At 42.7% G+C, this 243,793-nt stretch overlaps 1 protein-coding gene across 3 annotated transcripts; it reads left to right on the plus strand.

Moving 5' to 3' along the window:
* The first annotated feature begins 110,629 nt into the window (after positions 1-110,629).
* WNK1 (WNK lysine deficient protein kinase 1) lies at positions 110,630-243,582 on the plus strand. 3 transcript variants are annotated; one of them, XM_065888287.1, is made up of 28 exons: positions 110,630-111,391; positions 172,152-172,324; positions 178,846-179,066; positions 181,455-181,612; positions 198,133-198,221; positions 200,143-200,362; positions 201,730-202,063; positions 202,834-203,027; positions 207,504-208,745; positions 211,116-211,199; positions 217,705-217,854; positions 220,366-220,644; positions 221,328-221,425; positions 221,535-221,697; positions 222,102-222,218; positions 222,546-222,719; positions 222,920-222,974; positions 223,112-223,231; positions 223,752-225,178; positions 226,314-226,397; positions 228,006-228,089; positions 228,642-228,702; positions 232,113-232,186; positions 233,389-234,020; positions 234,606-234,805; positions 236,200-236,394; positions 242,656-242,843; positions 243,265-243,582. In XM_065888287.1, exons 1-28 carry the CDS (start codon positions 110,630-110,632, stop codon positions 243,580-243,582), a joined length of 7,896 nt encoding a protein of 2,631 aa, XP_065744359.1. The 3 variants fall into 3 exon arrangements, with proteins under 3 accessions (XP_065744359.1, XP_065744360.1, XP_065744361.1); XM_065888288.1 differs by lacking the exon at positions 207,504-208,745 and adding an exon at positions 219,189-219,629; XM_065888289.1 differs by lacking the exons at positions 207,504-208,745; positions 220,366-220,644 and having other exon boundaries at positions 217,708-217,854.
* Positions 243,583-243,793: the final 211 nt, after the last annotated feature.

Raw genomic sequence — 243,793 nt, forward strand, 5'->3', positions numbered from 1 at the left:
AAGATCCTGCAAGTTGTGCAGCATGGGCAAAAAAATAGTATAAGAAATCGTTCTCTGTAAGTGTAATCAAGACAAAACAAAAAGAAAATACAAGTAGACAAAAGGACAATTGGTAAAGATGTTACAAATATGGTAGGAGATGATTTTTTTAATGGAAAAAATTAGAAATCTGAATATCTTAAATATGGCAACTCTTCTCAAAATAATTTGTCAGGTTTATTGCCAGCTTGATGTAATAATTCTGTTGTTCATTTGGCAAAATATTAAGGCATTTTGGCAAAATGTTAAAACACTTAGAAAAAAAGACTAAAGAGGGAAGACTTGCCCTACAAAATAACATCTATTAAATAAACAGATCAGTCCACAGATCTTAAGGAAATATCAAAACTTACCCCAGGGAAAGGGATACATTATTCATCGAATAAATTTCAAATAGCTCAAATTGCTAAAGGTAAAAAAGAAACAATAAAACCAGAAGACAAGATAATGACCCTTTAATGGGGAAGGATTTTTTCAAACCTAAAAAAAAAATACCTGTGATTTCATGTGGCAGAAATCACAAAGAAAAAAATTAATAGGTATCAAAAGGTTAAACTTTTCTGCCACATGAAGAACTTCTTAAAAGTAAAAGGCAAATATTACAAACTTATATCCTGAACAAAGAAACACACAACACCTATTAAGTATATCTATGATCCCAATTTTCTGAAATAAAACAAAATGGTTTACATACACAGGTAAAAAGTGGACTGCTATACACGAAAATGTTAGCAGTTACAGGTGGTGAGCTCTTGAGTACTGTCTGGTGCTATCACCTGTGTGACCTTGGGCGAGACAGTTAACCTCTCTGTGCCTCAGTTTTCTTACAGGTGAAATGAAAATAACGATAATGCCTTCCTGATAGGGTTGCTGTGAGGTCTAAATGGGTTAATGCACTTAAAGGGCTCCCAGCAGCGCCTGGCGCATAGTAACTGCTCAATGACCCTTAGAGTTGCTACTGTCACCATATGCTCTTTTTTGTCGACAGGGATGCTAAGGGTTGTACCGAGAACATGGTAACACATTGACACTGATAGACTTACCAGTTATAAGGAATGGACAAGTGAAAGTAGGTCAGACACATCAAGGAATAAAGGCAGCGTGCATTATTCATATTACATAAAGTCAAGGAGATGTTTTATACATATGATGAAGTGAAAAAGTCTCCAAAAAATTGTACCTTGAGACAGAATAGGGCCAAGTGCAATTCCCCCTACTTGTCGTTGGCCAAGATGTCATAGAGGAGGAAGGGGCATTTCCTAATTGGAATTACCAGCGGCCGTTAGCACTAGGAGATGGCATAGGAACTGTAGCAGGAAAAGTGGAGGGAACTCTGAATGGAAGGCGAGGATGGACTGGGGTGAGGCTGGTCTGCAGGGATGTTGGACTGTTACAGGCCCGAAGGCTTTTGCCTGGCTGCGCCTCTAGTATAATATTGAACCTTCCAGCATAAGGGACCTTTTATGATCACCAATAGGGTTTTTCTTTGTGACTCTGGGCTCTTTTGTTTAGGTGGGAGGTTCCTTCCAGAGACAAGTTAGTCTCTCATATATAAACACATCTCACAAGTATCTGAAGATAAGTTTTCTGTTGAGAAACGAGCATGTTGGTAGATGGGGGGTGGGGGTAGGGAGCTTGGTGGACAGAATCCAGGTGCTGATGCTGTGTGTGAGCCCACGGCTGTGAACCCCATGTGTGTGTGGATACGTACAGATAGTACTTTCCAGTGACCTGATTCTCATGTGCCCTAGGAGGATTCCAGACTTGGCCATATCACAGGGGCTTTCACTCACTGCCCCTGGGCAGCAAGGGGCTGAATGCCAGAACTTGCGTCCACCAGGTGAATGTCTCCTCTGCTCCGTTCTGGTGGCCCTTCCCTCCTCCTGTTCCCGGGGAGGGGACCGGCGGTGGATCCAGAGAGGGGCCGAGGTGGCCTCCCCAGCTTGTCTGTGTTGCCAGCTTGGCTTGAGCCAAGTATGCGGATGGCTCAGTCCTGGCCACAGGCAACCTTCAAAGAAGGAGCTCTCTCATGACAGCCTGGGCTTGTGAGGAGCGACGGAAAGCGGGGAGACGTTTAGAAAGTGGCCATCAGTTGAGGCAACCACTTGGTGTCATGTGAGGTGCTCCTGATATCCACCAAACTGTTAGCATTATCTCTGGACGGTAGAATTCAGAGAAATTTAAATCCTTTTTAATATATGTTTCTACAATTAAAAAAATTTTTTTGGACAAGAATGTATTTCTTTTATAAGTAGAAAAAGAGAGAAATGTTAAACAGATAAAACACAAACTTAAGAAGTATTTTCTTCCCAGTTAATTTGTGAGTGGGTCTCAAAAGCCTGACCTAGTAGTTCCATTTTAGAAATTTATCCTGGGAAAATAATTAGAAATGTGTGCAAGGATTTAGCTTTAAGAACGTTCATGACGGTACTATTTGTAATAGTGAATACCAGACGTAACTAACAATACCAGATTGGTTAAGTCATTATGCTATAATCATACTATGGGATATTAGTATCTTTAAATGCTAGTTATTTTAAATGCTTTTATATAAGTATTATGATGACATGGGTAATGTTCGAATAATGTCATTAGGATACAAAATAGGACGTAAAGATGTGTAATTTTTCATACTATGCACATAGAGCAAATACTGGGAGACTACACGTGAAAGTGTCAACTGGTTGTTTCTGAGTGGTCAGATTATAGATTATTTTGATTTTGTGTTGTTTTTTGAAAAATTTCAAAGATCTATAAGAGGATGTATTACTTTGTAGTCATATTGCAAAATAAGCCTTTTAACGTTAAAAAAATTCTACTCCCCGAGTGATGAGAATAACAAAGCAGACTCCTAGAAATTTAGGAGGATCGCAGCCCCTGAGAATAGGGTAGGTGTCCTAGACACAGCCCAAGCCACCATTCCTGAGAACCGAGGCCGTGCCAGACTTTACAGCACATCTCTGACCCTCAAACCTTCTGCAAGGCAGGGACTTGCGTCTGCAGAGCTGGACACGGCAGCCCTCTGCCCGCCTCCTTTGGCCTCTGCTGCGTGGTTTCTGAGTCGTGCGGAATGCGCCCAGGAGTGAGCTGGAGCCGGGATTCACATTTACTCCTTTGCCCCCCACCCCAGGCTCCTGAGCAACTGGGGAGTCCTGGCTGACACCAGGCTTCAACGCTTCAGGTCTGAAATTCTCAGTGAGTCTCAGGAGGTCCTTTGAACTGGGTCCTCGGAGAGACATGCAGCGAAGGTGGACAGAGCTCTCGGGGAGATGGAGCTGGAAGCTTTAAAAAGTGGGTGGAGAGGAGAAAAGTTTTGAAATTAGATTGATGGGGGAGGGCCAGGTGGCAGAATTGCTGTAAACTTCCTTTTTTCCATTTCTGTTAGTCTTATTCTAATATTTATGTAATTATAAAAACTCAACCTTGAGTTCTCAAAGGGAAAAAAATAGATGGATAGACCTTTCTCTGAACATCTCAATAATTAAAACAGCACCAAGTCCTCTGGCAGGGATATCTCTGTCCTTTGACACTGACCTAAAGGCTTATTTATTTAGCTCTCTCTTCTCTATAATTTGTTCACCATTGCCTTCACGGAATCTGGTAGAGTAGCCAGTGCATAGTGAATGCTTGATAAATATTTTTGATTAAACGAATGAACTGGGTTTGTATCCTCATTTAAGAATGCAGCGCATTCCCAGGCTGGCAAGTAGGCAGGTGGTCTTTGTATTATTTGCTATTAATAAAAAGAGATCTCTTCTTTTTCTTTTTTTTTTGCGGTACGCGGGCCTCTCACTGCTGTGGCCTCTCCCGTTGCGGAGCACAGGCTCCGGATGCGCAGGCCCAGCGGCCATGGCTCACAGGCCTAGCCGCTCCGCGGCACGTGGGATCCTCCCGGACCGGGGCACGAACCCGCGTCCCCTGCATCGGCAGGCGGACTCTCAACCACCGCGCCACCAGGGAAGCCCAGATCTCTTCTTTAAAAATAAAAGAAGCCGCTTCCTTTGTAATAAGAGAGTGAAGTCAGGCACAGTTGATTAATTTGTCTGACTCAGTAAACACCATTTTTAGGTACATCCCCTGATGAAGCCAATAGCAATCTGGTAAAGTACCATTAGGTTAAGAACAAACGTGTGACTTCGGATTTGATCCCCTAACGTGGTGATAACTGAGAAGCCCTGTTCGTGAGACATGCTGGAGACGCCCACGGTCAAAGCTGATGACACTGGAGACCTGCAGTCAGACCTGGTGGGCCAGATCTGTTACAACCGCTTTATGGACATACCGTACGTTTCACCTATTTAGAGTGCGATTCAGTAGCTTTTAGTATGGTCAGAGTTGTGCAACCATCGCCACAGTCCATCTTAGAACATTTTCATCACCCCTAAAAGGAACCCTATACCCATTTCCTCCCCTCCCGACAAGGCCCCAGACTAGGCAACCACTAAGCTACTTTCTGTCTGTATAGATTTCCCTATTCTGGACATTTTATGTAAATGGAATCATCCAAAAGTGATCCATTGCGACTTTCACTTAGCATAATGTTTTCAAAATTCATTCACGATGTATCAATGCTTTATTTCTTTTTCATTGTTGAAAAATAGTCCATTGTATGGCTGTACCACGTTTCATTTATCCATTCTTCAACTGATGGACGTTTGAGTTGTTTCCACTTTTTAGCTATTATGAATAACGTTACTTTCGACAGTTGTTCATTGCGTGAATATATACACCTAAGAGTGGAATTGCTGGGTTGTATGGTCTATGTTTAACTTTTTGAGGAACCGCCAGACTGTTTTCCAAAGTGGCTGCGCCATTTTACATTCCCACCAGTGGTATGTGTGGTTCCAGTTTCTCCACATCCTTAACAACACTTGTTATTATCTGTCTTTTTGATAATACCCTCCCAGTGAGTATACAGTAGTATTTCATTATGGTTTAAATTTGTATTTCCCTGACGGCTAATGACGTTGAGTATCTTTTCATGTGCTGTTGTATATCTTCTTTGGGAAAATGTCTGTTTAGATCCTTTGTTCATTTAAATTTTGAGTCATTTGTCTTTTTATCATAGATTGTAAAAATTTTTTTTTAATATATTCTGTATACAAGTCTCTCATCAGATATATGATCTGCAAATATTTTCTCCCAATGTATAGGTTCTCTTTTCACTTTCTTGATGGTGTCATTTGAGACACAAAAGTTTTTAATTTTCCTGAGTCCAATTTATTTTTCCCTATGTTACTTGTGCTTTCAGTATCATATCTGAGAAGGCTTTGCCTCATGGAGATTTACTCTTATATTTTCTTCTAAGGGTTTTTAAATTTTAGGTCTTACATTTAGGTCTGTGATTCATTTTGAGTTAGTTTTTGTGTACGGTGTGAGGTAGCTGTTCAAGTTTTTGTGTACGGTGTGAGGTAGGTGTTCAACTCCATTCTTTTGCATGTGGATATCTAGTATCTCAGCAACACATGCTGAAAAGACTATTCCCCCACCCACCGCTGCATCAAATTGTCTTGGCACTGTTGTTGAAGATGGGTTGATCATAGAGCTGAGGGTTTATTTCTGAACTCTCAGTTCTATTCCACTGACCCATATGTCTATCCTTAGGCCGCTATCACACTTGATCACTTGATTAATGTAGCTTTGTTGTAAGTTTTGAAGTTGGGAGATGTGAGTTCTCCAAACTTGTTGTTTTTTTTCAAGATGGTTTTGGCTATTCTGGGTGCCTTGAAATTCTATATGAATTTTAGGATCAACTCTGCAAAGAAATCAGCTGGGATTTTGATAGGGATTTCATCAAATCTGTACATCAACGTGGGGAGTATTGCCATCTTAACAACAATATATGTATTTTTAAAAGTATAAGCTGCAAGAGCAAAGAGGATGGGAACAGAAACAGGTAGAACGAGGAGGTGGACATGACTGCTGAGCAGTAGATGCTGTGTCCTGATGCCTGCAGAGAGGACATGAGCAGTTCAGGAAGGCACTAGATTTGGAAACAGGGTACCAAGGCGTGTGAGAGAAGTGCAGAGCTGAGGTGGGGGATGGCCCGAAAGCCTATTGACAGAGCAGTTCCACCCTCCAGATTCGCCCCCCGCCCCGCCCCGCAAGCCTGGTGGCAGCTCCTCCTCAAGGCAAGAGCCTAGAGATTTGTTCTTTTCTAGAGCAGTGCTCTCAGAGGGTGGTTGTGAACTGGTTTAGGTCCACGGGCTTCGTTACTAGCCCCAGGAAGATACAGAAGTGTAAAAAGTAAGAGTGTTTAGAATTTTTATAGAAATCTGAAATGGCCTCGACATTCAGGCGTATGCTCAGTGGCTTCTTTCTGAACAGGATACAGGCCAGTTTGGATGTTTGAGCCCCTACTGTGGGTCACGTATGGTGGGTCACGTGTGCTATCATGTGCAGTAGGACTGTGTGATTGGGAGATTAATAACTGGTCCTTCAGCACAGATGGTTTGAGAAGCAGGTGCTAGAGGCCGACAGGTCGGTTGTATGTGTAGTTGGGAGAGGCTTGAGGTCCCTGGCTGAAAATCTGCATTCTGAACGGTGGGCTTTTCAGCCTTCCTTCCACCCTCATTCAAGAAAACTGTCAGCCAGGTGGATACCCTCCCCCAACACCTATCCCCAGACGCAGGTCTAGAAGATTCTCATCAGAAAAGACTTGATGACCCAGAAAGAAGACTTTTAAACACTGACATTTAGAAGTCCCCTCTGTTTGTCTACAGTGAAGTTCTTCAATGGATGAGCTACACCCATGCACATAAAGCTTAAAATAAGCTTTAAAAACTTTTGTTTTTTGAATACACTTTCTGCTGATGTGGCTCAGAGTTCAAAAGAATGCAAAGGGTACAATGAAGAGGTCTTCTGTCGTCACTACTTAGTCCCCTTCCAGTAAACTGTTCAGTGCCTCGCCCTTTAATATAAATAGAAAGTTACATGAAAGAGACCATAAGTAAGAAACCAGAAACTCAGAGAAAAGAAAGTAGAGAGAAAAAACTTCAGAAAAGGAAAATAATAATATCCCTGGAGACAGTAGAGAAGCTATTACGTCAATGAAATAAGAACAGTATTCCGTTAAAAGAAGGAATAGGGACTTCCCCAGTGGTCCGGTGGTAAAGAATCCACCTTCCAATTCAGGGGAATTCAGGTTCGATCCCTGGTCGGGGAACTAAGATCCCACATGCCATGAAGCAACTAAGGCCGCATGCCACAACTGCTGAGCTCGTGTGCCTCAGTTAGAGCCCGCATACTGCAAACTACAGAGCCCACATGCCCTGGAGCCCACGCGCCACAACTAGAGAGAGAAAAACCTGCACGCCACAACTAGAGAGAAGCCCAAGCGCCATAATGAAAGATCCTGCGTGCCGCAGCAAAGATCCTGCATGCTTCAGATAAGACACGACGCAGCCAAAGGAATAAGGAAAATAAATAAATATTTTTTAAAAAGGAAAAGAAGAAGGAATATTCCGAGAATAACAACAAAAAAATAACTCTTGGAAATTAAAAATATGAAATAAAAATATAAATTTTTTAAACTCAACTCGAAAAGTTAGAAAAAGAGGTTTGTGAAACCTCACAGAAATTAAAACAAAGAGATAGAGATGGACAATTAGATACAGAAGATAAGAAGATTAAAGGATCCTGTCAGGAGATCCGACATCCTAATAACGGGCTCCTGACAGATTGAACAAAGAAAAGCGAGGGAAAGAAATAAGCAAATAAATAATAAAAAAATTTTTTTTCTAGAGCAGGAGGACAAAAGTTTCCGGGTCATAAGGACTCGTCAAGTGCCCAGTATAATGAACGAGGAGAGACCCATCCCAGGGCACACCACTGTGAAGCTTGAGAACACTGGAGAGCAGAGAGAAGAATCTAAACATTTTCAGACACGAGGTACAAAGGATAGAGAATGGAAATGGCATCGGTTATCACAACAGCCACTCTGGAAGCTAAAGTTCTATACTCGGGCAGATTGTCAATCACGTGTAAAGATATTTTCAGTTATGTGAGTGGCAAAAATTTTGCTTCCCTTGCTCACTTTCTTAGGAAGTTACTGGAAGATATGCACGATGAAATCAAAGAGTAGATCGAGGAAGAAGACACAGAATCCACAGGCCTGTGGGGAGTGTTGCTCGGCACTAACCAGAACAGAGTGGACGGAAGGAAGGGACAGAGGAAGAACAAAGCCATGAAGTGGGCGCAAGGAGAAAGCAGAGTCCGGAGGCCGGGAGAGTCCTCCCGGGCCCCAGCTCTTCCCGAGGCCCGGCTTTCGTGCTGTAGCTGGCCTTGTGAGACACTCGACATCCTCGTAATAAATTCATCTTCCTGCTTAAGCAGTTCATGTTGGATTTCAGTCACTTGCAACCAGAATGTTCCGCCTGATACATTTGCTCCTCAAAGAGTTAGAACCAGCAGCATCCATGTCACCTGGGCACTTGCTAGAAATGCAGGCTTTCAGGCCTCCCCCAGACCTATTCAGCTGAATCTGCGTTTTAACAAGATTCCCAGGTGACTTATATGCACATTCACGTCTGAGAAGCACCGTCCTAATAGATCAACCTTGCGAGGTTGGGTGCCGGGTGGATTAAAGATACTGTCTAAAATACCTGGCCGCATAGCCAGTCCTCTGCAAGGTATTCTGTAGTTGATGACGGGGAGGGTGCTGGTGGAGCTGGGAGTGCTTTGGGGTGACCATCTCGGGAAGCATTCCTGGGACCACGGTACATGGTACTCGGGACCAAATTACAAAGACAGGCGCACAGCAGAGGAGGCAGAGAGCATGTTTATAGCAGGAAACAGGTGACGGCTCTGCTCCAGGAACCTGTCAGGTTAGTCCGGCCAGGTGTTGACGTGGGAAACCACGAGGAACACCACCTCTCAGGCGTGGCTGTGAGTGAGGGAGCCTGGGATGATGCCTGGCGGGGTGGACTGGGGAGGGGGGTGAGGCTGAACTAGGGCCACCTTCTCAGCAGAGCGGGTGTCCTGCCCCAGCACTCGGGCGCGGGTAGGGTTGGAATCGCATCCCACTCGGCAGGAGCAGGGCTGCCTGCACCACAGTTTTCCTGGCTCTGGTCCTCTTGGCTTTCAGCCACCTTCTTTGTGCTGAGGGTTCCGTTGACTTTCCAACGCTGAACAAATTTGAATAAAAGCTGGGATTTTAAAGATTTTTAAAGGAAAAGGAGATGTGTCTGTAGGAAGCTGGTGTCCCATCTCAGCCCTCAGGGTGTGTGGATAGAGGACGTCCTCCCAGGTCTGTACCTCCCCAGGAGTTATTGGTCACTGTTTTCTAACCGTCCACCAACCGGACGGCCCTGTACTCAGTCCTTGACCGTCTCTACGGGAGAAGCGCCCAGTCCTCCAAGAGTTTGCAGAGCCCCCAGTCCTTTAAAACACCTGTGGGAATCTCGTCCTATCTGGAAACAACAAACTCCACCATCAGCAAAAGGCTGTCCTTTGAAGGCCAACTGTAGCCACCGCCTCTGTAAAGCTCTGACACTTAAGAGCCTCAAACAGCCGCAGACACTTAACTACATAAACTCTGTGCGCCAGGACTTTCCTAAGCACAGCAGCCTTGTGACCTGAAATACCATCTCAATCCCCATTTTCCAGACGAGGAAGCTGAGGCATACAGGGATGAAATGAGGTCATGTAGCTCGCGAGTGGCTGAACTGGGACTCCAACCCAGGCAGTCTGGCTCCAGAGCCCCTGCTACTCAGCCTCTGTACTTGAGCCCCAGGCACCGGTGCCCTGGTGGGCAGGGATCCGCGACAGCTCTCCTGCAGACCGGTCCCTTTCCGGCCTATATGCTGTTAGCCAACCAAGCCGGGGACAGTGCAGTGAGGGGTGGGAGCAGAGGCACTGGAGGTGAAAGATCTGAATCCAACTTGGGCGCTGCCACTCGGAGAGGAAGGGCCCTGGTGCCGATGAGCAGAGGCCCGTCCTGACCGGGGCTCTCCAGGCCTGTTGTCCCCGCTGGCCCGTGTCACCTAGGCCAGTCTCCGTCCCTTGCTGGCTTTCAGTTTCCTTGCATGTAAATGGACCAGTCGATCCCAGGGGTTCAGTCCACACGGTGCGCGTGGAGGGGTCACTACACGCACAGAGGTGTGTCCAGGTGCAGTGCTGAAGGGCACGGAGACCAGCGAGCACAGACCGCACCTTTGCCGGTGCTCTTCGTTGTGTAAATCCTTAGATTCAACAAGACAGTTATTATCTGGGGTTTTTGTTTGTTTGTTTTGTTATTTTATTTTATTTTTGGCTGTGTTGGGTCTTCGTTGCTGCGCACGGGCTTTCTCTGGTTGCGGCGAGCGAGGGCTACTCTTTGTTGCGGTGTGCGGGCTTCCCATTGCGGTGGCTTTTCTTGTTGTGGAGCACGGGCTCTAGAGCGTGCGGGCTTCAGTAGTTGTGGCACGTGGGCTCAGTAGTTGTGGCGCACGGGCTTCGTTGCTCCATGGCATGTGGGATCTTCCCGGACCAGGGCTTGAACCCACGTCCCCTGCATTGGCAGGCAGATTCTTAACCACCGCGCCAGCAGGGAAGTCCCTCTCTGGTTCTTTACAATGAGGGAAACGATATTTGGACGTGGAAGGTCGCTCAGATAGTCGGAGCCACGTAGTGTTAGGCCTCAGGTGGACCCTGGCTCGGCTCTGTGCCGCTGGCTCTCCTCCCACCCCGGACATCACTGTGACCGAGAGCTGCGAAGTCCACCCCTAGTTCCCGCTCCCTTATCCACCCCCCCCCCCCGCCTCCCCCATCCCAACACCCAACAGGCACAGAACCAGTGCTGCCCAGGGACGGGCATCGGCCCCTCTGGCCCGAAGCGCAGTGCAGGGCGGTGACTGCTCAGCCACAAAACTGCCCCGTGTACCATGACTCATGACCCATCCATTCGCTGACACCAAGCCTCTCGCCCGTCAAGTAAGTACTGGTGAGCCGGAAGCTTGTGGCTGAAGAGAAGGTCAGGCTGGCGGCCAAGAGGAGGGACAGTGGGCTTAGCCTCCCCCACCACGGGTCCCGCCCAGCAGCCAGCACCTGCCCTGCATGCAGTAGGAGGTCCGCACGGCCTCACTGCTGGATCAGCTGCTCCCAACACAGCCGAGGGACGCGGTTGCCCAGCAGGGACACAGCGTGTGGGTCCAGTGCTTGCGGGAAGAGACTTCTGCTCCCCTAGGCAAGCAGCCCACGCTGGGGCTACAAGAACCGCAGCCCTGGAAACCACCTCTTTACAGGACCCCGTGTTATCACCCTGACTTCCGCAACCTGGCCCAAGAACGTCCTGTTCTGCACCCTGAATTAGGGGAGAGGAAGAGGCACTTCCTCGCCGAGGTGTAAGAGAGCAGAACGTTTAGACATCGCTGGTGTGAACTCGGCCAGCCCATCTTCCTTGGCAGGGCCCACGTTGACGGTCTTCCCGTGCTGGCCACGCTCTTCCGTGGCGTAACCTCCTCCCAAAGCCACAGTCAGGAGAGACAGACACCTCCTTCAGTTCCCAGGAACCAAGGCCATATTGCCCCATGTAGGACGTCGTCCCCAGCATCTACTTGACCTCACAGGTTGTTGACCGGGTGCAGGACCACCTAGCTGGTCATCCTTTCCCCATCTCTCTCTTGCACCATGTCCACATTACCAAGTTCTGGCCATTGAGAAGTTAGCAGCAGTGACTGTGCCCCTAAAGGAAGGCCCATGCCTTCCCTCCCCGTCTTTCCATGACTGCACATGTGGACGTTGTGGGGAGCCATCCTCACCCGTGTGCACAAGGCAGACGTCCTGAGGGAAGAGATACAAGCAAGGGGAGCCTGGGTCCCCAGCATCGCGGAACCACTGTATTATCCCTGGGCTGCTTGCACTGACACCGCTACACACGGAGAGAAATAAACTATTGTCTTGCCTAAGCCTCTATTCTCTGGGGTCTGGTTACAGCAGCCAGACATGTGTCCTGACTGACACAACCCCTGTTGGGCTGTCAGGCCAGTCACAACTTCCCCTGCTCTGAGATCGCCCCCCCCCCCCGCCCCCCATCCACTCACCAGGAGGTAGCCTAGTGAGATCGTATCTACAGGATCATCACAGTGGCCTATGCATGCCTGGATCCTCTGGCTGAGGCTGAGTGGACTCAGCATCCCACCAGGGCAGGGCCAATCAGATTCTCTCTCCCCTGCATTTGGAAATGAGATCACCGTTGCTAGGAAGCCTGTGCTGATGACGTGAACCACGATACACAGGGAGGAGCAGAAGTGAGGCACAGGGAAGGAAGCCGCTGGGGTCGGCAGGGTGTCCTGGTTTCTGCTTCCAGTGATGGGCCCCCTGATCACCCTGCCTGTGGTTTCTGAGAATGACCCTGCCACCTGTAATAAATCCCCCTCCTGGTCTTCGATGCTTCAGGTTCATTTCTGTCCCATAACCAGAAGCGCCAGAGTCTCCTCTGATCCTTATAAAGATCTGGGTATCCTTGTAAAATGGGGGCCCCCGCCTCTGCAGCCCCCCTACTCCCCTCACTTGGGATGCTTTCATCATTGCGACGATAGAAGTGTCAGAGGTGAACTAAATGGATGGATAGATTGATCGCCTGATTGGCTAGCAGACCAGTCCATGGACTGTCCAAGGGATGATGCTGGGAGGCCTCATGGAATCACAGAATTGGGGTGAAAGGGACAAAAGGCACCAGGCAAAGTGTGGCCACGGAGGTTGTGATGCACCCAAAGCCACGCAGTCCAGTGGCTGAGCCTGGATGGGACCCTGGCCCTGGCCCCAGGGTTCCTCCTCACACCCCCTCCCCCTGCCCCCCAGGCTGGCCTGATTTGGGTGCTCTGAGCCACCCACCTGCTGATGAGCAAACCCCACGATGACTGTGTCTAACCTGCCGTTTCTGAGGCTCCTAGAAAAGTGCGAACAGATCCTTTTCTCTTGTTTCTGGGTCATTCTCTCTACTTCTAAATCTCACCATGTAAGAGTAAATGGCTTTTCTTCCAACGAAGGAATAATGAGTGTCTCCACTGCGTGCCACGCATGGCGTGTGGCACTTTCCAAGGTGCTGTCTCATTTAAACCCTGCAAGTTGGGGGGAGGGATAAATTGGGAGTTTGGGATTAACACATACACACCACTATATATAAAACAGATAAAAAACAAGGACCTGTACAGCACAGGGAGCTCTGCTCAGTATCTTGTAATAACCTATAAGAGCAAAGAATCTGAGAAAGAATAGATATATAAATTGGAATCTCTTTGCAGTACACCTGAAACTAACACAATGTTATAAATCGGCTATACTTCAATTAAAAAAAAAACCCTACAAGAACCCATCTTCCAGAAGAGGAAGATGAGGTTGAGGGAGGAGAAGCAACTCGCCCGAGACGTGCGGCTGGGGAGATGGTACCAGGGAGGGAGTCGGTGGTCTAGCGGGAATGGCGGGTCTTTGATGCCGGGTCGTACTCCTCCTGAAGACCCATCCCTTCCGTCTTTCTGCCTTTGCTTTCCAGCCTTCTCCAGGGGCACCTGCTCAGCAGAGCTGGGCTGTGGGCCCCAGGGCGGGTGGGGGAGGGAGGTGTGCCTGTGTCCGCAGGAGCCTTGGCAGGTGGCCCCGTTCGCTGGCCACGTGCTGCCCTCTCACCTCCTCCCCAGTCCTTGCCTCTGCCCGCGTTTCCCACTCACCCACGGCCGCCCTCCCCCTCCATCCCCAGACGTTCTGTAACACCGGGGTCCTGACCGATTCCCGCCCCGCTCTTATCCTCTACTCCCTACTCCGCAGGCGCCCGACAGCTGCCTTCTTCTGAGAGGTCCTGAGTCAGCTCACTTTTTCCTCAGACAAGGAGACGGAGGCCTCGGACCTCAGGGCAGAGCCTGCCTGCTCTTTTCGGGCTGAGTTCGCACCCAGCGCTGAGTCTATCTCTAGCTCAGGTTCCCCGGGGCCTGAGGGCAGGACTGTGTCTTCACACGCCGGGTGGCATGCAGTGTCAGCGCCCTGAGAACAGCACAGCTCTCAGGCAAAGATGAGGAAGCTGCCTAGCTCGGGAGGCTGTGGTCCAGCCCAAGGTCTTGACCTCTCCCGCTCACATGCTCGCGGCCCTGACGTTACCACAGAGGCCAAGCAGGGACCCCAGGGAGGTTCTCTGAAGGATGGCGTGAGCAGTGGTGTGAACGTGCAAAAGGTGTGCGTGTGCGTGTGTGTGCACGGAGGAACCCTTTCTGGTTTCACTGTGATGGTAGAAATGACAATCTATAGATCTCTCTCACTTTAGTGAGTGATTCTCAAAGGAGAGATGCAGGCCCCACTAGGAAGGCACATCGGAATCTCAGGTGACAGAGTGAACGTGGGAACTTATTATGTTTATCAAAAGGACTGATCCTGCCCTTTCAGAAGCTATACCTGTCTCCTGTTCTTTTTTCTACTTGAAGAAGCCCACTTCCCTTCAGAGCCCAGCTCAACTGGGAAGCCTTCCTCAGCCCCGTAGGTTAAATTTATCCCTCTTTCTCAATCCTCCCAAAGCACTGGGTTCATCCCCCAGGACAGCGTGTACCATGGGGTAGTGCCGAGGGCTACGTGTGAGACTCAGCCCATGGGCTGCGTGCTCCTGGAACACAGGAAATGTGCCCCACACAATTTCCTATACCTGCTTCAATACCCACGGATAGGCAAGAGCAGGCCCGGTTGATTGGTGTGGGTGTGAGAAGCACAGGGAAGGACAGGGCTGAAAGGTGAGGACTGCTCTCCGAGACATGGGGTATCCATCCTAGCGGGCCCCATCTGGGGTGAAGGGCTACAGAGAGCTCTTCTAATGAGATGGGCTAGAGGTAAACTGGTTAAAAAAGCTGATGAGGGGGCTTCCCTGGGGGCACAGTAGTTGAGAGTCCGCCTGCCGATGCAGGGGACACGGGTTCGTGCCCCGGTCCCGGAAGATCCCACATGCCGTGGAGTGGCTGGGCCCGTGAGCCATGGCCGCTGAGCCTGCGCGTCCGGAGCCTGTGCTCCGCAACGGGAGAGGCCACAACAGTGAGAGGCCCGCGTAATGCAAAAAAAAAAAAAAAAAGCTGATGAGAATTCCTGGGGCAGAGTAAGTCCTCAGGAAGGTGAAGGACTGGTTCAAGGGGATTTCTGGATGTGGAAACCCAGGGCCACACCACCATCCTGAGTGGCTGCCTGGCCGAGATTGAAGCAAAGTCCTACAGACAGAATAGTTCCAGGAGCAGACCTGGACTTCTCCAGGAGTCGGGGCCGGAGGAGAGAGGCAGGAAACAGAGGCAGTGATGATGACCTGGTCATTGGAGTTAACTGTGTCATGCTGCATTGAGCAACTGGGTAGTGTACCTAGAAATTACTAACCTCTCTCTGGTTTGTGCCTCAAGATGCCTTGCATTCTGCTGATTAATTATGGGTTGCACTGCAGAGAAAAGGAATATGTGTAGGTTCAAGGGCCTGATCTAGGGAGGACCCGTGTCTGGATCCTTGGGTGGTAGCAGCACAGAGTTTTCAGGGATGGAATGTCGGAAAATCATCCGTATGCGTGCTCTCTTCAGGACCGTGGAAATGTGTGCTCTGGTCCAGGGCAAATGACAGCGACAGTGTTACAGTTTCACCAGGAAACCCACCCCCGGCCTGTCCCCAAATAGGAAGGAGGTCAAGGTGCCAAGATCAGGGGCCTCTTAACTATGACGTGGGCCTATCTCCCAACTTCTAAATTCGAAGCAAGTCTTATGAACGGTGCAAGGAAACTGCATGGTACTCTCTTTCCTCATACCTTTAAGATTTGTCCCAAATGGAACACCCTTCCATACAGCAGCCTCTTCTTGACCTAATCCTAGAGATAAGAATCCCTAGTTATGCCAATAAAGGATTAAAAATCCCCAGACGCTTGCCTTCCAAATGAATGTGGCAAGTCTCTGGCACTTGCAGTGCTCAAGTTGCCTGCGTTTCATGAGGAGTTTGCTCACCCCTGCTCTTGTCCTGCATCCCCTAACCTAGGAAAGTTGTTGTTGTGAAGCCTGGCACATGCCTAGATGGCGTCAGAAGAAAGATGCTAGGGACCAGCGTGTACCCCGCACAGGCTCCTCCCTTGAAGTCAAAGCCCCGGCTGAGCCGAGAAACCATGTCTAACACCTGCTCCCCAAAACCCACTGCCCAGCATCCCTCTACCTCCAGACCTGTCTTCACGACAGCTGCTGAGGCTCGTGTCCCGGCCAAAGCACAGTTCACCTCCCCTTCCCTCCTGGGCGTGTAATGAAGGGGTGTCTGTGAAGCCCTCAAGCTCTTCGGGATGAAAGGACCAGTCTGGCCCCTGTGCTTTTTCTCCCGGGTCCCTGAGTCTCCAAGGAGGTGACTGCAGGCGGAGGCTTGCAGGGTGTCCCTGCCCGCCCATGGTGTCGGCGTGTTCGCTGTCCCCTGCTTGCACCCTGGGATGTTCTGATTTCCTCACCCCAGCTCTCTGTTGAGCCACAGAAGTTGGGCAACTGCCCTGGGTCCTCGGAACTGGCTTCTGCTTCACAAGTTGATCTGAAGCCACTGCTGTCCAGAGGCCTCAGTCCCTACCAAGCCTGGCTGTCCCTGACGGTGGCTTCTCCTCTGGGTGCCGCGGGTCAAAGACCCCCACGTGGAGGCAGCGCTGTGCTCTGGGCAAGAGGGCAGGCTCCGGGTCACCCTTCCTGAGTGTAAACCTGGCTCTGCCGTGGGCTAGCGACCTTGACCTTTACCCCCTGTAAAACGAGGTCCCAAAGAGTTCCTCTCTTACAGAGATGTTGGGAGGTTTAAATGAGATAATTTTAAAGTGTTTAGCCTTGAGTAAGTATGAGCGCAGTGGTTTTCTTTTCTAAGAAATGTTGTCAATTGTAGCTCTGCAGTCACCCTATGAATTCTGGTCAGCAAGCCTTCCTGGGATGACCCAGATGAGTGGCTTTTCCTGCCTGACCCAGGGCCTTTCCTGCCACAGAGCAGTTGACTTCCTTCCTGTCCTGGGGGACAGTATATAAAGTTGTAGAAGAGCTGCCCCGAGGTCACCTGACTTGCCTCTCCAGACGGTACATGATGTGGGTATAGAGGTCTTCTTAAGGGTCACCTCGTTTTCCTTTGCCCAATTTAGGTGATTGTATAGTTTAACTTGGTCACCATTTTCAAAGTCTTTCTGGAGAGAAGAGTTAGACCCTGCCACATTTTAGCAGGAGGCTTGGTCCCAGCGGGGCCCGGCCCATGCGAGTCTGAGAACTGGGGCACGTGGAGGGGTCGCAGCTGGAGCTCCCTCCCTCCCTCCCTGCCTTCCTGGGGTGAGGGCAGCTTCGTGAAGGACCCAGAGCCCGAGTCCGGTTCTCTTTTCCCGTCCAGCGCTGGGCAGAGCTGCAGGGTGCGGAGAGAAGCCACATGTAGCAGCTCTTTTCTCTTTTCTGTGCCCTTCACCGGCCCAGATCCCCACTGCCCTTCCCACTCCCTCTCTCCCCCGACAAGAACTGTCAGGAGAGAGAACAAAGCAGGCTGGAAATGGCCCCATATCCGCTTCCTCACAGCCTCCTCGGCTTTCTCTGGCTCCCGCTTGTGGGAAGGGATTGAATAAGAGCTGCCCTGTCCCTTTGCAAGAGGCCTCCAAGCTCTTGGCTCAAAACCTCCAGAGCCACACTTACGTGTTGTTTGCATATAATTTATATATTAGTGAGATTGTTCCTTCAGATGCTCCACTGACCTCTCCTGTGGTAAAGTAAGAATCCTTAAAAGGGTGTGTATTTGCTCCTGGCTTCCAGGAACCTATGGTTTCTACTGGGACATTCATTCTCAGCGCTGTCATTCTGGTTGGGTAACTTAGGTAAACCCGACCATTCATCCGGTCTATAAAATGGGAATAATAATCCCTGTCTTCTACATGGGGTTGTCATGAAGATTTTTAAATTGAGTTAGTAGCTGTAAAATCATTTCATAAACTGTAAAGAAGAGGCCAAATTTTCAGATGTCATTGTTATTAAAATTATTCAGTGAATAATAGTACTGCAGTAAAGGGTAACTTTTAGACTACCAAAAGGTAACTTTTCCAAAGGTAACTAGGGGAGAATCTGACTTACTGATTCAGCATCAAACAGTAAAGGCCCCTGTGTCCCCGCCGCCACCGCGCCCCCCAGCTTTCTAGGGCGCTGGATGGCGGCAACCCTATTCTGTCGACAGGCCTATCCCAGCACATGGGAGCTCCTAGCTGGACGATGCCGAGGCTCTGCCCTGACTGTAGTGAGGTTAAAAGTCCTGGGGCAGTCGGTGTCGGAATGGGGGTAGCAGTGGGGGAGGTGTTGAGAAGGCCGTGTTATTTTAGGGCCCTAGAACATTACTGCAGGGAGGAATCTAGTGCTCAATGGTGCCCAGCCCCTCCACTTTACAGATCAAGAAACTGAGGTTCAGAGAGGTGTGTGGCTGGCTCAAGACTCCCGCAGGCCTTGGTTAGCAGTCTGGGCTGACCCAGCGAAGGTCCAGGGGACAGCACCACGGCCAGGGGCCCACTCAGTCACGGTGCCAGAGAGCTGGGCTTGGGGGAGACAGGGGTGTCGGAGCAGAAGCTGAACTGCCTCTTACCCCGAGACGTCTTGTCTCAGTCTGCAGAGAAAAAGAGGCTCTCAGCCTCCCAGGGTAGCAAAAGGCAAACACACTTGGTTCACAAGAGCCCTGGAGAAGTGACAGGAGTGGAGCTGACCACGCCTTCCTCGTATCTGCCTCTGACCCGCCGCCCTGGACTCCCGAGCCGCGGAGACACAGGTCTCACGTCTTTCAGGCAGAGCCATGGGGGCCCCACAGACGAAAGGTACTCGGAAAGGTCAGGCTTCTTTCTGAAAAGGGGCCCAAAACAAACCCCAGCAGGCTCATGAGCCTCATGGGGAGGGGGTAGGGAGTGGGGGGCCTGTAGCGTCTGGAGGGAGCAGTAGCCCAAATGATATGTCCTTCTGGAGGGAGGACATTTGTTCTCAGGACCATTGGATTTAATTCAGCAAGTTCTTATTTGCGGGCCACGGTGTGTCCAGCCCCGAGCCAGGAGCTTGGGCCTGGGGAGACAGAATAAGTCTGAGACTTGGTCCCTGCTTTCAAGGAGCTTGCTGGGGTGTAAGACTCTCACGCATGAGTCAGAAGAGACAAAAGGCAGACGGTGTGTTTAAGGCCAAAGAGAAGATGCTTCGGAAGGAATGAAAACTCAGTGTGGAAGCACGTGCTTCTGAAGGGCTTCCTGGGGAAGGGAAACCTTTACCTGGGCCCATTCCCTTTACTTAGTAAGCGAGTTGGGGAGGGGGCATCTTAGGACGGAGAGCGGCCTGAGCAGAGGTGGGAGTGAGCAGAGGAGCTGACCCTCTCCAGCCTCCTTTGTATGTGACTTTGAAAGGCTCAGCGCCTCTGCCCTCAAGGGTGGAGTATCGTCCCTGGAAGGTGTGGCGGAGATAGCAGCCCCTGGCTCCTGGAAGAGAGGGGCTTCCGCATTACTGCTAAGCTGCGACTGGGTTTAGAACGATTCCCTGAGCGCCGGGGTAGCAAAATAAGTTAGTCCTAAAGTGGGACGGAGAATCCCAAGCCCAGCCAGCCTCACGTGCCGTAACTTTGCAAAGCGGTCACCAGCTCGGGGTCTGGATTTAGGCTTGGCTTTGAATCCTCTCTCTGAAGCCTTCAGTGACTGTGTGACCTTGTCATTACCTCTTTAAACTTCCGTCTCCTCCTCTGTAAAATGAAGATGATAAAGATAATACTTAACTCTGTTGTGAGGACTGAAGGAGGTGGGCTTTCCCAGCCCATTCACCCTCAGCCCATGGCGGCCGTCGTCAGGGCTTTGTGGTCTGGTTTGCTGCCAAGGCCCGGCATTACATGGTTGACTCTCTTCTCTGATCGTTTCCCAGACCCCGCAAGCCCTGAGGAGTCCTTCCTTCCCTCGGGTGCCCTTCAGAGGCGTCTTAGTGCGGGAAGCAGATGTGGGAGGGGGAGCAGTCCCAGGGCTAATGGGAGACTGGGTGCCCTAAGAGCATCCCACAAAGAGCCCAGGAGATAGTTAGGGGACCTGGGTTCTGTAATGAAGCGCTTCGTTTTCTAGACCACAGTTTCCTCAAGTGTGAAGTGAAGAGCTGAAATTAGACCAGTGGTTCCCACTTTGTGAGATAGGGGAGGCTCCTCAGTTACAGTAGGGGGTCCTTGATACTACATGTACAGTAAGCATTGCCTCTAGACCAAGGAAATCACCTTGCAAGTAGGTGCTGTGCTGTTTTCCAAGCACGCAGAGATGCTGCTGTAATTTTAAAAGCACATATTAAAAGGATTATTGAATGCCCTGTAGCTTTCTATCAGCATGTAGCTTTTCATTCACGGACACTAAAAGTACGGTGACAGTTACTTGGAGGAATCCAGAGGAGTTTTTGAAGCGTTTAAGGGGTACAAGCTTGAGCAGTTTGGCTCCTACGGGATCAGATGAAGGGAGTGCTCAGCCTTTCCTGGACTGGCTCCTAGTCCGGCCTGACAAACGAGCCCCCTCCCCTCCTGGCCTCAGTCCCCTTGCGCAAGGAACAGAGAGTGGAGTAGGCGGTCCTGTGGCGGTGAAGGCAAGATGGAGGGATGGGGACAGGTGAGAAGGGTGGTGTTACTGGAGGGGAGGAGGACAGCTTTTATAAGAAAACCCCGGAAAGCCTCAGAATGCTGCCTGTTTGAAGGTCTTTTTTAAAAGGTGACCTGTCACTTCCCTGCATTTGTCATTGTTTCCCACGGCACACATGTTTGCAGCACATGGGAAATGGGAGGAGTTGGAATGTCCTACAAATTCCCCTGACACCCAGTTCCCACCTTTATCCTCTAGAAAAGTGCTTTGTGTTGTTTTGTTTAACTTTTCAGGAGGTCACAGACCTATTAAGAATCTGATAAAGGTTACAGACCCTTGTTCCAGAAAAAATGCAGCCACACCTACCCGTACATGGATAATTTTCACACATAGCTTCAGCGGGTTCACCACCCCATGAATTCCCCGTGGACCCCAGGTGAGGAGATCCTGCTCTCACGTGGGTTGCTTTCAATAAGTTTACATTTACCTTCTCCTCGTGTTCCACAGATCTAAGCCCCGAAGTCCCACAAGACTTTTAATGGGACCTCGAAGCGTCCCATTTCCCAGCCTGCTGTTACAGGCTCCTTAAGTCTGGAAAGACATGTGAGGCTCAGGCTGCGTGCTCTAAGGTGGAGCATCGCATGTGCAGACCTCACCTGCACACAGAGGCTGGGCTCTCTGGGCAGCAGGTGCAAGGTGAATGGAGCCAAGAAAGGGGCCTGGGAACAGAAACCACCCAAAAGGCAGGACCCCTCCCCCGACAGTGCTGTTTTTATACATTTCTACCCTCGGGACTGTGGGCCTGCAGCCCTGTCGTCCCAGAAATGGAAAGCTGGTCTCATCTCTGGGAAGGATCCCCAGCTCCCAGGCCCCTCCCCCACCCCAGGTGCAGCTCCCCTTTCACCTTCAGATCCTGCGTAAAGACGCCTGTTCTGGGGCTCATTCTCCTGCCGAGACAGCCCTCTCAGCATGCTCAGTGCTGGGAGACCCAGAATGAATGCGCTCAAGTCAGGGAGCGGCTTTTCCTATCCACACAAGACATCGCTCTGAATCTAAAGGCCCAGTGGTCATTTATCAACCCAGGCCCAAGCTCGACTGGCCCAAGGACATCCATCCTTAGACTTAGCTCACATCCGTCATGTGCCCCGGGATGAGTGAGGGGGCAGGAGGTCTGGAAGGGCTCAGAGGAAAACCAACCGGTCCACCAGGGAGAGTCTAGGCTGCCGGGCTTGGCGAGGGTGCCACAGTTCACACCGGACAAGGGAGGTACATTCCCCAAATACCAGGATGTTAGGCAATATTGCAAAGAATGAAATTCATTTCTATTACAGCCTTTCCTCTCCCCCACCCTAAGCTCTAGTCCCATCCTTTTCCTGAACAATGTGCTGTGCAAATGATGCATTGTTCTCCACAGTCTCACCCTGCTGGGTTCAATTCTGTCCCAGCTTTCTAGGACCCTAAACATATACTTGTCTAGATATCTTTGCAAGTCGTGTCATGGTAGGAGCCCCTCGAAGGCAGATTGGCAGGGGTGGGCCCTACACATTCAGATCCGCCCACTGAATTATTTTAGTCTTTGATTTTAAAAATTAACTTATCCAATAAATATTTATGGAGCGCTAATCAGGTCAGGATGCTAGGATATGGAAGAACATAAAGATATACTAGGATGTGGGAAAAAAGAAGACCAAATGAGATATGGACTCTGCTTTCAAAGAACTAGCTGTCCACTGGAGAAAATAAGATGCGTAAATAAATACATGTTTTTAAAATATATAAATAAATATACTCTAGCTTAGTAATTGTCCGTCACATAGCAAGTGACATTTCAGCGGGACCTTGAAGGGTGGGTAAGAGTTGGAGAGACCAAGATGAGGAGGAGATTCTAGGTGGAAGGAGTGGCCTGAAGGTGGTCAGAAGCAGTGGTGGTGATGGCACATGGAAGAGCAAACAGTTCTATTTGGCAAGGACACGGGGGACGGAGCAGAAAGGAGGCTGGAGAGCCTGGACGGACCTGGCCCTGGGGACCTTGAATGTTAGGCTTAAGAGTAATTTGGGATTTTTAGGGGGTCACTGAAGGTTTCTGAGCAAAGGAGTTCATGATGGTCATAGCTGGGTCTTAGAAAGGTTAATTTGGTAGTTCTGTGGAGGCTAGCTTGGAGAAAAAGTTAAAAAAAAAAAAAAGAGAGAAGAAGAATTAAGAGTCATCTAGAAGAGACTTCTACAGCATCCTCTTCCACCAAGATGTTCTGGTCAACTAAGCCAAAAGTGACCTTGACCTCTGTTTTCATTGGTGCTCAGTCTGAACCTCTCAAGAGAACAGCAGACTCCAGGGTCCAACAAACCTGGGCTTGAATCGTTAACTCTGGGGGAGCTTTAACCACCGTGTGTGGAGTGGGGATAATTACATCCAGATTTGTTACAAAGATTAAATGAGATAAACTCTATTAAAACGCTTATTACACAGATGCAAAGGGTAAGTAGTTAATTAATGGTTGCTAGGATAATCATTATCACACATCCCACGTAGTAGATACGTTTGTCTAGAGCTAGAATCGTCTCCCGTATGAGACTGTAAGCTGCTGGAGTGCAGGAAGCCGGGTTTTGTGTGTGTGTCTTTGGTGCTTACATAGCTTCTTATACTAAGTAGGCGATCAATGAATATGAGAGAAATAGATAACATGATAGGTGAGTAACTAGCACGTGAGCAAGGTTTTCATTAAGCTTCAGGGAATCCGTCCCATGAATGAGGACAGATATTTTCTTGCCTGAAGTGCTCTTTGTTCTCAGACGTACAACCCCTGTAACTTGGCAGATACGGTAAGAAATCCCGAAGATGCTGGTACATCTGCGGGGGGATGAGTCTGTCCTCAACACGGAACATTCCCGGTTCCAGGTGCTGTTTGCGTCTCCCTGGTCCTGGTAAGCATTAACCTGAAGTCACTATGACTTCTGGGCCTGTTCCCCGTGGGCCTACGTCACATAAGGCCTCCTAAGGCCTAGCTGGATGCCTGCCTGGTCTGGGCTGGGGGCAGGCACGGCGTTAGCAAGGAGGCAGTGTGAGCTAGAAGTCAGTACAGAGCAGTGTCTGGGCCCTGGCGTCCTGGACTCTTTTCTCTGTTGCCCCAGACCTAAGGACTCGTGGGCGACCCCTTCTCCTCTGTGCGGCTCAGCCTGTTGGCCTCCCTGGACACTAAGCGCTCACGACCTGCACACAGCCCCACCTGCAGAGGTGGCGACGCACCAAGGGCTGCAGGGCTGTGAGGAGGGATGAGACGAGGTGCCTGCCTCTGGGGGTTTCACTCTCGTTGGACAGAGAAGGTGAAACCCAGGGCAAATACGGCACAGAGGCTAAGCGCATAGCAGCCAAGTCAAGCAGCCTGGTTCACACACCGGCTGTCTCGCGAGCTGACGCTGGGCAATCTCTAACCTACCTTTCCTGCATCTTAGTTTCCTTATCTGTAAAGTAGTAATGATAGCGCTTACCTTACAGGAGGACTATCGCAGGTCAAATAGTCCACGTAAAGTTCTTAGAACAGGACCAACACACAGCGAGTACCCCTCAATTGTTTATTATTACTATTACTGAGTTAAATAATACCATCAGACCTGAAAAGCAACATATGGCAGGAAGGAGTTTTCCAGGCCATCCCTTTAGAATCTAAGCTTCTTTTTTTTTTTTTTGGCAGTACGCGGGCCTCTCACTGTTGTGGCCTCTCCCGTTGCGGAGCACAGGCTCCAGACACACAGGCTCAGCGGCCATGGCTCACGGGCCCAGCCGCTCTGTGGCATGTGGGATCTTCCCGGACCGGGGCACGAACCCGTGTCCCCTGCATCGGCAGGCGGACTCTCAACCACTGCGCCACCAGGGAAGCCCGAATCTAAGCTTCTTGATAGAAGATGACCTTTCCTTCTAGAGATGTCCCTCAACATCTCCCCCCCAGTGCCTTGCAGTCAAACGAGTGCTCGAATATTGGGGGACGTATAATTAAGTAATTTCCAAATGAATGGAACAGGTAACTAGGAAACTTAGGAGAGTGAGACTGGTGGTGTGAGCTGGGCAGGCAGGGAGGGCTTCATGGAGGAGGTGAGACTGACATGGATGTGACAGATTTAGGTAGGATTTGGATGGACAAAGTAAAGCAAGGACTCTGATTGTAAAAGCCCAGAGTGGACTGGGGCTTCAAGAGAGGCAGGGGCAGACTTAGGGGACATGGCTGTGGCCCTCCACATGCACCAAGGACGGCACCAGTGAGCCCGGAGTCTGGGCTCTGAGTGCGGGGCCAGGCCCGGAGGCGGAGCCAGAGTCTCGGGGGTGGATTTCGGGCCCAGTAACAGGAGCCCATCAGCTAGCTGCTCGAGAGACCCTGTCCAGAATCTCTGTCACTCGGCAAGGCCAAGTTCTTTTTTTTTTTTTTACTCATTTAATATTGGTCTTCATTTTTTTATTTTTGAATTTTATTTATTTTTTTATATAGCAGGTTCTTATTAGTCATCTATTTTATACAAAGTAGGGTATATATGTCCATCCCAATCTCCCAGTACATCTCACCACCACCCCTGGGTGTCCATACATTTGTTCTCTACGTCTGTGTCCCTCTTTCTGACCATAAGGCCAAGTTCTGTCAGTCCTCCAGCTCCTCTTTCACACCCTGCACCAGACAGGGGGCCACCCAGTGCAAGGAGGGCCGGCCGTGTCAGAGGCCCGCAGATCCCTCCACAGCTCCCTCTGACCCCGGGCTGAGCTGGCGTCCCACTCAGGGTGGGGAAGTGACCCCCGGGCCGGAGCCTGTGACAGGCCTCTGTGTCATGGCCCTTTCCACGAGGGAGAGTGGGGAGCGGGTTTCTCCCGTGTTGTGTATTTTCTGGGAGTCTCTCTGGGAGTCTCGGGCCCTCCCAGAGGGTAGGAGCCAGGCCCTTCCTTCCCTGCGCGTCTCCTCCTGGTGTCACCCGCAGACAGTGGACACGCTCGCTGTCCACCAGGCAGAAGGACCGGCACAGCAGTTAATAGCATTTCCTCAGTTTACAGACAAAGAAAGAGGACGTGTCATTATGGTGTCGCTTATGTGCTATCGGTCAGTGCCTGTCCTACACAGCCGTCCGGTAAGGTGGGTGCCACTGGTGAGGAACTTGCCCAAGTTCACACAGCTAGTAAGCAGGTCTCACAACGAGCAACGTGGGGTTTGAACCCAGGCCGTCCAGCTCCACTGGCCGCTGTGCCAGCTGGATGGAGGAAGCACAGGTCTGCAAAGCGGGCGGTAGCTCGCCTTCCTGGTCCGTCCATGCAGCGAACCGAGGCTCGCTGACCATCTAAGTGATGGACAGGCCCTCTCGGGCCCCTCAGAGAAATTGGACCAAACTCCTCCCAGGCTCCTTCCTCGGGAGACTGAGTGCTCTGGGGCCGCCTGCCTGTGAGGCTTTAAAGAAAATGGTAAACGCCTGAAAACAGAGCTTTGAGGGAAAGTGGCTCTCCAGTCACAATTATAGCCCTCTGGCCTGTACTAGCAGGAAAGCCGGTTCTAAATAGAGCAGGACGCCGACCCTTCCCTTCGTGGGCGTCCTCACTCAGGGGCTGTGCGTCTGGGCCAAGGGCCCCCTTCCGAGAGACCCCAGCTCAGCCTCTTCCCCTCCCGGGCGGGAAGCAGCCAAGCCACCCACCCACGTGAGGGTGGGTGATGGACGGGGCTCGGCTTTACGCCCGATGTTCTGGACCTGCATCTGAAAACATTTAGACATGCCTCAGCAGTCGAGCGAGGAAGGGGTTAAGCCTGGGATCTCGACGAGGAGAGGCAAGCGCAAAGGGCGTGTGGGGAGGACTGGGCCATAGCTCCCGTCTCAGGCCCCCCACCGGGCCTTGAAGCTCAGTTTCTCTTTCCAACCCAGTGCCAGGCCCTTGAGCACGGCTGTACTCAACCTAGCAATTTGGCGACGGCCGTGGGTATGTATATAACAGAACAGGATGTTCTCGGGACAAAAGTTCTAAAAGAAACCCCAGACGGAAGGCTGGACCCCCGCCCCCGCTGGGCAGTCTCTGATGACTGGGAATGCTCTGGACATGCGTGGGCATCTGCAAATTTACTTACCTGAGAGCTGCCTCTGCCTGCTGACCCCTGGGAGCAGAAGCAGGGAGGGTGAAGACGCCCCGTATTGTGTGTGCTGTCTTCTAGTCATTCTGGTTCACAGCCCCTTTTCATGCTCCTTACCCCATCTTCAGTTAGAGGGAAGAAGAGGTGAAAAATAGAACGCCAAAGCACGAAGCTTCCTAAGACATCTTGTCTGAAACTCCTGGAAGGCTGGAATTAGGTATGAATAGGGTAGAGCTCCAGATTTCTGCAACACCCCTTAGGGGGCTGAGCTTACTGTATGCCCTTTAAAATTAGAGATTTTTCACCACTTCAGAATTATACCAGAAAGGCACACAGATTTGAAGGTAACTACATTGTGAGGAACCCCAGAGTATCTGGTAAGGATGCTCAGGTTTGGGGAAGTTCAGCTGAAATAGTAATTTGTGGGTGAAATCTTAGCCAGGAATTGGCTGCAGAATCACCCACAGATTGAAGGGACGTTGGGGGTGAAGGGGAAGGATGAAGTTTGTACCAGCCTCAGGATATGGAAAAGGATTCAGTAAAGCTAGGAGTCCAGTGTGCTCAGGGTTTAAAGTCCTAACTAGCCCCAGGGTGTCTGAGGCATGATTGGTAAATAGAATCAGAGATTCCATTCAGCAAACGCAGACAGCAAAACAAACCCCTTCACTTTGTTTGTCCTGGTTGAAAACCAAACACGGTAGCCATCTGAGGAGATGCCAGAGCCGGCAGTATTCAGTCAGGGAGGGGAGGGTAAAAATGCAGCTATAGCCTCTGACCACAGGGGATGCCAGCCTGATGGTTCCCACGGCGTCGTCCAGCGCTGCACTCCAGAACGTTCACCCGTGTCCTTGCATCTCTCTGATTCTAGCCCACAGGACACTTCCTGCTTAGCTTCTGTTTTCCTGTGACCCCCAGAATGTCACCTGGCAAGGCTCAACATTCCTGTCTGGGACTGAGCGGCTTGAATCCCTTGTGTGTGTCACAGGCAGTTTTCAGCTGTGGTGGGAAAGCACTGAGTGAAGAGGAAGTACCAGGTCCTGATGAGGCTCAGCATCTTGGGCAGGGAGCTGGGAGGAGGGGGGAGAAACGGCGAGAAGGCTCTAAAGGTCAGCTGCAGTGTCCCCCAGTTTTCCTGCACCTTCTCAACACAGCTGACCCACTAATAGCTTTAGAAAACTTGACCTTTCGTAAAAATGAAGAAACTAAAATTGCAGCCCTGCCTGTAGCTTGGAAGCTTTGGAAGCATGGCACCATGATGAGGCAGTCTGGGGAGGGTGCCAAAGCAATACAGAACCGGCAGTGGAAATTTTATGCCACAAAAGGTTAGTGGGCTGGGTTGAATGTGGGTAAAATCTCGTAGGATCTTAGATCCAGTGCATTTTCTAACAGCAGATTTCAATAAGAAGGGTTGTCAGTATACCTCAGTCTGGAGTTGGACTTGGGGCAGAGAGCTACTACATTTCTTTCCAGGGAAGCCCTAATGAGAAATGAACCAATTCCTCTTCTCCAATAATCTATCCCACATCCCCTCCTGGACCAACCTACCTAAAACAGGACCCCACTCCTCCATTCAGAAAACTAATCACATCATTTAAGAACTTTTAAGGGTGACCTACTGTGTAGTCAATCAGGTACGCATTCCTTTGCCCGGTTATTTAAAATCCTACATAATCTAGCCGCACCCCACCCATCCACTGGTGCTCTCCCACACACATCTGCTAATCTAGTCGGGCTGCCCTTCTGACTGTCCCCAGAGAGCTTACTCATTCCTGCCTTTGTGTTTCCATACCCAGTATTCTTCACTTTCAACCCTGAATCTTAATATACTCTTCCTCTTTAACAGTCCCCTGAAGACCCCCCCTTTGGAGGTTTTGCCAGCTGTTTCAGTTTTCACCTCTCCCATCTCCAAGTACTCATCAAGTCACACATATGTATATACATACTTTGCCTCTCCAACTACACTGTAAGCCACCACGAATATGAATTTGACATTACAGTACCCCACATAAAGTGTACTCAGTAAATAACTGTCGTTGAATTGCAGACCTCCTTCTTCTGTGAGTTAAAAGCTGAGCACACATAGGACATCAATCTCATTCGCATTGTGTAGGATTTCAAAACAACATGGCTTGAAGCATATTTGAGTCCTCTGAGTTTGGTAACAGGGGAAAAAATGTAGAGAATGTTTGTGCCTTAGTAAGTGGGTGGATTCAGAGAGAATAAATAGCTTGCTCAACACCAACAATTTGAATGCTCATCTGAAAACGGGGCACCTCAAGAAGGTTGCACTTATCCTGGCTTTCAAATCCAGATCCAGGGCCTCATAACGTTAAATTCCTTTGTGGTTAAGACTTTTTCCTCCTCACTCTCCTTCTCTTTGAGGGAGTGGATACAAGTATTAGGAGGAGGTTGGAAGAAGCCATATATGTCTTAAAATGGAACAGGGCAGGCATACAGACCAATGGAGTAGAGAACCCGGAAATAATTGATTTCTGACAAAGGTGCCAAGACCATTCAATGGGGGAAAGGTCAGTCTTTTCAGCAAACTGGGAAAACTGGATATTCCCACATGCAAAAGAATGAAATTGGACCCTTACCTTACACCATATACAAAAATTAGCTCAGAATGGATCAAAGACCTAAACTTAAGAGCTAAAACTATAGAACTCTTAGAAGAAAACATAGAGGAGAATCTTTGTGACACTGGATGAGGCAATGATTTCTAAGATAAGACACCAAAAGCACAAACAAAAGAAAAGTAGATAATTTCGACTTCATCAAAATTAAAACCTTTTGTGCATTAAAGGACACTATGAAGAGAGTGAAAAGATGACCCACAGAAAGGGAGTAAAATATTCGCAAATTATATATCTGATAAGGGATTAACACCCAGAATATGAAAAGAACTTCTATAACTTAAAGAAAAACAACCCGATTAAAAAATGGATAAATGACTTGAATAGACATTTCTCCAAAGAAGATATACAAATGGCCAATAAGCACATAAAAAGACGATCAACATTATTAGTCACTAAGGAGATGCGAATCAAAACCTTAATGAGATACTACCTCTTACCTTTAGGATGACTATGATGAAAAACAAATAAATACAAAAAAAAAAAAAGGGTTGGCAAGGATGTGGAGAAATTGGACGCCTCATGAGAATCAGAAGCTGGTGAGAGTGTAAAATGATGCAGCCACTGTGGAAAACAGGCAGTTCCTCAAAAAGATAAACAGAGGCTTCTCTGGTGGCACAGTGGTTGAGAATCTGCCTGCCAATGCAGGGGACACGGGTTCGAGCCCTGGTCTAGGAAGATCCCACATGCTGAGGAGCAACTAGGCCTGTGTGCCACAACTACTGAGCCTGCGCATCTGGAGCTTGTGCTCCACAACAAGAGAGGCCGCGATAGTGAGAGGCCCGCGCACCGCAATGAAGAGCGGCCCCCGCTCGCCTCAACCAGAGAAAGCCCATGCACAGAAACGAAGACCCAACACAGCCAAAAAAAAAAGATAAACAGAGTCACCATATGATCCAGCAATACCACTCCCAGGTATTTACCCCAAAGGAGTGAAAGCAGGGACTCAAACAGATAGTTGTGCCCCACTGTTCATATCAACAGTATACACAGTAGCCAAAAGTTGGAGACAACCCAAGTTGTCTGTCCACAGATGAGTGGATAAACAAAATGTGGTACATACAATGGAATATTATTCAGCCTTAAAAAAGAAGGAAATTCTGACCCATGCTACAACAGGGATGAACCTTGAAAACATTATGCTGTAAAATGTCAATCACAAAAGGACAAATATCATATGATTCTACTTATATGAGGTACCTAGAATAGGCAAATTCATAGACATGGAAGGTATTAGAATAATGGTTGCCAGGAGCTGGGGGTTCAGGATATGGGGAGTTAGTGTTTAATGGGTGTGGAATCTCTGAGATGATGAAAACATTCTGGAAATGGATAGTTGCACCATATTATGAATGTACTTATTGCCACTTAACATGGTAAAAATGGTAAATTTCGTGGTACAGATGTTTCACCACCATAATTTTAAGAAAAAGAAATAGAACCTACTTTCAGTCATGAGAAAACAGACAAATCCAAATTGTGGGTCATTCTCCAAAATGACTGACCTGCACTCCTCAAAAATGTCAAGATGATGCAAGGGAAAAAAACAGGAGTAGGGTCCTGTTACAGATTAAAAGAGACTTGAGAAACAAGGCGCCCAAATGCAATGACTAATCCTTGATTCTATTTCAATTTTTTTTTAAAAAGGCGAAAAGCTATAGAGGGCGGACAATTGGGAAAAGTGACTGTGAACTGTGTATCAGTGTTCAGTTTCTTCAGAGTAACGTGATATTGGGGCTCTGCAGGAGAATACTTTTTTTTTAGAAGATCTGTGCTGAAGTATTTAGGGATGGTATCTGCAACTCACTTCCAAATGAGGGGGAAATGTGTAACTATAGAAAGAGAGAAAGTAAATGTGAGAGCATTGATGAAGGTAGGTGAAGGGTTTAAGAATATTCATTGCACAAGCCTTTCCACTTCTTCAAAATTAGAGGAAAAAGTGGGGTAGTCATTCAAATGACCGGGGAAACACTGACTTTCTGTGACCCTGTGACCAGACTTGGATCTGTTTGCTATACTGGGTCATCCTGTCCTACTGAACTCACTCCCCAGAGATGCTGACGTGGATGCTTTGGGAGGTGAGAATAGATGCTTCTGTGAAAAGCATCTTGGTAGGGGCCCTCCACTCCCTTCCAGGTTGCTTCTCTGCTCTCCCACGCCACCAGCTGTGACCACTTGGGGACCTACTGTGTTGCGTTCCTCTGTGTATCAAGGTATTAAGCCCCTAAGGGAGGACCCTGTCCCTCTTTTCCTATAACCGCCCCCCCCCGCCAAATCCCTAACCCCATGCTTTGTATGAAGCTAAATCCATAGGAAGTACCTAGTAAATATTTTTCTGTTCATTGACTGTTGACTTTGTCCATACAGAGGCATGTGTGGAAGCATAAGTGGTCAAGGATGAGGCCGAAAGGTTTACCCCCACTAAGGTATGAAAATGTCGCTGGGTAGGGCCTCGGGGAAGGAATGTCAAGTGTGGGCTTTGACACCACCTAATTCTCTGAGGCAGCCAAGTGTTACTGATTTAGGTAGTGACTCGTGCTCAGGGCTGGGGTAAAAGAAAGACAGCCTCAGCAAATGCTTCTGAGTACCTACGCACAGAATGTCCCCAGCCGGGCCTTTGTGGCAACTGCTCTCACGACCCAGTGAATTCTTCCCAGGGAAGCAGAGCCAAAGAAGGGAGCTCTCATTCTGGCTCCTGGAACAGAGCTGCTGTGCCTGGAGGGGTCTGCACCACCTGGGATTCAGGGAGAGCAGCACGAGCCCTCGTCAGAAGGTGGAGGGGAGGCCGAGCCCCTGCAGCGTGTTAGCAGGAAGGGGCTGCCCGCCTGTAGCCAGCTGCAGGAGACACCAGGCCTGCAGCATTTCACCTCCAGCTGGGACACAAGTGCTGCTGCGTCGCACTGTTGTTAAGTGAGTGCAGGCTGGTGCTTCCTGTCTTGAGTAATTTTTCAATGAGGCTGGAAGAATTAATGGGTAAATTTCCTCTCTATCCCAGCCAGGGCTTCCAGGAGGCAGGCCCTCAGCTCCACTGTTACAATCTGTTGTTATTCCTATTAAATCACTAGCATGGACACAACTTCAATTTGATACTTTATTACATACTCTCTTGTACTTGTCTCTGATTATTTAATCTAAGTCCTGAGTCCCCCCACAAAATTACAAGCCTCTTGGGGAACATGCTGTATGCTGCTTTGCCACCTATGCTCCCTTCCACATCCTGCATGGACACAGAAAACATTAGGTACACAAGAAATATATGGGAATGGGTAAAGCGTCTATTTATATCCATATTATGTAATACTGCACAGCAGTTAAAAAGAACGAGGTGGAGCTACAAGTTCTGACATGGAAAGATTTCCAATTCATATTACTGTGTCAAAAAAGCATAATCAGGCATAGTATGAAAGCCTTTACACAGAAAGGACTAGTAGAAGAAACAAGGCCTTGGTCCAAATATGTTTATTTCCTTTCTTATATATCCCCCCAGTCACAGACATTGTTATAACTAGTGTAGAACTCAGTAACTTCCTGTATTTTCCTTTTCGGAAGGAGTTGTTGATAATGTTAACTAAGTAATACGTGGAAGGCAGTTAGCACAGACTTGCCATGATAATAGTCACGCTCATAGAGCACTTATATGGGGCAGGCATGGCTCTTGGTGCTTTACATCAATTAATTCATTTCACCCTCATAATCGTCCTGTAAGCAACTGAGGCACAGAGAGGTTAAGTAATTTGCCTTTGGTTAGACAGCACAGCAAGAAAATTGAAGACCCAGGATTCAAGCCCAAGCAGTCTAGCTCCAGAGCCTGTTTTCTTAACCACTGTGCTGAAGGTGTTGAAAACTGTGCCCTTTCCCACCCCTTCTCTTCCTTCCCTCAGTGATGGCACTCAGAACGTGGTGCGACAATTAACTGAAAAGAAAAAAGAATCCTGGGTCCCACCCTAGCCTATGGCCTTATCTGTGGATTTGAAGGTTTGAGGCATACCTATAAGGAGCTACTGATGCCTTCTGGAAACTATGTGTGGGTTGCTGCTGAGAGATCATGACCATTTGCCACGATTGTGTGTAGTCATGGGATATACATAGATTCTCCGGCAAGCGCCTCCTGAGGACGATTTTAGTCCCAGCTGTGGATCCTATCAAGTAGCACCTCGACCTAGCAGACGGGGCTGATGGTTAGGGGTGTAATGGCCCCCACCTGACGGAAGGAAGGGTAGGCCCTGATAACTGTTTGAGGATCGTTGGTAGGCGAAGGCTCTTCGCGCCTCCAAGCCCCGAGGCATGACAACCAATGCTACCTCAAAGTGAATCGGAAGGCTCTGCCCCAGGCCCAGGCCCCCAGTAGCCTGTTGGGGACGGCACTGTGTTTCGTGCTGTTTCAGGTTAAACCAGCACGCCTCAAGTTTGCCAGACCTAGCACCCCAACAACACGTACCCCCAGCTCACACATGGAATGTTTGCTGTGTGGCAGCCAGGTGCACTTGGAACCGGCACGGATGATCTCATAAAGCAGGGAAGCTGAACAGTTAGTCAGATGATTAACACGTTGTTGAGATGGAGGAGGTGAGCGTCATTTAATGAAAATATCTGGACGCTGCAGAATCAGGAGTTTCCACATTGGGGGCAGCTTAGGAACCATCTTATCCGAAGTCCGTATTTTACAAATGTGGCAACTGAAGCTTTAAAAAAGGTTAACTATAAGGGCTTTCCACCTGATAACGTGTAGTTTTTTAAAATACAGTATACCTGGAGCCATGGCACTGTGGGCTGCTCAGACCTTCCCCTCCCTGGCTCCAGGGCCTTCAACTACAGTCATCTCAGGTGCCTGGTAACTTGCTCCTCCTCCCCTTTTAACCGTATTTAAAATTTTTCATTGTTCTGTTCATATTGTGTTCACTCACATGTAGAAGGAGAATCATTCCCACCCCACCCCTCTGTGGCTCTATTACCGCAGACATCTCCCACCTTCAGTACCAGGTGAATGGAGGGCTGTAGGTTGGAGATGGGGTAAGAAGTGACCTTCATAAATTGTCTGCATCCCCTTTGTCGAGGGATCTTCAGGCATGGGTCCTCCAGGTGGTTTTCAGGCTTTTCTCTTATGTAGTTATGTTTACAAGGTGGAATTACTTGGCGATTGGCCTGTACTATTTTTATAATAAATAATAAAAGCCAGCCATGGCCTTACTGATGATGTCTCATCAAAACAAAAACCCTGTCTTCCACGTGTACAACGTGTCTGATTTTCAAAGCTGTCACTTACACTTTCTCACACAGTCCTCCCCTCTCACTGAGAAGAGGTTTTCCTGGGGGTGTGAGATGTGTCTACTCCGTGGGGACAAGCGGGAGAAGACCTGGGAGACTTGTCCTTCTCAAGCACTCTGCCCACTGGAGGGGGACTGCCCAGAAGCGCCCCATGCCTTACTTTCCCCTTCTCTGGGTTCATGATGTTTATGCTTGATCCGCAGAAGAGTTCCCATTGGAGAGGCTTTGGACAAATGCGGTGCCTTGTTCGTTCTCTGCAGGGTCAAGAGGCGGGAAGGGGCATGAGGATGGGAGGCGGAATGTGCCCCAAGCCTGGGTGCTTCTCACAGGAAGCCGGGAAAGAATTCCAGATCACAAGCTTTGATTAGATCCCTGTGCTAAAGAAACAGGCTCTAGGGGAAATCTTTTCTAACAATTCCCTAGAGCTGGGTTATTTCCTAGCCTGGCCCCCCAAATGTGACTCCGGGGCAGAATGGGGCTGACCACAACCATTCTTCAGCATGGTCCTGGCATGGCCTCACCCGGATGGAGGGCAGGCAGGGGTAACATGCACAGACAGCGAGGTGAAACCCAGCGGAACCACTCCTTAACTGTGACATTCAGCAAATTAAGTTCTCTGAACTGCATGTTTTCTCTTTTGTAAATGGGGGTTAGTGATTGCCGCACTGTTGCCGTGAAAAATCACGCAAAGAAATACGCAGAGGGCCCGCTTGACGTAAAGTTAAGTGCTCGGAAAGTGGTGTCTGGGGTCACTAACGGCGTAAGGGAAGCGCAGGGAAACTCAGCAGGAAACCAAAGACTCGGGGCTGAGAAGGAACCGAAATAGCCCCGTAGGCCCCGCCCACGGTCAGCGCGTCCGCTCCGCGAGGCCCGGCGGGAAGAGGCCCCTCTGCCCTCGGGCCGGAGCCACGGGGTGGGGAGGGGGTGTTTTGCTTCAGAAAAGGGCGAGGGCTGGCCTCGGCCTTCTGCTGGGGAAGGAAGCAATACAGCCACGTAACAAAAGCTCAAGGCCAAACCCACCACCCGCCCAGCGCCAGACCTCGGCTTCTGTTCCGCGGGCTCAACCCAGTCAGCTGACCTCGCTTTCGCTGGGCCGGGCCCGCGGAGTGGGCCAACGGGTCTCCTCGCAGCCAATCGGCGGTGGCCGGGCTTCCTCTCAGCCAATCGGCGACGGCCAGGGCTCCTCGCAGCCAATTGGCGGCTGCCCGGCCTCCTTGCGGCCAATCAAAGGCGGCCCGGCTCCTCGCAGCCAATCGGCGGCGGCCGGCGCGCGGCCTCCGGGCCCTGCGCCGGCCGGTCTCTCGTGGCGCGTGGGGCGGGAAAGGTTGGATGCGGTAGGTGTCCTGTAGATTACGTGGTAACCTCCGTGTAAGGAGTGTTCTCGTTTGTAAAGAGTGTTCTCGTTTGTAAAGAGTGTTCTCGTTTCCACGGGGCCCTTGCCAGCGGCTGCACTGGGCCGAGTCTGTTCTGGGGCCCTCAGAGCATCCGTTAGGGGCTGCCCCGGCCCGGGAAACAGCGCCTTCTCTTTGCTCCAGAAGCAGCCACTCGCGACCCCGGCTGACCCCAGCTGACCGCCCCGTATCTTGCTCGCTGACTGGCTGTTTCGGCCGCTCAGCCCCGCAGCCCGGGCTGGGGGGTGGTCTTTGCAAGTACATTTCGGAAGAAATGCTTGCAGCGTCAGAGGTCCAGCCCACGCGGGCCCAGATGCTGCTGCACAGCCCAGAACCCGTGAACCCTTGCCTCTGCCCTGCTGTGTTCCTGGGACTGGACCTCCTGCCTTTCACTTAATTCTTACAGGAACCCTGTATGGGCATATCATTTTCGTCCTGCAAATGAGGAAACCAAGGTGCCCAGCGTAACAGTTCTGCAACTACTGAGGGTCAGTTGGCAACGTAGCCAAAATTTCTTTTAAGTGACTGGGCTTCGTACCAGGACACCACGTAGAGTCCAGACTCAAATCCCCATGGCTCCCTTGTCTGCCTGGGGGAGCAAACAGCAAGGCCAATCGATCTAGACCTACTTAGTAGATCTTTGCTCCCTAGAGCAAGGTTTAAGCCCTTTCCAGCCCCTCTCACACTGTGGGAACAGTCAGTCCGCCGTTTAAATAGGAACCACACTTTGGGGGTGAATCCTGAGTTATCGGCTCTTAGATTTAAATAGCACTTTCCTTGACCCAGCAAGCCGGGGTCAGCTGCCTCTGAAGCACCTCTGCATCCTTTTCTTGATAAACGGTGTCACACCACCTACTGCAATTACCTCTTTCCTTCTGTCTCCTGCAGATGGAGGGAGGCTACCTGAGTGCAGGAAATGAACACGTCTTGACTAACCTCAGCATTTAGCTGGGATGTGCCCAGGATGCCAGTGTTCCCCAGGAACTCCGTGTGAAAACCACTGAACTAGAGTTTGGAAGTTAAAAGTAAGTCAAGAGGGGAAACTAGAGACAGCTATGAAAGCTTGACCTTTAATAGTCATGACAATAGTAATCAATGCGGCTGTCATTTATTGAGTGTTTATTAAGTAACAGGCATTTTCATAAGTGCTTTAGGGCAGTGCTTCTCACACTTAAACGTGCCTTTGAATCACAGGGGGATCTTGTTCCGATTCCGTCCATCTGGGGGGCGGGGCTGAGATTCTGCATTTCTAACAAGCTTCCAGGTGATGGTTCATGAATCATACTTCTTGTATTAACTTATCCTCTTAAAACGTATCCTATGACGTAGGTATCGCTATTATTCCTGTTTTATTAAAACGTATTTTACACACAAGGAAACTGACAGGTTAAGTATCTATGACCTTAGGTCAAAATAAATAAACTGCAGGGCAATGAGGGAGGGGAGAATGGTGTGAGTACTTACAGCTGTAGAAGGAGAAACAAAATTCTAGGCAGAGTAAACACTATTTACAAAAGGGATGCAGGGGAGGTGGCCCGGGGCTACCCAGAGGTCTGTTTCACCCATTAGGGCACCATGTGCATAGTGCTTATACGCTTTACAAAGGCCCCAAATATTTGAGGCCTGAAAAAACATGCATTGGCACCTACATATGAAAACTGAATATTTAAATTAATCATTTCAACGTTCAAATTATTAAAAGTCCTTTCAAATTTTTATACATGAAAAAATTCATGTTTAGTGAATGATATGGGTGTATTTTAGTACATTTTATAAAAAATGGGGTAGGGCCTGCCTACTAGGCCTAAGGTCTACTAAGGATAGGAGAGGCCCTGGCCATATTGGGTCTGGATGTAATCCTGAGGGCAACTGGGAACCACTCCTGGGAGCAGGAAAATGTTCTCTGTGGCTACAGGGAGGAGAATGGCTTGGAGGGGGGCCAGGCTGGAGGCCCAGCAGCTCGAGACCAGATAGCCGTTTACAGCCTCCAGACTGCAGGACAGCTTCTGCTGAGTGCCAAGAGGACAAAACGATAGCATTATACAGCCCAGTTATTTTTGATTCCTCCAGCCCCAGTCTGACTCAGCATTCTAAATTTACTTAAGATTTGGGGACACAGGTTTTGCCAGATCCTTTCTCATTAAGGCCAGTGATGGTACAGTCCAGGGGAGGTGTTTAAGAGCACATGCCTTGAGTGGACAGCCATGAATGTGAAGCTCAGCTCCTCCTAGCTGTGTGACTTTGCATAAATGATTTAACTCCTCTGAGCCTTGGATTCCTTTTTGGGCATGTTACATTCCTCGCAGAATTAAGTGAGATAAACTACGTTTACAGCGTCTCCTGCAGAGTAGGTAGTGCTTAGAAGTAGTGGCTTTTATCCTACGGGTGCCATTGTTCTGAGACCTAGTCGAGTTTTCTTTAGGAGGGAACAGAGGGTGTGGTAAATAATCTTTTCATCAGTCTTCTGTGGTAGAAATTCTTATCCCCATTTTGCAGATGAGGAAACTGGGGCTCAGAGATGAGATACCTCAGCTCAGTGGACTAGGGGCAGACAGTGGGGAAGCTGGCATCTTGTTTGGTTTTCCCTGTGTTTGTATGCTCTCTCCAGCAGTCGGTATCTGCTGCTCCGCCACTCCTGCGCCCCATACCTCTTCCCCTTAGTCATGGCATGACTCGGGCCTGATGGCCAGCGGCCGCTGCTGAGCGCTCTCCTCCAGTGGCACCCACCTCTATCCCCCTTCTTCCCAGCCTTGCCTGACCTCCCTACCACCTTGCCCCCCCCCCCCCCCAATTTTACAGCTTCTGGATTTCCCTTATTAAAGAGCTCGTCTCTGAAACTCAGAACTGCCCTGGCCTGGGATGCCTTCCAGGGTCCCTCCCTTTAAAGGGTGTAGATAAGTAGGTCACACCCTATAAAGGGTCCCTCCCTTTAAAGGGTGGTGGGGGAGGACGCTGACTTCTTATGGGAGGAGGAAAAAATACTGCAGGTCCCATGGAGAATGGAAAACAAAATAACAGCGCTCCCCTCTGTCCCTGTCTCTCTGTCCCTCAGCCTCTCTGCGCCCCCCCATCTTTTTTTAACATCTTTATTGGAGTATAATTGCTTTACAATGGTGTGTTAGTTTCTGCTGTATAACAAAGTGAATCAGTTATACATATACATATGTTCCCATATCTTTTCCCTCTTGCGTCTCCCTCCTTCCCACCCTCCCTATCCCACCCCTCTAGGTGGTCACAGAGCACCCAGCTGATCTCCCTGTGCTATGCGGCTGCTTCCCACTAGCTATCTACCTTACGTTTGGTAGTGTATATATGTCCACGCCACTCTCTCACTTTGTTACAGCTTACCCTTTCCCCTCCCCATATCCTCAAGATCATTCTCTAGTAGGTCTGTGTCTTTACACCCCCCCACCCCCCCACGCCCCCACCCCCCCACGCCCCCACCCCCCACCCCCCGTCTTGCACAGTGACAGTCCCCTGCGGGCTGCTGTTACTGGGAAATGCATGTTGGGACAGTACAGGCGATCCTGAACTCTTGGGGTCTGGGGACACCAGTGGACGCTGCACTGAACAGAAGCTTGTCTACCCCTTGCTCTCCTCCTTCCCCCCGCCTCCTCTTCCAGCTCCCCGCACACCCGCTAGGCTGCTGGAGACAAGAAATCTCAGCTTTCACCCAGAGCCTGCAGCTTCTGCTCCTTGAGCGCGGCAGCCTGGAAGCCGCCTGGGGCCGGGAAGGCCCTGACTGTCCGGCTCACAGAGGCTGCTATGGCAACCAGAGCAATGACGGGTTTGGCAAGATCTCCTGTTTCCCCACCCCCACCCCTCCCCTTCCCGAAGGCCGCTCACAGCAGGGGGTGTGGATGAGCATTAAATCACGTAGGTTGCTGGGAAAACCAGGAAGGCAGAGGCAGAGACAGGGCGTGGCACTAAAGGTCCAGCACTGCCAGCCCCGCCCTGCCCTGCTATCCATAGGGACTGAGCGCAGTTTGAATCATAACACTGGGCGGCCACATTTCTAGGAAACTGCAGCTGAAGGGGAAAGGTCCCGGCTGCGTGAAGGAGAGCAGCCTGGCTGCGTACAGATTAGGACTGAAAACGTGTTCCCCTGGCACGAGGCAAGCACACAAAACAAAGAGCGAAGCCTGAGCCTCGCACCCGGGGGTGAACTGCCCCGGTTCCTGGACGGGGGCGGTGGAAGCAGGGAGGTCACCTCGGAGAGGCCCAGGGGTTTCCCATTTTCCTGGCTGGGGCCTGGCGAGCTCCCAGCTCCGAGGCTGGCCGTCCAGGACACGGCAGCCCTTTTGTAGTGACGCGCCGGATTGCATGACCCCACCTGGCTGGTGTTTGAGAACTGCCCCCGCCCTCCCTCCTCCTGTCCCCAAGGCCCTGTGCCTTTTTTTCTCCACCCCAAGAGAAAGTGAGCACCCCCGACCCGGGCGGCCGTGCGGGGTGCCCTGTGGGAAAGTCCCGGAGTTGCCCTCCTCGCGTAGATGCAGGGCTGGGTGACGGGAGAGAGACATCCATCTTCACCGGTGCCCTTCATCATGCTTAATCTCCCTAGTGGGGTGGGCCTGTCTAAAACACCTGTTTCCCAGGCTGCAGTAACCCCAAACCATCTCTCATCAGAGTGGGTGTAAATCCCCACAGGTATGTGGCAGGCAGGTAGCAGCAGTGACAGTGTGGGGTGCCTGCATCAAAACGAGAAGTTTGGACTTAGGAGGCTCAGAGCCTTTGTGCTCTCAGAAAGTGACTGGCAACCCCACCTCCCTGGCATCTGCTCCAGCCTGGGCCCTTGCTTTGCCAGCCTCCCTGCCTGACCCTGGGTGGGCTGCCTTCCTCTAGGTCTGGTGCCAGTGCTATGCCTTGGCTTATCGATCTAGCATTACCTGGGAGAGACGGGGCCAGCCTCCATGCTGCCCGCTGTCCCAGCATCAATCAGCCGTGTCTCAGCAGTGGTTCTGAAACTTCATGTGCATCAGAATCACCAAGGGGCATGTTAAGATACGGACTGCTGGCCCGGTGCCCAGGGTTCCTGATCCTGCAGATCTGGAGTGGGGAGTGAGAATTTGCATTTCTAACAAGCTCCCAAGGGACGGGAAGCAGCTGCACCAGGACCACATCTGAAAACCACTGAGCCAGAGCGGAGCAAAAAGAAAACCTAGATTTGAGTCCTGCCCTGTCACTCACCTGCCCTGATGCGGCGCGTGGCTTCCCTGAGTTTCAGTTTCTCCTCCATTAAAGGCAGAGTCGTGGCCACGGGGTGGGTGGGAGGATTATTTGCTTCTAGTATTCGAAAGACCCTTTCACTGTGCCTGGCAAATTGCCTGGCAAACTCCTCAGTAAATACTGTATCTGTTGACTCACCCACATACGTGGGTGAGTCAACAGATACAGTATTTACTGAGGAGTTTGCTGTCTAGATACGTGGCCCAGTGTGGTGGCTGATTTGGACAGGTCACTTGTGAGGATTCTAAAGGCCCAATTAAACATCACACGTCTCTGGACCTCAGTTTTCTTCTGAAGGCCTTAGGTCTGCTAGGTCTGCTCCTCCAGGTCCCATTTCTAAGCCCAGCTCTGGGAGGGGGTTAGGTGTTGGGAGACACAGCCACTGTTTTCATTCCTTTCCCACCTCTTTCCAGGACCTCCATCTGAGAGCCCAGGTGATTCTGCAAAGCACAGAACATCCATCACCAGAGTCATTGGTCACTTCATCCCAGAGGAGGGTGACACGGCCTTCAGGGTCCATCATGATCTGGTTCCAACCTACCTTTATAATCACATTTCTCGCTGTCTCTCCTCCATTTACCATGTAGTCTAGACGAACTGGGTTGCTCATCCTTCCCCAAATATGCCCCATGATTTTCTGCCTTTGTTCACACTGTCCTCACGATTAGAATGTCCTCTGCTGCTCAGGGTCCTGTTCGTGCTTCCGAGTTCACCCAGTGACCACCTCCTCCAAGGAGGCACCCCAGATCTTTCTGTCATCAGTCTCTCGGTCTAGCTATCACCTCTGTATCTCTCTATTTAATACAAGTGATTTTTACATTTTTCTGTGGGTGGTAGCTGGACATGTTATTAGAATCGTCAGGTATAGAATGTAACTCAGGGATGCAGCCCCCCACTCTCCAACTCATGTCTGATAGTATCCCTCTGAAGGGGCTCAGTGGTCTGCAGGCTTGTCCCTGGATTTTACGTTTCTGAAGTCTCTTTTTGGAGCACTCTCAGATGTGAAAAACAAGAGTTGCGATACTACGTAAAACTTTTAAAAAGTGGGACAACCGCTTAAAAGGAGAAGCCTACTTACATAAAAGATTAGTCAGCTGTTTATTTCTGTGGTAATCAGAGATGGGGAATTAATACATATGTGTATATATATCCGCTATGGCTCATGGTCACAAATCTTCTCATTTGCGTATAGGCACATCTGCTTCTTTGATTTTCTTTTTTAAACTGCAGGTTTTTTTCTCTTCTAAATATAATATACGGGTTGGTAGAAAACATGTAGAGGAAATAAAAAGTAAAAATATAATAAAAGTAAGAGAAGAAAATCAGTTTTTATAATCCAGAAATAACAAGTATTAACATTTTGGCGTGTTTCTTGTGAATAGTTTTCCTGCACGTATTTACTCTATGATTTTTAAAGGAAATTGGGATAAATGTTTATATACTTCTGTATAAACATTCTGTACATATTATTACTTTTTTGAATTGAGATATAATTAGAATTTTGGTATTCCTTTAAATAGTCTTCCCAAACATTGAAAAAAAATATTCCACGATATCATTCACAAATGTACCAAAATTTACTTAACTATTCCTTCAATGTTGGACACTCCATTTTTGTCATGAATAATATTTCAGTGAACATCCTCACACCTCTGAACATGTGTCTGATTATTAGGCTGATTCTAGAAGTGGGGTTACTGGGTCATTTTTAAGTCTCTTGATACGTACTAACAAGTTGTTTTCTGGACTTCCATTTGAAACTATTTCCCGAGCACTTTGTCTACAGCCTCCTATTCATGAGTAGTTTTTTCTCCACTCCCATTGCATTCTATCCGTCTCGTGCTGTACTTCACCCCTTCCACACTGCATTTGCATTTGGTATGTACGAGTCTTAGTTATTCTACTAGGAGACCATCTCCAACTATCTTCCTGTCTGCTTCCACATCCAGCACAGGTGGGAAAAAGGGGGCGGAGGACTGAATCTATTTAGGGGAGTCTGCAAACAGGAGACGAGCTCAGTTTGGGAAGGCGCAGGGAGGGCAGCTTGGACTCCACGCTCCGGGTCGGGGTGCAACTCTGGCTGAAGGGGAAGAAAGGGATTGTTCTCACCCCTTCATACATCCAGACTCTGGGAGCTGGGGAAAGATGGAAAATGAGTCAAGTCCAGAGCCTGGGAGAGGGGCGGGTCCCGTCGTTCCCCGGGTAGAGGCAACCTGCTTTGAGGACTGTGTCACTCGTTTTCACTTGGAACTGTCCCACTACAGCCATCCCAGGCTCACAGGTCCTGACCTGGGAAAGCACCTGCAGTGTTGATTGCAGAAACTTAAATTAATGCTTTTTAGATTGGAGTTTCCCAAACTTCAGCTGTACCTCGTTCGAGATTTCAGTGTTTTATTGAAAAGAAACCAGCAGTGCGCACAGACACACACACACCTGTGATTCATACCATCTGAACCATCACACTTCTGAACAGGTAGGACACACAATTGTTCAGACATTCAGGGTGTGACCACGCAAGCCACAAGGGCTGCCTAAGGTGTTAAAGTGTATCGTGCCACTTACTTCAGTGTCATCCTAAGCAGTAAACATTTTGAAATCACAGGTTTAATGGATTAGTTACACTTTTTGTAATACACACTAAAACTATAACAGTAACCGTGACAATGAAAGATTGTCAGGGACTTCCCTGGTGGCACAGAGTCCGCCTGCCAATGCAGGGGACGTGGGTTCGATCCCTCGTCCGGGAAGATCCCACATGCCGCGGAACAACTAAGCCAGCGTGCCACAACTACTGAAGCCCACACGCCTAAAGCCCGTGCTCCGCAACAAGAGAAGCCACTACAAGGAGAAGCCCGCGCACCGCAACAAAGAGTAGCCCCCGCTCGCCGCAACTAGAGAAAGCCCACGTGCAGCAACGAAGACCCAACGCAGCCAAAAATAAATTAAAATCTTAAAAAAAGAAATCTTTCCAAAGAAGTTGTCAGCCATTGGTAGTACCTTTTCTACCCATCGGTGGTAATTATAATACATCTTTGGGAAACACTGTTTTAACTAAACAGCTTATATTATAGTTAATTGTGTATATTTCCTTCACTTAATTATAAGCTTTCTAAGGTCAGGTATCATGGTTTCTTTGGTGCTTGGAGTGCTGAAGCTCAATGAATATTTTTCTTCCTTTGGTTTGGTTTGTCTTGGTGATGGGGTACTGAGCAGTAAGACTTAACCTATGTACTTAACATAAGTGAAGTCTCTAAGGTCAGGATTATAAAGGGGAGAACAATATTTATATGCCAAAGAAAGTTGCCTGGTTTAAAGACTGTGCTATCATTATTTGGACTGGGGTGATCAGGATGGAAAACAGTAAATCGTTCACATTCTAGCTGTCATTCTTGGAATAAATAACACATTTACAAGTTTAAGAATTGGTCTTGGGGTTATAGAACAGAGCAACATTATTTAGCTCATATAGAAATTCAGCCCACTATATTGACCTCATGAAATAAGATAACTTTTCCATACCTAGCAAGCACAGAGTGAAGTATATTGTCATTCATTGATCAGAGGACACGAGTTGAATGAATGGATAAAATGCTGAGTTACAGTAATAGAGCTTTACCACCCGTGGGAAACCATCTCCCAAACAGAGCAGGAACTATTTATTCAGTCAGTAATATCCCAGAGTCTTTATACATGTCTCTCCTCTGGATTTCACGTGGCAGCTGCCATGTGAGGAGAGGGTGAAATCGTGCCACGAGGTGACAGACACCTCCACCTGTCCTTAACCGAAGCTCACCTTCTCAGATGACTGCAGTTTCCCCAAAAGGATCCAAGACTTAATGTGATCCAGAAAGCTGGTCGGGAAGTTGTGGAAACTAATGGATAACCTTCTGACCAAGTAAACAAATGACCTAAGGGAGGTGTGAGTAAGATTCCAGAATAAAAGAGTATATTAGGGACTTCCCTGGTGGTGCAGTGGTTAAGAATCCGCCTGCCATTGCAGGGGACACGGGTTCGATCCCTGGTCCGGGAAGATCCCAAATGCCGCGGAGCAACCAAGCCCACGTGCCACAACTACTGAGCCTGTGCTCTAGAGCCCACGAACCACAACTGCTGAGCCTGCGTGCCACAACTACTGAAGTCCGCGCACCTAGAGCCCGTGCTCCGCAACAAGAGAAGCCACCGCAATGAGAAGCCCACGCACCGCAACAAGGAGTAGCCCCTGCTTGCCGCAACTAGAGAAAAAGCCCACGTGCAGTAACGAAGACCCAAAGCAGCCAAAAATAAATAAATAAAAATAAATTAAAAAAAAAGTATATTAAGAGAGAGAGAATAACTCTCCTTCTGGTGAAGAAGAAAAGGGCACCCTCACGGCAGCTACCTGCCAGAGGTAGAGATGTTTTTCAAGGTCTGGCTGGTCCCTCCTCCGCAGTCCTACCGACCTCTTTCTTTCTGAACCTTTCTTTCAAGTGCAGAGTCCCTAGCCTGTAACAGGATTGTTTAACCCATCCGCACGTAAGAAACTTGTTCCTCAGAGACTGAAAATGAACAATACTGTTTCCTTAGCTACTCAGGTTCCAGTGGAAGCAAGAACCAGATGAAGTAAGAAGAGAAAACACCCCGGTCAGAAACTTGGGTTGAAGTCCTGACTGACGACCTTATAGTTGACCCCCTCATGGTTTCCTTGACTCCTTCATTGAACAGGTATTTTCTGAGCAACTGCTGTGTACCAAGTGCAGCCCTGGATACTAGGGATCCAGCAATACATAAACAGAGGAGGCCCTGCTCTCCTGGAGTTTATGTCCTGATGAGAGTGATTAGGTTGAATAAGCAGTGAACACATAGCACAACTGCACACAGGCATGGGTAAGGACAAACTGGGAGGAGGTTTCCTCTGGGAGGGGGGAGGGGAGGTCTCCCCGAGGCAGGGGCATTCCAGCCAAGACCTGAAAGTGTTAGAGGAGACCAGGCAAGCAAAAGAGCGTTCCAGGTGGAGGGACCAGCAAACGAGGTGAGACCACGTTTGAGGCTGGATGACAAGGAAAGCCACACTGAGATGTGGTCACACTGCATCAATGGTTTGGACACGGGTCTCCAAGCAATCCTAGAACCTCCCTAGTTTTGTCCCAGGGGTGGAGGGGCTGAGGCGGAGGCTCCACCACCCTGCCCCACATCCCCAGCAGCTGCCCTTCGACCTGAAGCAGGTATGGAGTGCTGGTAAAGATTGTATTTGAAGAACAGACTCTGCGATCAGAAATGCTGGATCTCCAGAGTCCTTCTCCATCCTTCAGCTGTTCGGCTCTGAAAGTTTCTCATCAACCTCTGTGGTCTCTAAATTAGGAGGGTCGACCCTGTTCAGTAGAGAGTCAGAAAGTACTGATCCCAGCGACTTGACCCCCTCCCACCAGAACCCTCCTCTGCCTCCTGCGATGCTGGACTGGACCTTCGGGTGCCGCCACACCTGTCCCAGGGAGGGGAGCACAGGTCTCTGCTTCCTCCTGGTCAATTACCCTGATGTCCTTCCCTTGCCCTGTTCAAATGAGACGCTCTGTCCTGTGCGGAGATTTGGGGAATGGCTCCAGTTTTTTCCAACCTGTGAAATGCAGAGCTGGCCAGCTGCCCCCTCCCTAACCCCAAACTCCTATCTTTTCCCCTCTCTGCAGAACTGCCTGGCAGCCCTCAAATAAGTCCTGGGGTTTGGGGAAAAGCACCGTTTGGACTGTGAAATGGTTTTCTGGTAATACCAGCGTAATTAACTCTTTGACAGGAGGACGCAGAGGCCAAGAGGGATTTAAACAGTACATTTCTCACATATTTCAGAACAAGCAGAGAACCAGGCAGGGAAGCAGAGACAAAGGGAATGGGCGCAAGGGGAGAATATCAAGTGACCAAAACGTTCATCCTTCCTCCCCAACTTCACCTCTGCTCCCCGTCTCCACTCCCCTTTCTCCCACAGAGAACTTACTTGAAGGTCGATGATTCCGCTTTCTGGTTCCATCCTGCTGCCTTCACAGGCCAGTGTTGGTCAGACTGCGTGGGCTGTCCAGGCTCTGCCTTCTGGTCTCTGCTGTTTTCTCTGGGTGGGAGGGAGCTCCCGGCTGGCGAGACAGACCTGCTATCCACCCATCTGATGTGGGATGCCGTCCTGGCCTCGGCCCCTGGGGAGTGTACACGTGCATACACGTGTGTGTGTGTGTGTGTGTGCCCATGTGTGCACGCTCCAGGCAGTGGCATGTGGCACGTTGACAGGTGGCCTTTTGAGTTGGTGGTGACAGCACTGTTTTTACCCCAGTGGCCCCAACTCCCCTCCTGCCCCACAGGAGCCGTCTGAGGTCACCCAGTCTGCTTTGAGCTAGAGCTTTACTAAACCCTGTGGATTTGTCCTGAAAATTGAGGAACAGCCTGAGGACACCGTCTGACGACACCGTCTGACTTCACGCTGGTGGAACTGAGTGGGGTCTCCAGTCACCAAGGGTGGGTGGCCTCCAGCGTATTCCCAAGACTGAAGCTTAGGGATTTCTGCTCTTTCCTTTGTTCCCTCTGTCCCTAAAAGTAAAAAAAAAAAAATTGTAGTTTACCTAATAGACCCAAAGCATAAGCCTTATTCTACGAAGTGAGTGAACAGTACATTTTAATTGACAGGTTGGTTGTCATTTTCTCCCTTGATTAGCTAGAAAGAGAGCAGAAAAAAGTTGTGCTTTCAAATTCTGTTTATGCAAGGAGTTGCATTTTCCCTGCTTTTAAAATAAAGCTACCAGGAATGAGTCGTTTTTTTGGAAAGGTTTTCTTTTTCTTGTTTACCTTAGAGCCGAAAACTCCTCGGGCTTGTTCCTGAAGCTGGTTTTAGACACCAGCTTGTGCATGTGTGGGCGTGAGAGGAGACATTAAGCATGTAATCCAGTTTGAAGGTGGGGGGAGAGTGGCAGAGTCACAAATGTATTCCCGCCACCCTCAAATGTGCAACAATAAAAAGGGCAATTTCTTTACTTCTACTGAATGATCTAATATGTTTATAAAAGTCCCCATCCTGCTGGACAAGTGGTGAGAGGGAGGGCTGAACTGTGATATGAGGACTATATTTCAACCTAATGTAATAAACATACTTGGAATTTTTTTAAAGAATTATATATTTATTTATTTAATTTTTGGCTGCGTTGGGTCTTCGTAGCTGCGCGCGGGCTTTCTCTAGTTGCGGTGAGCAGGGGCTACTCTTGGTTGCTGTGCGCGGGCTTCTCATTGCGGTGGCTTCTCTTGTTGCGGAGCACGGGCTTCAGTAGTTGCAGCACATGGGCTCAGTAGTTGTGGTTCGTGGGCTCTAGAGCACGGGCTCAGCAGTTGTGCACGGGCTTAGCTGCTCTGCGGCATGTGGGATCTTCCCAGACCAGGGATCGAACCCGTGTCCCCTGCATTGGCAGCCGGATTCTTAACCACTGTGCCACCAGGGATGTCTGAACATACTTGTATTTAATTTAAATAGTAAACAGTTTAGATAGAATACACAGTCTTTCCAGTTCCCGCCCCTCTTCACCACAGGAGAGAGGTGTGGTTTCCAAATGCTTGGTGGTGGAGGGGTGGTGGCCTGTCCATCTCTGCTGGTTTCTACTCTGGAGTTGTTGGCAGGTGCCAGGCGCCCCCTGGCTTGGTGACTGCTGGGGTGAGGCTGGGCCTGCTCCTGGGCCTCCTGCTGGGGTCAGTGGCTGATGGCTGTGGCCAGGATAACCCATGGTCCTTCTCTCTTTGCTCTTACGGACGTGGTGGGCTCCCTTGCTGACTCTGCCCCATCTGGGCTCTGATGGTGACTGGACCATCTGAGACCTGCTATGACTCAGATGCCCTCCCAGTGGTCCCAGCTCAGTGGTCTCCTTGCCCCCGCCCCCGCCCCAAGACGATTCCCTCTGGAAACCCTCCTACCAGGCACTCAGCTCTTGGTCCTGAGTTGCTGGAGAAGGACAAGCTCAGCCCCACTTCTGGTGAAGAATTTGCTTTGATGGGGCTGCTCCAGGTTGGTGCAGGGGCAGCCTTTAGGGTGATCTCCTTCCAGACCCCAAAATGGGAGTGAGAGATAGAGCCCACCCTCTTCTCAGCGTTCCTTCCAAGATCTACTGTAACATCCATCCCCTGCATCCTCCACCACAATGCCCCTAAGTAAACAAACACTATTCTAAGCTCTTCAACACTCACTCACTCTGTTCTCAGAACAATTCTGCAAGGAAGGTAATACCATTACCCCTGTTTTACAGATGAGGAAACAGAAACACAAAGAGGTTAAATTGCCCGGGGTTGAGCCAAGATTTTAACACAGGCAATCTGGATTCAGAGTCATGCATGCTTTTACCCATGATTTTGGCTCAGAGAGGGGAGATTGACACCCGTGTCGGAACACCTGCTTCCTCTTCCTCTGCTTTCCTTCTTCCCACAATCCTCGTAACCTAGGATCAGAAAAGGTGGGCTTTGTCTTCTCTCTCTGTTTGGTTGGGACTTGCCTTATGTGGGACTCTATGATAACAATTCAAAGAGGAAATAAAGAAATTGAGAAAATCCTCCTTCTCAACAAAACCGGGCTATCAAAAATATCGTCTTGCTGGAAAACCGTATTTGGGATGTCAGAAGCAAAATGTCAACTATTAATTTCTCCTTGCAGTTCTATCTGTAACAATCCCAATCATCCTGTAGACAGTATGGATGCATGTGGCTAAATGGAGGGGAAACCAGAACGTGAAAATTCAAAAGAGAAAATCACCTGAATATATTCTGCCCCCGAAATCCTTATTAAGAAGCACATTGGTTTTAAAAGGAAACAGCTGTAATTGGCTGTAATAATGGTTTTAGTTTGGAAGATTTTTCCGGGATTTGGACCTTTCCCCACCTCATAAGCATCATTTGGAAGTAAATAGCAAGCAGGATTTAGAAAGTGGTTTATCTTCTGTGACTCTGGACCAGGGCTCGGCAAACTTTTTCTGTAAAGGGACAGAGAACAGACATTTTTTAGCCTTTTAGGCCATCTGGTTTCTGTTGCAACTACTCAACTCTGCTATTGCAGCCTGAAAGCAGCCATAGACAACATGTAAATAAGGGACTATTGCCATGTTTCAATAAAACTTTATTTACAAAAACAGATAGTGGGGGCTTCCCTGGTGGCGCAGTGGTTGAGAATCTGCCTGCTAATGCAGGGGACACGGGTTTGAGCCCTGGTCTGGGAAGATCCCACATGCCGCAGAGCAACTGGGCCCGTGAGCCACAACTACTGAGCCTGCGCGTCTGGAGCCTGTGCTCCACAACAAGAGAGGCCGCGATAGTGAGAGGCCCGCGCACCGTGATGAAGAATGGCCCCCGCTTGCCACAACTAGAGAAAGCCCTCACACAGAAACGAAGACCCAACACAGCAAAAATAAATAATAAATAAATTAATAAACTCCTACCCCCCCCCCAAAAAAAAAAAACAAAAACAGATAGTGGGCCCAGTTTGGCCTTACAGGTCATAGTCTGCTGACTTCTGTTTCTAAACATGAAAGAGGATCCAGAGTCTTCATTACCACAGCCATGTCCAAGCTCCCAGACCAGGTCCTTTTTTTTTTTTTTTTTTTTTTTTTTTGCGGTACGTGGGCCTCTCACTGCTGTGGCCTCTCCCGTTGCGGAGCACAGGCTCCGGACGCGCAGGCCCAGCGGCCATGGCTCACGGGCCCAGCCGCTCCGCGGCATGTGGGATCTTCCCGGACCGGGGCACGAACCCGTGTCCCCTGCATCGGCAGGCGGACCCCCAACCACTGCGCCACCAGGGAAGCCCCATCTTATTTTTTATAACATTTTTTTTTAATTGAAGGATAGTTAATTTATAATGTGTGTTAGCTTCAGGTGTACAGCAAAGTGATTTAGTTATATGTGTGTGTGCATATATTTACATATATGTGTGTGTGTATATATATATATATATATATATGTTCTTTTTCAGATTCTTTTCCATTATAGGTTATTACAAAATATTGAATATGGTTCCCTGTGCTATACAACAGGTGCTTGTTGTTTATCTATTTTATATATAGTAGTGTGTATATGTCAATCCCAAACTCCTAATTTATCCCCCCTGCTCCCCCCACCCCACTATCCCCATTGGTAATCGTAAGTTTGTTTTCTATGCCAGACCACGTCTTTCAAGTCTTATTCCCACTTGAGAGGTGACAGCTGAGCTCCCACTACAAGGACAATACGATATAAAATAAAAAATCCGGGCTTCCCTGGTGGCGCAGTGGTTGGGAGTCCGCCTGCCGATGCAGGGGACACGGGTTCGTGCCCCGGTCTGGGAAGATCCCACATGCCGCGGAGCGGCTGGGCCCGTGAGCCATGGCCGCTGAGCCTGCGCGTCCGGAGCCTGTCCTCCGCAACGGGAGAGGCCACAACAGTGAGAGGCCCGCGTAACGCATTAAAAAAAAAAAAAAAAATCCATGCCCTTGTGAGACACATGCATGGACAGTGAAGCTCTAGTGGAGGGTGCTTCTGACCTTTGGCTGTAATACTGAAACTGTACCTACAAGGAGGCTCTTCAGCCTGTTTCTCTTTACTGCTAGGGTGACTTCTGCAGTGGGAAGCCCAAGGGACATTTTTAGGGAAACTGCCTCTTGGGAAGTATTTTTTTTTTTAATATGCTTGAACTTATAGATAAGTAAACACTCAGAGCAACTCAGAAAGTGGTCATGGAATAGGGGGCCTACTGTGAGGCCTGAGGGCTGTCTTGCTATGTAGGGGGAGCAAAGAGCTGTCGGGTCCTACAGAAGCCAGCGGTAAGAAGACCCCTTAATGCTGAATTGTGAGAGAAGCCCTGGGGTGAAAACCGGGTGACCTGGGATCCTGTATGTGCTGAGTCACTGTAGGTTCGCAGGCACGTTACTGAACCTCTCTGGGTCTTATCTTTTCCTTCGTGAAAAGTGATGCTGTCAAAAAAGATGATTCCTAAATCCCTTCAGCTCTTAAATTCTGTTTCTAATGTGTGTTTATGTTAAACACTTCTTGTGTAACAGTATAAGATCTCAGATCCAGGTCTGAATTTTAGTAAGTAAAAGTTAAGGATTTCTCAAGGAGTCTTTATGTAATTAGGCAAATTTTAGGAAACATTACCCCCATCTGTTACCTCTGCTAGTGGAGACGGGGCAGACATACAACAAACAAGATACAGAAGTGAGAATAAAGGCAAACTTCAGAACATACTTACAAACTCATTTATGCTCACTTACACATTAATTCAGCCACTTCCAAAGTCACTGCTCCAGGAATCCTAGAGCTAGGATGGATGGGAAAGGGAAACTTTTGGGGGGATCTTTGGAGAGAGCTGCCAGTGCAGGGACTGATACGGGGCCCAGCTGGCCAAAGGGATCATTAAGAATGAGATTGGGTGACTCTGGCACTTTCCAACAGAACATTTCCATCTTCACTGTTTGGCAAAAGAGCCATTAGTCACATGGAGGAACTGAGCACGTGAAATGTGGCTAGTGTGACAGAATCTGGATTTTAAGTTGTATTTAATTTCAGTATGTTTACGTTTAAATAGCCAGTAGCTACCATATTGGACAGTGAAATTCTAAACCAAAATTCGTATATTCAAAGCATTGCTGAGCAGTGGCCACCACATATTAACCATTCCCACCATGGATGTGCATCTCTTGATGGATGTTCAGTAGGCAAGGCTGACGTGACATAAATAGGAGTTCAGGGCACACAGCTCTCACGGGAATGCCCCATGAGGCCCAGGATGCTCTTGGTAGTGGTAAGTAAAATTCCCCTGTGTTCTTTTGCATTCAGAGTAGGGGGATTTTTAACTGTGACTCACCGTTCACTGAATGATTAATAACAGGGCCTCCTCGTGTTGGTATGAAACACCTCTCACCTCTGATTAAAAGGTGCCTGGCACTCTCTTGGGGGCTTAAGCGAGAGTAATAGCTGACGTCTTCTTAGTAGTAGGAGAGAGAGACTGCAAACTTTTCAAAGCAAGGGAACCTTTCGTACATGAAATCTTGTACAGATATTACTATAAAGCAGGTTAAAGTGAGGCTGCTGGGACCCTGGAGTCACATCACTCCCGTCTCACCTGTCCCACCGTCTATTTCTCAAGTTATCCCTTAAGGTACCTCCTGGGAACGCCTCGAATTCTGAGCGGGCAGCGTGGCTCGTAAGCCTCTAAGGGCCTTTGGGTGTGTCGGCGCTGGGTGATCACAAGTCACACAAAATTGTGTGGAGTTTTTCAAGTCTTGAAATGACATATTAGGGGGAAAAAAAGAACAGGAAGAAGAACATTTTAAAAGCACAGTCAAAATTATGGCCGTTTACATGGGTGCTTAACACACGCAGAGACACACCACTGTGATCTGTAGTAGGATGTCACACACACACACACACACACACACTATCATTATTGCTACCTGTGCAGTAGAGCTCCGGTTTTTGAAGACAGTATCTCACCATCACCTAAGGACACAGACCTAGTTTTAACCCCGGTCCTGCTATTTACTAGTTGTGTGTGTGTGTGTGTGTGTGTGTGTGTGCGCGATGGACTTTATTTTGTAGAGCAGCTTTAGGCTCACGGCACAGTCGAGCACATAGCGCAGAGGGTCCCTATAGACACCCCCCCCCCTCGCGTGCACAGTCTCCTCCACTGTCACATCCCCGCCACAGGTGTACCTTTGTTACAGTCAGGAAACCTACATCACATGTCATGATCACCCAAAGTCCTAGGCGTACATTAGGGTTCGCTCTTGGTGTCATACGTTCTATGGGTTTTGACTAGCTGTGTTGAGCAAGTGACTTTGCTTCCTTTCCCCTGGTAAAAAAGGGGACCACAGTGCCTGATTTATCAAGATCATTGTGAGGATGAAACTAAATCCGATCATGGACGTAAAGCAAACTACCTGCCTGGCGCGGAGTGAGAAGAACTCCATAATGGAGCTAACGATAATTTTCATGTGAGGATCACCGGCGTGAGCCTGGCTGATTAACTCTCCCGAGTGCTTCCCCTGTTTTCATCTCAGCCCAGAGCCTCGAGTCTAAGCCTAGAAAATTCTGCCCGAGATGAGTTCTAAAGGTCCTTAAAGACGCTGGTCTACGAAGGTCTGGTCCTTGGAGGAAGCAGTTTGGGTTAAGCGGGATAAAGCGTGCGGACCTCCATGGGACATCCGTGGTGGCATGGTCGGGGAACAGCGCCAAACGTTCGAATTTGGATGCTCAACCAAGAGAAGCAGGAGCGGAAGAGGAAGCGCAGGAGGGGAAGCCAGAGGGCGGGGCTGGCTGCTGCTCGGGCTCTGAGCGTGAAATAAAGAAACCTCGGTGGGATTTTGTCAGAGACCTTTAATGCCGCGAACTGTGGAAAATACAGACGGGATTATCCTGCGCGTTTATACCCCCCTCCTTCCCTCTGCTCACCTCTGGATACCTTTGCAGGGGGGAGCGGGGTGGGGGGCATTCAAAGGAGCCAACTCCAGCATCCCTCCTGTTTTCGTGGTGAGCAGCCCTACTGAAAAGGCTTTGTGCTAAATGCTCTCAGTTGCTCTTCTGACAGCCAGTTCCTCCCCCGCTGTTCTCGCAGCATCTAGAGTGCGCACGGCAGGATTTACTTCACCATCTTGCGTACGACTAGTCTGGAAACCCTTCGAGAACAGGACCGTGGATTCTGCTTCGGAAGCTCCCAGAGCAGTCAGCCCGAGTGGGTGCACTCAGGGCAGTGATTCCGGGCTTCCGACGGGTCCTTCTGCAGAGGGTGGTGCTGGTGCCCAAACCAAGTCAGAGGCCCAAAGAGACTCTTGTGGAAACACTGGGTAACTCAGACCTGAGAGAGGGGTGCGGAACTAGAACCCCAGTTTCCTACTCACATGTCAGAATGTGGCCTTAGGTGAGTCATTTCCTATCTGTTATCTTGGTTTTACTCATCTGCGAAATGGGGAGAACAATTTTATAAAGGAACACGTATTCATTTTTTCTCTTGATTAAAAAAGTAATATGTGTTCATTACAGAAAATGTAGAATACACAGAAGGATACACAATAAAATAAAAATCACCCAAAGATAAACTGTTAACATTTTGGTTTATTGCTTTCCAGTCTTTTCCGTGTGTGTGTGTGTGTGTGTGTGTGTGTGTGTGTGTGTGTTTTCCCAGAACCAGCTCTCTAATTTGCAGGTCCCAGTGCAAAATGAAAATGAGGAGCCCCTTGTTAAAAAATTATTACAAATTTTAAGATGGCAGCAGCACAGCATTAAACCAAGTTTGGAGCCCTTCCAAGTGCCAGGCCTCATGTGGCCCAGTCATATGCCTATGAGGCTGGCTCTTTCCAGTCCCTCCTCAAAATAATAAGATCATTTATTGAGTGCTTTCTATGTGTCAAGTGTTTCACTTAAATTAGTTCTGATTTAATTCAACTTTCCTGAAATAAATGTTCTTCTTTCCCCACCCTCTCCATTTTGCAGATAAGACAACAGGGCAGCAGAGAGTTGATACAGGCAGTGAGCGGCAGAGACCATATTCACACCTTAGTTTTTCTGACTGCAGGTCCATGCTTTCTCCAACTATGGCACACTGCCTCTCATACTAACTTATAAATCAGTAAAAAAAAAAAATGCTCATAAAATTGAGATTATACTATATGTAAAACCTTGCATTCTTTCCATTTTATACCGTGAGTACTTTTTTTCCTAACATGCCTTAGTCAGTTCGGGCTGCTGTAAGAAAATACCACAGACTGGGTAGCTTATAAACAACAGAAATTTATGGCTCCTTGTTCTGGAGGCTGGAGGTCCGAGATCAGGCTGCCAGCGTGGCTGGGTAAGGGCCGTCTTCCAGGCTACAGACCTCTCTTTGTAACCTCACGTGGTAGAAGGGGCCAGGGGCCTTTGTGCTTTTATAAGAGCACTAATCCCATTCAGAAGGGCTCCATCCTTGTGAACTAATCACATTCCAAGGCCCCGCTTAACAACGTTACCTTTGGGGGTTAGGATTTCAGCGTGTGAATTTGGTAGGGGACAAAGACATTCAGACCATAGACTATGTCATTAAATACAGGAGAAAATTAGGAGTGGCTGTTTGTGACAAGTAGTGAAGTTCCAGATGCACAACACTGAGAATAATTCCACTGCAAGATGGTATTAAATACAAAGCATGAATGATCCAAAGCGGGAATATGTAGCCAGTGGAGACTGAACCTACATCCCCCATCGGATAAGTAGACCATAAACATCTCACTCTCCCTGCTCAGAACGTCCTCCGTATTAAGGAAGATATCTTTGCATATACTCAGTAGCCAAGAAGATATTTGTCAAATTTTACTTTCTACAGTTTGCCAAAGGAAATCAATAGGGTTTGTTTTCCGGCCACACATAAAATTATTATATTGAATATAATTTCAGCCTTCCCCTTGGAGACACACCTACACACGCACGCATGCAGGCACACATGCTCAAATATCCCTGTAGGAGGTGTGCACTTACCTTCTCCCCCTTGGCAATCACTGAGCTACATGTAAAAAGAACCAGTTCTGAAACTAATATTAAAAACCTTACCATACACCATTCCAGACTCTGGGAAACGTAACCTCTCTAAGTCTCAGTAGCCACATCTGTAACATGGAGCCCATAAGAGCTCCTCCAACAGTGTAATGAGGAAAGGTCCTAATAGGTAGGCCTTTCCCAAAGCTAGGGATTTCTAAGCCAAGAGCCAAGCTTAAGTCACTGCAGATTAGAATTTCTTTGGAGGCCTTAGTTCCTCAGTGAAAACTGCCACCATATTTGTGGTCCCAGGGATCAGGAACTGGGGGCTGGGGGGCGGGTCGGGCCTGAAGGCCTCCTCCTATACATCACACACACCACGATTTTTTTTTTTTTTCTGGTGAACTGTGGTTTAAAGGAAGACAGTGTACAATTAACCTTTTAGGGGAAAGAAAAATTACAAAATGCAGCCTTAGGGGTGCGTGAGGGAAAGAACACACATGTCGTGGCAGTTGTCACTCCCTGGAGTCAACTGAACCTTGGGGAGCTGAGGCAGTTGAGTCAGGGACACCAGCCTGAGGCCAGTTTCTTCGATAACAATATCCGGTGATGTCATCCCCTCCCCCCACCCCGAAGGTGAAGCGCACTGGGGTAGACCTAGATGACGTGGAACCCTTTGCTGGCAAGCACTCATAACCCGATGTTGTACAAGGAGATCTAATGAGGAATAGCGTCATTAGACTTTAGATAGACACAATGCGTGTACAACGTGTTCTTCCCCCAAATTGCCGTGTCCTGAGCGTGCCCCCTGGAAGATGGCCCCAGATCAGTCACAGAAGAAGGCGGCGACAGGCATGGATTGGTCCCCGTGTTGTATGCACCGCTCTCTGTCGTGGGCAACCTTCCCGCCCTGCCCCCGGCTTGGAGCTGTTTTTCTCTCCGCTGTTTGCAAAAGCACTGGCACCCTTTTCTCACTAGTAATAACTCACTTGAGTTATTAAAGGGAACTTCAGCGTTAACCAAGTGCTTTCACAGACGTTGTTGCCTGTGGGGCTCATGACAGCCCTGGGCGTGACGTGCATTTCACAGGCGAGGTTGAGTGACCTACCGACGGGCAGTCAGAGCCCCGGCTCACACTTTTTGTTCACCAGGTCTCCTGGCCTTCTTTCCCTGTACCTGCTGCCTTGCTAGCCAGGCGTGAAAACCTCTTCCAGGACCCCGTGGAACTTTGCCTCCTCGCTCCATTCAGGTCCTCCCCCTCCATCACAGCACTTTTTCTCGGCACCTTCAGTCACAGCATTTGGGCCACTTCCTCCCCCATCCTGGGTGAGCCTGCAGGTTTCTAGCACTTTCACATTGACTTTGAAAAACTTACGAATGGGAAAGGCCCTTATGCTTTTCTTTGATTTCTCCCTCCACTTGAAGTGAACGCCTAATTGAGAAACTGAGAATCCTTGTAATCGCAGTGGGTTACATTTTGGTTTTGTTTCTCGTTATGATTTCTGAATTATTAATATAGCATGAGTCTATTCTAGGATGCTTGGGAACTAGAGAAAAAGAAAAAAATACCATAAAAACCTCATGATCCTAATACACTGCTGCACAGAATCAACTTTAATAATGACGAGGTTTTAGGAAAAACTTGAATCTCCGCTTACTGCTATAATCGCCACAGTAATTTTGCCCTTAGAATGTCTTTTAAGCTAATGTTCCCTTTTCAAGACACTATTGACAGTGCATGAGCACAGGGCACCGTTGACTGCTCTGCCTTGGTCTGTTAGAGAGTAACCACAAATCCAGTTTCATTTAAAGGGCCCGTCAGCTTATTTTAAACAGTTCTTTTGCCCATGAGGTCAGAGAAGGCCTCTGTGAAGAGGGCCTTTGGACTGGCTGATCTTCAGGTAACAGTAACTGTATGTAACGAACACAGCCGTGTCCAGATCTGGCCGTACCAAAGTTCCTTGTAATTTAGGCAAATCCAGAATACGTCCTCTGTTCAGGGAAGAGGTTGCTTAGGGATAGAAGGAATATATAAAACGCATCTGTATATTTAGTAGAACTCTTTGTAGCTTGGTTTAAAATGTCCTTGGTTTGGGTGAATATATGTATCTGTATCAAGTCACGATATGGATACATAAAATGTTAGAGATTAAAATGACTTTAAAAAAAAAAAAAGGAACTTCCCTGGTGGCGCAGTGGTTAAGAATCCGCCTGCCAATGCAGGTGACACGGGTTCGATCTCTGGTCCAGGAAGATCCCACATGCCTCAGAGCAACTAAGCCCGTGTGCCACAACTACTGAGCCCGTGCACACCACAACTACTGAGCCTGTGTGCTGCAACTACTGAAGCCCGTGTGCCTAGAGCCCGTGCTCCGCAGCAAGAGAAGCCCGTGCACCGCGAAGCCCGTGCACCGCGAAGCCCGTGCACCGCAACGAAGAGTAGCCCCCGCTCACCGCAACTAGAGGAAGCCCGCGTGCAGCAACGAAAACCCAACACAGCCAAACAAACAAAAAAAAAAGTAATGACTTTAGTGGCGGGTGATGTGTAGGTGGAGGAGGTACCAAAATCACCTGGAGATGGCCACATAGTAACAGATAAATCATTAGATTCAAAATGTATAACAACTACTACAAATCCACAGGAAAAACATAAACAACCCAGAAGAGAAACGGGCAAGGAATTTGAACAGTGTTGCACAGAAAAAGAAATGCAACTGCTAACTATAAAAAAGTGCTCATTTCACTGGTAATCAGGGGCACATGACCTAAAACAATGAGATGCTATTTCCCAGTCATGGGATTGGCCACAGTAGAATGTCTGACAATAGCAAATGTTGACATATGATCCAGCATCCCACTCCTGGGTATATACCCAGACAAAACTAGATATGCGCGCCCCTATGTACGTAGCGGCACTATTTACAGTAGCCAAGACAAACAACCTAAATGTCCATTGACAGATAAATGGATAAAGAAGATGAGGTATATATATACAATGGAATATTACTCAGCCATAAAAAAGAATGAAATAATGCCATTTGCAGCAACATGGATGGACCTAGAGATTATCATACTAAGTGAGGTAAGTCAGAAAGAGAAAGACAAATACCATGTGATATCATGTATATGTGGAATCTGTAATACAACACAAATGAACTTATCTACGAAAGAGAAACAGACTCACAGACTTAGAGAACAGACTTGTGGTTACCAAGTGGGAGGGAGATGGGGGAGGGAAAGTTTGGGGGTTTGGGATTAGCAGATGCAAACTATTATATATAGGATGGATAAACAACAAGGTCCTACTGTATAACACAGGGAACTATGGTCAGTATCCTGTGATAAACCATAATGGAAAAGAATGTGAAAAAGAATATATATATGTATAACTGAGTCACTTTGCTGTACAGAAGAAATTAACACAACATTGTAAATCAACTATACTTCCGTAAAATTTTTTTTTAAATTAAAAAAACATAACAAGTGTTGGTAAAGGTGTCAGAAAAAGGGAACTCATTCACATCTGATGGGAATTACAATTTTTGGAGAACAATCTGGCAATACATAGAAAAGTTGAAAATGTCCATATTTTAAAACCTTGCCATCTACTTCTATGTTATACTCTCAGCAAATTCTCATATGGGTTCTTCATATGAACCATGATACACAGACAATTATTTGAGTGACTACTTTCTCAACTCTCCCAAGGATCGTGCATACTGGTATTATTCTAGATGCTTAGGAGGGAAGTTAATTCATTACATACAGTGGTTTGCATTTTGACATTTGTCTTGTTATACCCAGCAGAGAAAGACTGCCAGGGGATACTCCCAAACATATTTACAATACACACTACCAGTAATTATAAAAAGTTAGAAACAGTTCATTCATCTGTAGGGGATGGATAAATAAGTCACAGTCTATTGATGGTAGGGAGTTCTATGCAGCAGATTAAATAAATGAGCCAGATCGATATGACTCAGCATAGATAAATCCTGAAAACAGAATGTTCATTTCAAAAATTGTAGGATGACATAAAAGTGTGATACCATTAACAAATGTTTTGTGAAACACACAAATTGATGGTATATATTATTTATAAATGCTGATTTGCGGTAAAAATATAAAATAGGGTCTAGATATGCACCTAGTTCATGGTAGTGGCTGGCTCTGAACAGAAAGGAAACTCTATCTGGGGAGAGAAGCACAGGGCACATCGTCGGGTCTGTTCACGAATATTCTGGCTTTCCTCAAAGGCGCGGTAGGACTGTACTTCCTCACGTTCTCAGCAGGTAGGAATGGCCCTATGACTTACCTTAGCCAGAAGAATGTGAGTAGAGGTGTTACTTCTGGGTGGAAGGTTTAAGAAGCATGGGGAACTATATTCAATTTACTGTGGATAATGGAAAAGAATATTAAACATATATATATATATATATATGTATAACTGAATCACTTTGCCATACAGCAGAAACTAACACGACATTGTAAATCAACTATACTTCAATTTAAAAAATGTAAAGAAAAAAAGAACCACATGCACAATTTACTGTGCCTCTTTCCTTTTGCTGTAGTGACTAGCGGTGTTTCAGGCTACTTCTTCAGCCTGGGTCCTGGAGTGAGGACAGCGCACCACAAAATCCCCAAATGCCCCACAGTGAACATGAAGCGTGATCGAGAAACAGACCTTTGCTGTTTTCAGCCCCTAAGATGATGGAACTCTGTGTCTGTTATTGCAGTAGAGCCTAGCCCATCCTAACTGGTACAGGGACTTCATCTTTATCTGTAATGTTTTATTCCTTCTTTTTACTTTTAAGGTCTAAAAAACATACGACTAAATGTTAACAGTTGTTCATTTTAAGTGGAGAGTACATGAGTGTTATGTTACCCTCATTACTGTTAAGTCATCTGGAGTGATTTTTCACAAAGCATTTGATATGCAGGTGGTAGGGAAAATGTAAAAAACGTGTATTTTGAATAAACGCGCAGATGAATTTGATAGGTTTTCCTGCCTCTTCTCTGATCTGAAAGGCAATTCCTTCATTTTATAGGAGAGGAAACTGAGGCCTAGAAATAGGAAGTGTCTTGCTGTTCGTCAGAGACCAGTCTGATGCCGTAGCTTGTTTGCAGGAAACAAGCTTGGATTGAAAGTTCCTGCACTTACCGTAAAGCCACTGTCCAGGACATTGTCCATCATGTTGCACAGTAGCCGCTAAAATAAGGCCTTAGGTGAAAAATGTTCTTAAAGAATTTACTTCCAGGAAAATCTTTTTCTACTGTGGCTTATTGGTAGGCACCCACCTTTCTTTAGAACATGTTTCCCTTTCTGTTGTGGTTGCCAGAAAGCTCAGAGACAAATGTATCCTCAGTGTGTATGGTGGGCTTTCTGCTTTGCTTCCTCTTACTTTCAACAATCCTGATACTTTCTGGAGTGCATGTTCTTTTTCAAGCTGTCTCAAACCTCTTCAGAAAACAGAAGTGCGTAGAGCATGAATCCTCTCACATGACCTCCTCTTCAGGCTCTGCCTGTTGACTGTGCTCTACTTCTCCTGCAGCAAGGGAGCCCCAACTTCAGGGGTGGGAATGCTGCTCATCCATCCTTAGCATGACCACTAAACTAAGGAAGAGCCTGACATAACCAAGGTGACTTTCTACCCGGGATTGGTTCTCAAATTCCTCGTCAGTATAACAAGGGAGTTCCCCCGTGGAGATATATTTTTGGGTCCACTTTATATTTCTAAAGCAGATGTTTCCACGACTGTCTCTTCCTTCCCTCCCCACACAGTATTCCATGCTAAACATCCAAATGAGATACAGAGTCCGGATAATTCAAAGGGCTCAGGCATATGCCTAACCTGCCCATTTAAGCCAAGGAATCACTTCAGCAGTGAAAATCGGCCTTGAGCCGGGAGACAGGATACTTCACTTCTGTTTCTAGGAGTGCTGTGGTCTTTTTTTAAAAAATTAAGTTAATTAATTAATTTTGGGGCTGCATTGGGTTTTCGTTGTGCGCAGGCTTTCTCTAGCTGCGGCGAGCGGGGGCTACTCTTGGTTGCTGTGAGCGGACTTCTCATTGCGGTGGCTTCTCTTGTTGCGGAGCACGGGCTCTAGGTGCGCGGGCTTCAGTAGTTGTGGCTCATGGGGTCTAGAGCACAGGCTCAGTAGCTGTGGCACACGGGCTTAGTTGCTCCGCGGCACGTGGGATCTTCCTGAACCAGGGCTCGAACCCGTGTCCCCTGCATTGGCAGGCGGATTCTTAACCACTACACCACCAGGGAAGTCCCGTTTTTAATTTTAAAAAGGACCAGATAAAGAGCTGAAATACTGCACATTACCAAGTGTGTGACCAAGGCAAGCCATGGAGGGAATCCGCTCCCCGGGTGTGTAATGACTTGTGATACAGGAATGAGATGTTAGTCTCCAGGGTGGGACCAGAGGGATGCGGGAGTAGAATAACTTCAGACATGGTTATTTTTCAGCATTCCAGGAGCAGCTTGAATTTATAATGGAAAGGAATCAGATGAGTAGAGTTCCTACCAGTATCCTCAACTCAGGCCCTGCTTCTAAACGAGTGCTCTGAGGAAAGCTGTCTTAAGAATTGCTAAGTAGGTAGGGCTGTGGTCACATCTGCAAAAGTATTCTCTGTCTTTCCGTTGGTGAATCCTAATGCACACTGGCATGTGAAAGGTTGAAGTGCTGCAGAAGAGAAGCCGGTCTTAACTGTGTTTAATCCAGCGTTGTTCCCATTTTATTTGAGCCGGAACACTCTAACTGCTCGCTTCTGGAAGACTCGCATGACATTCCCCGTCACGTGGGACGTGGTGCGCTAAGGCAGTATCGTGGCCTCTGAACCGGGGGGCCTGGGCGCTTTTGTGCGGCTCTGTCACAGAGTTGCTGATAACCAGACCAGGCCAGTTTGGGTCTTGATTCCCCCACCTGAAAAACGAGGAAGATAACGTTGGTCCACCCTCAGTAGGGATGAGTTAGACAATGCCCGTGGGGCTTTGAACACCTTAGGAACTAGATTCTATGGAAACAATGTCATTATTTCAGCCACTGCTGCAGACAGAGCAGTAAGTCACATCATTAGATACCACAGATCTGGACCAAGCAGAGGCTGCACGCTTAGCTTTCTACCCTGGCCACTGAAGGGATTTGTATAAATTCCATACACTTCAGTAAGCAAACCCATTTCATGCTGGTGCCTGTTTCAAACCTCAACTGAGAAGAGAAGAAAGGAAATAAAGAGGAGTGAGCAAAGTGAAGGAGTAGAGGGTACAGTACCAACAGCAATGGTGGTTAACATCTACCGAGTATGTCCTGTGTGCTAGGCATTGTGCTACACAGATGAAATACGCTATATGTAACGTTATCCCATTTAATCCTCACCAAAATCTCGAGGAAGACACTTCATATGACAGAATTGAAGTTTAGAGAGATTAAATGACTTGTCCAAGGTCATACAGGTAGTAAGCGGCAGTGCTTAACCAGGCCTGACTCCAAAACCCACATTATACTAGTGTTTCCTGAGGTGGTGCACACACAATGATCTTAGGTGGTAAAAAATATGTTTTTTTTTTTTTTTGGTAATAGTTTTTCATTTTAATATTTGTTAGAAAAAATATAATATGCGTTAAAGCCTATGGTTTCATTAGTGAATATTATAGGTTAGGAGAAACAAAAATTTAAAAATACATATATTTTTAAATAGTAAGAAAATTATATTACAGGGGGTATGTGGAAATGTCAGAAATCCTAAAAGCAGTGCTAGTGACTAAAGTTGGAGAATCTCTACTTCCCAACAGAGATTAGAGGCAAAAAGCCAAGACCAGTTGGATTCACTTTAATAAGGCTTTGAGCTTGTTTCTGTCCCCAACCAAACAAAAGTGTCCTCCAGGTGCTTCAGAAAGACGTGCATGAGAGGCAGTTAAATTGTGGGAGTGCTGAAGGCTGGCAGCACCTGCTGTGTTTACCTGGATGGGGGTGGGCCCAAGGGAAACACCTGTGCTTGAGAGCTCTGATGCACAGAAAATCCCAGCCTGACCAGCACTACCACCTGCGGAGAGGGAAACAATCACTGTCTTCCAGTCCTTGGCAAGCCTCTCCCTGACCTCCCAGCCAGGGGCAGCTGCCGCATTCACCTTTCAGCTCTGGGAAGAAGGGGAGGGTCTTACTTAAGACTTCCTGGTTGCAAAGGAAACCCACTCAACTCGTTCAGGCCAAAGGGAAAAAATGGAAGAAAGGGGAGTAGAGAGGGCTTAGTGGATTTATTGGGTTTCCTACAGACCACAAAGAGCTGGAACCAGGACCCAAGCTCACTGTCTGTTTCTCCGAGTGTCTTAACCTCTGCTTCTCTGAGATTCTGCTTCATTCTCTCTTTCACAGCTTCATCAGGCATGGCCATCTGGACCCTAGGTTTACATCACTGCACAATTCTAGCCTCCACAGGACACATACCAGAGTGTTAGGTCTCAGTTCTAAACTGCCATTAGAGAGTCGGATTGGCCCAGCTTGAGTCAGGAGTTCCTTGCTGCCAGTACATTGTAGCCAGGGTGTAACAGGCTCTTCTGAAATCCAGCACCTTCACACGAGTTGGTATCAGGTCCTGTGAGTCCTACTAGACAAGACTTGGGTCAACTTCCATGATATTATGTCCCATATGAGCGCCATCTATCAGGCTCTTTCAGTCCAGCAAGTTGTATTTTGATATTTGGTGTTTCAAATAGAGGAGTGGATTTCCTGCATCAGTAGCAGTGTGTCTTTCATTGTACCAACTCTGGTCTCCTTGAGTTTTGAGGGTGATGGACACTCATTGGGTGATAAAGCTGGAATCCTTTGGGATATAAGGAAAAAGAGTTAAGGGGCTGGGCCATCGGTAATGCTTACAGAGTACGCACTGGCACCATGCAGGGTGCTCTGGGGAGCTGCTGAGTCGTGCTGTTGATTGACATTATGATAATGGTAATGGTGACAAAGGATATTAGAAGATGGGACCTCATGTAAAGACATAATATTGATTGAGAGAAGAAGCACAGATAGAGACTTCCATGCAGTAAAAACAGAAAATCTTGAACTACGGACTCGAAGACTTGAGTTCTGGACATGGCTTTGTTCCTTAACCAGTTTAGGGACCTCAGACAAATGACTTAGCTAGTTGGAGTCCTTATCTATAAACATTGGGATAATCCTCTAAGCCAGAAATGGTTATGGTCCTACGGTCTATAATTCTTTGCTTGAAAGAGAAAGAGGATCTCGTAGTAAATGGGGTGATCCGAGTCAGGTTAGGATCAGAAAGGTCTGATTTCTCAAAGAAGATGAATTTTCAAGAGACATTTGACAGGTTTGAGGGCAGGCTTTTGGTAGAAAGGAGAAAGCAAGGTTTGGAATTATAGGGAAGGCCTGAGATAATGGCTTAGGAGTCGGAAAGAGAGATGTGATGCTAGAGAAGGAGCCCTGGACCCAAATGTGATCTGGGTCAATCACCTCTCTTTTCTGGGTCTCAGCTTCCTCCAGCTCTGTTTTCTAGAGAAGGAAATTGCATGGGGAAGGAGATGGTAATAGGTGTGTGTCCAGCTGAAGCAGAGTCTGAGTTGAAGCATAAAAAAATTAAGGTGAGGAAGGCTGGTGAGATATCTCAAAACCTGTATGAAGGAATTTCCCTGGCTCAGAACAGGGCAGTTGGTTTTTACCATTAAATTCCTGTTGGTTTTTACCAGTAAAATTCCAAGACTGCAACCCTCTCTTCCTCACTGTAAATGCCGGTTAGCCTGCTGAATGCTAACCGAGCATAATGCGTTACTGGTGCTCGGGGGCAAGGAATCAAGACTGTGGCAAACTATTTTATACGCTGGCAGCAGTAGCAGGTCTACAGGAAGGTAGCGTCACTGCAGGCAGCCAAAGAAGATCAACTGCAATCCTAGGAGGAACCAAAAAAGGCAATTTCCAATACACAGAATTACATTCTATGAACACAGCACCTTGCTGGGCTCTATTTTGATTTTAGTGATGGTGTGGCTCAGGATAAGGGGCTGGTAAGTTGCAACCTGGATTCTCCCTCAGCTCCATCTGGGGGGTTGGTGGTGGGGGAGGCGTTGGCAGTAGACTGTACTGACCCATTTTTCAAATAAAGCCCTCAAGGATCCTCGCAAGCCAACTGCAAGGAATTCCTAGTGCCTTAGGCTAAAGGAGAGCAGAATGAGAAGTTGCTGGGCAGAGGCAGAAGACAGAAGGGAAATAGGAATGTAAGGAGTCCAGGGACTTACTTTTTGACTGTTGATGAAGGTAAAGGAGCTCAGTGAAACAGTCTGAGTTCTCTTTAAAGGACATCTGTGTGTTTTCCCCCCTCTAGCTACAATGAGAGCAGAGTCTCAGCTTTCCTTACAAAGAGAGAGAGAGAGAGAGAGAGAGAGAGAGAGAGAGAGAGAGAAAGAGAGAGAGAGAGAGAGAGAGAGGGAAGGTGGGGGGGAATGGAAGGGGAGGGAGAGAGTGATGAAAATAGTAATTGTTTTCTCTGAGGTAAACCCCAAGCTCTGTTCTATTCTAAAGAAAGAACACTGTCTCTCTGGGGTTTTTTTCATCACCCATCATGTTTCATTCAGGAATGAATAATGAAAGGGAGGGAAATAAAAGAATGCTAACATTTCCTGAGGGCCTCTCATCTACTATTTCTTTTAATCTCCACAGTTTCACAGATGAGGAAACCGTGAGGTCAGAGTATCTCAGTCATTTAAGGTCTCCCTGTTACCAAAGGGGGATTTGACCCCAATTCTGACTTTGAAGCCCTGGCTCCTTCCACAGGGAAGGACAGCGAAGCAGGCCCACCACAGGCCAGTAGCCACCAGGGGGACCAGCTGAGTTGCATGGCTTAGAGCAGTGTCGTCAAACTTGCGGGCACAGCACAATCTCCCAGAGGGCTTTTTAAAACCCAGATTGCTGGATCCATCACCAGAGATTCTGATCCTGTAGATCTGAGTAGGGCCCGAGAATTTACATTTCTTTTAGTTTTTTAAATTGAAGTGTAGTTGACTTACAATGCTGTGTCAGTTTCAGGTATACAGCACAGTGACTCAGTTGTACATATATACACACACACACACGTTCTTTTTCATATTCTCTTCCATTATGGTTTATCACAGGATACTGAATACAGTTCCCTGTGCTATAGAATGGGACCTTGTTGTTTACCCATTCTATATGTAATAGTTTGCATCTGCTAGAGAATTTGCATTTCTAACAGTTCCATCCAGGGCCATGCTTTGAGAAACGCTGGCTTCGAGCTAGTACATGGCCAATAACAGAAAACCATCTCCCAATACGTGGCCTAATGACAGTGGAGTTAGGGAACGTGGCACTGTCACTTCTATGCACGAAGGCCAGTGCATCCCAAAGTGTACTTGGAATAGAATTCTCCACGTTCTGAAAGCTGAAGAACCACGTTTTCTTGATTTCCAATTACATGCAAGATTTCACCCACAAAACATTCGCATTCTCTACTTTGTACAGTTACAGGATTCTGTATTTGTGAATTTGTCTACTTGCTAAAATGTATTTGTAACCCCAGAGTCAGAGCTGGCAGGGCTTCTGAGGACATGCAGACACGCGCAGAGCTGTCCAAGCGCCCGCGTGTTCCCAGCTCTGGTGGGTGGAAGCAATGCTCTCCTTCTTGGTTCTGCTCCTTTTGGAAACAAGTGTCTTATTCACTCTTAAACAAGAGGTCCACGCTGTGCCACATTTTTGCAGTTTTGTGTTTTTTGTTGGTGTTTTTGCTGTAGACAATGGCCTCCGGGCACAGTGCTGAAGTGCTGCCTCGTGGTCTTAAGTGCAAAGCCTGCGCTGTGCCTCACAGAGACACTAGCGCTCCCGGTGAGCACAAGTTATGTTCTGTGGGCCCTAAGTTCAGTGGTAATGACTTCAGTCGACGAAAGTGTGGCCAGAGACGTGCAGGGCCCTAACCTGCAGCGACTTCAGAGGACGTACCTACCCTGGAAAGTGCAAATTCACTACGTATCTAAAGAATCCGAGGGATGGCGGTGCAGGAAAGCACTATAGAAGTTAAGAAAAACTTGAAAATTGACTCAGAGATTACATAAGGCTCTGCAGATGCAAATATATTTACATAAATTAGGCAAAACCATGTTGTTTCTCTAGTTATTGCACATGCAGAATATAGGAAGATATTAGTGCTAACGGCTACTGTGACTTCTCAGCCTCCTCCTACTGCTTCCTTGCAGGTGATATTTTGTGTGTAATGAGTGGCCTGAGGTCCCCATCTCCATGAACTCTGTCTTTGGAGAGCTGTCAGAGCCGGCTGTACTGAGGCGGGGCTTCTCACATTCCGCAGCTGGGCCTCCGAGGCGGAGGGGCAGGGGCCTCACAGCTGCTGTTTATCCCACTCGTGTTGCAGCCCGAGAACAATGCGTCCTGCTGACTGAGGGAGGAGAGTAATGCTCCGTTGTTGGCGTGGTGGCTAAAGGGGGGCTCTGAGCGTGGGGATCCCTGCATGCTCTCTCCTTTCGTCCGGAGTTTTCTCAGGGGCTTAGCTGCTTTTCTAAGATGTGCTGGGAAGTCGGGGGGAAATCCAGTATCCAATACAACGCCGAACACACACACACCAGAACTCAGACCACACTCAGCCCAGAGGAGGCCCTTCTCGCAGGTTTGGGTGGACTTAGCTCTGCAGACTCCTACGATCCGGAGCGAAGCAGGAGTAAGACGTCTGGGGGAGAGGTCCAACTCACGTGCATGGGGTGGTGCAGGACTCCACTCAAGTCAGAAAAATGAAAGATCATTTGTCAGTCAAGTGTATGAAGGCGCTCTCATTTTTTTTCTTTTGTTTTGCTTTATGTTCTAGCTTGAAATATTTTGACTTTTATACACATTGTGTATCGGTCTTCTTGTGTCATCTTCTTAACCTGCTTCATGGCAGCATCCAAGTCCTGCTACATTTGTGCTTGTAGTAGATGTGCCTACAGGGGCAGTTCCTGGGATGGGTCACTAGGGGTTGGGTCTTGAGGAGGAAGATGAAAAGTAGTGGGGCGACTGGAAAGAGGAAAGGGAGTGGGAGTCACAATTTTGCTACAAGTAACATCCTTTAAATATTCAGAGAACCAACTCCCTGTCGTGTTTTTGTTTTCAAATTGTTTAATTTGTTGCCCTTTGATTTTCAGGTTCACTTGGACAGTCTTTTCCCAGCCATTTTTATTATTTTCTCTGTGTGTCTCATTTCTCATTAGTGCTGTGCTGCCTTGTTCATTTTTTTAATTAATTAATTAATTTTTGGCTGCGTGGGGTCTTTGTTGCTGCGCGCGGGCTTTCTCTAGTTGTGGTGAGCGGGGGCTACTCTTCACTGCAGTGCGCAGGCTTCTCATTGTGGTGGCCTCTCGTTGCAGAGCACGGGCTCTAGGCGCACGGGCTTCGGTAGTTGTGGCACGTAGGCTTTAGTAGTTGTGGCTGGTGGGCTCTAGAGCGCAGGCTCAGTAGTTGTGGCTCTCGGGCTTAGTTGCTCCGCGGCATGTGGGATCTTCCCGGACCACGGCTCGAACCCGTGTCCCCTGCAGTGGCAGGCAGATTCTTAACCACTGCACCACCAGGGAAGTCCCTGCCTTGTTCATTTTCATTGCTCACTTTGCACCTAGCTCTCTGAATCCTCACCTTCCTTCCAGCTTACCGCGGATTCTATAGGTTCTAAAGCCCTTATCTTCTTTCAGAGCTTTCATGAAACTCCATATATCTGTGAAAACAGTTACACATACGGTGCCTGTTATGGGTGTGACACGATGGTAAGCGCTTATATGAGACAGATTCTAGTATGACCCCTCGTCACGGGAGGAAACTAAAGCCCAGGGCTGTTAATAACCTGACCAAGGTCACCCAGCTGGGAAGGACAGAACCAAGGATTCCCACCCAGGTGGTCTGCGCTCTTCACCACCACACACAGACCCTCCTACTCACAGCGAATGACCTGCTTTGTACTAACACGGCCACATTTTCTATTGAAGTAGAGGTGATGTACAACGTTGCATTCATTCCTTCTGCACGGCAGAGTGGCTCAGTTATACATACATATATCCATTCTTTTTCATAGTCTTTTCCATTCTGGTTTATCACAGGATATTGAGCATAGTTCCCTGTGCTATACAGTAAGACCTTGTTTTTTATCCATTCTATGTATAATAGTTTTCATCTGCTAATCCCAAACTCCCAATCCTTCCCTCCTCCAACCCCTTCACTCCCTGCTTGGCAAGCACAAGTCTGTTCTCTCTGTCTGTGGGTCTGTTTTATAGATAAGTTCATTTGTGTCATATTTTAGATTCCACATGTAAGTGATATCATATGGTAGCATGGCCACATTCCTGCTGGTGCCTGTGGACCACGACCTTCTGTACTTCTGAAGCTTTCCTCAGTAGTCTTTTCCAGAAGCTACCGTGGTGGACATGGGGGTCTGCTGCACAACTCCCCTTCAAGGATGGACGTGTGGCCCCAGCTGCTGGCTCTAGAACCCGTCTCAGCTGCAAAGGGTTCCCTAGCTCAACATTGTGTCCTTTCCAAGGCGGCCCACATTCAGTGACCAAGGAGGGATAAAGACTCCGCTGTTTCGGCCCGACATGGAATTACATGAGCCATTCTGGAGCCTGAGCTCCCTGTGGGGCTGGGTGAGGCTGCCGTCACACCTGCCATCACGCCTGCATGGCAGCTCAACTCCTCCTTCTACTCACTCCTCCTTCCTCCTCTGCTGTGGATCCCAAAGGCACTCTCCATCAAACTGAGACTGTTCCCAGAGGCCTCGGGTACTCAGAGAACTGTACCACCTTCACTCCGTAGGCTAAAATGAAAGGCAAGAGACGGGTCTAAGGAAAAGCCAAGGACAAAGAAAATATTGATGATGAATTTTAAAGATGCCAAAGATATCATCTTGCATTACTTTAATCCGGTCTCCTCCATTGATCACTTCTGGGTGACTTTGTTATCCTCTAAAACTTTTATGTAACAGTATAGCAGTTCCTAAAAAAAATTAAAAATAGAATTACCATATGATCCAGCAATCCTGCTTCTGGGTATATACCCAAAAGCAATGAAAAGTATTTACACAACCACGTTCATAGCAGCATTGTTCATGACAGCCAAAAGGTGGAAACAACCCAAAATCCATCAGCGGATGAATGGATAAGCAAAACGTGGTGTATATGCACAATGGAATATTATTCAGCCTTAAAAAGGAAGGAGATTCTTGCACATGCTACAACGTGGACGAACCTTGAAAGTGTTATGCTAAATGAAATAAGCCAGACACCAAAAGACACATGTTGCACGATTCCACTTATATGAGGCACAGACTAGTCAGAGTCACAGAGACTGAAAGTAGAGTGGTGGTACCAGGGGCTGGGTGGACGAGGGGGAAGGGGAGTTTCTGTTTAATTGGGACAGAGTTTCGGTTTTACAAGACGAAAAGGGTTCTGGGGGTTGGTTGCACAAAAATGTGAATATACTCAACACTACTGAATTGCACACTTAAAATGCTTAAGACGGGGCTGCCCCGGTGGCGCAGGGGTTGGGAGTCCGCCTGCCGACGCGGGGGACGCGGGTTCGTGCCCCGGTGCGGGAAGATCCCACGTGCCGCGGAGCGGCTGCGCCCGTGAGCCATGGCCGCTGAGCCTGCGCGTCCGGAGCCTGTGCTCCGCGGCGGGAGAGGCCACGGCAGTCAGAGGCCCGCGTACCGCAAAAACAAAAAAGCAAAAACAAAAACAAAAACAATGCTTAAGACGGTAACTTTTATGTTTGGTGTATTTTGCCAGAGTTAAAAAAAAAAACTTTCATGTGGCAAAATGTCAAAATTAAATTTCATCAAGCGAGCACTTAAGAGAACGTTTCTCAGACTTTTTCCCATGTACACAGTTCTCTGAAAATAGTCATAGATCTGATGCTGCCCAGCGTAAGCCTTTGAAAGAGAGAGCTAAATCCCCCCACAGGATACGAAAGACAAAGCCTTGAAGAATCACGGAGGAGAGCGAGCAGGAAGTTCTCAGGGGAAATAGTGCCACATGCAGGAATGCCCACCACGGGGCTGGACGTGTGGTGGCTGTGAGGACAGGCACTTCTTGTGTCCAACAAAGAGAGTCTGAAGGCAGAATGCGGAAGAGAGTGGAGAGAACGCCTGGATTCCTGGCCGCACACCAGCTGGAGCAGGTCGTACGCCCCGGTCAAAGGAAACTGCAAGGAAGGCCCATTTGCAGTGACTCTCGCAGGGCAGTCACAATAGCAGGTGCGAAACAGGAAGAACAAGAACAACGGTTCTGAAGCCCATTCAGCACCTCTGGCAAAAAGTGCCTAGAAGGGCTCAAAGACTGACGTTTTAAAAGCAAAGATAACACAGCAGGATCAGTCGCAGCCGGTGGCAGAAGCTGAAGAGACACTCCTGAATCCTGGCTGCCAGGTGGGGATCTGGCCTTGGTCTTGGCTCACTGCAACAAAAGAGCATCCAAACAGAGAGGTCGAGAGGAAAGCTCCACCTCGAAGGGGTTCGATTTAAGAGTGACCCTCGCCAGCCGCCCAACCTGAAGGTGCTTTTCTCAAAGCGTTGTCACTACCAGGCACGGCAGCTATAGATGCCCCACTTGACACACAGGTGACAGTCACCTGTCCTGCTCATCCAGTTTGCCTTGTTGCCTATTCCAGAGGCCCCTAAGAATTGTTTTATTAATTTAAGACGTTACCAGTTTGCCCTGGATGTTGCTGAAGGGGTCCCTTTGAAGAACTTTCGACGTCATTCTGTTCCTTCCTTCCTCCCTCCCTTTTGGCACTTTTTTTTTTATTGTGGTAAAATACACGTAACGTAAAATTTACCATTTTAACCATTTTTAATGTGTAATTCAGTGGTAATTAATTACATTCACAGTGTTGTGCAACCATCACCAATATCTGTTTCCAAAACTTTTTTGTGACCCCATGCAGAAACTCTGTACCCACTAAACAATAACCACATACCTCCCGCCCCAGACCTTGGTAACCCTGGATCTGCTTTCTGTCCCTATGAATGTGCCTATTCTAGGTACCTCATATAAGCAGAATCATATGGTATTTGTTCTTTTGTGTCTGTCTTAGTTCACATAGTATAGTGTCTTCAAGGTGCATCCATGTTGTAGCGTGCGTCAGAATTTCCTTCCTTTTTAGGACTGAATGATATTCCAATGCGTGGATGGACCACTTTTTTTTTATCCATTCATCCTTGGAACTTGTGGCTGTGTCTACCTTTTGACTGTGGTGAATGATTCTTCTATGGACATGGGTGTAAAATATCTCAGTTCCTGCTTTCAATTCCTTTGGGTATATACCCAGAAGTAGAATTGCTAGATCACATAGTAATACTGTGTTTAGCTTTTGAGGAACTGTCAAACTGTTTTCCATAGTGGATGCACTATTTTACATTCCCATCAGCAGTGCACTAGGGTTTCAATTTCTCCACCTCCTTACCAACATTTGCCACTTGCGTTTTTTTTAAAAAATATGTATAATAGCCATTCTAATGGATGTGAAATGGTATCTCATTGTGGTCGTGATTTGCTTTTTCCTAATGACTGGTGATGTTGAGCATCTTTTTATGTGCTTATTGCCCATCTGAATATCTGCTTTGAAGAGATGTCTATGCAAGTCTTTTGCCCATTTTTGTATTGAGTAGTGTGTTTTTTTGGTTATTGAAACGTAGGAGTTCTTTATATATTCTGGATACTAATTCCTTATCTGATATATGATTTGCAAATATTTTCCCCCTTTCTATAGGCTGTCTTTTCACTCTCTTGGTAGTATTCTTGGATGCACAAATGTTTTGAATTTTGATCAAGTCCAATTTATTTACTTTTTCTTTTCTTGCCTGTACTTTTGTTGTCAGGTGCCAAATCATTGCTGAATCCAATGTCATGAAAATTTTCCCTGTGTTTTCTTCTAAGAGCATTATAGTTTTAGTACATATGTTTAGGTCTTTCATCCATTTCAAGTTAGTTTTTGTGTATGGTGTGAAGTGAGGATCCAACTTCATGCATGTGAATATCTAGTTTTCCCAGCACCATTTGCTGAAAAGACTATCTTTCCTCAGTCTTATTTTCTTTTATGTTTACATGTTTCTAAGTTTCCTGCTAAGATAAGGAAAGTGAGAATTACTTAAATTGTAAGCAGTATATAAACAAAATATATTTAAGTAAATACAATAATGAAACCAGATATTATATGGCGCTATGTTGATATTACAAGTCTGAGCTTTGCCTCTTTCATGATTCCCTACTTCTTCAGCCTGAAACAATTCCATCTTGTATTGAACTCTTAACTTTCATTGCCTATAATTTTTTCACACATTTAAAAAATTTTTATTTATTTTATTTATTCATTTTTGGCTGCGTTGGGTCTTCGTTGTTGCGTGCGGGCCTTCTCTAGTTGCGGCGAGCGGGGGCTACTCTTCATTGTGGTGCTCGAGCTTCTCATTGTGGTGGCTTCTCTTGTTGCGGGGCATAGGCTCTAGGTGCGTGGGCTTAAGTAGTTGTGGCACGAGGGCTCAGTAGTTGTGGCTTGTGGGCTCTAGAGCACAGGCTCAGTAGTTGTGGCGCGTGGGCTTAGTTGCTCCATGGCATGTGGGATCCTCCTGGACCAGGGATCGAACCCGTGTCCCCTGCATTGGCAGGCGGATTCTTAACCACTGTGCCACCAGGGAAGTCCCTTTGTATGCATTTTTAAACTGAAATGTATTTGACATTAACACTGTGTAAAGTTAAGGTGTTATAATTTTTTTAAAATTATTAATTGGCTACCTTTTGCTCCAGCCTCCCAACATTTTTTCTCACAAACTACATAAACTTATTTTTCACAGTGTTTGGTGAGGGCTTATTTCCTAGACTAAACCTTCTCTGTAGCTACACCTTCTCAGAAAATTGGTGCTGGCTGTTGGCAGGAAGCCTTAGATCTTCTTAGTTTTTCTCTGTAGGGCTGCTTGAGTGTCCTCACAACATGGTACTTAGCTGTCCCCAGAGGAACAGTCTAGGAGACCAAGGAAGGGGCTCCTATGATCTCTCGGTAGCTGCACAGCTCATTATGACTCTCTTAGTGTCAGGTGAAGCATCTATGTTAGGCATGATTTTGCATGCATCCAACGTCCTCTAATGCAGCGTCAGGCTGAGAAGTCTCACAATCTGCTGTCAGCAAGATGGAGGCCGTGGAGAGCTGGTGATGCAGCTCCAGTCCAAATCTGAAGTCCTGAGACCCAGGGGAGCCAATGGTGTAAGTCCCATGGAGAAACCACCAACTTTTCTTGGGCGCAGTTCTTGTATTCTGCCCCAGAACTCAGAGACTGAGGTGAGGGATACCTGCAGAATCCACTCAGCACTCACGCACTCACAACCCAGAAGTGCAGGGGAGTCAGTTTCCTGTGGGGAGAACCTTGACCAATGGGATCAAGAACCAGTCCTTCCCAATCTAGGGTGGATAATTCTGAGGCCATTCAACATGGCCCCTCAGAAAGTCCTAAAGAGACGGAGACTCAGTTTCCTACAACAACCCTTATGAAAACACACCTTTGTACCGGTTTTCCCTCCTTTCCTGTTTTACTTTCCCCAGTTCCATGAGATTACTGCCCACCTAGCCCCCGCCAGCTCCAATGCTTTTACTCAAGCCTTGGTCTCAATCCTTGCTTTCCAGGAAGAACACAGGCTAATACAGCAACCTTAGTCTTTTGATATCTCTTCTTCTTTTTTTTTTTAGTCAAAGATAACAAATGATTTCTTGTGACCAGCGATATAAGATAAGAAGAAAATAAATGTTAAGAGTCAGCAAGGAAGGATTTGGCTGTGTGGTTAAGATAGAAATACTTGGTTTCTGTATTAGGCTAAGCAAAAGCGATAGCCTGGAAACAGCCACTGTTATGGAATCAGCTATTCTGAAGTCACTTCCAGTTGACCGGAAGCTGTCATCTCTCCTGCCTGTCATTATAGATCCTCACAGCGCATTGTTTGGTGCAGGGGCCGCCAGTGTGATAGCTTCTCCTGTGTAGCTGGGTTACACGCCTTTCTTTTGCTTTTTTAATCAAAGGTTTATTTACTAATTTGTTTTTAAGGTGTACAATTCAGTGGTTTCGGTATAGTCACAAAGTTGTACAATCATCCCCACCATCTCACGCCCAAACCTTTTCATCACTCCAAACAGAAACCCGTATTCACTAACCGTCAGTTCTCCCCTCCTCCACGTCCCCACGGACCGCTATCTGCTTTCTGTCTCTAGAAACTGGCCCATTCTGGACATTTAATATTAATGGAATCATACAATACGTGACCTTTTGTGTCTGGATTCTTTCACTTAGCATAATGGCTTCAGGGTTCATCCATGTTGTACCCTGGGTCAGTACTTCTGAGTTCTTTCTTCCTGACACCAGCCAATTCTTTGCCACCAGCTGGGTGCCCTACAATTCAATTCCGTTTTTCCACTAACTCCTGGAGTGAGCCCCAGACCCCACAGATTAAGGGCTCAGTCCCACAAGACTGCTCCCACTTCAGACACCAACTGCAAATGGGGTGCTCAGGCTACCCACATTTCTGCCCAGGAAACTACAAATTCAGGGATTCCCATGACCACTCCCCCCTTAAGTTTGATAATTTGCTAGAATGACTCCGACTCACAGAACTGAGGAAAGCACTTCACTTAGAGTAACCAGTTTATTATAAAGGCTCCAGCTCAGGACCAGGCAATGGAAGAGGTGCATGGGGCCAAGCATGGTGAGGGGAGGCCCAGAGCCTGAAGCCTTCTCAGGGCACCCCACCCTCCCAGCACTTTGATGTGTTCATCAACCCAGAAGCTCTCTGAGCCCCATTATTTAGGGGGTTCTATGGAGTTTCATTACATGGTTGATTAAATCAATAGCCATTGGTGATTGAACTCAATCTCCTGCCCCTCTTCCCTCCCTGGATGTTGGGGATGGAGCTGAAAGGTCCAACTTTCTAATCATGGATTGGTCTTTCTTGCAACCAGCTCCCAACCTGAAGCCTTCTAGGGGCCCGCCAAGAGTCAACTCATTAGCGTAAACTCAGGTGTGGTTGAAAGGGGCTTGTTATGCATAACAAAAGACTCTCCTATTACTTAGGAAATTCCAAGGGTTGTAGGAGCTCTGTGCCAGGAACCAGGGACAGAGACTAGATATATATTTTTTATTGTTCCATAATACTTTATTCCTTGTTATGGCTGAATAGTATTCCATTGTATGGATATACCATATTTTGTTTATCCATTCCTCAGTTGAGAGACATTTGGGTTGTTTCTACCTTTTGCCTACTGTGAATGGTACTGATGTGAACAGAACATTCATATACAAGTTTTGTGTGGACAAAACTTGGGTATATACCTAGGAGTAGAATCAAATGGTAACTCCATGTTTAACTGTTTTAGGCACTGCCAAACTGTTTCCCAAACACTTGTATTTTTTTTTAAACTTTCTATATACACTATTTAGGCTTTATCTCCCCATTAACTTTATAAACTCTTTTTGAAGGAAGGACCAGTGTTTTCCACTCCCCTGAACCTGCCACAGTATTTATCCTAATGCCTTACACCTAGTAGGAACTCAGTAAGTGTTTGTGTGTGATCATGTCATTACGACAGTACGCCCTTTACCCTGGGAGTCAGTAGCAAAAACAGTCTGTCAGTTGGTTGGTGGACATATATATGGCTTTCTTTGCTTCTTTGCTCTCCACACTGGAGAATTTCAGGCAGTGGTTGGTGTGTGTATGTTGTGGGAACGGACAGGGTGTGGTGATGGTAGTTAAGAGGAGTGGAGTTAGAAGGAGTGGCTTCTTCTGGTCACGTGCTTGTACAGATCCCCGGAGAATGTTGATCGGTTCTTGTTCAAAGTGATGTGTCTAGGGCTTCCCTGGTGGCGCAGTGGTTGAGAGTCCGCCTGCCGATGCAGGGGACACCGGTTCGTGCCCCGGTCCGGGAAGATCCCACATGCCGCGGAGCGGCTGGGCCTGTGAGCCATGGCCGCTGAGCCTGCGCGTCCGGAGCCTGTGCTCCGCAACGGGAGAGGCCACAGCAGTGAGAGGCCCGCGAACCAAAAAAAAAAAAAAAAAAGCAGAGAAGCAGTTTCTTGGCCTATAGCCAAGATGGTCAAGTTCTCATCTTTGGCAAGGCTGGGTCCCCTGTCATCAGATGGGTTGCTCGCGTCCGCTGTCTCCCTGAGTCTGTGGACTCCGTTTTCTTCTGTCTTGGCTTTATTCTCAGGAAGGTTCTTTCCACCTGGCAGCTGCACCTGCTGCTCATTATCTCTTTGACATAAATACTGGAAAGCAAGCCAGCTACCAGGTGCTCGGCTAAATTCTGTTCACCGTCGTGCTGGTGACCGTGGTGGCCTCACATCGGGCTGAAGCTTATCCTTCTCGGGGGGGAGACCTCGGACATCCATCCGAGGTCTGCTCTCCTCACCACGACTTCCTGTGGACATCCGCGTCTAGTCCCCCCACTCCCGCACCTCCTGTGTGAGAGCAAGCTCCTCATCCTGTTCTTGTCAAGGACACAGGCTGAGATCAGCTGCGGAAAGGCTGGAAAACACGGCGTCTGGGGACCCGTCCTTCAAGACCTCCTGCCGCGCCTTTCCTTCTCTACGTGCACCTTTGCTGCGCTCATCAAGCCCATGGGAAGGCACCTGGTACTGCCGGGCAGTCATTCACGGAGAGGACCTTGAGAGGCTGGGGAGCAAACCCCAAGGTGTGCAGGGCGCGGGTGACGGCGTGAACCTGAGCGCTGTCCTCAGCTGACCCCAGCTTTCCTGCATCTTCCCCGATACTGAGGACTGAATCCCCATCATGATCATAAAACCAGGACATGCTCACAAGCCCAGCTTGGCTCAAGGGCAAGATTTGGAAGTTCTCTGTCCCCAGTGCCTTCTGTCCCTCTGTGGCTACTGCTCCATCGCCTCCAAAACGTTTTCAGCCACGAATGGGGAGAGATGTGGAGCGGACTGGAGGCCGGCTCGCTTCACGCTGCCACGTTCCAGCAAAAACTCCAAATTTAAACCAAGCCAGCGTTATGAAAATATGTTTGTCAAAGTAGAAGGATGTAAGATTTTAACAGCTTGTTAGCCTAAGTTTTAAACCTTAAATATTAACTCTGTAGTGTGTTTCTTTGTCTGTATTTGTGCCTTGAGCCCTGCAAACGCCAGAAACAGACCTGCCTCTCTTTTTCCTTCTCTCGCTAACTCTGCCGATCTGTTGTCTCAGGCCCCCTCATAGGAGAAAGGGGACGGAAAGCACTAGCTCTGCCCAGTCCAGTCCTGCGTCTGCATCTGCTTGTACCTCCTGCATGGGGCAGTCACTGATGGACCCAAGCCCTAGCAGAGACAGCTTGGGAGAGAGAATGGTGCGATCGATGTATTTAACCCTCATTTGGAAAAGGCTGTTGGTGGAAAAACGAAGAAAAAAATCCCATCGGTGGGGTTGAGAACAGAAAGCCTCAGCTGCGGGAAACCAGGGCACGCTGAGCAGTGATGCCCCAGACGCAGCCGAGGGCTTACTCTGTGGGAAGAGTCACCTGGTCGGAGGAGCCCACGGAACCCACATTCATTGTCCCATCACCCACCTCAGAGGGGGTTCATCCCGGTGACTTGAAGATGAGGAAACGGAGGTACCACTGGGTCAGGGATTACAGCATGTGAATTGTATCTCAATGTTCAAAAAGTCAAATATCAACATTTGGCCGGGACCCGTGCATAACTTGCGGGGCCCAGTACAGAGTGAAAATGTGCAGCCCCTTGTTCAGATACTACGAGGAACTTGAAGGTGGTGACAGCAGGCCACTACACCGAGCCGGGGTCCTTCTGAGCCTCTGAGGCCACGCAGGCCACCCTCCGTGAAGCCAGCCTGGCCTCGGGTTCCCGTCCCGAGTCCGGTGTGTGAACGCCTCCAGCACGTCAGTGACTCTCAAGCTGGGGACCAAAATTCCTGGGTCCCTCTGACAAAATGTTTCATGTCTTGAGGCTTTTTTCATTTATTGTCATCACTGAAGTTCGAGAAAACCTGGGCCATCTCTCCTCTTATCAAAAGCCAGTCCCTCCATGCTGGGGGCGGGGGTGTAGAGGAGCCAGGGTTTGTACAGCCCGCAGTCGATGTAACTTGGGGGCCCTCTTTAAGAAAAAGAACACAAAATTACAAATCGAAACTAGGCCTTGAAAGCGCCGCAGGCAGGGAGGAGCCCTGAGGCTGCAGCTTCCTGCTGCCGTGGCCCATCTCCTCTCCTCCACCACTGGAGGGCTATGTCCCTTTGCTCATGCCTGTTCCGTCCCGTGCCCGTAATCCCACCCGGATATCACCGTTCCCGCACTCTTCTTCTCTCTCCGGGTGCCCTCCTCGACCCAAACCTCTTGGAAAGGTTAAGTCTTCACCGCAGACTGCCCCTCCGTCTGCCACCATCTCCCTCCCTTCCTGCGCCGACAAGTGGCCTCGTCGGGTTCAGCGCTGGATCCGGCCCCGCGTAGCCGGGACCTGTGGACTCTGTTGGTGCTTCTCCGTTGGACTTGCTGGCTAGTTGTCAGCGCTGGGAACGCTCTTTCTCAGGCTCCTCCCTTTGTTCGGTGGCACCACGACTCCCCTGTGTCCCTCTTAGGTTTCTGTTCCTTTGCTCCCTTTGGGGGCCCTTGTCTTTATGGCGCATGAACTAACTGGCCCACCGGGGTCCCGTGCTCCAGCCCTCTTCTCTTTTTCTCTACACCATCTTCCTAACCCCATGTACCTCTTGTGTGCTCAAAATTTTCTCTGTAGTCTAGTCCAAACCTCTCCTCTGAGCTCTGGCCTCAGAGCTGCCAGCTTGACACCTCCTTTGGGAGGGGCTATCTCAGTATGTCCAACACTGGGCTTGGGATTCCCTTCCCACCCCTCCGCTGGTTTTACTCATCCCAGTAACAGCACTCCCATGTAACCTGCTGCTCAAGTCAGAAATGTGGGAGTCATCCTTGAGTCATCAGTAAATCCTACAGATCCACCCCCCATCACCACCAAAAAGCAGACCTCAAATGTATTTATTGATACTTCTCTCCGTTTCCCATGCTAACACCCTCGCCATCATGACTAGTCCATCGTTTCTAAATTCCAGCAAGAGCCTCATCACTGGTCATCTCACTTCCCCCATTGCTCCCTCGCAAATCTGCTTTTCTTTTTCTCTTTGTCCACACCGCACAGATTGCGGGATCTCAGTTCCCCAACCAGGGATTGAACCCGGACCACAGCCGTGAACGCACCGAATCCTAACCACTAGACCGCTAGGGAAGTCCCTCAAATATGTTTTTCGTAAACAGCAAGAGCAGCAGTGTCCACAGAAATAGAATATGACCACGTGTGTAATCAAAATTTTTCCAGGAGCCACTTTAAACTAAAACAAAACAAAACTGGTGAAATTAATTTAAATCATACATTCTATTAACCTAATATATTCAAAATATCATTTCAATGTGTAATCAATCTAAAAATTATTAACGAGGTACTTTACATTTTTAATGTCACTTTAAATACACCAGACCACGTATACTGTACACTCACAGCGCACCTCAGCTCTGGCGTGCCGTGTTTCAAGTGCTCAGTCGCTGCATGTGGCTGGTAGCTGCCATACTCATACAAGAGTCAGAGTGAGTTTGTAACGAAGCAAGTTGGATTAGGTCATCACCCGCTTAATAACTCCTCAGTGGTTGCACGGTGCACAGAGGCCTGCAAGGGGATCCACGGTCTGGCCTCATTTGCCAACATCCTCAACATCCTCGAGGCCTTCTTCTTGTCGTTCGCTTTGCTCCAGCTGCCTCGGCCTCCTGTCAGCTCTGAGAACACACCAGATCTCCGCGTCCGCGTGTGCCGTGGCTGACTCTTCTCACCCTCAAATTTCAGCTTAAATACTTTCTCCTCAGACGGGCCTTCCTTGCCCGTATCGAAGAGGGTCCATCTCCATTATCATCTGTCACAGTATTGTCTCTGTTACCTTCATAGTTCTTTTTCCAGTTTGTAACTGTATGTTTACTAGTCAGTTTGTTGTGTGTCTCCCCCAGGAGACCGTGAGTTTCATGAAGGCGGGAGTTATCTCCAGCGCCGTATAAGATCCTGGCTCTAGTTGGCACTCGATAAATGAATATCTGCGCACCCTCTCTCCCCTGACTAAGGGAACTAGAAAACAGATTTATTTCAGTAACGCTACGCATCAAATTACAATAAACGCACAATGAATAAACGCATCGTGCCCCGCAGCGCTTCCTTCCTATTAAACAAGGAGGGTTTGACTATAGGCAAGATTAGATTTGGTTTATCTTTGAAGAGATCTTAATTATTCACTCTGCAAACAAGGCAGTTTCCTTGAAAAACTAAGGGGAGCTGTGTCTCTAGGTGTCCCAGATCTCAGTCGAATGGCTCCATGAAAGTGAAGTTCTTACTCTGTGAGCCAGAGCCAGGGACTCCAAAGCCTGGGTGGCTCTGGGGAGATGGGAGATGGTGGATCTCCTTGATGCCAGCCCAGAGGGATTCGTCACCGGTTCATTCATTCAGCAGACGTCTGTGAGCCTGTGGACACCTTTACAGCAGGCACTGTGCTAGGCTCTGGGACTGCAGCGCTCAACCAAACAGACGAAGATCCCTGCCTACACTCTAGTGAGGGGAGACGGATGCTAATTAAGAAACTTAAGTATGCTGTTGTTTCTGGCAAGGAAAATAAAGTCAGGGACGGGGGTGGGGCTTACAGTGTTAGGTAGGGTGACCAGAAAACGCCTCCCTGAGATGGTGACATTTGCGTAAAGATCTGAAGGAGGTGCGGGACTGGCCCGTGGGGCCGTCTGAGGTGAGGGGGCTCCGGGCGCTAAGGGGACAGCGAGGAGGCCAGTGTGGCTGGAGGAGAGTGACGAGCAGGGAGAGCAGCTGGAGGCGAGGTCACAGGCATTGGGGTGGGCGGGCGCATCACGTGCAGCCAGAAGTCGGCCACTGTGAGGACTCGGGTTCTCACTCTGGGCGAGGGTGAAGGTCAGCAGAGGGCTGTGAGCACAGGAGTGACACGGTGCTGGCTTGCGTTTCAAAAGGATCCTCCCACATGTGTGCGGAACGGGAATGCACGAAGCAAGGAAGAAAAGGGGAGAGCTAGCAGGCCTTCGCTTGGCACCCAAGCAACAACGCTGGAAACCGCCTCTTCAGAAGTGTGGCTCCGGATTCACCTTGTCCCTGCGCTATAGGCCGGGGCACTGGCGCACGGGGCCTGGGCTGTGCGCCGGGAGGGCAGGCAGGACGCTGGAGCTCGTGTGACAAGAGCAGCCGATCGCTGGTGAGGCTGCAGGAGGTCCTGGAGCAGCTTCTTTGTCGCTGGGAAGCTGACCCTCCTGGGTGCGGTCACACAGTGATGGCTGTGGCCGGGGAGGGTTGGGGAAACCAGCTACGTCTACCGTCGGCCTCTCTCAGCCTGGACAACCTTTGAGAGAGGCGCGTCTCTTTTGAATTTGCACAGATGAGATGGGGCAGAGGGGAGAACTAACATTTCTCATTGGTACAGCGTGCAGACTGTGTCAAAATGCGTTGCTGAATCTAGTTTGCTCCAACCGTGAGAAAGCAAGACTTACCGTAAACAGAAGATGTAATTGTGGGGTTGAGAATTTAAGGAGCTCCAAAATGGCTCCTTTAGATAAATTTATCTCTGCTAATCGTTGTTTACCTCTGCTGCATTCTTTTACTTTTTCTGTTTTTTATTTGAATGGAAAGACGCTTTTGCCTGGTCTCAAAAAATAAGACATGTACATGGTTAAAAAGTCAAACAGTACAAAAGGGTAAACAATGCTAAGAAATGATATTGACATGTAGAGGCCCAATTATACAAACATGTAAAGTCTTCTTAAATTCATCTATATATTTGACCCCCCAAAAATGCCATCAGAACTTTTCTAGAGCTAGACAAGGCAATGCTAAAGTAAATGCTGAAAGGTAAGCGTGCAAAAATTGTGATAAAATTCTGAAAAGGAAAAATAACAGGGTAAGATTAGCCCTAGAGGATTGAAATATATTATAAAATTACCATAATTAAAAGTTTGCCAGTGGCACAGGAATTGACAGATTAGTGGTATAAAATAGTATCCAGAAATAGACCCAAATATACATGAGAAATGTGTATAAGAAAGAGGTAGAGGGCTTCCCTGCTGGCACAGTGGTTAAGAATCTGCCTGCCAAGGCAGGGGACACAGGTTCAATCCCTGGTCCGGGAAGATCCCACATGCCACAGAGCAACTAAGCCCGTGCGCCACAACTACTGAGCCCGTGCTCTAGAGCCTGTGGGCCACAACTGCTGAGCCCGCGTGCCTAGAGCCCGTGTTCCACAACAAGAGAAGCCATTGCAATGAGAAGCCCGCGCACCGCAATGAAGAGTAGCCCCCGCTCGCCGCAACTAGAGAAGGCCCACGCACAGCAACAAAGACCCAACGCAGCCAAAAATAAAATAAATAAATTTTTAAAAAGAAAAAAAAAGAAAAAGATAGAATGTCAAGATTTGGGGGGTAAAATTATTAGTAAATGGAGTTGAAACATTTAACTTACTATCTAGAAAAAAATTAGATCCCTACCTCATTCCTTATACCAAAACAAATTCCAGACGGATCAGATATTTGGATGTTAAAAGTAAAACAGTTGGACAATTTAGGGAAATAATCTTGGACGATGTTAGGGGCTGAATTATGTTCCCTCAAAATTCATATGTTGAAGTCCTAACCCCCAGTATCTCAGAATGTGACTGTTTTTGGAGATAGGGAAGTTAATTAAATTTAAAATAAGGTCATAGCAGTGGGCCCTAATCCGATATGACTGGTGTCCATGTAAGAAGAGATTAGGACACAGACAGGCACAGAGAGAAGACGCAGGGAGAAGACAGCTGTCTAAAGCCAAGGAGAGAGGCCTCAGAAGAAACCAACCCTGACGACACCTTGATTTGGACCTCCAGCCTCCAGAACTGAGAGGAAATAAATTTCTGTTGTTTAAGCCACCCTGTCTGTGGTACTCTGTTATGGCAGGTTTTCAAACTCATACAGGTGACTAAAATCTTTCTGAGTAAGATATGAAATTCAGAAGTCATAGAAGAAATGATTGATAAATTTGACTACATAATTTAAAATTCCTGCACAGAAAAAAAAAACAAATGACAATTAAAAGCCCCCCAAAATTAAAAAGACAGCACACCAGGAAAAAATATGACACCCAAAGGGCTAATTTGCTTAATTAAAAAAAAAGAGCCCTTGATTATCAGACCTTCCTTCCCTCCTCCCTTCCTTTTCTCCTTCCCTCCTTCCTTCCCTCCCTTCTTTCTTTCTTTCTCTCTTTCAATAAAAGCTGAAAATCCAAAAAACGTATATACGGTATTTCCTGATGGTTTCCCGTTGAATGCTAATTTCAGTTGTAAGCGCAGTACCATCCGACACTGCGTGGGGCTCCTGGCTGAGGACCTGTAGTCTAGACGCCCACCACAGGGGGCCTTGCCTTAAGCAGGTCCGCTCAAAGTGGGCCTGCGTCCTTTTAAGCTCCCACTGCCCTTGAGAGATGCAGAATTAGGGTTTCTTCCTAGTCATCCAGAATCACACACAAGCACACTCACGCACACACACACACACACACACGACTAATATTAACTCTCCAGTACGGTGCTCTCTGGAGCAGCCTTATAGAAGAAACCATTTCCCCATAAACAACATGATGCTTTCTGACCCAAGTGGGAATAGCCTTAGAGTTTTGGTGCAGAGCTGTGGCAGCCACTTCCTTTGTCCTCACCTTACAAGAGGCCCATCTGCCTGGGAATCATCCTCCACAGAGCTGTCGTTGATCGATGGCTACACTGAGAGCCTGAAGAGGCTTCAAAAAACCCTTCTCTGTGCTTTAAGCCAAATCACATTCCCAGGCAGACATCTCCAGAAGGGAAAGAGGAAACGGGAGGATTTATGATCCCCAGGAACCCCCTCCCATGAGCAAGTGTGAGGTGAGGGTAGGGACAGTGCGCTGTCTGCAAGCGTGGGGAGGATGGGCTAGAAAACTTCACACTTCACGCTGTTAACTGTGGTTAATCTCGGGTAATGAGATTTGGAATGGTTTTGCTTTTCTTCTATTTAATTTTCTAAATTTTCTGCAGTGAAATTGTATTGCTTTTCTAAACAGGAGAAAGAACAATAAATGTTATAAAAACCATTTTGCATGTTAATCTTATCTTCCTAACTAGACCATATAAACTCCCTGAAAGAGAGGTCACGTATTTTTCTTTTCCTCCTTCTTCTTCTTCTCCTTCTTCTCTTTCTCTCTCTCTCTTTTTAAAAATTTTTTAAAAATTTTATTTATTTTTATTTATTAATTTTTGGCTGCTTTGGGTCTTTGTTGCTGCACACAGGCTTTCTCTAGTTGCGGCGAGCGGGGGCTACTCTTCGTTGTGGTGCACAGGCTTCTCATTGCGGTGGCTTCTCTTGTTGCAGAGCACGGGCTCTAGGCATGCGGGCTTCCATAGTCGTGGCACGTGGGCTCAGCAGTTGTGGCGCATGGGCTTAGTTGCTCCGCGGCATGTGGGATCTTCCCGGACCAGGGCTCGAACCTGTGTCCCCTGCATTGGCAGGTGGATTCTTAACCACTGTACCACCAGGGAAGTCCCTTGGTTCTGTTTTAAACTTTAGATGGTACTTACTGGTTGACAAGAGGGTTGCCACTCACAGGTTTATTACTGGTCAGTGTGAATACCATCAAATTGAATGCTATTTTTTTTTTTTTTTGCGGTACGCGGGCCTCTCACTGTTGTGGCCTCTCCCATTGCGGAGCACAGGCTCCGGACACGCAGGCTCAGCGGCCATGGCCCACGGGCCCAGCTGCTCTGCGGCACATGGGATCCTCCCAGACCAGGGCACGAACCCGTGTCCCCTGCATCGGCAGGCGGACTCTCAACCACTGCGCCACCAGGGAAGCCCCTTGAATGCTATTTTATGCAAGAAGTCTTCTCTGATTTCCTCACCTAGGAGTAATCTTTCCTTCCTCTAAATTTCACCATGCATGATTTCTACCATCATGGCGTCCATCACTTTCTAAATGTATGTTGTTATTTACACACACATCTTACCTCCCCTCCCGAATCATGTGTTTCCTGAATCCGGATCCTGACTGTTTTTACACAGACAATCCTATTTAAACCTCACAACTACCCACCACCCCATGACATAGGTGCTTTATCTCTACTTTACAAGTGAAAAACCTGAGGACCCAAGAGGTTAGCAATATCTAGTATAGTAGATTAATATCTAGTATCTAGTATAGTAGATCTTCAAGAGGTCACGCTGCTCCTAAGTGATGGAGCCTGGATTCACACTCAAGCAGTCTGACCCAAGTCCATGCTTTTCGTTCCTGGGCCTCAGCATCCCCCAGCCACGCTTCCTGCACATGGTAGGCAGTAACAGTGCAGTAAATACTCGTTAAATGAGTTCATTAGTCCGTTATATACAAGAAGGTTGGTCAGCTGGTAGGAGGTTCTCCCAGTTTCTGATGCCTCCTCCGACCTACAGCATTAGGACAGTTTAGACTGTAGAGGATTTAGGAGTAAAATTAGGGGTTATTGAAGGGCTAGATCTGCCTCCAGACCACTGTCAGACCAAGTCTGACCAATACGGACATAAGTTGCATTAGAATTAGCCTAGGACGCTACTTCACAATCATACGGAAACCTAGCTAAGACTGATAACTTCCTAAAGAGGAGAGGTTACACATCTTAAAGAACTAAATTGTGTAACTCTTTGAACCTTGGTGTTGTGTGTGTTTGGAGGGTGGGGGAAGAGCATATATATTGTATGTGTAATATACATACACACACATATATACATATACACACACACATATATTATATATCTTCCAGGTTTATTGTGAGGTTTAATGAGATAATGTGAAGTGCCCAGCACAGTGCTTGGTACACAGTAGGAACTCCATACGTGTAAGCGCCTGCCCTCCACTCCACCCTCATTTCCCACTTTGCAGCTAAGCCGAAAGAAGGCACAAAGCCAGAGGAAAGATGAGTGGGTGACAGCTGGCAATAAGAGACATGTTGGTCAAATTCCACAAGAGAAATTGGCTGTGAATCAGAGGTGGTAAAGTCCACTTCCAAGACTCCAAAGAGCAGCTTTTATTCTTGCAAGAAAAGTTAGTCAGGAGAGGGACAAGTGAGAAGTCTCCTGGAAGAAAGAGGAGGTAGTTATTCCCAGCAGAGCGTGAAATTGGCTCTTGGGAGGCCTTCCCTGTAATAAGTGACTATTTTGCTGGGCAGGATTGGATTAGCTCAGGGGTATTTAGCAATCTGTGTATCTCGCTGGGTCCTGGCACTTTACCGAGGAATAGGAAGATTAATTGCAGGCACCTGTCTGCTCGTCCCATGTAATATAACCAACACTGGAAGGTTCCTCTCATTCCAGAAACTGCTCAGCCTCCCGCCTCTGCGAAGTTTGCCCATCTGTCTGTCTGGAAAAAGGCAGTTCAGGCCATGTTTTTCCCAAGCAATAGAAAAAGCCAGTCTCAACAAAGCGAGAAGTTTGTCCTAAGAAGCTGGAAGTTTACTTAAGAGATATTTCAACAACCTATGTCTTCGGTAAGTCTCCCCTGAAACAGACTCCTAGATGGAGACGTGCATACAGGGTGTTGGGGTTATTTTGTTTTTGTGTGTGTGTTTTTTGGAGGTGGAGTGTGTTCTTAGGAATGACACGTGTACGGCAGTAAGGGAAGCAGAATTGGGCAGAGGGAGGTGAACTTCGATGCTGTGGCACCAGGGCCCTCAGCTGAGCCCGTGGAGGCTGGATAACGGTGCAGAGTTGTCCCCAATAAAACGAGGTGTGGCCTCACATCCCCAGTGACCAGCCATTTGATGCTGGTGGCCCCAGGGAGGGGTGGAACCTTGGCCAAGGCAGCTCCCTCGCCAAGGGCCCTTCAGAGGGAGCTCAGCTGTGAACCACCAACAGCCAACCCTGCAGCTGCTATAACCTGCCGTGCAGCTGTGAGCCACATTCAGAGTTCAAAATCTAGGGAAAATGTTGAACTGTCATGATGTCAGACATGACAGATTTCAGACGGACAACTGTCCTAGATTTCCTCTAGGAGCTGAGGTTTGGGGAGGGGAGGAGAAAGGGCCATCGGGTGACTGTCAGTTTTCTGCAGTGGAGATGGGCCAGAGCCAGGCCTAGATGGCCTATGTCTGTGGCTTGACGGAGAAGTCTGTGTTTTTCTTCCCGACTGCAGAAATTAAGGAAGTAGAATAACTGGACTGCTACACCTGGAAACTTAACTCCACAGCCCAGGATCAGAGTAGGTACTCTACACATGTCTTTTTGCATTGAATAGCATTTCACTGGTTTGGCGTTTCTGACTGAGGGATCCATTGGCTGTCTTTGCAGAAAGTGGGGGAATTTTTCTTGGAGTATACCTGCACCAGTATGCCCACCTTGACTTAATCGTATGGGGGTCTACAAGTCTTGTTCATAAAATGTGTCGAGCTCGAGGAAGAAAAGGTAAGAAGATGAGTTTATTAGACCTTGGCAAAACAAAACAAACAGAACGCCACAACCGAGCAAACAAGCTCACCCACCTGTGGTTCCCTCCGCGGCTGACACTTTACATTCCCACAGCGTTTTCCTTGTATATATCACTTAGCATCTATCTTTTGTTAAAGGGCTTCTTGATTTTGTTTGTTTTTAAAGCTGCTGTTCTATCAGGTTGTAAATGCCTGGAGAGGAGGATCTCCAGACATCCTGCCTTGTTTTCTTCACAGTCAGGGATGATATTCAAGGTAGTTAACACCCAGTACAGAACAGGAACCAACCAAATCAAATGGACACTGGTCTCAGCAATTTGTACAGCCATACTGGTGTATACAGCTGAGTATGTTTTCTGCACACAGAAGGCTTCCAATAAACGATTGTTGGATTGAATTTCATTGGTTTGGTGTCCTGGCCCTGGCATCTAATGGCTTTCTTTCAGAGTTCAGGCTACTTTTTCTTGCCAAGATATGACCGTAACCATTTTTCCTCCTTGATTTAATCCTGCAAGAGTCTTTGAGTAATTGTGAAGAACTTTGTGAGTTCTTCAAACATGCACTGTCCAATATGGTAGACACTAGCCACATATATAAGGTTGCTAGATAAAATATAGGACACCTAGTTAAATTTGAATTTCAGATAAATAAAGAATAAATTTGTAGTGTAAATGTGTCCCATGCAATATTTGGGATATACTTAAACTACAAAATTACCTGTTGCTTATCTGAAATTAATAATTAACTGAGCATCCTATATATTTATTTGCTAAATCTGGTAACCCTACACATGTGGCTATCTAAACTTAAATTAATTGAAATGTAATAAAAAATTTAAAATTTATTTTCTCAGCCTCACTGGCCACATTTCAAGAGCTCTGTAGCCACATATGTGGCTAATGGTTCCCATCTTGAACAGCACAGATATAGAACATTTCTATCATTGCAGAAAGTTTTACTGGACACTAACTTTGCCAAGCAAACGATAGCAGGAAAGTTTTGTGTATTTTACACATTAAAAAAAATATATATTTGGAGCCTAGAAGACCCCTTCTAACATAGCCAAGAAGCCACTTCTTCATGTTTCGGTTTGTTACTTTCACTGAATATGCAGGATATTTGTTCCAGATAAATGAGCCTGTATGAGAGAAGCAGCTCCTGCAAACCTACGTTTTTGGACGCTGTTGTCCTGCTTTTCTCCTGGGACTACCAGGAAATGTCAGCTGTCAGATCAGAGCAAATCAAAATTTAAAGAGTCCTAAATGAAAAATAAATGTGTTGTTATTTGACTTAATAGTCTCATTATTCATAGATTTTCTTAAATTGATAAGCAGATAACATTATCACCTAGAATATTTGTTTTATAACCCAAGTCTGTGATGAACCTGGTAAACACGGCAGAAGTCTTCCCTCTCTTAATTAGCCTTTTGGGAGAAAACCTGTTTTGAATCACTGCCTGCAGCCCCGGGAGTCTTATAAGGAGCAAGAGTAGATTAAGCTCTGGGAGGGGCACATGCCGAGAGCTGATTTTTACATATGACTTGGTGAATCTCAAACAGAAACTGGCTAACATGCCAGATGGGACCAGCGTAAAAGTGACAAGACTACATCAATGTCAAGGGCAGGGATCTAAAGGATTTGACATATTAAACAGTTGTACACCAAAATATTATAAAAAACAAAATTAAAGACAAATGACTTAAGTTTTAAAATTTTGCTATGTGTGTGACAGAGTTGATGCCATCTGTACGTAAGAAATTCTCACAGATCAATAAGAGAAAGACAAATGCCTCAGTAGAAAAATGACCAAATAATAGGAAAGTCACAAAATAAAAAATACAAAAGGCTAATATACCTTTAGTGTCTAGAATAGTGACTGTCACATAGCGGGCACTCAGTAAATACCCACTGTCTGAATGAATGTCTACGAAAAACATTTGATTTCAGGAATAATAAAGAACTGCAAATTAAAATAACAGTGAAATAAATTGTTTTCACCGGCCAGGTTTGTAACACTGAAAAAAAAAAAAAAGTACCTGGTGTTGGTAATGGTGAGGGGAAATGTACCAATTACCCACTGTGGGTGGGAGGGTAAAGTGGTATCAACTTTTCAGTGGAACAGTTGACAATATGCAAAAAGCTTTGTCTAAAACCTTTGACACAGCAATTTATAGGAAGTTATTATGAGAAAATACTTACAAATGCCCAAACCTATGTGTACAATAGTAGGGTAGGTGATATACATTTTTCATTGTTGCTTCTTGGGTCAGTCTTTTAACATACCCTCTAGGGCTTAGTGGTTGGTGCATAGACATGGGTTACATCCAAGTCAGGCCCCTCCTTCCACCGAATTATCCAAGTGGGAGATGGAAGAGGAGTTCTGTCTTTGTCCTTGGCATGCTGGCTGTCAGGGTGGGCTCTAGAGCTGACAGCGGCTGTGACCTCCACTGGAATGTGGCCAAAATATAGAAGTAGAAATCAGACAGACAGACAGAGGGAGAGAGAAAGAGAAAGTGTTCTGGTGAAACTTGAGTCAATAAATCTAGTCAACTTTAAGGCCAGTATACTTTCTTCCTTTCTGTGGTTTTGTGAACCAGTTAATTCTACTTTTTTGCTAAATTTAGCATGGGCTTGGACTTCCACTTCCTATCAAGATGGAGTAAAAGGGGCCAAATTTACCCACCCACCAGAAACAACTAAAAATCTAGACAAAATATTTTTTTTAAATAGCCATTTTCGAGATATTGGACATAAGGCCTGATGAAATGGGGAACAAATGAGGTAAGCCCTGTGAGTGCCCAGCCTACTGCCTTGAGAGATTTTCCAGATGGTGGCATGGAAAGGTGGAATCTGGGTAGAGCCTCGAAGATTCCCTGAGGTGAGGAGCTGAAGCTAGAGTCCAGAGAGACCAAGACAGCTAGAGTTTGCAAGACAGAATACCAGATGGGAGAGAGCTACACACAGACAGAAAAATGACAACAACAAAAATCTAGAGATCTTCAGAGGGTCCCCCTCACCAGCACATGAATGTGAGGAAACTGTTCGAGGTCAGGGAAAGAGCCACCTGAAAGTATTACGCGAACAGTAACAAGAACTCATACAGGGCCTGAATAGTGCCTGTTCCCACTAGCCAGATTGGAAATCTTATAATTCACAAGTCATTAGGCAAAGTCCTCAGAAGGATTTTGCCTCAGTTGTGGGGCAAAATTGGCTCTTGACTAAATGCCGCCCTGGTCCTGCCTAACAAATTAAAAAAAAAAAAAAAAAAAGACTCGAAAGGATCAAATTGTTTCCAAACAGCTGTGCCCCAGAACAAACTCAAGAATGGGGACTACAAAAATATCCAGCACTCAGCAAGGTAAATTCACAGTGAATGGAATTAATGAAAATGTACTGGGCATACTGGGAAATATGACCCGTAATGAGGAAAGTAAACAAACTGACTCAGAACTGATGCAGATATTAGAATTAGCAGGCAAAGACATTAAAACAGCTATTATAACCGTTCCCTAGCTTCAGAGGCTCAAGGAAGGATTGACTACGTTAAGTAGAGATGTGGAAGATATTTTTAAAAGACCCAAAATCAATTTCTAGAAATAAAAACTGTAATGTCTGAGATAATGAGTATACTGGATGGGATTAACAGCAGATTATTCACAATGGTTCCAAAGTCCATCCATGTTGTAGCATGTGTTAGTACTTCATTCATTTTCATGCCCGAATTATATTCCATTGTATGGATATACCACAATTTATTTATCCATTCATTGGTTGATGGACGTTTGAGTTGTTTCCAGTTTTTGGCTATTATGAATAATGCTGCTATGAACATTCAGGTACAATGTTTTGTTTGGACATATTTTATTTCTCTTGGGTATGTACTTTGGAGTGGAATTTTCCTAAGCTTTTTTATCCTCTTATCTCCATTTATCAAATATATAAATAGCATAATTCCAGCTAGAGTTGCTGGAATTGCATGGTAATCCTGTGTTTAACCTTTTGAGGAAGTGCCAGACTGTTTTCCAAAGCAGCTGCAGCACTTTACATTCCTAACAACAGTGAAGTCCAGTGAATCTATTTTTTGTTGTTGTTGCTTGTGCTTTTGGTGTCATATCTAAGAAACCATAGCCTAGCTAAAGCTCACAAAGATTCACTCCTAGGTTTTCTTCTAGGTGTTTTATAGGTTTTGCCCTTACATTTGGATCTATGATTCATTTTGAGTTAATTTTTGTGTATGGTATGAAGTGGGTATTCACTTTCTTTTTTTTTTTGTCTGTGGCTATCCAGTTGTCCCAGCACCATTTGCTGAAAAGATTATTTTTTTCCATTGAGTGGTCTTGGCATTCTTGTTGTCAACTTATCACAAATGTGAGGGATTATTTCTAGACTCAATTCTATTCCATTGATCTGTTTAATCTGTTTATCTGTATCCCAGTACCACCTTACCTTGATTACTGTAGCTTTGTAGTATGTTTTTGAAATCAAAAATGTGAGTGCTTATATTAATTCTTGATTACATTAATTGCATTAATTCTTGCTTACATTAAGCTAAAATATGTCTCCTTGTAACTTCTCCCAGTCTGCCCTTTGGAGACACCCAGTTAGTTTGTCTAGAGAATACATGTGCTTATACAGCTTTGTGTTTTAAAAATCCCAAATTCTTGGACTTCCCTGGCAGCGCAGTGGTTAAGAATCCACCTGCCAATGCAGGGGACACGGGCTCGATCCCTGGTCCGGGAAGATCCCACATGCTACGGAGCGGCTGGGCCCGTGTGCCCCAACTACTGAGCCCATGTGCCACAGCTACTGAAGCCCGTGCACCTAGAGCCCGTGCTTCCCAACAGGAGAGGCCACCGCAGTGAGAGGCCTGCGCACCGCAACGAAGAGTAGCCCCCGCTCGCCGCAATGAGAGAAAGCCTACACACAGCAACAAAGACCCAATGCAGCCAAAAATAAATAAATAAAAAATATATCCCAGATTCAGTGTAAGGAAAATTCTTGGATCATCATCTGCAAATTTAGTTTCCTCTCTCAGGATTTCTGCCCAGATTGCATATCTTTATCAAACATAAAGAGAACGAAAGAGCACCCTTAGCACTTGCTATTTGCCCAGAAAGGTATACTTTCAGATAGGAAATTTCTTTCTCACCAGCAAATACGAGGGGGAAGACATCCATAAGATCCAATGCCTTGGTCTAGCTGGACATTATACTTTGGATGTAAGAGAACCCACTGGTCTAGTTTAGTCACTGGCTGGGTGACCAGGGCCACACGCTTCCCTTTCTGTGTCTTTGTTTTCCCACCTGTTTTATCCCTTCCCCCTCCCTTCCTCAGAGGGAGTGTGGGAAAATGAAAATAAGGGTGCGACTATGTGAAAAGCTTTTAGTTTGAAAGATACTAGGAAAATACAGGATGCTATTAGAGTGGATCTGTCGTGAACAATAACCATTAAAGACCAATTAACACATTTTAAGAATTAAAACTACAGTAAAAGAACCAGGTTGAGGGACTTCCCTGGTGGCGCAGTGGTTAAGAATCCACCTGCCAATGCAGGGGACACAGGTTTGAGCCCTGGTCCGGGAAGATCCCACATGCCGCAGAGCAACTAAGCCCGTGTACCACAACTACTGAGCCTGCTCTCTAGAGCCCGCAGGCCACAACTACTGAAGCCTGCGTGCCTAGAGCCCGTGCTCCACAACAAGAGAAGCCACTGCAGTGAGAGGCTCGCACACGGCAACAAAGAGTAGCCCCCACTCGCGGCAAGTGGAGAAAGCCCACATGCAGCAATGAAGACCCAACGCAGCCAAAAATAAATAATAATAAATTAAATTAAAAAAAAAAAAAAAAAAAAAGAACCAGGTTGAGTATGTCATTGCATCACCTTTCAAACACAGACATGCAAACCCAGCTAGAAAACTGTTTAGTCCTAAATTAAATGTGAGGATTAGGACTGCTGGCCTCGTTTAGATTCAGTCACTCAAATTGCCACTGCAAGTTCCGCGACTACTGTCAATTTTTAACTGTGCAGTGGACTCTTGTCAGGATTAAGCAGGTCAGACTTTATTCGACACAACATTGACTGTCCCTGGTGCCTTATTTTTACCTGAAAAAAAAAATAAAGAAAGGCCTTTAAAAAAAAAAACTCTGATTAATAATAAATACTGAAAGATTATAGTGTGTTAGAAGCTGACAGGTATCGTAGTATCTAAATGGATTGACCTTTAAATGGAGCTTGGCTCTCATGTCTATTTGTCACGATTTCCTACTTATTTCCTTCCCTACTTTTTCCCCATTGTCAACTCTTGTTATTCTCAGTGATCACAGAAAAAAAAAATATGTTAGTTTGAGGGACTTAACCTGCCAGTCTGTGTTGTTTTTGTCACATTATCTCTCCTCCTTTACTGAAATATCTCTCTTCTTCCTTGTTCTTTTTTAGTTAAGGTATAATTGACATACAACATTATATCAGTTTCAGGTGTCCAACGTAGTGATTTGGTATTTGTATATATTTCAAAATGATCACGGAAATAAGTCGAGTTAACATCTCTTAACTGAACTGCTTCTAATCGGGCTCATTACAGAGCCTCTAACAGTAAGAATTAAAGGCTCTAATACAAGCTTGTACCGACAAACAGAATCTCATTAAGAAGTTCGTTTTGGTCCTCCCCCCAGCTCCTCAAGAGAACGCGCTGGTGATAATATCCAGTCTAATTGTGTATTTTCTACATGTGATTACAACGCAGCAGGACTATCGGACTGCATAAAGTTTGAAGTGTTCTTCTCATGAAGTGAACTGTCATTAGTATTAGTGAAGACAGAAACCAATTTTTGGAAAGGAGGAATGAATATAAAGATGAGTTAGGGCAAATTGGATGACTGGGTGAGCCACGCTGGGATGCAGAGGTAAAGAAATTGAAGCTCTATGTCCTATATTTAGTATTTAAATAATGATAATTTAAAAGATCTTTCTTAAGGGAAGTCTGTTGATGTGCTAGGCCTGGAAGAGAAGAAGGATGTCTCTGTCATAGTGGAGTCAGCTCACATTTTTACCCTTTCTCTATTCCCCACTGCACATAGCTTCCACTCATAGACCTGGGGATAGCGACAGATCTTCCACAAGCATCTTGTATCTAGTAGTGAAATATTAGCAACAACTTAAAAGTCCCAACTGAAGTAGTGTTTAAGTAAGTTTTAGTTCAGCCATGTGATGAAAGATTATGCTGTCACTTAAAATAATATTGTATATTTAAAAATTAGTGATAATTTTGATGGAAATATGATTATAGTGTTAGGTTAAAAAATAAAACATGCTCATGAAGTAAAAAAAAAGAAAGGAAGAAACGTACGTAAAAGTAAAAGCGGGGCTTCCCCGGTGGCGCAGTGGTTGAGAATCTGCCTGCCAATGCAGGGGACACCAGTTCGAGCCCTGGTCTGGGAAGATCCCACATGCCGCGGAGCAACTGGGCCCGTGAGCCACAACTACTGAGCCTGCGCGTCTGGAGCCTGTGCTCTGCGACGAGAGGCCGCGATAGTGAGAGGCCCGCGTACCGCGATGAAGAGTGGCCCCCGCTCGCCGCAACTAGAGAAAGCCCTCACACAGAAACGAAGACCCAACACAGCAAAAATAAATAAATTACTAAAAACTCCTACCCCCAACATCTTCTTAAAAAAAAATGTAAAAGCATAGAAAAATATCGGAAGGAAATATATCAAAATGTTAATGAGGTTATCTCTCTGTGGTAGAATTATGAGTGGTTTTTACACGTTTGTTTTTTTTTTTTTGCCTATCTCTATGTTGTAAATTTTCTAAAAATAAAATGTATACTCCTGGAAGAATAAAACAATGACGGTTAGTTTTTAAAGAGTTAACAAATATAATGGTTTTCTGGCCTTTATAGAGATAAAATAATGTAATTTTTAAAGTATGTCTTTTGCTGTTCTGATGAGTTTGTTTATAGACCTAGTTTGTTTTTTGTGTGTATGAATGTGTGTGTGTGTGTGTGGTGGGGGGGTGGTGATCTTGGATACACAGAGTTAAATTTAACGTTTTAAATTAATCACATGGCTGACATCGGCTATGACCAGGGCCCCTTCCCAGGTATTGCAGAGGACACAATTGTTATGAGGCACAGACCTTGTTTACAGAAGGCCTACATCAGATGTGGAAAAAAAGGCTTAAACATGTGGAAAAGTCAATAACAATCCCCATAGCAAGCTGATAGGTTTTTTCAGAAGTCCTTACATGATGTTCCGTTCATGTAATTTGATGACCAGAAGATGCTTCTTGAGAGGACCTGTCCACTTGAAAACATCTTAGTCAGTCTTTTTTGGAATGTTTTCTGTCTTTAGGTAATAACCATGTGTCACAGGAATCTGCAGAGGTAAGATTTTTTCCCATTTATTAAAAAAATTGAACCAAAGTTTATTTGGCAATAAGATAGGGGCTAAGTCTCTACAAGGGCTTTAAATTTCTCTTTGGGCAGGGTTCAGCCTTTTGGGCCCCTTCTAATTACTACCTGTGACTATTTTTTCTAACCAAGGTCTAGCCCTTATGTCCTGATTCTTGGGTAGCTGATCCAGCACTTCAATCTGTCCTGGTTTGTTACAGGCAGAGATAAGTGATAAGATTCCCCAATCCTATTCTGTCATAGCTTAACACCTCTGTTGAAGCTCGGGGATAAGAGCTGCAGAGATGCACGGATGGAGAGCTGACGTCAGCCTGGCAGTTGGAAAGGCCTAGTGTGACAAGCTGCTCCCAAGGTTCACTAAGCTGTGAGGCAGCACCGCCTTGTCTTTCTCTAGGGAACCCCCGCGTTCCAGACCTAGATTCCGCACGCACATCCCTAACCTGGCTCTTATTAGCATCGTGATTTGTGTTAGTGTTTAGCACCCTTATTCAAGAATTAAATCATACTGCATATAAAATGTGAAATCAGACATGCTTCCTCTCCAGTGGTCTAGAGATTCACACAAAAGAAATTGAGAAGTATTTTAGGAGAGGGTGAAAGTAGTGGAGGGTGAAAGAAGTAATCATTTCAGGATTTTCCTAGAGAAATTATACAGAAACGTCACCAGAAGTCCCAAAGGGAGTAGGTTGAAGTAACTTGCCACTCTGACAAAGGAAAACCAACTGGTTATGAGTTCAGTTCAGTGAAGGGCCCGGCTCTGCTAGTCTCATCACTACAGCCCTAGATGGCCCAGGTTCCTCTTCCTTCATCACCTGCCCCGATTGTTTCCTTGTATTGTGTATAATTTTATGAGCTTTGTGATTAAGTTGGAGAAAAATGAGACTACTATTTAAGGACTCTTAGTATTGTCTTAAAATAATGTATACTTCTGTACTCTAGATCATTACTCAGTGTAGAACTTGGAGCTCTTTACCTAATTCTCAGCTATTCTAAGAGAGCAAATTTACAATGTCTTCAATTGGTCTAAACACATACGGACATTTGGAAGATGAAATATTATTGCTGCTGTTACTGAATTTGCTGAATACTGTTTCTAGTTACAGAGTAAATCTGACTGTGGAGATTAATTAAGCAACATATGTTCAGTAAAATCATCATCTTAAGAGTCAGAAAGTTAACACTACATATAAAATCATGAATGTTAAAGTAGCACATATAATTTTCCTTGATCATAAATGACTAATTTTGGTAGAATTATATGCCATTTAAAAAATCTGCTTTATTGCAGTGTAATCTATGTACAGTTAAAATTCACCCATTTAAAGTGTACTGTTCAATGAGTTTTGAATGAATAGTCACCTAACCGCAACTAAAATCAAGATAGAAAACATTTCCTTCACTCAAAATGTTCCCTCAAGGGACTTCCCTGGCGGCCCAGCAGTTAAGACTCCGTGCTTCCACTGCAGGGGGCACGGAGTCCATCCCTGGTCGGGGAGCTAAGATCCAGAATGCCCCACGGTGCAGCCAAAAAGAAAAAAAAGAAAGAAAAAAAGTTCCCTCGTGCTCCTTTGCCATCAATCCCCATCCCTCCTCCCACCCCCTCAACCCAGGAACAGATCTGTTTCTATAATTTTGCCTTTTCTAGATTGACATATAAATGAAATCTGTCGTCTTTTGTGTCTGGCTTCTTTGAGCTAGCATAATGCTCTTGAGATTCATCCATATTACTGTACATATCAGTAGTTTGTTTCTTTGTATTGTTCAGTAGCATTCCATTACATGGAAATACCACAGTTTACTTACCCATTCATTACCTTTTGACAGGTATTTGGTATAGTTCCAGTTTTTGGCTATCATGAATAAAATTACTCTGAAATGTCTTTGTGTGGACATACATTTCCATTTCTCTTGGGAAATACCTAGCAGTGGATTTGTTGGATTATATGGTAAGTGTATGTTCAACTTTATTAGAAAGTCACACTATTTTCCAAACTGGCTGTACCACTATATTCCCATCAGCAACGTGTGATAGAACCAGGTGCTCTGCATCCTTGTCAACACTTGGTATTCTCTGTCTCCTTTAGTCATTCTAGTAAGTATGTGGTAATATTACACTGTGGTTTTAATTTTCACTACATCAATGACTAATTATGATGCAATACATCTGTTCATGTGCCTATTTGTCATCCATTTATCTTCTTTGGTAAAGTATCTGTTCAAATCTTTTGCACACTTTTTAAAAATTGCACTATTTATCTTAATGTTGAGTTGTAAGAGTTCCCTACATATTTTGTTTACAAATATTTTTCCAGATATTTGTTTTGCAATATTTATTCTGTGGCCTTTTCGTTTTATAACATTTCTTTTAAAAAACAAATTTAAAAAATTTTTATGAAGTCCAGTTTAACAATTTTTTCTTTATGTGCATTTTGTGTCCAAAAATTCTTTGCCTAACCCAAGATCACAATGATTTTCTCCTACGTTTTCTTCTGGAAGTTTTACAGTTTTAACTTTTATATTTAAGTGTATGACCCAACTCAAGTAAAGTTTTATGTACTATATGAGGAAAGGATTTGCCACCCAATTGTTCCAGCATTATTTGTTGTAAAGGCTACCCTTTCTCCTTTGAATTACCTTGGCACCTTTGTCTATTTGTATTTTGGCACTCACTATTCTGATCAACTGATCATTTGTCACTCTTTAAGTCAGGACCACACTGTTTTGATGACTGCAGCTTTATAGTGAGTCTTGAAATCAGGTAGTATAAGTCTTTCAACTTTGTTCTTTTTCAAAATTGTCTCTGCTATATCAGGTCCTTTTATTTCTATGTAAATTTAGAATCAGTCTGTCAAATTTTTTTTATTTTTAGACTCCTCCATTATATACTGTCTTTTTTTTTTTTTTTTTGGCGGTATGCGGGCCTCTCACTGTTGTGGCCTCCGGACGCGGCGCAGGCTCAGCGGCCATGGCTCACGGGCCCAGCCGCTCCGTGGCATGTGGGATCTTCCTGGACCGGGGCACGAACCCGTGTCCCCTGCATCGGCAGGCGGACTCTCAACCACTGCGCCACCAGGGAAGTCCCATTATATACTGTCTTAAAGTATTACGGTGGCTGTATTTTCCTAGTCTCTTTTACACGTAGGTATTGAAAAAATCAGAGCAGTTTTCTTTTCTTTTTTGGCTGTGTTGGGTCTGAGTTGCGGCGGGGGCATCTTTCATTGCGGCCACGGGCTCTTTTGTGGCGTGCTGGCTTCTCTCTAGTTGTGGCTCAGGCTGCAGAGCACACGGGCTCTGTAGTTTGCAGCATGCAGGCTCTCTTGTTGAGGCACATGAGCTCAGTAGTTGTGGCGTGTGGGCTTACTTGCCCCATGGCATGTGGGATCTTAGTTCCCCACCAGGGATTGAAACTGTGTCCCCTGCATTGGAAGGCAGATTCTTTACTACTGGACCACCAGGGAAGTCCCTGTCAATTTTCACTTTTAAAAAGTCTGCTGGGATTTTGATTGAGGTTGCATTGAATCTATAGATCAATTTTGGGAGAACTGACATCTTAACACTATTGAGTGTTCTGATCCAAAACAGGATATATCTTCCCATTTATTTGTCTAATTTCTCTCAGTAATATTTTGTGGCTTTTAGTATATAAATCTTGTGCATAGTTTGCTAAATTTATTCCTAAGTATAGTATGTTCTTGACACTATTTTAATTAACATTAAATTTATTTATATTTTTAAAAATAAAAATTGTATATAGTCTTGATGATTTGATATATATATCCATAATGAAATTATTAGTATAGTAAAGCTAATTAACATATCATCTTCTCAGATAATTACATTTTTGGATATGATGAGTTTGCCTGAAATCTACTCTCTTAGCATATTTTCAGTGTTCAATACAGTATTATTAGGTATAGTCATCATGCCTATAATTAGATCTCTGGACTTATTCATCCTACATAACTGCAGTTTTGTACCCTTTGACCAACATCTCCTTGTTTCCTCCACTGCCACTGACCCCCATTCTTATTCTTTGCTTCTATGAATTCAATCATTTTTTTCCCCCAGATTCCATATGTAAGTGAGATCATATAGTATTTGTCTTTCTCTGTGTGGCTTATTTCACTTAGCATAATGTTTTCAAGGTTCATCCATGTTGCCACAAATGGCAGGATTTTCTTTTACCGCATGGCTGAATAATATTCCATTTTGTACATATACCTCATCTTCTTTATCCATTCATCCATTGATGGACACTTAGGTTGCTTCCATGTCTTGGCTGCTGTACATAGTGCTACTATGAACATGGGAGTGCACATATCTTTCTGAGTTAGTGTTTTCATTTCCTTCAAATAAATACCCAGAGGTAGAACTGCTGGATCATATAGTAGTTCTATTTTTACTTTCTTGAGGAACCTCCATGCTGTTTTCCATAGTGGCTGCACTAAGTGACGTTCCCACCAACAATGCACAAGGGTCCCCTTTTCTCCACATCCTTGCCAACACTTATTTCTTGTCTTTTTGGTGACAGTCATTCTAACTGGTGTGAGGTGTTATCTCACTGAGGTTTTGACTTGCATTTCCTTGATGATTAGTGACACAGCACTTTTTCATATACCTGTTGGCCATTTCAATGTCTTCTTCTGAAAAATATCTATTCAGGTCCTTTGCTCATTCTTAAATCAGGTTGTTTTTTTGCTGTCGAGTTGTATGAGTTCCTTACATATTTTAGATATTAATCCCTTATCAGCTCTATGGTTTGCAAAAATTTTCTCCCATTCTGTAGGTTGCCTTTTCATTTTTTTGATCACTTTCTTTGCATTGCGGAAGCTTTTTAGTTTGATGTAGCCCCACTTGTTTATTTTTGCTTCTGTTGCTTGTGCTTTTGGTGTCATACTCAGGGAATCACTAGTTTCATTTAGTTGTTTGTATTTTCTTGTATTTCACTGAATTTCTTTAAGAGGATTATTCTCAAGTTTTGGTTGAACCGTTCATAGATCTCCATTACTTTGGGATCAGTTATTGGAGCTCTATTATTTTACTGTGGTGATGGCATGTTTACTTGATTATTTGTGATCCTTGTGGCCTCGTGTTGATGTATGTACACTTGAAGAAGTAGGCACCTCTTCTAGTCTTTACAGATTGATTTCGACAGGGAAAGCCCTTCACCAGGCAGCCCATCCAGAGATTCTGGATTGCACGTCTGTTGGTTATCTCCAGGCTTGCTCTGGAGCCCTTCAGCAAGCGAGTCTGGTGCCTGGGTCAACAGGTGGGCAGGCCTAGTGCCTCAGTCCATCATGGGGTGGGCCTGAAGCCTAAGTCCACTGGGTTGAGCTTGGCACTTGGATCCATGGGGCGGGTCTGGTACCTAAGGCTGTGGTGGTAGGCTGAAGACCTGAGTCCACAGAGGCAGGCCTGGTATCTAGGACTGTAATATTAGGCATCAAGCCTGGTCCCATGGGGGCTGGCCCAGTGCTGAGGTCTGCTGGGGCAGGCCAGGGCTCTGGTTCTGCTGGAGCTTGGGGCCACAGGGGTCGGTCTGGCATTGGGGTAGGCCTAGTCCTGGGGCTTTAGTAAGCTCAAGTGTTCATTTCATTCTCTTTCTCCCACTGGGAGGGTGTCTCTCTTCACACTGGGCTGCCTGGGGTTGGGGAAGGGGTGACAGAGATAATGTGAAGCTGTCTTTCCTTCCCTCCTCAATGCATCTTTTCTTACTTCTTGCTCCACCCAGGTGCTCTAATCCCCACCTGGAATCCTTAGCTCTTGTGAAGGTATTTTTGCATGTGGATATTCGTTCAAAGTGATGTTTCTGTGAGGGGACAGTCACTGGAAACTTGCTGAAGTCTGAAAGCCAAGCGATATATTAAAAATTTTTAAATTTTAGATTGTCCATTGCTTGTATATAGAAATGCAGTTGATTTTTGTATATTGACCTTGTATCCAGTGTCCTTGTTAAATCACTTCCTAGTTCTAGCAGTGCTATTTTTCTTTTACATTCCTTAGGCTATCTGTGAATAAAGGCACTTTTACTTCTTTCCTCATTGTCTGCATGCCTCTCATCTTTAATCCTCTCTTGTTACATTGAGCAGGACAGCCAGTACCATGTTATATAAAGTAGTGGGAGTGAATATTCTTACCTTGTCTGCCATCTTAGAGAGAAAGCATTTGTTCTTCCACCATTAAGCATGATGTTAGCTCTAGGTTTTTTGTAGATGAACTTTATCACATTGAAAAAGTTCCCTTTTATTTATAGGCAGTGGAAGGATTTTTTAAATAATGAATAATTGTTGAGTTTTGTCAAGTGATTTTTATGCATCTATTGAGATGATCATATGATTTTTTTGTTTGTTTGCTGATATGGCCAATCACACTGATTATTTTTGTATTAATATTATGTTTATTATTATATCTTGAGATAAACCCAACTTGAACATGATATATTATCCTTTTTTAAAAAATATCACTGGTTTTTATTTACTAAAATTTTGTTCAGGATTTTTGTATCATGTTCATGATAGATATTAAACTGTAATTTTCTTTTTTTTTTTTTTTTTTGCGGTACGCGGGCCTCTCACTGCTGTGGCCTCTCCCGTTGCGGAGCACAGGCTCCGGACGCGCAGGCTCAGTGGCCATGGCTCATGGGCCCAGCCGCTCTGCGGCATGCGGGATCTTCCCGGACTGGGGCACGAACCCGCGCCCCTGCATCGGCAGGCGGACTCTCAACCACTGTGTCACCAGGGAAGCCCTTTTTTCTGCCTTCTTTTGATTTAAGTATTTTTTAATGATTCAATTTTATCTCTACTATTGGCTTATTAATTATAACTTTGTTTTATAATTTTAGTGATTTAGTGTTTACTGTATATATTTTTAACTTATTATAATTTACCCTTAAATAATATTATGCCATTTCACAGGGTTAAGAACTTTATAATAGTATCCTTCCATCACTCCATCTGTCCTTTGTGCTGTAACTGTTATCCATTTTCTTTTATATATAAAAGTAATTTATAAATTTATAAAGGTAAATTATATACAATACATTATTATTATATTTTCTTTAAATTGATATTTATCTTTTAATGTGATTTAAAAGAATGCTTTTCTATTTCCCAACAAATTTATTTTTTCCAGTGTTTCTCATTCCCTATTGAAATCCTAATTTACTAATCCATCTACTAACATTTTCTTTTCCTAAAGAACTTAAAAACAACCACTTTTATTGTAGTGCAGGTCTGCTTGCAATGAATTCTTTCACCAAAAACACACCCAGGTTGGGTGGGGTGGTGGTGGTGAAACGCTCCAGCAGGTGTGTTTTGTAATAGCTTCCTAGGTAATGCTGATCAATCTCTTCTTGTGAGAACTTGTTATGGCCTGGAAGATGGTATGGATTCCCATATCATTTTGGTGGGTATTGCCCAGGCTTTTTCTCTGTGCATTTAAATACATACAGAAACATAATTTAAAAATATAACATATGATCTAATACCTATTATTCTGCAACTTGAGTTTTTTACTATTTTTACGTGACCACATATATATTTACTTCCTGCTCTTCTACTGCTGCGTGGTGTTGTCAAAATTAAGTATACCATAGTTTATTTTCTTGTCAACATACATGCAGATTGTTTCACTTTTTGGTTACAAAGCTGTAGTGGACCTTCTCATTTTTCGTGCACACGCGCAAGTATTTCTCTCAGGTAGGTACCAGAAAAGGAGACTGCTGGATCAATGGCTATGCACATTGTACATTTTAACTAACAAATTGCCCTCAGAAAAGGTTGTACTAATTTATGTTATCATTAATAGCACGAGTTTCTCCATACCCTTGCCAACACTTGATATTATAAACCCTTAAAAATTTTGCTAATTTTTTTGAAGAAAAAATATATATCTTATTTTAGCTTGCACTTCCCTAGTTACTGGATTCCAGAATTTTTTCAGTCATTTGCATTTCCCACTGTCTCAATTGTCTTTTCCTATCTTCTCCCCCCTTTTCTATACAGGTGTCTTTTTCTCTGCGGTTTAAGGTGTTATCTATGTATTTTGGTTATTAGCCTTTTGTTATATAGGTTCTAAGTTTTTCTGCCAGCTCATCATTTGTGCTTTATTGACCAGAATTGTCAACTTTGATAATAGTCAAATGTTTTTCTTTATGACTCTTGGATAGTTCTTTGAAGTCCTTTCCTATCCCATGTTCCCCTATATTTTAAAAATTCTTACAGCTCTTTTAAAAAAAATAGCTCTTTAAACTGTGTGGATATTAATTTTGTAAATGGTGTGAGGTAGACATCTAACCTAATTTGTTTTTCAAACTAATAACTAATTGATCAAGCACTGTTTATTAATCTTTACCCCACTGACTTGAAACGCCGCCTTTCTCATTTATGGGATGCTCATACACACATAGAACTCTAAATACACATGTTTCTGTATTCTCTCCATTATCTATGCTTATCTCAATACCATACAGATTTAATCCTATGGTTTTCCAATTTGCTTTGGTATAGGGCAAGTCTCATCCCCCTTTATTTCATTTATAATTAAAAAAGGTTTAAAAATCTATTCTTCATTGTTTAACTGTCTGATTCTCCCTTCTTCCTTGAGTTGCAAATAACAAGGAGGTAAAATAAGAAGTATCATAGACAAGACAAAAGAGCATGAGAAATGAGGGAAAAGAGACAAAAAAGGAGGAATTCTCTTAAGATGGTATTTTTTTTCTCTACACTTCAGGGTGCTACCCTATAAATTATGCCACATACAAAATAAAATAGATTTTGTGTATTCATCCACTGTCTAAATCAAAGGTATCTCTGGCTTTCATTGCTGGCCAGTTACCAATGGCAGGGACCATGTAAACATAAAATGTGAATGGATGGGAACTAGAAAGAAATATGAATCAACGTGATAAAATGAATAAGGACTAAAGTGAATTAAGAACATGGTGAGAGAGAATAAAATACTTGTATTCTTAGTGTGGACCTACCCACCAGGAAGTCAGATCTCTGAGCTTAGTGCATCCATGGTGTCCTGGGTTCTTTCTCCTACCTGTTGATATCTTATATGGATTACAGAGAGGTCAATTCTTTACTTGATAATTGAAGTGACAGAGAAAGGAAAAGAACTATTAGGGATATAATAGTAATGAGTAATAGAAAATACCATGCTAACTGAAAGCGGGTAAGTGTTGAAAAGGGAGCTGAACAAATAAGTGTCCATAGTAAAATATTCACATAAACAGTTTAAGCTTTAAATCTAACATTGTACCTGTTTTCCTGGTGAAGCTAACATAACCCAAGTAGGAAAAGCTGTCACATGGGCAAGCCTAGTGTTAAGTCAACAGTTAAATTATTTACAATGAATTTAGTTGTTCCCTGCTGAAATAACATGTCAATAGGGCATGGTGGTTGTCATGGGACTTGTGTCCAATGCAGTGTGGCCAAAGGTTCATGGCCCAGTAAGCAGGGCCAGGTAGTAATAAAGGCTTTTAATGACCATTCACACAGAAATATCCTCATTTTTTTAATGGTGCCAAAACACGAACATTGTGATTTACTGATCTCCCTTTAACTCATCAATTTATAATTAGTTGTCTCATGTTTTAAAGTAGACTGCTTTTCCTAGTAAAGCAACAATTGTGCAAGTTCTAAGAAGCTGCCTCAAGAAGTACCATACAAATGTATTTTAAAGTCATTTCTCCCCTTGCTTTGCACCGAGTTTACGGTTGAGACAAACCACTTAATACATATACCATAATGATATTTGCCGTTACCATAGCAAACGAGTGAAGGGGATATTCTTTAAAACAATGGAACTCTAATATTTGAAGACTCTAGTGGCCCCTACTAAACTCGCATCTTAAAATGTTCATAATCTTCCACCTTCATAAAACCTAACCATCGGTTTTAAAGCAAACTGTTTTTGTATACCTCAAAGGGTAGCTTTTGATAAACAAAAAATTGAGAAGTAGTGTAACTATTCTACGTATCAGATGAATTGCTATGAATTGTAGAGACAAACTTCTCCAAGTGGAGCTCATGCAGCCCGTTTGGGCTTTGCTAGGAAACTAAGCGCTAAGGAATCTTACGTCCGGCTGCTTCCAACCGCTGTCCTCCCTGTGCGGCCGCACGGGCCGTGCGCTCCGGAGCGGGTGCCCAGCGGGCTCGGGGGTCCGAGACTGAGCGGAGCGCGCGCGTTCGGCGCGGCTGCGCACGTTTCAGCACTTCCCGCTCCTATCGTTGGGCTAGACTTTCAACCGCCATCTGGGTTTGGCTTCCTCCTCCGTCGGGCGCCCCCTGGTGCTCATCACCTGCACCATCTTGAGTGGCTGCGAGGAGCAAAGGTCCCGGGAGCCCAAGGATGCTTTCGAGAAAGCCGCACGTCCAAAGCCGTGGTGTCAATCACACGGGTACGTGCAGGCACCTCTAGAGGAAGCTGGATGCTGTTTTACTAAGCACCAAGCAAACACAGGCGGACATTAAGTTTCATCCGAGTCAACTCGGCCCTCAAGTTTGTGGTAAAAGACGCAAAGATACGTTAGACCCCGTCTCTTCTTGAATCCGCCCCCTCCCACGCGTGCTGCGCGCTTTTTCCGGGCGGAGTTCGCTGTGACCCTTGACTGCAGTGGGGCGGCCCGTTTCTTGAGAGCCAGAATATCTGTCCTAGGCTGGAGCCGAGGATGCGGCCTTAAGTGCCATGGAAGGGAGGTTCCCTAACCTATCCAATCAATGTTATGCACAAAGTCTGTCGCCCCAGGAAAGGGGTCCAGCTCCCCCGGCTCTCTGCCCACGCCCCGGTCGCGGCACCAACGCCGCTCCACATTAAACAGGAACAGCAGCTCTTTTTCCATCCATGGCAACCCCAAGAGCTCGCTCTCGCCTTGGCACAGCATGGTGGGAGCCTCTCCCCTTGTCCTGCCTCCCTCTCCTTTTCTTCTCCCTTCCTTCCTAACACAATTAATGCCTAAGTCATGATTTTCCTAGCTAGCGCCCACTGAAGGATGGGGCTTAGCGACTCACGGTGACGCTCCCATCCGCCTTCCAGAAGGGGAGGTTTCAGAGAGAACTACAGCTCCCGTCAGGCATCAGACTAAGCCATCGCAGGGCATCACGGGAGTCGTAGGCGCCTTCCTCCTCTGTCCCATTCATTCCTCAAGGCGCCAACTACAAGTCCCAGTGGGTCTCGGGGCGGGCACGCCTGCGCGAGAGCCCCGCGAGCGGGGTGGGGGTGGGGTGCCCCGTGCAGCGGGGGGCGGGGCTCGAGCGGGCTGTGTGGAGGCTTCAGACACCCGGCGCCATTTAGCGCCGAGTTTCGCCCGCGGACGCCGCGTTTCTCTCGCGCCGTCTCTGCACCCGTCTTCGTGACAGAAGGTGCCCAACCGGGTGACTGCCCTTCTTCTCCCGGCCCTCCTCGGCTCGGAGGAGCAGCAGGCTCGGGCCCTCCCACGCCAGCCCTCCCTCCGTCAGCCCCCGGCCCCGGCCCAGAGAGGACGGGGTCCGCCCGGCCCGGGGCGGGCGGCGAGGCCCGGGGCCGGGGGCCGCTCCTCCGCGTCGCGCGTCGGCCCCTCGCGTCGGGCGATGGGCGGCCTGTGAGGCCGTCCAGCAGGGCGGGGAGGAGGAGCGGCCACCCGCCTGGCCGCGAGCCCCGGCGCGGCCTCCCCTGCTTCCGCGCCGAGCCGCCGCCGCTCGGGGGTCCGCGCGCGCCGCCGCCTCAGGGCCCAACCCTCCCCGTGCCGCGGCGGCGGTGGGCAGCCGGGCCGCCTCCGTCTGGACTCGGTGCGGGCCGCCGCGCCGCCCCCATGACCGCGCGCCCCCGCCGCTCCAGCCCGCCCGGCAGCCGCTTGCCGCACGATGGCTGCGGGCCGTGAGGCGCCAGCCCCCGTGCCTCCGCCCCGCCGCCGCCCCCGACCAGCGCGCCTCGAGAGCCGCAGCGGCCGCCGCAACCGGGCCCGCGGCCCCGCCTCCCGCTCGGGCCGCCGAGTCAGTGCTGAGTGAGGGGCCGTCGGCCCGCAGCCTCGCCGCCCCGGGCCGGCCCACTTCTGCGAATTCGAGCCGCCCGCCTCGTTCCCGCTCCCACCATGTCTGGCGGCGCCGCCGACCAGCAGAGTAGCGCGCCGGGCTCCCTGTTCCTCTCGCCGCCGGCGCCTCCCCCCAAGAATGGTTCCAGTTCGGACTCCTCGGTGGGAGAGAAATTGGGTGCCGCGTCGGCTGACGCCGGAGCCGGCAGGACGGAGGAGTACCGGCGTCGCCGCCACACCATGGACAAGGACAGCCGGGGGGCGGCCGCGACCACCACCACCGAGCACCGCTTTTTCCGCCGCAGCGTTATCTGCGACTCCAACGCCACGGCGCTGGAGCTGCCCGGCCTCCCGCTCCCGCTGCCCCAGACGAGCGCGGCCGCGGTGGTCCCGCAACGGAGTCCCCCGGAGCCCCAGCGCGAGGAGACCCTGACCCCCGCTGCCGCCCATGTGGCCCAGCAGCCGCCCGCCGCCGCCGCCGCCGCCGCCCCCGGGGAGCCGGTCGCCGCGGGCCCAGCCGCCGCCTCGGCCCCGGGCAGCGCCGGCAGAGACCGCCAGGTTGCCCAGCCCGGCCACGCGGGGAGCAAAGAGGAGCCCCCGTCGTCGAGAAGTGGCAGCGGCGGCGGCAGCGCCAAGGAACCCCAGGAGGAACGGAGCCAGCAGCAGGATGACATCGAAGAGCTGGAGACCAAGGCCGTGGGAATATCCAATGATGGCCGCTTTCTCAAGTTTGACATCGAGATCGGCAGGGGCTCCTTTAAGACGGTCTACAAAGGTCTGGACACCGAAACCACCGTGGAGGTCGCCTGGTGTGAACTGCAGGTATGCCCTACCTACTTCTTTATTTCTCGTTGGTTTGGATCCCCGATTTGGCTCGGTTCGGCCAGTTTGCCGAGTTCGCCCTTTGCATGTCTTTCTCTGATTGTTTGCTCCGAAATGGGGGGAGCCCAGCTTTTGGAAGAGAAGCCAGAATTTGGGGCATGCACCTAGGTGTTTGGATAGGATAGGAGTTAGTATTGGTAGCCAAAGAGATTTGCTCCTAGGGAGGAGTGATGAAAGTCATCCTGATACAAACGCATTGTCTATTCGTCATTGTTTTACTCGTCTGGCAGGAAACGGAATTAGTGGGGAAGTTTTTGAGTTAGGAAAGTACAGTCTTCTTGCCTTGTGCTCCTCGGGGGGTCTGCAGTGATGAGCTGCTGGTGTGTTAGATGCGTGTTTCCGTTGCTGAGATCAGGCTGTCCTTTTAGATTAAGGACGACCTTGTTCCTGACTGACTTTCCTTTGGATATATCTTAGTTGGTGATCACACAGGCATTTAATAAAGTGTAAGAAAGGCTTCCTTCTCTGGATAAATAATTTGGGACTAAAAAGTTATAGTAAGTGGTTGATACAGTTTCACCTAATGGTGCATAAACCTTATGATAGCTAGCAGTGATCTGACGTTGTTAATTAAAACTAGTATGTCTTCAGCCCATTCACTATACTGTGCGTAGTACAGGAGCTTATGTAAAATTGTATATGTGCTTTGAGAGTCGTAATGTCATTATCGTTGTTTTAACTTTGTTGTAAAAAGTTTTTAAGCCAGACTCTCCCAGGAGTACAAAGGAGTCACAAAGCTTCCTTTTTCACCTCTCTGGGAGGTTTTCATGGTGTAAATGAAATGATTTTCATGGTGTGTCATCCTGGTTGACAAGGATATTCTAGGTTTAAGTAGCTGGGTTTGGGCTACTTGTTGCTTGACCTGTAGCAGCTTGATTGAATGTTGTCCTCACCTGGAAGTGAACATACATTAGGTTATTGGAAGAAGCAGAGTTGAACTGAATGAAAAAGCCACTTAACATTATACATGAAAAATGCCAGTATCCATATTCTTGCCAAGAAAATGGACCAAGCTGAATTAGGATATGAAAGTACCTGAGTGATCTAGGAATTTATCTATTATCCATGAACTAATATGTTAACACTTAACCCTTTGAATGCCACCTTCCAAATGACCAAGGCCATATCAAGCGTGAAGGGAAATTAACATGTGGAAGGAAGTAAACTTCAAAACTGACGGGTTTTTTCGGAATGTAATTTCTTAAGTTTTATAGTTAGAGATATAGAACGTCTAAGGCACTGTGAAATAAAACCTACTCAATTTTATAGTGTTTTAGAGTTGGGAAGGTGGCAGCCCTTTTTTTAAAAAAAATTGTGAAACTATAACTTTATTCTGGTCAGTCATACTCAAAAACTTAGGTCTGATTTCTTTTGGTTTACAGGCGGACACCTGTTTCTTTTTTGTACCTCAGGTGCTTATTGCTACTGATCCTGGATTTTATTCTTCTATAGTTTCATGTTTGAATAGGTGCTTTTTAACAGTTTTTTTTTTCCTTAATTAGTTACCTTACTCTCTTAAGACTAGACCCAAGTAAATGTTGAGCACCTTATGGATGCAATGTGTGTGTTTTCCTTTTTTGTCACTTGGAATTTTCTGATAGTTTATTATCCTGAAACTAATGATACAGTGGGGGAAAAAACCTCAATTTGTCTAATGTCAGAATAAGAATTTTGTCTAAGCTTCTCAGTTTTTCCTAGAACTGATGACTTTTTAGATTTTTGTTCTCTACCTAGGCATGGTCATGGTTAAACAAAAGAATATCTGCTATCCTTACATATAATAATGTCGCTATATCATTTTTACGTTAGTTCAGGGTTTGGCTGGAGAACCAAATGAATCCTAGTTCATTTGTTTGGTACCCTGGTTTGGAACCTTCCATATATGTCATTTGACCCTACTTCTACAATTTTTCATTTTGGTTTTTAAAATGTGATTATCTTAGCCCCAGGATCCTTTATAGCAGTAGTTGGACAGTGTTTATGATTTTTTGGCCAGAACTTTTGCCTAATAACCTATTCAATATGTTAATGTTTGGGTTTTTGTCTTTGGATCTAAACTGAAGGACAAGCCAAGGGATTACTAAATCACTGGGAAAAAAGGAAAGCTTTTTTCACTAAATGTATATTTATTAATATGCATATTTTTCTGTAGGAGGACTGGAGAAATACTGTGTTCAGTTGTCGAGTTAAAAATCTTGTGTATTAAAACTGGAAGAGATCTTAGGTTATTCTGCCCAGCTGCTTATTTGATAAATAAAGAACCTGAAGTCATAGAGCAGGTAAATGACTTGCTTGGGTTGATAAAGAACGGAAATTAAACTGGTTGGGATTCTAATAATTTGAGAAATGTTAAAGCATTTGTAATACAGTAGATGGTTAATTAGTAAATCTCAAATGAAGCTGTTCTGTTTTGGCGTGGAAGTTACTGTCAGATCTTTGGAGAAATCCTATCCTGTAACCATGGCAAATTCCAGACTTCTGATTTGGGTGTTGATTTTATCACTTCAAATGGAGAAATAAATAGGCTTTTTGGGGTGGAGAATGGGTGAGTGTGGTATACAAGTCAAATTTGTTTCCATCAAGCTTATTTTTAGAGTCACAATATGCATAGTTACTTAGTAAAACAAATATTGACTCTTAATAAATAATATGTAGGTAATACTTTGATACCACAGGATTTTAAGAGATAACTGAGATCTTTTAAGATGAAAATTTCTTTACGTGGTTTTATTAGGTAGGCTGTGCTTTAATTTTACTTCTCTGTTGGCTTGGTCAGAAAATGTTATTTATGGACTTTGCAGAATTTACGTTGCTTTTTTAGGAAGGGTTCTTCTTTGCTTTTCGTTTTAAAGAAACATAGCATAGTTTGCTTGAAGAAAACATGGCGATTCAAGAATGGTTGCTCTACTCTAAGCACTTTTCTCCCCATGCTACTTCTAAATACTGAGTTCACTTGATATATTGATGAGATTGTTTCCAGACCTACCTGAAAGGAGAGGTCAAATCATAAATTTTGATTAAGCTCCAAAACACTTATAGTCTATTTTTCTCTGGCTTTTCACAAGTTAAGAGTCATGTCTCATCGTGAGTATATGATATTAATGTTTTATGAAAAGTTTGTCAGTGCTGCAGAAATTGGATGTGGTTCTGTGGTTAAGAAACCTTAACATTTCTTTGCTATAGTTCTTAAAATAATTCATTGAACTGTATCTTCCCATTTGAATATTGAGGATTTTTCTTACCTGTATTTTTAAAATTTGTGCCACATTTCTTGTTTTTTAGGAACCTGCAGTAACTCTTAGTTTCAGGAACTGAATTTCAGGGAATAGTCTTTGGAGTTTTTCTTGTTTGTTTTTAAATTCTCCGAGTCACTGATTTTTGGAGTATGGGCAGAATTCAGGTAACTCAGGGGTAGCTGCTGTGCAAATTAAAGAATGATTGGTGACTTGTTCGAAGTAATCCTTTGTCCCTTCTAAACAGGACCGAATAGAATTAAGGACAGGATAATTTTGGGTAGGTAAGATTTAATTTTAAATATATGTAGATTTATTGCATATATTTTAAATTATTATTATGATTTATTGAAAAAGAATTACATTTAGGTTGATGTTTTTTTTTAATGATATAGTTAGTTCTTAAGTCTTAAGGGCTTAAATGTTTTCCTTTTCTCATTTACCTTTAATATCACAGTTGTTTCTAGTGTAAGAACTTGGAAAGAGAGATTTTCTTTTGGGTTTTTTTTTTTTTTGCGTTACGCCGGCCTCTCACTGTTGTGGCCTCTCCCATTGCGGATCACAGGCTCCAGATGCGCAGGCTCAGTGGCCATGGCTCAGTGGCCATGGCTCACCGGCCCAGCTGCTCCGCGGCATGTGGGATCTTCCCGGACCGGGGCACGAACTCGTGTCCCCTGCATCGGCAGGCGGACTCTCAACCACTGCGCCACCAGGGAAGCCCTTTTGATTTGTTTTTGATGACCATTTTTAAAATATAGATTGATTGATTGATTGATGGCTGCGTTGGGTTTTCATTGCTACACACGGGCTTTCTCTGGTTGCAGTGATCGGGGGCTGCTCTTTGTTTTGGTGCGGTGGCTTCCCTTGTTGCAGAGCACGGGCTCTAGGCACGTGGGCTTCCGTAGTTGTGGCTCACAGGCTCAGTAGTTGTGGTTCATGGGCTCTAGAGCACCGGCTCAGTAGTTGTTGCTCATGGGCTCTAGAGTGCAGGCTCAGTAGTTGTGGCACACAGGCTTAGCTGCTCTGTGGCATGTGGGATCTTCCCAGACCAGGGCTTGAACCTGAGTCCCCTGCATTGGCAGGCAGATTCTTAACCACTGTGCCACCAGGGATGCCCAAGAGATTGTTTTTGTGTAAAACAAATTGGGCATCTTTTGTTGCCTGGTGACTCAGTTCACTCTTTGACATTTGGATGCTAGTGCAAGATCCTGGTCATTTGAAAGTCATCCTAGTCATTAAGCCCTGTGGAAACGTTCATGTAAAACGGGGCTCTCATTTTCAGAAGTCATCTTAAACCTGTTATTTGTGTTTTCTGGTAACTTCTAAATTTTTTAGATAAAGCTGTAAAAACAGCAAGAGTGGTTATGTTTAAATTAAAATTTCTGAAAATGTTCATATACTAGGGAAAAATTCACTATAATTAGTTATCAGGTTTTGCTGTACCAGTTCTTTATATGTACTTATTGTTAGCATCTTGCATTTTGCTTGGTCCCGTGTTTAAAATAAGTCAGTCAAGTGTGCAGGAATAGGTGAGACTTAGCATGACCTGAATTTGGAGAAGGCACTATTTTTCTGCAGTATAACACAGTGATTAAGAACTTAAAATGCCTTTCAATTCAGATCCTGGCTCAGCTAATGATTGTGTAACCTTGGGTAAACTTCTGTGCTAGTTTCTTATCTGTAAAATGGAATGTAATAAGAGCACTTATTTTACAGAGTTGTTGCGATGATTAAATGAATTAGTATATATAAAAAACATTTAGGACAGAGCCTGGCACATAAATATTAACTGTGATGATGCAGCATCTTTTTTAGGCTATCTTTGAGGGTACTGATGAAAAGTTTGATTTGTTTACATTTATGCTTGAAAAATGTAGCAGAACTCTTACTTTGGCTACCATACTTATCGGAGAAATGTTGGAGTTGAACATGGTGTCATCAGTGTTTTCAAATTCCTTAGCTTTAGCTGTCCTCTGCCTAACTTTCTAATTTCATGACCTGTCACCTTCCCAAATGGCAGCCTTTCTGAATTACTAGTTTCCCGAATTTACTAGGATCTTTCCTCTTGGGATCATTCTTATAGTTTTCTTCACATTGATTAAAAATCATGTACATTCTTTGTCTACTCCACTAGTCTTTGGGCTTTTTGAAGATGTAAGTATCGATAGATGCTCAATATACTTTGATAAATATTAAGTTTTTTCTGTTATTAGAAATAGTTGTAGATCTCGGGGTTGTTTCATCCATATTCCTTGCCTTTCATTGGTCCACAGCAGATTTTCTAATCTTGTATTTGGAGATTGACTCTGGTATAATACAACACTGTATAACGGAAACCGACTCAAAGGCAGAAAACTTTGTTACCCAATTACCTGACCCTGAGTAAGGAACTTAATCTGTGACACTGATTTATTAGTAACATGTCTTACTGACTTCACAGGATTGTTGAGAAGCAACTGAAATACTATGTGAAGGTACTTTGAAAAATGTAAACGATGATTCTTTTAAAAAAATCCATTTTGAAGGCTCTAAGTTATCACTTGTTACAAATTAATTATTTTTAACTTCTTAGTTAAAGTTGGGTTTTAGGAGCTTTTTGTTCTGTCAGTTTAGGGATTTTATTATATCTTAAGGAGGGGAGTAGTTTTTCAGACTGAACAGAAATTGCCAGCAGCTTTTCTTAAGAGTGTTTTCATTTGGAAGAGGACTATGCCTTTGACAGGTGGCAGGCTTAATTTTGTGTGTGGCTTTAAAAAGATTGGTTATTGATATGTTCTGCAGAAGAGGAGAAACTTTAGTATTTGCTTGGTTTTGTGGTTGACTTAATTGATTGTATAATGTCCACCTTAATTTGTATTAATTTAGACTTTTCAGGTGGGCGTTCATAAAGAATTTAGTTTTTGATGTTGTGACTTGAGTCTCGGCATTACAAGATCGACATATTAACTGTGCTGTGCTACATTAATGTGCTTAATGATTTTTAGAAAAGAATCATCAGATAAGCTGTTTGTCACCACAAGCAAATACAGTTTTCCCTGGAATTTAAGAAATCTTAAGAAACGTGAGAGTTTTTCCAAGAATAATTTAAGAAAGTGTTTGGAAATCTACTTGGTATAATCGTCATATTCAGGTTAGTTAAGTAAAACCACTGTTTCTGTAGATGCCTTTTGTGCAGGCAGGGTTCAGCTTCTCAGTGACAGATGATCTGTGTTTTGGTCATTATGTACATGGTGAATGGTCTTGTGTTAATCAAACACTAATATATAAACCAAACAGAGGTGAAGCGAATTAGTGAATCAAATAATTATTGATGTACACATTTCCTCTATTAGTCATTGGGATAATGATAGGATCATCTTCATGGCTAATAGTTTTGAGCTAAATAACATGATATGCAGTCGCCCTCCATATCTGCAGGTTCCGCATCCACAGGTTCAACCAACTGTAGATAGAAAATATTCAGGAGAAAGAAATGCCAGAAAGTTCCAAAAAGCAAAAGTTGAATTTGCTGCACTTGTAGCAGCTGTGTGCATAGCACTTACATCGTGTTTACAACTATTTATATTAGCATTCACATTGTGTTAGGTATTATAAATAATCTAGAGATGATTTAAAGTATACAGGAGGATGTGTATAAGTTACATGCAAACACAGCACTGTTTTATAGAAGGGACTTGAGCGTCTGTGGATTTTGGTATCCATGGGGTGGGGGTTGGAGAGCATCCCTGGAACTAGTCCCTGGTGGACACTGAGGGATGACTGTATTCATCTCTTTGTGGATATCCTTTTTACTTGGACTGGTAGATCACTGTGGATTAAGGTAAGTTTGGGAAATGCAGCATATCATCTCTTTAACATGCTGAAGAGTTCCTAGACATTATCATATTTACATGCTCTTCCAACTGTCCTCACACCCTTCCCACACAAATGCTCAACTGTAGGTGGTGGAGAGAATTTTAAGCAGAGAAGTTAATTGGCAGATTTGCGTAGTAGTAATTGTGGAGAATGGATTTAAGGAGTACGAGGGATGTGTAGAGTTTAGTTTTATGTGTGGGTATGAGATTTCTAGGGCCTGAACTAGGACAGTAATAGAGGAGTGGAATCTTTAAATATTTAGTAGATAAAATATGCAGAGTTTAGTGATTAAGTGGAGTTTGGAGGAGAAATGAAGCATGGGTAAGAGGGTGGGTGGGGATAGTGATGGTTCTGTCAACTGAGGGAGGGAATAAGAAAAGAGTTTTGTTTTTTTGAGAGGGGAAGGGGTATGAAGATGTATTCAGTTTGACATGTTGACTTTGAGATACTTGTGAAACCTCCAGGAAGTTCAGCCAGGCTGTTGGATACATTCATGAAGCTCAAATAATGGGTCTGAGGTAGAAATAGAGGCTGTTTATATTAGTTATAGCTGAAATAATGGAAGTAAATGGAATCATCTAAGGAGAGGATATATATGAAGAGAGAAGTAGAGGAAGAGACAGGGGAGAATAATGGGCCTAGGGCAAAATAGGAATAATTGATGGATGGGCAAAGGAAAAAGGAGCCCAGGGGTTAGGCTAAGTAGAACACTAGGAGAATGGTAATATCAAGGGAGTAACATTCCAGGAAGGAATATAGCAGAGAAGTCCAGTTGGCATAGTAGTAGTTGTGGATAATGGATGTTAGAAGGCGTAGAAAAAAAGTGTAGAGATTAGTTTAGGCAGTGGAAGTTGTTTATTGCATTTGACTATTAAGTCATTAACCAACAACATTCAAGATTATCTACATGAGAGGGGAGGTTGCATAAGGGAGGAGCGCATAAGTAGATGTATAAGTCTCTGCTAATATCCTAGATTTCTGGGCTGGTCACTGTCAATGAAGTTCTCTATAAAGCCTTAGGTGGCTATTTAAATTTAAATTAATTAAAATGAAATAAAAAATTTAAACTTAATCCTTCAGTTGTACTGGCCACATTTCAAGTGGTCTGAAGCCATGTGTGGCTACCATACTGGATGGCACATATAGAACATTTCCATCATGGCAGAAGGTTCTGTTGGAATGTGCTGTATCTAGATCGTGTGTTAAGTTGTGCTTTAAAAAAGAAATAGCTTTATTGAAATATAATTCACACCACAAAGAACATACAGTGTGGTGGTGCTTTTATAACTGAAGTGTTAAATATTTTTTTAAAATGTATTCTCTATTAATAATAAAATAGTACTTCCTTTTTTGGAAAAGATACACAAAGGATGTTATCACAAACTCACATATACATGCAGAATTAACAAAAATTAACATTATGTCACATTTGCTCCAGATATTTGGTGATCTTAACAGTTTCAGAAGAGTGGAAACTTTGCAGTGGGTTTAAAGAGTGGCGGAGGGAGGTTAAGAAGTAGAGACAAAACTAGTAGGCCATTTCTTTAGACAAGTTTGGACAAATACGGGGCAAGAAAGATTGGGTAAGTAGAAGGCGTGATCAAGGATGACGTGGATAGATAGATGATCAAGGAAAGGTCTAAAAAGTTGAAGCATTGAAATATAATATTTTGTCTGCTTTCTCTGCTTCAATATCTATCGTAAGTGTCTATTCTAAGCCAGTTACTGTTTTAGTTTTGGTTATTCTTTATGAATGGTTAAATTCAATCTAAAGAGTTTTCATACTTCATATGCCATTTATCAACTGGTTTCCAGAATACTCAGTCGTTGGGAGTGATGTGCTGATGCTTACACAGTTTGTTTCTCTCCTGGCATTAATGCTACCTTTGCGTATTAGTCCAGTGATACATACTTTATTAGTGGAGCATCTAAAATGACCGTCTTTGTGTGTCACTTGAGGAAACAGATCTCCATTACGAGAAAGATTCTTAATTATTATGCTGTTTCTAGGATGTGGTCAAAGTGGACTTTTTTTTACAACAAAAAGCCTAAAAACTGCATATACTTTCTTCAGCCCTTGTCTTTTTTTTAAATTTGTTTATTTTATTTATTTATTATTTTTGGCTGCGTTGGGTCTTCGTTGCTGTGCGCAGGCTTTCTCTAGTTGAGGCGAGTGGGGACTACTCTTCGTTGCGGTGCGCGGGCTTCTCATTGCAGTGGCTTCTCTTGTTGCGGAGCACGGGCTCTAGGTGTGCGGGCTTCAGCAGTGGCTCGCGGGCTTCAGTAGTTGTAGCTCGCCGGCTCTAGAACGCAGGCTCAGTAGTTGTGGCACACAGGCTTAGTTGCTCCACGGCATGTGGGATCTTCCTGGACCAGGGCTTGAACCCGATTCTTAACCACTGCGCCACCAGGGAAGCCCTAGCCCTTGTCTTTTTGAAGAGTGTTCCTTGCTAATTAATCTGAAAAGTATTAATAATTACTAATACTTACCTACCTAATAGGACTTTTTTTTTCTTGTGACAGGCACAGTACTATGCCCATATCATATTTTTTGTTATTTTCACAACAACAGTACAAGGCAGATATGTTCTTACTTTTATATTTGGGGAAGCTAACTCAGGCTTAATAACTTGTTTAAGGTCCCAGGGCCTATCTGAGTCCTTGTTTTTTCCACTGCAAAATACTTCAGTTAAACCAGGAAGAAGTTTGAGTTCTAGTGGAATTCTAAGTCCTTTTGCTCTGTTTAGCAATTATAATTTGTCGTTGAGCAACATGTACCTTTTATACTTTGAGTTCATGAAATAACTCTCCACTTCAGTGGCCTTTTAGCTAGTGTACATATATAGATGCTATAAGGAGGGAGATGGCGTGTTTGTTTTATTAACCTCTTGGTGTGTCCAAGGTTTTTTAGATGTTATTTACATTGGTTATTTACATTGGATATAGAATCTTCTGTTTATTTATTTTTATTAGTTTTATTTATTTGGCCACTCAACATGCGGGATCCTAGTTCCCCGACCAGGGATGGAACCCGCGCCCCCTGCAGTGGAAGCGTGAAATCTTAACCACCGGACCACCAGGGAGGTCCCTAGAACGTTCTGTTCAGACTTAAATCTTTAAGGAGAAGGAATATTATTTCTAGTGTTCTATGTGTATCAAATTTCTACCTAATAGAGACAAATTGAATGGTTATAGTGTTAGTGGGATTTTGGTCAGTGGTCTTTAGATGACTTCTGTGTATACAGACTGTTCATATTCAAGTTTTACATTGTTAGTAATAATTAATTGGACTTACAAATTCCTAAAATTGTATCAATGCTACCTTTTACTCACCAGGAAAGCAGACTTAAGGATATTGGATCTACAGTGAATAGATCCAACATGTTAATTGCTATTATATAATTTCCATAGGACTTAGTTTTATTTACTTTGGAGATTGAGGTTATAGTTTGTAGCTTTAGTTCTTGATACTGACAGTATGAATTGACTTTTTTCCCTGATTTTTTTTTTTTTAATCTTACCTCTTCTTTTTCCTTCTCTTCACTGTTTACTTTGACATTTTATATATACTATTGGGAAGTATTTGCCTCTCTTGTTTCTATGAACTCCAAATAGAAATCTTGTATAAATTACATAATTATGTTTTGAAATCCTCTGGAATGTTTAATTTATTCAGCATTGTTATGGAAATAAGATGTTACCTCATCTCCAGTAAGATTTCCTGGTAAGTTAAGTTTTCTTCTCCAAGTAACAAGACTTTGTATTGTAATAAGTTTGGTAATACTCTTAAAGTGCATTAGTGGTATTTGCTTATATACCTACCCACCAGCACAGAATAATAAGCGTATCAACCCATAGGCCTGGATTCCTGGATATTCTTTAGGCTAAAATGGTTCTTTGAAGTCAGACAATCCTATACCATTACACCAGGGATAACCATACTTGGGGCACACAAGATGTCACCTCAAAATATGACAGATTTCCAGAATATTACTGTTGTGGTTAGAGTAGCTGGGCCTCTAAGGGTTTTCAGCTTCAGCTACACACTGTGCAAATCACCCCTCCCTCTTTCATCCCCAGGCATAGGGTTAGATTTTCATTCTCCTTTATTTCAAGGTAAGTTGCATCATTGTGTATGTATAACATGGGGGAAACTTTGCTGCCAGTGGACCTCATTCAGGGCCATTTAAGTGAATCGGAGAATTTCTAATAACAGTACACTTAAAAGGGAACGCCTTGGAGTCTTAGTTGCTTACCAGAACACTTTCTGCCCTTTTTTTGCATTCTTTCTACACACTTTATCTTATTTCAGGACTATTTAATATTACTCACAGGGATAGCTTATATCAAGTCAGAATAGAGTCTGCTGTGCACCCTTTCTCTTGGTCCAGAGAATTTGCTTCAGTTACCAACTGAGAAGGTCCACTCAAGTGGTTCTTTCAGAAAAATGATGATGACTCCAAGGTACATTGCTCTTTTTTGCCTGGACAAAAAAAAAAAAACCAGAAAATTTTAAACATTAGACTCTCAATTTAAATATTGGTTCTGCCTAACCAAGCACTCTACTACATAGAGGTGCTAGTTTAGATTTTACTTTTCGTGAACAAACTGTGTTGCATTTGTACCAGTAGTTTCTTATGTCTCTACAGACTTTTTTTTTCTCTTGGACATAAGTGGAGAGGGGGGAGGGTTAGTGATATGTTGCTGGTGAGCATCTTATGGCTAAAGCATAGCTTTGATTTCTGTGCTGAGAATCTTGACTGTTTTCCATTCCTCTTATAAGGACAGAAGTGAAATTGCCAATAATACCACCCTTACAGGCTTTCATAGATCTTACTGAGTATTCACTTGGTTTGAATACTTTATTAGTTTAGTATTTTAAACATCTATCATCCTTACCCTCTACAGTGACTAAAGATGACTTCTTTAACAACCAGTACTTAACTAAATGTTACACAATATAATTTTTTCCCTCTTCACATGATGGACAGATATAGTAATACTCTTAAAAAAACTTTTTACTGTGAAATACTTTCAAACATAGCAGTTGTCCCACATCTGGCCAGAAGCTGCTTCCTGTGTCCTTTTAATTAACATGATCTTATCATTTTTTGAAAATAATCTTACTTTTTGTACAAGATATTCCAGGTTCTTCTTCCTCTTTCTGCATCCCAGCAGTGGACCAGCCATTTCTCCAAGGAGCCTGGTTCCTTTTATGGTAGAACAGAATTCAGAAAATGAGATCTGGGGGTCAAGTGTGCACAAGGCTCCTGGAGCATCACTGTTTCCAGACTCTTCTAGTGAAGAGTTAGGAAATATTTATGTGTATGCATGTGTTTTTGCCTCTGTGTGTGTGTATACATCCGTATCTATTGAAAACCATGAGTTCACGTTGATACCGCTAATGCTCATTCAACACAGAGTTCATTCTAGCTTCCCCTTTTCCATATATGTACACCCCACTTCTCTGAGAGTGACAGACTTGCTTCTCATTATCCTAAATGTATGTATGAATTGGCATAGTCTAGAAATAATTTATGTGATTTTTACCCCTGATCCCTGGCAGAGCTCCTAAATGCCTTGGAAGTTCCAGAGGGATGGGAGTATCTTTTGCTCTAATGAGGCGACTCTTGACTGGCTGGCCCTTAGATGGCTTCAGGGTAGGGGCTGGTCACCAGAAAGACCCTGCCATGATTAGAGGGTTGGAGCTTTCAGCATTATTCCCACCTCCACCTCTGTGGGAGGAGGGGAAGAGGAGCTGGAGATTGAGCTACTCACTGATGGCCAGTGATTTACTCAACCAAGCATATGTAGTAAAACCTCCATAAAACCCCCTAATCAACAGGGTTTAGAGAGCTTCTGGGTTCATGAACACTTCAAGGTGCTAGGAGGGGGTACATCAGAGAGGGAGGGCATGGAAGCTCTGTGGCCCTCCTCCTCCTATACCTTGCCCTATGCATCTCTTCCATTTGGCTGTTCCTGAGTTCTTTGAGCCACTCTGGCAAGTTGTCAAACCTGAGGAGGGAGTCACGGAAACCCCGGATTTATTGTTCGTTGGTCAGAAGTATAGGTGGCAACCTGGGACTTGCAAGCATCTGAAGTGGAGACACTGTTGTAGGACTGAGCCCTTAATCTGCGGAGTCCATGCTTACTCCAGGTGGTTAGTGTCAGAAATGAATTGAATCCGTAGGACACCCAGTTGGGGACCAGAGAGCTGAAAAATTTGTTGGTGGCATGAAAAACACCATGCCATTGGTGTCAGAGTGTTGAGAGTACAAACAGTTCAGAGTAGCCATTCTCTTAGCTCCTCTGGGCTGGTGTCCCTCAGGCACCCTTCTCACTGCAGTGGGGCTACCATCCCTTCTCCCTCTAACATCTTCTTTGGCGGCAGTAATCTTTTTTGTTTTTTGAATTTTATTAAATTATTTTTTATACAGCAGGTTCTTATTAGTCATCTATTTTATACATATTAGTGTATATATGTCAATCCCAAGCTCCCAGTTCATCCCACCCCCACCACTTTCCCCCCTTGGTGTCCATACATTTGTTCTCTACGTCTTGGCAGCATTACTCTTTTAAAATTAATTTACTTTCTGTCCTTTTACATTCTCTCTGCTGCTGCTTTTGGAGATATGATGCAGCTTTTTTTTTTTTTTCTTTAAAGCCTTACAAGAAAACAGGTGACATGAACTGCCATGAATTTGCTGTAAATACAGATAACTTCTATGAATCTTAGTATCAAAATTATTCATAATTAGTGTTTCCTAAGTTTTTTCTGATGAAAATTTAGCATCCAGACTAAGACACACTATGTATAAAAAAGACACATTGGATTTTAGTATTTTTTTAAAGTTAAAATATTCCAATTAAAAAATTGATTACATGTTAAAATGATAATGTTTGGATGTATTGGGTAAATAAATATATTATTAATTTCATCTGTTTCTTTTTACTTTATTTAATGTGGCTGCCTGAAAATTTAAAATTGCATGTGTGGTTCACATTATGTTTCTGTTGGCCACCACTGACCTAGACGATTCTGTTAAAATGTTGTAAGAGAGCTGATGCTGCAGTAAATTAAGTTTACTACTTCCTTTTAAAAAATATCTTAACACCTTCCTTTTTGTGGTTTATTTCATTAGCACCCTTTGCAAACCATAATTCTTTTGCTGTTGCTGAACACAGAAATTTGGTGTTTTGTTCTTTTTCTTTCTTTCTTTCCTTGTTTAGGCTGCCCTGGGTCTTAGTTGTGGCATGCATGTGGGATCTAGTTCCCTGACCAGGGATTGGACCCGGGCCCCCTGCATTGGGAGCCTGGAGTCTCACCCACTGGACCACCAGGGAAGTACTGAAATTTGGGTTTTTTAAGTCTTTTCTTTTTGGTTTGTGGTGCTTTTAATACCTGATTATTATGAAAATTGGCATCCAGTTCTTTAAAATTTTATCTTTTGTTGTTTTCCAGCATGTCTGTATCAGAAATATTTCTTATGGTCTTATTCTTTGGGTACTTTAGTTGTTGCCAAGAGAATGTTAGAAGTCAGTTTTTTGACAAATATCTTGAAATACTTGTAAACACTTTTGCCTGTTTCAAATAAACTGCTACTGCATGTTTGGATGTATATCGAACGTGTAAACTTGCTGCTTTATTTATATTCTTTGATCATTACTGGCCACTGTGGCTCCTTAACCTGGTTGACCAATTTAGTGCCCATATTCCTGTTTTCATGATGTCGAGAAATAGTTTTCATTGATTTTTGGTGTCTTTTGCTCCTAAAAAGAGACATTAGTTATAGGTCAACAACTTATTTGCGTTATTTTCCCAAAATAGTTAATTTTTTGACTAGCTGTTCCTGTACAATAAATAAGGATGAAAAGATTACTGAAAATGTAGCTAACTGCTTTAATAAAGTTGTAAAATATTTGAGATGCCAAGACAATGCTTTTCAAACTCTTATATGGTAATTTAATGGCCCCAGAAACCTCTTTTCCTTTTGTATAAGGACCTTTTGATAGTCTTTTTTTCTTTTTCTTTTTTTGCGGTACGCGGGCCACTTACTGTTGTGGTCTCTCCCGTTGCGGAGCACAGGCTCCGGACGCGCAGGCTCAGCGGCCATGGCGCACGGGCCCAGCCGCTTCGCGGCATGTGGGATCTTCCTGGACCGGGGCACAAACCCATGTCCCCCGCATCGGCAGGCGGACTTAACCACTGCACCACCAGGGAAGCCCTTTCGATAGTCATTTTTTAGAGCTACGTGTTAATTTGATTTTGACTCAATTATCTGAATTATAAGCTTCATTTATTTCTACCATAGTTTTTATAATCACACACAAAAAATATTTATAAGAAAATTTTATAAAAGTAACACATTCTCATTATAAAAATTAGTAAATTAGAGGGAAAAAGGAAATAAAAATTACCTGGAATGTATCTCTTCATCTAGAGATAAGCATTGTTAACATAATTTCTGTGTGTTTTTCTTTTTATGGCTGTGATTATACTGTATGGTGGTACAGTTTGCCTGTTTTACTGCATAGCAAAAACATTTTCCCATTTAAAAGTTTGAGGTTTTTACAGAATCCAACAGCACATTAAAAGGATCATACACCATGAACAAATGGGATTTATCTTGGGGATGCAAGGATTCTTCAGTATATGCAAGTCAATCAGTGTGATACACCATATTAACAAATTGAAGAAGAAAAACCATATGATCATCTCAATAGATGCAGAAAAAGCTTTTGGCAAAATTCAACACCGATTTATGATAAAGAAAACTCCTCAGAAAGTGAGCATAGAGGGAGCCTACCTCAACATAATAAAGGCCATATATGACAAACCCACAACAAACATCATTCTCAATGGTGAAAAACTGAAAGCATTTCCTCTAAGATCAGGAACAAGACAAGGATGTCCACTCTTGCCCCTATTATTCAACATAGATTTGGAAGTCCTAGCCACAGCAATCAGAGAAGAAAAAGAAAGAGAAGGAATATGAATTGGAAAAGAAGAAGTAAAACTGTCACTGTTTGCAGATGACATGATACTATACATAGAGAATCCTAAAGATGCCACCAGAAAACTGCTAGAGCTAATCAATGGATTTGGTAAAGTTGCAGGATACAAAATTAATGCACAGAAATCTCTTGCATTCCTACACTAACAACGAAAGATCAGAAAGAGAAATTAAGGAAACAATCCCATTCACCATTGCAACAAGAATAAAATACCTAGGAATAAACCTACCTGAGGAGGTAAAAGATCTGTACTCAGAAAACTATAAGACACTGATGAAAGAAATCAATGATGACACAAACAGATGGAGAAATATACCATGTTCTTGAATTCGAAGAATCAATATTGTAAAGATGACTATACTACCCAAAGCAATCTACAGATTCAGTGCAGTCCCTGTCAAATTACCACTGGCATTTTTTACAGAACTAGAACAAAAAATCTTAAAGTTTGTATGGAGACAAAAGACCCCGAATGGCCAAGGCAATCTTGAGGGGAAAAAAACGGAGCTGGAGGAATCAGACTCGCTGACTTCAGACTATACTACAAAGCTACAGTAATCAAGACAATATGGTACTGGCACAAAAACAGAAATATAGATCAATGGAACAGGATAGAAAGCCCAGAGATAAACCCACACACCTATGGTCAACTAATCTGTGACAAAAGAGGCAAGGATGTACAGTGGAAAAAAGACAGTCTCTTCAATAAGTGGTGCTGGGAAAACTGGACAGCTCCATGTAAAAGAATGAAATTAGAACACTCGCTAACACCATACACAAAAATAAACTCAAAATGGATTAGAGACCCAGATGTAAGACCAGATACTATAAAACTCTTAGAGGAAAACATAGGAAGAGCACTCTTTGACATAAATCACAGCAAGATCCTTTTTGACCCACCTCCTAGAGTAAGGGAAAGAAAAACAAAAATAAACAAATGGGACTTAATGAAACTTAAAAGCTTTTGCAAAGCAAAGGAGACTACAAACAAGACGAAAAGACAACCCTCAGAATGGGAGAAGGTATTTGCAAACGAATCAACAAAGTAACAATCTCCAAAATATATAAACAGCTCATGCAGCTCAATATTAAAAAAAACAAACAACCCACTCAAAAAACGGGCAGAAGACCTAAATAGAGATTTCTCCAAAGAAGACACACAGACGGCCAAGAGGCACATGAAAAGCTGCTCAGCATCACTAATTACTAGAGAAATGCAAATCAAAACTACAGTGAGGTATCACCTCACACCAGTTAGAATGAGCATCATCAGAAAATCTACAAACAACAAATGCTGGAGAGGGTGCGGAGGAAAGGGAAGCCTCTTGCACTGTTGATGGGAATGTAAATTGATACAGACACTATGGAGAAGAGTATGGAGGTTCCTTAAAAAACTAAAAATAGAATTACCATATGACCCAGCAATCCCACTACTGGGCATATACCCAGAGAAAACCGTAATTCAAAAAGACACGTGTACCCCAGTGTTCATTGAAGCACTGTTTACAATAGCCAGGTCATGGAAGCAACCTAAATGCCCATCGACAGATGAATGGATAAAGAAGATGTGGTACATATATACAATGGAATATTACTCAGCCATAAAAAGGAACGAAATTGGGTCATTTGTAGAGACGTGGATGCATCTAGAGACTGTCATACAGAGTGAAGTAAGTCAGAGAAAAACAAATATCGTATATTAACGCATATATGTGGAATCTAGAAAAATGGTACAGACGAACCTGTTTGCAGGGCAGAAATAGAGACACAGATGTAGAGACCAAACATGGACACCAAGGGGGGAAAGTGGTGATGGGGTTTGAGGGGGGATGAATTGGGAGATTGGGATTGACATATATACACTAATATGTATAAAATAGATAACTCGTAGGAACCTGCTGTATAAAAAATAAATAAAATAAAATGCAGAAAATAAATTTAAAAAATTTTTGAGGTTTTTAGATCAAAACCAACAAATACTGTTTATAGTCATAATTGGTGTGTGTGTGTTAATATAGCTGTGATTATGCTATTAAGGTGGCATAATTTGCTTGACTTATAGAAAAAGGCATTTCTCATGTTAAAAATTTGAAATTTTAGATAAAGTACTAAGTATTTAGATAAAAATAATAAGTATTTGTGCACTGTTATAATTGGTTTTGACTTTTTGCCACTGCACATGCAGTTATGACATCAGTTTCAGGACTAACATTTTTCTCTTAAGTTAGTATGTACAACACTTGAATGAATTCCTACTTGAGTATGTATTATTTCTTTTTAATTCTCAGTAAGAGAAAATCAGTTAGAATGTTTGGCTCACAAATGCCAACATTTACTTTCAGCTAAATCTTGGAAACTGATCATTGATGCATTTGATCACTCTGAACAGAAGTTTAAAAGTCATGGTTTGTATACTGCAAAGCTGATTAGTTTTTTCACTTTCAGCCTTTGTTGAGAGATTAGCAGAGAGTTCATTCACTGCCTCTTATGATTTTGGGCATGGTCAGAATATTTTAAATTAGTAGTTTGCTTCTAGAACAGTTACTGTGGTTGAAAAGTTTATAAAAGTTGAGTATTAGGGGCTTTGATAATGGTACATTAAAAGTTCTTTGAGGAAGTTTAGTTTTGTATATTGACTAAACTACAAGGGGAAAAAAGCCTTAGTGTGCTTTTTCTACTTCCTACCCACTCCAGATAACTTAAATCTGCTTCCTTTATTTAAATTTTCAGCTAAGTGTACTCTAGAGCTGCTGTAGAACTCTACGGAGATGTTTTGAAAGTATAGGAAATTCTTAATGCATTTAAAGTGGACTGCTTCCTAATTGTTTTTTTCCATTATAGAAGGTATGTAGATGCAGAGACATCTTAGAGGACAGGGAAAAATAGAAACCAAAACAACCCCTCTAAATTTCCATCACTAAAAGACAATGCTGATGTATAGTTTTGGAATATTTTCCTTTTGTTTCTCCCTACCCCTCAAGGTGGGTTTTATACTTATTCAGCAAATATTTATTGAACTCCTATGTGCCAGGTACTTAGTTGGCAAATAGAGGAAAAACCCTGCCCTCATGGAACTCACATTCTACTGGAATCATAGGTATGTTTGTATGTGATCATATATATTTAGATTTTAAAAAAGGTGTTGTTTGTGCACTATTATAATTGTTTTTGTTACTTAGTACTACTGCACATGCAGTTGTGACATCAGTTTCAGAGCTGGCCTTTTGATCTTAAGTTAGTATGTACAACACTTGAATTCCTATTTGAGTGTGTATTATTTCTTTTAAATTCTCAATAAGAGAAAATCAATTAGAATGTTTGGCCCACTAATTTTACACTATGATAATTTTGTAATTCATTGTAACATAAGAATTAGTATAAATATTTTTAACAGCTGTATGATAGTTCCTTATGTGGAAACAGCATAGTTTACCCCCAGGGTGTTATATTTTTGATTATAAATATAGTAGGCATGAGTCTTATTTTATAGGTTGTATCTATGAAATACCATATTCCTATTTTACTAAAATTAATCTGTGTTGTGTCCTCACCTAATTTAGTCGGTTGTTATTCTGCTGTACACCTCCTCCTCCCCCCCAATCCTTGGATAGCTTCATATAATCCAGAACCTTATCAGGAAAGTCCTTTCTAGTCTTCTGCCTACACTGCTTGTCATTGACATGCTTGTTTATGTTAAGCCTGGAAGGTTCTTTTGAAGGCCAAGTTAGAGAGACTATTGGGTAATAGGCTCTTCTCTAGAACTTTCTAAAACAAAGTTCTTACCGTCATTGTCTCTCCATTACCTGCTCACCTCCCTGTGGGACTGAGGGTATTGATCTTGGTCTGGGTGAATCCTCTAATCCCCTTCTTTCCCTCCAGTTTCCTCCTGCTCAAACTCCTTCTCATTCCTTTCATCCCCGCTCTTTCTGGTTACTCTCTTTGCACATGGGCTTTCTCAAACAGAAGCCAGCTGAGGGGATTGTCTTCTAGTTGCTGGTTCTAAAATGACCCAAAAGACCCTGAGGCTAAGGACTTCAAAGGCTTGGAATAGGGGAAAGGAATTCACCCATTGCCTTGTGAGCAAAACACAAATTAATGCCTCTCATTTCACAGTTGAGAACTATTTTCTTAGTGGTAAATTCAGAAATGGAATTATTGTTTCTAAGAGTGTGAACAAATAAGTACTGTCTACATATTGTGAGATTGTTTTCCAGAATAGATACGGTGACCCAAGTGAGAGTTCTTATTTTCACTGCCCATTTATCAATATATTATCTTAAAACTTTCTCATTGCTTTATATTTTATGTCTTCAGGACTTGTCCCCATATGCTTGATAACAAATTGTATTCCCTCTTTTGTCTTTTGATATATTTTGTCTACTTTCCAGTGCTTTTCTCCCTTAATCAATTTTCATAAATTCTTCAAATCAAATTAATATTATTAAAATTAATATTAATCAGATTTTCAGCAAATCTTTTCCAGTGCTGGGAACTGAGTGTCAACGGTACAATATTCTTTTTTTTTTTTCTTCATAAGACTTATTTTTGTAGAGCAGTTTTAGGTTTACAGCAAAACTTGAGAGGGAGATAGAGATTTCTCAATATACCCCTTTCCCCCACACATACATACCCTCTCCTGTTATCAACATCAGTCACCAGAATGCAGAATGGTACTTTTTTTTTTTTTAAACCAAGGACAAACCTACACATCATAATCACAGTTGTGGTGTTATATATTCTATGGATCTGGATGAATGTATAATTACATATTATATTATATCATAGAGTATTTTCACTTCCTAAAAATCTTCTGTGCTCTGTCTATTCATCTCTTTCCCATCCTCACCTCTGGCAACCAGTAATCTTTTTACTGTCTTCATAGTTTTCCATTTTCCAGAAAATCATGTAGTCAGAATCATGCAGTACACACAGCCTTTTCAGATTGGCGTTTTTCACCCAGTGATACGCATGTAAGATTCCTCTGTCTTTTCATGGCTTGATAGCACATTTCTTTTTAGTGCTGAATAATATTCCATTGTTTGTATATACCAGTTTGTTTATCCATTCACCTCTAAAGGGCATCTCCTTTGCTTCCAAGTTTTGGCAGTTACGAATAAACTGCTGTGAACACCTCTATGCAGGTTTTTATGTAGATCGAAGTTTTCAACTCCTTTGGGTAAATACCAAGTAGCATGATTGCTGGATTGTATGGTAAGAAATGTTTAGTTTTGTTATGAAACTGCCAAACTGTCTTCCAAAGTACCATTTTGCATTCTCACTAGTAATGAATGAGAGTTCCTGTTGCCCCACGTCTCCTGATCAGCATTTGTGTTGTTGGTGATCCAGGTTTTGGCCATAGGTGTGTAGTGGTATCTCATTATTTTTTTAATTTTCATTTCCCTGATGACATATGCGGGTTTTTCATGTGCTTATTTGACAGTTGTTTATCTTCTTTGATGATGTGTCTGTTAAGTCTTTGGCCCATTTTTATATCAGATTGTTTGTTTTTTTATTGTTGAGTTTTTTAAGAGTTTGTATATTTTGGATAACAGTTTATTTCTTGCTAATTTTTTTTTTTTTGTAATCTGTGGCTTTTTTCTAATTCTTTCATATTGTCTTTGATTCTGTTTTCTTCATTACTTTTTCGTTATAGTGAGTCTTCCCTCTAAAGTTGATAAGTAAGATTCTTATTTTTCTGATCTTGGTGTTAAAAAATTTTTTTGTTGTTGTGGACTTATTTATGCTATAGTATTAAGATTCAAATTTTAACTCTATATACAGAAACAGATTTTTAACGAATGTATAGCTTCTCATCAGTGTTTAAAATTTTACTTTTACAGTCACATTAGTCGTTATTCCCTCATTTCTATTTTCCTTATTAGCATTTAGAGAGTAAATTAAGACATTACTTAATGTGATGAGGTAGACGGCACATCAAGTAACACTGTTTTTTGTGACACAATGATTTTTCATTCAGTTTGCTTTAAATTTCTGTCTTATTATGACAGGTTGTGTTTTCATTAGCAACTCCTTCTAGGATCCAATGTGAAATCTGATAGAAAGTTTGAAGTGTATGTTTCTGTTTAAGGGACTTGGGAGAAGGGTGAGGATTTGGTACTGTTTATGGACCAGGCACTGTGTTTTACATACATTCTCATTTAATTCTTGTGACACAGAGATCAATCACCATTTTACAGGTGAAGAGGCTGAAATTAAATGATTTACCCAGATCACAACTAGCAAATGGTAGAGGTGGGAGGTGAGCTCAAATCATTCTTGTTTCTTTCTATTTTTTGCCTTTTCATTCTTGTTTTATGTTTTTTGTTTGTTTGTTTGTTTTTGGCCGGGCTGCGCAGCATGTGGCATCTTAGTTCCCGGACCGGGGATCAACCCCGTGCCCCTTGCAGTGGAAGTGCAGAGTCTTAACCACTGGACCGCCAGGGAAGTCCCAAGTTCTCCTTTTAAAAGCCAGCATGCTTCTTTTCAAACTTTATAATTACCTAGTAGTGTACATTAAAATGAATAGTTTAGGTTGTCTATGTGTGACCCAAAGACCAAATTGGTAATATTTCAGTTTTTAATCTGGCATTTGATGTTATCTTAAGTACATGAAGTTAAAATTGAATCTCAATGTGTTCTTCTTTGTATGGCATTTGTAACGGGGCTGGTGCTTTTGGAGAGAAGTTACTTGGTTTTCCAAGGACTTCTAAGAGGCAGTTAAAAAAAAAGGGATTTAGAAAGGAATATGAACTACAGAAAATTGGTCAGTAATCCTCTATTTGAGTTGTAATTGTTGACTAGAATGTTTACAAAGACCTATTCACAGAAGTAGGTGCTCATCCAGAAGAAGTTTGGAAGATAAAGGACTGGACTTCATGACCATAGTCCCTTTTATTGCTACTGTGGAATTCTCAGTTCTCATTTTTTTTCAGTTGACACTACTGTTCTGTGATTTATTGAGAATTATTTGCATATGTTAAACCCATTCCATGATGTACATTGTTACTTTTGGTCACTGTTTTCATTGGATAAAATCAGTCAGTATCTGTGCTTTTCATTTGCTGTTTTTAAATAGCTAAAGAGTTAGATTCTGTGTGAAATCAAGATAGAGTTAGATGCTTGTGTTACTTTGGGACAAATGTAGTCTGCTAGAATTTTGACATAGAGCTAGATATGGTCTACTGTGGAACTTTTACCCAGCTGCGTAATTTCTCAAGTATTGTGATACTACGGGAAGCATTCGAAGAGAGGGAAAGCAAAGCTTGCTATAAGTGTGCTATTTCTTTTTTTTTTAATAGATCTTTATTGGAGAATAATTGCTTCACAGTGCTGTGTTAGTTTCTGTTGTACGCCAAAGTGAATCAGCCATATGCATACACATGTCCCCATATCCCCTCCCTCTGGAGCCTCCCTCCCATCCTCTCTATCCCTTCCCTCTAGGTCATTGCAAAGGACGGAGCTGATCTCCCTGTGCTATGCTGCTGCTTCCCAGTAGCTCACTATTTTACATTTGGTAGTGTATATATGTCGATGCTACTCTCACTTCGCCCCAGCTTCCCCTTCCCACCCCGTGTCCTCACGTCCATTCTCTACGTCTGTATCTTTATTTCTGCCCTGCAACTGGGTTCATCAATACCCTTTTTTTTTTTTTTAGATGCCATGTATATGCGTTAGCATATGGTATTTGTTTTTCTCTTTCTGACTTACTTCACTCTGTATGACAGACTCTAGGTCCATCCACCTCACGACAAATAACTCAGTTTCGTTTCTTTTTATGGCTGAGTAATATTCCATTGTATATATGTGACACATCTTCTTTATCCATTCATCTGTCGATGGACATTTAGGTTTCTTCCATGTCCTGGCTATTGTAAATAGTGCTGCAGTGAACATTGTGGTACGTGTCTCTTTTTGAATTATGGTTTTCTTAGGGTTTCTTTTGAAATGACAGATGGTATCAAACATTTAGTATCAAAGTTCACTGTAGTTGCTCAGTGAAACAAATATTAATATTACATGGTAGCTATTTTAAACAACAATTTACCACAGGCTCAGGAAACTTTAGAATGATTGGCATCCAAAAATTTACAATATTTTTCATCTGTCTTTGTGTCCTGTTGAGATATGGCAGAATTGTACTGTTAAAGTTAAGCTTTGAGTGGTATTTAATTTTGAATTGTAGCCACAGGGAAATGTGACTGAAACATAATTCAGAACTTTTGGCGATGGATACCTTGTTAGTGGCTATAGATGGATTTCAAGCCTCACTTCTTATTTAGTGCCCAGCTTAGAAATCTGTAAGTAGTAGTAGCTGGCTCCTGGTTTCTTAATGATTTCAATTAACAATATTTTCACCTAAGGGGAATTATCTTCCAACCTAAGTGATTTCACATCTTTGCTTATAATTAAGGCTAAATTTTGTTTAAACTGTTTACTTAACCTGTGAGAAACCAGAAGAGAGCTGTTGTCTTATAGTATTTAATATTTAGATTTTTCATACCTGTGATTATGATTTGGTGCTTGAGTTTTTAAAAAAATTTATAAAGACATTAAAATTTGTGTAGAAATGCTAATGGTAAGATATTTTAATGAAATATAAATATAATATAAACCTAGAAAAGTTGACATATTGTGACTACTTGATTATCATACTAGGTGAGTAATTTGTTACTAAAAAGTGAGTTGTGGAAATTGGAAGGAAACACTCACGGCGCTAATGCTCATTGTGATTAGGGCTTAAGATGATGAATGACTTAATAATATAGGACAGGACATAGCAACTTTGCAAAGAGAGTAACATAACCAAGCTATGGAAAAATGAAAGATTTTAAGAAAAAACCACTAGGAATATGTATTTTAAACTGTAGAACAAAAATGTTAAATTCTTCTTAGTAATACTGGTAGTAGTCTAGTAATAGGTATGACTTCTCCCTGGTACCATGGTGAACCCCACCACAGGGCCAGGGTGGGGTTCTAAAAATATTATTATCAAAATCACATATTGCCAGGAAGCTCAATTTTAAGAAAATCTTGGAACTGAAGGAGGAATAAACATGGGGAGGAATAAGCAACTATGGGGAATGTTGTTGGAGGGATGGGAGTTTGCAGTTTTGCGTATTTTACTACTCTAAAATGGAAAATGGATTGTCTGAGGGTTTTTTTTCCTTTACACGTTCAGGAGGATAGCATTCTCTTCTGTTAAAACTGCCACTGATTATGTATTTCTCCTAACAGTGATGATCATATTGTCTACTCTCTCAAAAGAGTTGAATAATATGTTTTTATTTTTGTTATATTTTAGAAAAATGAGTGAGTGAACTTTGGCAGCTCTTCTGTTTGCATGTGAGTGGTACTTGCTTTCAGATTTAGAATTCCCTGCTGGGAAAATAATCTAAGGTACATTGCTGTGAGTATAACTTTAAAATATACACATACACGCATACATTTATATAAATTCCCTTTCCTTTAATCTTCTAAGAGAAAAATTCATATACAGTCTTGTGAATTGACTGGACTGGAATAAAAATACTGGTTTTTAAAAAATATCTCTTGGGCTTCCCTGGTGGCGCAGTGGTTGAGAGTCCGCCTGCCGATGCGGGGGACATGGGTTCGTGCCCCGGTCCGGGAAGATCCCACATGCCGCGGAGTGGCTGGGCCCGTGAGCCATGGCCGCTGAGCCTGCGCATCCGGAGCCTGTGCTCTGCAACGGAAGAGGCCACAACAGGAGAGGCCCGCGTACCGCAAAAAAAAAAAAAAAAAATCTCTCCCACTATACTGGAGGTTTGAGAAATAAAGAATAGCTAAGACATTTTCTTTTGTTTGGGTGTGAAGGACACCACCTCAGTCAGTTTCCATTTCCTCTTCCGTAAATTTGTTTGAAATTTCTGTGTACTACCTTGGTTTGACTACTCAGCATAAGGCCCAGAAGTCAGAAGAAATAACTTCATATCTCGGCCATTCCCAGTGTTTAGCAATTTTTTAAATCTGGAATTTTGTTGGTAATCATTAACAGTTGTTTAAGGGTGAACAATTAACGTTCTTTATAGAAATAATTTGAGGCATCTTTTTTGGGAGTTCTTTGCACATAATACTATGACTTTATTATGGATATTAGGAGAAAGGATATAGAAATAAACCATTTCTTGTAGAATGGAATGGTGATAATCTGCCCACCACTTGCAGTATTTAATCTTTCTTGCTCTTTGTAGAGAGATCACCTCTCTTTAGACTTCAATCATTACATTTTTCTTTTCTTACTGACTCAGTTATTGGTGAAAATTTGTCAGGAGATGAGAATGAAGCATTTTGCATATATACCCAGGTTTATTGTTGTGAATGAGACCACTTAAATATTTATAATGTTTCATTCTGAGTGAGGTACACAGAGTACCAAAAAAACCCATCTGATTTAATTACATTTTGTAGCACTTTGCTTCTAAAATTTGGACAGAATATAGTTTAGGAAATTTTCATTTATATTGTGGCCCTGGCCATGCATTTTCAAAAGCAGTGTGTTGCATTCCTAAACTTGGTGTGTTGCATGCACTACTGAGCATAATGGGAAAAGAAAAGTGCCATAAAAAGCTAAGTACCAAGTAACTAGCTGGGAAAAGCTTTTAATGGGCGAGCTGGTGTGGTCATTAATCTAGTAGAAGAGTACTTGAGGAAATGGTTGCATGTTAAACTGTGATTTCTTTTGGTTATTAGAAACCAAAATAGGAAATTCAGAATTATCCCTTAAATGCTGATAATGTTTTTTAAAGTGGCTTTTTGCAGCCTAATTTAGTGCAGAGAGAATTAAAATGGAAACTTGGTTCTAATGCTAACTGTAGAAGAATGACCTTGGCTAAGTTTGTTGTCTTATTGATAAAATGAGTGATAGAATCTGTTTAAGGATCCTTTCAACTTTAGTCTGTTGCCTTAAATTTGCTTTGTGTCCTCTTGAACAATCAAAAAGGAAAATTTTTACTTTGATTCAGCCTGATTTCCAGTTACTTAATGTATAGTAGCTTTGCTATAGACAGACTACTTTTCAGTGGCTTTCAGACCTTTTTTTTTTTTTTTTTTTTTTTTTGTGGTACACGGGCCTCTCACTGCTGTGGCCTCTTCCGTTAAGGAGCACAGGCTTAGGACGCTCAGGCCCAGCGGGCATGGCTCACGGGCCCAGCTGCTCCGGGGCACGTGGGATCTTCCCGGTCCAGGGCACGAACCCGTGTCCCCTGCATCGGCAGGCGGACTCTCAACCACTGCGCCACCAGGGAAGCCCCAGACCTTTTTAACTGAGCCTCATTCTAAGAAATACATTTTACGTTATGACCTAGAACATACACATTTTAAATGACAGAAGTTTCACAGAATACTTACCTTAGTAGTGATGAGTTATGTTTTCTATTTCATTTTTTTTTTACAAGGTGATTTACAATCTACTCTGAAAAACCCTCCATTTAGAGTATAAACTTGAAGCTGGGTCCCTTTTTTTTTTTTTTTTAACTTGTTAAATCAAGCAGTAAGTTGTTGATAAGTATTTTCCACAAAGTGAACATGTAGTGGCTATATGAATTTTAGCTCCTGCCATTGTTTGTTAACAATGTCAACAAGAACACAAGCTCTGAACATGGTGTTCATTCTCAGGAAGGAACAAATGATAATGATTTTTCGTAACAGCCGAAGTTAGGCATATGCTTAGTCTTCAATGTAGATAATTTAACGATCTGTTAGTTTATTTCTGCTTTTTATTTCATCCCGTATTAATATACACAATACTGGCATTAGCTATGACACAAACCGGTGGCACAAAAAATCTTCACCTTTTTGGATTTGAGTTTTTAAAGGTATTTTGTAGAAAACACAGATTTAATTTTAAGGCATACATGTGCTGTTATTTTAAATAAGTTCTTTGCTTTTGTGTTCTAATCGAGATACATAGATAGATATATCTATATCTATATATCTATATATATATGGAGAGAAAGAGATATTTAACTCAAACTTGTCAGTCTTTTAGTTCTATCAGATTCCTTTATCTCCCCACAGGCCTCCCCTGCCCCCAGGTTTGAGTTCTTATGGAATTTGTAGATTACTTTTTAAATGTAAGGATTAAAATAAAGTTTTCTTGGAATAATACTTAATATTTGTGACCCTGGACCTCTCACTCCCTTAAATTCTAAGCCTTTTTCCTCATCTCAAAACGATAGTTTATGTATTTGACTGGGCTATTTTAAATACATAAATAAATTTATTTAAAGAAATAATCCAAAATGCAGTATACTCACAGTACAGTGTGAAATTTTATGTAATTATAAGTCATTATCATAGTCTTTGGATATTAACTTCTGGAGGTTTTTGGCCTGAAGTGACCCTGAAAGTTCATGACCTAATTTTCATTTCATTGAGTCTTGAATTTGAATCCTGAATTCTGAAAGTTGTATAGTAGCAGTTAACATAGCTGACTATTTAATAGCATAGCTGACTATTTAATCTAGTAAGTCTATAACAGTGCCACTTACTTGTCCTATAGTACATCATTTCATTCAGTTCTCTCAGTAACCCTGCATATAGTATGTTGTCATCCCTATTTTATAGGTGAGAAAACCAAGGGAACTATTTGGTGGAATAATGTTTCTAAAATTGAGGATCCTCCTGTGGGGCTTTGTTGTAAATATATCATTGAATATATCACTATGGGGTTCCTAAGTCAATGAAATTGATTAGAGTTTAGAAATCTAAGTGAAATTCAAGGAAAACAAGGTGGAAATAAAATTGTAGTGAGAGACTTCATGACTAATTAGGTTTAAAAAATTAATGCCCTGGGGCTTCCCTGGTGGCGCAGTGGTTGAGAGTCCGCCTGCCAATGCAGGGGACACGGGTTCGTGCCCCGGTCTGGGAAGATCCCACATGCCGCGGAGCAGCTGGGCCCGTGAGCCATGGCCGCTGAGCCTGCGCATCCGGAGCCTGTGCTCCGCAACGGGAGAGGCCACAACGGTGAGAGGCCCGTGTACTGCAAAAAAAAAAAAAAAAAAAAAAAATTCCCTAAATCAGCACTGTCCAATAGAAATATAATGAGTACCACATATGTAGTTTAAATTTTCTGGTAGCCATGTTAAAAGAAGATAAGAAAGAGGTAGAATTAATTTTAATAATATATTTTATATAACCCAGTATATCTAAATGTCATTATAACATGTAGTCTATAAAAGTTATAAAGATACTTTATATTCCTTTTTTCTATTAAATCTTCAAAATCCAGTATATATTTTACACTTAACATATCTCAATTCACACCAGCAACATTTCTTCTTTTTTTTTTTAACATCTTTATTGGAGTATAATTGCTTTACAATGGTGTGTTAGTTTCTGCTTTATAACAGTGAATCAGCTATACATATACATATATCCCCATATCTCCTCCCTCTTGCGTCTCCCTCCCATCCTCCCTACCCCACCCCTTTAGGTGGTCACAAAGCACCCAGCTGATCTCCCTGTGCTATGTGGCTGCTTCCCACTAGCTATCTGTTTTACATTTGGTAGTATATATAAGTCCATGCCACTCTCTCACTTCGTCCCAGCTTACCCTTCCCCCTCCCTGTGTCCTCAAGTCCGTTCTCTACATCTGCGTCTTTATTCCTGTCCTGCCCCTAGGTTCTTCAGAACCATGTTTGTTTTTTTTTTAGATTACATATATATGTGTTAGCATACTGTATTTTTCTCTTTCTGACTTACTTTACTCTGTATGACAGTCTCTAGGTCCATCCACCTCAGTACAAATAACTCAATTTTGTTTCTTTTTATGGCTGAGTAATATTCCATTGTATATTTGTGCCACATCTTCTTTATCCAGTCATCTGTTGATGGACGCTTAGGTTGCTTCCATGTCCTGGCTGTTGTAAATAGAGCCGCAATGAACATTGTGCTACTTGGCTCTTTTTGAATTATGGTTTTCTCAGGGTATATGCCCAGTAGTGGGATTGCTGGGTCATATGGTAGTTCTATTTTTTTAAGGAACATTTCTTTTAAAAAAGTTTTTAATTGAAATATAGTTGATTTACAGTGTTGTTAGTTTCAGACGTACAGCAAAGTGATTCAGTTATACATATATCTAAGTATATTCTTTTTTTACATTCTCTTCCATTATAGGTTATTACAAGATACTGATTATAGTTCCCTCCCAGCAACATTTCAAAGAAGTATTTTACTAGCCATATTTATCTAGTGGCTACCATCACTGGATAACTCAGTTTTGAGGTTTCCAATTTTTTTTACTCCTGAATCCTAAGGACCTCTTGTTAAACTGTTCTTGAGCAGACTTATCCCACCATCTCAAGAAGTTGGTAATAAAAGTTTTAGATTATGCTGTATCAGTAGTGAGGCTATGGTTGCAGGCATAGGTGAAATCTGATTCTCCTGAGTTCTCCCTAGTTTCAAGTTGAAGAAAACGTATTTTAAATATTTTCATTATTAGAATATTAATACTCTCTTGATATGCACATTTTGGAAGATCTAGAGGTGAAAAGAAAAACTACCTGTGTTACTTATGAACAATGAAATATTCAGCCATGAAAAAGAATGAAATCTTGACATTTGTGACACCATGGATGGACCTTGCAGGCATTATGCTAAATGTAATAAATAAAAGAGAGAAAGTCAAATACCATATGATCTCATTTATATGTAGGGTCTTAAAAACAACAACAGCAGCAGAAATTGAGCTCATAGGTAGAACAGATTGGTAGTTGTCAGAGTCAGGGTGGGGCGAGGGGGCGAAACAGATACAGGGGGTCAAAAGGTACTGACTTCCAGTTATAAAAAAGTAATGAGATTTAATGTACAGCATGGTGACTGTAGTTAATAATACTGCATTGCATATTTGAATATTACTAAGAGAGTAGATCTTAAAAGTTCTCATCACCAGAAAAAAAGGTTTTTGTAACTGTGTATGGTGATGGGTATTAACTAGACTTACTGAGGTGATCATTTCTCAGTATATACAATCAAATCATTATGTTGTATACCTGAAACTGATGTAGTGTTATATGCCAGTTTTAACTCAAAAAATAAAACTACCTGAGTTTCAGCCATCCAGAAATAATACTGGTAATATTGTAGTGAATTTTCATATGCTGTGTTGTGTACGTTTTTCTTATGGTTTTGTTTATTTTTGGTTTTCATGTGATTATGAGTGTCTTCATAATTCAGCTTTTAACATGAATATTTCTGTTGCAATGTTTTTATTTTGTATTATTTTTGAAATTTATTTATTTATTTTTGGCTGCATTGGGTCTTGGTTGCTGCATGCAGGCTTTCTCTAGTTGTGGTGAGCAAGGGCTACCGTTCGTTGCAATGTGCAGCTTCTTATTGCGGTGGCTTCTCTTGTTGCGGAACACAGGGTCTAGGCGCGTGGCTTCAGTAATTGTGGCACGCGGGCTCAGTAGTTGTGGCGCATGGGCTTAGTTGCTCTGCGGCATGTGGGATCTTCCCGGACCAGGGCTCGAACCCGTGTCCCCTGCATTGGCAGGGGGATTCTTAACCACTGCGCCACCAGGGAAGCCCAAGATGTGCTTCTTATAAACAACATTTAGGTAGATTTGTTTTGTAAGCGCCTGTCCCAAAGGTCTCTCTTAATTTAAAAAAAAAATATTTTTTTAATTTATTTATTTGGCTCTGCTGTGTCTTAGTTGAGGCACGCAAGATCTTTAGTCGCGGCATGCGAAGTCAGTCGCGGCATGTGGGATCTAGTTCCCTGATAGAGATAGAACCCGGGTCCCCTGCATTGGGAGTGTGGAGTCTTAGCCATTGGACCACCAGGGAAGTCCCGCCAAAGGTCTCTCTTAAAATAGAGAACTTTAACTTACTCACATTTATAGTGGTAATTGATATGTTTGGAGTTGGTCTTCTTCCTGCCTTCTGTGCATTTTATTTCTGCCTTTCCTTTTTTTTTTGCGGTATGCAGGCCTCTCACTGTTGTGGCCTCTCCCGTTGCGGAGCACAGGCTCCAGACGCACAGGCTCAGTAGCCATGGCTCACGGGCCCAGCGGCTCCATGGCATGTGGAATCTTCCCGAACTGGGGCAGGAACCCATGTCCCCTGCATCGGCAGGCAGACTCTCAACCACTGCGCCACCAGGGAAGCCTCTGCCTTTCCTTTCTTTAGCCTGATTTTCTTTGATGCATTTTTATCCCTCGTGGTCTATATGTTTTATATATTTTCATTATTCAACTGATAACCCTAAAATTTGTGTTGAAATATTCCATTTTAGTACTAATTTCTATTTTTTTTTAAATGATACTATTTCTCTTATTCCTTGGGTATAACGAAAAAATGCACAGCCTCTAGATCAAGACAGCTTGTGTTTGGATCTTGGCTTGGCTTTGCTACTTTTTGACTGACCCATTTGTGCCTCCATTTCTCCATCCTTAGAGAATAATAACAGTACATACCTCACTGGGACGTTGCTAAGTTTAAATGTGTTAATATGTATAAAACACAGAACAGGGCCTGGCATATTGTAAGGACTCGATAACTGTTAGTTATTATCATTATTAGATGTCAGTTATTAACAAAAGCTTGAAACTATGTTAATTAGCATAGTTCTCGTGGGTCCCGTTTGTTGATGCATACCTGGTCCTTAATCCATATTTACTTTCTGTATGTTTTAAGAAATTCATCTTCATGCTTTTTACAATTCCATGTTTATTATTCTGTATTGTATGTTGGGTGCTCTCTAGTAAAGACTCAATTCTGTCTTCTGTTCAGCTGAGTTTTCTACTTTTATTTATTTTTTTATTTTGGCCACTATCTGTTTATTCCCTCTCTTTCTCCCTTTATCCCCTCTTCCACCTTCTGGATAGGTTCGACCAAAAATACTAACATCTTGGATGGTGTCATGGGTATCTAAATGCTTTAATTACATAGTGTGTGTGTGTAAGTGTACTTTGGGTGTGAGAGGTAGTGTATCAGTCAGAGTTCTCCAGAGAAATAGAACTAATAGGAGATTATTTGCTGTATGTGTTTTTCCCACACTGCCAAGCAATTCTTCAACACCAGTTGGGTGTCCCACAAATTTAACTCAATTCAGATACTGTCTACCTGACGGTAGTGTCAGGTCCCACAGGTTAAGGACTCAGTCCCACAAGACTGCTCCCACTCCAGGGTTGTTACCTTTGCTTTTCTGACCAGCTGGCTATAAATCAGAGGTTCCAGCAACCCCCTCCCCCAGTTCAATTAATCTGCCAGAGCAGTTCACAGAACTTAAGAAAACATTTTGGTTACTACATTGCTGGTTTATTATCTGGTTTATTATAAAAGGATATAACTTAGGAGCAGCTAGATGGAAGAGGTGCATAGGGCAAGGTATATGGGAAGAGCAATGGATCTTCCATGCCCTCTCCAAGCATGCCACTCTCGCCAGATCGCTACATGTTTACACACCCAGAAGCTTTCCAACCCTGTCCTTTTGGGGGCTTATGGAGGCTCTGTTATCAATACATAGGCATGATTGATTAAATCTTTGGCCACTGGTGATTAATCTTAATCTCCTGCCCCTGTCTCCTCCCCAGGAGGTCAGGGGTGGCACTGAAAGTTCCAGCCTTCTAATCACATGGGTGGTTCCCCTAGCAGTCAGCCCCCATCCTTAGGTTGCCCAAAGGCTTTCTAAACATCACTTTTTTAACATAACAAAAGACGCTTTAAAAATTACTTTGGAGGGGCTTCCCTGGTGGCCCAGTGGTTGAGAGTCCGCCTGCTGATGCAGGGGACGCCGGTTCCTGCCCCGGTCCGGGAAGATCCCACATGCCGCAGAGCGCTGGGCCCGTGAGCCATGGCCGCTGAGCCTGCGCGTCCGGAGCCTGTGCTCCGCAACGGGAGAGGCCACAACAGTGAGAGGCCCGCGTACCGCAAAAAAAAAAAAAAAAAAAAATTACTTTGGAAATTCCAAGGCTTTTAGGAGCTCTGTGCCAGGAATAGGGATGAAGACCAAATGTATATTAATATAAATCACAGTATCACATATTATAGGTTTATTTCATTTCAAGGAATTAGCTTATATGATTGTTGGAGCTGGCAAGTCTGAAATCCACAGAGCAGGGCAGGCCACCAAGTTGGAAGCTCTTGGAGAATCTGATTTTGCAGTCTTGAGGCGGAATTTCTTCTTCCTCAGGAAATATCAGTTTTGTTCTTACTACCTTTCAAATGATGGGATAAGACCCATTCACATTATTGAGGATAGTTTCCTTTACTTAAAGTTAACTGATTTTAGGTATTAAGTACGTCTACGAAATACCTTTACAGCAACACCTAGGTTAGTGTTCATTTGAATAAGTGGGGACTGTAGCCAAGTCAACACATTAAACCGTCATAGACGGACATATAGTTTCAGGATAGATTGTCCTTGCCCATCAGCCTCTTGAAATTAAAAAAGAAAAAAGTTACTATATGTAATACTACATGGAAATTAATAATTATCCAGATTTTTAGTAAAATATAATTTTAGAGGTATACAGTGCTAACGTGAGGTCAGCTTATGCATATATAGATCATACTCTAAAAGTTTATGGGTCATTTGTTGACCTCTAAGTGAAAAAGGCCTGTAATGCCAGTACTAGAAATGATTGTTCCTGGAATAGCCAGCAAAAACTGATAGCCACACATTGTCTGAAATATGTTACGTACGCAAGAGAAACCTATTTAAAAATGGAAGAGAACAACATCAAATGCTATCCATTTATCTGCTTGGTTACCAGTAACTTTAAAAGTTGTTTAGACTTTAACCTCTGTTTATCACACTTTTTGTGAAATACTTAATGTTTAATGCTCAGATATGAAGACCACACGCTCACTTCAACTAAGGCATTAATGAAAGAGGATACCGAGCTCACATTACATCTTTGTTGGTGAAACCGGGGGTGAAGGAAAAGGTAGGGACTGGAATAGAAATAGATTGGTAGGTGAGGCGGTAAGATTCATAAGCAGCCTATCACTGCGGGAGAGGGTCCTTTTTTGTTGATGGCACCAAACAGGGCTGCTGTTTTATAATAAGAATCATAAATCGGAAAAAAGATGTAGCACAAAATCCCAATGGTTTTTCATTGTAGTTATTGAGAAGCATGACAGTGTACTATATATAGACAGTTCATATTAAAGAATAAAATAAAAAGCCGCAGAATGTTTTGCTATTAAAATTATAGTATAACTTTTAACCAGGATAGTATGGTGTGGTAAATAATGTGCCCTACTAGTGAAAAAATTTAGATTCTGTCCCCAATTTTGCTACCTATATTAGCCCTTCTTTCCCTATTCAGTGCTCAGGTTAATTGTGTCACATTTCCTGAGGTAGAAACTGTGTGGTTATATTTCAACTCTTGTTTCTTCCCATTTAATTAAACCCTACCTATTCTCTCTTTTCTGTTCTCTTTTCCCCTCTCCATTGCCTTAATTTAGGCCATCATCTCGTCCTGATGTTTTGATAATCTAGTCAGCATTCAGCTGCATCACCCCTTGCATGTACCCACCATACTACCCCACCCAATCATACATAAAAATCTTTTGTTTCTGCGCTGCCACCAGACTTGTTTTTATGAAACAAACTTGATGTTTCATGTTACTTTCCATTGCCTAAAATTGCTTTTTCCTGACTAACATTTGGGAGTTAAGAGTGCATGTTGCGTATTGTAGATTCAGAAGAAGTCCTGCATTAAAGAAACCTGTTTAACTTAGGTTTACCAACATTTCCCAAATGCATTTGGTACTCTTTCTTGGTATGTCTCGTAAAGTGTCAGAACAGTGTTCTATGTGACACCATTTCAGGAAATCATGGACTTTTACAAGATAAGTTTAAATTCCTTAGCTTGGTCAGGTTTTTGCTGCAACTGACATTTTTAGCTTCATCTCCTTCCCACCTTACACACGTACACCAGCACAGTCATTCGCGGGACACGTATTGAGGATATACTCTCAGCCCAGACACTGCAAAGATCAAGGAGCCATTCTAAGTTGCAAATAGTCTTTGTGAAAAGTCCTGTGATAGTATTTTTAGATACATCTACTTTGATAAAGTGTCTTCTGAAAACGCTGAGAGTTTTCAGGATGTTTCTGGTTGCAAGTAGCAGAAAGGCCTACTTTAGTGAATAAAGATTTATAATCTTTCATAAGAGGTCGGTTGATTCAGTTATGTCATCAAAGATCTCTTTGCAACTCTCAGACCAGTGCCCCTTATGGCCCCAGTCTCGAGCATCACATGCGTCCTGGACGGTATTCAGCAGCAGAAGAAACAGTTTCTTTCTTTCTTTCTTTTTTTTTTTAAAAAGATTTATTTATTTATTTAGGCTGCACTGGGTCTTAGTTGAAGCACGCAGGATCTTCGTTGCGGCATGTGGGATCTAGTTTCCCCACCAGGGATTGAACCTGGGCCCCCTGCATTGGGAGAGTGGAGTCTTACCCACTGGACCACCAGGGAAGTCCCAGAAACAGTTTCTTTCAGATTGTCTAATGTTTCACTGGCCAGAGTTGTGGTCACACGCCCATGCCTAAATCAGGTACTGGAAATGGGACCTCTGAGGTTGGTTTAGGCCAACCATGATTCATTCTCTTGGACTGGAGATAGGACCTACTTTTCTTCTATCACAGGATAGATACTTGAACCAAATAAGTGAATATTGTTAGCAAGAAGAAGGGAGTTTGGGAATGGCTGGTAGACAGCTGACAATACCTGCTACTTAAGTCAGTCTTGAGTGATGGGGAGGAAGTTAGAGTAGAAGGAAACCACTTTTGGATAAAGTGGTTTCTAAACTGAGTTTTGTGGGTAGGGGGAGATTAGTAGGAAGACTTTCCCTTATCCTTCTAAGCTATCCTCATTGCTGCTTGTCTTTTCTTTTTTTAAGAATAGTAAACATGGGCTTCCCTGGTGGCGCAGTGGTTGAGAGTCCACCTGCCGATGCAACGGATGTGGGTTTGTGCCCTGGTCTGGGAAGATCCCACATGCTGCGGAGCAGCTAGGCCCGTGAGCCATGGCCCGGAGCCTGTGCTCCGCAACGGGAGAGGCTACAGCAGTGAGAGGCCCGCGTACCACAAAAAAAAAAAAAGAATAGTAAACATGTTTAACATATTTTCCTAGGAATTTGTCTTCACCTTCTATTAAAAGGAACATGTAGCAACTGGTTTAGTTGAATGAAACGTGTTCTGTGAGATAAAGGCCGTGTAGGAAACTGCTAATCACTGTTTTAAAATGACAAAAATCTTTTGATGTCCCATACTTCAGTATTAACTTTTTTTTAACTTTGGAAGATAGAGTTTACAGCCTAAATGATACTTTTGTCTCTCCCTTCCCTCCCTCACTCCCCTTTCCTTCTTTCTTTTCCCTTATCTTCATTTTCTTCCTCTCTCTCTCTCTCTCTCTCTCTCTTTCTTTTTGGAATGGAACTTAAGTACATCTTTTGGTTCTGCCTTATCTTGTCCTTCTGATTTTAGAGGTGAAGATGTAGAAGTCCCAAAAGGTTAAATGATGTGCTTGATATTATTTGGCCTGTAGAGCTAGGTTTAGAAGCGGGGTTGTTTAGGGAAATGAGTTGCAGCTGTAGTGGAAAACCAAGGAAAATGTGCTGTTAAGATGCTGGAGACAATTGTCTTTGATCTTTTTAAACCCTAGAGAGCCTGATATGTTTAGAAGGGATTAAAATTGTTTCTGTTAGGGTTAGTGGGTTATTATAAATTTTGTGGATGTCATAAGTAGCACAGTATATAGTAATTAAGTGTCAAACTTGGAAAAGAAATCTAGAAATGTCAGTAATAGAATTTTACTATGTTTTTAAAAAAATTATGAACATATAAAAAAGGTCTTTCTTGTATCTGAGAGAAAAAGAGACAATTACTGCATGAATAGTGAGGCCCATCTGGAAATTTTTATGTGTATATACAAAATTTTAGCAATACCAGGATGCTCATATAAATATTGGTTCTTTGTAACACTTATGTGATAAGAACTTCTTGTACAACACAGTCCTTAATTTACCAGAAAGCTAGATCTGTGCTTTTCTGTAGTTCCTGGTTTAAGTTTATATTTGGCCAAGCAAGTAAACTCTCAAGCAAGAGTTTATATTTGCTTGAGAGGGCTTCTTCTCCTTCTTCTTTTTTTTTTTAAAAAAAGGTACATTTCATGCATAACCTGCCATAAAATGGTGAGCCATTTTAGTTTGTCAGGTATTTATTAATGATTTACTTTGTGAAAGATATTGAGGAGGGCAGATAAAAGTGTCTGTTTTTGTAGTTTATTTAGCACAGAGCATTGTACTAAAGTATATAACATTAACTATTAATATGATTGATATGTCCTTTCCTGGTAATTTTCTCTCCATTTATAATTTTAAATTGGGAGAATGTTTGTTGTTTTCAGTCTTTGTATTTTTTATACATATGGCAATACAAGAGTCAATTATTAGTCCAGGTTTAAATATACATCATAATATCCCATTTCGGGGCGTCAGTGAGGAATAGCAGTTTCATTCTGCTCAGGACTTTAAGCCAGACTGAGCACAACAGAAGAGAAGAATTATGGGGTTTCCCATTACACTAAATTGTCTGTCTGCTTTTTCGCCACTGAGACCTAAGGACAGGAACTTCCTTAACTATCTCGGTAATACTGAAACACTGCTACTTCCTACCCCCCAAAAGTGGGAGAGTTTGTCAAGGAAGTTTTCTGGAGGAAGAAATTAGCCACATGAAAGCCCGGGAGGGAAAAACGCAGGTTATATATATAGGCTGAGGAAGAGCAAAGATCTAAAGGTCAAAGAGCTTGGTGCAAAACTATAGTAGTCTTAGTTCTAGTTAATAAAACTCTTTTTTTCTATTTTTGTAATTTTGTTACTCTTGTAAGAAAAAAACATACAAATAGGAATACATTTACATTGTTTAATATTAAAGCTATATGTAAATGTTTACAGCAGAACCTGAAAGTTTCTTCTTGCCCCTGCCTTCCTGCTTTCACTCCTTTGCCCAAAGGCAACTATTTCATATATTTTCATGTGCTTCCAGTTCTCCATGCCTTTACACAAATATATATTCACATTTATTTTATTTGTTTATTTATTTTTGCGGTACGCGGCCCTCTCACTGCTGTGGCCTCTCCCCTTGCGGAGCACAGGCTCCGGATGCGCAGGCTCAGCGGCCATGGCTCACGGGCCCAGCCGCTCCGCGGCATGTGGGATCTTCCCGGACCAGGGCACGAACCCGTGTCCCCTGCATCGGCAGGCGGACTCTCAACCACTGCGCCACCAGGGAAGCCTCTATATTAACATTTTTTTTAAAAATTGTAAACATATTGTTCTGTGACTTGCTTTTTTATCCTTAACTTTAACTCGTGGAAGTTCTGTGGAACTCTGAGGAAAAGAGACACAGTTTGGATTCAACTGCCAGCTAAGCCATTAAAGCCTCTGTTTTCTTCATTTGTTAAGATGAGGATAATGATAGCATGTACCTTTTAGGGTTATTACAAATACTAAATGAGACTACGTATGGCCTCTCTAGCATGGTAACTAGTTCTTCGTATACTAACATATAGTAGCTACTATTATTAAGAAATAAGGCCAGGGCACTTCTGTATCATCCTTTTATAGCTAAGAAATAAACTTGTAGCAGTAGAGCACAGTCAGCCCTCTGCATCTAAAGAATAAAATCTCTAGCAATGATGGCTGTTGCCAAATGGTTAAAGGGCTGTGTCATGAAGAATGAATGAGACCTTTTCTTTGTGGTTTTTAGAATCATTGTGATACCAAATTGTTAGCTGTCTATGGAAGAACTTTATAAAGCAGATCTTGCCAAAGTTGGATGACTTGAAAAGTCTATATAAAATTATGAGGGAGAATATATTATTATATTGGTCTTCCTGTCATCTGTTAAACTGACACATGCACAAAAGAACTAAATAGTAAACTTAGGATAAAAATAAGGATAGTATTTCTTTGTTCAGTGGCTAGTAAACATTGGAACTAATTATTGCAAGTACAAAGAGAGGCTGATAACAGTTCTTTAAAGGATTTAGATGAGTGATAGTATGGCTTTAGAACTCTCTCCATAATCTTTTCTAAAGGAAATGGACCATTTCTTCTTACTATGTATATTAACTTGCCATCTGCATTTTTTAAAAACAGCTTTGAGATAACTCAAGTACCGTACAATTCACCCATTTAAAGTATAAAATCAAGTGGTTTTTAATATATTCACGGAATTGTGCAACCATCATAACCGTCAATTTTCGAACATTTTCATCACCCCCAAAAGAAACCTCTTTTCTCTCCAACCCTCCAGCTGTGGGCAACTACTAACCTACTTTCTATCTCCAGAGATTTGCCTGTTCTGGACATTTTATATAAATGAAATAATACAATATGTGGCCTTTTGTGACTGGCTTCTACTTAGCATAAGGTTTTCAATCCATGTTGTATGGATGAATCAGTACTTCACGTATCAGTATATCATTCTTTTTTATGTAATATCCATACAATGAGTAATATTTCAAAATATGCGACATTTTGTTTATCCATTCATCATTGATATTTGTGTTGTTTCCACTTTTTTGGTTATTATGAATAATGCGGCTATGAACATTAATGCCACTAGTTTTTGTATGGACATATACTTTGTTTCTCTTGGGCTCATACTGAAGATTGGAATTGCTAGGTCATAAAGTAACTCAATATTGAATCTTTTGAGGAACTGTCAGTCCGTTTTCCAAAGTGGTAGCACCATTTTACATTCTTATCAGCAGTGGATTAGGGTTCCACTTTCTCTGTGTCTTTGTCAACATTTGTTCTTGTGTATCTTTTTTATTTTAGCCTTGAATGGATGTGCAAACCTCAGAACACTGGATTTTATTCAGAGTAGTAATATAAGATTTCTTTTAACCATAAATTTAAGTTTTATAAGAAGATGGAGTTTTGAGGAAACATTAGGTTAAAAGAAAAAAAGTTCGTGATATTACTGCAGCACCCCTAATGGTGGTATGGAAATGATCAGAGTTTAAATGGTTTCAGTGCCAACTTTAGATAATCTACCTATATGCCACACGCTTAGTTATTGTCCCATCAAAGGCAGTTTCTGTTCTACTTTGTAAGATGAAGATAATACCACCCGTACCATCTTCTCTTCAATTCTACTGTCCAACCTTTATTATATGTATTTTAAATTATCAAGGTAATATTAACCTTCTGTCTCTGTGCTTTAAAAATGTCTAAAAGTGAAAATCAAGTATTTATGAAAATCAAGTATTTATGACCGTCCATATCTGTCTCTGAGCCATGTAGTATGGATACAGTTCCTTTTTGTACTAATGTGTACTGTTTGTTTTTCATGTAGTTTCCAGTTGCCTTGGTGTTTTTCTTAGCACATTTTCAAAGTCTTCTTTACATTGTCCTACCTGATACAGTGAGTCTTCCTTTCAGAGTTTTCTGTACCCCTGCTCTGGACTTGGTGCTCTCTAAGTATGCTGTACAACTGTGTGTGGCTTTTGTTTGTTTTCCTTAATGGATTGAATATGTTTCCTGAATCCCTTGTGTTCCTCTCTCTCTTTTTAAAATTCGTCAGTATAAGACAAATAGAAGAAAGTATGGTAATAAGTTTGCTAATAAGAAAGTATGCATTATGGTAAACTTCGAATTCTGGGTTTGTTTAGGATTCTGTTAATATCGTTTTTTTCTCCTTGGTACTGCTGATATTCCTCCCCACCCTCTGGATATTGTTTGGTTTTGTAAACTTACAGGAATGGGTGTCCTTTCTGTTAGTTTTGTTTTTACTTTTTCTCACCATCCATTGTGTTGGGTTGTTTGTTAATGGACCCTTGAAATGTTTCTCTGCTTTGGGGAATGTTCTAATTTCTACTCCTATTTTTCCCTGTTCTCTTTTTTCTGGGGCATATTTATTTGTATGTTGAAACTCATGTTATGACTCTGCTCCTCCCCCACCCCCACCTCCTTATCTCTGCCACCAACCCCTTATCTGCTATTTTTTTTTTTTTTTTTTTTTTGGCTGGGTCTTAGTTGCAGCACATGGGATCTTCGTTGCCGTGCAGCATGTGGGATCTTATTTCCCCGACCAGGGATCGAACCCATGTCCCCTGTGTTGGAAGGCGGAGTCTTAACCAGTGGACCACCAGAGAAGTCCCCCTTGTCTGCTTTTTTTTTTTTTTTTTTTTTTTTTGCGGTACGCGGGCCTCTCACTGTTGTGGCCTCTCCCGTTGCGGAGCACAGGCTCCAGACGCGGAGGCTCAGCAGCCATGGCTCACGGGCCTAGCCGCTGCATGGCATGTGGGATTTTCCTGGACCGGGGCACGAACCCGTGTCCCCTGCATTGGCAGGCGGACTCTCAACCACTGCGCCACCAGGGAAGCCCCTGTCTGCTATTTTGATTTGGCATTTATTTTTGCAAGCGTTCATTGAATTTTTATTTTGATGAGCATATCTTTAATTTCTAAGAGTTACTTCTAGTTCCCTGCCCTTTCATTTACAGTTTTACTGTTTTATAGTCACAGTATTTGTTAATGTACTCTAAAAACTTTTTTTAAAAGAAATTATGAAAATATATATTTACATGAAATGGGAGAAGAAATCACAAGTTACAAACTTAAAAGATCTAATTACCAAAGATTATCACAAAATCCAGGGGAAAAATTTTTTATTAACTATCTGACATAGTTTTAAATCCTTCCCGCCCTGCATTTTTGGCTTCATCTTCTTTGATCATCTTTTCATTTGGCAATGAATTTGTGGTATTGTATGGAGAGAGAGTAATAAAATCATTCAGCTTTTCTCTAGCATTCAGGTTTCTTGCTGGGTGGCTGTCAATTTTCCTACCCAGTCACCTGCCTCCCACATGTGTGGCATGCAGTGGGGCTATAAACACAAGTTTGGAAGATCTATCCTTGTTCAAGAAAGAGCCAAGGGCTTCCCTGGTGGCGCAGTGGTTGAGAGCCTGCCTGCTGATGCAGGGGACACGGGTTCGTGCCCCGGTCTGGGAAGATCCCACATGCCGCGGAGCGGCTGAGCTTGCGTGTCCGGAGCCTGTGCTCCGCAACAGTGAGAGGCCCGCGTACCGCAAAAAAAAAAAAAAAGAAAGAGCCAAAAGAAAAAAGCATGGGTGTAAGAAGAGAATCCAGAAGAACCATGCAGGATCCAAAAGTATAAGTTAAAATGCCAACATATGCAATAAGATACATGGAGACTTGGCTTTTGGCACGAGAGAAAGAAAATCAATATTTTAAGAAGGGCTGGAGAAAGCAATTCAAGAAAACAAGAGCAGAATGTAAAACCATGTTGAACTTGGTAAAAAGAAAATACAAACAAAAAACTGATGCCATGGAAAATCAAATTAGTGACAAGGAGGTTACTTTCAGAATGCAGATGAAAGAAGAAAGACGAAAATAATGTGAAGTGAATTCAGAGAAGAGAAAAACAATTTATGGATAATTGAGATTTCTAAGAGACCAATAACTGATAGACTAGAAAACTGAGTTAAAAACAAAAAAGTTATTTGTATACAGACAGATATAACTTACTTCATTCTAGTAAAAAACCAAGAGACCCACATCTTACACAAAGAATCTAGCAAAATAATTGAACTTTAAAGATTGGGAGAAGGGCAGTTTATAAATATCCATGTAGAGAAATACTGTTACTAAAGATCTAAAATCAGACTCTTCACTCCAATATTAGATGCCAGAAGACCATGGCATGTTCTGTGTTTAAAGGAACTGGAGTACTGAAACAAGAATTAAGGCATCAAGGGCTTCCCTGGTGGCGCAGTGGTTGAGAGTCCGCCTGCCGATTCAGGGGACACGGGTTCGCGTTCCCTGGTCTGGGAAGATCCCACATGCCGCGGAGCCTGTGCGTCCGGAGCCTGTGCTCCGCAACAGGAGAGGCCACAACAGTGAGAGGCCCGCGTACTGCAAAAAAAAGCCATCAAGAATTGAAGCCATTTTATTTATAATGACTGACAATATATGTGAAATTGTTAAAAATGTAAGCATGGCTGTAAGGGGAGTTTATGATGAACAATCTCTGAAATCAAAAAGCAAGCAATAATCAATCTCCAGATAACTTCAGCAAGAAGTAGGTAAGGAAGATGGTAAACACCTTCAATTGTAAGGCACTCCAAAGATCCTGAGTCGAGATATAAGTTAAAGAATGTTGTTGGGCAACTAAAAGTAAGCACCGATAGAATTAAATAAGGGTATCTTCCAAACTACTGGGAGAAGAAATGAAAGGAAAATAATTCAGTCATGTGTTGGGTTGAATTATTGGTCTATATTCAGTCATTATGACTGACAAACATGACAGTTTTATTTGGTTCAGTCTTATTATATGGTTAATTGTCTTCAGCATTTTTTTTTTATCCTGGAGCGCACACCCCCCACTCTCATCCCCCTTTAAGTTTCTCAAGTGCAGGTGCCTCCCCTTCTTATACTTTGGATTGTTTGTGCTTTAGCATAGTACTTAATAACCCTGTTTATAATTTCAGTAAGAATTGGATTTTGCAGAGCTGACATTAGGATGAATAACATATTGGTTGATACTAGAGTTCCATTATGATTAATTATAGAGATGCCTTTAACATGTTGCTAAAGCCATGATATGAAACAAATCTGATTTTTTTTTCAATTTTTTTTTTTAGAAATAAAAGAAGGCAATGGTAAAAGTAAAAACCCTTTACTTAATTTTCAGTTACTCTTTGAATATAAGTCTGGACATGTAGGGGATTGGAACTGATCTCTCATGTCAGAGTTTAAAGATTAAGACTGAGGAATTATATTTGTTTTTAAATGAAAGTATTATGTTTCTACATAAACTAAAACTTCATTGTCAAGGTGGGTAGTAAATAAGAAGATAGTTTTAAAGCAGCAACTAATTTCTTTTTTGCCAGAAAAACTTTCAAGCCAACTGAAGGCCAAATATAAAATGCAGTCAGATCTAACTTTTAAAGTTAGGTGGATATGTTCAATAAATAAGATCTGTCTTTCATAGTATCCATATTTTGAAAATTATGAACAAGATTTAGCTAAAAGGAAACATGCATATTCTTTTCCCTCTGATTAAGGAGCAGCTTCTAAAAGCATGCTAATTCAAAGGTTAGTTTTCTGTATTGCAAACTATAGTTAGATACATAATGCTTACTTTGAAAATCCATAGTTATTGCTGCTAATTTGACAAAGGGTATGTGTTTTCTTTAGTCAGGTACACTCTGTTGGGGTAGGAAATTAGTTCATTTTAAAAGATCATCAGCCAAAAAAAGTAAGATTTAGAAAAGATTCAGAGGTAGTAACATTTATATAAAAATCAAGGGACTTCCCTGGCGGTCCAGTGGTTGGGACTCTGCGCCTCCAGTGCACAGGGCGTGGCTTCGATCTCTGGTCAGGGAACTAAGATCCCACATGCTGCCCAAAAAAAAAAAAAAATCAGAATATATAAAACAGTACAGTATATCATTCATGAATGTGTACATATATTGTAAAACTATAAAAATATACATTGGCATGATAAATGCCATATTCCAGACAGTGGCTAGCTATGTGGAGGGGGAAGGAAGAACAGTATTTTTATTTCTTACAAAATAATCTAAAGCAAATATGGCAAAACATTAAGATGTGGCAAGTACAGAAGGTGCATACATAGATATATGTATATTTTACATTTCTGTATTCTTCAAAAAGTTTATGTAAAGTTTTAAAATATTTACATTCCCTGTATACCCACTGATCATGTTGTTAACAGTGATTTTTTTAAAAAAGAGATACATTAAAATCAATTCATTGGGTGAAATGACAGTTGGATTAGGTTATAATAATAATAATATTAATGCAAAAACTAGTCTAGTTCCTAGTTAAACTTATGAAGAGAGCGGTATTGAGGTAGAATTATTTACTTGCCTTGAAAATAAGAAAATGTGAAACTTACAACTTATTTTTCTCTTATTTAGGGAGTTGATAAAGGTGATCAGTAGACATTATTTTTCTCTTAAGTGTAAAAGAACTATATACAATATCTCATATATTTCAACATATACATCAAGTACTTATCTAGTATAGGAAGTAGAAACATGGTTTATACTTTTTGAAGTTCTCAGTGGGCTTCTCCCCAGTAGCATCCCCCTGCCTCTCCCCTACCTTGAATTGAATTTTGTACTTCATTTTCTTAAGTATCAAGAACAGGGTTCCACAAAATCCAGTAATGTTTAGACTTGTAGGGGGTTGGATATAGACAGCATCAGTTTACTAAAATGTACCATTTTGTAAGTGTATATACAGTTGTTAAGTTCGTTAACAGTGTGTTGTGCAATCATCACCACCATCTATATTCAGAACTTTCTCATCCTCCCAGACTGCGAGTCTGAACTTATTGAATACTTACCTCCCCATTCTCCCCTCCCTCCAGCCTTTGATGACCTCTTTCCTACTTTCTGTCTCTGAATTTGCCTATTCTAGGAATCTCATATAAGTGGAGTCATGTATTTGTCCTTTTGTGTCTGTATTGTTTCACTTAGCATAATGTCCTCATGTTTCATCCATATTATAGCATGTATCAGAACTTCTTTTTTAAGGCAGAATAATATTCATTTTACATATTTACCAGGTTTTATTTTCCATTCATCTGCTGATGGGCAGTTGGGCTGTTTCCACCCTTTGGCCACTGTGAATACTGTTGCAATGAACATTGGTGTACAGGTTATCTGTTTTAGTCTCTGCTTCAGTTCTTTTGGGTATAAACCTAGGGGTGGAATTGCTGGGTTATATGGTAATTCTGTGTTTAGCTTTTTGAGTAAATGCCAAACTTTTCCACAGTGGCTGCACCATTTTATATTCCTCCCAATAATGCACAAGGGTTCTAGTTTCTCTGTATCTTTGCTAACACTTGTTAGTCTTTAAGTTTTTTTGTTTTTGTTTTTAACAGTAGCCTCCTGATGGATTTGAAGTTCTATCTCGTTGTTAGACATGTTTTAAAGGAAAAAAAATGATGACACTTAGCGTGACTTAAATTATTAAAATATTACTTGCATAGGTAGAAGAAGACTTCAGGTAGTCTGTTCCACTGCAGTGTAAAAATGGCTAAATGTGCATTATATTCAGGAGTAAGTATAGAGGAATAAATCGCTATGAATGGAGTATCTGACATAAAAATTATGTTCTTTGTATAATTATTTTCACAGTTTTAAAAGCTCACATGCAGTATGTTGAATCCTGAAAATAACTCTTAGCTAGTCAAGAAGGATGGTGTTTCCATTTTACAACAAGGAGAAACTTATGTCAGTTTCTTTAGTTATAGGCATGTAGAAGAAGAGATGAGTGTGCCATGTAAGAATATAGGATTCCCTCCTGCCTGTGGTGGGTTGTTTTGGAAAGTGTTGAAAAAGAAGGTGGATCTGAGTGGCTTTGGAATATGGATTTGATGTAATAGAGGATTTCCCAAACTTACTGGTCATAACAAGTTCTTTCTCCTGTTGATTGATTCACTAGGTAATGCCCTAGAATCCTTGGTTAAGGAGCGCCCCTGAAGATTCTTGTAATTGGGAGAAATTGATTGGCTAATTTTACACTCATATTTCAGAGCAGGGAACTTGGTGTGATTATAAAGTGTTTTGGGCGGCTTCCCTGGTGGCACAGTGGTTGAGAGTCTGCCTGCCGATGCAGGGGACACGGATTCGTGCCCTGGTCCAGGAGGATCCCACATGCCGTGGAGCGGCTGGGCCCGTGAGCCATGGCCGCTGAGCCTGTGCGTCCGGAGCCTGTGCTCCGCAACGGGAGGGGCCACAACAGTGAGAGGCCCGTGTACCGCAAAAAAATAAAATAAAATAAAGTGTTTTGGAGATCATCTGCATCTAAGAGATAGATTGAAGCAGGAAAAAAGTATTTAGGCAATAGTTATTTTGATAGGAGGTAGTTGTACCTTTTACTAGGTTGCAGTAATGTAAATGAGATGTGGAAAATGATGGAATTTCAGAGATTAAAAGAGATTCCAACTTTACTGCTTGGGAAGACAAAGAGAAACAGTGAAATTGAAGTGGATAAGCTGATTTGTGGAAGAAACTTTGTAGGGTTGGAGGTATATTGAGTCTTTGGTCATAAAATGTGCAGTAGATGTTTGTAAATACTAATTTGAACTCCAGAATTAGTAAAACATTACAGTAAGATAGTCCGACCTTGGTAAGCATGAGGATATCAAGTATTTATTCTCAATATAAAACTCTGTTAGGGCAGATGTGCTTGTGCAAATCAGGCTTTCAGGTTTTTTTGTTGTTTTTTTCCTCACTCTTCAAATCTTACTGCTTTCTGCACTTCTGGGTTTCCTTGGAAATCTGAAATATTTATTCCATGCCCTTCAAGTGGTATGGTAAAGAGAGAGAGGTTAAGACTGAGTTGATGAGAGGGTTCTAGAAGAAAAGATAACATAGGAGTATTTAAAGTTACAGGAACAGGTATGTTAAGGAGTCCTCCCTCCTTTTTTTTTCTAATTAAAAAAATTTTTTTGTGTTCTTATTTCCTTAGATGAATATTTTGTCATGCACACTGAAAAGCTAATACATTGTGTTCTTATATACTGGACTTTATTTTATTGATTTCTTTCCGGAACAAAATGAAACAAGTTTGGATATCAGGCTCTGAATTCTGTGATGAGGTTTTTGCTGTTTTTGTGATGTGTGCCCACCACGTTTGCTTTCCTATGGTGGCAGATTCTTAACAGGATGACCCACTAAGTTTTTGCTTTCTTGGTCTCCCCCTTTGGCAACCCTTCATTACCCCATTCAGAAAAACTTTGGACATTTTTCTATATCCATTGCAGAGTAACATTTGTCTCTGAAGTGTAAAATTTTCTTCCTGTAATAAGCAAGAATTTTTGGATCTTTGTGCCCACATTCATCTCCCCTTCTTGTCCCCTCCTTGGCCTTTTTGTTTTCTTTAGAAAGTTTTAGTATAAGGCCCTACCTATAACAATTGAAATTTAGCCCTGTCAGTTAATTGCCTTTACATTCAAATGAATCTAATTTCTCTCAATAAAACCTTTTAAAATTTATGAGAATGGCTAGGGGTAGTGTTCTGAATTTTGCTGTATTATATACAATGGATATTTTAAGTCATTTAAATGACTTAAATATCTGCCCCGTAATTATCATATCTATTTAGTGAAAATAGTTTGCTGTTTTCTAGTAGGACTAAATGTGTTTACATTTTTGTGGTTCAGGTGTTAAAAGTATCTGCTATATTTTTAGCATTAACATAAAACTTTCTATATGTGCCAGGCTCTAGATATTTTTGAGTTCCGTTTGGTTTTTGTGCCCCTGAAAAGAGAGGGGTGAAGAGAATCTCAGGCCCCACATTTATATATTTGTGGCCCAGGTTTGGGGGTGAAGTACAGGATGCTTAGTGGTAGAACTGTATAAATTGGCACACATCTGGTTTGAGAAAGCACTGTAGATTTTCTTGTGTAAGTAATTCTTTTTTCATCCTGCTTTGATACAGAGAACCTTTTTATAAATAAATTTTTAAAAATGCAAATAAAGATGAGCCAGAGGAAGAAGGAATCAGTGGAGGAGGAGTTAGATAGAACAGCCAGGTTCTTTTTTGCTTTTCTTTTGATGACTTTTTTTCTGTCTTTATGAAACTGGGACTATTTCAGAATAGTTCTTAGAGGATGCTAGGGAGAAGCAAGGGACACAGTGTCATTTTTTAAATGTCCATCTACTCCCTGCCCCTGCCCCGTAATTATCATATCTGTTGACCTATTGAGGAAAATTCAAATAGACTCTCTTCTCTATGGGATAGACCCTGTTCCTCTTTAAGGGTATCAGACTGGAAGGTCATAATGAAATTTGTAGTAGGAGTTTACTCTGTAGATTTGGCTACATAAAATCCAGGTTTAATTTTCATATTGTATTTCAAAACATCTTAAAAGCCTTATTAATCTTTGTCGTTGTTGTTAACAGTTAAGAGTTTTTGCATGAGCATCATTATTCTGCTTCTATGAGTTATTTTTCCCACCTTTCCCCAGGCCTTCAGTGTCTAATTATTTGGGAGTTTTCAAGAAGAATAGGGCAAAGTATTTAGTAGATAGAAGTATTTAGAGTACAAAATACTTTTCTGCAGTCTTTGAATTGTTATTAGACCATGTAGGCCTATGAGAGAGAGGTATGCCAGACTAAATAGTCATTTATGTGATTCCTTCTTTCAAAATACAGAATAATTTAAAAAATTTTTGGTAAATGTTAACTGGAACCCATGCGGCATTGGAAAGCAATATTTCAAACTGCTGTTCTCTCTGCCTGAAGACATGTTTTTATTTCCACATTCCAACACCCAACAATTAGTATCACTTTAAAAAATGGAATAGATGCCTAGGTCTTTGCTAAGTCAGTGTGGTGCAGAAAATGATAAGTAGGGAGGACTCCAATATTGACCTAAAATATTCTAATCAAGGAATTCCAGATACTTCTCTCCACCCATGTTGTGATATGTAGACTTACAACACGTGGTCTTAATTTAGTAGTAAAACTTTGAATATTGCTAAAAATAAAATGCAATAGAAGTTTAAATGTTAATAAGTCTAGAGGGTCAAATTTTCTGGGGGTACAGATATTAGCTAATAAAGTGAATATTTCTGGTTTAATTTAATGAAAATCAAGCTCACTGTTTCAGTTGCATAATTTACTTGGAAGGTTTGCTTCTGGGGCTGATAAAATAAGCAATAGGAAGGCATAGGATTGCTACTTCAGAAGATACCGAAATTTAGGGATAAAGAGAAGATGCCTCTAGAGGATATTTAAAATAAAATAACTTTGTACAAAGCAAGGAACCGAAGATGTAAAATTGCTGTAAGGCCATTGTACCAAATATTAACATTGTGTTTCTCACTCACCCAAGAAGAAATTGCATCAGCAAATAATCTACTGAGCACTGTTATTTGGATGGTACTGAGATGAACAATTGTTTCAGTTGTTGCTGGGCCCCCACCTCCACCCCTCAGCCTCCGGGAGCTGTGCATGTTATGGGAGGTCATGTGACAGTGATCCTTGGTTTTGTTCATTTAGTCTGTCAAAACAATTTTATGTAGGTGGAAAGAAATGAATGAAATGAATAGAGCGGGTTAGCTGCATCAGCTCTCGTTTGCACTGAAGGTAATGAATGTTGCAATTGGGATAGTATATCAAGCCCCCAGGAATATCCAGTTTGATAATGCTGGAGAGAAGGCACCAAAAAGCAGCAGTTGTGCTAATCTGTTCTAAATCTCTTTTGATACTTAAAATAAAAAATAAGTTTTATCATTCTCTTCACGATAATTTAACACTTGGTAATGCTTTTTTAAGTGTTGAAGTCTTTAATTTTTGTTTTGTTTTGTTTTTTTGCGGTATGTGGGCCTCTCCCATTGCGGAGCACAGGCTCCGGACGCACAGGCTCAGCGGCCAGGGCTCACGGGCCCAGCCGCTCCGTGGCATGTGGGATCTTCCCGGACCGGGGCACGAACCCGTGTCCCCTGCATCGGCAGGCAGACTCAACCACTGCGCCACCAGGGAAGCCCAAGTTTTAATTTTTGATACAGTTTTTTAAAGGTTACAGTACATTTACAGTTGTTACAAAATATTGGCTGTATCTCCTATGTTGTACAATACATCCTTGTAGCCTATGGTACACCCAGTAGTTTGTACCTCCCACTCCCCCATCCCCTAGATTGGCCCCCTCCTCCACTGGTAACCACTAGTGTGTTCTCTATATATCTGTGAGTCTGCTTTTTTGTTTATATTTGACAGTTGATATGGTTTAAACAATATATACTCCTCTTATTTTACCTTCAACTATAACTTATAATTTAGTAAAGTGCCTAGTTCTTTTCAGTGATCCCTGGTTAATAGCAGAAATATCAACGTGGCTTTTCTGAAAAACGTTTTAGAAGAAATTAAATATGTTTGTCTAGTATAGTGAATGGAACATGAGCTGTGAATCAAATTTTCAGTTAGTTCATGGTTCTGCTTTTCATTGTGAATTGGAGGAAGATATTAAATTTCTCTGAGTCTGTTCATCTGTTAAAATAAAGTAATGTTTCCTAATATCTCACAAGGGTTTTCTGAGAATGAGAACAGAAGTAAAACAACCAGTTAGTGTAAATAGCAAACACCCAACAAATATTATTTTTAAAACCCCAGCTGTTCTTACAGGTATTTTTGCTTATGTTAGTTTTGATCTATTTTACTTTGTCTTAACAAATTCTTTTGGATGCTAAAATAGTATAGTTCTCTGAGATATGAAATGATCCTAGATTTAAAAAATAGAAGGCTTATAGATAGAACAAGTTGACAGATTATTGAAAGAAGCACCAAATTATTTGTTTGGTTTTTTTTCCCTACTTAGCTGAGAATCTGTACTCATATTTCTTTCTTTTTTTTTTTTAAATTTATTTTTGGCTGCGTTGGGTCTTCCTTGCTGCGCATGGGCTTTCTCTAGTTGCAGCGAGCGGGGGCTACTCTTTCGTTGCAGTGCGCAGGCTTCTCATTGCCGTGGCTTCTCGTTGCAGAGCACAGGCTCTAGGCGCACGGGCTTCAGTAGTTGTGGCACACGGGCTCAGTAGTTGTGGCTCACAGGCTTAGTTGCTCCGCGGCATGTGGGATCTTCCCGGACCAGGGTTTGAAACTGTGTCCCCTGCATTGTCAGGTGGATTCTTAACCACTGTGCTACCAGGGAAGTCCCTGTAGTCATATTTCTGCTGTTAAAGGTTTAAAGTGAGGTTCTCAGACCCCTTAAAATAAATCATCAGTAGCTTTCAGGGAGGATAAAAATCTATAATAGACATATAAAATAGCCTCTGTTTACAGTATAGATGACTTCTAGACAGAATTAGATAAAAGTTAAACACAGTAATCCCATAGAATTTTAAGGTTGCCATTCAGTGTATTTTTTCTTAAGAAGAAAATTGATTGTAGGTTTTTGGAAGAAGGAAGAAGTCCCTGTTTGGTCCCCCCCGCCCACCCTTATTTATACTTTGCTATAAATAAGTAGTTGGCAGATTTTTATTTTTATTTTTTATTTTTTTGTGGTACGCAGGCCTCTCACCGTTGTGGCCTCTCCCGATGCAGAGCACAGGCTCCGGACGCGCAGGCTCAGCGGCCATGGCTCACGGGCCCAGCCGCTCCGCAGCATGTGTGATCTTCCCACACCAGGGCACGAACCCATGTCCCCTGCATTGGCAGGTGGACTCTCAACCACTGCACCACCAGGGAAGCCCCAGTTGGCAGATTTTTTACAATGGCTTTTAACAAATACTTTTTAAAATCAGAATGGTGGCAGCATTGACCATTGCAGGTTGGTCATAGTGTTTGAGTTGTGTTAAGTTACTGAGTCTCAGAGGCCCAATTTCACTCCTCACCTTGCTTTTAAGTCATAGGAATTTCGTCTATTCCTAGGGAAATGCTAACTACTTGTGAAAAATGTACACACACAATTTATTTTGGAAAGTACATTCATGGATTCGTTCAACACATGGCAATTGAACAATGCTAGGTTGTCAGTTGCTAAAGATAGAACACTGAAAAAGGCATTTTGTCACTGCTTTTAGAGTAAGTCTCAGTATATTACTTGTGATTAAGAGCTCTGAAAGAGGCATGTACATAGTTCATGAAACTATACATGTATATGGCAGGGGTTGATTTAACCTAGAATGAGGGGCAGCCAAGGAAGGTATCCCTGTGGAAATGACAGATCTTTGAAGAATGGCTGGGCATTAACCAGGGAAAAAAGGTTGATGAAAGGGCATCCTGTATGGAGGGAACAGTGTGTGTGAAGGACCTGAGTTGGAAGAAGCATGACATGTCTGAGAAAGGCACATGAGAGTGACAAGAAATTAGGCTCGAAAAGTGGGCAAGGATTGCATTGTGTGGGACCTCATTGGTCACAATGATTTTCCACCTTTATCCTAACAGGATTAGGACATACAGTACTTCACTGAGTCTAAGATTTCAATTATGTGATACATTCTAATTTCAGAGATGTTTAAAAATGTGGAAAACAATATTTCTAAGAATTAATAAAGTACGCATACTGCAGAATTGATTAAGTTGACCTTAAAATATTCTGGTTGTATTTGGACAGAGTGGAAAAACACATTGTACAGGGAGAAGTTTAGCCGTGTGGAAACAGCTAGTAGGTTATTGCAGAAATCCAGAGGAGACCGTGATGGCTTGAAATAGGGTGGTGGTAGTAGAGACAGACACGAGTGAATTACTTTGGTTTGAGTTTCTGCAGAAAGGGTTTACAAGCTCACTGTTATTAAGGTTTTGAGTCTCCTCGCCTCCAGTCTATCCTGCATTTCGAAGTTTGCCTTTAGCACTTTTTACAGACTCTTGTGGTCTTAAACATTTCAAGTATTGTAAAACTAGAACTGTGGGTACTTTCATGCTCATGATCTCAACCCTTAAGGTAACCTGCTGATATGGGGGCTGACACTAGCTTGTGCACACAGAATTGGGTCTTTTATGATATGCTCTCAAAGCACTCGGTTTTTTTCTCTTTATAATACCTAATAAAATTAATGCCTCTGCCTCTTACATTGTAAGGTCTAGAATAGCAGAAACCTTGTCTCTAATGTTTGTCCTATCCTGTTGTCTGACACAGGGTACTCAAGCATTTGTTAAAATTTAATTAAACATATATGAATATATACATTAATTGCTGAAAATGAAATGAATGTTGCATGTTACAGACAATAAGAGTAGTTATCAAGAAAATCAGGTAGACTGTATATTAAAATATAAAAATTAAATATTCACTTAATGGTAGGTAGAATATTATAATTCATTTGGCTCGTGATTACTGTCTTCTGATTGCTTTGAGAATAGCTTAACTTTTCACAATTTCTTTAAAATAAGCTTTTGTAATTCAACAGTAATGTATAAGAGAGTCAGCAAGTGATCTAGATTTTCCTTCATGTTTTGAATAAAGTTCCCTTAAATGAGGAACATTTAAGAATATATGGTAAACAATATTTTTTTAAAAACATATATTGGGGAACCCTATTGTCAGTAAATAGAAAACCAAACAAACTGAAAACTCTTCCCACTGTAAAATACCAGACATTTTGAAAATTTTGATGAGAAGAACTACAGAAACCTATCCTTTTAAATGCATAGCTGAGCTTATAAGGCTGTCAGGATAATTTCCAAGGTCTAGAAACTAAGAAGAAACTAGAAACCAGAGTAGGAAAAGTGTGAATTGACACTAGGGTTCTTCTTGGGACAATTGCCAATCTTGTTAACTAAGACGCATGGTTTTACTGTCTCCCCAAGGATAGATGAAGTCTTAAGCCCGAGCAGATATTGGAGCTGAGATCCAATAAACTTGTTCCTTAAAAGGGAACAAAACCTTTAATATAAAGACAGACTAGAGAAAATTTCAGTTTCTGAGTCAGGGAAAAGACAGTTTTTCCCAAGTCAGCTGAAAAAAGTTTACCCTGAGAATACATAATCAGGGACCTGTATTCATAAAAGTATGAGATTTAAATTTGAATGGATTACATGCAGGCATCACCAAGACTAGTAATATCCCTGCTGCACTAGGCATAAATAAACTCAGAGCCTGTCCACAGCAATACACCCACAACTGAGGATATTCCAACAGACAAATCACAGTTTAAGATAACCATATTATCCACTATTGTTAATCATGAGGGGAAACAAACCACCATGAATGAATGTCAGCAGCCAAAACACTAGGCAAAATTCGATCCCCAGTAACTCAGATAAAAGTGTTATTGAATTGAGCCCCTAAAGCACATTATCTTAAAAGAATTAAAGGATTAAAAACTAAAACCACAAAAACATCAAGATGGTATTGGAGGGGGCAGTGAATGACTGATTTGATAAAGATCCAAAAAGAGCTTCAAGAAATGAAAATGTATTGCAATTAAAAACTAAGTAACAAGCGCCACTTTCCTCAGTCATCTGGCCCCAGATACTTCGACTTGTCCTTTGGCCCTTTGGCCGTCTGTTCTCTGGGAAAGAAATGGTTTAGGAAGATAGCCCAAGATGAAACAGCTATGGATCTGAGTCTCAGTGGACAGGGTGTGTGACTTTGTGGATGGTTGCAGCTTCAGGTTAGGAGTGGGAATAAAAGTGATGTTGGGCTGTGAAAGTGGGCTTTTATAGAACTTTGAGAGAAGGCAATCTTGCAGTGATGATTTGGACATGGAAATAATTTTGGAGATGAACCCTTAGAGGGAGGAAATTCCAAGGAGGATGCTGGGAAAACCTGTCTGTTCATGAAGCAGGGATGGGGTGGAGGTTGGTGGGGATCATTGCAAATTGAGCTGCCAGTTATCATTTCTCATTCAAAACCCCATGTGTGGGGTTACCACTGAGTGGGGACAAATCCCTCCCCCAGGCATTGGGCCTAGAGAAGTGGCAGGAGAATTCGTTCTCCACTGAAGTCTTTAGTTAGTGCCCAACTTTTTTTCTTTTTTTCCCCTTTTTCCCACCTTGCTTTGTTTTTGATGCTAGCTGGGAAAGTAGGGACTGAAGTAGTGACTGAATTCCCTTTATCAGACCCTCTGGTGGGTACTTTTGGTGACAGACTGACTGCTTGACCTCGTTTTATTTTCTGTATGGATGTCCAAATACATGTCTGACTCACCAGTATACCCAGCCCTTGAAGACTTGTATGGCTAGTTGCAAGTGTCTAGTTTGTGTTCATCTCTTATTTCTGGAGCAGGGACTGAGACCTTGCCACATGTCCTTTGCATCTCTGCCTCCTTTAGACTTTAAAGTTTGATTAATTAAAAAAAAATTTTAAGGTAATAAGCAGGTTAGACATGGTAATAACTTGAGAGAATTCATGAACAAGAAGGTAGATCTGAGAACACTGCCCAGAAGGCAGCAGAGAGAAAGAAATGGAAAATGAGAGAGAAGTTAAAAGATATGAAGGATCGAGTAAGGTTCCACACACACACACCCTTACACATAACACATACAGACATACGTAGAAAATCTTACAAGAGAATGGAGAATGGAAGGAGGCAGTAATCAAAAAGGTAATCGTTGAGAATTTTCCTGATGCGAAGACAAATACCTGAAACTTTGGGCTTAAAAAGCACAATTAGCCCCATTATGTATAAAATAAAACTTAGATGCATGGTAGTGAATGAGCAGAGCACAATTTTTTTTTAAAGTCTTTAGAGTAACCAGAGAGAAAATACAGATAACCTACAAAGGAGGACATGTATACTGAGGGCTACAGTAGACGCCAGAGTACCATGAAACAGTATCCTGAAAGTGCTGAAAGAAAACCAACCTAGAATTCTACACCCATCTAAACTATCATGCAAGAGTGATAGCAATTAAGAAAGTGAGGTATTAGCGCAGGACTAGACAGACCATGGAATAGAGTGTAGAATCCAGAGACAGAACTGTACTTCTATGGAAAGGATGGATTGTTCATTAAATGATATTGGGGCCATTGGCTGATACAGAACAGAAATAACAGTCAGCCCTTCTTTTACCCAACCAAATAAATTCCTCAACAATTCCCAGATGTGGCAAACAAAACACATTTATATTTTAAAAAGGAAAAGAAAAATATTTATGACCTTAGTGTCTGGAAAAATTACTGAAGACATAAAATCCACCTACCATAAAGTAAAAGATAGATGAATTGAAATACAGTGAAATAAAAACATCTGTAAATCAAGATATTATACACAAGGTGAAAATACAAACCACAAATTGAGAAAAGGTATTTGTAACTCATAAAACCAATAAAGGATTAGCATCCATAATCTATTAAGAACTGCTACAAGTAAGATAAAGCATCAGTTCCTTGCAGAAGAGGGGTCTTAAGTAGTCTGCAAAGAAAACAAAGTTTCTCACACTTTTTAGTGACTCTGAAAAGGTAAATTAAACTATAGAACATGACTTACACCCATCAAATTGACAAAAGTTAATGTCTGATAATACCAGTTGCTAGTGACCATGTACTCTAGTGGGAACCTTCATACAAAGCTGTTGGGAAACTCACTTGGCACAGTCCCTTTGAAAAGCAATTTGTTGATACCTATGAAGACTGAAGATGCCTATTCCCTATGCACTTCTACCGCTAGCTATATATCCTAATAGGTGTACTTCCTCTTTTTTTTGTGCCCCAGAAGGCTAGTGAAGGCTAGAAAAATGTTTTGTTTTAAGTCCATATAGTAAAATACATAGGATTATATTGGAAACAAATTATATTAAAATAGTTATTAGAACTTTTAAATTTATGATATAGTATGCATTATTAATGTATATTAATAAGATCTACTGGAAGATCTAATAGCTATCATAATTTCAAAGTAATGCCTAGCGTGGTATTTTGAGATAATCTGCAACCACTGTTACGTGATATGAAAGTACCTAGGTCTGTTGGTGACAAATCACAGGTACTGCTGAATGCTATTAGGTACATACATTCATTCAAGGAAATATTAAGTTTCAATTCAAGGTTAATGAAAAATAAAGATATATTTTTGTTTTCACACATGTTCACAAACCTGCCTTAAAGGGGTTTATAGACTCCAAGATAAGAGCCTGCATCCTAGAGATTAACACTGCAAAACCTTTGCCATATTGTAATAGCAAAAAAATGGGGAAGCGCCTAAAGATTGATCAGTAGGAGATTATATATAAATTGTGGTGTATTCAGTCAGTGGATAACTGCATAGCAGTGATAATGAATGGAGTTAACAGTAATATGGTAGATATCTTGTAATGTCTCCTTGTACCATCATGGGTGAGCTCAAACAATGTTGAATGGAAAGTAGCCACCTTCCAAATAGTACATGCTCTATAACTTCTTTTTATGAAATCTTAACCTTTCACCTAAAGTGTAAAAACCCATATGGGAATGGTATATCTGATCAGGGTAGTGGTTGCTTTTCAAGGGTGAGGAGTAGTGATGGGAAAGGCCATCTAGTTACATAGGAAGGTTTAAATTATGTCTTTAATGTTTAATTATTTAACTGTATCATAGACACATTATGTTATTGTATGCCTGGACTATTTCGTTAAAATACTTATGTGCTTTGATAGAATATTATATGACAGTTTCAATTTTAATTTACAGGACAGTACAGAGTTTGTGTGTATGGGACTCTGTTAAGGGAAGAACAGCAGATTAAGTGCTTTTCTCCAGTTATCTCAGATAAGAAGTGAATTAACTTATGAAGTGCCAGGCACTTTAAATAAATCTACCTAGTAGACTAAATTAAATTAAATCTACCTAGTAGATTATTTAATTCTTAGAAGAGTCCTATGAGGTGAAGGTATACACAGTCATCCCTCAGTATCCCGGGGGGTGGTGGGAATTGGTTCCAGGACCCCACCCTCCACCCCTGTGGGTGCTCAAGTCCCTTTTATAAAATGGCACAGTATTTGCATATCTTCCCATATACTTTTAAATCATCTCTAGATTACTTATAATAGCTAATACAATGTAAATGCTATGTAAATAGTAGCCAGCATGTGGGCAGACTATTCAAGTTTTGCTTTTTGGAATTTTCTCATCCCCCCAACACACACACCAGCCCATTTTTTACTTGCAGTTGGCTGAATCTGGGTATGCAAACTCATGAATACGGAGGACTTGACTTTATTCATGAAGGAAATTTTAGTTGAAGCCAAGACAGAATTTATATTTAGATCTCACCACTTCCAAAACCCATACTTGTTCCATTATTAAATTGCATGTCTCTGTCAATAGGTGACTTACTTTGGAAGTGGTAAATTAACTGCACCTAAAACATGTGTATCTGAAGCACATATTAACAGTAAAAATACTAAAATAATCTCAAGCATGACTTTATTAAGTAATTTATTTATTTTTTGGCTGCATTAGGTCTTCATTGTTGCACACAGGCTTTCTCTAGTTGTGGTGAGCAGGGGCTGCTCTTCGTTGTGGTGCGCGTGCTTCTCAGGGCTTCTCATTGCGGTGGCTTCTCTTGTTGCAGAGCACGGGCTCCAGGTGTGCGGGCTTCAGTAGTGGTGGCCTGCGGGCTAGTAGCTGTGGCGCACAGGCTTAGTCGCTCCACAGGATGTGGGATCTTCCCGGACCAGGGCTTGAACCTGTGTCCCCTGCATTGGCAGGTGGATTCTTAACCACTACGCCACCAGGGAAATCCCTCAAGCATGACTTTATAATCAAGAGTTTTCTTAAATACACTTTAGCCTGTTCTCACACTCATATAACAGGCTGATGAAATTATTAATTATTAGTAACTCCAGTGTTAGGATGTTTTATTTCAACAGTATTGGTCATTATAATTTAGTACATGTTTAGCATCTAAGTGTAACTTATGTGACTTGGTGTTTTATTATCTTAAAAGCATATTCTGTCTGTTTTTTCCTTTGTTTTTGTTTTAGGTGTACAGCACAGTGATTCACTTATACATATACATGTATCTATTCTTTTTCAAATTCTTTTCCCTTTTAGGTTATTACACAATATTGAGCAAGAGTTCCCTGTACTGTACAGTAGGTCCTTGTTGGTTATTTGTCTTAAATATAGTAGTGTGTACATGTCAATCCCAAACTCCCAATCTTGAACTGTATTCTGTCTTGCTTTTTGATTTTAGGATCGAAAGTTAACAAAGTCTGAGAGGCAGAGATTTAAAGAAGAGGCTGAAATGTTAAAGGGTCTTCAGCATCCCAATATTGTCCGATTCTATGATTCCTGGGAATCCACAGTAAAGGGAAAGAAGTGCATCGTTTTGGTGACTGAACTTATGACATCTGGAACACTTAAAACGTAAGTTCATCAATATTGTAAAAGCTGACCAAGAAGTATGAGAGAACTTGAATTTTCTTATTTCAGGCCTTATCAGTTCTTCTGTTGTTGCCCGGTATACTAAGGAGGGAATGAATAGTTGCTCCAAATGTTAGTATATGAGCACATTTTCCTGCCCACAAGGTCCTCTGGTGTATAAAATGGTTTGATAATTATGTATTGGTAAGTATTTAAATGAGAAGTTGTTGCAGAATAAACCTAGTTGCTTTAAGTTACGGTGATTGGCATTTCTAAAATTGAGTGGCTAAGAGATCAGAAATCAAATGACAAGGTGGCCCTCTAGTGGTTAAGATGAAATTGAAGCTTATTGACAAGCTTTACCCATTTATTTTCTCACCTCATATTGGGCAGTTTTTGCTACAACTATTCACATATTGTATCAAATACAAATTGTATTGTGACATTTATCACTAGATAATTTCAATTCCCAAAGCATCAGAAATTGAAGCCAAAACATCTAGACCTATCATCCCTTTCAGGAATATGGATAGGTCAAATGCAGAAATTCCCTGTATGCCTTTGGAGTCCCATGTCTCTTAGAGTATCTATTTGTACTCAGAGAGGAAACTAGAGTAACTTTTATGGTGTAAATTTTTTGTGGAAGAATTGGATTGTGAAAAATTGTCTCTGTAGTGTGTATTTATTCTTTATAACCTTCTGTAGTTAATGCTACTGAGCTGATTAATCTCAGATCTTTGACACATAGTCTTGTATTTCCTGGATGTAGAGAATCGCGGATGCTCTTGGATGCTCAAAGTTAACATGTTGAAAAGCCAACAGATTATTTCCCTCCTCCACATTCTAATTTTCCCATCCAACTTTTCTAATATTTATGGCAGCATCTTTATGCTAGTCGTCCACGCTTCTTGTTATTCACATGCCTGTTTCTTTTCCTAGACTGTGCTCCCTAGCACTGTGCCTGAAACTTGATAAATATTTGAATGAATTAAGGAAAATTCTGTGGTAGTAGTTGTTTGTATATCTGCATCTTGAGATTCTTTTTCTGGTTTGAATACTTAGTGGGTTGTCAGTAGTCTGTCAGTAGATAGAAATAAAGTTAGTTTTTTTTTTAAATTTTTGATGAAATTCATATAACATAAAATTAACCTTTTTAAAGTGTACAGTTCAGTGACATTTATTACATTTACAATGTTGTGTAACCACATCTGTCAACTTCGTAAACATTTTCATCACCTTAAAAGAACACCCCATACCGATTAAGCAGTTACTCCCCATTACCCTTCCCACGTAGTATATTTTCTCTTTAATTGCACATGATCTAAGTTTCTAACCATTTTCTTTTAAGTTTAAAGTTCTTTTTTCCCCATCATTGTCTGTTTCAGTTTCTGAGCCTCAAAGCAAAAGCAGCAAGAGGTAAAGTAGAAAGTACTAGACTTAGAGTAGGTGTCTGCTCTCTGCTCTGACTTTGACCAGCTGTGATTTAGGGCAAGTAGATCCCCTTCTCTGGCCCTCAGTTCTCCATGTGTAAAATAAGTGGACTAGCTGATCTCTAGGATTTATAGATGGGCATTTTTTTTTTAACTCTGGTAAAAACATATAAAACTTACCACCTTAATCATTTTTTTTAAAAATTTATTTTATTTATTCTTATTTTTGGCTGTGTTGGGTCTTTGTTGCTGCGTGCGGGCTTTCTCTAGTTGTAGTGAGTGAGGGCTACTCTTCTTGGCAGTGTGCAGACTTCTCATTGCCGTGGCTTCTCTTGTTGCGGAGCACCAGCTCTAGGTGCGCGGGCTTCAGTAGCTGTGGCATGCAGGCTCAGTAGTTGTGGCACACGGGCTTAGTTGCTCCGCAGCGTGTGGGATCATCCCAGACCAGGGCTCGAACCCGTGTCCCCTGCGTTGGCAGGCGGATTCTTAACCACTGTGCCACCAGGGAAGCCCTTAATCATTTTTAAGTGTATAGTTTAGTTAAATATATTCATGTTGCTGTGTAACCAATCTTGAGTATTCTTAATCTTGCAAAACTAAAACCCATTAAACAATTCCCCTTTCTTCCTTTGCACTAGCCTTTGGCAACCACCAACTATTTTCTGTCTCTAAGGATTTATCTGATCAAGGTATTTCATATAAATGGAATATAAAATTTGTGTTTGGCTACTTTCACTTACCATGTTTTCAGGGTTCATGTTGTAGCATGTATCTGTACTTCGTTCCTTTTTATGACTAAATAATATTCCGTGGATATACCACAATTTGTTTATCCACTCACTTATTGATAGACATTTGGGCTGTTTCCACCATGAACATTTGTGTACAAGTGCTTATTTGAGTACCTGTTTTCATGCCTTTTAGATACATATATACCTTTGAGTAGAATTGCTGAGTCATATGGTAATTCTGTGTTTAACTTTTTGAGGAACCACCAAACTGTTTTCCACAATGGCTGAACCATTTTACATTCCCACTAGCAATGAATAAGGGTTCCAATTTTTCCATATTCTTGCCAACACTTGGTTTTTTTGTTTGTTTGTTTTTGGTTTTTTAATAGCCGTCTTGCTGGCTGTGACATGGTATCTCATTTGATTTGCATTTCCCTAGAGAGTAATGATGTTGAGCATCTTATCATGTGCATGTTATACATCTTTGGAGAAATGTCTGTTCAACTCTGCCCACTTTGTCCATTTTTAAATTGGGTTGTTTGTCTTTTTGTTGAGTTGTAAGAGTTCTTTATATATTCTGTAAGCTAAACCCTTATCAGGTACATGATTTGCAAATATATTTTTCCCATTCTATATATTCTTTTCACTCCTTAATGACGTCATGTGATGCACAAAGTTTTAAATTTTGATTAAGTCCAGTTTATCTGTTTTTTTTCCCTAGTTGCTTGTGCCTTTAGGGTTATATCTAAGAATCCATTGCCGAAACCAAGGCCATGCAGATTTACCCCTAACTTTTCTTCTAAGAGTTTTATAGGCTTAGCTCTTTTATTTAGATCATTCCATTTTTTGAGTTAACATTTGTGTATGTGTGAGGTGTGGGATCCAACTCCATTCTGTTGCATGTGGATATCCAGTGTCCCAGCACCATTTGTTGAAGAGACTATTCTTTCCCTGTTGAATGATCTTGACACCCCTGTCAAAAATCATTTAACCATAGATGCATGGGTTTATTTCTGGACCCTCCATACTATTCCACTGTTCTATGTGGAATCTATCCTTATGCTAGTACCATACTGTTTTAATACTACAAAACCTAGCTTTGTGATATGTTTTGAAATTGGAAAAAATGAGTTCTCCAATTTTGTTCTTCTTTTTTGGTATTGTTTTGGCTATTTGGGGCCCCTCATAACTCCGTATGAACCTGAGGATTAGCTTTCCATTTCTGCAAAAAGGCTGCTAGAATTTTGATTGCATCTGTAGATATAATCAAATCTATCTGTAGATATATCGAATCTGTGGGTCACTTTGGCTAATATTGCCACCTTCACTATATTGTTTTCCAATCCATGAACCCATCTCCATTTTATTTAGGTGCCCTTTAATTTCTTTCAACAGTGTTTTCTAGCTTTTGGTGTATAAATCTTTCACTTCCTTGGTTAAATTTATTCCTAAGTATTTTATTCTTTTGGATGTTGTTGCAAATGGAATTGTTTTCTTGCTTTCCTTTTCAGCTTGTTAATTGTTGGGGTGTACAACAACTCATTTGTGCGTGTTGATCTTGTACGCTGGCAATTTTGCTGAATTCGTTTATTAACTCTAGTTGTGTGTGCATGTCTGTATGTATTCTTTAGAATTTTCTATATATAGGATCTTGTTATCTGCAAATAGAGGGAGTTTTACTTCTTCCTTTCCAATTTGGGTACCTTTCTTTTTCTTGCCTAATTAATCTGGCTAGAGTTTCTAGTACAACACTGAAGAGCAGTGGTTATTCTTGTCTTATTCCCAGTCTTAATGGGAAAGCTTTCAGTGTTTCACCACTGTAGTATAGCTGTGGGTTTTTCATAAATGCTCTTTATCATGTTGAATATATTCTCTACTATTCTTAGTTTGAGTATTTTTTTTTATCATGGAAAGGTGTTGGATTTTGTCTGATGCCTTTTCTGCATGAATTGAAATGATCATGTTGTTTTCCCCTTTGTCCTATTAATGTGATACCTCACTCATGTAATTGAAACCGTTAAGATATAGAACATTTCCATCATCTCAATACATGCCCTTAAACCTCTTCCTAGGCAGCCCTTTCCAGGCAGCCCTTTCCTCACCCTCCAGAAGTAACTCTGTTTTTATATATATATTTTTTAAACCATAAAACCAACTTTCACTATTAGTTTTCTTTAATTACCTCATATCCCACCCAAGTGAGGCAGAATTTCATTTTTTAATTTATTTTTAAGGTTTTGTATTAGTTTCTGTATTAGCTTTTTGGTTAAACTCCACTTGTGTGTGTGTGTGCATTTGAACTATCTTTTTTAGTGGCTGCTTTAGATACTGCATTTATATCTTTAACTTTTCACAACATGCTTGATACTGTACAATTTCATATAAAATAAAGGAAACTTGCAAAAATATAGGCCCATGTATTTCTAGTACTTATACTTTATGCTATAATTTTCATATGTTACATTTATTGTTTAGATCCTGTAATACAATGTTACAGATTTTCCTTTTAGTAGTCATATGTAACATAAAGATAGTAATAGGAAAATGTAGTCTTTTATATTTACCATCAGTGCTCTTCATTTTTTCCCTGAATATTTCCAGATAAAATAGCATCAGAACTCAGTTAATCAGAAATCTCTGTCCTGTTCTTTTAACATTAGCTGGGCTGCTTGGACTCTGCTACACACACACATATTTCAGAGGTCAGCCAGAGATTTAGGCAGAGTGAATATACAGAATTTGGAGATGCCCTTCTATACCCCACCCCCCCTTTTTTTTTTTTTTGCGGTACGCGGGCCTCTCGCTGTCATGGCCTCTCTCGTTGCGGAGCACAGGCTCCGGACGCGCAGGCTCAGCGGCCATGGTTCACGGGCCCAGCCGCTCCGCGGCATGTGGGATCTTCCCAGACCGGGGCACGAACCCATGTCCCCTGCGTCGGCAGGCGGACTCTCAACCACTGCACCACCAGGGAAGCCCTGTACCTCCTTTTTTAAAAAAAATTTATTTATCTTTTGGCTGCGTTGGGTCTTCATTGCTGCACATGGGCTTTCTCTAGTTGTGGCGAGAGGGGGCTACTCTTCGTTGCGGTGTGCGGACTTCTCATTGCAGTGGCTTCTTTTGTTGCGGAGCACCAGCTCTAGACACTCGGGCTTCAGTAGTTACGGTGCGTGGGCTCAGTAGTTGTGGCTCACGGACTCTAGAGCACAGGCTCAGTAGTTGTGGCGCATGGGCTTAGTTGCTCGCGGCATGTGGGATCTTCCTGGACCAGGGCTTGAACTGTGTCCGCTGCATTGGCAGGTGGATTCTTAACCACTGCGCCACCAGGGAAGCCCCTGTACCTCCTTTCTGGGATTACACACCACCCCCACCCTCCAACCCCCCACCCTGCCTCCTTCACTTTTTAGATCTCTGCTGTCCAAGAGAACTTTCTGTGGTGATGGAAATGTTCCGTAATCTGCACCATCCAAAATGGTAGCCACTTGCTACAGTGCAGTTGTTGAGCACTTGAAATGTGACTAGTGCAACTGGGAAATGAAAATTTTTTATTTTAATTAATTCATTTAAATATGAATATTCTTGGGTTTCCCTGGTGGTGCAGTGGTTGAGAGTCTGCCTGCCGATGCAGGGGACACGGGTTCATGCCCCGGTCTGGGAAGATCCCACATGCTGCGGAGTGGCTGGGCCCGTGAGCCATGGCCGCTGAGCCTGTGCATCCAGAGCCTGTGCTCCGCAATGGGAGAGGCCTGCATACCGAAAAAAAAAAAAAGAATATTCTTATTTGTCTAGTGAATATTGTATTGGACAGACTGTCATTGTAGAAAGTTCTGTTGAATAGCATTGTTCTAGACCCTGAGGTAATCTTGAACTCTGTCCTCGTATTCATTCCTCAGCCAATAATGCTCCAGGTTTCAGTCCAGGTTTGAGCGACCCCCACAGACTAGTGCTTTCCCTTTTCCCTCGTGTGTACTCCCTTCCAGTTTATGCCTGATTTTGATTTTTCCAGAGCTTTCGAGTAGTTGTGTGTGTGTGTATTTACTAGAGTTTATAATTATATCTGCCTCCAGTAAGAGTTGCTTCACCATTACCAGAAGTCGAACTCTGCCTCTTAACTTTTAAATCATTTTAGCAGTGATCTAATTTTAAGGAATTTATTTTTTGTGCTTTGTTATCAGAATTTGCTTGCCAACTACTTATTATCCTCTCCCCTTTAACCTTACTAAAAGTAGCACTAACCTAAGCTTACTGAATCTTAATATTCTGAACTTGATATTCCCCTCTCAGATATGCTAGAATTTAATGGAATTCTTCAAAGTAATAAATGCATATCATTGATAACCTGTTTGGTGTACCTTGCCTTTTCTAGGTACCTGAAAAGGTTTAAGGTGATGAAGATCAAAGTTCTGAGAAGCTGGTGCCGTCAGATTCTTAAAGGACTTCAGTTTCTTCATACTCGAACTCCACCTATTATTCACCGGGATCTTAAGTGTGACAACATCTTTATCACTGGCCCTACAGGCTCAGTCAAGATTGGAGACCTAGGTCTGGCAACCCTGAAGCGGGCTTCTTTTGCCAAGAGTGTGATAGGTATGTTTCAGGTGTACCTTGCAGTCTCACTGGCTTTCTGACATTCCTTTTATTTAGAAACCTGACCTTGTCAGAGCTTTTATTATGTGAAATAAACCTTCAGAAATTCAGAGCTTGAACCCAGGAAGTGATGTGGAGTTCTCTATTTCTTTGCCTCTAGAATCATCTTGAAGACCATTGTTGTTTTGTAAAGTTATATGAAGAGAAGTAAGGTGAACTTTGCCTACAAAACATTATGTAATAATTGTTAACCTTACTGAGTCATTTCATTGATACTTAGTATCATATACTTATTTATATAATAGATAAAGTATGTTACTTCCCCATAAAAGAAATTGAATTTATATATAATTTAGTTTCTGAAGAGGTCTGTTGGATATATGTATATTCAAAAATATCTGCCTATTAAAACTTTATTTTAAAATGTGAAAATATGATGGTTCATTATCAACTTTTTTTTTACTCCTACTCTTCAGAAGATATACCTGAAACAGTTTTCAGCCTCAGTACTATTGACACTTCGGGTCGGCCAGCTCTTTGTTGTAAGGACTGACCTGTTCATTGTAAGATGATTTTGCAGCATCCCTGGTCCTACTCACTGGATGCCAGTAGCATGCCCCCTTGCCCACTTCGCCCCAGTTGTTACAACCAAAAATGTCTCTAGACATTGCTAGATGTCCCCTATAGGGCAAATCATCATTCTTGAGAATCACTGATCTATACAACAAGTCTGTCCTTTCAGCCTTTAACTGTTATGTTAGAGAGTTGTAGCTGGAAAAATAATTTAATGCTGATTATTTTATAAGCTTTCACTTTCTGAAGAGGGTATGACAATTTGAAAACTTGAAATCTTCACAAACACTCTACTCTCCCCAAAGGTGACGACAATAACAACAGCAAGAAAGCCATTCTTTTTTTTTTTTTTTTTTTTTTGCGGTACGCGGGCCTCTCACTGTTGTGGCGTCTCCCGTTGCGGAGCGCAGGCTCAGCGGCCATGGCTCACGGGCCCAGCCACTCTGCGGCATGTGGGATCCTCCCGGACCGGGGCACAAACCCGTGTCCCCTGCATCGGCAGGCGGACTCTCAACCACTGTGCCACCAGGGAAGCCCAAGCCATTCATTTTTTTTTTTTTTTTTTTTTTTTTTGCGGTACGCGACCTCTCACTGTTGTGGCCTCTCCCGTTGCGGAGCACAGGCTCCGGACGCGCAGGCTCAGCAGCCATGGCTCACGGGCCTAGCCGCTCCACAGCATGTGGGATCCTCCGAGACCGGGGCACGAACCCGTGTCCCCTGCATCATTCATTTTTAAGTGGGCTAGAATCCTATGTTTTAATAAGAAAAACATTGAACACCAGTAATTTGCACATCCTTACAAAATAGTGTTCCTGGGAAGAGTTATTTAAAGATGAATTTCCTTTTTGCCCTCCTTATAGGAAGCAGTTCTTTGATTGTCTTTGGCATCTTAATCTCTGTCCCAAGAGGGTTTTTTCTTATTTCTTTTTTTGTTTAAACCATAGTGTGCAAGCCTGTTCTTAGAAATGTCCTATAATTTGAGGTATTCGGGCTTAATTTCTTTGGAAACATTGGAAACCTGGTGTGTGGAATCATACACTCACTCTATGCTCGTAATTCAGTCTGAGAACTCAAGTGCAGACCGAATTATTTGTGTTTGTGTCTGTAGGATGTGCCTCACTACACTTCTTACAACTGCAGTAGGTTTGTGTACTGTAGGGGGGGTGGTGGTAAGTGTATGAAGAAAAGGGCTCTGGTGAGTGGCCTTTATAGACAATTACAGTTTATTTTACCGTTTTAAAAATGTATTGAATATCTGTTTTTTACTGAAAAGCTGCCTTAAAAGTGAAACTGATCAGATGGAATGTTAATGGCAAGAGACTAGCTATTATATGAATGTTAACCTTACAGCTACCATACAGTAGGGGGCAGACAAGTATTTTGATCTTTTTTATCCCATCATCCTATCTTACAGGTAGATGCCATTATATCTACTTTATTCCTCGGTAGTCTCTTACCTTTTCCTTCCGTTTGTTTTCAATATGAGTTATATCAGTTTATCTTTAATGCAAGACTCTATTTTAATATTGTATAACACTAATCCATTTGAAACAGTAAATAAATAGACACTTGATCCTGTGCCAGTTTTTTATAAAGGAGTTGTAGTGTAAGATCTATAACATATTTGATGGAACAGACTAAGACGATTTCTTTCCTCTCCCCCCACCACCTACCTACCTACTTTTCTTTTTCCTCCCTCACCTCTTACCCCCCTTCCACTTTCTTCTCTCTCACAGGTCAACCCCTCTGCTGTTGCCCTCCCCATGAATCGCAGCTTCTCCTCACACTGAGTCTGAATCATTCTTTTAATTTAAGGTACCCCAGAGTTCATGGCCCCTGAGATGTATGAGGAGAAATATGATGAATCCGTTGACGTTTATGCTTTTGGGATGTGCATGCTTGAGATGGCCACATCTGAATACCCTTACTCCGAGTGCCAAAATGCTGCACAGATCTACCGTCGAGTGACCAGTGTAAGTCTTGTCCTAACTGACTGGTGATCTTAGGCTAAGAAGCTGTATAACATCAAACCGTGCAAAAGGGAACAACACTAGAAAGCATCACATGGAGTTCACCGCTCATCTGTCTGTGTCTCGTGTCTCCTCTTCTTATAAGGACTGGTCAGATTGAGCTGTGGCCACCCAGCTCCGGGTTGACCTCATTCTAACTAATTATACCTGCAGCGATCCTATTTCCAAATAAGGTCACATTCTGAGAAACTGAGGATCAGAATTTTAACATACCTTTTGTCGGGGGCGCGGGCAGGGGACGCAGTTCAACCCGTAACAGTTCATGGGTTCATCCAACAAATATTTAGTCTCTATTATGTTCCAGACTTCTTTCTCGATCCTAGGTATTGAATATTATAGTTAAGTAAAACACAAACCTGTCTCTCAAGAGCTTATTACTAGGCAAAGGAGAACAAACAAGTAAACCAGACAGTTACCATAGTGTATAAAAGCAGTTACTCTAGGGATAGGTATGTAACAGAAGCACATAGAAGTAGTGCCTAATTGAGTTTGGACAGGTTAGGAAAATTATGTTAAATAAATAGGGAAAGACTAAGAGTTGCATGTGAAAAATCTTTGTATGTTTACAGTTTGAAAACAGGAAAAAGAAGAGACAAGGGATAAGGGAGGAAAGTGAAAGTTTAGACTACACTTGAGCACTGGGGGAACCATTGCAGCCACTATTAAGACTTGGTAGGTGTCGTAGAAATTCCCTGGCGGTCCAGTGGTTAGGGCTCCGTGCCTTCACTGCCAAGGGCCTGAGTTCAGTCCCTGGTCGGGGAGCTAAGATCCCACAGGCCACGAGGTGCAGCCCCTGCCCCCTGCCCCCCCCCAAAAAAAAGACTTGGTAGGTGTCATAAGATCAGACTTAAATTTTTAAAAGAGTTTTTTGGCTGCAGAGTGGAGGATGGATTTATGAGGAAACACTAAAAAGCTGAAAACCCAGTTAAGTGGCTATTGCACTAATCTGAAGGAATAACCGATAGACTGAAATAAGGAGTTAAAGTAGAGATGGCCAAAGTGGATGGACAAGGGATTGATTTTCTTTATGAATTTGAATTCAATTAAGCTAACGTGTTCTTTTCCACCTAATATTTATGAAAACAAATAATAATGTGAAAATACCCTTTGTAAATACATATCTTCTTAAGGAGATCAAACTGAATATTAAACCTGATTAAGAGGTTAAATACATTAAATTTTAGGACTATAAAATTTACAGTTTGTATGTAAAATGGTTTGTGTAATTTATTTACTAACTTACTGTCTGTAACTTCTTCACTCCATCACACTCTAAACCAGGGATTAGCAAACTATGATCCATGGGCCAAATCCAGTCTCCTACCCATTTTTATACAGCCCATGAGCTAAGAATTCTTTTCACATTCCTAAATGGTTGAGGGGGAAACCAAAAGAAGAATAATATGTGATGACCTATGAAAATTACATGAAATTCAAATTTCAGTGTCCATGAAGAAAGTAATGACGCAGCCACTTATTTGTTTCTGTATTATCTATGTCTGTTTTCACATATTACAGTGGCAGAGTTGAGTAATTGCAACAGGCTCTGTGGTTCAAAAATCCTAAATTATGTACTGTTTGGCTCTTAACGGAGAATGTTGCTGACTCCGATTCTAAACACATGACACCAGAAAGAGAAAAACAAATATCGTATATTAACACATATATGTGGAACCTAGAAAAATGGCACAGATGAACAGGTTTGCAGGACAGAAATAGAGACACAGATGTAGAGAGCAAACGTATGGACACCAAGGGGGGAAAGTGGCAGGGTGGGGTGGGATGAATTGGGAGATTGGGATTGACATGTATACACTAACATGTATAAAATGGACAACTAATAAGAACCTGCTGTATAAAAAAGTAAATAAAATTCAAAAATTCAAGAAAAAATCAAACACATGACACCAGAACTTCTTAAAAAATTCTCCTCTGAAGAGTTCTGTAACTAATTTCTAATCTGCAAAAGTGGTGATAATGTTCTACTAGAATGCTATTAGCCTCTGTACTTGGAGTAGGCAGGAGAATCTCAGTGTGAGCAAGTAGTTACTTAAATTATTAGCTCTGATAATTTGTGGGCAGTCTTTTCTCTCTGTTAAGAGTAGAACTATCACTTTAATTCTGTGGCGAAAACATAACAGGTTTTAATGTAACACCCATTTTTCACTGGCCATATTTATTCTTTCTATTGCCTAAGAATAAATAGCATCTTAAACCCAGTACTACTGCTTGAGGTGATCATTCTGGATTTTAAACACAAAGACTTATTAACAAATATCTTTTATTTACCTTCCAGCAGTACTGAATGTTTTGATAGTGAATAGACCAGAAGAATGAAGTATCCATCAGATAGCCATATATTTAAACATTCTCTGCTGTCTCTCAGCCACCAGCCTTCTTTGTGGGTCTTGCAATATTTCTACTTTGAAACTTGGTAGATTTTGTTGTGAACCATCAGACAGTACTTTGCTGTTAGAGACCCTGCCTAGGCATTACCGGGTTGTCTAGTGATAGGTGTCTCTAATTAATCTTGTGAATTCAATTCCTGACTATTTCTCTAAACAAATAAAGGTTGGTACTTAAAATATCTCGAGGGATCATGGAATTTTGGTTTCTTTATGTAAAATGAAGTCTAAAAAATAACTCTGCTATTTAAAGAAATAAAGTTATAAATTATATGGTAGGACTGTTTCTTTTTTGTTTTTTTTTTTGCTGTACGCGGGCCTCTCACTGTTGTGGCCTCTCCCGTTGCGGAGCACAGGCTCCGGACACGCAGGCCCAGCAGCCACGGGTCACGGGACCAGCCGCTTCGCGGCATGTGGGATCTTCCCGGACTGGGGCACGAACCTGTGTCCCCTGCATCAGCAGGCGGACTCTCAACCACTGCACCACCAGGGAAGCCCTGTTTTGTTTTTTAATGCAGAATTTATGGGTGACCTGTATTAAATTCTACCTTGTTTTTTTTTTTTTTTTTTTTTTTTTTTTTTGCGGTACGCGGGCCTCTCACTGTCGTGGCCTCTCCCATTGCGGAGCACAGGCTCCGGACACGCAGGATCAGCGGCCATGGCTCACAGGCCCAGCACTTCCGCGGCATGTGGGATCCTCCCGGACTGGGGCACGAACCTGTGTCCCCTGCATCGGCAGGCAGACTCTCAACCACTGTGCCACCAGGGAAGCCGTCTACCTTGTTTTATACCTTACCCACCAAATATGTTTAACTGGTTAAATATAATGACTGTATAGGATGAGTAGGTGAAAAATAGTGTAAACCCTATTGATTAAATCTACTCACTGGAGGCTCAGGGCTAAAAGCAGTGTTCTTTGACTTCAGACTGTCAGACACAGCACTGCCATAAAATCAGATAAAAGTTTATATAAGCAATAATTTGATAAAAGTAAAGAAAACAAATTAATTTGATTTTTAAGATAATGCATTTGAGATACTGTCTAATCAACAAATGAATCTTTATTTGCAAATGCAAACTCTAGCTCAGTTGAGAAGAAAATCCCCTTCTCAAATGAAAAAAGTGTTTGGCGTTAGTTTAATAGACCCTGGAAAGACCAATATCACTGTTTCCATAGTCTTAGTGTAGTATTTACCCTTTTTTTAGTTTGTCAATGGGTTGTGTTTTTTTTCTTTTTTAAGATAAAGTTCACATACCATGAAAGTCTCCATTTAAATCATTTGAAGGTGTAAAATTCAGTGGGTTTTAGTGTATTTACAGTGTTCTGCAATCGACACCACTAATGCCACTCCATCACCCCAAAAAAGAAACCCCACACCTGTTAGCAGTCACTCCACATTCCTCTTCCACCCAGCCCCTGGCAAGCACTAATCTACTTTCTGTCTTTATGGATTTGATTTGCCTGTTGTGGACATTTCATACGAATAGAATCATAAAATATGTGGCCTTTCGTGTTACACTTTGTTTCTGTGTTATGCTTTGATTTAGCGTAACCATTTTTAAGGTTTATCCATGTTTTAGCATGAATCAGTACTTCAGTCCTTTTTGTAGCTGAATAATATTGCATTGTATGAATGTACCACATTTTTAATGTTCAACAGGTTTTATTTCTTTCTATTTCTGTAGTTTCTTCCTCCTTTTCTCATTGTTTAAACTGTTTGAACCTATAGCCACCCTCACCTCTGGAGAGGAATTGGGAACAGGAAGGATGAAATATACAGTGTTTTAAAAGGTATTGTCCTAGAGCCCGACTTATTAAATCTTTGTTTATAGTTTTGTGTTTGTAGCATAGCATATGGCACATTGTAGGCACTCAGTGATACTTTGAAGAATAAATGATTCAATTAAAGGAATCCCAGATATAGTCAAGTTAGACACTATGTCAATTTGGGACAGTTGAGTTTATCCTGCAAAATAAGGTCACCTTAGAAATACTAAAATTATCCTACTAACGTGGAATTGAACAGTAGCAAGTAGAAACTGATACACTTTATATATGTACATATACAATATATTTTTGTAGAATGGGAAAAGCTATTTGGTACAACTAGAGCAGAAAACAATAACTTTAATAGAGTCAAAATTCCAGGACTAGAAAGGCATTTGAAAAAGTCATCTATTCACATGCTCTTCCATCAGTTCTCAAATCACTATTGAGATCTTTGCTGTGCAAAGTGCAGTCCCCACAACCAGCAGAATTGGCATCCTAGGACACTTGTTATTATAAAAATGTAAAATTTTGGCCCCATCCCAGATGGATTGAGTCAAAACCAGCATTTTACAAGATCCAAAGATGATTTGTGTGTACGTTAAAGTTTGAGAATTGTGAGCTACAACAGTGATCACCTCAGGTCCCTTCCAGTTCTGTATACCTTATTTTTGGTTAAATTTTAAAAAAAAAGACTAAATATTGTATATCAAGCATTATTTGAATAAATTTTTGTTCCATTGTTCATGGAACCTTTTTACTAGCATTATAAGTAACCAAGTTGACTTAGAAATCTAACCCTATTTAATTGCATTTTTTTCTGCCTATTCAAGAGTTGCTTTTTAAAAATGCAAAATAGTAAGTCAAGCTGTGGAAAAGCTGGAATAAAAAGCTTGAGGAGTTAAGTCAGTTGGAACTTTTGGAACCCTTGGTCTCTGAGGATACTGCAGGCATTTACTTGTTCTTTGTTTTTCCTCTCAGCTGTGAAAACTGAGCTCTGTATTATCTACAGTCCGTTATTCTGTACTTCAGTTATTATATTTCTTATCTGGGAAACTCTGTCTTGGTTTCACTAACCTCCATTCCCATCTTCTGGCTTCCAATGAAGAATAAAAAGGGCTATGTCCTTTTTTAATTTTCTGAAGTTTTTCTCATGTTTTGGGTGCTGAGATAAATGTGTGGGGAGTTTACCTTGATTATACAATGATTTATATGCTTGTATAAGCATTAGTGGTGACTCTATTGAAATACACCTTGAAGTATTGTACTTTCCCTTAAGTTTGCTTTGGGTGTAAATTGAACTAATTTTTTAAAGGATATGTCAGCATTAGTCTGCCTAACAATTGCACATTTATTAAGGAAACATGTTTGGTTATCCATCGAGAGATCATCAAACTCCCTAATGCAAACTGCCCCCTGCCACTCCAGATTCCTGGTTTCCATCCCAGATCTACTACACTCCGCCTGTTTACCAATAGTAGTCAGTGAACTGCCCCCTCCTAGACTCACAAGGCCTCCTATGGGTTTGGCACTATCTTAGAAATGGGATACAAAGAAGAGTGTTTAACAGCCTAGGATTACTTTTTCAGGTTTGAAGATCACAGAACTCTAGTCAGTTGAATCATAAACTCTAGTTCTCAGTTTCTTTTCAATTTATTTTAACGATTATTCACTTACTTAACAGCTATTAGTTCGGTGTCTTCTGTGTGCCAGGTTGAGGATACAGCAGTGAACAAGATATATGCTTCAGTGTTCTTTCACCTTCTTGTAGGGAAGGTAAACATTGAAGTAGTAAGTACAGTAAAGCACGTGGATTTTATAGACATAATGAGGTACAGGGTTTTGATCTCATTGAGAGAGTCAGAGACAGTATTCCTGAGAAAGTTGGTTTAAATTGAGAGCTTTATTGGCCTGTGTCAGGGATGCTAAGGCAGATCTGTATGAAGGAATGAGCCAGTAACCCTGGTCATCTGGAGCTCTTTACCAGAAATATTTCTAGGGTTTTTTTTTTTTTTGGTTGTGTTGGGTCTTCGTTGGTGCACGTGGGCTTTCTCTAGTTGCGGTGAGCGGGGGTTCCTGTTTGCTGCGCTGTGCGGGCTTCTCACTGTGGTGGCTTCTCTTATTGCAGAGCATGGGCTCTAGTAGTTCCAGTGTGCAGGCTCTAGGGAGCGTGGGCTTCAGTAGTGGTGGTGCGCAGGCTCAGTAGCGTGGCACATGGGCTTAGTTGCTCCACGGCATGTGGGATCTTCCCGGACCAGGGCTCGAACCCGTGTCCCCTGCATTGTCAGGCGGATTCTTAACCACTGCGCCACCAGGGAAGTCCTAGGATTCTTGAAGAAAGTCATGCCAATATTGTTGCCCCTTCAGTATTTCCATCATACTCAACCTCTGTCTTATTAATATACTATAATGATAATTATATTGATATTAACTGTTTATTAACTGTTGTCCCCCCCACCCCCCATGAGAACTGAGCGTCTCAAGGACAGGGGTTTTTTCCCTCTGTAGACCAGTTCACTACTACATGTCTGGCCTTGCAGTGGTACAACTGCAATGTAAATAGCAGATGATAGCATATGCATCCTATGTCTCAGACATTGCATTAAACACTTTGCATTATTATGTAATTTAATTCTTCCAACAAACCTCATTGGGGATGGTTTACTACTACTGTTGTCTACACTTTAAAATAAAAATCTGAAGCCCAGGATGGCTAGCCCATGATTACATATCTAGAAAATAACAGAGTTATTCTGTTATTCTGATTCCAGGTCCCCTGCTCATGTCAAAATTCTGTACTGAATTCATAAATGTCTAGTACAGTGTCAGTCTGTGACCTGAGGGCATTTAAACCTGTCTGTGTAAGTGCCAGTGTGAAGGGGTAAATGGGTAATGTACTGGCTTAATAACTATATTCTGTGGTGCACTGATAAAGGACTGTTGTGTGTCAATTGTTCTGCACATGCATTTCATTCAGGTCTCAGAGAGGCCTTTCCTGCCCATCCATCTAAAACAGTCTTAGGTGTGCACACACTTTACTTCTATCCCCTGTGGTTTAATTTTTCTTCATGGTTTTTATCACAGCCTAACAGTGTTTATCTAAAGCCCCAATTAGAATATAAATTCTGTGGATTGTGGGGGTTTTATTTGAGTTGTTCTTGGCTGTTTTCCTAGTGCTTAGAGCCTGGCAGGTAATAGGCACTCAGTCAGTGTTTGCGAGATGAATACACGAATACAGAACTATAGGGAGTGAAACACAATGTTGCCTGTGGAGGAAATGGGCTCTGGGGTTGGGTCTGCTTGAGTTCAGATCCCAGCAATGTCATTTCCTAGCTGATACCTTGGGCAAGTTAATTAACTTCTCTGAGCCTAAGCTGGTAATGAGGATTAAATGAGAAAAGTGCCTAAATCAGTTAGCAGTCAGTACTTATTAGGCATTGCCATTATTACCATTAACATCATTATGACATGCTTAGTAGTGAAATAAGTTGTCTCTTGTTCTATTCTTTTACCTAGCAACATTCAACAAATAGCAGTGTTTAAAATGTGTTTAATGAACTTAAAATAAAGCCAAGTTTTAAATGAGTGAAAATGAGCTCACATTTATTTATCATCTTGCTTCTTGCCAATCACCTTGCAAAGTGCTTTACATATACTATCTTATTTTAATCTTTTGTATTTTGATAAGTAGATAATACCTTCATTTTACAGGTGAGAAGATAGATTCAGAGGTTAAGCATTCTGCCCAAGGACATGAAGGAGAAATACTAACAGTAGGGTCAGAAATCAAGCATCTCTAACATAACACTAATACAAACCTTAAAATGTTTTCCTTTTCCTGTTTCTGTTTTGTAAACTTTTTTCCCTAGATTTCAAGGGAAAAAAAATTTAGGGTACATGGGTAGCATAAGTCTAAGATTGGTGTCACAGGTTTGAGCCCCTGTTTACCAGGGTTCATGATCCCTGTTCAAAAGAGAAAAACTTATCTTGAAGTTTTCTGCCATTGGCAATGAAAAGATCCAAATAAGAGTAGTAATGTACTTAGCACAATTGTTGTCTGCTGTTAAAAGAATAGAAACTACGGTGAGCAGTGGCGTCAGTTTTTTATATGGAGAATAGTGCATTTGAGATTGGAACAGTGCACAAGCTTTCACGTATCCAGAGAGTAATGAGCCTTGGGGAGTCATGAGGTCAGCTAATTTCCTTGGATAGAGCTAGTTGGATTTGGTAGGGAGTTTGAAGAGGCTTGTTTTCCAATGGGATCATAAGGTATGTTCAAATTCCTGTAAACTAATGGTTCATACCAGTAAGAATCTGGCTGAATCCAGCCTCATAACAACCAAGTTAGAAATAATGGGGATTTTTAATTACTTTGTTTGTGTAATTTGACTTTGTCACTGATTCCATTAGCCTTTGGATTGCAAGGTTTGAACATTCTGTCTGGGAAAAACAGAATCAAAGCAGTTGGGGTGAGATTCCTTTTGGCTTTTATATAACAGATTGCATTTCACCCTACTTTTTTACAGAAACAAGTGAAGCTGATTCCTAATTATAGATAGGGTTTGAAAAGTTGGGAAAAACTTCGTATTTTTTTCTTTAGCAGTTGGATTTTTTGTGTGTGTGTGATATCCCAGAGATCTAAATCCACTGGAATTAGCTGAAATGATTCCTTTATAAATTTTATTCCTATTTCCATCCAATAAATTTAAATTATACACATAAGAGAAAACTTGGTGTATTATAAGGTGTATCTTAGGAACATTTTGCATGATTTTCAAAGTCATTCTATTACTGTCCTGTGATTTGATTAATATTAAAGTGTCTTAATCAGACCATTAATCTTAAACCAAACAGTTGGGTATCATTCCCAACATTTTCAGTGCTGAAAAACAATTGTGAAATCCCTATTTCAGTATTTCACAGAAAAGCTAGTTTTACTTATCCCAACTGAATGTTGATCTATAATTCACACAGCATTAGACTACAGAATAAAAACTGATAGGATATAGAGAGATGGTTTCTACTGTGTTTAAGTAAATTATAATAGTATTGAGTTTCTTGGTATCTTGTAAATAATTTATATGCCAGAAGATTCATACAAATACTTTGTAGTTGCCGCCTTCTCTCTATGTGTGATTTGAGGTATACCTTGAAAGAAGGGTAGGACTCAGTTGACTGAAAAAGGGAGCAGTAGAAAGAATATTCTTGTGAAAATGTGCATTAAGTATTCAGTGAAAAAGTAACTAATTTGGCTGGACTTATTTGCGGGGGGTAGGAGCAGAGAAGTAGGTAGAAGTAGACTTGTGAGGGCTTTTCACCCCAGATTAAGGAAATTAAAAGCACTATAATGTGGGCTAGAAGTAACACTGAACTAGACATTGTTGAATCTGGATTCTGGTTTTTGCTTTACCATTGACTAGGCCCTTACCCACTAGAATATAGGCTCTATTTGTTGTATTCTAGGTGCTGAAGGTAATGCAGTAAATCTAGTAGGTGTCTTACACATACTAGACTAGACTGGACATGACACCTCGTAGATGCCAGTGAATCAATGAATTAATTCCATCTTTGACGTGGCATTAATCTCTTTGATCTCCAGTTTTCTCATTTGAACAAGTTGGGACTCTAACTCAGATTCTTTCTAGATCTGTGATCCTGTGGTCATCTTGTAGGTGTGGAGAACTGTTAACCATCTTTGAGTAATGTGTTGTGAGTTAAATGATGTCAGATGATTGGAAATGGTTAAATGTCAGATGATTAGATGAAGCCAGATGATTGAGCTGGCCACAATGTAAAATACAAATTGGAGAGAATAGAAACAGTGAGACCCGTCTTAAATTGGTCTAAGTTTAAAGAGGTGAGGTGTTGATAATCTGGATTTTGGTGGTCACAGTTGTTATGCGGAAGAAGCAATGATTTTGAGAAGTAACCAGCCGGTAAAAATCTCATTTTGTCCAACCAGAGATCTTTGGCTTTTGGAGGGGCAGTAGGAGTACTAGCAGCAGAACTATATACGAGCTGTTTTAAACATTTCTCATTGTTTAAAGAGCTCCTAGAGAATAATAGTACTTAAATATTGTGGGAGAAGAAGCATCCAAGAAGACTAAGGTTTCTATTCTGGAAATAATGATGCCATTGAAAGAAATGGAGGAAACCCAGAGAAAGGCACTGACGTGAAGAGAAGGAAGAAGTAGAATTTAGACATATAAACTGTTAACATGTATGTGAATGGTATTTTTATTGTATACATTGAAAACTTTTATTTTGATATATAAAAAAAGGCTCATCTTCATAGATCTAGATATTTGTGCCTGTATTATACCACTGTCCAAAAAAAGCTACCTCATTTTTGGTTTTGTTTGTTGCACAGTAAAGTTTAAAAACCTACTCACGTGTTTATGTCTGATGAACCTCTGAAGCAGGGAGCGTGGTGCCCGTTTTCTGGCTCTTCTGTTTTCATTTAGCTTAGCATAGTCCTAAGCAGCTTTGGTCAGACACTTAAGTCAGAGGCATTGGCGGACCGCATTGCTGTATTTATGAGCAATAGCTGGCATCCTACACTGCCTACTTAGTGTACTTTGTAGTGACAAATTGTGTTGAGCAAGAGATCTGTGGCAACTACTTTGAGACAGCTTGTTAGAAATAATAGTCATTTCTAGCCTTTAGAGTAGAAATAATCCTACCAAATAACTTCTAAGCCCTTATCCTCCCGTTACTGAGTAATTAAAGCCTTAGTACCCACTGTCTTGATGGGGATTCAGGCGTACCAAATTACAAGGGATAGCACTTTGTTATATTATCCATTATAATATTGCAATGAACAGTGCTTTTTCTACCATCTTTGTTAATGGCATGAAGAAAAACCTTTCCTTAATCACTAAAATCAAAGTAGTAGTCATTTGGCTCCATGAGATCTTCCTGGCAGATAGAAATGTCTTTAGGTAGATCTTCATATTGAGGCTTTTAATAATAGGAGGGAACGGAGAAGGATAAATTCTTATCACTTCTGGGTGATAAGAAGCTGTTCACAGCTATTTAATTTTTTTTTAACGTACCATGAGACAGTGGTAAGGCAGTTTACCTTAATGTCACCACTTTTTAAATTAGGTTAACAAGAACTATTATGCTCACTTTTCAAGTGAGTTTAAGGAATATGGCCCAGGTCACACAAACTTGGTGCATGAGAGATTGAACTAGGAACTCATTCCTAGTATTGGGATTTCCTTGTCCAGTGTTCTTTTGGCTATATATTCTTAGTTTACATTTTGGTCATTGAATTCGTTCCCCATTTTCTTTTAAAGCATAGTTTCAACATGATTAAGGGGAAGGGGGTGTTTAGATAAACAGATTTCTGGTGTAGGTTTTGATGTCAAGGAGGCAGAACCTGTGGACATAATGGGTGGAGCTTTGAGCAAGTAAAAAAATCTTATTTTGCTTGTTTAGGGATCTGCTCCTGTTGGAGGAGAAGCAGGAGGAGGAGTAGCAGACTAAGTTTCCTTGCTGTTTGGCATGTAGTTTTGTCTAAAGGGCCGATCTAGAATAAGTATATTGTTGGCTCAGAGGAAACTTATGTCTGAGAGTTGGGGAAGCATGGCTAATGTTAAACAAGAAACGAAACTTCAGCCTGATTTTGATGTCTGCCTTGCTTATGCTGTGGGCTAAGTTACTCTGTTAATTTACATCTTATATATTTCCCCCCTCATTTTCCTCTAACTATAACAAGTCTGTTTTGCCTTTTCTGATGGATTTTACAAAGAGAGATTTTTGCTCAGTGTTTGTCATCGTAAATTCTCATTGCTGCTGCTGTCCTCAAAAGGATTGTGTAAATGAGGTGGGTAAGAATTTTCAGTGTATACAAAAGGTATGTTGTAGCCATTTGATGATATGTGTGGAAAGTTTCAGTTAAAGTATTGAGAGTGTTTAGTTCAGAATGCTTTAAGTTAGTTTTGTAGTTTAGTTAGCTTACACAACATTTTGTATGAGGAAGGAAGGAGACTTTTCTCAATTCTGAATGGTTAGGAAAAGTTTTGCTCTTATGGAAAGGAAAATGTTACCTTAACACATTTGAAACGTAAGTTTTTAAGAAGCAAGTGCCAACACTCTTTAAGAGCTAGAAGATTGAACCAGAGAATACTATATTATGACTCACTTATATTTTTATTATGACTCACTTTTATTATTCCAGCAGATTAGTTGCAAACTATAAGTATATAGAATTGACAGAAAAACTTAGTCTGTAAGATGCATGTATGTGTTTGGGATTTTTCTTAGTTTAAATAAAGCAACATATTTTATAAACATTTTTATCAACTTTTTAAAAAAAAAAATCAACTCTCGGTGTGCCCTTGGAGAGTCACGATTGTTGTTATTGTTTTCTTTTTGTACTCCATTTAAGACTGCACAAGAGTCACCTTTGTTTTTTTGTTTAAGAGAATATATAATTTTATATAATCGCAGAAGTGTCTTAAATGAATGTACGTTAGCTGTTCAAGAAGTACTTTTGTTTAATGCAGAGGAACATGTTACGGTCCCATGTCAAAAAATATAATATGGCACTGCTGCCTAAAGAGAGATCCTGTGAATTACAACAGTAAGGAAGAATATTTCTAGAGCTGGCAGGTTGCTAGCTCTAGAAGGATGGAGTGACAGGGTGCGTGTCTTTAACTAACTTAATTTTTCTTATATGTAAAACATTAGCCCAATTTATCTGCCTTAGCACTTTTCTGTTTTGTATTTTTGAACCTCATTCAGAATAGGTGAGCAAAACTTGGCTTCTGCTGGTCAGAACAGGGCTAGAATAGGACTCTCTGGGGCTAAATCAGACAGTATAGAAAAGAGGTGACATTTGAAGGATTTTCAGACTCTAAGTTGATTATCTTTGTTGAAATACATAAATTAAAAAAGATGAAATATTATCATTAAAACATTTTCTCATCATTATTTTGTTCTGTCTGGTGCTTAAATCGTGTTTTAGAATAATCTTAAACCAACTTTTTAATTTTAAAAAAATTATCAATTATAAAAAAATAGAGTTCTCTTATCTCTCTTTTAATTTTTGAATTTTATTTTTTTATACAGCGGGTTATTAGTTATCCATTTTATACATATTAGAGTTCTCTTATCTCTTAAGAACAAGAAGCCTCTAAGTATGATGAGTGCTGTGTATTGAAACGTGTGCTTGTTTATTTTAAGCAGCTTTCCATCATGTGTCCTAGATGTATTTTCTGTAGGTCACTTTCAGGGTCATTGACCTTTTTTTGGTCATTTTTAGGATATAATCCCTAGATATTCTTGCTTCTTTGCAAATGATTCAGAATACTTCTGTTAGATATTTTGATAATTCTGGTTTCTTGATGGTTGCTGAGATTTCTTCTTGTCTTTTTCATTATCTCAGTGGGTAATGTTTTAATACCAGCTGCTGGACTGTCTCCGTTTTACTGGCTGTCTTGGCACCTGCAACATTTTTTAAGGCAGCAGTGGCATCTGAATATGTTGTGTAGCATTGGTATGGAATTTTCTGTACCTAAATCTTGGCTATATGTTGAGAAAGCAGCTTAACCTAGCAGAGTCAACATGTTATATGATGCGTAGTTACTGGTTTTGTCATTATGACCTTATATCTCATTTGTTCAACTAACATTTCTACTTGTAAATAGGAATTCCTGTTTGTAAAGTCATGAATGTATGTATGTCTGCATAGGTAGGATTAACAAGAGGGCTATTTTTAAGGATAACCAAGGATGAAAGCAGGTTCACTGTGGATCTTGGTGATTATTTTTCGAAGAGAATCCTTTGCTTCCTTTTAACTGTAAGCTTTATTATCTTTGGTGATGGCCTTTGAAATCAGAGGTGTGCCTTAGGTCAGCAAACTTAATAATTCAAAGAGATGTCAACCTAGATAATCACATATGACTCTAGTTCCCATTAATATAGTTGGACAGGTATTATCCCCATTTGCTAGAGAGGGACTCTGAAGCTCAGAGCTGCTTCTGCTTGTCCAGTTCACAGTGATTTCAAGTCTTCTGTTACATCCTTTGATCTTTCCAATATGCCTATGCTAAATTGAAACAGAAGAGTCTTTTAATATAGTCAGTATAGGTGTGATTTATTAACTCAGTACGTAGAGTTTTATTGCCAGAAGGCTAAACTACATTCCTCTAAAGTGTATGTGTTTATGGAAGTAGGAACATTTTTTCTAATCATAGTCTATATCCTCTTTTAACTACTTCGCTGTAACATATGGAATGTCTTTACATGCAAAGGCCCACTGTGTATTAATGTCCAATTTTAGCAAAGAACAGTCCTTCAGATAATTTTCTGCCAACAGTGAATGTTCTAAGAACTTAATATATGGTATTCTAGATTGTTTTTCCCATTATATTCATAAATAGCATCTTAAAAGTTTGCTTTTATACACTTTTACATGTTTATTGTAGAAAAACAAATATAAAACAAAATCCCCAGTGTTTCTACTACCAGAGAACTTTTAGTGAGTATCATCCTTTTTTTCCTTAAAACAGTTCCCGTTTTCTTTAGCTTTAATTTGAAATACCATACCAGCTTGCTCAGTTAAAGCATTCTTTTGCTTCAGCAGCATTATTTTTTGTTTTCATTAGAATGATTATGCGAAGACAAAGACTAGTTGGAAAACTTAGCTGGCCTTGAAAAATAAAAAGATTGAGGAAAATACAAATACTTATCTTTGTAGTCATTACTTAGAAACAAACATTTAAAATACATGGATTTTTAACTTTAGGGTCAGCCTTATTAGACAGTTTCGTGTTGTGGAAAGTTAGCCCTAGAGGGAGACTCCTCCAAATCAGAACTTTTTAAAAAAAATTGATTGATTATTTTTGGCTGTGTTGGGTCTTTGTTGCTGTGTGCAGGCTTTCTCTAGTTGTGGCGAGCGGGGGCTACTCTTCGTTGCAGTGCGTGGGCTTCTCATTGTGGTGGCTTCTCATTGCAGAGCACGGGCTGTAGGCGCGCGGGCTCTGTAGTTGTGGCTCGCGGGCTCTAGAGCGCAGGCTCAGTAGTTGTGGCACATGGGCTTAGTTGCTCCGCAGCATGTGGGATCTTCCCGGACCAGGGCTCAAACCCGTGTCCCCTGCATTGGCAGGCCAATTCTTAACCACTGCGCCACCAGGGAAGTCCCTTCCCCTTTTTAAATTAATTAATTAATTTATCTTTAGAACTTTTGAATAATGTAGTGAGTAATTGATGAGAATTATCCCACCACAGCCCTAGTATTTAAAGACTTTAGAGCTAACCATTTGATATATTTCATTTCAATCTGTGAGAGATTACACACATTTCTGTGATTTATCAAATTATATCACAAATTCTAATATATATCATCACTGAGACAGTAGCTGGTTATAATTTATAATATATTCTAAGTTTTCTAGTCCTGTCTCCTGTTTCCTACTCCCTGTGTGTTATGTGGTTATAGACTTACCGTGCCACTTGGACAGTATATCGGTGTTGCTACTTCAAATCAATCCATGTGGTTACTTAGATGAGGCAAGAATAGATAATGAGATGTTTTTCTCCATACCACCTCTCAGACAGGAGTAGTTTGTTATTCTTCTTTCTTACATATATTTTCCACACACTGTTGAAATTTTATTTGCAAAAAATTTACACTTTGTGAAGATTCTAAAATACTACTGTGATACTGTTTAGTATTGAATTTTCTTCGGAGATTAATTGGAGAGCTTGTCTTTCATATGGGTCTGATGTATCATTTGTGATTTTATGTTTCATATGTACAAGACAGTTTGCTCTTCAGTTATCCAGTTATGCCAAACCAATCCAAATTCTTAACTTCTGGTTGGGGTTGTTAAGGTATACTACTATAATAATAGAACACTTGCCAAACTGAGCATGCGAATTCATGCCCGTAAATGTTATGTTGATTAATGTGTTAGGGAACGACGTTGAACAGGAGATCTTCTAACCAATTAGAACATTTGGCCTTCTTTTTAGCCAGTAACTTCCATTACCTGAAACACAGCAAAAGATGTTAACAACAGCCTAAGTTTTTCGCTAGCCATATGAAGCCATGGAAGTGAGTGACTCCACTACCTTAACTATTCCCTATTGTTATCTTGAAGGGGCTAAATTGCCACTTCCGAGCTCTGACCCTGCATGGACTAGATCCTGCAGGCAAATCAGAAAAAAGCCAGGATGGTAAGAAGGAATCTAGTAGAACCTTAAGAGGCAAGTATAAATAAAGTTCAAAGTCCCTGTCTTCGTTAACCTGTTTCTGTCGCTATTTTTATGATTTTCAGGGGGTGAAGCCAGCCAGTTTTGACAAAGTAGCAATTCCTGAAGTGAAGGAAATTATTGAAGGATGCATACGGCAAAACAAAGATGAAAGGTAAGTTGCCTCTTTTGACCTGGGTATTGCTTAAACAAAAACTTCAAGTGTAATAGGCTCTCAATAGAACACTCAATCTAAGGTGTATTTAATACTTTACTTGTGATTAGTTTCTCTGTTTATGTCTTGTAATATCTCTTTTTTTTTCTTTTTTTTTTCTTTTTTTTTTTGCGGTACACGGGCCTCTCACTGTTGTGGCCTCTCCCGTTGCGGAGCAACAGGCTCCGGACACGCAGGCTCAGCGGTCATGGCTCATGGGCCCAGCCGCTCCGCGGCATGTGGGTTCTTCCCAGACTGGGGCACAAACCCGTGTCCCCTGCATCGGCAGGCGGACTCTCAACCACTGCGCCACCAGGGAAGCCCTGTCTTGTAATATCTTTAAAAGTAGAGTTCTGTCCATTGAAGGTAGTATTCACATTTGGTATACTGAAATGTTGTAAGAATGTGGTTTGGTAGAGTTTAATTAAACCAAAACCACCTTAAACATAGCTGCTGCATTCAGTAAGAACTACTTACAGCATCAGCATGATTTGTAAAACTCAGTAGGGTTCTGTCCTTAATGCAGCAGATCTGTTCCTTAGTCCTTTACCCATTGAATTCTAAAAGATGAAATAAAATATTGGCTCTTTAAAATCAACTCAGCTATGCAGGTCTTGATTTGCTGTTACTATGCCAGAACTGAAGAAGAGCAAAATGTCAAAATTCCTTTGAGTAAAAAGAGACGACTTCACCCAGAGCTTGGGAGGAGATCTGGCTTAGTCATTTATGCTTACAGAGGACTTTTCTCAGAGGAGGGGCAAGTATCTGATCTGCCATATAGCTGATTCATCACCCGTTAGGCATGGCAAAGGTCCAGTGTCTGTTTTTGAAAAATAATCTACTTTCACCATCCCCCCTCACCCTCCAAAGAAGAAAAAGTAGACCAGGTAGTGCAGATAGAAATTGTAAATTGAGCATAATCTACCTCCTGAAGAATGCGAGTGATCAGGTACATCAACCAAATTAAAGAATTCCATATCTTCACTTCTCCAGTCTCATATTCTTTCCACAACTTTGTTATTTGGAAGAACTTAACATCATGATCTTTAAGGCTTTTTAGTAGAAATTTAGTTGGGTTTCTATTTTCATATACACTGATTAAAAAGGAGAGTCTTTAATCTCTTTAAGAACTTTTTAAAAAAACTATAAATAAAGGAATATTTGTCTCCAGTCTTAGAGTGTGTTACTCTTGTTTCTTTACTGGATGGAACAGTTTACTAGATTACTGGTATTTTGAGACCATTTATCTAGAGAAAATTGTTCCACAATCAGACTTCTGCTTGCCTAGTACACAAGGTGTTGAACAAAGAATTGAGAGGATATATTGGAGTAAATAAAGGTTGCTGTAGTAGAAGGTAATGTACTAGAAATAAAAAGATTTTCAAGTTTTGATTCCACCATTTATGACTTTTATAACTGTGAGCAAGATTGTCAGTCTCTCTGAGGATCCGTTTCCTAATAATCAGGAAATGATATTTCATTGGATGTTGGTCAAGGATCAGATGAGATCATACATATGAGATTTTTTGTTAACTATAAGCACTATGTAAATGATTATGTGATATTTTGAAGCTATGATATTCTATGTATTACTCGCTATTATTAGTACACTGTTAACTAAGATGAGATTAGATCATTAGATTTTAAAAGTATCACTTTGAGCTCTTATTCATAAATGAGATTGTTCTGATGTTCTGTAACTTGAATAAAACTATAATCACTGTTCAAATGGAGCAATGTAGAATGAGTTACAGAATTTCTCTTGTTCTTCTTTTTGCAGTCTGTTTTCATTATTCCAATAACAATAATCAGCCATACTTGAAAAGTATCTTTTAAATCTAATGGTATTTTGTTTTTTGTTTCTTTCCCCTCTTTTTTGAAGATACTCTATCAAAGACCTCTTGAACCACGCCTTCTTCCAGGAGGAAACAGGGGTACGGGTAGAATTAGCAGAAGAAGATGATGGCGAAAAGATAGCCATTAAATTATGGCTACGCATTGAAGATATTAAGAAATTAAAGGGGAAATACAAAGACAATGAAGCTATTGAGTTTTCCTTTGACTTGGAGAGAGATGTACCAGAAGAGGTTGCTCAAGAAATGGTAAATTAACACTAATCAGCCATTTAAGAATTGATGTAGACTTACATACATTGATAGTGTTGAGCAGAAAAGCAGTTTATGAAGCAGTGTGTACGGCATATTCCACTGATAGAAAATTGTGTTGATTAATGGCCCTAAAAGCTATTTTTATTTTAAGAGACATGTATAGACATAGATACGCGTATATTAGGAGATGTATATAGACATAGATACGTATAAGGATGGATGGACGGACAGACAGGCAGGCGGGCAGACAGACATACAGAAAGAGAACAAACCAGAAAGCATTCTGAAGTAATTTTGAAAGTCTGTAAGGTTGACTGACTCCTAATTAGTATAACCTATTTAGTTAGAATGACAAGGTATGTTTTCTAAATACTGATACAGTAGCCTTTGATCAGTCATCTGGATAAACCCTATAAATAGATCACACATTGTTTTTACTTCAAAGGGAGTTTTCAAGATCAATTATTAGTAGGCAGCCCTTGGTGAATCATTTTTGAAGTATGTCTAAAAGATCACTGTTCAGAAAGGAAACTCTTCACCCATCTTAGGCTTGCCATGGTGCCTAAATAGCCATTTACTGTGCAAAGATACTCACAGACTGTCTCTGCTAGAATGTGTTAGAACCATTCAGTACTACTTACCTCTGAGAAGGGGTCAGGTATGAAAGAGGTACTTATTTTTAATTGTCAGGTTTTTATACTGTTTGAGGTTTTTATTTTTAACCTTCATATATTTACCACAGTTGTCTTATCTGGTTAAGTGGTTGTCTAGTGAAAGGAAGTAAAAGCAACACAGGTTAATATTAATATTGATGGTTACATGTGAGCGGGAAATAGAGTGAATATAATAGAATGAGCCTTTTGGTTTAAAAACTTTGATGTTGGGACTTCCCTGGTGGTGCAGTGGTTAAGGATCTGCCCTCCAATGCAGGGGACTCGGGTTCGATCCCTGGTCAGGGAACTAGATCCCACATGCATGCCAAAAACTAAAGAGCACCCATGCTGCAACTAAGACCTGGTGCAACCAAGATAAATTAAATAAATAAAAATTTAAAATAAAAATAAATAAATAAAAACTTTTGTGTTTAGGTTCCCCATTGTTTTGTTGTTATAGTTAGTGAAGGTACATGTACCCCATAAGTTTCTACAAAGATAATAGCACCCACCCCATGAGTATCTCAGAATATGGTGGTGAAGTGCATAATGCAGACCAGTAGTTTCACAGTTTGGTTAAGACCAGTCCTTAGAGAGTTCCTTCTTCCCCTTCTTCTCTACTTTTCTCCCCAAAAGTACCTTTTTTTGTGTTTGGTTTGTTTTCTTTTGATATCCTGTTGCTTCCTAATGTACCCTTTTATCCTTCAGGTAGACTCTGGGTATGTCTGTGAAGGTGATCACAAGACCATGGCAAAAGCCATCAAAGATAGAGTGTCATTAATTAAGAGAAAGCGAGAACAGCGTCAGTTGGTGCGGGAGGAGCAAGAAAAAAGAAAGCAGGAAGAGAGCAGCCTCAAACAGCAGGGGGAGCAGCAGTCCAGTGCTTCCCAGGCAGGAGCCCAGCAGCCCCCTTCGACGTGCACTGGTGGACCTGCGGCCTCTACCACTTCAGCTTCTGTTTCCACACAAGTAGAGCCGGAGGAGCCCGAGGCAGATCAGCACCAACAGCTGCAGCACCAGCCACCTGGTGTGTCTGTGTTGTGTGAGTCCCGGGGGAAGCGCGCAGGGTTGCTAAAGATACTCCTAGTTGACTTTTTATCTTCGCAGTCATCATTTCGCACTGACCTCTTGGTTTTGAAGTAGAAATCTAATGTGTAAATAAGAAGTTTGAAATGGTTGCCATCTACCTTTCTTACGTCCATAGCTAATAGAGTATGGATGGGACAGTGAGGAAATAGGATTAGGATATAAAACAATTCTACAGGTTCCAACCTCTTGAAAGTTCTAATTTGTAGATCTCTACTTTTTATAATTCCTTAAAATATAATTAGTAGTGAAAAATAACAAGTTTATCTTAGCTGCTTATTTTTGAACCCACTAATCCGGTTCAGCTCTTCTAGCAAAGCTGAATAACGTATAACCTAGAAACTAATGAGACTGCTAGTTAGTATTTTGAACTGCCTTCTTAATACTAAGGACCCACTGGTCTCCACAGTTAAGACTTTGGAAGCTGTCAAACTTCAGGCTGACTAATAACATTCTGTTTTATTCCCCTTGTTCTTCAGGTGGGAAAATACTGCGATAATCAGGGAATTTTTTTTTTTAAGACAGAACTTTTTTCTGTATGGATCCCTCATTTAAACATGGAAATCTACTTAGTAAAATTACTATTTATTTTTTATTTAGTTCAGGTCTGTGCAAAGAAAAAAACCAATTAACCCTAAAATCAGGGGTTTGTGATGGGAAAATGTGAACCTTCTTTTCATGATTTGTCTCTTTGTCTTGTTTTTTGGCAATTTATTTCTCCTTCAGCTGACGGGACGGTTGACAGTGGTCAGGGATCTTCTGTCTTCACAGAGTCTCGAGTGAGCAGCCAACAGACAGTTTCGTACGGTTCCCAGCACGAGCAGGCACATGCCACGGGCACCCTCCCAGGGCACGCAGCGTCTGCTGTCCAGGCACAGGCTCAGCCCCACCCCCACGGGGTATATCCACCCTCGAGTATGGTGAGTAGCCGTGCAAGAGAGTGTAGGCCTATAATGTGCTCAGTTCAGACTCTTCTGCCAAATTAGTAACAGCATGAGTCCAGAGGAAAAAACACAAATGGCGCATCACCAGAGGAGGCAGGTTTATCACGGAGTATAATCGGAGTCATTCAGGCAGGGGAGGATACCTACGTTAATGTGTGAAGACACTGTTTACAAGATTTAAACCAATCTGCGTTTGATTAAAGATAATGCTCTCTTTAGCCCTTCAGTGTTGAAACTGTTCCAAGCAGTGTTAAGACGGGCACACAAGTGGTTTGGGGGCGGGGGCAAGGAGAGTTTTTCAGACGTTACTTAAAAGAATTACTGAGTGTTTTCTGTAAGGTGTCTTAATGTATAAAACACAGGTAAGACTTTAGGCCATGATAGAATGCTGCATGTGAGTACTCTATAGTGAAGGAATGACCGTTTAATTTAGCGCTTGTGTTCAGTCATCAGTTGCTGTGCGTGTTCTTGCCTTAAAGTCTGTGTTGGACGCGAGTTCCTTCCCCAGTATATGTTCAGTATATGTTCATTTGCTTTTTCCCTTTATTTTGGTATCTGTTTTATGACTGATTTATTTTCAGCATCAACTTACAGAAATTATATCCTGAAACATTTTATACATTTATATCTATGCATATATACACACACATACACACACATTATTACCCATGTTTTACATTAGCCACTCTTGCTTCTCATCTAGAGAATGTTCAAATAGATCATTAGATAATACCCCAGTTCTTATGTTGACCCTCCATGAAGTCTTCAGAGGTGAATAAGATGCATTTTCTGCCTCAGGAAGGAACTGAGAATTACTGGTCACTGTAGGGCCCTTGTTTAGTGGGATCTTTAGGCGGATAGATTGTCCCTCTTTCTCAGAAAGCTTTTAATCTGAATTCGTGGAACTCTTGCTCTTCTTTAAATGAAACTCTATCTTTTTCTGGTAAGAAAATACTTCTGCTTGTTGTGGTCTCTTATCCTACAGCTTGGAATAAAAGATGTTTGGCTAGGTCTCAAGATGGATGGCCATAGTAACAGAAAGAAAACTTCCAATGTACTAATGTTCTAACAACCTACTTCTCTAACCTTTAAGATAAGTAGGTAGGGTAGAAGAGCTTTATACAGACTGTACAGGTGTACTTCTGTGATCTAACAAATATTATTTGTCAGCATTTCTTGTCACTTTCTACTCTTGTTGATTTCTTCTGGATCATCATAACTATAGATTTTTTTAAAAACTATTTTTAATCTCTTGGCTTCCCTCATGACAGGGTTTATGAACTTTGGGTCTCTGTTTTAGAAAAGGAAATGGACTGATCATTTATGAAGATGTTAAATATTTGCGCCACAAATATAGCTACATTTGATGCTCTAAAAGCAGACTTTAATGAAATATGACAGTCTTCTTGCCTTTTAATGACAATATTCTGTGGAAGTATTATGAAGAGTTATTAAATATTGAGGATTTTTCAAAACCTTTATAATTATCCCTTTCTAATTCCAGAAAGAATTTACTGTGGCTTGCAACAGTATGTATCAATTATAAGTGGAATTAAGAATAAAAGAGAAGCAAGAGTGGGGAAAAAAAGAAAATGTAATCAGTTACACAGTTCACAATATCTGAAAGGAAATAACAAATTTGTTCAGGACAGCCTTGCAGCGTTAGATTTACTGCTTTGTAGCTATATTAAAACCTTTATGTTAAGGTGCTTCAAACTTTCTAACTTTGTAAACCAAAGTTGAACCTCTGATGTGGCTGAAAAAAATTTAATGTTACTCTTTAGAGATTCACATTTCAGTTATTTTTCCATTGACTACTTTAATAAAAATACAGAATGTTTCCTGTATCTATTATGAATTATGTCTAGAAAGCTAATGCTCTTCCTAGGAGGAAATGACTTTTTAACTTATAAAGATAGGCAAGTGTAATAAGTACAGTACTGTGAGCCAGCAGCTTCTTTGTCTAATGCCTTCTAAAATAGAACCGAGAAATCTTTTACGTCTGAGGTTTCCAGAGCTCCTGCAAAGTGATCCTGGCTTAAAATCTTCTACATCTTATAATGTATGTGAAACTAACAGAATTCATTCTTGTTTAATCTTAATAAGTTTGCAGAAACTGCAAGCCACCATTCATCGTTTTCCCTGTCTGTTCTGCTGCCTCAGTCAGTCGGTCATTCTTACTCACACACTCATAACAATTAACGTCATTGCAGAATGTTTAGGAAGATACCCGCTCATTGTTGTGGTGGTTCATACGTGACCAACAGCGCAGAGAGAATAGTTACGATCTACCAAGTGTGCTTTGCGGGATTCCGTCTCTCCTCAAAACATGGCTTTGTGGAATTGAGGAGGATGGAACATTTCTTTACGTCAAGTATGCCCTGTTACCGTTGTACCTTTGGTTATCCTGTTTTCACAGTGCTATGTTTTTCATGTGTGTGTTTGTTTTCTGTTTAGCCTCGTCGTGGCCGTAGCATGTCAGTTTGTGTCCCCCATCTTTCTGCTGTTCCCTCTCTGTCCTGCATCTCTCCCAGTGCTCCTTCCACCCCACCACCAGTGCTGTCTGCACCTTCTTCTCCTTCCCTCCTTCGGACTGCCCCCGAGGACACCTCTGCCGAAAAGCTTTCTAAAGCATTGGAGAGTGTCCTGCCTATGCACTCTGCCTTTCAGCACAAGCACCGACGCTCCAGCCTGCCTTCCCTCTTTGTCAGTACTGTATGTAACATAAACTTCCTGACAAAACTTATTACCAGTGAATACATCCAGGCATCAAGAATTTTAATACAAATTAAGTAAAGAACAGGGCTAGACTAATATATTATGCTTTTACGTTACCAGTTTTTCCTATGGTTTCCCATAACTTTTTGTTATGTAAGGCTTTAAGGGGGAGAAAAGCAAGGGGGTCATGAGAGAGCATGTTTCTAACACCCTTGGCATCTATCAGCGGGGAGCCATAAAATTGAGCTTTTGTTATATTCTCCTATCCCCCACCAATGTATTCAGATCCTTGCATTTTCATATCTTAGCAAAGAATGTGTGTATTATTTAATTTTAAACTCGTTGGCTTAGTCAAAAGCAAATTTTCTCTTTATCAGACATTACCCAAACATGTTTTCTCCTCACTTTATTCCAAAGAGACACTAATGACAATGGATGAGTCCATTTTTTTCCAATAGTGAGTGAAGAATAATTGAAGAGGGAAAGTTGCTTTTAATTTGTCAGCTGTTTAAAATGAGGTGTCAACAAACTAAAAGGCCCCACATAATGTTCCCTCTTGGAAAATTTTTTTCTTTGAATAAGGTGGGATCTTGACTTAGTGGAACACATTAGATACACATATGGTACATGTGATTTTCTTTGGCCCCATTAATGTCTGTGGAAGGTCTATCTTTCATAGTTGTTTTAAACACTGTGGTACTTTGCTGCTGCTTTTCCAGACAGAGAATTTAGTTAACATTCTGATCTAGCAACCCCCAAATCTTGAGATTTTTACCTAGGAGAATGATTAACTGTATAGTGTTTTATGGCTTTGGGATACTCTTTGAATAAACAGCAGTAAGATGGAGCATTCTGAGTCAAAACAGAAACCTGCTTTTAGCTGTTGTGAAGAAGTAACAGTGGAGCCATTTCGCCTATTTGATAGGGGTCTTCCCTGTTGAAAGAATGAAACTGATCTCTACCCTCTTAAAAAGAGGGTCTGTGAAAGTGAATTATTATAGTGGGTACTGTTCGCATTTGACAGGGTACAGTTCTGACTTCAGAGTTTTTAATCTAGAACTGCCTCTGTGACAAAAAGTGCTGTTAAATCAAGTTGGCTCTTATTTAAATTATCCTTTTCACCTGTTTTGAACACCAAATTAGTCAACACAACTAGAATCAGAAAAGTGGACATTCAATGATTTGGCATCTGTAACATGTTTCATGTAGTAAAATTAACTGCATTTGGTTTGGGGCAGACAGGGGAAAGACATGACAGTCACTGGCCAAGTGGTGCATATTTTACTGTACACCAAAAATCTCTTCTGATTTCTAGTCAGAAGACATACTGTTAGTTGATCAGAAATGAACCCTTGGAGCCTCTAACACACCAGCAGACAATAAGGCTTCAGAGTAGGAAGACTTGGTACAGTTATAAGTGAACATACAAATTGTAGGTAAATTCAGAATAATCACTTTGAAGGTTAAATTCTTCCATTTCCTTTGAGAGGGGAAAGTTGTGGAAAAGCAGCTCTTATCTAATGCAAAGAGTCCCACAGAATAATTTTATTGACCCTGGATGTATTTAATGGATTTTTACTATGCACATAATTTCCAAAAGCATTGTTATTTCTTTATTAATTATAAATTTGGTGTAACTGTTTCATAGCATTACACAGAGTTACCCAATTGTGCATGTCAATGTAATTTCACATATGAATGTATGAATTACTTGTCTTATTCATGTTGATACAGCCTCAGTCCATGGCGCATCCGTGTGGGGGGACCCCAACATACCCAGAATCACAGATATTTTTCCCAACTATTCATGAACGTCCAGTTTCTTTTTCACCACCTCCCACCTGTCCACCGAAGGTGGCCATTTCCCAGCGGCGTAAGAGCACCTCCTTCCTGGAAGCCCAAACTCACCACTTCCAACCCCTGCTGAGGACTGTTGGCCAAAATCTTCTTCCACCTGGTGGCAGCCCAACTAACTGGACACCAGAGGCTGTAGTTATGTTGGGTACTGCAGCCAGTAGAGTCACTGGAGAGCCATGTGAGATACAGGTCCAACCTATGTTTGAACCAACTCAAGTTTACAGTGACTATAGACCTGGACTAGTACTTCCGGAAGAAGCTCACTACTTTATTCCTCAGGAAGCAGTGTATCTAGCTGGGGTACAATACCAGGCCCAGGTGGCAGAACAGTTTGAGGGCATTCCATACAACTCACCCGTCCTGTCAAGTCCTATGAGACAGACACCTGAACAGAAGCCAGGGCAAGGGGGCCCTACCTCAAGTTCTGTCTTTGAATTTCCATCCGGACAGGCTTTCGTGGTAGGACACCTCCAGAATTTAAGATTAGATTCTGGACTGAGCCCAGGATCTCCCCTCTCTAGCATTTCTGCACCTATCAGTACAGATGCTACAGGCTTGAAATTTCACCCTGTCTTTGTTCCTCATTCTGCACCTGCTGTGTTAACTCATAACAATGAGAGCAGAAGCAATTGTGTATTTGAGTTTCACGCTCGTACTCCATGCTCCTCTTCTGGAGAAGGAGGAGGAGGAGTTTTGCCTCAGCGCATTTACCGAAATCGACAGGTTGCTGTGGACTTGAATCAGGAAGAACCACCTCCTCAATCCACAGGATTACACGGCCGCCTGCAGCCTGTGACTGAAGAACAGCATGATTTCCAGGCCCCAGAACTGACCGTCTCTGTGGTAGAGCCCACCGGACAGAGCTGGCCCATAGGAAGCCCAGAATATTCCAGTGATTCCTCACAACTCACTTCTTCAGACCCCAGTGATTTTCAATCACCTCCCCCTACAGGGGGAGCAGCTGCATCTTTTGGCTCTGACGTCTCATTACCCTTTATCCGTCTGCCTCAGACAGTGTTACAAGAATCCCCACTTTTCTTCTGTTTCCCCCAAGGAGCCACATCTCCGCAGGTTTTATCTGCCTCATTTTCTTCAGGAGGATCTGCACTCCATCCACAGGTTATAGGAAAACTTCCACGGTTCTTTTACACTACCCTACTGTGCACCATTGAGTTTAAGTTTTCTATCCCTCCTTTCCATTCACGAGGGATATTGTTTAATTTTATTATGGAGTTTCTCCATTGGGAGGGGGGTGATTTTAAACTACTTGTATTTAAGAGCAAAATATGAGACCGAAGCGGCCCGATTTACCGATAACGTGTACACCCTTGGAAAAGAGAGCACAAAAACTAGAATTTTACTCACTCATCAAAATCAGTTACTTCTGTCCATATGTAGAGTGGACAGAGTTTTCAGCTATTAGTGAACACATAAATGTCTGTAAAGTTGACTGAGCATTGATTATTTACAAATATTAATGTGAAGTATTTCTTTCTCCCTAGAAACAAACATGGCTAGTTTTTAAAAAAATAGAGAAGATGACATTTCTTTTCCTGTAAAATGCAAAGAATGAAAAATAAGAAATTTTTTTTTTTTTTTAAGTAGTGTTAGGAATATACAGAGTTTTCATTAGTATGGAAGGATCTTAAAAGACAGAGAGGAAACATCTTAGGAATTTGTCTTAACAAATGAGGATGCCTTTTAAAAATGGCATTAGTCAGGGCTTCCCTGGTGGCGCAGTGGTTGAGAGTCCGCCTGCCGATGCAGGGGACACGGGTTCGTGCCCCGGTCCGGGAAGATCCCACATGCCGCGGAGCGGCTGGGCCCGTGAGCCATGACCGCTGAGCCTGCGCTCCTCAATGGGAGAGGCCACAACAGTGAGAGGCCCGCGTACCACACACACACAAAAAAAAGCATTAGTCAAACAGGTCACTGTGTATTATATTTTCAAATAAAATGTTAATCCACAAAATTGATTCTAATTTTTAGCAACTAAGTTAGAATCTAGTGTGGGTGACGGGGATTTTTTTGTTTTGTTTTAGGGATTTGTGGTACATGTTGCAAGGTAAAGACCATTAGATACCTCAGTTCTTAGATTTTTCCTCAACAAATTTAGATTTTGTTGTTTATGAATATGAGCATATGCACACTCTTGCAAATAAAGACAAAGTGATGGACGTAATAGCGTTCAAGAAGTGGGGTCAGTATTGACTAGTTCATGTAGGAGACTGCAGTTAAATAGGAAACTTTGCAATTATATATTCAAGGTATCATTTAGATGTTTTAAATATCCCACTCTTTTATAAAGAACTATATGTTCTTCTTTGTACTTTCTTCCTATGTTCTTCCCCCATCAGGGGCATAAATAACCCCAAAAATATACATAAAGTATCAGTTACTTAGAGCAGTACTAAGAAGCAAAAGGATCTAGAAACTTGAAAATCTGTACTGTGTGTACATGCGGTATGGTATGCTCACATTAACACACTGGTTGCCAGCCCAATACTGTGAACGTGTATGCATTGCCAGCCTTGCTCCTTTAAACTTTCCAAAATGAAATTTCAAACATCAGGTAGTTTACAGAAAAGGTGCAGAAACAGTGTATACTCACAGTGGTTAAGATGCAGTAGAATGTGATGTTCTGTCCAAGCAAGCTTCAGAGAAGCCCCTCTAAACTGAAATGAAACAGCAAAGTTGGGCCTTTTCGTTTCCTTAGCTCACCTACTATCAAGTCCTGCATTCAGTTCTCACCTTCTAATTTATTTTAACTTAAGATCTCTTCTGGGTGAGGGTTTCTCAAATTCCAACCGTATGGACATTTTAGGTAAGATGGCTCTTTGCTGTGAGGGCTGCCCTGTGCATTTGTAGAGTGTTTAGCAGCATCCCTGGCCTCCCCCCACCAAGTACCAGAAGCAGTTGTGACAACCAAAACTAGCCCCAGGCACTGCCATGCATCTTTGGGAAGGGGCATGGGGTTCCCAAAGTGCCCCTGGTTGAGAGCCATTGCTCTAGGTACTTGGCAGGTAATGATGATAATTATTTTTACGTTTTTGACAAAAGTCGCTATAGCACTACAAGAAATAGCAAAAGGAACCAAATAGCATTATTAAATACCCTTTTTTCTTTAATTCTTTGCATAGTTTTTTCACATTGATAGTCTTATTATTTTTCCTGATTATTTTCAATGATAATTTTATTTTGAATCTTATTATTTTGGCAAAAAATATAGCCTGAGCAGTGGGGTAGGTTAGGTTTTAACCATCAGTGGTTTTTGCATGGAATCAGAGTATGTTCTGTAATATGATCCTTCTCTAACCTTCTCTTTAAAAACATGCCCCAGCGGTCTCTCCCTACATACTTAATCAAGCGAATGTTTCATCTTGCTCAGGCAGACTCTCAGGAGCTCACATATTTATTGCAAAATCCTGACCTCTGTATAAACGTACCTTTGGGCTGCTCTAATTTTTTGTATTCACTTCTCTCCTTCAGGCACAGGGGCAGAGCCAGGGTCAGCAATCTTCAAGTAGTTTAACAGGGGTTTCATCCTCCCAACCCATACAACATTCTCAGCAGGTGAGAGCAACTCATTGCTACGTTTTATGGATTAGCAATAGCCAAAACACTGGTTTACATCTTTCATGAATTGGATTCTTGATGTAAATGGCTTGCTAAGTTTTTGAAAGGAAAATCTAGAGGCATAACATTTCCTGTCTAGAGTAACATTTTAGAAAATCTTTGTTTAATGTATTTTTGAATGGTCTATTAGATTAGACATACATTGAAATTCAAAAGAATTATCTTTACTGACATACTTTATGTGCCTTCTTAAACAGATGATTCTACACTGTTTTAACAATACGGTTGACCCTTGAACAGCACAGGGGGTTAGGGGCACAGGCCTTCTGCACAGTCGGAAATCTGTGTATAACTTTATAGTGGGTCCTCCCTCTCTGAAGTTACACATCGACAGATTAAACCAATCTTGGATCGCATAGTACTGAAGTATGTATTTACTGAAAAAAATTAACATATAAATGAACCCACGCCGTTCAAACCCGTGTTATTCGAGGATCAACTGTACAAAGAATGTCATTTTTGTGTGTGTGTATTTCACGATTTTTCCTTTTGTGAGCATTTTACCATTGCTTTCACTGTGCTTGACTCTAGTAATGCTCCACTCCTTTTTAATTATTTCTAATCTTTGGGGTGGGGCATCAGATTTTATGCTAAAATGAATGAAAGCCTAAGAACAACTACTTCAGGAACTTTAAAAAAATGTTTTAAACTTCGGGTTTGGGGAATTTGTTCCCAAAGGTTCAGAGAACTCAAGGGATTAGTATAATGCTGATGTATTCAACAGCAAAACTGGTCATTGTAAAATTAAATATCTGTAGTGCATCACTGATATTAGTTAACAGTAGTTATTTACATGGAAATAATGCTTTGGGGGCACAATCAAATATTTATTATCTGTTTCAAATAGAATTTATAGCCACTACATGTGTCATAAAAACTTCCCAGTGAATTATTTTGTTGATAGTTCCCTATGCAGTGTGTTTTCAAACCACCAAATTCTAAATTGGCTTGTTTCTATCAGTTTTTGAAACTAAGTTTTCAGTTCTCCTTACAAATGGCCTGCTCACAGTCCAGCATGTGATCATGTGGTCGTTTGATGCTGGTTTAAGATTAGATGTTCCTTGTACAAGATTAGCTTGGTTATACAGGCAGACCTTGTTTTACTGTGCTTCGCTTTCTTGTGCTTCGTAGGTACTACATTTCTTTTTTCTTCTTTTTTTTTTTTAACAAATTGAAGATTTGTATTAACCCTGCTTCAAGCAAGTCTGTCAGCACCATTTTTCCAACAGCATTTGCTCATTTCGTGTCTCTGTCACGTTTTGCTAATTCCCACACTTACTTCAAACATCTTCATTACTATTATATTTGTTATGGTGATCTGTGATCACTGATCTTTGATGTTACTATTGCAAAAGGATTATGACTTGCTGAAGGCTCAGGTGATGGTTAGCATCTATTAATAAAGCATTTTTTAAATTAAGGTACGCACATTGTCTTTTTAGTCATGATGCTGTTTCACACTTAATAGACTACAGTGAGGTATATGTACTAGGAAACAAAAAAATTCACGTGACTTGGATTATTGCAATATTCACTTTATTGCAGTGATCTGAACCAAACCTGTACTATTTCCGAGATGCCTGTATATGCATTTTCTCTGTGGCCAACACCTCTGTCTTATAGAACAGAAGGGCTGGGAATTACACGTTTTGTCTTGCTCGCGCCCTTTCTTCCAGACAAGTATCTGAATCTATACATATTTATAGTTACGTTCAAGTAGTCACATTTTTGCCAACCTTAACAGGTTTAATTATATTAACAACCCCTGATAAGAATACAAAATAAAAGTTACATAAAGCTGAGTGAGGACAGAAACGCTATCATGGATACCAGTCTCCTAATTTGCTTATCATTGGACACAGGCCAATACCAATAAAATGTGCAGATTTAAGTGTATGCTCTGTTTTTCCTTTTCCAAAGGAATTTGTTATGAAGCAGTGAAATAAGCCATTGAGTTTAATGGTGATGAAAGTATGCACAGTCGGGGGGCCGGGGGCAGCTCCACAAATGTCAGGTTAAAAGAATCAGGTGCTTGACTCTTCTGGGAAAAGATCTGACTAAATGGCTGTCTCTACAGTACAAACAAAAATTCCCGTTTCAGTGATGCTTTTTTCAGATACTTTTATTTTGTGAGTTATTTTAAATATAGGATGAGTTAAGTAGAATCATAAAATTGAGCCTTCAATCTAAATAAATGTAGGCAGTCTAGAATATTTAACTTTTCCAGGGTTGCATAGCCAATAGATAGAACTAAACATTACAAACCATAATCCAAGATTTCTACAGTAGCTTTCTTTTTTCTTCATTAAAGTTCTACAGGGATTCATGATTCTGCAAAGGTGCCCAAGGAGCTATATTTTTTTGTTTTATCTTCTGGGGTTCCATATATAGAAAAGAAAGATTGTAAACTTTCTGTACTGTATAGAGTCTGTTTTTAGATCTGATTTTCGTTTTGCATACTGTCACGTCCCAACACCACCTTAGGAAACAATCTCTCTAATTTTACTAGTGTGAGGAAAGAGATGAACTTTAGCTGAAATTTACTTTATTTCTTGTGTTTCTGAAATATACTGAATAAAGGATTGCTTCTTTTCACGTTTTTATCAAGAATCTCTTCTAGTGATATATCATGTCTTAATGAGGTACCAGAAATAACTTTCTCCTACCGGAAATCTGAGTATTTTGCTGCCACGAAAGGTCATGAGCTATGCTGCTTCCTTAATAATTTCATCCATAGGGCACATGTAGAGTCTGTAGGTATCTCTTACTTTTTGTTCAACTAAGGCTCGTGAACATTTTTTTCAAGTGCCGTTGTCCAACAGATAGTACACGGTCAGTACAGGCTGTTTTCAAGAGGCAGTTTTATGCAAAGCATGATGAACAAGTTGCTATGCTAAACAGTACTTGTTTGGCTAAAGTGTTGATTATTAGCCAGTGTGATTGTGCAAAAAAAAAAAAAAAAAAAAAACCATATACTCCTGTCCTATCCAGAGGTGCCACTTCTCTATAAATGCTTTAATGTATAACTGGCGTACATGCCTCTCAATTATTCTAAGCAAGGAGTGAGGGTATATGTTTATAAAACTGCTCGTTTTTGACAGTACACACACAGACAACTAATTAAACAGTTTTTTCCTAACTGAGTTCATGCTCTGAAGGACCATGCGCTAGGCACTGATGGACTACCAAGATGGATCATATAAGGCTACTTTCAGGGAGCCTGAATAATCTGGTAACCATATACGTCAACTCCTACAAAACGAGTAAGGATAATAGCTAACATTGTATATAGTGTGCAAAGCAATCTACCTGTGTTTTTATTTAATCCTTCTATGAATCATATAAATATAGGTACTATCATTATTTCCATTGTACAGATGGGAAAGCTGAAACGAGATCTGGAGGAGCTAAGTACTTTACCCAAACTTCTAAAAGATAGAAAGAATTTAAATCCAAGTAGTCTGACTCCATGAAAGGAGGAGACTATATCTCTTCTGAGCAGGGAGGGGGATATCAGTAGGTTTATGAAAAAGCATTTGAACTGGAATCTGATTATGAGTTAGATTCAGATGAAGGATAAGGAATATTCTAGGCCCAAAGAAAAGGGCAGGGGGGCAGTATAAGCAAGGTAGAAGGCACAAAGGTAGAAAGCTGTGAGACAGAAACAAATAAACCTTGGGTTCAGTGTAGCTAGAATACAGATAAGTCAGGACTTATGGTTAGGACTCCGTGCTCCCAATGCAGGGGGGCACTAGTTTGATCCCTGGTCAGGGAACTAAGATCCCACATGCCACGTGGCACGGCCTGAAACAAAAAACAAATAAGTGAAGGTGTGAGTTCAGGAAAGAGCTGATTGAGTCCAAATCGTGACGTAAGCAAGGGTCTGCGTTGAAGGGGGTGCGGGAGAGAGGTAATTGTGCGCCCAAGTATAAGGGGGGGGTTTGCTCAGATTGAACCCTTACGAAGAATGGGGATCACCACATAGTGAAACTCTTATCAGGCTCACATCACAGGGCTCTTATTGGTCTTTGCTTTGAACAATAACACAAAAAAATATTAATGGAATAAAGTGAAACTGTTGAGAACAAGTGTGCCTGTAAGGACCTTAAATGGTGTATGTAGTTGGAAATGTTTATAGGCAATATCTGACAGAATTGGTTTTATATATGCCAAGACATTAAACATAGATTTTGTCCTTAGGGGAACAACTTCACTGTTCCAGGTTCATTGTAAATAGCATTTAAAGATCACTTAAAGGTTACATGAATATACACCTGTAGGACAATTGCAAAAGCAATAGAACTGTCCTAATAATCAGGCAGATGCTTGTCGCTGCAGATTTTACCTCAAGACACAACTTAAAGTACTGTGTTATGCGCCAGAAAAGCGAGATCATTCATAGTGTAGCTTCCCTGAAGATAAAAATGCTGATGTATAATTACACGTGAAGATTTTGAATGAGGCAAGGGGAGCAACATTTCTGAATTAGTATATTTATATAAAAGACAATCTTATTTAGGTATGAAAATTAATGACTTAGATAACTGTAGATAGTTCACGGTGAATTCCTTAAAGTTTAAATATATTCAGGTTAACCAAAAAGGTTTTCTACTTTCTTGGTTCTTGTTTCTTAGTGGGAAAATGGGCAAAATTGTCTTATATTTAGAGCTGCCTTATAGTTGGATACATATGATATATCTTAGTTGCTGAAAATAAATTTTATATAATTCAGCCATTTGTTCCTAATTTTTTTTAAGTTAAGAATACATTATCAGAGCTAAATAAGGATAAAACAAACATGACTACTGTCACTATTATATTTCAGGATTCTTTTGATGGTTTTAATTGGTATAATAAAGAAATGAGGAATAAATATCAGGAAAGTAAAAATATTATTTGCAGATTATCACCTAACAAAATCTAGGATGCTTGTTAAGGTGGGTAGATGCATAATAGACATAAAAACAAAAATAAGTCTTGGGGATGCAATGTACAGCATAGTGACTGTAGTTGATAATACTGTATTATATGTTTGAAGGCTGCTAAGGCTGCTAAAGGCTATCATTGGTTATAGCATTATTTTAAGTAACAAAAAATTCAATCAACCAAAGTGTTCATCATTAGGATATCAGTGCCGTTGATAAATAAAATGAAAATGGCATGTCAGAGAACAGTATTTATAAAACGGGTGTGTTTTTGTTTTGTTTTTAAAAACAAAATCAACTTGTGTGTAAATGACCACTTATGCATAGAAGGAAATTCATAAAGTCGATGCACCAAACCACTAATTGTGATTGCCTGTGGAGAAATGAGGTTGGGTGTTTTCATTTAACTCTATTAATCTAATATATTGCTTAAAATTTTTATTACAAACAGGTGTTGTTTTTGTATTTAAAAATTAAAAATTTGGGCTTCCCTGGTGGCGCAGTGGTTGGGAGTCCGCCTGCCGATGCAGGGGACACGGGTTCGTGCCCCGGTCCGGGAAGATCCCACATGCCTCGGAGTGGCTGGGCCCGTGAGCCATGGCTGCTGAGCCTGCACGTCCGGAGCCTGTACTCTGCAATGGGAGAGGCCACAACAGTGAGAGGCCCGCATACCGCAAAAAAAAAAAAAAATTAAAAATTTTAAATTAGTTATAGGTATTAAAGAGCCTTGAAAGTCAGCTATGAAGTTCAGATTTTTGTTAGGCTAGAGGGGGCCATTAATTTTATTGCAAAATTTAGTGTTTGGGTACAATTACATGGCATTCATCAAGTTTAGGTGTATTATACCAGAGTGCCTAGCACATGCTTGATTTCCAGATGACATTCCCTTTGCTGTACGTTGAGTTGAGTGATAGTGTCCTTGTTTTCAAAGAAGGAAACCTCATTTTGGCAGTAAAATGAGCAATCTCTAAGGTATCACAGCTAGTAAATGGTAAAGCTGACGTTCAGAATTCAATGCTTTTCTCCCATTTTGTAGCCGTTATCAAAGCTATTCTTTAAGCAAATTAATTACACAGTTGATGAAATATTGATAGATGAAGGGAAAGAGATTAAAGGAAGAGATTGGATTAGTTTAATATAGGACCAAAGTGAGAGCTGCTATCAAGAAATGGGAACAAAGAGGGAGGAATTTGGAGGAGAGAGGGTCTGTTTGGACATGGTGTCTGAAGGTGTTTATAAATACCTGAGCTGCTACTGGGGCAGGGAGCCTATTAGGTGAAGAACCAGTGGTGACTCAAACTTTGAAACATGGGTTAGTTCTAGGTTGTACCATCACAAATAAAGAACACCAGATGAAAAAGAAAGATGTGTAAAAAGGGGAATTGGTGAATTTGGGTTTGTGCATGTCTTGATTACTAAAATTGCCATCTTTTACAGACACTGATAGGCAAACATACTTCCTTAGAAACATGCTGTTAATGACTTGAAATAAAACTGACTGATGGTTTTCTTCTCAGCAGCAAGGAGTGCATCAGACAACCGCCTCTCAGCAGACAGCGCAGTATTCACTTCCCCAGATGTCAGCCTCCAGCGAGGCCATGACTGCACAGCCCACAAGTCAGCCTCAACCTCCACAGTCCTTTTCGCATGTGTCAACAGGAAAACAGGTGAACGCTTAACTTCTAGAAAGGAGTGCCACATGACTTCTACCTTCCCTAATGGTGAAAACTGGTTATTTTCACTGCAAAAATGAAGTGAAAATTGCTGCTTTTGTGTATATGCATTGGTTAATATAAATGTGTGTATACAGCAGCGATAGTCCAAAAATGTTTAACTTTTAGGTTTATCAGCGTAAAATCAGTTTGACAGGTATAGAACTGATAAAGGTGCTGTAGTAATTGAACCTGTGACATTTTCTAGCATTGTCAGTTGTACCTATCATTCTAGGTTTGCAGTTAATGCTGTGTTTTCACGTAGATTTATGCATTTCCTTCCTTCATTGCCTTCTGAAGTCATAAAAAACCCTTATATGGAATGATTTTTTTTTCTAAGTTATCCTTCTAGTCACTTGAAAAGTAACTCTGGGGACTTCCCTGGTGGTCCAGTGGCTAAGACTCCGTGCTCCCAATGTAGGGGGCCCAGGTTCGATCCCTGGTCAGGGAGCTAGATCCTGCATGCTGCAACTAAAGATCCTGCGTGTTGCAACTAAGACCTGGCACAGCCAAATAAATAATAAATATTAAAAAAAAAAAAAAAAAAAAAAAGGAAAGAAAAGTAACCCTGTAGAAGATAAGCTCTTTTGAATGACCTTTTTTCAGCTTTAACATCGGGGCAGCTTGTGCTTGTATTGTTTCTGTCATATTTCATCACATCTGAGATACTGTCAATTGTAAAATGCACCATTATTTTATGTAACACTGAGAACTGACATACTATTAATTGTAAGATATATCTTAATGTCATAAACATTAAAATGACCAGGTGGTGGAAAGGGATGATTGCATCGTACAATCAGTGAAATATAGTAATTAGACCTACTTTTACAGGCCTGTGTTAGACTTAAGAATTGTGGAAGCACTATGGATGAGCTCTGACTCCACTGGGAAGGAAGTCCTTTGAATTTCAGTAATCACTGTAGTATCAGTTGTAGATGTAGTGACAGCAAACATGCCAGGGGATTATGGTATGTGAAACATACCTCAGCCAGGCTGTAAAGAAAACCACCTTTCCCATGGAAGGGTTTTCTTTGTTGTTGAACGATGAAGCGTGAGCAAAATTTCCCGCCACAGAAGATTTGGAACAGCAGCCAGTCTGTCCGCCTCCCTGTCTCCTGTTGTCCTCTCCCTGCTCTTACGTGGCACATTAACTTACACTAATGTATGCAAGGGTTTGGTGTTTGTTTTAATTTTCTTTCTTTTTGGCTAATACATAAGTCTTGCTTTTGGCAGCCTTGCTTTTTTTTTTTAAAGTCTGTCTGTTTTGTTTTTCTTTACCTTCCCAGCTTCCAGTTTCCCAGCCAGTACCAACTATCCAAGGCGAACCTCAGATCCCAGTTGCGACACAGCCCTCAGTTGTTCCAGTCCATTCTGGTGCTCACTTCCTCCCTGTGGGACAGCCACTCCCGCCTTCCTCACTCCCCCAGTACTCTGTCTCTCAGATCCCCTCAGCTCCTCAGCCAGCTTTCTCCCCGCTTCCTGTCACCGTGGCAGCTGGCGTTAATCAGCCTCTGCTTACCTTGGCTTCCTCTGCTCCAGCAGCTGCAGTCCCCGGGGGACCCGCCGTGGTCCCTAGTCAGCTTCCCACCCTCCTGCAGCCTGTGACTCAGCTGCCAAGTCAGGCTCACCCGCAGCTCCTGCAGCCAGCAGTTCAGTCCACGGGGATAGCCGCTAACCTCGGGCAGACTGCTGAGGCTTCACTCCCCTCTGGAGATGTTCTCTACCAGGTACCGTGTTGGCTGGTGAGAAGGAGGGCACCAGAGGGTTTGGTTCTAATGATAGAACATCAAGGGCGTAAAAACCTAATAACTGAATATCAGAATAACTAACAATAACGAAAGTTGCTGATCTCAACCAGAGATGCTAAAATAGTAAAATTCTGAGAAAGGACAGGGCGATGATGTCTGATGACTCATTTCCATTTTTCCCAAGACATCTCTTGGGAGAAAAATGGTTCTCTCAATATTCAGTGTAAGCTGATTGAAAGCTAGATATGGCTAATAATAGAATATATCAGGCTTTTTTTTATGGGAAGAGTAAATATGGGTAGCCGACACGGTATCAGTAAAAAGTTTCAGGGTTTAGATTTAGAATATTAGCAAGTCATTATATGACTGGAATGACTGATACCTTGAAGAGTTTTTGCATTCTCCTGTTTGATTGGATAGAAAGTAGGTATTTTCTAGAAGGAATTATGTCTATTCTTCCTATTTAAATAGTCTCCAGGAGGGAAAAAAATAGCAACTTAAAAGTATAGTTGTGTACAGTCCTGTCCCCTAAATTGAAATCAGTTAACCATTTCATTTCAAGAATCTTCTTTAAATTATTAGAAAAAGATCAGGCTACTTTTCTTCACTATGTTCCCTTTTTTTTTTTTTTCTTTTTTTTTTCTTGCTTGTCTTGCTGTTTTACTCATTTGATGACCCAACCTGCACTAATTCCCCTTCCTCGTTTCTGTCACAGGGCTTCCCACCTCGACTGCCACCACAGTACCCAGGAGACTCAAATCTTGCTCCCTCTTCCAGCGTGGCTTCTGTGTGCATTCCTTCTACAGTCCTGTCCCCTCCCATGCCGGCAGAAGCACTGGCTGCACCAGGTTACTTTCCTACAGTGGTGCAGCCTTATGTGGAATCAAGCCTTTTGGTTCCTGTGGGCAGTATAGGAGGACAGGTTCAAGTGTCCCAGCCAGCAGTGAGTTTAGCACAAGCCCCCAGTACATCCTCCCAGCAAGCAGCTCTGGAGGTAAATGGAATTCCTGCATGTTTATGTCTAAACTATATGTATAATGGGATAAAAATGACAAAGGAGAAATACAGGTTCCCCTGGTTTAGAATGCACTTGGAAACTATTGCGAACTAACTTCTGAATGACTTCTTGCAGCCGAGTGAAATGCCAGTGTGGGGCCTTGTTGCCACTGGCTGTTCTGTTGGGAAGTGAGTGTGCCTTGGAGGAGATAACGCTGCTAGCACTTCACTTTTTAGCTAGCCCTTCAGCCGTTGTTCTTATCCTTTCACAAACTCCTGCCATTGACAAGTCACCAGAATACCTTACCCTGCTGTGCTCCCGGTGATCATTTTTGCCCCTCTTGGAGAAAGCTCTGAGCTGTCTTTGCACTTTGCTCTGCCTGCCCTGTTGCACATTCTGGTGAGATGCTGGCTGCATGGCAGGTTGTAGTTTCTCACTACCTAGCAGCTGTTTTGGCTGATGACACACTGTGCAGTCTGTACCAGAGACTAGCTTTAGAAATTTCCTTTGCAATTTTAAGATGACTGTCTGCAGATGCTGAATATTAAGAATTATTAGTAAATGTAGTGCTTCTAGGACTTAGGGGAGGGATAAGGAGAGGAAGAGTAGCGTATTGGGGATGGTCGACAATAAATAAAGTATATTACTGCCAAGGTGTGAATTATCCTTTCTGTTTACAGAGCACTCAGGGCGTCTCTCAGGTGGCTCCTCCAGAGCCAGTTCCAGTGGCTCAGCCACAACCTACCCAGCCTGCTACATTGGTCTCTTCTGTAGACAGGTATGTGACAGTGCAGTTCTCCTTTCTTGAGTGGTAGACAGGATGGTAGGAAACTTTAAAATGTCTCACCTTGAAATCTCATCGTAAACTGAACTTTTTCTTTCCGAAGTGCACATTCAGATGTTGCTTCAGGTATGAGTGACGGCAATGAGAATGTCCCACCATCCAGTGGAAGGCATGAAGGGAGAACTACAAAACGGCATTATCGAAAATCTGTAAGAAGTCGCTCTCGTCATGAAAAGACTTCACGCCCAAAATTGAGAATTTTGAATGTAAGTATTGCTGACTTCTGGGTTTCATATAGTTAGTTCATACCATTTAAATATTTCTAAGGCTTGGGTGTATTGATGAAAGTTTAGGATCTTGTATCACCCAAATGATATTGTTAAATTCCATATTTCTAAAAAAAAAAATATAGAGAGTTTTTATGTGTAAAACAAAGATCTTATATTCTTACCAGACCCTTCAGTGGAAGATGTGTAAGTAGCTGAAAGGCTGATATTTTCTTAAGGTTTTCTTGCTCCTAGTTTAAGAGGCAAAGTAGCAGTGCTTCAAGGAATAGTGGTAACATTCGGCTTAAGTTCAGGTGATAACCTATGTTACTTTGTCACATTCAATAACAGATCTGAGCATGGTTCTTCTGAGATATGAAGTACCTTTTCTTTTTTCTTTTCAGGTTTCAAATAAAGGAGACCGGGTAGTAGAATGTCAATTAGAGACTCACAATCGGAAAATGGTTACATTCAAATTTGATTTAGATGGTGACAACCCTGAGGAGATAGCAACAATTATGGTATGTCTGTTTTTGGAGTTCCAAATTTTTCCTTCATACTTTATCTTCATATCCACTGCCCTAGGCAAGTATGCAATATTTTGTAAACTATTTTGACAGTTAAATATTTATTTCAATGTGAATATAACTAGCACACCAAACCTGTGATTTAGAGGTGCTTTTGTGTAGGGCATGTCTAACTAGGTATTGAAGAACTAACTTACATATTAACTAAATAATAATACAGGTGGTATGCAGATAGGACAGAAGTCATGAAAGTGGTGATTGAATGACCTAAAGCTTGGGAAACACTGTACTAGTTAAGCTAATGTCACGTTTCTTTTACAGGTGAACAATGACTTTATCCTGGCAATGGAGAGAGAGGCATTTGTGGAACAAGTGCGGGATATTATTGAAAAAGCTGATGAAATGCTCAGTGAGGACGTCAGTGTGGAGCCAGAGGGTGACCAGGGATTGGAGAGTCTCCAGGGAAAGGATGCCTATGGCTTTGCAGGCTCTCAAGTAGGTTCACCGTTCCCGTGGTGAAGCTTCGTTTATGTTAAATATTTGCTAACTTTGCCTTGCACGATGTCCTGCGGTACCACGTTACACCTGTAACTGAGGTTATCAACGTTTATGTTCTTTCTGCATGTGGCGATTTGCTTTGCCTGCTCATTAAGATTGAGTGAGAGAATGAATTTAATCACTTTTGTTTGTTGTAGAAATTGGAAGAGTTCAAACAACCAATTCCTGCATCTTCCATGCCACAGCAAATAGGTGATTTTTTCTTTCCATTGTTTGTTCTTACCTTTGACCTAAGAAGTTATGTGCCAATAATGGAATCTTGAAGCTTTGTGTGAGTGACAATGTATATAATAATAATGCAATTAAATGGTTTGTTTCTTTTTAAGCAGGCCTTCCTACCAGTTCTTTAACTCAAGTTGTTCATTCTGCCGGAAGACGGTTTATAGTAAGTCCTGTGCCAGAAAGTCGATTACGAGAATCAAAAATCTTCAGTGAAGTATCAGATACAGGTAAGGAATTGCTTCTACCACATACATATATAAATCCTGTGTCTCTCCTTTATTGGAAGCGTGGTCATCAAACAGTAGTTCAAATGATGACATAGACAATAAAGAATAGTAGAAAATTGAGACTGACCAACAGATAAACATTTGGAGACAGGGAAATAGGTGATGAATAGGGAGGATTTGAGCAAAAGGGCACAGAAGGGTGGCCATACTAGATACAGCCCGTGTGACTGATACTGTGTAGATTCAGCACTGTGTGTTTGTATCTCCATTTAGCGCTGCTATGTATCGTTTGAGGTTACTCCGTGTTTTTTTCAGAAATAGATATTCATACAAGATCATTTCTCTTGCTGGAACTGCTATATCACTTAGGCGTTTTACAGCCTATCATGTCCTTGGGGGAGGTTTTATACCTTGTTGGTATGTGGCATTGTTGGGAATCCCAAAAGTAGATTGTTCAGACAGTCTTTTGAAGCCACCTTGTTAAAAAGAACTGATTCTGAGTTTTTATTTTCCTTTGCAGTTGCTGCTTCTACATCGGCTGGTGCTGGAATGAGCTTGTCTCACTCTGCTTCATCCCTTAGTCTACAGCAGGCCTTTTCTGAACTTAGACATGCGCAAATGGCAGAAGGGCCGAGCACAGCACCTGCCAACTTCCGTCCGACGGGGCCAGCGTTCCCAGCAGTGCCCCCTTCCGTGATCAGCCCTGCTGGAGCTCCAGCCACAGCGGCAGCCGTACCCTCAGCGTCAGCCCCTGCCACGGGCTGCCCTCTTAGTGACGCTTCCGCATCAGCTGTTCAGTCTGAGGTTGCAGTGCCCACTGAAAAGGGGATTGCTGGAGTTGCCACCTGCACAGGTGTAATACCCTCCAGTGGTCTCCCTGTACCACTTGCATCTGAATCCCCGATACTTTCCAGTGTGGTGTCAAGCATCACAGTGCCTGCAGTCATCTCAGTGTCAGCGACATCCCAGTCAGTTCAGGCTCCCACACCTGGGAGCGTTGTTTCCGGTACAGGCACATTCCCCCCTGTACCAGTCGCAGTGACGGCAGCCTCTGCAGTGAGCAGTGCTGCTGCCCCAGGCGCTAAGCCTTCACCTGTATCGTCGCAGCAGGTGGCGGGCAGCATGGCTGGGACAGCCACGCTAACATCCGTGTCGGCAACCGCTCCAGTCCCGAGTCTAGCTGCACAGCCGTCCCTTCCACCCAGCAGCAGCACCTCTGCTCTTACTCGAGCTGAGACTGTAGTGGTTAGTGCACACGCACTGGATAAGGTATCTCACAGCAGCGTGGCCGGATTGGCCTTGTCCCTCCCCACGTCATCTTCCTCTCCCTCCCTGGGGGCAGCGGGATCTAGTGCTGTTTCTCAGCCTGGCGTGGCTCATCCTTTGGTCATCCCATCAGCTGTGGCTTCTACTCCTGCCCTTTCCCAGGCAGGACCTACTTCCACACCTTTACTACCCCAGGCTAGTGTCCCACCTTTGGTACAACCTCTTGCCAGTGTGCCTGCTGTACAGCAGACACTAGTTCATAGTCAGCCTCAACCAGCTTTGCTTCCCAACCAGCCCCATGCTCACTGTCCTGAAATAGATGCTGACACTCAACCCAAAGCTCCTGGGATTGATGACATAAAGACTTTAGAGGAAAAACTGCGGTCTCTCTTCAGTGAGCACAGCTCGTCCGGAGCTCAGCATGCTCCTGTCTCGCTGGACACGTCACTCGTCATGGAGACCACTGTCACACCAGGCCTCCCAACCACTGCTGTTGCACCAAGCAAACTCATGACTTCCACTACAAGTACTTGCTTACCACCAACCAGTTTGCCCTTAGGAACAACTGGTTCGTCAGTTATACCAGCGGTCACTCCTGGGCAAGTTTCCACCCCAGTTGGCGCTGTACCGGGAGTGAAACCTGGAACTGCTGCACCAAAGCCACCTTTAACTAAGCCTCCAGTAAGCTTCTTGTTTTGAAATAGTTTGAAAAATAAGATCACTCTTCTCCCCCTCCCCCAAAAGTACACTTTTAACAATACAGCCTTGCAGTATAGTTATAAAGATGCCTAGCTTGTGGTAGGTACTCAGTATTTATTAAATAAATTGATTGAAGGTGATTTTAGGATGTATGTACATGAACATGAGGTTTTTTTTTTTTATGAAATATGGCAGGATTGGGGGTTAATTATGTTGTAAGATTTTCTAAGAGTGTATATAACAGGTGAAATACAAGCATTATTTCTGAATTGGTACAGACTGAAGAAATCCGTTTCCCAAAAGGGAGCTGAGTGTTTCTGCTGGCGATTGTACATAGTAACAGCAGTTCACAGTTTTTGTTTCCATGAGAATGAAGCAAATGTTCTGCCTTGCTCAGATTCCATAGATGTACAGTTTGAGGTTTATAAAAAGTTGGAAGTTGGTGATGACTTCGATGCGGTGGAGGAGAAATTAAGCTAATGCTAGGGATAAAATAACTAGAAAGTGTTTTTTGGCTCTGCTGTGGTGGCTTCCTCTCATTCTGCCATATTCAGTCTCTCATCTTCTCCAAATAACAAGGCTGTGTTTCTCCTCCTGTATTGTATGCTTCGCCCATCTTTCTGCATTGCCATTGATGTGAGATTCTTTTTACAGCAGGGTAATATAGAGGCTTCACTCAGACAAAATACAGATTACTTGATGGTATTAGATTTCTGATGCCTTTCGTTATCAGACCTGCCCCATGGTTATTTCTGAACTGTTCTGTTTTCCCAGGAAAGCCTGATAATACTGTACCAAAGAAGAGGCTCAGGAGTATCTGGACTGTGCCTCTTGTGTCTAAACAGCCTTTGTTCTGTCTGCTTTCACTAGGGGATAGCCTTTTACTAAACTTTTCTGTTCGTTCTATTGGTACGTCATAGTAACCCCTGTAATAGTATCATGATTATAATGTCCTTTATTTAAGGTAGATACCAGCGTGTAACCCAGGTGAGAAGCTTGCCTTAACTAGATACATTTTATTCTTATGCTTCTGCATTTGAATTAGTTGGTTTGCTCTCCAGTATGCAGTCTTTACTCTTAGTGTCTCATGGACTTGAATTTCCCTTCATGTCTGTAGGTGTTGCCAGTGGGTACTGAACTTCCAGCTGGTACTCCACCCAGCGAGCAGCTGCCACCTTTTCCAGGACCTTCACTAACGCAGGTGCCCCAAGACTTGGCAGATTTCTTTTTGTGCCTCTCCTTTCTTTCACAAGCTCATTTAAATTCTCCATTGCATGATCTTGCCTTCTGGCTCCTATTTGATTTTGACTTAGTAAAAACTTTCTTTTAAAACACCATAGCTGATGATACAGGCCCTACTTAAAGTAAGAAGCAAATCATCTAAAAATCATTTGATATTAATATTTTTTCATATCTTACGAAAAAAGAAGATAGCAAACGTGACAGTTTGCCAAAAGAAATATAATTCCTCTGTCATTCATACTTTTGTAGAGCAGTGAAAGATTAGACCATTGTGGAAGTAAAAAATTATATGTCATCAAAATTAACTGTGAAAGTTCCTGAGGAAAGGCTACCACCCTGATAACTGGTAACGCCCTTTTTCTCTGAGTTCAGTACAACCTGTTTTTTCTTGAATGTTTGACATTTTTTTTCAGTGACCACCTAATGAAGTAATTGGGTATAAGGGTCGTGTTTATAAAAAACAGGTATTATATCTTAAAGTACAAAAACCACATAGCTCAGCTAACATGAGACTGCTCAGAGAAGAACTGAGACCGGTGACATGAATGTGAGATTCCCATCTCACACTCAGTTCTGCTCACTACGGGTCAGAATTGCCTGCACTATTTAAATTATTATTTCCCTTTCCCACCCTACCCCCGACCCTACACATTAGTTGAATTCCCATAAATAAAGTACTTGGTATGATCCCATTGTAACTAGGAAAAAACTTCTGACATGGGACAGGCTAGTAAACATTGAAAATAAGTTAGGAATTTATTTTAGAATAAGATATAAGAAAAACATGGTAAATTGCTAACTTGAAGTCTGAATTTATCCTACTTCTTTAATCCCAGATGTACAGTAAAACATAACTTAAGGAACTTGCCATAGTAAAGTAATAACTCCAATAGAGAACCCATTCCATCGGCTGCTAAATTTTGAAAAAAAAATGCATTGTGAAAGTCTTGAACCTATTTTCTCATTAAAAACATGTATTCCAGTTCCTAAGAGGGCCCAAAATGTGATGAGAAACTGCAAATTAGATATGTAGTGGGTGAGGATAAGTGGATGCTGCTGCATGTAGAGGGAGAAGCATGGATGAAGGCTGGAGAGGCATAGGTAGCTAGAAGCCAAGATAGTGACAGAGTATGTTAATGCCATCTTTTATTCATAAGGACATGCTCTCAGAAAGATGTGCCCAACTGAGAAAGAAAATAGGGGGCAGTACAGTTAATCTACCAATCAATCTTGATACATTTTCCAGAATATATTTTTAAGGAGAGGACAAATAGTTAACTTTTCTATCTCTAAGTAACATCAAACATAGAAGGTAAGAAAGAAGACTTCAAAACTCTAAAAACATAAATGTAACTGAGTTTTTCTGTGGCTTGAGAACTTGACAGTAAAATTTTGAGAGCTTGGTAATTCATTCAGTTACAACTAAGTTGAACTTAGGATATTGAGTTTAATGTTGAGTGAGCAGACGCGTGTTATGTTGTGTGGCCCTGAAGCAGGAAGCAGTGTGTCCTGTGTAAGCTGGCTCTGGCTGTGCCCGAGGCTGTGCTCACTGTGTTGTGTCCTTCAGCCCCAGCAGCCCCTGGGAGATCTGGATGCTCAGCTGAGAAGAACGCTCAGTCCAGAGACCGTTGTGCTGACGTCTGCAGTTGGTGTGAGTTCTGATAAAATCTCCCCACAACCCTAATATATTATATTTCTGGATTATAAGCTGTAACCTAGACCATTATTAATACCTTTAACACCTAGTCAGAGTCTTTGCTTGTTCCAGTCGACAGAAATGAGACGATGAATGAAAGAGTAACACTGACCCAGTAGTGTAACTATGGAAAAAATTTGATTTGGGAGACACTTTTCTTGTCTTACCTGTGGTTACGATCATACCACAGATCAGTTCTATGGACTTTGTGTTTATGCTTTGAAGGAGGCTGTACTTTAAGTTCGAAGTCTTAACTTCTTCCTTTTAGGCTTGTGACACAATAATGTTCTGATTAAAACTACTTTTTCTATGAATATCCAAGTTATACTTTTGAGCATTCCATGAGAAAAATTAAGAAAGCAGTTTGGAGAGGTTAAGACTCAAAATTTCTTTTAAAAATCTATAAAATGCCTGTCTTTCTTTACATCAGACTTATTTTTAGGTTAGAAAGTCACTCTTTTAAAGTCACTGATGCTAAAGATGTTGTGTATCTGTGTGTGTTTGCAGCCCGTGTCCGTGGTGGCTCCAACAGCAGTTGTGGAAGCAGGAGCCCAGCTTCAGAAGGATGGTGAGAAGCATCCTTCTTCCTCTGTATTCCCACTTCCAGACCTTCCTGTAATTGATGGTAGAGGTTACTATGTCAAAGACACATTCTCGAGAGTTCGTAGGTGTACTTGAGACTGTGTTGAACAACATTTTTATGTATTTCATGATTGAGGAGCATTGATACTAATATTGAGAGCATGTAATATCAGCAAAGTTGTGAATTTTTTACTTTTTTTTTTTGAGGGGTAGCATGCCAGGGAGTAATGATAGTTTCTTAGCATAAGACCCTTTGTTATTATTAGCTCAGCCAAATCCTTGGTAAGAGATACAAGGAGATGCAAGCATATTTATAAAAGTTAATTCATTGGCCACCTCTTGACTTTTGAGATGTGTAGAAATATAGATAAGTTTGAACAGCATTGATGGTAGAAATACAAATGTAAGATTTCAAATCATCAGTTTAAACATTATTATTTTTTTTTTTTTGGCTGTGTTGTGTCTTCATTGCTGTGCGCGGGCTTTCTAGTTGCGGCGAGCGGGGGCTACTCTTTGTTGTGGTGCGCGGGCTTCTCATTGTGGTGGCTTCTCTTGTTGCAGAGCATGGGCTCTAGGCGTGCGGGCTTCAGTAGTTGTGGCTCATGGGCTGTAGAGCACAGGCTTCAGTAGTTATGGCGCATGGGCTTGGTTGCTCCGCGGCATGTGGGATCTTCACAGACCAGGGCTCGAACCCGTGTCCCCTGCATTGGCAGGCGGATTCTTAACCACTGTGCCACCAGGGAAGCCCCCAAACATTTTAATCTATTTCTGGAGTCTCTAGACTTGGTCTGTCCATAAATATCTCTTTTTTAAAAAGGCACATTTCCAACTTAATTTTGTAAAAATTGTCCATACCAACAACTTAAATGTTTTCTTAGAACTTTTATCACCATGTGCTTAGTCATAAGTTCATTATCAGCTACTAGTGCTGTAAAGTTTTGTTGTAAGTCTCTTTTCACCATCAGTCCCACAGAACCTGGGAAACGTAACTTATTTTTTGTTGCCTTTTCCTTCAGAATCATTTATAATCAAAAGTGAAAATAATTGAATGAGATATGCTTAATGTAATTTTATATAGCACGTGCTTAATAATATTTTTCCCTTTTTATTATATCCATTCTCCTCAACACCACCTGACATAAATGTAATTCCCTGAGCAACTATTAATAAGATTACCTGAATGCTCTTCTTCCTGTCTTCCTTAAGTGCTAAATTTCACTTAAAACCTTTCTAAAGTAAATTATTTTCAAGGCAGTCACAATCTGAATTGGCTCTCATTTTAAAAGAAGTGACTTGAAAGTCAGTGGAACAGATTAGAAAGTCTAGAAATGGACAAACTAAAATGTGATGTAGAAAATGAAAAAGGTGACCTTTCAAATCAGTGAGAAAAGGGGATATTTCAGTAAATGGTTTGGGACAACTGGACAGCCATTTGGAAAAAAGTAAAGATAGATCACTAGCCTAGGCCAAAGTAAATTCAAAATGGAACAAAGGTGGAAAATGAGCTCATAAAACAGGACTGTACGAAAACAAAAGGATCTTTTTTTTTTTTTCCAATTGTCTAGAGCAGGGTTGACAAACTTGTTCTGTAAAAGGCCAGGAAGGGAATATTTTAGGTTTTGCTGGCCATACGGTCTCTGTCATAGCTACTCAAGTATCCAACATATTGTAGCCTAAAAGGAGTAATAGATAATAAATAAAGGAAGGAGTTTAACTGTGTTCCAATAAAATTTATTTATAAAAACAAGCAGTGGGCTAAATTTGGTCCACAGATCATAGTTTGCTGCTCCCTGATATAGAGAAAGATGTTATTATTACATTTAATCCCCAACCCAGAAGCATTAATAGATTTTAAATTTCTGCATGGGGAGAAAAAGTACTGTTTTGTCCGAAGATAAATGGAAAACTGGGAAATGTGTGTGTTGTATATTCGTATCACAAAAAGGACTAGTTTTGTTAATATAAAGAATTTATGTAAATTTGGCATGGACCAAGGAATAATCAAAAGATACAGAAAAAAAAGAAACTTAGACATGAAGATACTTAACTTCCTTCATGAAACAAATGCAGAATAAAACTACAAGTGATTGTATTTCTCACCTGTCCTTGGTAAATTCAGAAGTTTAAAAGCCACTGGTGACTTGGTACAGCCTTTTTGGAGATCAGTTTATGTCTGTCAGTGTTTTAAATGACAGGGATTCAGTATTGGGTTGGCCAAAAAGTTTGTTTCGGTTCCTAAATGAACTTTTTAGCCAACCCAATACTTCTATTTTTAGGTATTTATTTCACAGATCTATAAGAATATACATATTAGAGCACTTTTATAGTAACAAGAAGTTCGGAATAAGTTAAATTCCCATCAGTAGAAGCCTGGATAAAATGTGGTACATTTTTAAATTTTTCATATGTATATACATATGCTACAACCCTGGGCAGCCATTAGAAGGAATGAGACGGTGTGGAAAGACCTCCTCAGTAACATCTCTAAATGCAAGTAGCAAAAGCAATATTCTGCTGGTTGTATAAAGTAAAGAAAATGCTGATCTATATTAACTATCTCTAGAAAGAAACTCAAACAAGTGATTGTCCCTAAAGAGGAGGACCTCGGTGGCTTTAAAGTGGCTCAAAACTACTTACCAGTGATTCTGCCACTTACACTGTCCTGCTCCAGGATTTTGCTTAAGTGTTGCCTAAACCAGTTTGTCATAGCTGGTTTTCATTTAAAAATGGGTCTTTAGTATCCTAGGTAAAATCTTACTGTTTGCTTCATATATTTCTGCCTTTGAATCATAGGATGAAATTGTAGTGTCATTTCCTGTTAGCCTTAGTTTATTTTGTTGTTTTTTGTCTTTTTTTTGCGGTATGCGGGCCTCTCACTGTTGTGGCCTCTCCCGTTGCGGAGCACAGGCTCCGGGTGCGCAGGCTCAGCGGCCATGACTCACGGGCCCAGACGCTCCGCGGCATGTGGGATCTTCCCGGACCGGGGCACGAACCCGTGTCCCCCGCATTGGCAGGTGGACTCTCAACCACTGCGCCACCAGGGAAGCCCAGCCTTAGTTTTTATAGTATCTCTTCATGTTTGAGTTAGGCCATGAAGCCACCTTGGTGCTGTGTGACTTTTATTCCTCCAAACAGTGCCATGTCGTCTGTGCGAGTGTACAAGGGAAGGTAGAGGGTTTCACAGCGATACAGTCTTTCACACTCAAGGTGTCTAGTAGGAAAGCAAACAGTAACTGTTTCCCCTTGTTGGACAGGGTCAGGGAAAGGGAGGTAAGGAAATCTCTTTCTTCTTCTGATGTAGTCTCATTTTGCTGTGTTTCTGGCTGAAGCAAAAAGAAGCCAAGTAAAAAAAGATGCTGATTTAAGTTCTTTTCCTCCTCTATGTACTTGTTTCAGTGTCTCAAGTCACAGAAGGTCCTATCCTAGCACCCACTTCAGGGACTGGTGTTTTTAAGATGGGGCGATTTCAGGTAAGACAGTCACTGCTGGGGGATTGTGTATATAATAAAAAAGGGATTCCCAATTTGGGGGGAGTGTGTATATAATAAAATTATTATCTACCTTTTGGGACCTAATTGCCATCAATGATATATTTCTTTTATATAAAGCACTTTTTAGCTCTTTATCATTTTCCCCTCTTAAAAATAATACATGCTAATTAAAGAAAATAAAGAATATTTAGAACAGTAGAGAAAACAGTAGATAGTCACACTCTCTGCCCATCTTCCACCCCACCCCCCGGGATTACTCTTTGGGGTGTGTTTCTTTCTGTTCCTTTGCTCTGTACACGTGTGTATCTAACATTGGCCCTGCTTCTCCTCTGAATGATATTGATACTTGGTAGCTTTTTCCCATCTGGTAGTAGGTTTATCTAACCATTTTCCTATTGTCAGTCATTAGGTGGTTTCTGATTTTTCCAACACAGTAAGTAAAGTAACAGTGAACGTCTTTGTATATAAAAACATTTTCCATGTTTAGGATAATTTTCTTAGGATTAATTTCCAAAGTGAAAATACTGAGTCATCATCAAATAATACCATCTAATTGTATTTTCCCAGTTGGGAAACAAGTGAACATTTTCTGGCTTAGTACATAGGGCTATACAAGCTTTGAAAATCTTTTTTTTTTCTTTTTCTGTTTTCACACCTGCATTCTTATTATTCTCATGATAGCAATTGAAGTTGGGGATATTAGGTCATATTTTTCTCATTTGTAAACTGAGTTTCTCAGAGTTTGTCGCCGCGCTGAGTTTGTATTTATAATAAAATACGTTGTCGAACTAGGACAACGATCTAGATCCTTCTTTTAGCACCGGCTAGTTGTGCTGATTCTTGAAGCTTAGCTGGCATTTAACATTTATTGGATTTAATCTTTGTAGTTTTTCTTGTTCACAAGCAGCCCTCGATATTCCGTGACCTGTTGTTATTTATATTTTCACTAAGATGTACTCTGAGCCCTGTGCACAACATGAGATATGAGAGTAAATCATTTACTTAGCTTAGCCAGCCACTCAGAATCTACATCTCATCTGTACATCTCCGTATAGATATGTCATGCTCTACAGTGAATGGTATTCAGTTTATTTTCACAGTCAGAGATGGAGGGGCTATGCAAACAATCAGCCTACTCAGACTGGGAAATAAAGTGATTCACTTTGGTCTCTTTCCGTCAGGTTTCAGTTGCAATGGATGATCCCCAGAAAGAGGGTAAAAATAAGTCAGAAGATGTAAAGTCTGTTCATTTTGAATCCAGTACTTCAGAGTCCTCAGTGCTGTCAAGCAGTAGTCCAGAGAGTACCCTGGTGAGGCCAGAGCCCAATGGGATAGCCGTCCGTGGCGTCTCTTCAGATATGCCGGATAGTAGCGCCCGTAAAACTCCTGAAACTGGGCAGCCAACCAAGGTTGGACGTTTTCAGGTGACAACTACAGCAAGCAAAGTCGGTCGTTTCTCCGTTTCAAGAACCGAAGACGAGATTACTGAGGCAAAGAAGGAGGGACCAGTGGTATCTCCTCCTTTTCTGGAGTTGGGACATGATGTTCTTCCTGCTGTGATACCAAAGAAAGAGAAGCCCGAACTGTCAGAGGCTGCACATCTGAACGGGCCGTCCTCTGACCTGGAGGCTGCCTTCCTCGGTCGGGATGTGGACGATGGCTCAGGGAGTCCGCACTCCCCGCAGCTGAGCTCAAAGAGCCTCCCTGTCCAGGGCCTGAGTCATTCCTTCAACTCCTCTTACATGAGCAGCGACAATGAATCAGATATTGAAGATGAGGACTTGAAGTTAGAGCTGCGGCGGCTACGAGAAAAGTACGTGCGTTTCTCCTGTGAAGGGGTACCGGCAGAGCCATATGAAGAGCTGGCTCCCAGAGCTGGAGGGTGGGGTGTACGAGAGCTGGCTGTCTGAAGGTAGTTCTTGCAGAACCGCTTCAGCGCCTGGGCATTACTCGTAGCATGTTATTGTTGTCAGTGGCTCTTTTGCGTTGTGAGCCTCATCTTAGCTATTATTGGTCTACCAGATGAACCTGGTAATGACACTGGGATATGGATTACGATAGCAGGTTTTCTTGGTCACGTTTGATGAACTGGGTCCGTTCTGATTCGCAAGTTCAGTATTCCTGTGTAGAGCTTCCAAGTCAGGAAATCTCTTTCTCCTAACACATCACCAACCATTTGTGGTTGGCTAGGAGCTTGCTGGAATTTGGCTTGGGTAACGGAGGCCAGCAAGAGGAGCTGACACACTAGAATCACAAGGTGACAGCAGTTAGATTCAGTACATTTGGGGGAAGGATTCACTGGTGAGTAAATACGTGAATGGAGGTTAAATAATGTTGTTAATTCTTGTTTGAACAAAGGTGGTTATACTTTTGAATTATGCTTGGTTATCTTTCATAGACATCTTAAAGAGATTCAAGACCTGCAGAGTCGCCAGAAGCATGAAATTGAATCTTTGTATACCAAACTGGGCAAGGTTCCTCCTGCCGTCATCATTCCGCCAGCTGCCCCCCTTGCAGGGAGAAGAAGGCGACCCACCAAAAGCAAAGGCAACAAGTCTAGTCGCAGCAGTTCCTTGGGGAATAAAAGCCCTGGACCAGGTCAGCCGTGGCTGTCCCATCTTATGTTTTTGTCTCCAAATGTGTATATAACCTACGGAACATTTGTTAAATTTCGAAGGCGTTTGACTTCCCTAATACGCTTGCTTCCTTGCCTTGTCTACTCCCCGTATTTATAGAACGTCTTTTGAGTTTATGGAAGACAGGTCAGTGCTATGACCTATTCCTTTGTAATCCATATTGCCTCCGTTTATAGTTGTTGATGAGGATAAAACACTTAGCTTTGCCTGCTAACTCGTGGAGCTCACATTTCACCAAGCTCGTAGGCAGTTGAGAGAAAATTCATTGTTCTCTGTTAGTAAAGTCCAGGTAGATTCTTCCTTTTTAATGAATGAATTGGTCATAATTACAACAGGGATGAATGTAAATTTCATGTAAGTATTTGGGTATGTCATATGATAATTTCCTTGGCTAAAGTTTTTGTTTTATTTATCTGTATTGGAATAAAGAACTTCCTAGTGTTTATAATCAAAAAAATAGTTAAATCATAATCTCTGGAAATGAATTGTAGTTTACCTATTTTTTATTATGATAGCGAGTTTTTACCCTTTGGTGAAATTATGGTAATGTTAACAGATAACTAGTTGAAAAGTGAAAGCAGCTAAAATAAGTTTATACCTCATACTTGCTCTTCAGTTCTAATATAAATATGTTGGAAAGCAGTTGTAAGCTTAACAGCTTTCCATTCTCTGGAAGCTTTCAGAGAGCCCAGCTTTTCTCTAGCACGCGAGAGCCAGTTCGTTAGGAGACGTGTGGTGATGAGGAATAGCAGCTAATTCAGGTTCTGATCCCAATTTTGACCTTCTTTGTGCGTGGACTTCTAGTCCACTAGCCACTAAGGGATAGAGAAGTTAGTCCATTTCAGGCCACCTGGCTAATGATTGAAAGCCACCTTTTAAGAATAATTTTAAATACGCATTACTCTCCAGTCCCTACATCATTTTCGACATCTCTTTTGTACTTGATCTGACACATGTACAGGAAAGACTAAGCAGAGACTGTCTCTGGAACCAGTTTGTATCATGATCCAACTCAGTGTTTATAAGAGGGTAAAAAAGGCAATGCTGAGATTGCAAAATGGAATTCTCTCATGTCCACTGCACGTGCTAGTCTTCTTGCTCAGCTTAGACTTGGAATCATCCAAGTTGTCCATGGCTCAGCATCTTCAGGGATGGGGTCCTGTAGCCCTGTTGCCTGTTGAGTCTCCTGCTACATCTCACTTCCCCTCCTGTCAGTGAGACCCTTGCTCTTTGATCTCTTATAGTTTTTGGCCCATTATTAATCCGTCAGTGGGACACATTGGAGGAAAGACAGTGCCTGTCAGGTGTGGTTGGAAGGCTGTGCACGTTCCCTCATGCCGCTGTGTCTTTTGGCAGGTAACCTGTCTGGCCAGAGTGCAGCTTCAGTCTTGCACCCGCAGCAGACCCTCCCCGCTCCTGGCAACATCCCAGAGACGGGGCAGAATCAGCTGTTACAGCCCCTTAAGCCATCTCCCTCCAGTGACAACCTGTATTCAGCCTTCACCAGTGATGGTGCCATTTCAGTACCAAGCCTTTCTGCTCCAGGTCAAGGTAAGAAATCAGAGCAGCCAGCATCTTCCAAGAACATTAAAATGGACGTATTGCCATATGTGGGACAAAAGCCTGGTGAGGAACCTGTTCAGGTGGGTTGGAGGAGCAGCTGACCAGGAACCAGCCGCACGGTACCCACATGATTCTTTGGGCTGTAAGGGGAGTGGGTGGGATCACTGCTCCCATCGGGTGGAAATAGGTTTTTTCAAGGGACTACAGTAAAAAGTGACACCTGTGCCCTGTGAAGCCTCAGTGAGATGAGTGACTCCTTTGGGATTTGGAGCGTATGCTTTAATACTAGACTGGGATTTCCTGGACCACATTCTAAGGAGTTTTAGCCATTTCTGAAAGTTAATGCATTTGATTAGCCAGTGTAGACTTCTAAGATTTCTAAGTATGAGAGACACATACTAAAATGAATTCAAGTTTTTACCCATAATCTACTTCCCAAATATAGGTTAATAAACAAATGTTTAATAAAATGATCACTGAGAACATTCCTGTAGAGGAAGGACCTTCTGGTAACATTAGATCTAGAAGCTGAAAGGAGTTGGGCCTGTGGGTGGAGAAGAGTGAAATCAGGAATCTAGATAGTGAAGTAGGTGCTTTCGCCACAGCGCCACAGAAGTTAGGCGTTAGGCCGCCTCCCAGCAGGATGAGTGTCCTTGGGGGAGGCGCTCGGTCTAGGCAGGTGGCGGGACTGCGGCCTGACCCTCCTGCCCCACATCCAGGCCTGTCCTGGAAGCTCATACCTCTGTGTGCTGTCCTAGCGCATCTCACTCTCCAGCCTCGGGTTCTAACGTCTCGTAGCTGTGTTCTGTCTCTTCTCTCCCCATTCTTCCCTGTTCTTCCCCTCTCACAGGCTGTGCGAAGTTTAACTGTGCGTCTGAGCAGGTGACGTTCAAACCTGGTGGCAGGAGGACCCGATTTCTGAGTACGCCCTGCTTGGCTCTTTGTGTGTAACACCTTTACTCCTTCCTTGTCCTTGTGTTTCTGCCGCTTGGATCTGTTGTTTCACGCAGTCCATGTGCATTTGTCTTGGCTGAACTACTATTACCCTCAGAAGTTTGGGTCTCTGTTAATTATGATAAAAGATGTAGAAATAACAATAGGTTTCTGTAAACATCAAAATAAGTTTCTGGAAGAATTGCCTCTTCCTAGGCCCGTGACAGAGGGCACGGGGTTGCTCTGCATAGCGAAATCTGGGCTCACAGTCCTGCTCAGCACTGCCCCCTGCTGTGGCATTAGAAGCCACAGAAAGCATCTTGGCCACTGGTACCGGGAAAAGTTACACCCTATTTTTCTCTTCTTCTTCAGAGTAGGTTGGAATCTTTTTTTTTTTCCCCCTCAATTAAGCATAACCATCTAGCAATTGAGAAGATGCTAGAATCTCTTCATTGGATGTTTTCACCACCACTACCCTGTAACTCCATGAAATCAGAATTTCAGAAAGGGTTTCAGTGTAGTTCTTATAAGGCTTACTAAAGACTGAAGGGCCAGCACCTGCAAGCAGAAATGGGCTTTTTAACAAGAATGCTGGGATTTCTCAGCTTTCTTCCCCTGAACAGGGCACAATAGCAAGTCACCCAACCTCTCCAGCCCATCTCCCCACGTGTGGAATGCAGGTGGTCCTACACAAATCAGATAAGATCACATGCACAAGACATTATTTCTCTCTGATTAAACCACACCTGCCTGGCACGTAGCAGGTAGTCGGTAAACGTATGTTGAAATAAAAATTTTTTAAACAAAAATAAGGCTCAAGTAGAAAACCTTTGTTAGAGTTCAGGTAAAGATCTTCTCTGTTAAGGCCTCAAACTTCTGATGTGGTTACTGAAGTGCTTTTTAAATGCATGTGCTCGGACCATCGTTGTTTCTGAGTATGATTCAGAGGTCCTTGGGCACTAGTCTAGGGCTGTTTAACAAAGAGGGAGGTGGAAGGCTTACCCAATTTAGTAGGGTTTTTTTTGCAGTACGCGGGCCTCTCACTGTTGTGGCCTCTCCCGTTGCGGAGCACAGGCTCCGGACGCGCAGGCTCAGCGGCCATGGCTCATGGGCCCAGCCGCTCCGCGGCATGTGGGTTCTTCCCGGACCGGGGCACAAACCCATGTCCCCTGCATCGGCAGGCGGACTCTCAACCACTGCGCCACCAGGGAAGCCCCAATTTGGTAGGTTTTTGAGCACTGAGATCAGTAGCTTTTCTGGCAAGGCTAGGCTGGACCAAGAATATTAGCTCCTTGACACTTAAGCAAGCATTTAATTTATATGTCCAGCTAGAAAGAGGAAAAGACATCAACAGTAGGAGACAAGTGTTTTGAAATAAAGTGTGATGTGTCAGGCCTGTGTTACGTAGCCTGAAATGTCTAAGAGGGAAGGAAGAGAACCAGGGCTTTTTGTGGAGGAGTGTAGTGTGACGGGTACCACTTCAGATGAGATAATGCAGCAAATCCTCATCACACTCTTAAAGGTAGGTGGTATTACACTGTTGTTCAGGTGAAAGTGATTAGAAGTATTAAACTTTATCACTTCCTTTTGGGTCTTAAAATTAGAGGCCCTACCTCTGTTGAAGGCATGTCAGTGTACATCACGTAAGCCTTGATGAACAAATCACAAGAGGCAGGTTTAAAGCAAATATGGAGGGCCCATGGTTAGGACTCGGTGATTTCACTGCCGTGGCCCCAGGTTCAATCCCTGGTCAGGGAACTAAGATCCCATCCTGGAAGCCGTGCAACGAGGCCAAAAAAAAAAGCCAAAAAGCAAATATGGAAAGAGAACCGGGGCTCACAGGCATGGGGTCTCAACTAGTCTCCGATGCTTTACTCTATGCTTTCAAAATAGATAATGGTTTGGAAGCACGGCTTGGCTTAATGCTTTATTTATGTTCAAAAGTTGCTTGTTTTCCACATATTTTTAAAGATTTTTCTAGGAGGGAAAGGGTTAGTATTGTATGTCTAGGATGTGGAAATAGAGTGTTAGCCAATTTAAATTAAAACCGTAACAGTGGTACCATCTGTCAGCCTCCTGTGGTAGAATTGTTACTGCATTTAATTGAGTGCTTTGTTAACAACCCGGCAAGAGAAGCAGGAGCGGGAGCGGGGGACAGGGTCGGTGGAGAGACTGTGTGGGTGTTTGAAATTCAAGCAGTGAGACCCAGAGGGAGACTGGGGTTCATCCCAAACCTTGGTGCAGGGCATCGCTCTTGTAGGTACAAAGACTGGGTGTGGAAACTCACTTCTGCCAGCCGGGAACCAGCAGCCAGGAGGGTCCATCATACAGAATGGCATCTGTGGCAGGGCTCCCGGGTCCCTCCAGTCCGTCTCCCCTCCTGCTTTCTCTTGCTGGGACTTTGTGTGCTGTTTGGAGATTCTAAATATTTTCCACTGATGTTTCCTTATCTTTAACACACTGCTCTCTTTTTGTGCTTCAGGGAAGATGGTGAAAAAAGTCTGTCCTTGCAACCAGCTCTGTAGTAATTATCCTTTCTTTCTGTTACTTCCGGCCCTTGATTGCAAAGCCTGTTGCGCTTGAGGTCTTTGAATCCCGAAGCCTCGTGACTCTCGGACTCGCAGCTCCCGTCCGGCTAGTCCTGCACTTTTCTGGTGTCGTCTTTAACGTGCTCAGTTGCTGCCACTGGCTGTCCTTCCAGATTCAAGGTCACCTCACAGTGCTCTCATTGACGGCCCCGTGCCCTGGCTCTGGGACAGCTGTGGGTGGAGGCGCCTGCGGATGTGCGTAGGGGCCTCAGGGAGGCCTGGCTCCTTGGGAGAGAGTCCTGTAGTCAAAAACGTGTGCCCGGCGCTGTGCGCCCACGGGGATTCGGCCGGGACCGTGGCCTGCGAGAGCCTGGGCCCTCACATCGCAGTGGGAGCGGCTGCTGGGCTGCTGGGGGCAGGGACGCTCCGTGTAGACGGGAGGCTTCTCGTGAGAGCGAGGACAGTTCAGCAGCCCAGCAGCCGCCGAGAGGCCCTTCCAGAAAACTCTGCGCTTGGGAGACTGGGCAGTAAGCTGTGGCTCGTAGGCGTTGTCACTAGGATCCGGCGGTGGGGTGGGGGCATGTATTACGGCAGGAGAACATCAGAAAGAGAATTTCTGGTGGTAAAGGATGCACGACTTTTAGAGCTTTGGGCAGAACTGAAGAAGGTTCAAAGGATAGTCATATCCTCTCAGGAAGGCGAGCAGCATCGTCAGAAATACCTGCGTTACCAGTGCTCCTCAGCGCTCTAGAGCACGCTTTCTCTAGAGCTGCAGTGGGCCACACGCACTCCCCGTTCTCCTGGGCTTCATTAGCCAAGTCAGCTCTTCCTGGGAGTTAATTCCTGGTCAGAAAGGGATGTGTGTGTGTGTCTGTGTCCTTTAACGGGAAAGCTATTTTCAGAAGCCAGAATGAGAAGGTGAACTGTGAGGCTGACTCTCCCCCGTGGTGTAAACCCCACATTCAGAATCCAGTGTCGTGTAACCAGATGAGGCCATAAAGGGGCCTCAGCATCAGCGGCGACTGGCATGAGACCAGAGGGTGTGGTTCTAGCATGAGCAGTTTGTGGCCGGCAGTGCTCAGCTCTGCAAGCTTCTGAATTTGGCTTTTGACAGCTCTGCTCACTTGTGATTATGTTTTGTTTTCATCGTCTCGCTCACCATCAAGCTCGCGAAGCAGCTGTCACTCAAGGAGGATGGCGGTCCTCATGCATGTGATGCGCTTGCTCTCAGGATCTCGTCATTAGCACGACCGCCATCCTCGCTGCCTGCGCTTCCCGCCCCAGCGCTGTCTCACTGCTGTCCGGGGAACGCTGTCTCCTGTGCTTTTCCACTTTGCACCTGGGCCTCCTGTTCCACAGGGCGCTTACTCTTCCCTTTACACGGTGTGTGTGATAGCAGCCCCCGTGGCTCTGGCGGGCACTGAGAGAGTGAGCTGACAACACGTGCAGTCGGCCCGGCTTGTCTTGCCTTGGTGATAAGAAGCACGTGCCCCTCGCACTCTGCAGCTTCACCTCAGAATAGCTGTTCCTCTAGGACATGTGTGCTCGGGTGTGCCGTTCCTGGGTGGCCTCGAGAGCAGCAGTGGATTACAGGGGGCTTCTACGTGGCAGGGTTGCTTCCGGTGTGCTGCTTGGATCTTGAAAGCAGGAAGATGCGTGCATTTAAATATCTAGCCCTGGCAGTATTGGGGATCTTAAGTGCTAATGGCTCACAGCCTACCCCAACAGCTTTCATTTGTTCTGCAGCAAATGCGAGATCTGGTAAGAAAGTGGGGGGTGACGGGAAAACACAAGACGTGACTCTTCTTTCCCTCTTCCCTAAAACTCGCCTCTTCGAATAATCGCCAGTGTGCCCTCCAGCAGAGCCGAAATCAGGCAGGACACAGACTCCTTTCTTTCTCATCAAACCATAGAAATAGAATTCCTTCATCACAGCCCCAAAGCGTCCTCCCCTCCGCACCCCTGCCTCAGCTGGGCGTGCATGAGAGTGCTTGCTCTTCTGGGGAGTGGGGGCCGTAGAGGCCTTGAAGCAGCGGAACCGAGGTCATCTTTGGGAAGCCACGCCTTCCTGGAGCTGAAAGACTCAGGCACACCGTAGAGAGCCTTCCTCCTGAGCGCTCCTGGTTCTTTACTCAAAGGAAACGGGGAGACGTTGAAGCCTTAACTCTCGCAAGTTTGCGTTTTGCAGTTCATGTTTATGGGTCCAGGTGAAAAAGGCTTCCGACCAGAGCACGCTTTCTCTTGTCGCCCCTTTCTGTGAAAGAATGGCTGAAGACCATGATGGTCCCACATGGTTTGGGAGCCCATCTTTCCTGGGGCTTGTCTTTGCGTTCCTTTAACTCCTCCATGAACCCTGCCCAGTGCTCCAGGGATCCCCTTCTCTTGCCCTGTTCTGCAGCATTCTGGAGCAGCCAGCCTCACTGGCCACACCGCACAGCTCTCCTCCCCCCCAGGTGATGCTGGGCACGGAGGCCCAGAGCGAGTGTCTGCGCTCCAGGATGCCATGAGAATGGGCAGGAGGAGGTCCCCGCCCTCTGTACCTTCCCTCATCCGGAGTTGCTCAGCCTCATCTGGAGCTCCTGAAGAGAACCTGTTTCCATTAGCCTGTGGTGCCAGAGCATTTGGCTACATAAGAACCTTGGAACCTTCCTTTTCTTGCATGGCTTCCCACTTCACCCTCCCCATTCCGTGGTTTGCCATTCATCATCCTCGGAACTTTTTCCTCTCCCTGAAATTACAACCCAAGCCTCTTTTAATGGTTGTACTCTGTTTCTTTTTCTGACTTTAGGGACCAGCAGCACAAACACCGTTGGGGGAACAGTGAACAGCCAGGCCGCCCAGGCTCAGCCTCCTGCCATGACGTCCAGCAGGAAGGGCACGTTCACAGATGACCTGCACAAGTTGGTGGACAACTGGGCCCGAGACGCCATGAATCTCTCAGGCAGGAGAGGAAGCAAAGGACACATGAGTTACGAGGTCAGTCTGCCCCTTTTGCCATTTTCCGGATCCATCAGAGTATCAGTGAGCACATGTCTCGCTCGTATGAGGGACCTTCTTCGGTAGCTCATGAGTTTTAACACTTTTAAGAAAACAAGACAAAAATCACCCAGGTCCCCTTTTAGTTTTCCTGCCCTGAATCCCGAGCTCTGTATCGGTCAGCTCAGTTTTTTCTTCCCTTTTCCTTTCACACTCTGAACTACACACACACGACACCACCCACCTCCAATCAGAACAAGTATTTGATAAATATAAAGAGCCAGTAATTATGATGGAAGGTTGTCTGGGTGTTGTTTTCAGTGTCCCCTGCAAGATGAGAGCAGCCCGCTTCTGGAATTTTGTCTCAGTTCCACCCATTTCACACCCACAGCAGCTTCACATGGCATTGTTCTCTCCTCAGGGCCCTGGCATGGCGAGGAAGTTCTCCGCACCTGGTCAGCTGTGCGTCTCCATGACCTCAACCCTGGGTGGCTCCGCCCCCATCTCTGCAGCATCAGCTACCTCTCTAGGCCACTTCCCCAAGCCCATGTGCCCCCCGCAGCAGTACGGTTTCCCAACCCCCCCCTTTGGCACGCAGTGGAGCGGCACGGGCGGCCCAGCAACGCAGCCACTTAGCCAGTTCCAACCTGTGGGAACTGCCTCCTTACAGAACTTCAACATCAGCAACTTGCAGAAGTCCATCAGCAACCCTCCAGGTTCCAACCTGAGGACCACTTAGACCTAGAGGCGTTGACGGAGTAGATTGGGGGCAGGAGGTGGAGTGGTGAGGGGCAGGTGGAAGGGGGATGGGAAAGGAGCCTACCTACTAACTACTAGCGCTGCATTTAACTGGTTATTTCTCGCCAGACAGGAATGTGTTTAATACCGCTTAGAGCCCTCAGAGTGGAGAATCTCCCTGTGCTTTCACCGTTTATTGGAGTGGGATGAGG

This window comes from Phocoena phocoena, chromosome 11 (genome assembly GCF_963924675.1).
Source record: "Phocoena phocoena chromosome 11, mPhoPho1.1, whole genome shotgun sequence".
Lineage (NCBI taxonomy): Eukaryota > Metazoa > Chordata > Mammalia > Artiodactyla > Phocoenidae > Phocoena > Phocoena phocoena.

Excerpts from the sequence above, each read along its gene's own strand:
- WNK1 (XM_065888287.1), top strand. The coding sequence starts at position 110,630 with ATGTCTGGCGGCGCCGCCGACCAGCAGAGTAGCGCGCCGGGCTCCCTG. Across the intron at positions 228,703-232,112 it reads AGCCCAGCTTCAGAAGGATG|TGTCTCAAGTCACAGAAGGT; the intron begins GTGAGAAGCATC and ends TACTTGTTTCAG. Across the intron at positions 242,844-243,264 it reads AAGGACACATGAGTTACGAG|GGCCCTGGCATGGCGAGGAA; the intron begins GTCAGTCTGCCC and ends TTCTCTCCTCAG.